At 40.0% G+C, this 288,358-nt stretch overlaps 2 protein-coding genes across 2 annotated transcripts; one reads left to right on the top strand and one right to left on the bottom strand.

Moving 5' to 3' along the window:
• Positions 1-17,346: 17,346 nt before the first annotated feature.
• cdx1b (caudal type homeobox 1 b) lies at positions 17,347-38,600 on the bottom strand. Its single transcript, XM_039776419.1, has 3 exons — positions 38,171-38,600; positions 21,925-22,073; positions 17,347-17,547 (listed from the first exon to the last, which is right to left on the bottom strand). The coding sequence occupies exons 1-3, from the start codon at positions 38,598-38,600 to the stop codon at positions 17,347-17,349; spliced, it is 780 nt and encodes a 259-aa protein (XP_039632353.1).
• A 101,824-nt stretch (positions 38,601-140,424) lies between these two features.
• On the top strand, positions 140,425-287,297 carry pdgfrb (platelet-derived growth factor receptor, beta polypeptide). Its single transcript, XM_039774317.1, has 23 exons — positions 140,425-141,160; positions 198,717-198,777; positions 203,498-203,782; positions 208,170-208,433; positions 216,287-216,417; positions 227,127-227,301; positions 231,642-231,831; positions 235,300-235,415; positions 237,220-237,343; positions 241,742-241,953; positions 243,207-243,301; positions 246,955-247,087; positions 250,398-250,502; positions 251,974-252,084; positions 255,233-255,386; positions 255,922-256,082; positions 258,576-258,694; positions 258,936-259,058; positions 263,437-263,548; positions 270,367-270,466; positions 273,045-273,150; positions 277,265-277,485; positions 283,965-287,297. Exons 2-23 carry the CDS (start codon positions 198,732-198,734, stop codon positions 284,101-284,103), a joined length of 3,222 nt encoding a protein of 1,073 aa, XP_039630251.1. The 5' UTR covers positions 140,425-141,160; positions 198,717-198,731; the 3' UTR covers positions 284,104-287,297.
• Positions 287,298-288,358: the final 1,061 nt, after the last annotated feature.

Here is a 288,358-nt window from a genome sequence, read left to right as displayed (position 1 = left end):
TTTCTGTCTGAAGTTTAGTCTTCAACAAGTGAAATGCCTGCTCAGTTGGGTTAAGATCAGGTGACTGACTTGGCCATTCAAGAATTTTCCACTTCTTTGCTTTAATAAACTCCTGGGTTGTTTTGGCTGTATGTTTTGTGTCATTGTCCATCTGTATCATGAAATGGTGCCCAATCAATTTGACTGCATTTAGCTGGATTTGAGCAGACAGTATGTCTCTGAACACCTCAGAATTCATTCGGCTGCTTCTGTCCTGTGTCACATCATCAATAAACACTAGTGTCCCAGTGCCACTGGCAGCCATGCACGCCCAAGCCATCACACTGCCCGACTCCACCGTGTTTTACAGATGATGTGGTATGCTTTGGATAATGAGCTGTTCCACGCCTTCTCCATACTTTTTTCTTGCCATCATTCTGGTAGAGGTTGATCTTGGTTTCATCTGTCCAAAGAATGTTTTTCCAGAACTGTGCTGGCTTTTTTAGATGTTCTTTAGCAAAGTCCAATCTAGCCTTTCCATTCTTGAGGCTTATGAGTGGCTTGCACCTTGCAGTGCACCCTCTGTATTTACTTTCATGCAGTCTTCTCTTTATGGTAGACTTGGATATCGATACACACCAAGCCCTGGAGAGTGTTGTTCACTTGGTTGGCTGTTGTGAAGGGGTTTCTCTTCACCATGGAAATGATTCTGTGATCATCCACCACTGTTGTCTTCTGTGGACGTCCAGGTCTTTTTGTGTTGCTGAGTTCACCAGTGTTCTTGCTTTCTTTCTCAGGATGTACCAAACTGTAGATTTTGCCACTGTAATATTGTAGCAATTTCTTGGATGGGTTTTTTCTGTTTTCACAGCTTAAGGACGGCTTCTTTCACCTGCATGGAGAGCTCCTTTGAACACATGTTGTCTGTTCACAGCAAAATCTTCCACATGCAAGCACCACACCTCAAATCAACTCCAGGCCTTTTATCTGCTTAACTGATAAGACATCACGACGGACTTGAACACACCTGCCCATGAAATAGCCTTTGAGTCAATTGTCCAATTACTTTTGAGCCCCTGAAATGAAGGGATTGTGTTACAAAAATACTTTAGTTCCCTCATCTTTTTGTTCACCCACTGAATTAAAGCTGAAAGTCTGCACTTCAACTGCATCTTAGTTGTTTCATTTAAAATTCATTGTGGTGATGTACAGAACCAAAATTAGAAAAAAGTTGTCTCTGTCCAAATATTAATGGACCTAACTGTATATAGTGTAGATATTGTTTGGCTTTAAACTTTAAGTCAAAGACTTGTAGATCATCTAATTCGTGTTGCCATCAGGGAAAAGTAATGTTTCTTCGTAATGAAGAGGCCTATCCATGAGAATTAAAAGGTTTGTTGTTTGGAGAAAGTGAAATCCACATACGCGAGTGACAGAGACGCTTAGCGCAGGCAGGGGGGGATGACGAGCGAAGCCCCCTAGAAACCAATAGTAAAATATATTGATAAATGATAAAATAATACTAAAGAAAAGAAACATTTAAGTTCATTTAATATTTAACGGTTTTTGAAGGAGAGCTGCAGTCGTGATGTTCCTGCAGTTGGCTCTGGCCTACTTCGAGAGAGTGAGGGAGGCATGGTTCCTAGGTATGGACAGGAGGGATGTCTTCTCTCTAATGTGCAGTGCAGTTGTCAGAGCTCTATACATTTCTCATAGTCTTTGTTTTCTAAAATAAGAACATGCACTCACCACACATGGGATTCATCCTTTGCTAACTCAGGGAAACTCAATATAAGAGACGGTAGCCCCTGACCACTTTAACCATCACCAAGCATGGAGCACATGAGCACTTTTTAATAGCCTGCCTAATTTGCTTCCACTTGTCTCTTCCCATCTCAGTTGTACCTTCAACCTGTCAAGTTGCCTACATGGGAGTAATGCAATGTCCCTGTCAGATGGTTTGGATAGCTTGAGCTGTATTTATGTACTGTATGGCCTCAGTTACCCAACTTTCAGGGAAAACTTGGTGGTTGATATCAAGGATTGACATTCCAGACACTGTAACAATCATCACACTGCTCCATTCCATTTGACTAGTGTTGTGCTGAGGTCTCACCCATGGCGCGGCCAAGCTTGGGACCTAATTTAGGATCCTGAGGTGGTTCATTGTGTTGTGGGCTCAGCAACGTCCTGTATCAGTGCATGTTCCCAAACACAATGAAGATGTAATAATACTCCAAGAAACTCGCTGAACAAAGGGATTAAAAAACACAGGTCAGGGGATGGAGACAAGAAAATAACTGAGTGGTTGAATATCCGTTAAATCAATCATGAAAAAATGGAAAGAACATGTTATACTTGTAAAAGTACCTAGAGCAGGCCATCAACGAAAACTGATTGATTATGCAAGTATAGTATAAGTGAGGGAGGCCACCAGAAGACCTTTGAGAACACTGAAGCTACAGTGAATGAGACTAGAGAGACTGAACAAACAACAACTGATCCCCAGGAACTCCACCAGCAGTTGATTTATGGGAGAGAGGCAAAGAGAAAACCATTGAATTTATTAAAATGTACATGACAGACTCTAACATAAGCTGGAAGAAGGTTCAACAGTCTGATGAGACCAAAATTGATCTTTTTTGGCCATCAGACTAAACGCCACGTTTGAACACTGCACACTATCAAAAACACACCATCCCCACCATGGTGGCAGCATCATGCTGTGTGGATGCTTCTCAGCAACAGGCTCTGGAAGATATGTGAGAGCGGAGATTAAAATACATGAAGCAAAACCTATACAGAAAACTTGATGCAGCTTGCAGGAAACCAGCACCTTGGGAGAAGATCTGTTCTCCAGCAAGAAAAGAACCACAAACGACCACAAGCATAAAGCCAATGTTAATGTCCTGAGTCAGAGTCCAGATCTCAGTCCAGCAGTGAATTTGTGGCTGTTCTTGACAAAGGCTATCATGGCTGCCAAAGGTGCACCCACTAAATACTGAACGAAGGGTTGAATACTTATGTGATCAGTTATTTTATCTGCTTTCATGTTGATATTAACAAGTCTTTTCCTGTTGATCAGTGTCCAAAAAAAGCAAAATTAAATCCACTGGAATTGAGTGTTTTGTAATAATAAAACATGAAAACCTCCAAGTGGGAGAACACTTTTTTAATGGGTGCTGCAGTACCCCTAATGTGACTTTGCTTTGGAGAAAGCATGAAAAAAACAAATGAATACATGTTGAGTAAAAGGTGAATAATGTGTGAGTGTGCCATTGTGGACTATTTTTCACCTTACACTTTGTCCTGCTGTGATGATGAAGTAGAATCAGAAAATACTCAATACAATGGATGACTATGCAGTGGGCAGCAATGCCACATATACCCTGTTTTGATTTTTGAATAATGCACTTGGTTTGATAAATGACGCTTGTTCTCTTTCTATCTGCATGGACTTTCTTATGAGGACACCAATTTCCTACCATGGTCCAAATCCATGTTTACCGGGTTAGTAGCAATTCTTAATTGACCCATTGATAAGGAGAGTATGGGCACATGAAAATTCTTGGTGACCTACTCAAGATTCAATCAAATGTATGTTTTTCCTTGAGGGCGTTGATGCAGAAATTGGTTCCTGCTCCTTCAGACCCCTCTCTGAATAACGTATGTTTATGGGATGGATGAAGAGATAAATGAATTGATGGAAGGATGGAGGAAGGAATGGATAGATGGATGGAAGGATGGTAAATGGGATGGAAATAATGCATGCTGTATAGGAACTGATCGATTAAGGAATGGATTGATGGAGGTGTGGACACTTTTTCTCTAGTGTCGTTTCTTGTGACTGAAGACAGAGAGATATAATTAAAGTTAGTAAAAAATCTTTTATTTAATATACACCAGGCAAAGGTAAGAATGACAGAGAAGCACAGTCCTAGGACACCTGCCCTTCATCTGCCCCGAGAAGTCGGTGTCCTAAATCTTTTATAGGGCAAAGCTTTGTCTTCTGACTTTAGTTGCACAAGAATTTTGAGATATTACATCTTTACAACAATTTGCTTGGATCAACATTTTTAAAGTTCATCAGTTGGTTTTAAAGTTCATCAGTTGGTCACATGTGGTTTTTTGTCTGTTAGGAAAAAACAGGAAGTTGCACTTGCACTATAGGCATTTTGCTTAGCACGCACTTCAGTTCTGATCATTAATTCCTATTTTCCAATCTCATACTTTGGTATCTGTATTTTTCTATTTCACAGAGGAATGAAGAGATATTTTTCACTATCTCTTCACTTTTGTCCATAGATGTTTTACACAGGAAGTCAATACATTCTTCTCCTTCCACTCCTTTGTGGGGTTATTGTTTTATAAGTTTCAGTATGACTTTTACAGCTGGATGCCTTTATTGATGCCAACCATCCCCATGTATGTGGGCTTGGGACCAGTTACAAAATAGAGGCCTGGCCTAATTACATTAAATTTCTCAAACAATGACAAGCTATGCACAACTGAGCTGCAACATCACTTTTTGTAGAGAATCCCATAGCTAACAGTAAAATCTGATCAACTGATATTTAATTTGAATAAATTTCACAACTGGTCTCAGATTCTTTGAAAGGAGAGTAGGAACGTGCATCTCTGAACTCACATTACACTCCAACAGACTCTCTGAAGATTAAAAACCAAATAAGGCTTACAAGGGTGCACTGAAAAAAGGGAAATGGCAGGTTGTTACATCTACAAGAATGTATTTACTTTATAGTACATGTATTGTTTATGTTCCACTTTTGAACATAACTCGATCATGTTTAATTTATTGAATCTTGTGGGATGTGCAATATGCTAATTTACTTTATTTAGGTAGAAGTCAAAATAGTTATATTTAGTCCTCACCGGAAATTAATACGCACCAAGCGGAGTTATCATCAGCAGAGGTTGGATAACTTGGCGGTAAAGTCACGTGACTTTCAAAGAAGCAACAGGTTGTTCATTTGAGTTATTGTCGCTGGTTAAGAGCAAAAGGTTAGTGAGATAAAAGTAAAAAAAAACACACACACACAACGAGAAATATTCAGATACTCATTTAAAATACATAATCACACAGACTAACATTACTCCGTTTTGTGTTTTTTCTTGTATTATCTTTTAACTAGCCAACCCACGGTGTACCATACGCCGCATAATCAGGCCGGTTTTTTAATGATTTTTAAGCACAGGGAGAAAATTAACATTTGAAAAATCGGTAATATAATAACTCAGCAAGAAAAGCAACATTGTAACAATGCACAGAACGAACCAATACACAATCGTCCATGACTGAAAACTGGCAGACCGCCATCGCTCATGTGCCCACCTCCAACTCGTCACTTGAGTCGTTGTCGTCTTTGCACGGTCCAGATGCACCTGTGACTCACGTAGACTTTCCGTGTTCCTGCAGGAGCATCTAAGAAGATTCATGTTTGTCGCGGATGCGAATTGCTGTATGTAGCGTGTAAAACAGTTTGCTATGGTGCACGTGGTCGTGCGTCGTAACTGAAAACTCGGTTTTTAAAGACTGCTTACTTCATTGTGTTTTAACCTCAGTTGTAAAGGATTGTTTTAAGGATCCCATGGGATACCCCTCGCAAACCGTTTTACACGCTGCATATGGCGATTCACCTCCGGCGTGGCTCCTTCCTGCGTGCGCCATAGGTGTCCTAAATGTCGGCGGCTTAGTGAATCCACGCCCCTTCCGGCGTACTTTCCATGGGTGTCTTGCCTTAGTGAATTATATATATATAGATGTTTTATTAAGGCCAGCATGGTGGTGCAGTGGTAGCACTGCTGCCCCACAGTAAGGAGACCCGGGTTCACTTCCCGTGTCCTACCTGCGTGGAGTTGTTTCATTGACATGAGCCATGTTTAACATAACGTAATTAATTTAACAGAGAATAAAAAAGTTTAATTCATTTTATATAAAAATATCACGTTGTTTCAGAATATAATAATTTAGTGCATTAAGCATAATTAAATTATTTTTGATAAAAACTATTTTATTATGTGCAACCGATGTACATTTTTTTTTATTTTAATCTGACATGCCATTTTTTTCAGTGTGATCCTGTACACTTCTAATTTAATAGTTCTAATACTTCTGGTAATACTTTTAATTTATTTACATTACTTAATTAGATTCATTTTCATCTGCCACAAATCTTCCCAGGCCTGTATTCAGTATTCCTCATAATAGTCCAGCATATTGTTGAAACACGATTACCCCGTCTAAATCCATGCTGACTGCTCATTAATACACCCGCTCTTATTACATGATACTCAGCTTTTCTTTAATCTTCCTTTTCTTCTTTCGGCTGCTCCCATTAGGGGTTGCCACAGTGGATCATCTGTCCGCATATGGATTTGGCAAAATTTTACACCAGATGCCCTTCCTGACGTAACCCTCCCCATTTTCCTTAATACTATTTTTTATTTATTTTCATTAAACATATCCATGATGCATGTCAAGTTTACTGGCATATCGTTGGATCATCCCAATCTCATTTTTAACATCTGATAGCTTCCACTCTTTAAGAATTTCTCTAGTGGGCAGTGATTTTTAAGTTTTTTTTTTTTGTTTTTTTTTTTATATATATAAACTCTTCTTCTTCTTCTTCTTCTTCTTCTTCTTCTTCTAAAGCTCTACCATATTTAATGTGGGGTTGCTGTATTGGGTCAGCCTCTTCCATTCTCATCTGTTGTTCACTTCCTCCCCTAATACCATTCTCTCTTAGATCCCCCTTCATACAGTCCATCCACTTTCCCCTTGGTGACTCTCTTCTCCTCTGTCCTGACACCTTCTTATCCAAGATTCCTCTCCACACATTATTCACTTTTTTTCTCCAGACAAGCCTGTACCATTTTAACCTTCTTTTCTGTATTTTCTTAGAGGTTCCCCAAACTTTAATTGTATCTCTGATTCTCTCATTGCTAATCTTGTCAACCTTGGTTACTCCACTCATCTATCTCAATATCTTCGTTTCTGTAGAACCCAGTTTCTTTTCATTTGTTGTCATAACTTTAAACGTTAACTTTCTTTTGCCATTTTCTTTTTAATCCACAGGGCGGAGTGGTGTCTCTGAGGCTAGGGATCTGCACTGGCAATCGGAAGGTTTCCGGTTCAAATCCAGTAAATGCCAAAAGGGACTCTGCCTTGTTGGGCCCTTGAGCAAGACCCTTAACCTGCAATTGCTCCATTCTGGATATGACGTTAATCTGCATCCAGCCCTGAAAGTAGGCCCTCCAACCTGTGGGGAAAAACCTGGAGGTTGGTGGAAGAATTGGCACACCAGCCACCATAAAAAATATCACACTATTCCATTCCATCTGGACTAGTGTGGTGCTGAGATGTCACCCGTCGCATGGCTGCACTCGGGTCCTAATCTGGATCCTGATTTGGTTTGTCATGTGCTGGGTGCAGCAATGCTCTGTATCAGTGCGTGCTCCTAATCTCCTCTCCACATTAAAAAAAAGTGCCATTAAAGAACTGGGACTTTTTTATGAGAACAGTTTTGCAAAGCACTATACCTTCCTCCTTAATCATCCCTGTAACTGCAGACTAGAAGGTTATCATCTTCTTTATACGTGAAAATACAAATTAAGAGCACCAGCTATCTTGCTGTCACTATATTAGTTTGCCCTGATCATTTATGCATTTCACCTCCTCCTTGACAGTCTCCTATTAAATATTGAATATCTTATTTTTCTCCAATTGACTGTTAGATTTTCTATAGCCCTTTAACCATTGCTTTAAGGTTAGCATTGAAGTTATGACGTTGTACGTCTTTTTTTTTTTTTTGACCTTGCAGCTTCTCTTTTTCTCATATATGTACTTGTTGTAAAGTTGTGTTTCATTTCTTTCTGCATTTCTCACTTATGATATCGATACCACGCTGGCCCTGAAGAAGAAGCAGGACATCTGCTTGGACTGCACTGCACCCCAGCATCAAGAGTTTTAATATTCTCAGACAAAAAAAAAGGGACGTTGTAATGAAAGTGACTGTTTTCCTCTTCATTACTAATGAGACCATTTTAGAATGTAAACACGCTGTCTTGGTTACCTCAACCCTAAATCAAACCCTGAAGGACACAGGCTGTCAGTTCTGTATACTTAATTGCGTTTGTTCCTGTTTTCTCTACCGTTGTGATGTGATTTGAGATTTATGACGGTTCTGACTTATTAAACGATCGCTTCAGCATCCAGACAATGACAGTAAACAAAATAAGTACATTCATTTCTGAAAAGAAAAAAAAAAACTTCCACCGCCCAATTTGTTTACATGATCCTACTTCCTTGACATGAAGGCAGCCTGCGGTGTGTATTTAAAGCATTTAATAATCTGTAATTGAAAAGCCATATTGGTGGACAGAAATTGCTGCCTAAAATATTATTAGTTTCACTCAACGAGAACGTGTAAAGTGTATAAAGTAATTATCATAATTCCGACATATATATATATATATATATATATATATATATATATATATATATATATATATATATATATATATATATATATATATATATATATATATATATTTTTTTTTAACTGCTCATCTACAGAGACACGCACTTTGTTCAGTGTATTGCAGTGGCATTTCGTTCATCCATTAAGCATGTCTTGATACGATGGTTAGAACACCAAGGACCCTCAAATCCGCTGCATACAGAAAATGACGAGTGTGTCAAACTGATGGAAAATCATAAAGGCGAACCTCCTCTTCCTGTTGATCGGTTCGGCTCTTGGTTTTAAAGAATATGCAACTGAAGGTGAACCATTTTAAGGAAGGGATATAACGGGTCACTACAGTTGATAGATATTAGAATTTTTTAAAATAATAATAAAAAAAACCCACTCGAGCTGCCTTCAAAACAACTGGTTTTGTTAAATGTCGCTTTTTCAAAACTGTGATTAGTTTTCTGTCTTCTCCTTTGGATTCCTGAACCCATCCTTTGTTTTAAAACTGTCAATAGCGTTTAAAGTGCAGAAAACGGGAGGATTACTTGAATCCACAAAACGATAATAACAACAACAGTAATAATAATATAGAAGTGAGAGAGGCTAGATTCACATGGTCTGGGCATGTGCAGAGAAGAGATGAGGGCTGCATCGGGAAAAGAATGTTGAGATGGAACCGCCAGGCAAGAGGAAAAGAGGAAGGCCAAAGAGAAGGCGCATGGAAGTGGTGAAGGAGGACAAATATATAAAAGCAGTCGGTGTGACAGAAAATGATGTAAAAGACAGGGATAGGTAGAGACAGATGATCCATTGTGGCGACATCGAAATGATAGCAGCAAGAATAAGAAGAAGACAGAAAAGAAAAGGCAACGAATTGACAGGATATGCTACACTGTAATGTAAATGGTCTGGTTAATAAATAAAAAGAGTATAATAATAATAATAATAATAATAATAATAATAATAATAATAATAATAATAATAATAATCGCCCACATCGGAACTGCCCGCATACTTCGTTAAGTATTCACCATTGGAAAATAAGACCTAAGGGATCTGGTGTGTTCCCGATTAAAGCAGCCAGCACAAACTGAGAAAATAAATAATAATAATAATAATAATAATAATAATAATAATAATAATAATAATAATAATAATGAAGAAGAAGAAAATGCGATGGACTGCCAAGGTATACTGCACTCTGCAGAATATAAACGGATGGGTTATAATAATGCAATACAAATGTGCAAAAATGCATTGTTAATTAACTTTTGGATATTGGTGTAACTGCTAACACCAAACGTTGTCTATATGGGGACACGATTTTCACATACACTATCAAGTACATGTTTAAAACTGGAGACTAAACTTGATGACTTTGCTGTGAAGAAGATGCACGTTTGGTTACTGACTTAAAGAAAAATAAATTAAGCAAAAGTACAATTCTGTGGTTTATGCTGGCTACATAAAACCCCGTGATTATGGAGAAGCAAAATAGAAAAACTAAATTATTTAATAAATAAGGTGTTTTATATATATATATATATATATATATATATATATATATATATATATATATATATATATATATATATATATATATATATATATATATATATATATTTTTTTTTCTGTTATTTCTTTAACCACGGTCATTTCTACTCGCTCTCTGCTCTCACTGATAGCTGCATGACAAGATGTGCTTGGGCAAACAGATCAAGTGTGTTTGTACAGCTCTCTCCTTGCCCTTTGGACATCACGCCCTCTTTTTCAAACTAGATTAGTTGATTTTAACGTGTAATTCAGACCCTCAATAAAGAGTTTCAGTTTCTTAGAATAAGTTTGAAATATTGATAAGAAACGCTGAAACTAATTGCCTTTATTATTTATTGAACTTCCCTCTAAATTAACAATGGCCATTTGTTTTGTCCTCTTTAACATGTAGGTCTTATTGGCGCCCATATGGTTTTGTCATTTTATCTTTTCATCGGTGCCTTACGAGTTAACATGTTATTTAGCTGAAGCGTTTCCCAAAAGTGACTTAAATATTTTAAGATAGTATTATCTGTTCAGATTAATCGGCAAACTTTTATTTTACTATTATGTAGCTTTCCTTCAGCGCCTTATAAATGAATTTGATTTCATACATTAACGAAATTAAGGTTTTCTCACAGTAACTTACAAAGCACAAGATTTGAATTGTTTCGGATGCTTTGACTTATTTGTCTTTATCCATAAAGTCAGTGAAAGGAGCTGTAAAACGTGTTTAACAGTCGAACGAGCTTGTAGGACACCAGGGCTGCTAACCTGTTGTAAAACGTGCAAGAAAAAAAAAAAAACGGCCAGACTAAGTGGAGAAAAAAAGCTAGGTTTTATTTTAACGACATACTCCTTATCCATTTCTTAAAGACTCATTTTAACAGAGTCTCGGTGAGTCGAATCCTGTACCAAAAGCTTCAGACTAAACACACTCACACGTACACGTGCACGAGCGGGTGCGCGCACACCCACGAACAGGTATGTTGCTAACGTTAATGCTCACAGAAAGTCGCCAGCGTTAAGTTCTTATAATGTTAGGTATAATTTAACATTGGCGAGTATGCTGCGTGTGAATAAGAGCTAAACGATAAAAACGGATAAGATACAACCTTTAGATTATAGTGGTCGAGGCTCGAATGCCACATTCTAACACCACGAACTCAATTTCTTCACAACAAAAACTAAAACAAAACGAGAGATGCACACTTGCGCTTTTTTTCCTAGTTACCATTTTGATAAAAATATTTTTACATTCAACGAAACTGCCACGATGTTTGGCGAATATATGGGCATTATAGTGCTATAGGGTGTTGTGTGTAATGAGAAGTCATGCAAAATAACACTCAAGCCCGAAAGCTTTCATATTGTAATCGTTTTAGTTAGCCAATAAAAGGTGCCATTTTGCTCGACTTGAGGTGGTTATAAAACACTCTGCGCATCAAACTCAGTTTTAGATCGGACAGACGAAGTCATTACAGTCTTTGATTTTAGGATATAATTTCTCGAAATCATTAGTAAATAAAACAGCTTCTGCAGTTTCCAAAGTATTCATTTAACAACAAACTTTAAGGTTTAACCAACAGAAGAGCGACTTATTTAACAAACCGCTTCTGTAAAGCATGACCTTTCCCGAATCGGCCTCTTACCCTTCACACACAATGATTTCAATGGTAAATATGGACCTCTCGTTTTCATAGCCTTTAAAAGATTAATAATTAATAACAATAATAATAATAATAATAATAATAATAATAATAATAATAATAATAATAATAATAATAATAATAATAATAATAATAGAAAATCGTATTCTTCTGAAGGTTTGCAACGCACAACAGATTTCCTGCATAAAATAGCTAACTTAAATTTTAAAGCTAGTAAATCCCATTTAGAATGATAAGCACGTTCCACCTCTTCTAAGACGTATGTTACAATACATCTGTCTTCTTTAAATGCTCGCAATGTCTCTCAGAAATACTGATAAACCGGGAATATATTAAACTTTACGTAAAAGTGGCCAATCATATAACAATTTAAATAATGGACAATAAATCACTCATTACAAAAAAGTAGCTAAGTTTATTTAGATTTTTATTGTTAACAAAACACATTGCGTACACCAAAATGCAATAAAGTCATTATTTATATTACATGGTAATTGCTGTGTTAAAACTCAATAAAGCAGTTAACTACTATGTTTCTTATGATAGACATACGGCATGAAGCGGCGTCCAGCCGTCTTTGTGTGAGTATTTACAGATACTGACACTTACTATACAATTTACTTTGTTTTTCATCAAGGACCTGCGCTTTTAACGCAGTGATGCATTTCCTTGCCGTATCTGTTATTAAGGAATGAATTATAATTATTTCACATTCCAGCTAGAGGATAAGTTTGAATAATATATTTTAGTAGGCTCCTTATTATGAGATCTGGATGCAATAACAGTTTAAATTGTTTTCAACTTATTTATGACGAAGTCTTCAGTCTCCCAGATGTGTAACTGTCCCGTAAGTGCAAGCAAAAGAAATTCAACAACTCTAAACACCATAAAACAGACACAATTGTTTAAGCATTGTGAGTGCGCCATTGAAAATAAAGATGCCAGCGTGGTTCTTCACAGCGAGTAAAGGTACCACAATGAAATTTTTCTTTGGATTTGAAACAGGTTCCATATATAATTAGGGACAGATGATCTGTGAAATCTCACTGCGGGTTCCTGATTTTAAAATGTCTCTCGCAGTATATAATATCATAACTAATTTCGGTGTTTCATGATCTGTTAGAATAAATTAAGATTTTTTTGTCCACATTTTAGGAACCTTTTTAAAACCCAAACGACTGTTAAAAAAGGCAAACCTCAATCCCTTGCTTCCAGGTAACTTTCATCCCATTTGCAAATTACCATTATCTCCAAAGTTTTTGAGAAATTTATGGGTACCCAACATTATTCTAGATAAAATTCAGTGGTTCAAAATATGTCACGGCGCAGAATCGTCGCTGCTAAGAGTGATGAATGATCTGCTGTATAGCTGATTCGGCGAGGTGCGCAGTGCTGATTTTATTGGATTGGAGCGCTGCGTTTGACACGGATGACCATGACACTCTAATTCACAGCCTCTGCTCTCAAGCGGTTCGCGGATCATCTCTTAAAGCAGGACGTTTTTTGTACATGTTGGTATAGCTCAGCATCTCCTACTCCTTCCCCAGGGATCTGTCTTAGGTCCGGTCCTCTTCTCTTTATGTTACCATTCTGCTCTGCATTAAACAAGTGTGTTATTATAGCATTGTTATGCTGATGATACCCAAATTTACTTTCCGTTGCAACCAGGTGAAATGGAGTCGGTGACAAAGCTTTTTAACTGCTTAGACGATATAAAACACTTGACTTGCATGCAGTTAAATCAGTCAAAAACTGAAGTTATTCTATTTGGTCATCACTGTTACCCGAAACATTGCTAGCTCATTGGGTCCATTTGTCCGGTACTTAAAATCTCAGAATGATTTTGGATTCAGATTTTAAATTTAAATAACAGATCAACGTTGTGGTAAAAAAAAAAAAAAATGTTTTTTTGTTTTCCTACCTCAGACCGATTAATAAGGTCAAGATGTTTTTGTTGTTTAATGGCCTACAAAAGCTCATTCATGCACTCGTCTGGATTATTGTAATGCCTTGCATGTCGGGATATCCCGTGAGACAGAATCTCGGGTCCCCTAACTGCGAGGCAGCAGCGCTACCCACCGCGCCACCATGCCGCCCCAAGTTCAATTCTAGATTCATTATTTTTAAGAGTGTAAAACAGACGAAAGTAAATGAAGAAATGAACCCTAAACCCGCAATTTTCTAAAGGAGAGCTTAATATTTGTAATGGCAGCAAAGTGTCGTAATTTACGGAGGCGCGCGGTGAGAAATGAGAACAGGAAGTCTGCTCATCGCGACCTAACTTCACACAGCAAGGGTAAGATGAAAAACAGCAACAGCGTTATTTATTTATTATTTTTTTATAGCAATGTGAATACCTTGCTTTCCACCATGCCCCCCGTATCGTTTTTTTTTTTGTTTGTTTTTTTTTGTCCGCCGTCTGGAGATGTCAACAGAAGATACCCACCAACATCCAGTATACTCGCCCACCAGCACACTCTCCGTTTCTTGCCTTTGACAGATTGCTAAATTGACCTGCAAATGAAGAAACTGTGGGTACCCCTGACGGCCAAAAATATCTGAGGCAAATCTGTAGTGATTGGAAACTTTGACTATATGCATATGAATGAATTTCAGCTAAATGAAAACATGTGAAGATTATTTGGAGAAGAGGTGGTGATCGGAGACAAAAATTCGTAATTCAACTGACATTCCTCTGAGGAGGTTTTATTTATCACAGCCTTGCTCTCACCCCAAACGTATCAACCCACAATTCATGTCTTCCCCATTGCTTTCCTCTCGTTTAGCTGCAAAATCAGTGGCAATAATAAAATAAAAAAAAACTTCCTAAAGGTAATACGAGGTGCAAACATATAAAACACGTCATCTTCAGAACATATTTAATGAAAGAAATATCAAATTATACTTTTGTAACACAGCGGTGGGCTGGCGCCCTGCCCGGGGTTTGCTCCTGCTTTCCTTGCGCCAGGTGTTGGCTGGGATTGGCTCCAGCAGTCCACGTGACCCTGTGTTAGGATATAGCGGGTTGGACAATGACTGACTGACTGACTCGCCGACTTTTGTAACATTAACAGTACAAATAATTTATAATTAAACGAATCTATAACATGTATACGCAGTTGCATTACTGTATTTCTTTATGTAAATTATATCGTGATAAGCGTGAATCTCAATATTCTGAAGTAAGAATTGTCAGAACGTGAATTTAATGTGCTCTGTCTGCTGACCGCCATCTATTACGTTTTTGACGCAACAGAATATTAACCTGCTACTTTGTTCAAGATGAATTTCTGAATGCACTTATACATTAACAATTGATATTAAGATCGAGTTTTATGATGTTCTCTGTGATGCTTTCGGGAATCTCACCCAAAACAAGAAGTGCCGAAGTGGTTCTTCTGAGCGGTGCCATAGTGGTACCCAGAGAACCCATCAATATGAAAGTTCCAGAGAAGAAAACTTTGTTAAGATAAGTAACAGGTTCCATAAAGAATGCTTCCTGGATTCCTGGTTTTAAAAGTCTCTTGCTGCATATGGCACTGCAGGCTAAGTTCGAGTTTGCTTGATATGTTTATATCCTGCTACGTTTCTAATATTCACTACACATTTCTGTTTTGTCCACATGATAGGAACTTTTTCAAAGCTCAAGAAATCAATTTCATATACAAAGACCACTTCCCAGAATGAAATGGTCCTTTGATAAGTAATGGTTCAATGAGGGACCACACAAACTATTAAAGTACCATTTTAGAAATGTGATTAACAGTTCTCTTATCTTTGGGATAAATAAAGTACTACACTGAAAAAAAAATCGATATTAATTTTACAATGCAAAACTGTTAAACAGCGAAGGTAAACAACTGTAAAATATAAAACGGTGAAGCGCAGCGTCAGTAACACTGAAGTTACGATATTTCCAAAAGACACGCCCACTTTTACCATAGTGTTTCGGTGAGCCGCATGCCTTTGCACAGCAGGTAAAAAAAACTTATGCAAAGTTATCAGACTTATTTTTCCCTGCATGGTGAAGGTTTTTTTGAGGTCATGGAAGCTGATTTATGGTGGATTACATTCAATAAGCCGGCACACCTGAAGGACACCATACAATTAAATGATATAACACGGTTGCTGTTGGTAGTTGGTATTTTACTGATGTAGGCTGTGTATTAATATTTGATTCTGTCAACATTTTCTAGTGGTTTAATAATTGTCATGTATATTACAGTGTATGGATTTCATGTTATGATTAAACTTTCAGTTCTACTGTACTGTATAAAAGAAAAAACAGTTAAAGTTATACTGTAGACCATAAAATATTGTTACCTTCTTTATTATGGTAAAATTCTGGCAAACACAGAGGCCAGTTTTTTCCATACATTTAACATTTTATTTTTTACTATCTATCTATCTATCTATCTATCTATCTATCTATCTATCTATCTATCTATCTATCTATCTATCTATCTATCTAGTAAAAGTAAAAGAGAAGTAAAAACCAACTCAAACTGCAGAAATCTGACAAACGAGAGGAGACCATTCAGTCCATCTTGCCCGTTTGTTTAGCTAACAGCTAAGCTGTCCTGGCTGCAGTATTTGTTCTTCTTGATTTTTCTTAAAGGTTGTCAAGGTTTCTGCTTCAACTCCATAACTTTGTCCCAGAGTCCCATAATTCTTTAGTGCTTCCTGGCTTTGGTCCTAAATGCACTTGCCCTTCATTTTCACTGATCCAGAGCATGTGATTCACCAATAGGATGAAAGAATGGCACTGCATCGACTTTATCAGCGACTTTAAGGATCTCAACAACATGGATTAGGTTCCCGTTCACTGTAGTCCAGTCCCTCTTGTGCCCACATCAACACTGGACAAACCTGAAATTGTCCATGACCTTGAGATGTGTGTGACTGTTTGGAATGTGAAAGGAATATTTTTTAAACCATACACCATGTATGATGAACTTGTTGTTTTATTTAGTTTTTTATTTCTACCTGATTGAACCAATTTTAGTTGAGCGTTGTTACATGCTAAATGATGTGAGTCACCCTTATTCAGCCAAGAAAGACATTTTAAACAAAATGATCATAGTTATCTTTGCGGATGAGCAGTACTTCTCAATTATTAATTGTACATACATTATTTTGTGAATGGCCACCATTAACACAATAAGCAAAAACAAGACTGAAAACATAATTTAATGTATGATAAGAAACATGAAAATAGCACTGTTGTCATTTTTAACTAAAACAAATTTCATACAAATTTTGTCAGATTCAGCTTGATTTTAGGACAACACGATAACCCACAGTTTCCTTTCTAAAAATATTAAAATAGGTAAGCAACATAAAGCTTTTAATACAATTTATTTAAAACATATACATGTATATCTTCCAAAAAGAATAATATATGAGAATATAATTTCAAAGAAAGAAAGAAAGAAAGAAAGAAGCATTTTGAAAATATTACTACGAGAGAACAAAATTGAATCCCGCAGAGTTCTGTACACATTTCTTTTTTCCAACTATTTTCTTTTAATAATTATGTATTTATTTTATAAACCTCTAGCAAGCAACAATAGCAGTGTCTCTTTTTGTGTTTCTTTAGTTGAATTTTAATTTTTAATGATATGAAATTCTTCCTTAGAGTAAGAGCTCCTCTGCTGTCCTGAAGGATGTGACTAAGACAAGTACTCTTCTTTAATAGTAATTGGGATGGGAGGAGAAACCAGTCCACTGCTGCTGCTGACCATCCCCACTGTCCCAGCAGCTCCAATTCCTGGGGGTGTAGGGGTTGTTGTTGTGGCCTGCTGGGACTGCTGCATTTTTTTCTTGTTTACCTTTCTTTCTTTTGCTCGACGGTTTTGAAACCAGATTTTTACCTGAAGGGAAATAAAAATAAATAGATAACAATTAAAAACAAACAAAGCAAAACAATACATTATAGCTTGTAGGCTGCTTGTTTGGAAAATAGTAAAAAAAAAAAAATTAAATGAAATGTATTTTTCTTCAGAATATGTAGCTGTGTTATATATTGTGACAGAGCTCTTACTGTGGAACTGGAGAAAGTGAGTGCTCATTTATGACCCTTAATACTTAGATATCTGAATTTCTTTATATATGACTAACATTATCTGTAGTTAAGCAGGAGTTTACAAAGTTAATTACTTTCCAAGTAACACTGTTACTAAACACAACAACAGTAAGTCTGGCTAGATAGATAGATAGATAGATAGATAGATAGATAGATAGATAGATAGGAAAGGCACTATATAATAGATAGATAGAGGATAGATAGATAGATAGATAGGAAAGGCACTATATAATAGATAGATAGATAGATAGATAGATAGATAGATAGATAGATAGATAGATAGATAGATAGATAGGAAAGGCACTATATAATAGATAGATAGATAGCACTATATAATAGATAGACAGATGTAGGCATTCTTTAGCGGATCAGAACAAATGCTTTTTTTTATTAGTAATATTTTTTTTTCCATTTTTTTTATGACCATCATGTATATCTCTATAAACACTGACCCTGTTTTTTTGGGACTGCTGATGTGAGAGATGGGATTGTGTTAAATTGTACATGCAATGACTTTTAAATTTTTTCATAACTAACTCAATTTTCTTTTTTGATCAATTTTATTGTCCAATTTTAATTTATCAATTTTATTTATTTAATTAATTAATTTTCAAATGATGGAGAAAGGGCGGCACAGTGGGGCAGTGGTTAGCGCTGCTGCCTCACAGTTAGGAAACCTGGGTTCGCTTCCTGGGCCCTCCTTGCATGGAGTTTGCATGTTTCCTCCCCGTGTCTGCGTGGATTTCTTCCGGGTGCTCCGGTTTCCTCCCACAGTCCAAAGACATGCAGTTTAGGTGTACTGGTGATTCTAAATTGTCCCTAGTGTGTGCTTGGTGTGTGTGTGTGCCCTGCGGTGGGCTGGCAACCTGCCTGGGGTTTGTTTCCTGCCTTGCACCCCGTGTTGGCTGGGATTGGCTCCAGCAGACCCCCGTGACTCTGTAGTTAGTATATAGTGGGTTGGATAATGGATGGATGATGGAGAAATGACAGAGATAAAATTAAGAGCATTTTGCATGTTCTTTTGAAAATATTACTGAAACACGCCACTGCAAAAACCAAAATCCTTTTTATAGCCCTAGATAGAAAGGAATGCTCAGTTTTAAATGAACACTTTAAGTTGTATTTATGTGGCCCATAACACAGTTAATGAATAACAACTAAATGTGAATTTTGTGTTTATCAGCATAGTTTACAATTTTCTGCAATAAGTTTCAATTACAAAGAAACATGATAACACACAATACTGCAAAGATGGCAAAGTTCATGTTTTCCTATTGTATGTCATCCATTATCCTGCCTTGGAGTCTGCTTTTCAAATGTAGGTCACTGAACAATCTTCACTCGTTGTCAATTCAAACCTATTTTGAAATTTCAAATCAACCTGACTAAATGTGAGGTTTAAATAGTGTTCAGTGCAGCACATGTAATCATTCCATTCAAAAACTCCTTCCTTCTCCTATTCTGTTTTTTAAATGGCAGGGTTGCAAAATGTCCAGTGTGATTCTGACATTCTCTTGTAGATGAGTGTTGAAAACCCTTCCTGAGACCTGTCCTTCACATGGGACTTACTCTTACACCCACACCCACACTCACATCTGTGATAGACCACCGGGTTAGGGGAAGAGGGGCAAACTTGGGTGGAAGATTAACCTGGTTCCCTGCTGTAAGGAATTCAATATCCGAAACTGCTAAAAGCACAACAGGTAGCTATTTATTTATTGTTTATTTGTTTCATTTTCTGAACATATACAGGAAGCTGGACCAAAGAGAGATGAGGATGCATACTTGGTAAAAAATACAGGAAGCGTGGGTTAAGTCGATACCACATTACACAAATGATGGGGATGCTACGTGTAACAAATGCTGTTCCTGTGCTGATCTCGTCGCCTGAGTATGTTATATTGTCCATTAAGAAATGATATGTCTAATTAAGACCTTGACATATTAAATGAATTTTCCAGGCATTTTCAGCCACAGACTGCTGCATGATCATCAGTCCTGTAGTCTGAAATACCCTACGACTCTGTCTAACCAGTCTACTAATCATCCTGAAAAAATTAAATAGATATATCTTTAGTCGTTGGGATGAGCTTTTGTGTGGCAATACAAAACATATAAAGCAGGTGTGAGAAAGTAGGAACTCGGATGTTTTGGACCCGATAAATGGAAGAGAAACTTGTCATTCTGATGTTGCATGTTTTACGTACCATGACAGAATGGAAAAAAAAATGACAAGATTGTGGCTGAACTCGCTGTACCTATGAAGTCTTCACATGAAAAACAGCTCCATAAGGAAGCACATTATTGACCATCTAAAAAAGAGGTTTGTGACCAAAGGTGAGGACAGGGACATAGATCAAGTTGTAAATCAAGAGCTTTGTCTTTTGGCTAATAACTGTGAACACTGCTACCATCTACTTGTTGAAATCCCATTCCCTTCTTCCTCACTTATGAACAAGATCTCGAGATGCATAAACTCCTCCACTTGAGACACAGCCTCATTCTCATCCCAGCCACTTTACCCACAGTTGCCCACTTCCCCAGTTTATGTGTGACATCACAGCCCGATGAAGCCAACAGGATCACATCATCTTCAAAAAGCAGAGATGCTAAACTGAGGCCACCAAAGTGGACATCCTCCACTCCTTTGCTCTGCCATAAAAATTATGAACAGAATCAGGGAAAGAGGGCAGCCCTGGCAGAGTCCCACACTCACCAGAAATGAGCCAGACTCATTGCTGGCAATGCAAGTCAAGTTTTCTCTCTGGTCATACAAGGATAGAATAGCCCCCCAACTGTTGTAGCTCCTCCTACTGGACATCCTATGAGGCACGTTCATGTGCCCTTTCCAAGTCTACAAAACACATGTAGACTGGATGGACATACTCCCATGAACCCTGCAGTGCGGGTATGATGCTGGTCTAGACTGCAACAAAATCTACATTGTTCCTCCTGGATCTGAGGTTAACCAACAGCCGGAACATGCTTTCCAAAACATTAGCATAGGCCTTCCCAGGAAGGCTGAGGAGTTTGATCCCTCTAAAGTTGGAACACACCCTCTTTTCCTCTTTTTTAAAGTTGGGGAACCACCAACCCAGTTTGCCAATCCAGAGGCACTGCCCCTGACCTTTCTGCAATGCCGAAGAGACGTGTCAGGTAAGACAGTACAAGAATGTCTACTGCCTTTAAGAACTCTGGGTGAATATCATCCAGCTTCAGAGCCTAGTAACTGAGGAGTTTCTTAACTCCAGTGATGGGTGAATCCCCCTCCATCTCTCCTTACTCTGCTTCCTCAAAGGAAGGTGAGTTAGTATCATTTAGGAGATCCTCAAAGTACTCCATCTGCCACTCAACTATATTCCCAGGTGAGTTTAGCAGCAATTCATCCCTAATAAAAAAACTGCACAGGTGAAGCACTGTTGCCCTCTCCTGAGTCGTCTGAGAGTTTGTCAGAATTGCTTCAAGGCCAACCAAATGTCATTTTCCATATGACCTGGTCAAACTACTCCCACACCTGAGTTTTTGCTACCACAACAGCTACTGCTCGCTCTGCTTAGCCTGTCAGTTCCTGTCAGATGCCCGCGATGCCCAAAAGAATTAGATCATGATACAAGTGGCATAAGTGAGCTTCCTTTACAGGGTGTTTGGGCTCATCTTAAGGGTGGGGTAGGGTGAGGAGCATAAACAATTCAGGAGAAGCTGAAAGTAGAGATGCCTCTCCTCCAAATTCTAAGGAAGCAGTTAAGGAGGTTTGGGTACCTGATTAGTAAGCCTTATGGATGAGGTTGAGGAGGTTTGTAGGGCAGGTTCTCCTGGAAAGAGACCTCGGGGCAGACCCAAGACACCCTGGAGGGATTATATCTATCAGCTGGCCTGGGAATACCTCAGCATTCCTCTGGAGGATTTGAAGAAGATTACAGGGGGGAGGAATATCTGGGCATCTTTGCTTAGACTGCTGCCCTGGACCTGAAGAAGTGGCAGAAAATGGATGAATGGATGGATGGAGAAAAGTGGCAAATTTGCAATACGTTTGACATGTGAAACTATGCTGGAAAGTCATTACACAGTCATCTAACATGACATTCTGAGTGATTTCAACCCTGCTAGAATTTCACCTTTTGATCTTCGACAATATAGACTCAATGGAATAAAGTGAGTGACAAACCTGTCGTTCAGAGAGACCCAAAGATGCTGCTAGTTCCGTTTTCCTCCTGATCGTAATATATCGACTATAGTGGAACTCTTTCTCCAACTCCAGGCGCTGGTGATCTGTATAAACCACTCTGTACTTGTCTTTCGTTCTGGTTTTTCCTCCTGTTAAAATTTATGAGAGTAAAGTTAGAGGTGCTTAAGAAGTCTTTGAATTTGATTTGATCTGAGAAAAGCAAAGATCTGTTCTGATCTTATCTTCACATGGATTTTCAACAAGTCATTATTGATGTGTGAAGTTCCCTTATCCCTCAGACAAGCTACAATCATACCAATCTCAAAAAATCCCTGGACTGAAAGACTATAGATCTGATGTATGACATCTGTGGTCATTAAAGCCTTTGAGAGACTGGTGTTAGCTTACTTGATGGACATTATATTTCTCCTGGTTGGCCTACCAAGCAAACAGGTCATTGGATGATGCAATCTAACCGGGTCTGCACAACATCCTGCAACATCTTGATAACCCAGGGACTAAGCAAGGATTTTGCTGGTGGACATCCCCTCAGCGTTTAACATAATCATCCCAAAACTCCTCCACTCTAAACTCACCCAGCTTTCTGTCCCTGCCTCCTCCTGTCTGTGCATTACTAATTTCCTGACAAACAGGACACAGGAGGTGAAAATGGGGAATTCCGCCTCTAGCTCCTGTACAATCAGCACTAGTGTACCCCCAGGGCTGTGTGCCGTTCCTGCTGTTCTTCTCCCACTATATTAATGACTGAACCTCTAAGGACCTCTCTGTCAAGCTCCTCAAATATGTGGATGGCACAGCCATTATTGGGCACATCAGAAATGGTGATGAGTCTGCAAACAGAAGACATGTTGAGCAGCTAGCATTAATGTGCTGAAAACAATCTGGAGCAAAACATACTGAAAACTGTTGAGATGACATTGGACTTCAGGAGATGCCTCCCCAGTATTACCTTCCCTCTCCATAGTTAACAATGAGGTGTCCGTTATGGAAACCTTCACATTTCTAGGCTATACAGTCACCTGGGACTTCACATGGAAGACCAAAATAGACCCCATAATAATACAAAAGGCACAGCTATGGATGTACATCTTACGACAATTTAAGGAGTTCAATCTACCACGCAAGTTGCTGAGTCAGTTCTACACAGCAATCACTGAGTCTGTTCTCAACTCACTCCTCACAGTGTGGTTTAAATCAGCAACTAAATATGGCATGAATAGCCTACAGGTCTGCTGAAAACATCATTGGCACCAGTCTTCCCACCTTACAGGACCTGTACTAGTCCAGAGTATAAGTTTCCAAGAGGATGGATGGGCAACCCCGCCTAGATGGAAGATAATTTCTTGCCCGGATGGGAGAGCAGGTTGAAAGGAGAGACGAGCTGGCCAGTGGGGCAAGAAAACAAGCTCGTACCCAGCTGGAGTAATATAATTGTTAGACTTGCGGAAGTCGGAAGCTGGGGACAGTACCATTTTCCATATGTCAGGTGGCAGTGGTCCTCTTGAGGTGTCCCAGTTTGGACACTGGGGCACTTGGGTATTGGAGTCTGGAAATACAACCATGTCTGGGTCCTTGGGTGCTGGTAGAGGGCACTTTCGAGTGTAGACCTCCCGGCATTCCTTATGACTTAGAAGTGCTTCCAAGAAGTGCTCTGAGGCTAAGGATCTGCTCCGGTATCCCGAAAGTTGCCGGTTTGAATCCCTGTCACTGCCAAAAGAGATCCTACTCTGCTGGGCCCTTGAGTAAGGCCCTTAACCTTCAGTTGCTCTAGGGGCGCTGTACAATGGCTGACCCTGCACTCTGACCCCAAGGGGTATGTGAAAACTAACAAATTCCTAATATGAGAAATTGTATATGTGGAAATAAAGAACAAAGAAAAAAAAAAAAGAAGAAGAAAACCCTATGGCACTTGAAACATTCCCAGGAGCCCACTGCCTCTCGTCAGGGAGTCAGCAGAACGAGGCAGTGGGGAACACGCATTGGAGGATGAAATGAGGAAAAACTTTTTAAATTTTTTTTCTATTGTGCTTAATTCATTAATCTTTGCATGGGTGATTGTTTAAAGGTGTCTTGGGAAAATAAGCACCTTTTATTTTATCCCAAAATCATGTTGGGCATTACTGTGTCTGTGGTTTGAGGCTCAATGGCACCCACTTTTATGGGTACAAGAGTCATGAAGTGGGATAGAAAAATCATCATCGACCGCTCACATGCAGGCCTCAACGTTTTTGAACTTCTGTCATCTGCCAGGCGTCATAGACTAAACTACACCAAAACAAGCAGATATAAGAACAGTCCCTTTCCATGGGCCATCAAATGGTTAATTCGGCTGTCCTTACTCAGTATGAGCACCTCCCAATATTACGCAATATTCTTAAAGATAATTAATGTTTGTACATTTCAATATTACTTGCACTACCTTGGTCTTTGTATGCATACTGTATGTGTACATTGCATGTCTTGTATGTGTACATATTAATTGTGTCTATGTCTGTCATGTAAATAAACTTAAAGAGTTATCAAGAATCCTGAGTCAGATTCCTTGTATGTGTGCACACTTGACCAAACACAGAACATGTGGTTCTGATTCTGATAAAGTAAGTCAGCCATGATGAGTTAAAGGTAGGGAATGAATCCGTAGCCTTGTTCTTGACATTCCATAACACTAGCTACTAGGCCACCCTGACAAACTCATGAAAGCACTCCAACATTATAAGACTTTTAGGCAAGATAAAAGACTTTTTTTTTGCAACCCATAGAGATTAATAATGGAAGGACAAATAAATGTAATTTGTATCAGGGTGTCTTGTAAAAAAATTTCCGGAGACATCAAAGTCAACGTGACAAATTATACAATTGGTTTCATATAATCAGTGGCTCCTTTGAAATCACACCTAATTCTAATGGTCATGCTAAGCAGTGGTCTCAACTCCTGTCTTGTTTAACTCCTTATCATTCTCTGTCTTGTTTATCTAAGAAACTGTGATGACAAATCTAGTCCTAAAGACTTTTAAACCAGACAAGCTATTGATCGAACTTATCCTAAATATAGCAATTTGGAAGAAATGGAATACAAGATAAGGCTAGCCACCATTTAAGCCTCTGTGTTTCTAAAATTAAAAACACATTTATTGTAGCATTTTCAGATTTCCAGGGTAAAAATATGGGGACAAAGTGATGAACAGGTCATTGGTGGCCACAGTAACATCCAACCCAAGTGGAATCATTCATTCTAAGATCTTGTGTCATTCAGATCAATTGTTTTCAAGCTTTGAATTCCTTTAATGACTCTTTAAAGTTCAAGCTTTATGGTATTTGCAAGATATGCGCTTTTATTGAAGACATATTTCACACAGAGATACTGTGATTAAAGAAAACCAAATACAAGACAGTAAGAAACGTTTGATAAAAGAATTCTAAAATGTTGTTCATCCCTTTCATTACATTTTTAGCGGTCATAAATTTTCTTAAATGGGGAAAAAAAATCTTCACAATTATTGACATTTCAGTTTAGATATTGACCAGATAACAAGTTGAATATTCAAGACTGTTTATTTTTGGTTCTATGCGGAAAGAGAGAAAAATCCATCCAAACATTTCCTTAACCAACTTTTTCTAATCTCAGTGTTTTATTAATAATCCATGTAGATGATGCAGTGGTAGCGCTGCTGCATCGTAGTAAGGATTTCATGGGCTTGTGTCCCAGTTCTTCCATGCATTGAGAGCTCTTTGAGTAGTAGGAAAAAAAAAAAAAAATATATATATATATATATATATATATATATATATATATATATATATATATATATATATATATATATATATTTATCCTTCTATATAAAAGCGGTCGGGATTGTCCTGTCCCGTGAGTGCTACGCAGGCGCAGAGTTTCACACACGCCCCGTCCATTTTGCAATGCACGATGGGATTTGTAGTTTCGTTTTTCCAGGTAAAAGATGATTTTCTACTCCAGACTCTGCGATATCTTCTTCTTCTTTCTTACTGTATAAAAGCGGTCGGGGTTGTCCTTCCAACCCCTGAGTGGAACACGTAGCGGTATTCCGCTTATCACAGACTTACTACTTGCAGCTTGCGGTACGAAGCGACATGATATGAGCAGAGTTCTGGTGCTCCCATCGTTCCCTTGCTTTTGTTCGCGATGCGCTGGAAAAATAGACAAAATTATGTCTCTGGAAATAATTAATGTTGATGGAGTACAAATGCCTCACCGCGTAGTAAATATCAGGGGGGTTCAAAAGGGCGACCTCAATATAGAAAAAAAGTTTACATTTCATCACAATAATAACAGAAACTACGAGTATTAAAGTAATACCGCTCAAATGCAATATAACCAAATGAATGAGTTTGTATAAAATATCAAATTGATCTACATATTGAATTGTCTTAAGAAGTGGTCAACTTAAAAGTCGGGTCACCTTAAAAGGCGGGTCAGCCTAAATGTAAAGAATGAAAAGAATTGTTCTTTTACTTGATAGTATTATTAGTAATACAAATTTCAGGCAGGAAGTCATTTTAAATGGAGTGCCAGCAAGACAGACAAAATTGCATATTCTAGTAAAACATCTGGAACTAAAGACATAAAATAACACGCTACAAAAAGCTAAATGTTAACAGTAAATTCTCAGCGCATGGTTTACAGAGGTAAGAACATACACTTATTACAAATTCTGAACACGTTTGTCCTGTGTCCTGGAGAATAATAATAATAATAATTCTTTATATTTATATAGCATTTTTTCTCGATTCAAAACACTTCAGTGACTAGGGAGCCGTGTAGCATCCACCTGGATGTTGTGACAGCAGCCATTTTTGCGCCAGTATGCTCACCACACAACAGCTGTTTCATGGTGATGGGATGAGCGCTAATTAGAGACAAACAATGATTAGGGGCTAGAATGATAAGGCCATAGGGGAAAAATTATCCAGGACATCGGAATACACCCTACTCTTTACAAAGGATATCCAGTGATCTTTTATGACCACAGAGAGTCAAGATCTTGGTTTTTACGTCTCAAGGATGGTACCATTTTTACATCACAGTGTCCCTGTCACTGCACTGGGATACTGGCATCTACATTCAGACCACAGGGTAAGCACCCCCTGTTGGCCTCACCAACACCTCTTCCAGCAGCACCCCAAGCTTTTCCTAGATGGTCTCCTACCCAAGTATTGGCTGGGTCCGAACATGCTTAGCTTCAGGTTGATGCACTGTTCTGCAATGCAGGTGGTATGGGCTTGTGAGGACTGTGCTTTACTGTAATTACAATAAATGTTTCTGCCCACCAGGTTGCCAGCACCAGTGAACAGTGAATACAAGGCATCAGTTTTTCTTGTTATTGAGAACTTGTTTTGTTTTCTAGCTTGGTAGGAGACAGAGTAAATGTGAAGAATACAATCTTTAAAACAATTTAATGTTTTAGTGTTAAGGCAAGGGGTCCTCAGTCACACTATTGGAGGGCAGCAGCAGCTGCAGGTTGCTTAATTAGAAAGCAATTTTTGCCAATAATTTAATTTTATGGCTTGTTAGTGTCAGGTTGTTCTCATATCCTAGATTTTCTTCCCCTTTCTAAGGATATCATCCAAATGATATGAAGTCTAAAACAAACGAGTTATTCTCAGTCCTTCACTTTTTTCTCTTTGCTTTCCTTCCAAGTATTTAATTAAACCCAATAGTGCACGACAAATACACACTGGTGTAAATGGTAACAAGCTAAATGGAGAAATGCTGGTCTCTTTTGTCATTTGCATGTTATTGCTAATTAGGAATTAGTAATTAAAAACCAAGAATAGAGCTGTTTAAGATGAAAATAAGCAATAAGGGTTCAAAATCTTAATGAGCGGGACAACTAAAGTGAAGTAGAAGTGTCACTTCAGCAATACATGTTTCTTATTAAGCAATTGGGTTGGAGCAAAACCTGCAGCCAATGCGGCCCTCCAGGACCGTGACTGAGGACCCCTGGTTAAGCCCATTTGAGAGATGCTTATACTATACTTTGAATTGGCAGTGCCTTTAAAGTCTACAGTTGCAGTCCTGAATAATTTTACTTTGCCATGCCTGTGTCTCTTATTCTACTCTAGTTTGAAGACTATTATTATTACTATTATTTTATATTTATTATTATTATTATTATTATTATTATTATTATTATTATTATTATTATTATTATTATTATTATTGTTGTTGTTGTTGTTGGTGTTGGTTGTGTTGGTGTTTATAATTTCTGCTCTCCAAAGCCCCAGTGTTTCTGACCGATCAATTCACATATCGCATTACATATATGCTGATTATGCCATTTTGTAAAACAGAACAAAATTTGGAAGAAGATGATCCGCTGTGGCAACCTATAACAGGAGCAGCCGAAGGAAGAAGAAGAAGTAAAATTTCCTTAATTTCTGGAATGTGTTTAAGGTGTCGGTCACAAGCGGCATACAGAAAGTCGCTTAAGTTTGCTTCACACATTTGCACCGCGTCATTTAGCTTGAAGGACAAAGTTTGAAGCGAACAAAGGTGTTTAAACAAGCGTCAGAGATGAGTTTCACATTAAACATTTGAATTGCATTTTAATAATTTAAAACTAATGTTCTTTGATTGTTTTAGATTTTACCAAAAGTAAAATAATTATTTATTGATTAATTAATTGTCCGTTGTTCAGAGAATGCATGTCGTACAGCTTACAGCAATATATTTAATATGTGATTTCCACGCTGAATCCGAACACAGGGTGCCGCAGAACACACACTAGGGCCAATATCGCCAGTCCACCTAACCGGCATGTCTTTGGAAGGAAACCCACGCAGACACGGGGAGAACATGCAAACTCCACGCAGGGAGGATCCGGGAAGCGAGCCCGGGTCTCCTAACTGCGAGGCAGCAGCGCTACTACTGCGCCTAATGGTGATACATTTCAGGATATGTGTGAGGTGGGGATGCAGTGGCTGGCGCTTAATGGGTGCCAAACATGCACTTTGACTCTGGCGGCGTTATTCCACACGCCAGTCCTTGGTGTGGGTGAATTACGAACTAAAGCTGCAGCATGCTGACAAACTCTAATTCACGTATCCATTATAAGCCAGCTATTGAGAGTCTACAAACATTTCAGGAAATCGGGCATTAACAAAAATAAATAAATAAATAAAAAATGTGAGAATCTTGGAATATATCACTGTATTTTTATTGTTTATTACAAATTCAATTCGGTTCAGTTTATTAGCGCTGTTCACTGAGTGCAAGGCTAAGAGCGCTGTGACAGGTTTTCTGGTGAGCAAGTATAAATATTAAAAACGACTAAATCCTACATTAGTTCACATAAGCACACAGAAAATCGAATAACATAAATGGAAGCTAGCAACATGTGTCCGTTAATTATTGCTGAACTAGTTGACAACGTAGGAAAACAAAAAACACCAGTCAGCTTACATCATGTTAAAAATGTAATATATTTCAATAACATGCAGATTGGCTATGAACTGCTGCTTACTGCAGATATCTAAACTAAGCTGATATCTACGTCACTCCACACTTGAAAAGGAAACAAGAAATATCTGGATGACGTGAAGCGGCCCCATTAATTCTACCATATCATTCTGTAATGATGGTCAGTCATCATTGGTAAAATGTTGCCTTGGGTTTGGTCAGGCATATAAACACATTTCGGGCATTTTGTTGTCATTTTTATCATCAAATCACCAACTGATTAGCCAAACGTTTGCATGCTGAAAATGCATTGACAGATTTCTCATGTTCTGGGCACTTCCTTCGAAACTCAGAGATATTTTTTTCACTACTGGGCAAATATTTCTTACTATTTGTCTAAGCCTTCTATTGCGATTTTAAAATTATCTGGTCTTTGAGAGCGATACTTAACTAAATCGTGCTTTACCCAGAACACAGTAAGAATTAAAACCAAAATATACGCAATGACTTTATGCCTGTTAGTCACTGCATGGTCAAAAAATGTCTCCGGGTGAAGTATGGCTCCATTTAATCCTTGCATTATATCCTTTAACAGAATTTATAACTCATACATAGATGGACATTTCAGATACGAATGAAACTGATAACGTAATCCTGTTACAAATGTAGATTTGCCATATCTTAGAAAAGCATGCGTGTGCTTTTGAAATTTTACTTAACTTTTTGTGTATTTCTATACTTTTTTTTTTTAATGTTCTGAATCTTTCTAAGTTATTTATTTTCAGCTGGAGCTTTCTGTCTTCAATTAAACGTTAAATCTAGAAATATTAAATATAATTTAAGTTTCACAATAAAATACTGTAACGTGTAATCACAGCACCATATCAGAAGCAAATTACTTAAAAATTACAATGGGACGGGTGCGCATTGCATTGTGGGGCATTTTGAGTTCGTGTATTTTCACAGCGTTTCACTTCTATACGTGGAAAGGTGACAATTAAAACTGAAATCATAGCTACTGGGACACTGATTGAAACTTGTTTAATATCATACAAACATTAGAAAAGTTTCATTCACAAAGAGAACCACGGGAACGAAGAAAAAGCGGTCAGGTTCTTTTACTAGAAGAACTTTAGGGACCATTAAAACTCAACTTGATGTGAATTTGAGGGAAATTATTGGAAACACTGCCCATAAAAGTGAATGAACTGTGTACTTTCACATTTAAAAAACGAATGCAATAAATAGTTAAAACAATTATTTTAAATAGATAAATGAACATTAACTTAATTTAAGCAATGTTTCACCTTTCAAAATCAATTTTTTTCAATTTGTGTGTTTATTTTTATGAATTATTATATATTGTTTAAAAGTCACACTGGCACAGAAAGCTACATTTGCATAAAGTTAGAACATTTGCATAAAGAGCGCCCCTTGCTGCCGCACCATAAATTGTTCCTGATGACTCCGACACCTGTGCTCTGTGAGAAACAAAAACTTACTGGCTGCTAGCAAACCCGTTTTTCTCTCAGTGTGTGTGTGGTTATTGAACCTGATTTATATGGGTTTTTTTTTTCCCTAAATTGTCGATCCTGTGAAACACTCTACATCACAAAAGCAATTTTTCCATTTTCCACCAGACAACATAATGTAATGTTAGTAAACAATGATATTGTATTGATATAGAAGGTGAAAATGGTCGTCTGTACTTCTAACAGTAAATCTATTAGTAGCAGACTGGCTAGTCATTTCATTTTTTTTTTTTTTCGTTTATTGACTTAAATTGTTTTAGTAAATTTGAAGTTATTTACCGGCTACAGAATTACAATACATAATATACTCACCATGTATAAACTCAGGAAATTATTGTAATTCAACAGCAGCGCATTGCTACATCACACTAACTTTGTGGACCAGTTTATGAAGTCACTGTATAGTTGTGTGTTATGTTGTAATATTCAGTAATATGATACAGTAACATACTGTGAAAGTAATGGCATTTAGTATTAAGTCGAAATTATTACTATCTATCTATCTATCTATCTATCTATCTATCTATCTATCTATCTATCTATGTGTGTGTGTAAATTCTACTAAGCCTATATGTATATCACGTATATTTGTAAAAAAAAAAAAATCAGACTATTAACAAAATTTGAGCAGTAGCCAAGGAGGAATTATAATACAATAATTAATTTATAATAAATAAATTAATTTGAAATGAATAAATGTGTTTTACCAATACATAGTATGTACTTTAGTATAGTATTTTATTGTTTTGTTTTTATCATTATTTTATATTTATATATATTTTTCTCACAAACTTTTATAGTTGCTTTTAAACTGCATTACCACTCTTAAGTGCACTGCTGCCTTTTGAATTCTGTGCTTTCTGTGCTCATCGACTGTCTGATATAAATCTTTGTCGTTTTCTTTCTTTTATAAACTTTGATATAAGTTGGTGAATCCTGCAAAAAATATATACTAAAATTTACTTGAGGTTAAGACTCTAATTACGGCAGCCATTTAAAGAAGACATGAATGTATACATTTTAATATGAAGGACGGTCACCGCTAAACAATTATGGGTGAAAAGTTAGTGTTTATCAAATCATTACATTTACCAATTTTCTTTCTGGTTGTGAGACGCCTATTTACCATTTTTTCTGTCCTTTACGTTTTCAGATAACCAAGACATTGAAATGCCTGCTTCTTCCTAAATACAGTACATTTCATTTTTTAATAAAAATAATAATATGACATGTGCATATTTAGAGATCAATATGCGTGTGTCACGTAGTGCGCATCATGTAACAGTTCTCCAGATCGGGACATTCGCGATTCTGCGAAAAAAAAAAATAGTACAGTAACGTAAGTGTTGTTCGATCAGTCATGAAAATAATTACGGGATCAAATGTTTGCTGTTACCAACATTAAATCTGGCGCAAAAAAAAAAAAAAAAAACGGTAACCTGCTATTAATGACTTTTATATATTGATTCAACAAAAGAATTTGAATGTAAAGGAAGATGTGACGCAGTGCACAGTATTGAGAATTATAGTGGACAATTTAAGTATTTTGTATTTCAGGTACATTTAGTAATACAACACAGAATATGAACTGTGTTTTCGAATGTAGCTTTATTTCTGTTTTTTTTCTATTACATCTACAAATGTGCCAGAGTAGTTCATTAGAGCCATGCCATGGAGGAATCGTTTTTGGTTTCCAGAAGAACGATTAAAATTAACGTTCCTGCAGGAATCTCTATTTTTTTCATATCTGCAGGTTTCATTAACAGCCATGACCAGTAGACAAATGATTTGTTAATTACCGATGAATTTATAATTTTAAAAGGGCCTATGCTTATACAATAACAGCCTATAAGTTAAGGTTTTTCGGATTTGTTACAGTAGTATCCTGTTACGTAGCCCAATTAAAGATTTCTGTTTTCCCCAAATATTAAGAACCTTTTCAAAGACCAAAAAAAAAAAAAACTGTTTCATATATTCCACGCAAGTCAGCAAAGAGCTAATTAGGAACCGTTACTTTTTTAATAGTGTAAAGAAAAATTTGCAGACTGGTCGAAAAATAGTCCGCCTGATAATGCATTGTGGTGCATCTTCTTCTTCTTCATCATCATCATCATCATATTGTAGTGTTTCAGTTCATTGTAACTTTTAATAAATTGATATTTCCTTCTTGATAAACATTTTCGTTGTTGAAGTTTCTTTCTTTTAGCGTGCAGGTTTGCACAGATTATAAACAATCTGATAATTTAAGTCATGCTGCTGAAATAAATACACGTTAAATATGTCGAATTGCTATGCAAACTTGGTCTTTCTAACCGAGATATGGTTATAAATTAAAGTTCAAATAGGTTATCTAGAGAAAACTAAAGTTTTACAACAGCCCAACAGAAAGCATTCCCGGCGCCTGATCAAAGTAAGTGTCCAGCATATGACGCTCCTCATTAACAATACATTCTGGGACATAATAGCAATGGTATTTCTGCTTAATGTTAGACTAACTAATATGATTATTATTGGGGCAACACGGCGGCCAGTGCTGCAACCTCGTGCACTCAATGCCCGAATGTTGTCGTGTGCGGTCACCTCCCGTCGCATGGCTTTTGTTCCATTGCGGATTTCCTCATATATTATAGTACCAGGGTGCTGTACCGTGTTAACCATTATAGGTGCAATGGGAAGTCAAGCAAAATTTTACTGGTAACTGAATATATTACAATATGTAAGCTTTCGAGGCAGCTCGGGCTTTTTACATCTTGCGTGAAGAAGGGGCCTGAGCTGCCTCGAAAGCTTGAATATTGTAATCTTAGTGATCTTATTGTAATTTTAAGTTTAACAATAAAAAGGTTTCATTTTGCTTGACTTCTCATTTCTCCTGTATTATCAAAAAGGTGCAGGTTAACTTAATTGGCAATTCTGAAATTAACTCCAGTGTGACTGTGTGTGGCTGAGCTCTGAAATGGGCTGATGTCCTCACTTGTAAACATAATGGTTCTAAAATGGCAATTCACTTCAATACATACATACAAACACATAATAGATAGATAGATAGATAGATAGATAGATAGATAGATAGATAGATAGATAGATAGATAGATAGATAGATAGATAGATAGATAGATAGATAATGCATGCCATTCTGGGAAGGGTTTTTTGTATATGAAACTGATTCTTTGGGCATTGGAAAGGTTCATAATATGTGGACAAAAAATAATTCTTAATTTAAATTTGACCTAACGTGATACTAACAGATCAAGGAAACCTGATCTTATATGTTCTTTAAAATAGTAATTTCAGGGACAATGTGGTATTTCGCAAATGTGTTATCATAGCTAATTATGGCATCTGTCTAAGTTGTAAATAAATTAATATTCTTTCCGGAAACTTCACATGGATGGTCCTTTAGAGAACAGAATGGTTCTCATATGGCATAACCCTAAGGAATCACTCTGGCACCTTTATTTATTAGGAATTCTGTTTAGGCTGTTTTCTGTCTTAACTCTTGGAAATAAAGATACTAGAGTGGTTTTTCTGAGTGGTGCCATAGGGGAAACAAACATCCGCATGAAGGTTTCAGAACGGACTTGTACCCATTTGAGTCCGTTAACAGGCTCCATACAGTAAATAACCACCATGCTAAACAGAATTGTCAAATATCAATGACTCATAATTTGAAAAGAACTCTTAATGCATACAATAACACACGCTAAATCCAGGTTTTCTTAATCTGTTAGCGTCATTCTAGCCTACCGTACATTAAACATTTCAGGTTTTATGTATGTATGTATGTATGTATGTATGTATGTATGTATGTATGTATGTATGTATGTATGTATGTATGATGTATGTATGCATTTATTTCCCTGTATATTAGGAACTTTTTCAAAACACAAAGAACCAACTTCATATGCAAAGAAACCTTCACAGAATTAAACTGTGTTTTGTTAAGCAGTGGTTCAACAAGGAACCACACAAACCAAGGGAACCATAAAATACTATTAATGAACTTTAAAGAGTATTGTTATAAGCATTGAATGAATTAAATATTCCATTTAATAAACATAGCTAGATAGATAGATAGATAGATAGATAGATAGATAGATAGATAGATAGATAGATAGATAGATAGATAGATAGATAGATAGATTTCACTGTGGTTCAAAAATGGCACTTTACTGGTTTATGTGGTTCCTCATAGTTCCTTTGCTTGACAAGCAACCATTTAATTCTGGTAGAGTTCTTTATGAAACTCTTTCCTTGAGCTTTAAAAAAGTTCTAGTATGTGGACAAAACATATACATGTAGTGTATATTAGGTTACCTAGCGAGATACTAACAGATTAAGTAAAACAAAGCCTGTGCCACTGCAGCAAGAGTCCGTTTAAAACCAGGAACCCTGGAACTGTTCTCCTATGGGACACGTGTTCATCTCTTTAATACTTTTCTTGTCCTTCTGTTTTTCTACTATCGGACTCTCTTTATATTCAATACTTACTCATCTCATCCGAAGAATGTTAAAGTCATGCTATTCTTGAAGAATTAAAAAGAATTAAAAACCCACATCACTGTTTGCAATTAATACATTTTTAAAAAGGAAAAAGTACGACTTTTTAAAATATTGCTAACAGATTAGAATGTGTCTAACGCACTTTGCCTTCTACCTCAATTTTAAATTCAGGATCCGCGACGTTCGTGAATTATTTTTCATGTTAAAGTGGAGCAGGCGAATAGTATGAAGCACGTTTTTAGAGGGAGAATGTTAAACGCCACTTTTTGGAGGATGGAGAGGTGACATCAAAGATACGGTATTGTGCGAATGTTCCCCGCCTCGTGACATTGAAGGGACAATGGGCAAGGACAGTAAAAACACTCCAAGCGCTTGAAGCCACACAGTTACCACACAAGTACAAATGATTCAAATTTGCATGACAAGTCTCACAGACTTGTACATTTAGGTTTATCCTGTGGGGCACTTCCACAAGCCAGCCCCCTAACACACACCAACACGCACATCCAAGCACACAGTTTGACTTTTGAAGTGTTTGGAAACTTTCTTCATTTGATTTTCATCGGGCGAGTCTTTCGAATTCCATTGTAATGCACACGCTATAACGGAGCGAAATCTCAAATGTACCTGGTACTTTTTGAAGAGATGGACCACAGCTGCCATTAGACATAAACGATAATAGATTTATATCGGCTATAGATTTCCAAGTCTCTGAAAATCACCGATTCACCAGAACATCGGAGAAGTTTGACATAAGTGAGAAGATCACACATTCATCAAGCTCATTTAGTCAGCAACACTTTTAAAAATGCTTGTTATAAAATGGCGCTTAACTTGGTTGCGTAGTTCCTCATAGAACCGTCGTTGACAAAGTTATTCTTGTTAACAGTTCTTTAAATAAGCAACGTGTTCTTTGGGCTTTGCAAAGGTCCCTAATACGCGGACAAAACAGACGTCTTTAATATTGGCTACCTAGCAGGAGAGTTTAGATCAAGAAAATCCGAACTGAACAGGTTCTACTGCATACGGCACTTAAAATCGGGAACCCTTTGGTTTTCTACAAATCTGTTATCATTTATGATGAAGTCTATCTATCTATCTATCTATCTATCTATCTATCTATCTATCTATCTATCTATCTATCTATCTATCTATCTATCTATCTATCTATAATCAAAATAGAACGTTCCTCCTGGGTCCATCATATGAATGGTTCTTTAGGAACTAAAACTGGTTTTCCTATGGCATCTCTCTATAAGAACCACTCTGACACCGTTTAATTATTTATTTATTTTCTGTGGCAATAACTCCGATGCTTTTCTTTTTTACTTTTTTCCTGTCCCCATCTTTGTAATATAATTTAAAACATATTCTCCCTTTTTTTATCAGGTGAAAAAATTAACACTGTTCCCCGTATTTTAATTATTTCTTGTCAACTATAATTATGATTATATACGATACCTGGAATTCTGAATTTTAAAATCTTAAACGTTATGGTATATAACAACAAAATTATTTTAATTGGTACTACTTTTTGTATTTACTCCATCTGAATTTAGACATAATTAAAGGCAATGGATAAGATAAAGCACCTTTAAAGAAGCTTCCATTTTCCACTTAATATGCTAAGCAACATGTAAGACAAGCAATACGTCACAGGTCGTCTTGCTTTCTTGTGTGTTAGTCAATGACTGTTTGAAAAAATAACTAAAAAATACTGTATATGCTATATGTTCACACACTGCCATTATGCAGAACATTCTTCTAATATGATTTAAAGTTTCTTTTGAACAATGATTTTGAAACACGCTGGTAAATGTCACGGAAAAGAAAGAAAGAAAGAAAGAAAGTTGAAGACCTGGATTAAACGTCTTCGATTTTGTATTAAAACTAATTTCAAAAACTCCCTGTCTTGACACATACAATTAACATACCAAAATAAATGGAATTTAACAAAACTGTGTCGTCTTCCTGATCGATTTGTTAAAGGATTTTTAAGTGAAATAATATTCTCCCGTTCACTCTTAAAAATACTGGTTCTACAAAGGCTCTTTACTGGATTGTGTAGTTTCTCACAGAACCATTTCTCGACAAAGAACCATTGCATTCTGGGAAGACTTCTTTACATATGAAATTAGTTTTGGGGGCTTTAAAAAGGTTCATAATACGTGGACAAAACAGAAATCTTTTATGCCTAATAGGATACCTAGCAGGAGATCAAGACGACCTGAACATAGCTGGTCTGCAAAAAAGAGTCCTTTAAAAATCAGGGACCCAGTTGCATTCTATAAAATACCATCTATTCAAAGTAATTTAAATAAGATGTCATATGGATAGTTCTTTGTAGAACCAAAACGGTCCCCCTGTGGCATCGCTTTGTATTTCGCACGTCACTTTTTGAGCGGATCTTTCATACACGTTAAGTTACTCATAAGATAAGGTCATTTGGAAAAAAATGTGAAAACAATTATACATTTGTAGACTTTTTTTTAAATCAGTAATATTAAATGTGAGTCAAAGTATCTGTAACAAAACAACATTTGTAATAAAGCTATTTTATCAACATTGCATATAATGCCAATAACTGGCGTCCCGTCCAGTGTCGCCATTCGCGCCTCTGTATTGCAAAACGCAGATTTCTAACATGTTAATTAACACACCATATGAACAATACAGTATTATTTGCTTCCACTACTATTTCGCTCTCAAATGATGCATATCCAGGAAAATAAATGAGCTTTAATTACAACTGTCTTACCTGTACTGTTCGGCGGAACATTCCGCCTTAGCCATTCGTACGGGTTTCTTCTCTGCGAGGTTGGTGATAGGGGTGCTACTGAAGTGTTAATAGGGGGAGGAAGCAAAGCAGCACCCGGGGGTTGTACAGGGTTAAAATCAGCAGGATTGAAACTTATCTGTCCTGGGTTCGAAGATGACGTTGTTGGCCCAGGTCCGTAAGAATGCCAGTCATCCCTGGCAGGTGCATAAGCAGGGCTCCATGTACCCCCTGGCTGACTGTGGTGAGGCTCAGAGTTAATTCCAGGTACGTGATGATAGCCTGTAAAATCCGAATATTGTGGAGGAGGAGGAGGAGGAACAAAATTCTGTGGATTCAAATTCAGGCTGGGATGACGCACAGAATTCGGGTACATGCTGGTGTCCTTATCCAAAAGGTAGCTCACGTACATCTTTCCCACAGAGTCCTTTCACACATAATGTGTCTTCAGTAAATCTCCACGCTCTGAAGCTGGCCTTGGTTTTTCTTTAACCAAAGCTCCTCTCTTTCTCGATTACCTTTACCTATCCTCTTTAACTACTTGTTTGCTAGACTTGCTGGCAGTTTAAAGACAGCCTGTGACGTCACCTGTTTTATAGCCCCACATCGTCCTCCCATATCTTTCTACTCTGGGGAATGATTTGCATTGAAACAGAGACCTGCACTTCAAAGCAAGCCACGTAGTCGCATCAAAATAGCATTCTAGGTTTGAATACAAATCCTGTGGATGGCACTAGTGATACCAAAGTCAAGGTGTTTGATGATGCAACTACATTTATGAAAAATACTAACTCAAGAAGATGGGCTAGTACATTTTGGTTTTATTCTGAAATATGCTGCTGAGACAAATGACAGCCTTCAAGAGCCACGTCTTTTTATGAGCCAATGGAATTTCCATAAATTGTGATGCAGCTAAATGAAAATACTTTTTACAGCCAGCCCGAGTTATTGTGTTTTGACAGTTCAAGCTTTGTGAGTCCCTCTAAACAGTTCTTCATTAGCAGTACACACTTCAAATTACAACCGCGGTTAGTTTATTACACCAATAAACTCGAATCAGAACTGCAACTCGTGTGTCTGTCCACGCCGCGGACTGTTAGCTATAATGTCGCACCAGCGCCGGGTTTAACACTACTACTCCTACATCGCCGTTTATGTGGGGAATTTCAGATTTATTACTATACGTCGATGGTATACAGGCAGGTTAAGATTTTACAAATGCAATAAATACAGGTGTAAATAATAAACTAGTATGTATGTGTGTGTGTGTCTGTGTGTCTGTGTGTGCGTTACAATAAAGGAGAGGCGAATCTTCTTTAACATATATACCCCAAAACACGCACACAAATATATATCCCCGAGACCCTGGTCTGAATTACACGGGTTAGAACATGACGTTATTCAATACCAATGCATCGGGGAGACATATGTGTGTGAACGTGTGTGTGCGCGTGTGTGTTTCGGAGTAATAAAGTTAAGGAAATTTAGGAATTGGCATTGAGAAGTCCTTTATTATAACATTAAATAGAGAACTACTACAAATTAATCGAAGAAAAGGAAGACCTGAATTAATAGAGATCTCTGAAATGTTAAAGGCTCCTTTCACCGCGCATGTGATTTTAATTGCAAAAATGAATTTGACATGTAATAATAATTCCATATTAACACGTCCACTTTTACTTGCAAAAATCTCTCAAAAAAAGAAAGCATAAAAAGAAAAGTGGCCATGAGACTAGGTGTCTCCTTCCCAATGTTAAGGAAGCCAGTTAGAGGCATTTCAAACAGATCCTGGACAAGATACCTTTCATCTTTCCCCAACCTTTCACACCTCTTTCAGAATGACAACTCGGCGGCCATTGTCTAAAGTAGCCGAGGGAGGATCTAATTCAAGGAAAACAAAGAGGAAGCAACATTTCAAAAAAATCATAAAATTTTAACAAAGCTCCATTGCCCTTGCCGTGCCCTCGCAGTCATTTAAAGGTTAACAACGTCTTACGTTTGTTTAAAAGAAAAAAATCCAGCATTTACTGTGGTCTTTTTACTCTTTTTATCATAAGCTGCGATATATATATATATATATATATATATATATATATATATATATATATATATATATATATATATATATATATATATATATATATATATATATATATATATATATATATATAATTTATTAAGTTGATATAATAATTAGTATAACCTTAAATATAAAAAGTAATTAACAGTTACGTAATAATCTTTAACATCGGTGTTAGGTATTCTTTTTCTCCTTCTTTTTCTTACTATTATTATTATTATTAGTCACATTTGAGTTTTGAACTCACCTGGTTTGTATTGTCTGATTGTCCAATGCAATTCGGGACTTCACCAATTATGTGGGCAGCTCTGAGGTGGGCGATTCTCTGCCCCTGGGCAGCACTCGCTTCAACTGGTAGATATTTTTGGGGACATAATCGAGAAGTTCCAACATCTACCGGATTCACACGAGCCGTGTTCCACATACGCAAAATCTCAGTATCCATTTCAATCTAGTATAATTTACTGTTTCTGTTATCATCTCTATTTCTTAAACGCTTTTCCTGGTGAGGATTATTATTATTATTATTATTATTATTATTATTATTATTATTATTATTATTATTAATAGAAGTGTAAGGCGTGTTATTATACATGAAGTAAATGCGAAAATTTCTTCTTTTCGGCTTAAAAATGATGTTTTTTTAATGCCAATTTTACTGGGTTGTGTGGTTCCCGAACAGTTACTTGACAAAAAAAAAAACATTTAATTCTGGGGAGGAATATTTCATGTGAAATTGGGTTTTGGGCTTTGAAAAAGCTCCTAATATGTGGACAAAACAGAAATATTTAATGAGTAGTAGGCTGCCTAACAAGATACTAACACAGCAAGAAAATCTGAACTTAGCCTGTGTTATTGTACACAGCAAGAGTCCTTTTACACATAGAGTATGTTGTCAACGCACGGTTAGGAGCCCGTTAAATATTTAAATTAATAACACCTATTTCTGAAAAATCCATGTAGGCGGTTCTTCTGAACAAACCAAATAAATAAATTAATTAAAGGTCACCCTGTGTCATTACTCTGAAGAACCACTTTAGGAACTTTATTTTTTAAAAGTGTACACTTCTGACAATTGTAGAAGAAGAAGAAGAAGAAGAAGAAGAAGAAGAAGAAGAGACATTGGAAGTTTATTTAATAGGGCGGCTATTGTGAAGGCAAACATTTTTCATTAGCATTTCCAAATTATTATTTTTTATATTATTAAAATCTTTCATACAGTTCTGTTGTTTTCTTTTTCTTTTTCTTTTTTTTACTTCTTTTTTCAAGCAACAGATCTATGTCTTTTCTGTGATTAATATTGTTCGTGTATTTTGAAGATCTTCAGTTTGAAAAGGAATTACTTGTCCCATCTCTAATTCCCGTGAACTCTTCTTTGTGTGCGCCTGAGCCCTTCTAACTGTACAAAGGACAAAGAAAGACCGTGTGTTATCGACAGAGCTCAGGCCTTATAGGGTTCTGTTCAGGGATAACCCTGACGGTTGAGAATGTACAACAGGTGTTTACAGCGCAAGATTTGAATTCTGCTGTTGTTGCAGTGACGATACGAGTATATTTGTTTGGTTATTTTATGTTTGTTTGTTTGTTGTTTGTTCTCCGACATACGTTGTATGGTTACGTGGTGACAACTTCGCAGCAGCGGCGATCCTTCCTTTGGCTTTTCCCTCTGACAGACGCACATAAAGGGGATACTTTAGCGGCGACTCCTGCCACCAGATCTAACGCTTTTGCGTTGGTCAGCCTCTGATTCTAGCAGCTTTAAGTTTTGATGTGAACAAAAAAGATAACGTAGAGAATCTTAAATGACTTCAGGACACAAGCCGAAGGAGGAAAACGAGAATTCGCTCAAGCTGAAGACATAACTTTGCGACAGTTTCAAAGGCGAAACGGATTCAAAGACTCTTTATGCACGGCTTGAAAAGTTGTCACAACTATATATGCCCGATCTTGATGTGGATATTGAAACGCAGAGTAATCAATGAAATACAAATATGTTTGATATTCTCTTGTAAACAATTCAAAACCCATAATGTCCATTTGCTGATCTTTACTTATTAAACTGTTGTGCTTCTTCATAATACCTCCTTCATCCACTTTAGTTTAAGCAGTACCTCGCCATGCGCTAAACGGTTACCATGCATGCCGAAGGAACATTCACTAAAGTAAATTGTGAGAGTGTTTCGTGTGTTAGCAATCAATCAATCAACATTTATTTATATAGCACATATTCATACAAAAAATGTAGCTCAAAGTGCTGTACAAAATGAATAGAAAAATTAAAAATAAACATAAGTCAACATTAATTAACATAGAATAAGTAAGGTCCGATGGCCAGGGTGGACAGAAAAAACAAACAAAAAAAACTCCAAAGGCTGGAGAAAAAAATAAAATCTGTAGGGGTTCCAGACCACGAGACCACCCAGTCCCCTCTGTTTCAAGTAAGCAAGCATGTTTCAAGTAAAATTAATACTCGAGTTGACAAAAATTGTGATCATATTTCACTCATAATAGTAATGATAACTGTATTTTAGTGTCACATAAATATATATATTAAATTTGAAAATATCTGGGGTTCCTGCTTTGTGGCTCAACCCACTCATTTATTCACCCATTGGTTCGCTTTACCACATCTAGCAATGGCACCACGGGTCACAATTAATTTGTGTGTCTTTGATGTAATAATTCCCACCCAATCATCACTTTGCTGAACTTGTCTAAGCCAGTTTTGTAAGCTGTGGAGTAGAATCCATTTGGGAAACAGTGAATGCAAGAATCAAACCTGCTCATTTCCATTTCTATTCCAGTCAATTTCGTAATCGGAGTCCTTGCATTTCCTGAGACTGTCATCAGTCTTCATTAGTGTGGGGGTCTTCTGTAACACTCTTAAAAGTAAAGGTGCCAGATTGGTTCTTTAGAGCGATACCATAGGGGAACCATTTTTGGTTCCCAAAAGACCCATCCACATGAAGGTTCTAGAATTTACATTTATTTATCTAAATCTGTAACAGGCTCCTTACAGTAAACAACCATAGATAGATAGATAGATAGATAGATAGATAGATAGATAGATAGATAGATAGATAGATAGATAGATAGATAGATAGATGGAAAGGAACTAGATAGATAGATAGATAGATAGATAGATAGATAGATAGATAGATAGATAGATAGATAGATAGATAGATAGATAGATAGATAGATAGATAGATAGATAGATAGATAGATAGATAGATAGATAGATAGATAGATAGATAGATGAAAGATAGATAGATAGATAGATAGATAGATAGATAGATAGATAGATAGATAGATAGATAGATAGATAGATAGATAGATAGATAGATAGATAGATGAAAGGAACTAGATAGATAGATAGATAGATGATAGATAGATAGATAGATAGATAGATAGATAGATAGATAGATAGATAGATAGATGTGAAAGGAACTAGATAGATAGATAGATAGATAGATAGATAGATAGATAGATAGATAGATAGATAGATAGATAGATAGATAGATGTGAAAGGCACTATATCTGTCTATTCACTGAATTAAATTGTTGCCACATAATACATCAATGATTAGCCAAGTTGGGATCCATTTCATATTCTGGTATGGATGTGTTTACCTGGTGATGCGCTGGTGTTTTATCCTGTTGTGGTTCGCAGCTTGAAGCAGCTACTGACAGAAAAGATACTAAAATTCTTTGACTCCTGAATATTAAAGAGTCTCAAAACCTGACTGTATAGAGGAAAAAAGAAAGCAACAACAGAGCTCGAACAGGGCTAATGTTCCTTCCTATCTAATGACATCTATAGATACTGGCCATTGAAATATGTGTGAGTGTGTGTTATATTGAGTGCTGTCTTCAAGCTGAACTAACATGTGTGACAGCAGGTTGTATGAATTTATGTGATTGATACAGAGCATGCAGGAAAAACGATCATCAATGCAAACGTCAGTGAAATTAAAAAAAGAAAAGCCAGTTTTATGACATATTAAAAAGAGCGAATAAAAGTGATTGAGCAATGACAGTCAAAAGTGATAAAGTCAAACATGCATGCCATACAGTGAGTGGACTAAAAATTATATATATGGTTAAGTGAATAAGTATCCTCACATTTGTGTTCATTTAGTTTGGGTTGCCTGTATGGCTTTCTCCAGTACACATGTGGAAATATGGCATGTCTATGGTCACAGTGGTAAAGTTTTGACGTTAACCAGTCACTTTTCTCTTATTGCATGGCGATTCTGTTCATCATTTGCACCAAAGAAGAGCAGAAACCACCTAGCCATTTTTTTTTTTTTGTGGGGTGGGGATAGAAAAAATCCTAGAAGACAGTGATTTACCATATGGTGGGTTTTACAAATGTATTGTGAAGTTCAAAAACCATAAGATAAGCGTTAAGCATAAAGAAGGATGAGATGCCTGTCCACTTCAGATGACAACACTGAACAAGTTCATACCGTGATTCTGATGAACCAGTTGGGGTTTCAGTCCCAGTACACCTTCAGCCCTCCTTTATACAAACAGAGAGCAGAGCGGCCATGTTGACATTAGAAAACAACAACAGAAACTGACTGATCAAAAGTCGATACTTTTTGACCACAGACACACCATATTTACACACATGTGCGGGGAAAGCTGCCAACCAAAGCACAATGATCAGGAAAATATGAATAACTATTACTTTCTCTAGTAATAATTATCACAAAGTAGCTCCAGTAGAAGTAAACTTAAAAATTGTGTTTACAAAATGCAAAAAACTGAACGTTGAAAGTGAAAATTAGGTCATCTCAGTGATCATCAGAAGAAGAGGCTAAAAACTGTGGTCAAGTTGCAGGGCCATTGGGGAACATTGGAGGCTCTTAAGCAGTATCCTGCCTTGCCATGAGAACATCTCAGTATGCAGGAATTAAAAAATAAATGAATATTTTTATCACATTTTCATGTGAAAACTTGAATAAACATAAAAATAAGCATAAATAAAATTAAAGAATAAACAATACATAACAATTTACAAGATCTTAAGGAATATTTCAGCACTATCTGGATCAGTGCCGATCCATGTACATATATGAGATTAATTTAGTTAAACATAACGGTCCTGTGTTTAGTTACCGTTTAAATGCTTATTCTTTGCTGTGTACATTTCCCTATGTTACGATGTATTGAGAAAATATATGAACACTCCAGTTAATAACAATTGTCTAATAACCCTTAGGAATATTAAAATACTGTACATCGGCGCAGGTATGACTAGCTTAATTTAGACATGACTGAAGAGAACTGACTTCATTATAGTCAGCAATAAAAGTATTTATAGGTTTATTGGTTTATAGTGTAATTATCACGTAAAGAGTGAACCTGCTACTATGATTTAAAAGGCAGTTGCTCGTTTTGATCTCACTACAGAAAAAGTGCCTGAAAACATTTTAATGTAGAAACATTTAACATAGAAAAACAGAAATTAGATCCTAATAATTGGTTATTCCGTAACTACATTATTCAGTTGACAATAAGCAGCTGACTAAGATAACACAGAAGCAAGACAAAAGCGAATTTATACAAAATGTTCACGAAGCGCTTTTCAGAACCGTATCCGACGCAAGTTGTCCCAACTTTGAGCATGCGCATAAGGCACTGGAATACCAAGTCAAGCAAAGCGCATACTTTCGCTCTACAGACCAATCAAAACACGCGGTACTCGCTAGAACCCGCTGTCTCAACTTTTGTCGAGCGAAAGCGACATTTTTTTCAGGGTTCATTTCATAATGTGTGCGGTGTCACTGAAATAAATTATCGAAGAAAAAAAATAAATAACAAAAATGCATATTTCATGACGCATTTAATGACTTATAGTCACGTTTCGCGTTGTTATTGTTTATTTATTGTCATGTTTCACAATACGTTTATTTATTTAGTTAATTAAATAATTATGACCAAAATATTCCTCCATACTCATTCACAAGAAGCTGACAATAGAAGACCAACACGCGTCATCGGCAGCCTTAAAACGAGGCGCAACTCCCGACACTAACGGCTGTGGTCTCCAGTCTACTGTTGCTCGCAGACTTTCACGGATCATTGTTAACACGCTATGCAAATCCATAGGAAGTCGAAGGTATTGTGTACTCCGTTTTTTGTGTGTGGATTACAATAGGTCCATAAAGATCGGCAGATAAATCTCCCCCAACCTACTTGTTGTTTGCTTGCACAGTAATGATATTCTGTTAAAGCCAAATTTTCCTCCGGGGGAAAATACAGATCTATCTATCTATCTATCTATCTATCTATCTATCTATCTATCTATCTATCTATCTATCTATCTGTCTGTCTGTCTGTCTGTCTGTCTGTCTCTCTGTCTCTCTGTCTCTCTGTCTGTCTGTCTTATTAAATCTGTATTAGAGACATGGAGACTTCATTTGCTTTATGGAGACTTGGGGAAGTTTTGTGTTCTGTTGTGAGGGGCAAAATGGTATCTAGATGGTCAATTCTTTTTTATACTCTCGACAGCAGTTCAGACAAATGTTTGATTGAGTCTGTGAAGTATAGGGGGAGAGTAGTGGGGAGTCCTGGTATTGGAATTTTAGCTTCTTTATTTACAATTATTGTTTGAATTTTTGTGCAGATTAGCAAGAGTGTACTGGGGAGTTTTTGTGGGCTTTCAGATGTATTGAGCCACCAAACGAAAATAAGGTAGGCCTTGGACCTTGACATACAGGTGCAGAGGACCCTGACATGTGGCCAGTTAACGCAGCACTTACATCTTTGGAGGATCTGAGAGGAGAACTGGAATACCTGTAGAAATGGAGGGAAGGTCTAATCTCACACCGTACTGTGCTAAACATTAAATGAACAGACATGCTAACAAAGTTAATTTAATAAAAAAAAAAAGAAAAAAAATAGCTGTTTTAAAATGTAGGGCGGATATAAATCTCTGTTGAGTTCTGTAATGCGCGACCTAAGATATACAGTACAATCATCATCATCATCAAGGTGCCGGCACAGAGACTTGTGCTGCCAGGTCTGAACGACACAGACACGGGTTTGTTGTCCATCTAAGGTATTCCCACATCTGCATGGTACGTCTTTTTATGTCCCTTGCCTTGTATGGCTGTCGGGATGTGTACATGAGTGCCAGGAGACAGACCGGCATTTCATTAGGAGTTTGCTCCTGCATTGCATCTGAAGCGATTATGTTTGCTCGGCTTCAGTGTGATTCTGAAATTAGAACATTAGAACAATCTAGACGAGAACAGGCCATTCAGCCCAACAAAGTTCGCCAGTCCTATCCACTTATTTCTTCCAAAAAAACATCGAGTCGAGTTTTGAAAGTTCCTAACGTCTTACTTCCTACCACATTACTTGGTAGTTTATTCCAAGTGTCTATGGTTCTTTGTGTATAAAATAAAAAAAATACCCTCAACAAGTTTCTAACTATGTTCCCGTGTTCTTAATGAACTCATTTTAAAATACAAGTCTCAATCCACTGTACTAATTCCCTTCATAATTTTAAACACTTCAATCAGGTCACCTCTTAATCTTCTTTTGTTTAAATTGTAAAGGCTCAGCTCTTTTAATCTTTCCTCATAATTCAACCCCTATTGCCCTGGACTCACCCTAGTTGCTCTTCTCTGGACCTTTTCTAGCGCTGTTATGTCCTTTTTGTAGCCTGGAGACCAAACCTGCACACAGGACTCCAGATGAGGCCTCACCAGTGCATTATAAATGTTCAGCATAACCTCCTTGGACTTGTACTCCACATATCAAGGCGCTATATAACCTAACATTCTGTTAGCCTTCTTAATGGCTTCTGAACACTGTCGGAAAGTCGATAGCTTAGAATCCACTATGACTCCTAAATCCTTCTCATAAGGTGTACTCTTGATTTTCCGACCACCCATTGTGTATTCAAACCTAACATTTTGACTTCCTATGTGTAATACTTTACATTTACTGACATTACATTTTATCTGCCACAAACCTGCCCAAGCCTGTCTGCTATCCAAGTCATGTAATGATATAACGGATTCCAAATTATCTGCTAATCCGCCTAAATCAAAAAAGTGCACTGCAAACTCCTTTGACGATGTACCAATCGACTCATCTAGATGTCAAGTTATGGAAGATGTCGAGCCGTTTGGAGTTCTTCCCAATTTTTTGCCTTCTGCACCCGAAACTCCTCATTTTTGGGCCATTATTGCACTTTATTTTGTGCAAGAAATGACTCCCTTATGATAAACGGTAAACCAATGTGTGTCTTCAGCAAAAAACTTGAAGATGTGCATTCCACATATTACGACCTCAGGGGTTTACCCATCTCTGAATGGTATAGTAGAGCTCAATGTTACTCCTTATCACAAAACATCGAACAAATGGAATTTGTATAAGCAGGTGCTATGTCGTTTGAGGCTGATGATCACGAATATGATAATATTTTTGATATTTGCATGGTGCCCTTTAGCTCTCCAAGAGCCACTTCCAGAAGGATAAAAAATGTCATATTTCAAACACAAGTGTGGAGTATGGCTAGACAAATTCTTGGTCAATGATTAAGAATAGGATGTTATTTATCCATCCATTATCCAACCCACTATATATCCTAACTACAGGGTCACGGGGGTCTGCTGGAGCCAATCCCAGCCAACACAGGAAACAAACCCTGGGCGGGGCGCCAGCCCACCACAAGGCACACACACACACACTTGGGACAATTTAGAATCACCAATGCACCTCACCTGCATGTCTTTGGACTGTGGGAGGAAACCCATGCAGACACGGGGAGAACATGCAAACACTACGCAGGGAGGACCTGCTACCACTGCACCACTGTGCCACCCGAATGATAGTTATGTATTTATTTGATCTTTTACTAGTGATCTTGCCCCGATGACAGAGTCAAAAATGGTTCATTTCTATTGCAAATGAGAACATTTAGATTTTAAATATTTAAATTTGGGAGCACATTATAATATTTCAAATATTTGACACAACTATCTTTGTTTATTATGTACTTCTGCCTCCTGAAGTTAATTGTTACGTTTCTTAAGAACATCCTCAATTCAGACGGCTTATACGCCGCCTCATCTCTGTACTTACTGGAAAGTCTTTATGCCAGGACAGCAGACGTTAGTCTCACAACGGATCTAAAGGTTTACTTTCTGAAGGCACTTGATTACTTGATAACTTGTTTACAGCAAGTGAGTACAGATTTTGGCTTGGCTCCTGCTAAAATAAGTTGATTATAAACTGTGAAACTATTTCTGTTATATTAGTATGGTCTAATGAAACAGTTTTGATTTTACTTGTATGTTTAGGGGTGGACTGCATCAAATTTAAAAACAATACATTTCTTTGCTGCAGAAGACCCATATTTGAGTACGAGTCACCTAGATAGTTAGTCAATGATAAAAACGATTATACAAATTAATGAAAGAATGAACGAAAACAAGAACATAATCCTCATCTTGTTTGTCGTTTTATCACTGTAACAAATGATAGTTAATGATGTTAGGAGCATAGACCAGTGAACAGTTTAACATGAATGCCATCAAAAATTGATTTTATATCATTATTTACATTGAATTGAAGGGTATCTGTCATTCAGTGCTTAATATACTTATTAAAATTATCTTAGATCAAAATAACTCATTCGATGGGTGATGTGCATTGCAAAACTTTTGTTGTTATGATTGAATCATCAAAAAAAATGAAAGAAAAGAAAGCTGTCAGAAGCATTGACCAGTGAATGTAAAATGAATATATCCTGCAAGTAATATTCTATTATTATATGTTTAAGCATTTAATATACATATCATTATTACTCATGAACTGTTGAGCGTGTAACATGTCATCCAGACATAATTTCTACATCTGAAAGCAACTAACAAAACAATTTATATGTAAATGTATTGCTTACAAAACGACTTTTCTGTAATGTTGTCCGGCAGAGAAACAAAAGTTGCTTTCTTGATGAAGGCTGTCCTACAGGTTCGCCAATTTTTTGAAAACAACCCACCATAAACCAGCTCCCATAACGATAAAAACCCTCCAGCATGCACACAAAAATCAGCCTGCTAAAATCAGTTTTTGTTTCCCAGAGTGCAAAGGTGTGAGGATCACCAGGGGCAATGCATGCCGTTACTTCAGAGGGGGCGTTCCTTATGCAAATATCCTAACTTTATGCAAATACAGACTTCCACACCTTTGAGACTGTACGCCACTATAACAGTTGTTCATAAAATAGTCCTGCACATTGAAACAACAAATTATGACAGCTAAAAACACTGTTTAAATTTAACATGCATTGATCTGATTAAAGTGATTGTTTCATCCATTTATTTTATTACAGCTTTACTGTAAAAATATGCAGTTAATGTAATTTGTTTGGGTATTTTGCACAGTTTCATCATTAATTTACAACATATTTAGGATACACTATTCACATGTTTGCATATACAGTAATTAACAAACTGCAATGTCAGAAACAAATGTTGCTGTTATAAGACAATAATGTTTACAAATATATTTTTAAATGAATCCAATGGTTAGGTAATGTCAGACTTTGTTACAGGTTCTCCAGTTTATTATACTATAAATCAGCTTCCATAAATAGAAAAAAAAAATCCTCCATCACACACAGAAAAGTTAGTTTGAGAACAATCTTTAAGTTTTTGTTTCCCACAGTGCATCAGGATCAATGAGCAGCATTCCTGCAAAGGGGGTGTTCCTTATGCAAATATGACAGCTTAATTTACAATTTACAATTCTGTGCTATTGTGACATTAAGGCAATGCAATAATTATTCATAACACGGTTTGGCAAATTAAAACAACTAAAACACTTCCTAAATGTAAATTTATGTGCATTGATCTGCTTAAAATAATTGTTTTATCTGTTCATTGTATATTTTTTTACTATGAAAATATATGTAATGCATTATGTACAGTTTGTTTTTTTTTTACAGTGAGGTTTTAAAATACTAAGTAAAAACTTGCATGCTATGGTTCATGTATTTTATTACATGCCAATGCTAAACATTTATTGCTACAGATAACAGGTTACAGAAAAAGTCCTCAGTAAAGTACAAAATACCTTAGTTGATTGGTGAATTAAAAATAATTACACAAGCTGTGTGAATTCAAGTAAATGTCATTACATAAGTCAAGTGCAGAAAGTTAAGGTATTCCTCTGAGTCAATCAACTTATTAGGACACACAGAGAAGAGAGTAAATAAAACAAGTTATAAAACATACATACGGTCATGTGAAAAAGATGTACAGCCCCGGATATATACTGTGTATATACTGTATATATATATATATATATATATAAACTCAGCAAAAAAAGAAACGTTCCTTTTTCCAGGACTGTGTATTTCAACAATAATGTTTTAAAAATCCAAATAACTTTACAGATCTTCATTGTCATGGGTTTAAACAATGTTTTCCATGCATGTTCAATTAACCATAATCAATTAATTAACATGCACCTGTGGAATGGTCGTTAAGACCTTAACAGCTTACAGAAAGTAGGCATTTAAGGTCACAGTTCTAAAATTGCAGGACACTAAAGAGACTTGTCTACCGACTGTGAAAAACACCCAAGAAAGATGCCCAGGGTCCCTGCTCATCTGTGTGAACGTGCATTAGGCATGCTGCAGGGAGGCATGAGGACTGCTGATGTGGCTAGGGCAATAAATTGCCATGTCTGCACTGTGAGACGCCTAAGACAGCGCTACAGTTAGACAGGAAGGACAGCTGATCATCCTTGCAGTGGAAGACCACGTGTAACAACACCTGCACAGGATCGGTACATCCGAATATCACACCTGCGTGACAGGTACAGGATGGCCACAACAACTGCCCGAGTCACACCAGGAACACACAATCCCTCCATCAGTGCTCAGACTGTCCGCAATAGGCTGAGAGAGGCTGGACTGAGGGCTTGTAGGCCTGTTGTAAGGCAGGTCCTTACCAGACATCACCAGCAACAACGCCGCCTATGGGCACAAACCCACCTTCGCTGGACCAGACAGGAGTGGCAAAAAGTGCTCTTCACTGATGAGTCACGGTTTTGTCTCACCAGGGGTGATGGACGGATTCGTGTTTATCATCGAAGGAATTGAGCACGCCTGGGACCTGTTGGATCGCAGGGTGAGGGCTAGGGCCATTGCCCCCAAAAATGTCCAGGAACTTGCAGGTGCCTTGGTGGAAGAGTGGGGTAACATCTCACAGCAAGAACTGACAAATCTGGTCCAGTCCAAGAGGAGGAGATGCACTGCAGTACTTCAAGCAGCTGGTGGTCACACCAGATACTGACTGGTACTTTTTTACTGATTTTGAGCCTCCCTTCATTCAGGGACACATTGTGAAACATTTTTAGTTTATGTCTTATGGTGTTGACTCTTTTAGTGTTCATACAAATATTTACACATTAAGTTTACTGAAAGTAAAAACAGTTGAAAGTCAGAGGACTTTTCTTTTATTGCTGAGTATATATATAGTCACGCTTGGGTCGCAGATTTGCACAGAGACACAGGTGGTTGTAGAAAACAGGAATTTTATTCAAACAATAAAAAACAAACATTTGTTTCTTTGTTCAAAAGCTTAAACGTGCTCCATGACAAGTCAGAGATGACAGTTCTGCTAGGAGCAGAGAATGTCAGAGAGAGAGAAAGAGAGATAAAAGCAAACAATCAATTTCAAAACTGACAGGCGCTACACAAGCCTTTTAAGTCGGTGGAGTACCGCGCAAGGTTTGTATTACGCGTTATAGAGCAAGGATAAGGAGTAATGTGAGGGTAGTCTGTGTTTCAGGGGTTGTGGTTTTCCCAGGGGCGTCTGTATCTTCTTGGGGTGCGATCAGCCCTCCAGATCACAATATATCCACACACTAGGGGGCTCCACCCCCTGCTCACTTTGCTTGCCCACCCCCAGGTTAGTTTACCGGATATACAATTTAAAGAGATTATTATTTTCATGGGAATTGTTATATATGCATTATTTTCACTTTTACTTTAAAACTTTGTGAAAAAAGTTCTTTATTTCTGGCCCCGGGCGTGGTTAAATGTCTTTCTCGCAGGACGCATAAAGCTGCTCATTTTGTGAAGTGGGGGCAGCTAAATTCACGCAAAGGAGAAGTGGTTGGATTATCTGCTGTCTTGTTGCTGCTGCTGGTAAGCTACGTGTTCTGCTTGTAACATAATGAAATAAACTTCATGTCACATTTACATTTTGTTGTCCATTGTTTCATTTAAATAAGAATAAACAAAAATTTTACATGTCGAAAAATTAACTCCACCCCTCCATTTATCACTAACTCAACTACCTCAAATTAGAATCAGGTGCAAATAATTAGTACCTCATTACAATACAATACAATATATTTTTGGATAGCCCAAATTCACACAAGAAGTACCACAATGGGGTTTAACAGGCCCTGCCTCTTGACAGCCCCCCAGCCTTGACTCTCTAAGAAGACAAGAAACAACTCCCAAAAAAGAAAACCCTTGTAGGGAAAAAAATGGAAGAAATCTTGGAAATGGCAGTTCAAAAAGAGACCCCTTTCCAGGTAGGCTGGGCATGCAGTGGGTGTCACACAATGCAATACACAGCACAAAACACAAGCAATCCTGAATACAGTATAACAGTAAAATAAAAATATTACAAGTACAAGAAATTACAAGTTTCATTAGGGAGGATCTTGTCTGAATCTGTCTTATTAAAACCTCAAACTGTTAGTTTGGGTTTCCATTTGTTGTTGTAGTGTGTGTTATCACCATGTCTAAGTTAAAGGAGCTCTCTGCGGCCTTCACAAAGAAGGTTATAGATGCATATGACTCTAGAAGAGATTGTAAAAGATCTCCAAACAATTGGAAATCATCCATTCCACTCTCTGGGGGATCATTTACAAGTGGAGAAGATTTCAAACACTTGCCAACTTATCCAGGCCAGTCTACACCAGCAAGTTCAGTTGGATGACAGAACAAAAGATGCTGAAAGAAGTCTCTAAAAAGCCCAGAATTTCATTATGGGACCTACAGGTAGCTCTTGCCATTTTTGATGTCAAAGTGCTTGTGTCTACCATTAGAAAGAGGTTATACAAAGTAGATCTATATGAGAGATTTGGCAGGAAGAAACTTTTGCTGTCTGAAAAAATTTACGTTTGCACATGAATAATCACGCAAAAACTTGAACTTCTGAAGCACACTGCCTTGGACATACAGTATGAAGAAAATTAGGTTATTTAGCCACAGCGCCAGATGACATGTTTAGTTAAAACCAAAGACAATATTTGACCAGAAGAACCTGACATTAACTCTGAAGCACAGTGGAGGAATTATTTTAGTTTGGGACTGTTTTGCTGCAATGAGGTATGAGTAGCTGACCATTGCTGACTGGCCACGCTACGTTGCTATGGGAGGACTTGAAATGAATTGTGGATACAGGACCCCACTCTTGTGTCACAAAGCTGACACAATTCTGCATGAAGCGGTGGGGAAAACCTTTTCCCAGGTGATGTCAGCGACTGCCAGTCAGTTATAGGAAATGCCTGCTTGTAGGAGCAATACCAAGTATTTCATTGAATAAATTATTGCAAGTGAAATTTTCATTTTTTTAATTACATCACCTTTATGTACAGATGCTGTTAAAATGAAGTTCAAATCTTGATCAAAATATTAAAATATTAGAAAAATTTTGACAAGAACAGGCCATTTAGCGCAACAAAGCTTGCCAGTCCTATCCACTTAAATCCTCCAAAAAACATCAAGTTGTGTTTTGAATGTCCCTAAAGTTTTATTGTCCACCACACTACTTGGTAACTTTTTCCAAGCTTCTCTGTATGAATAAGAAATTCCTAAAATTTGGGAACAATTTACCCTTAACAAGTTTCCAACTGTGTTGTACTGCTCTGTCCCAGAGTGTCTCCTTCCTTTTATTTCCATTGGCCTTCCCATCATATAAGTGGAGCCCAATGTTTATGGCTATGCAACACATATATAGGGTGGTCCAGATCTAATTATGCAATTTTCATTACGCTATAACTTATTAAGTTTATTACATACAAAATAACACGAAAAATCCCGGAGCATCGAGAAGTGTGCGAACTGACGACATGAAGAATCGTCTTCGCACCGAACTGGAATCATCCCTGCATAAATCAAAGTCATCCAGACGATCTGGATCTGCATAATTAGATCTGGACCACCCTGTAGATGGAAACCTGTGTAGAAATCCATCCATCCATCCATTTTCTAACCCGCTGAATCCAAATACAGGGTCACGGGGGTCTGCTGGAGCCAATCCCAGCCAACACAGGGCAGGAACCAATCCCAAGCAGAGTGCCAACCCACCGCAGGACACACACAAACACACCCACCCACCAAGACCAATTTAGAATCGCCAATCCACCTAACCTGCACGTCTTTGGATTGTGGGAGGAAACCCACGCAGACACAGGGAGAACCCGGGAAGCGAACCCGGGTCTCCTAACTGCGAGGCAGCAGCGCTACCACTGCACCACCGTGCCACCCCTGTGTAGAAATGTTAAGGTAAAATGCAGAGGTGAGGAGCAATCCTGACCAAAAAGACAGGCCGAGACAGAGCCACTGCCTAATCTTATTTTTTTCTGTATGACTTTAAAAAGTAATGATTCATTTAAAATAAGCTGCACAAAAAATAATTTAGAGAATACATCCTATCACCAAGTCAGTTATGCTTCAGGGACATCAATCTGTCCAGTTAGGAAGCATTAGCGATTGTGAATCAACTTCACCTGCTTTAGTGCAAATTAAAATGACATCAGGTGCACTGGAGAGGTGACAGCAAGACAACCTCCATAAAGGAAATGGATTTGCAGGAGGTGGCTACCAACAATTGCTCTCTCCTTACCCTTCCTGATTAATTCTTCTGTAGTTTTGCATTTTGCTAGTGTCCTTCTCACTACTGGTAGCATGAGGTGGTACCTATAGCCGAGTCAGCTTGCAAAGGTAGTCCAGCTCCTCCAGGATGGTACATCCATACGTGCCATCACAAGAAAATAAAATATGAACACCTGTACACTTGCTTGTCCATGTAATGATCTTAATCAGCCAATCACATGGCAGCAGTACAGTGTTTGAAGTCCTGCAGAGTTTAGGTCTGCTAATGTTCAAATCAATAACCACAATAAGGAAAAAAGGTGATCTCAGTGATTTGGACCTTGGAAGGATTGTTGGTGTCAGATGGGCTGGTTTGATTATTTCTGTAGCTGCTTATCTCCTGGTATTTTCAAGCAAAGCCATATTTAGAGTTTCCCAGAATGGTGCAAACAAACAAAACATCCGGTGAGCATCAGTTCCATTGACATAAAAGTCTTGCTGATGAAAGAGGTCAGAGGAAATTGCCAGACTGGTTTGAGCTCAAAGAAAGGCTATGGTAACTTAGATTATCACTCTGCACAACTGTGGTGAGTAGAAAAGTATCTCAGAATGCTCAACACATTGAACCTTGAGGTCGGTGGGCTACAATAGCAGAAGACCATGTTGGGTTCCACTCCTGTTGGCCAAGAACAAAAAGATGAGGCTGCAGTGGGCACAGGCTCACCAAAACTGAACAGATGAAGACTGGAAAAAAACATACCCTGTTCTGATGAATCTCAGTTTCTGCTGAGGCACACAGATGGGTGGGGCAGAATTTGGTGCCTACCTTGTGTCCAAAGTCCAGACCGGTGGGGATAGTATAATGATGGGGGGAATGTTTTCTTAATACCAGTCAATTATCAGTTAAATGTCATGGCCTATTTTAGTATTCTTTTTGACCAGGTGCATCCCTCCAAGATCATAATGTATCCAACATGCAATGGCTACTTTCAGCATGATAATACACCATGTCATAAAGAAATGATGTAGCAAACTAGTTTCATGAACACAAAAATGAGTTCAGTGTTCTTCACTGGCCTTCACAGTCACCTGATCTGAATCTAACAGAACACCTCTGGGATGTGGTGAAACAGGAGATTCATAGCATGGATGTGCATCTTTCAAACCTGCAGAAGTTGTGTGATGCAGTCATGTCAACACTGATATATAAACATATGTATCCACAATATATGAGGCTTAATGATGATCAGGATTCAGTAGTTAGTCTGCAGGAAGAGGTATTAAAAGAGTGGGTAGGTTTAAACATCTAGCATCCGTGATAGCCCAAGATGGAAATTTAGATGCAGAGATAACCCATAGAATACCATGTAGATTGGAAATAATTGGAAAAATGTATCAGGAATATCATGTGATTGAATATTTAAGGCAAAGGTCAAAGAGGAGGTTCTTGAGACAGTGGTAAGGCCAGGAATGATGTGTTGAGCTGAGACATGGGCAGTAAAGGGAGCACAGGAGGAGAAGAAGTTGAATGTGATAGAAATGAGAATGTTGAGATGGATGTGTGGAGTTTTAAAGAAGACAATATGAAATGAGACAATCAGAGGTACAACTAAAGTGGGAGAGATATCTAAGAAAGTACAGGAAAGGAGGTTAAAGTGGTATGGACATGTGATGAGGAGAGATAATGAATATGTGAGCAAAAGAGTGAAGGGAATGAAAGTACAAGGGAGGAGAAAGCGTGGAAAGCTGAAACAGAGGTGGATGGATAAAGTAATAGAAGATCTGAAGGAAAAGGGCTTGACTGAGGAGAAACTGCAGGACTGAGTTGTTTGACGAAGGTTGATCAAGTACAGTGGACCCTTGACTTACAAACTCAATTCGTTCGTGGGGGCTGGTTGTAACTCAAGACTATTTTTCCCATAAGAAATAATGGAAATACCCATAATGCGTTCCGAACCTCCCACAGCAACACTTACTTAACCTTTTCATAATAAAAAAGGGTTGTATAATGTGCATAATTTACCAAAAACACCAATAATTTTTCTAATGTACTAACCAAAAAGTTATAAAAAGTGCCTAGCCTACCTGAAACAACAATTTCATACTGTACTCACCATTTAAATTGACATCTTTGGCTTCTAAGCAGGGAGGAGGAGGAGGAGAATGAAATGGAAGATGGTTATTGTTTGGCAGGAGCTTCCTTATACAAATGTTTTCTTTGTAAAATTGTCGAGATGGTGGATTTCGACATGCTGTACATATTAGCGTGATCGGTCAAAAGAACGCCACTCTCATATTTCTGCACAATTTCCTTCTTTGTTTCGATTGTGATCGCTTTCTTTACCTTCGTTACTTTCTCTTCGTTCCTTAGCAATTATCGAAATAAAATATATAAATCACTGCACTGACCGAAATTACGTCCACAAACACATGTATCTGGGCTCCGACTGACGCTTACGAACGCTCTCGGCTGTTTGTTTGAAATTGCACAAGAGGATACACGTGATCGCATTCAGGTAATAACGCAAGATGTTGGTCGGAATTCAAAACAAAAATTTTGGTCGTAAACCAAGTTGTTCGCATGTCAGACCAGTCGTATATCGAGGGTCGACTGTACTTCGACCCCACACAGAAGTGAGAAAGGATGAAGAGGAAGAAGAAGAGTCATGTTGACATGGACCAGAATTTCAAAAGAATGGTTTAAATAATTTCAGGAATCCATGCCACAAAATACTGAGGCTCTTTTTGGGGCACTATTAGTATCCAGTATTAGTACAGTGGTCCTATTAATCTGCTCAGTGAATGCATGCCTTTTAAGAGACAGCAGAACTACTCACTGCAACAGCTTACCATCCAAGAGTATATAATTTACAATTAAACCAACTCATAAAGTCATTGCTACTAACAGTAAGTGTAATTATGTTCGTTTGGAGTTCTTATTTTTAAATTAGCTACTGAAAAGTAATCAGAAAAATGTATTTGAAAAGAATGGGAGGCAATCAGAGCTCATGAGGTACAGAGCTTTCTTACACTGCTTAGAATATCCAGCCTGGAGGCAGCTTTGTGGTTTTACATCCACAATCATATATTTAGTTTCCTAATTTACGAAGTATGGAGTATTTGCTAAATGATTCCCAGTCCCTTTTCCCTTTAATGATCTTTACTTTGATACAGGACACTGAGTCTTACAGACGGTCACAACCACTTTTGGATGACAAGGTTGATATTTCTAGATTCCTTACAGAATTCTAAGGTATGAGAGCAGCATGATGGTGCAGCAAACGCTTCAGACACCTCATATTCTGCATTGTCTTTGAACAGAGTGGAGATGACACAGTCATTTGGTCTTCAGTTTCCTAAAAGGCCTGTCATTTTCTTACTTCATCCACACTCATTCTGTTAGTTGGATGGTTGCAAATCAACATTTTTCTGATGTGTCTGTGTGAGTGAGACTCACAGTGGAATCTGCCACCCTTTTGGGAACCTGACCTGCTGCCTGGAGAACAGAGAAGAGAGAAATGTAAAGAAAGTATTTGTACATCAGTGACGGTTGGACGTTCCATCAAAGCTGAAGAGCACATAACTTGTGGGAAATTAATGAGACCATTGCACACATAAAGTGAAATAAGAAAAAGAAAAAAAAAAAACAAGACGCTGCATCACTCAGGCTGATCTCCAGAGACTGAGAGTGGAGACGGGAAAACCTTGCAGAACGACAACCCTCAGTGCCTCACTCCACAAATTTGGGATTTATAGCAAAGTGGACAGACAGCACATGAAAATCCATGTGGAGTTTACAAAAGACACCTAAAGGATTCAAGATTCCCTAATCTGATGAAACCCTAATTGATCTGTGTGTCATAAAGCAAAAGCAGCCATTGAGTTTATTTGCTGTCTAGCATTTTAATGAGTCATATAATGTGAGGGAAATCCTTATTTAGAATGAATTGCTTCAAATACAGTAAAGGTTTATGTTTAACGTTGACTGCTTCCTGTACACTTTAGTATTTAGAGTGGGCATAATGATAGAAATGAAGGCGTGTCACTTGATGAAAGGTTTTATTACCACAAGTCAGTGGCGTAGCATAGCGGGGGTGGCAGGGGCGGCCCACCCCGGGCGGCACTTTTAGGGGGCGACAAAGAAGTACTGCATATTTTAGTCTTTTAAATTGAAATACCTAAATAAAGGGGCGGCAAAATTTTCCTCCGTCCCAGGCGGCTGACACCCACGCTATGCCACTGCCACAAGTCAGTCATTATGTTAGCTATTCAAACCACTGGTATATGCAAATATATTTAATGTACGCTCTGTTATTTAAATGTAATTACAACAAGAACATTTATTTATGTAGCACATTTTCATACAAACAATGTAGCTTAAAGTGCTTTACAAGATGACATAAAAAGGAAGTTAAAATAAAACATAAACAAAAAAGGTTAGGCAATAATATTACACAGTATGTAACAAAGGGAAAAGTAAGGACAGATGGCCAGGAGGACAGAAAAAAAAAATTTGCAGGGGTTCCAAGGCCAAAAGACCACTCAGCCCCCACTGGGTATTCTACCTAACACAGATGTTCTAAATCAGCTGTCATGGTTTACAGGATTCACATGAAAGAATTTGATGATGATGGTCATGTGGACAGCTGGGATACCCACCATTCAATCCATAAACACAGAGGGTAGCATGGTGCCTTGATCAAGTGGTGGTGTCACAGATCACCACCATAAAATACCTGGAAAAGGCAGTGGAAAATAGTATGAGCTGGTATTGGTATGGAATTGCAGAACCCGGAGGAAAATAATTCAATGTCCATAATGACTAATAGGGATACAACTACAATATAGTTATGAAATTGCCATTTTAAAATAACGGGTTTTTAGCACTTCTAACTCTTGGAATTATAAGGAAACCTTCAATAGAAAATCTGATGTTATGACTTGGAGTGTAAGGGGGCAGACATTTTAGAAAATACAGGATGGGGCAAGATTAGTCAAGGCTTTGTAAACCATTAGTAGTATTTTAAAGTCAACTCTAAATGACACGGGTAACCAATGTAACAACGCTAATACTGGCGTTTGGATTTTAAACATACAGTATTAGGGAAATATTCAGACCCCTTCACTTTTTTCATATTTTATTATGCTGTAACCTTGTGCTAAGATCAATTAAATCCATTGTTTCCTTCATCAAATAACACTCAATATCCCAACATGACAAATGAAAAACAAAATTTTAGGAATTTTTGTAAATGTATTTAAAATATAAAGGTATCAAATATTACACTGACAAAAGTATTCAGACCTTTTGCTATGGCACTTGGAATTTGGCTCAGTTTAATCATCTGCTATTGATCATCACTGAAATGTTTCTACAACTTGTTTGGAGTCCACCTGTGATCATCTCACTTGATTAGGAGTGGTGAACACATATATATAGAACGTCCCACAGTTGAACGAAAACCAAGTGAGGTAGAAGGAATTACCTCCTCAACATAAAGACAGGATTGTGTGGAGGCAAAGATCTGGGGAAGGCTGTGAAAAAAATGTCTGTAGCACTGAAGACTCCGAAGAGCACAGTGACCTCCATAATTTGTAAATGGAACAAGTTTGGAACTACCATGACTCTTCCTAGAAGTGGCTGCCCAGCTAAGCTGAACAATCGGGGAAGGAGGGCCATGGTGACCAAGAGCCAGATGATCACTCTGGCTGAGCTCTAGAGAACGAGTGTAGAAATGGAAGAAAATTGCAGAAGGGCAACCAACACTTCAACACTCCAATAATCTGAGCTTTTCGGTAGACACAATGTCCAGATGGCACATGAAAACCCATTTGGAGTTTATAAGATTCTCTAGTCTGATGAAACCAAGACTGAATTGTTGATTGTGAGACTAGTCAGGGTTGAGGGAAAGCTCATCTGAGAAACATACAGAAATATTCTTAATTAAAACCTGCTCCAAAGCACTCTGGGCTTCAGAATGGGTCAAAGATTCACCTACCAACAGGACAATGACCCTATAAGTACAAAGCAAAAACAATGCAAGGTCTTCTCTGGAAATATCAATGAGTTGTCCAACCAGATTAAGAACTTGAATTCAATCAAAGATCCTTAAAGAGACCTGAAAAAAGATGCCCATTGATGGTCTCCATTCAGCCTGACAGAGCTTGAGAGGATCTGCCCAGTGAATGTCAACAAATCTCCAGAAAAAAGCTTGTTGGGTCAGACCAACAAGGGCAAAGGGGCTTCATTGAAGTACAGAATAAAGAGTCTGAGCGCTTATGTCAATGTAATATTTCAGTTTTCAATTTTCTTTATTTGTTTTAATTAAAAACCCGTAAAATCATGTTTTTGCTTTGTAATTTTGGGGCGTTGAGTGTTGGGCAAAAAAAAAAAAGATTTTAAATGATTATAGCACAAGACTGCAACATCGCAAAAAGTGAAAAAGTGAAGGAGTCTGAATACTTTCTGCAAGGGACTAACCTGTGAAAACGCGGCATAAACGAACAAGCTCACCATCAACTGCCCGTTTTCTTTTCTTCTAACTCGCGTGCTGTTTGAATATGGCCTTTTACTGAACATGCGAGACGCCGTGGTGCCGCAGACTTCACACAGTTGACCACAAGAGGGCGCTAAAACAATGTAAATCAACGACTGAACCTAAGTGACTTGACGGCTGGCTTCCTTCTTTGTTCAGACGCCGTTATGGGTAGTAGCAGCTCAGATACGACTGGACTCGGGCAGACAGACCAGTAATGGATGCAGGAGATTAGGTTCGGATTCCGATTCAAGTAGCACATGTGGTCGGTGCTCGTTTTCCCTGTGTTTAATTGTCTGTTTTATCTCCCCAGTTTATTCCGGTTAAGGTTGCTCTAAATGTTTTCGATGATGACTCTTCTCAGTGCAGATTCACGCATTTCTTCAAATGTTATCAGGACTGTCCGTGTTTCCTCGCAATCCTAAAACTGGATTAAATACGTTAACGAATGACTAGGTGTATAGTGATAAGAATTTGCTTTCTATTTCTATGGTGTACCTGCTTCTCATCCATCCTATGATCCTGCAATATAATTTGCTCACTGCAACAGCTATGGGGGCAAGAATGATGTGAAAACTGAATACAGAAAAAGAACGAACATACTTTGAAATTATTCTTACAAAGAAGCTAGATTAGACAATTAAAAGAAAAATAAAACATTCACAAACATATTTAATTTTATTATTTTTGTTATGCTTGATTTTTTATTGTTTGTGGCAGTGCCTTTTCTTTTCAACTTTATTCTACAGGTGCTGCCCTGTGGCCTCGCTGAGGAAAGGTGGAGTCCAACTTGTCTTGTGTGTTCGAATCCAGCGACTTGCTATGGTCTGTGTAGAGTTTGCATGGTCTCCTTGTATATGTTGTTATGTTAATCTGGATGCTAGTTTTCCCCTTAAGGGCCAAAAAAATGACTAGGATTCACTCGCTGAGCCACAGCACCTTACGACACCGCAGGTCTAGGCCAGCAGTTATAGACCCGCAGTTTCAGGATGCAATATGTATTGCCATTTTCTTTACATATGTGTTTAAAAATATTAGTCTGGCTAAAAATTTTCATTTTAATTTGATTTACAACAATAATCATCTATCCATTATCCAACCTGTTATATCCGAACTATAGGGTCACAGGGGTCTGCTGGAACCAATCCCAGTCAACACAGAGCACAAGGCAGGAAACAAACCCTGGGCAGGGTGTCAACCTACCGCAGGACACACACACCCACACCCACACACCCAGCACAATTTAGAATCGCCAATGCACCTAACCTGCATGTCTTTGGACTGTGGTAGGAAACCGGAGCACCCGGAGGAAACCCACCCAGACACGGGGAGAACATGCAAACTCCATGCAGGGAGGACCCGGGAAATGAACCCATGTCTCCTAACTGCGAGGCAGCAGTGATGCCCATTTACAACAATATTGCACACATAAATTGTAAAGTTTTAAAAATGTTAACCCATTCCTTATTAACATTTTACAGGGTCACCCAGATCTAATTATTCAGATCCAGATCGTCTGGATGACTTTGATTTATGCGGGGATGATTCCAGTTTGGCACAAAGATGATTCTTCATGTCGTCAGTTCTCATACTTCTCGATGGTCTGGGATTTTTTGGGTGATTTTCTATGCAATAAACTTAGTTATAGCGTAATGAAAATTGCATAATTAGATCTCGACCACCCTATACTTAAATGTGATGTAAACATTGTAATTCTATTGTTTATTGTGTTTATGAATGTAAACAAAAATATCCATCCATTTTCCAACCCGCTGAATCCGAATACAGGGTCACGGGGGTCTGCTGGAGCCAATCCCAGCCAACATAGGGCACAAGGCAGGAACCAATCCCAGGCAGGGTGCCAACCCACCGCAGGACACAAACAAACACACCCATGTGCCAATTTAGAATCACCAATCCACCTAAGCTGCATGTCTTTGGACTGTGGGAGGAAACCCGTGCAGACACGGGGAGAACATGCAAACTCCACACAGGGTGGACCCGGGAAGCGAACCTGGGTCCCTAACTGCAAGGCAGCAGCACTACCACTACGCCACCGTGCCGCCCTAAACAAAAATATTTTCAATTAAAATTTTTTTTTAACAGTTTTTCTTTTGCCAACATGTCAAATGGTTCCCACAGACCCAAGGACAAGGTAAAGGTGAATTGTGTGTTTTACAGAAATTATCCTTATTTAATCTTTGATCTATAACACAACGTAATGGTAGAAACACTCCAAAATTCACAATGATACTTATTCTTTGGTTTGACTGTTTGTCCTTGTCATTTTTATCTCTTAATTTTTGAATGGGTCTCTAACATGACGTTACTTCTGGACCTTGCCGAGACTCGCTGAAACCTTCTGTACGTCATCCTCAGAACCCATGTCCTGAAACAGCGGTGACGTCAGTTCTGTCATGAAACTGTTGGCCTAGATCTATTGTGACGTATGTTGCTGTGGCTCTGCAAGTGAATGATACTGAAAATAATTTGTATGGAATGCTTCCTCCATGAACTTCTTGTATATTACATTTTAGTTATACCACAGGAAACCACTCAACTGATGATTTTATACTACAGGGCAACTACAACAGCTCTGATCCATCAAGGCATGGACTCTGCAAGACCTCTGAGTGTGTCCTGAGGTATCTGGTATCAGGACGTTAGCAGCAGATAATTCTATAATAATAATAGTAATAATAATAATAATTCTTTACATTTATATAGCACTTTTCCTATGGATCTGTACTGGCGATTAGAAGGTTGCCGGTTCAAATCCCGTAATTTGCCAGAATTGACTCTGCCTTGTTGGGTCCTTCAGCTAGTCCCTTAACCTCCAATTGCTCCATCCTGGGTATGACGTTAACTGGCATCCAGCCCTGCAAGTAGGCCCTTCAACTTACAGTGAAAACCTGGGGGTTGGAGGCAGAATTGGCATTCCAGCCACGATAAAAAACCTCACACTGTTCCATTCCATCTGAACTAGTGTGGTGCTGAGGTGTCACCCATCGCATGGCTGCATTCAGGTCCTAATCTGGGATCTTAAGGTGGTTGGCTATGTTGAGGGTGCAGTAAAGCACTGTCTTAGCATGTGTTCATAACCTCTTTCTCTTTCCTACTGCTCAGAGTGCTTTATGTAGTGAGTGGGGAGCCACTTCAAGCAACACTAATATGCAGCATTCACCTGGGTGATGTGGTGGCAGCCATTTTATGCCAGAATGCTCACCACACATTAGTTGTTTGGTGGGTAAGGGGTGAGAGATAGTTAGTTGATTAGAGACAGGTTATGATTAACCTGCGCCACCACCACCTACTCAAAGCTTTATGATGCTCCAACAATGATGGACGGATTAAAAGGCAGAAGTCTACGTGACCATCATCATCATCAGGCCAGAACCCTACATCCAAAGAGGACTGTTTCATTTATGTTAGGTAGAATGCCCAGAGGGGACTGGGCGGTCTCATGGTCTGGAATCCCTACAGATTTTATTTTTCTCCAGCCGTCTGGAGTTTTTGTTTTTCTGTCCCCTGGCCATTGAACCTTACTCTTATTCGATGTTAATTAATGTTGATTTATTTTGTTTTATAATTGTGTCTTTCATTTTTCTATTCTTTAATATGTAAAGCACTTTGAGCTACTGTTTGTATGAAAATGTGCTATATAAATAAATGTTGTTGTTGTTGTTGTTGTTATGATTAGGGGGCAAAATTACTAGGTCATGGTGAGTAATTTAACCAGGACATCGGAACATACCCTTCTCTTTAGGGAGAATGCCCAGGGAACTTTTATGGTCACAGTGAGGCAGGACCTCAATGTTATGTCTCATAAGAAGGACAGCGCCATTTTTACACCACAGTGTCCCCATCACTGCACTGGGACACACATTCAGACCACAGAGTAAGCACCCACTGATGGCCTCACCAACACCTCTTCCTGCAGTAACCCAAGCTTTTCCTGGTTGGCCTCCCATCCAGATAGTGGCTGCCCCAAACATGCTGAGTTTCAGGCGGATTATCTGTTCTGAAGTTCATGTGAAATGGCCACTGGCAAAGATTTTGTATTGTGTAGAATTATTATTAGCAGTGGAGCTTTAAACTCCTCTAAATTAAAAGCTGGGGCCTCCATGGATCAGACCTGTTTTTCCAGAACATCCCTCAGATGCTTGATTGGATTGAGATCTGGGGAATTTGGAGGCTAAGTCAATACCCTGAACTGTTTATCCTGATCATCAAACCATTCCTGAAGAACTTTTGCACTGTGTCAGGGCGTATTATCTTGCTGAAAGAGGCCACTGCCATAAAGGGATACTATTACTATAAAGAGGTGCACATGGTCTGCTACAATCTTTAGGTAGGTGGTATGTGTCAAAGTAACATCTACATGAATGATAAAGATTTCCCAGCAGAACATTGCCCAGAGCCCCACACCGTCTCCACCGGCTTGCCTTGCGTAAACAGGTAAACAGGGCAAAGGAACCCGGCCATCCACATGACATAAAAGAAAATGAGATTAATCAGACCAGGCCATCTTCTTCCATTGGTTCATGTTCCAGTTCTACATTAGAACATTTGAACAATCTAGACGAGAACAGGCCATTCAGACCAACAGAACTTGACAGTCCTATCCACTATTTTGAAGGTTTCTAAAGTTCTACTGTCTACCACACTACTTGTTAACTTCTACTGCACTACATTGTAAGCAGTTTCGGTGGTGGAGAGAGGTCAGCATGGGCACTCTCACCAGTCTGTGGCTATCCAGACTCATTAGCATCAAGCTGCAGTGCACTTTGTGCTCTAACACTTTTCTCTCATGGCCTGCAGACTTGCTAGCCTTTGCTCCCCACATGCATAAATGAGACTTAGGCACCTATGACATTGCCAGCAGTTCACCAGTTCAGCCCATACATACTAGGAAAACTCCACAAGACTTGTCATTTTGGAAATGCTCTTACCCAGTCGTCTCAAATTGGCTCTAATCACATTCACTCAGAACCTTACGCTTGCCCATTCTTGCTTCCAACACATCATCTTCTAGGATTGGCTGTTCACTTGCTACCTAATATATCCCATCCCTTGACAGATGCCTTTGTAATGAGATAAATAAATATGATTCACTTCACCTGTCAGTGGTTTTAATGTTGTGGCTAACAGTGTTCAAATGAGCGCGTTCATTGAATAAGCTAATTTTTCTAAGAACGGTGAACTTAATGTAACATATTTGCAAGTGAAGAACTGAGCTATTTCAGTTTTATGTGACATTCTAGATCTGGTTTAGTTTCAGATTATACATTTTGCCTGAGTGGAGCTGAATCCGAATACTGTATTCGGATTAGCACAAATTGTGGATTTCTATGAATATTTATTTTGTACGAATTTTTGCCATTTATTTGTATTCAGAAAAAATAAAATCAAATAGGCACTGTCTGTGTCTGCTTGCTTGTACTTAGGCTGGACCCCCGCTGGCATGAACACATGGTGAAGCTCCGCTTTCACTTTTAGGAAAACATTGTACTTTGTGAGTCCACTTTATATATTTCTCGGTTGGACATGCAATATTTTGACCGGCAGCGTAATAAGTTAGTTCACCTACACGCTGGTTCCACAGTCACAAATCATGTCACACAGTTGGAAATTGAGTGGTAATTTATATAGATACTTGCATCTATTTAATTTCTTTTTTGACATGTAGGATATTAGCATATATGGTTATACATGTTTATTGCTGGGTATAACTCAGTAAAGTGTATTTAAATAACAGCAGTCTTCATAATCATTGTATTTTATTCAAGAACACTGTAATAGACTAATACAGTCATATGAAAAAGTTTGGGAACCCCTCTCAGCCTGCATAATAATTGACTCTCCTTTCAACAAAACAGATAACAGTGGTATGTCTTTCATTTCCTAGGAACATCTGAGTCCTGGGGTGTTTTCCGAATAAAGATTTTTAGTGAAGCAGTATTTAGTTGCATGAAATTAAGTCAAATGTGAAAAACTGGCTGTGCAACAATTTGGATCCCCTTGTAATTTTGCTGATTTGAATGCCTGTCACTGCTCAATACTGATTACTGGCGACACCAAATTGGTTGGATGAGCTCGTTAAGCCTTGAACTTCATAGACAGGAGTGTCCAATCATGAGTGGTAAAAGCTATTTTAAGGTGGTCAATTGCAAGTTGTGCTTCCCTTTGACTCTCCTCTGAAGAGTGACAGACAGCATGGGATCCTCAAAGCAACTCTCAAAAGATCTGATAACAAAGATTGTTCAGTCTTGTGGTTTAGGGGAAGGCTACAAAAAGCCATCTCAGAGGTTAAAACTGTCAGTTTCAACTGTAAGGAATGGAATCAGGAAATGGAAGGCCACAGGCACAGTTGCTGTTAAACCCAGCAGTTCTGACAAGCCAAAAAAAAATACAGGAGCAGCATATGAGCAGAATTTTGAGAATGGTTACAGACAACCCACAGATCACCTCCAAAGACCTTCAAGAACATCTTGCTGCAGATGGGGTATCTGTACATCGTTCTACAATTCAGCACATTTTGCACCAAGAACATCTGTATGGCAGGGTGAAGAGAAAGAAGCCCTTTCTTCACTCACGTTGCAAACACAGTCGCTTGTTGTATGCCAATGCTCATTTAGACAAACCAGATTCATTTTGGAACAAAGTGCTTTGGACTGATCAGGCAAAGATTAAGTTATTTGGTCATAACAAAAAGTGCTTTGCATGGCCGGAAGAAGAACATCGCATTCCAAGAAAAACACCTGCTACCTACTGTCAAATTTGGTGGAGGTTCCATCATGCTGTGGGGCTGTGTGGCTAGTTCAGGGACTGGGGCCCTTGTTAAAGTTGAGGGTTGGATGAATTCAACCCAATATCAACAAATTCTTCAGGATAATGTTCAAGCATCAGTCACAAAGGTGAAGTTACGTAGGGGTTGGATATTCCAACAAGACAATGACCCAAAACGCAGTTCGAAATCTACCAAGGCATTCATGCAGAGGGAGAAGTACAATGTTCTGGAATGGCCGTCACAGTCCCCTGACAATTGATGATTTGAAGCAGGCTGTCCATGCTCGACAACCATCAAATTTAACTGAACTGGACAGATTTTGTATGGAAGAATGGGCAAAAATACCTCCATCCAGAATCCAGACACTCATCAAAGGCTATAGGAGGCGTCTAGATTCTGTTATATTTGCAAAAGGAGGCTCAACTAAGTATTGATGTCATATCTTTGTTCGGGTGTCCAAATTTATGCACCTGTCTAATTTTGTTATGATGCATTTTGCATATTTTCTGTTAATCCAATAAACTTAATGTCACTGCTGAAATACTACTGTTTCTATAAGGTATGTCACATATTAAAAGGAAGTTGCTACTTTGAAAGCTCAACTATTGATAAACAAAAATCCAAAGAATTAAGAGGTGTTTCCAGACTTTTTCACATGACTGTCTAAGGCATCCAAAATTGAAAAAAAGTAAATTCATGGGTCATTTATTCTTACTCCTTAAAAAATAGAAAATGAACTGAACATGAACTAGTTCAAAATTGAAATGATGAACTATGAACTTGAATTTATTCATTCGAGTTCTTGTGAGGTGTGAACTTGCACAACACTGGTGGCTAATTGGTGTTTACCAGACTGCACCGCTACTGACAGTGAAACAAAGACCAAACAACTCACTGACCATACTCAGCCAAGACATGGTTACCTTAGCCTTAACTCACAATTCCTCGAGTCCTGCTTGAACCTTCATTTTTAACTAACATTGGTCCATACACATATTTTGCTTCCTGAGGTCAGGTGAATAACTTTACCAGGCTAACAACACACATGCACCTGGCTATTGACCTGATATAAAGCAAAATGTGATTCATTGTACCTTCTTCTATTGCTCTATGGTCAAGTTCTGGCACTCATGTGCCCATTGTAGATGTTTTCGGCAGGGAACATAAGTCAGCATCGGCACTCTGATCAATCTGAAGCTACACAGCCCCATACACAACAAGTTGTAATGCACTGTGTGTTCTGATACCTTTCTTTGATGACCATCACAATTTGGCCCTTGTCAAAGTCATTCAGGCCCTTAGGCTTGCCAGTGTTTTCCTGTTTCCAACACATCACATTCAAGAACTGACTGTTCCCTACCTGCTTAATTAATCCCATCCCTTGACAGATGCCAATGTAAAGAGATAATCAATATTATTCACTTCACCTTTTAGTGGTTTAAATGATGGTGGTTGATTCTTGTATTATGTACTTTGGCCCCTGCCAGGCTGTCTCTATACTGGAAGGACTGGGGGAGTGAGCATAATCAAGACTATCTCCCATGGAATGATACATGGGAGCACTCCTGGGTTGTAGTGGTGCCACGGACTCCCACAGGGCTCCATGGGAGTTGGGGTTTGGTGCAGCCCTGTTGGGTTCCGTGGGCACCTCCAGAGAACATTGCAGGAACAGCTTGGTGCAGAACTTCCACCACACCCAAAAGTGCTACTGGAAGAAGATTACTGGAAATATGATAGATAGATAGATAGATAGATAGATAGATAGATAGATAGATAGATAGATAGATAGATAGATAGATAGATAGATAGATAGATAGATAGATACTTTATTAATCCCAAGGGGAAATTCACATAAACCAGCAGTATCATTCTAATACAAAAAACAATATTAAATTAAAGAGTAATAAAAATGCAGGTTAAAACAGACAATAACATTTTGAATAATGTTAACGTTTATCCCCCCGGGTGGAATTGAAGAGTCGCATAGTGTGGGGTCTCCTCAGTCTGTCAGTGGAGCAGGACGGTGACAGCAGTCTGTCACTGAAGCTGCTCCTCTGTCTGGAGATGATCCTTTTCAGTGGATGCTGTGGATTCTCCATGATTGACAGGAGCCTGCTCAATGCCCGTCGCTCTGCCACAGATGTTAAACTGTCCAGCTTCATTCCTACAATAGAACCTGCCTTCCTCAGAAGTTTGTCCAGGTGTGAGGTGTCCTTCTTTTTTATGCTGCCTCCCCAGCACACCACCACGTAGAAGAGGGCACTTGCCACAACAGTCTGGTAGAACATCTGCCGCATATTATTGCAGATGTTGAAGGATGCCAACCTTCTAAGGAAGTATAGTCCTTCTAAGGAGCCACTACTCCAGGAGCCAGAGTTAGCAGGTGGAGGACAAAGCTTGCCAGGAGGAGTGGAGGCAGACTGATAGAAAGGAAAAGAAAGAGATAAAAGAGAATGAAGAAAAGAAAGTGCTGTGTTCTGTGCTAAAGTTTTATTAGTGCTTGGGACTGTGGTGTACTGGTAGGAAAAGGAGGAAAGTGTTTCCCACTAGGAAATAGAAAAAAAAAACAATAAAACGTGTGTGCTGAACTTGTGTCCTGTGCCTGCCTCTGTAGGTTTGGGTGGTAGGAGCACCCTCTGCAGGCCACAGTATACAAATACATCTACTCTCTCTATATATAAAATCCTAAGCCTAAAAGTGCAACAATTTTGTGCAACGACGTTATTTGTCACGCTTTAAATCAGGCTTATTTTAAAACCTAAATATGTATGATTGGTATCATTCTTTTCAGTATTTATCGAACTTTAATATGATGTTGTTAGATTTTCAGATTCTTATTCCATTTTTAAATTCTAAGCTAAAAAATATCAAGAACTCACGTCCTGCGAGATGAGACTTTGTGACAAAAGATGTAACCACGCCTGGGGTTAGAAATAAATGACAAAGAGTAGATGATAAAGATAGCTGCTGTACAGGCTTTTAAATGTTCAAAGCGCCATGCGAGATACAGATCACACAGCATGGCAGCAGCAGCAAGCCAGCAACTGATCGAGCAAAGAGGAGGTAAAAAACAAACTGTATTTATTTACCATTGTATCACCGTTTAAGAGGGGGTTTCAGAGGAGCGACTGCGTCTCCTTGGGGTGCGTATTTTAAAACCAGCATATATATGTTTGGTTTCATTCTTTTCAGAATTTATCAAACTTTAATGTGATGTTACATTTTCAGATTCTTATTCCGTTTTTAAATTATAAACTAAAATATCAAGAAAGTCCTGGTTTTAAATATCAAGAAAGTCATGGGTTTTTATTTTTGATCAAATAAACTTTCTTTTACAGGAACAAACTATTAAAAAAAATTATCTATTCATAACACCAATGTTTGTATTTAGCTGATTTCGTTAGCAGAAGGTTGAGGCGCCAAAGGCATCAGGGGGTCTTGCCCCCTAGTATGCAATAAATTGAGCAAGAAATTTAATCAAGTGAACAACTTCAATGCTATTTAATTTGAAACTAAACACATTTACACTTACATAAGACTGATAAATAATTTAAGAGATATAAAGATATGAAATCCAGATTTTTTTTTTGAATCTCTAAATGATGGGCCAGTGATGAGGCCAGGTATCCTATGTGGACAGAAAAAAAACAAAAAAAAAATCTTTAGGGGTTAAAGGCCGAAAGACCACCCAGCCCCACTGTGCATTCTACCCAATGATCTTAAGTAGTTCTTCATTTTAATTTATTTTTTTAAGGTATCATCTTAGAGGATTTGACACAGGGGTCTCGTGGCATGTTGGGGTTTCTGTTTTCATTCAGACATTCAAATATCACAGGTGGCTGCATAGGACTTTGATCAGGTGGTGGTGGAGGAGCAGATCCAGGGCCATCTTAACAGCATTATAGGCCCCCGGGCAAAGCAGTGCACTGGAGCCCTTACCTGCACAACCACTCAGCAAGTCACAAAATACATAGATTATCATGGGGCCCCTACGCTCGTGGGGTCCCAAGGTAACTGCCCAGTGTGTCCCTGCATTAAGACAGCCCTGCACAGAATGCCACTACAGAGATGCAGAAAAGGACACAGAGAAAAGCAAAGATTAATAAAGACTGCATATTCACTGAACAGTATGATAATTCTACGCATATCTAGTTTATTATATGTAGAACTAATTTGTAATTACGAGAAGGCCAAATTTAAAAAGTGAGATATTTAAAACAATTTACAGTGTCAGCCTGGCATATCTCCATATTGAATGCCATCACAATAAATTTTTCAAAGCAGCAAAAAACACAGAAAAAAAAAAAGGCAGGGATTTTCAAAATTCCTTAAATACATTATAATAAATTGGAAAACAGGACCTTGCAATGGACTAGCAATCCCTGGAAAGTTCTCTCAGATACAGCAAATGGAAAACAATGACAGATTCTTCTAACAGCACCGTTCGGTTTTACAAGATATTAATCTTTACTGGAACATTCAGCAAACTACATACAAAAATCCAGTCTAGAATCATTCTGGTGAATTTCTTCTAAAGGGTTCATTCATCCTTTTGTTTGAAATCTTTTTTATTATTATTATTATTATTATTAAGAGTAAATTGCAGACGAGAGAGGGACATTCTGTTCATAAGGACTTGCCTACAAACACTTTAGATGCCCATTGTCTGCCTCCATTATAAGCAGAAGAGATTTAGGAAAATGATCTTCAGGAGGTGCACAACCTCAGGACTGGAAAGAAGCCACAAATGTGACCTCCTCTTAAAGTCCAAAGTTGCCCGTTCCCACAGCAGCAGCTTTCACAGCTTAGCAAACATCTGGTAGAAAAAGGGGGCCACTGTCTATCTGACATGAACTCGCCTTCATTCAGCCTTGTCCCATTGGCTCTGATCAGGCTGTGAACAGTTTGAACAGTTGATCTTGTTAATCCCTTTGAGGGATGTAAAGCCCTTTATCATATCAACCTCGGTCTTCTGCTTTCCATGCATGCTGCACAAATGTTAGTGTTTCCAGCCTTAGCTCCCCCTTGGCGTTTACAGCAGAAAGCACACAAAGGGCCAATTTACATTTGTTAATCAATCATTAGACTCTGGGAAAACTACACAAAGAATATTACTGTTTTATTATTATTATTATTTTATTATTACAATGCTATAATGTTCACATGGTGTCGCAGTGGTTAGCTCTGCTGCCTGACAAACCCAGCATCTTAGGTTTGATTTCCATGCCTGGGCAGTGTCTGTGTTGAATTTTCCTCTTACATCCCATAAATACATGGGAATTTAGTCAATCGGTGATGCCTTGCAGGTCCTATCTAATTGCATGTGCATGAGTGGGCACGACGAAGGCTTGACGTCCCGTCCACTGTTAGATCCTGCTTTGCTTCCAGTGCTGCAGAGACCTTGAACTGGATTAAGCAGGTCTGAGAATGTATAGATAGATAGATAGATAGATAGATAGATAGATAGATAGATAGATAGATAGATAGATAGATAGATAGATAGATAGATAGATAGATAGATAGATAGATAGATAGATAGATAGATAGATAGATAGATACTTTATTAATCCCAATGGGAAATTCACATAATCCAGCAGCAGTATACTGATACAAAGAAACAATATTAAATTAAATAGTAATAAAAATGAAAAAAAATTAAAATAAAATTAATGTTTGCATTTACTCCCCCGGGTGGAATTGAAGAGTCGCATAGTGTGGGGGAGGAATGATCTCCTCAGTCTGTCAGTGGAGCAGGACGGTGACAAAAGTCTGTCACTGAAGCTACTCCTCTGCCTGGAGATGATCCTGTTAAGTGGATGCAGTGGATTCTTCATGATTGACAGGAGTTTGCTTAGTGCCCCTCGCTCTGCCACAGATGTTAAACTGTCCAACTTTAATCCTACAATAGAGCCTGCCTTCTTAACAAGTTTGTCCAGGCGTGAGGCGTCTTTCATCTTTATGCCTGCCACCCCAGCACACCACTGCGTAGAAGAGGGCACTCGCCACAACCGTCTGGTAGAACATCTGCAGCATCTTACTGCAGATGTTGAAGGATACCAACCTTCTCAGAAAGTATAGTCTGCTTTGACCTTTCTTACATAGAGCATCAGTATTGGCAGTCCAGTCCAATTTGTCATCCAGCTGCACTCCCAGATATTTAAAGGTCTGCACCCTCTGCACACAGTCACCTCTGATGATCACAGGGTCCATGAGGGGCCTGGGCCTCCTAAAATCCACCACCAGCTCCTTGGTCTTGCTGGTGTTAAGGTGTAAATGGTTTGAATCGCACCATTTAACAAAGTCTTTGATTAACTTTCTGTACTCCTCCTCCTGCCCACTCCTGATGCAGCCCACAATAGCAGTGTCATCAGCGAACTTTTGCACGTGGCAGGACTCCGAGTCATATTGGAAGTCTGATGTATATAGATTGAACAGGACCACAGAAAGTACAGTCCCCTGTGGCGCCCCTGTATTGCTGCACACAGTGTCAGACCTGCAGTTCCCAAGATGCACATATTGAGGTCTGTCTGTAAGATAGTCCACAATCCATGCCACAAGGTGTGAGTCTACTCCCATCTCAGTCAGCTTGTCTCTAAGGAGCAGAGGTTGGATGGTGTTGAAGGCGCTAGAGAAGTCCAAAAACATAATTCTTACAGCACCACTGCCTCTGTCCAGTTGGGAGAGGGATCGATGAAGCATATAGATGATGGCATCCTCCGCTCCCACCTTCTCCTGGTATACGAACTGCAGAGGGTCGAGGGCGTGGCGGACCTGTGGCCTCATTGTTGTACTTGAAGGGTTATTACCATTCACCTACAATCAAAAATAAAGGTAATATACTGATTCTTCAGAGCAATGCCACAGAAGAACTATTTTTGCTTCCTGAAATCCACATGAAGGTTTAGTTTTGATCTCCAACAGGTTCGATAACTACCCATGAATAGGGTTAGGGTTAGGGTTACCAGATTCTGATTTTAAAAGGACTTTTGGTGCATACAAAAACATATTCTAAGTTCAAGGTTTCTTCATCTGTTAGTATCCTGCTTGGTAGCCTACTAAACATTAAAGATTTCTGTTTTGTCCACATATTAGAAACCTTTTCAAAGCCCAAAGAACCAGCTTCACATGGAAGCAGCCCTTCCCAGAATGAAATAGCTCTTTGTCAAGCAATGGGTCAATGAGGAACTACTCAACTCGTCAAAGAATCATTACCTTGAAAAGTGTAGGACTTCTGGGTGTTCTAAGTGTGCCACAGTGATATCTGTTAGTGAGAGGTTGGCTTGATGTCGTTACACATGTGTCACTTCTTATTATATACTTCTGTGCTATAAAAAGCATCTTGGAATGTTGCTTTCTGTGAAAGGCACTATAAAAATGAGACGTGATTGACTTGGCCAGCTGCAATATAGTTAGCTTTGTTTCCTTTGGAGTGCTGGGTTCAAATTTGTCCAATATTTCTGTTTGGAATTTGCACAGATCTCCAGTTCTCCAAGTCAAGCAACCAGCAGCATTATCACCTGAACTTCAGAACAAGCTAAGTATGTTTGGAACCAGCCAGTACTTGAATGGGAGACCAACCAGGAAAAGATTGAGTTTCTGCTGGAAGAGGTGCTGGTGAGGCCATCAGGGGGCACTCATCCTGAAGTCTGAAAGTGGGTCCCAGTGCAGTGATGGAGACGCTGTGCTGTGAAAATGGTGCTGTCCTTCAGATGGGATGTAAAACTGAGGTTCTGATTCTCTGTGGTCATGAAACATCCCTGAACATCCTTCATAAACGGTAGGGTGTCTCTTGATGCCCTGGTTAAAATGTGTACTATGGCCTGGCCATTCTGGTGTCCAATCATCTCCTATCCCTTCTTGGCTAACTGCCTCTTTCATCACTTCACCATCTAATAGCTAATGTCTGTTGAGTGTACTGATGCAAGAATGGCTGATGTCACATCATCCAGGTTTATGCTACACATCAGGGGTGCTTGAAGTGGCTCCCCACTGTCTATGAAAAACTCTGAGTAGGTTAGAAAAGTGCAATATACACCGCTTGGCCAAAAAAAAAAGTCGCCACCTGGATTTAACTAAGCAAATAGGTATGAGCCTCCTATTGGATAATTATTGCATGGGCGATTATCTTTCAGCTGGCAACATGTTATTTAACCCCAACTGATGCAATGAGTTGCTTCTCATTTCTTAAACGACCACGTCGAAAGACACATCTCATGGTCGTGGAAAAGACGTTAGTCTTTTTGAGAAGGGTCAAATCATTGGCATGCATTAAGCAGAGAAAACATCTAAGGAGATTGGCGAAACTACTAAAATTGGGTTAAGAACTGTCCAATGCATTATTAAAAACTGGAAGGATAGTGGGGACCCATCGTCTTCGAGGAAGAAATGTGGCCGGAAAAAAATCCTGAATGATCGTGATCAGCGATCACTTAAACGTTTGGTGAAATCAAATCGAAGAAAAACAACAGTAGAACTCAGGTCTATGTTTAATAGTGAAAGTAAGAGCATTTCCACACGCACAATGCAAAGGAAACTCAAGGGATTGGGACTGAATAGCTGTGTAGCTGTAAGAAAACCACTAATCAGTGAGGCAAACCGGAAAAAAAGGCTTCAATTTGTTAGGGAGCATAAAGATTGGACTCGAGCAATGGAAGAAGGTCATGTGGTCTGAGGAGTCCAGATTTACCCTGTTCCAGAGTGATGGGCGCATCAGGGTAAGAAGAGAGGCAGATGAAGTGATGCACCCATCATGCCTAGTGCCTACGATACAAGCCTGTGGTGGCAGTGCTATGATCTGGGGTTGCTGCAGTTGGTCAGGTCTAGGTTCAGCAACAGTATGTGCTCCAAGAATGAGGTCAGCTGACTACCTGAATATACTGAATGACCAGGTTATTCCATCAATGGATTTTTTTTTTCCCTGAAGGCACGGGCATATTCCAAGATGACAATGCCAGGATTTATCGGGCTCAAATTATGAAAGAGTGGTTCAGGGAGCATGAGACATCATTTTCACACATGGATTGGCCGCCACAGAGTCCACACCTTAACCCCATTGAGAATCTTTGGGATGTGCTGGAGAAGGCTTTGTGCAGTGGTCAGACTCTACCATCATCAATGCAAGATCTTGGTGAAAAATTATTGCAACACTGGATGGAACTAAATCTTATAACATTGCAGAAGCTTATCGAAACAATGCCACAGCAAATGCGTGCCGTAATCAAAGTTAAAGGCGGTCCAACGAAATATTAGAGTGTGTGACCTTTTTTTTTGGTGGCGACTTTTTTTTTGGCCAGGCAGTGTACATGTTATTTATTATTATTATTATTATTATTATTATTATTATTATTATTATTACTAGGAGGCTGGCTTCGCTCACCAACCCCTTTCCCCCCTGCCAACGGCCACTTCTCCGAAACCCCTCTTAAATGGTAATACAATGGGAAACAAATAATTTTTTTTAACTCCTCTTTGCTCGAGCAGCTGCTGGCATGCTACTGCTGCCCTCATGCGTGATCTGCGATTCGTTCACCTACCCTTAAGGCCTGCAGTAGGCACCGATGTGAAGAGGGAGGCTGTGCACACCCCAAGATGTAGCCACTCCTCCGAGACCCCTGTTAAAGGGTGATGCATTGGGAAACAAGTAACAGGAGATTTTTTCACCTCCTTTTTGCTTGAAAAGCTGTTAGCTTGCTGCTGCTTCATGCCGCGTGATCTGAATTTGGTGCGGCGCTTCGAACTTTTAAAAGCCTGTACAGCTCCTGAATATTCGATTTCTTTTCGCTGTTCCGTTATTTAATATTTTCAGATTGTTTGTGCTAATGCAATCTTTACTCTCATTTTTGGACACTTTTGAATTTTCCTACTTCCATTATCTCTAATCTGCTGTGCATGTGTATTATGGGACTTGCGTCTGAAGGTTGTAAGTATGACGTGACCTGACCTGACTGTCTCGCGGGAAGTGAAAGTGTCTCTCTCTGTCTCTCTTCAAAGACACCACCCTGCTGCCTGCGCTTGGGAAAGCAAATCATAACGTGGTTCTGTTTCAGCCTCACTACAAACCAAGAGTGAGGGAGTTACCTACAACCTTACGCTCATTCGAGAAGTGGTCTCCTGAGGCAGAGCAGGCTCTTAGAGACTGATTTGGAACTACAGACTGGGATATCCTGCAGGGATCACATAGTGAGAACATTGAGGAGGTTGTTGACTGCACAACTGATTACATCAACTTCTGTATGGACATTGTAGTTCCAGCAAGAACAATACGCTGCTATGCTAACAACAAGCCATGGATTACAAGTGACATCAAGGGCCTTTTGAACCAGAAGAAAAGGGCTTTTAAAGGTGGTGATCAGCATGAGCTCAAGCACATGGAGAAGGAACTCTGAGTCCAGCTCAGGGCGGTGAAGGAGCAGTACAGGGGAAAGCTAGAGCAGAAGTTGCAGAATAACAGCATGAAGGAAGTGTGGGATGGGATGAAGATCATCACTGGCTGCAGCTCAAAGCGGGGTGCCACCATCGAGAGAGACGTGGAGAGAGCAAACCTGATGAACAATGTCTTTAACAGGTTTGACCTCCCTAACCCACTCTCACCTCAGAGTACTGCATCCTCCACCCATCCTTCTGCTGATACCAACATAGGAGAGAGTTTCTCCCCACCCACAATTACAGCAGCCCAGGTAAGCAGAGAGCTGAGGAATCTTCATGCCAGCAAAGCAGTGGGTCCAGATGGAGTATTGCCACGACTGTTGAAGGCCTGTGCATTGGAGCTGGGGAGTCCCCTACAGTGCATCTTCAACCTGAGCCTGGAACAGGGGAGAGTCCAGAGGCTTTGGAAAACATCTTGCATCACCCCAGTCCCAAAGGTATCACGTCCTACTCAGCTGAATGACTTCCGGCCTGTTGCTCTGATTTCATATGTGATTAAGACCATGGAGCGGCTGCTGCTTCACCACCTGAGGCCACAGGTCCACCACGCCCTCAACCCTCTGCAGTTTGCATGCCATCATCTACATGCTACACCGATCCCTCTCCCGCTTGAACAGAGGCAGTGGTGCTGTAAGAATTATGTTTTTGGACTTCTCTAGCGCTTTCAACACCATCCAACCTCTGCTCCTTAGGGACAAGCTGACAGAGATAGGAATAGATTCATACCTGGTGGCATGGATTATGGACTATCTTACAGACAGACCTCAAAATGTGCATCTCGGGAACTGCAGGTCTGACATTGTGGTCAGCAAGACAGGAGCGCTGCAGGAGACTGTAGTTTCTGTGGTCCTGTTCAATCTATATACATCAGACTTCCAATATGACTCGGAGTCCTATCACGTGCAAAAGTTCACTGACGACACTGCTATTGTGGGCTGCATCAGGAGTGGACAGGAGGAGGAGTATAGGAACCTAATCAAGGACTTTGTTAAATGGTGTGACTCAAACCATCTACAACTGAACACCAGCAAAACCAAGGAGCTGTTGGTGGATTTTAGGAGGCCCAGGCTCCTCATGGACTCCGTGACCATCAGAGGTGACTGTGCAGAGGGTACAGACCTATAAAAACCTGGGAGTGCAGCTGGATGATAAATTGGACTGGACTGCCAATACTGATGCTCTGTGCAAGAGAAGACAGAGCCGACTATACCTTAGAAGGCTGGCATCTGCAATAAGATGCTGCAGATGTTCTATAAGACGGTTGTGGCGAGCGCCCTCTACTACGTGGTGATGTGCTGGGGAGGCAGCATAAAGAAGAGGGATGCCTCACACCTGGACAAACTGGTGAGGAAGGCAGGCTCTATTGTATGCACGGAGCTGGACAGTTTGACATACGTGGCAGAGCGACGGGCGCTGAGCAGGCTCCTGTCAATCATGGAGAATCCACTGCATCCACTGAACAGTATCATCTCCAGACAGAGGAGCAGCTTCAGCCACAGACTGGGCAAAAAAGTATAAATTATAACCTAGATGATAATCCAATACCACCACCAATAATAATAATCTATTATAAAGACTTTTTTCTGGGGACAAGACGAGATCTTTTAGATAGATAGATAGATAGATAGATAGATAGATAGATAGATAGATAGATAGATAGATAGATAGATAGATAGATAGATAGATACTTTATTAATCCCCAAGGGGAAACTTACATACACCAGCAGCAGCATACTGATAAAAAACAATATTAATTAAAGAGCAATAAAAGCGCAGTGCAAGTTAAAAAACGCAAGGTGGAGAGTGTCAGGCAGGTATAACAGTCTATAATGTTGTATAGTGTTAACGTTTACCCCACCGGGTGGAACTGAAGAGTCGCATAGTGTGGGGGAGGAACAATCTCCTCAGTCTGTCCATGAAGCAGGACGGTGACAGCAGTCTGTCACTGAAACTGCTCCTCTGTCTGGAGATGACAATGTTTAGTGGATGCAGTGGACTCTCCATGATTGACAGGAGCCTTATCTGTCGTCTGCACCATAACACCTATTCACAACTGCGTCTTTCAAGAAGTATTTATTTCTTCTTGATTTCTGAATTCCTTTCTCACCATTTTCCGTTCCTATTCTTACACCGCCATATGGTACAGTGGGTGTCGGCTAGTTATTATTATTATTATTATTATTATTATTATTATTATTATTAAGTGCTTTATAAAGAATTTTGCAACACCGCTTTCCATGAAAGATACTATAAAAATAAGGCATGACCAACTCCCTGCAGTGGGCTGCCACCCTGCATGTGGTTTGCTTCCTGCCTCGCGCCCTGTGTTGGCTGGAATTGGCTCCAGCAGACCTCCGTGACCCTGTGTTAGGATATAGCTGGTTGGATAATGGATGATTGGATGACCATCTCCATCAGCTGCAAATTGGTTAGCCTTGTTGCCATGAAGCTCTAGAGACCAGGGTTTGAATTTTTCCACACTTTAATTTAATGTTTGCATGGATCCCCAAGTATCCAGGCATTTCATCTCACACACCATTTCCTAAACACATGCGTGTTAGGTTAAGTGATGCCATGTGGGACTGGCAGCTACATTGTGGCCGGGCCTGCCAAGATAGACTTCTTTCCCAGGATTGTCTTTTGGGTTAATTTGCTCACAAATGGATGATTGGTTTATTTAATTGATGCATTTAATGTATAGATTTCTGTGTGTATGATTTATTTATTTATATTTTAAATAACACGTTGTGATGCTCTTTGACGTGTAACATAAAAAAGATTGTAAATCGCCTTATGATGATGATGATGATGATTGGGCGGCATGGTGGCGCAGTGGGTAGCGCGGGTGCCTCGCAGTTAGTAGACCTGGGTTCTGAGTTTGCATGTTCTCCCCGTGTCTGGGTGGGTTTCCTCCCACAGTCCAAAGACATGCAGGTTAGGTGCATTGGTGATTCTAAATTGTCCCTAGTGTGTGCTTGGTGTGTGGGTGTGTGTGCGCCCTGCCCGGGGTTTGTTTCCTGCCTTGTGCTCTGTGTTGGCTGGGATTGGCTCCAGCAGACCCCCGTGACTCTGTACTTAGGATATAGATTGTTGGATAATGGATGGATGATGATGTTAGCTGTGAAAGTCGCCAAAGAAAATAACGATCGATTTATTGATCCTGTCTGACAGCCATCCTGCCGATGCTTTAATTACAAGGAAACACGAATAAGCTGGAATCTCTAATGGCTCGTCGTTTGTTCCTGATTCACTTATTCTAAGCTTGCACATCTGGCAAACATCGCACCATTTGTAAAGCAGGTTGCTCGTAAAACACCGCGTACTAAAAGGGTTCAGTAACACCGAGTGGACATAGAAGAGTTACTGGGTAACCCTGTTTAAGATGGGAAAACATAAAACCACAAAATTGCCACTTGATGCGCTGTGCAAACTCGTCTGTTTGACATTTCGCGGCGAGCTGCTGATAAGCGGCGTGCCTCGCATACTTTCTCACTCTCCTCTTGGACAGGCAGCGTAGGGGAAAGAAATTACTCGGATAGATGATGGCGCTCGGATTCTTCACGAAGGAGGAATGCACTCTTGATATCATTCCAGGTTCGCTCTTGACATTTTGCCAGGATCTGGAAGAGCTCTGCCATATGCTGTAGTAGACGGATTTGTGGGAAAAACGTGATGGATTGAAAATGGGTGGGCTCAGCACGTGCGAAAAAAGCCTCGTCAGACGACCTGCCGTCAGTGTGTGTGTGTGAGTGTTTACGTATCGAGCTCAGCTAAATAAATACTAGCCTACGATTTACAACTCAGTCGCGACGAGAGGGACCGATCAAAAGAAAAGTCAGAGAGGAACAACTGAGAATCGTTTTATTTAGTTCATAAGGCATAACGTGGACTGCCTCGCTATGACAGTCATGACGGAATCAAATTAATTCGTATCGTTAAATGTTCCAGTAGTTAAATTCCGTTCAGTTGCGATTACACGTTAATAGCGCCCTGCACCAAATACAGGAGGAAAGTGTTTAATTAAAGTAAAACTATAGCAGTTGTCAAATATGTAGATCAGGGGTTTTTAACCTGAGGACCCATGACAGGGTTTCATGGGAATCCGTAAGGGTCAGATAAAAAGCCCGGTGCAGTTGATTTTTCTCACTTGATCGTCTCTCATATTTGCTTTTCTCGCTTATTATTTTTCTCGCAAGTATTTATCTCAGCTAAGCCTAATGCGTGAGTTACATGCTCGTGAGAAAAATAACGACGAGAACAATGTCGCGCGAGAAAGATAACGATCGGTATATAAAGTATATTATATTCATTGTATGTAAAGTTGTGTTTATGTGAATATTTCTGGGGAAGGGGGTCCATAGCTTTCATCAGATTCGTAAAGGGTTCCGTGACGCAAAAAAGGATAACAATCACTGATGTACAGTAAATGATTCTTAGTATCTTAAAACTAGAGAATGTAGAAAGTATTCAGACCTCTTCACGTTTAGCACACTTTATTGCCATTGTTGGTCGCGGATCGACGCTCAGTAACCCATAATGACAAAGTTAAAACGTGTTAAAAAAATACATTTCACTGAAGTATTCAGACCCATAATTCACTTCTTTGTAGAAGCCTCTTTAGCAGCATATTACAACTTCAAGCCTTCTTGGGAAAATCTCTACAAGCTTTGTAGACCTGCATTTGGGCAGTTGATCCCATTCTGCCTGGCAGGTCCTCTCAAACTCCATTAGATTGGATAGAAGGAGTCTGTAAACTGCCACCTTCAGGACTCACCTCAGATGTTCTATGGGGGTTAAGTTAGGGCTTTGGCTGGACCACTCCAGTACATTGAGAGACTTGTCCTGAAGTATCTCCACACTCACAAAATAGTTTATTGGACTAATCTTAAAACCTCTCTTCAACTAGTTTCATTAACATTATCTAGATAAATAAGATGTGGTAATGTGGATTAAATACAACTAACTTGTCTCAAGTTAAACTAATGAAGAGTAATCAAGTAGCAATTATGAACAATATGGGAGGAGAAGAGTGTCAGGAGTGATTTGTGACAGACGGTTATCAGCAAGAGTGAAAGGGAAGGTCTACAGGACGGTAGTGAGACCAGCTATGTTATATGGACTGGAGACAGTGGTGCTGACCAGAAAGCAGCAGAAGACAGAGCTGGAGGTAGCAGAGTTAAAGATACTAAGATTTGCATTGGGTGTGATGAGGATGGATAGGATTAGAAATGAGGACATTAGAGGGTCAGCTCAGGTTGGATGGTTGAGAGACAAAGTCAGAGAGGTGAGGTTGCATTGTGCAGAGGAGAGATGCTGGAGAAGGAAGCTAAGGATAGAGCTGTCAGGCATGAGAAAAAAAAGGAAGGCCTAAGAGAAAGTTTATGGATGTGGTGAGAGAAGTCATGCAGGTGATGGGTATGACAGAACAAGATGACGAGGACAAGAAGATATGGAACAAGATGATCCACTGTGGCAACCCATAAGAAGAAGAATACATAAGAATTTTACTTTGTAATTAACCTGTTCTTTTATGCTGTTCTTTCTAATAACTTTAATTTGATAGGTTGAAGTTAATCAAGAACATACCTACATCCGGTGGAATTTAATATTAAAAATATTTCAATACTGTTTCAATTAATAAGATCATATTGGTTTTGCTTTTTACCGCATACGGTAAACAAGATATTATTTTTTTACTACGGGGCTCCGACCCATGCTCACTTCACTTGCCAACCCCCAGGGGGGGCACTAGGTGCCCGCTATATCGTGGCTGAGCCGCTAGGAGTGTGTCGGGGCTCCCCTCCATTAGAGAAAGTGATTGTATTTAAAGAGTTGGTATAGAAGAGGACGGCACGGTGGTGCAGTGGTAGCGCTGCTGCCAACTCACAGTTAGGAGACCCGAGTTCGCTTCCGCGTGGAGTTTGCATGTTCTCCCCGTGTCAGCGTGGGTTTCCTTCCTGGCGCTCCGGTTTCCTCCTACAGTCCAAAGACATGCAGGTTAGATGGATTGGCGATTCTAAATCGTCCCTAGTTTGTGTATGTCCTGCGGTGGGTTGGCACCCTGCCCAAGATTGGTTCCTGCTTTGTGCCCTGTGTTGACTGGGATTGGCTCCTGTGGCCCTGTAGTTAGGATTCAGCGAGTTGGAAAATGGATGGATGGTATAGAAGAGTATGCGGGATGTGGGAGGAAGACGATTTGGTCCTTGGTTGTTATAGATAGCAAATCAGTTACTTGAGTATTTCACTGCAGCTGTCTATTTTAAATATCAATGAATAATAAAACGTAGTAAAAAGTAAAAAAGTAAAACGTAATAAAAATAAAAAAAAATAAATTACATTAACACCTCATTAAAACAATAATATGAATTACTTTATTCTCTAACTTACATTCTGTAAACGTTGCTTTTCTGCCTTTATTATTGTTTGGGATAGTTTTTTTCTTTTTTGTTTATTGGACAATTATTATACGCCGCTGTTTTTTGTTAATTTTCTTTTTTTTACATTCATTATCAGCTCTTGCCCCTCTTTTTTTATCATGATCTAAAGTTCTACGTTCTTGAATAGATAACCTGCTGTTCTGCTTTGCCATTATAACCGACTATAGTATGTTGAAGGGCGAGTTGGCAACAGTGAGTGTGTCACGAGGTGCTACGGAGAGAGGATGTGCTCAGTAGGAGTAATGATTTGGGCGAGGGATGTGGAGGAGTGTGATCGAGGCAGAAAAACGCGGACACGACAGGAAAGTTTTTTTTTTTTTTTAAATATAATAGAGAAATATAATGTAAAGCCCATTAAGACATACCAATCGCCAATCAGTCCCCAATGCATGTGACGCGTCCGTCAAGAGTTGTTTGTCTGCCGCGAGGTAACAGCAGGTCCGCTGCACACCGAGGCAGCCCCACTGCGGAACGTGGCTGTTGGCTAAGGATTGATGCGGGGAGTACTTTAACCCGGTCACCGACCTGGCCCGCTTTTTCTTTTCTGTCTTCTCCCCTTCAGGATGACTCGATTCCAGCTGTTGAATCGCAGCCACGAGACCGACCTGGAAAGGGGGACTATCTGTTACTGAACTGAAGAAAGGAGCCAATGTCACGTGCTGTGAGTACGTGTAGTAAAGCGATGGCTCTCGTTTCAATAAATACTCTCGCTGTTCCTGTTTTGAATTGAATAAAGCTGAAACCCTTGGACTCATCCTCAGTGCAAGACAGTGACCCACGTGTCACAATATAAAAGTAATTTTTTTTACACAGTACAACAAAGAATATTCACAAAGTAACTGTGTCTTGTTCAAAGCTCATGCTAATTACATTTTCATTCACAAAGGAAATGCAATTGTTGTAATAGCATTTTGTTGTAAAAGTAAGTTTTACTATGTAATATACAGTACAACCCATGTAAGTAACAATTAAGTAACTTAAATTAAGACACATAAAGTGAACATCCTTAATAGTTAATTGTTTGAGTGCGACATTATCTTGGCTGCATGTTTTGGACACTTGTCAAGCTGTAAGATGACCAGTCGCCCCAGTCTCAGGTGGTGTGCACTCTGCAGCAGGTTTTTTTCATGGACCTTTCTGTATTTGGCTGCCTTCATGCTTCCCTTTATTCTTACCTTACTCTTGACTGCTGAGAAGAACCACTATAGCATGATGTTGCCACCATCATACCTTACTGTCGTGATGGTATTAGACAGGTGATGAGCAATGAGCACCGTCTTGTCTTCAGCAGACATAGTGCATGGAGTTCTGCCCAAAGTGTTCAATTCTTGTCTCGTCAAATCAGACAATCTTTTACCTTTTGTTCACAGAGTCCAAGTGGGCTGTCATATATCTGTTACTTAAGAATTGCATCTGTCTGGCCATGATGCCATAAACACTGGATTAAAGGAGCACTGCTGAGAAGATCATCCTTCTAACAGAATCTTCTATCTCAGCAGAGGACTTTTGAAGCTCTGTTAGAGTGGCCATTGGGTTCATAGTCACTTCCCTGGTTACTCAGTTTAGTCAGTTGGTCAACTGTAGGAAGAGCCTTGGTGGTCCCAAAGTTCTTTCACTCCACAATAATTGACACCAGAGTGCTACACTCAAAGATTTAGAGATAGTTTTACATCCTTGCCCTCACGTATCCCTCACCACAATTTGATCACTGCCATCTACAGAGAATTCGTTGACTTGGTTTTTGCCCTGACATGCTGTGTGAATTGTGGAACCTTCTATACACAACTGTGTGCCTCTCTAAATAAAGTCCAAACAATTGAATTTGCCACAGGAGGACTACAATCAAGTTCTAGACACATCTCCAGGATAATTAAAGCAAACAAGAAGCACCTGAGCACAGTCTGCAGTGCCAATGCAAAGGGTCTAAATACCCAAATGAACAAAGGACTTGAGTTTATCATTTGTAATAAATTTGCAAACCTTTCTGAAAATATGTTTTAATTTTGTCATTGTGAGTTATTGAGTGTAGATTGATGGGCAAAACAGCACATTTCTTCATTTAAAATTAAATCTACAACACAATAAAGGGTGTAGAAAGTGAGGGAGTCTAAATACGTTTTGAGTCCACTGTACCCACATAACATTTACAAACAAATATCAGAGAGTAAATGATAGTCTATAGATAGATAGATAGATAGATAGATAGATAGATAGATAGATAGATAGATAGATAGATAGATAGATAGATAGATAGATACTTTATTAATCCAAAGGGGAAATTCACATACTCCAGCAGCAGCATACTAATAAAAACAATATTAAAGAGTGATAAAAATGCAGGTGAAAACAGACACTAACTCTGTATAATATTAACGTTTACCTACCCCCGGGTGGAACTGAAGAGTCGCATAGTGTGGCGGAGGAATGATCTCCTCAGTCTGTCAGTGGAGCAGGACGGTGACAGCAGTCTGTCACTGAAGCTGCTCCTCTGTCTGGAGATGATCCTGTTCAATGGATGCAGTGGATTCTCCATGATTGACAGGAGTTTGCTCAGCGCTCGTCGCTCTGCCACAGATGTTAAACTGTCCAGTTTTACTCCTACAATAGAGCCTGCCTTCCTCACCAGTTTGTCCAGGCGTGAGGCGTCCCTCTTCTTTATGTTGTCTCCCCAGCACACCACCGTGTAGAAGAGGGTGCTTGCCACAACCATCTGATATAACATCTGCAGCATCTTATTGCAAACGCCAGCCTTCTAAGGAAGTATAGTCGGCTCTGTCCTTTCTTACACAGAGCATCACTATTGGCAGTCCAGTCCAATTTATCATCCAGCTGCACTCCCAGGTATTTATTGGTCTGCACCCTCTGCACAGTCACCTCTGATGATCACGGGGTCCATGAGGGGCCTGGGCCTCCTAAAATCCACCTCCAGCTCTTTGGTTTTGCTGGTGTTCAGCTGTAGGTGGTTTGAGTCACACCATTTAACAAAGTCCTTGATTAGGTTCTTATACTCCTCCTCCTGCCCACTCCTGATGCAGCCTACGATAGCAGGCTATTTACATATAGATACAATAGATATGTGTATTTTTTAATCAGTTCAATGCTACCAATTCTGTTACCAAACCAAATCTATTGAATTGGACAGAGAACTAATGAAAAGCAAAACTATCACCCCACAGCATCCCTCATTAAAATGAATCTCTCAGAATCAGTCCATGATCCACTGGTAGAATCAGCGCATGGGAGCACAAATGTTGATGATCAATGTCTATTTAACAACCAAGTCCATTCCTCCTTCTCTTGTCCCCTGGGTTAGGGTTACAGTACAGCTGTTAAATGTATATTAGACAAAGCAGCTCCGAAGTTTAGGAAAGACTCACGTTGATTGTGCAAAGACATCACTTGCCACAAGACTATGCATCCACATCCTACTAGAAAGTGGGTTAGTACATGGCAACGATGCACAAGAAATGATTAGAAAATGTGACGTGTGAGTCCCTTTCTGGCACCCCAAAACACAAGGCTGAGTTTCAGTACTTTAGCAAAATCAGCTTTATTCAGCCTGAAACGGGAACAGCATGGTTATTTATCGTAGCAGGATCTACCACTCTTTTATACACAGACACAGCAATCAGGCAGGGTCGTGACCAAGTAATAATGTTCCCTGCAGTTATAATATTCCTTACATCACCCATCGATGACAGGCACTTAAAGCGAGACCGCGATCAATTTGCATTTCTTTTCAAGGCGAGCCGCTGCACAAGCCACTGGTTGGCCCGGCAATGGATATGCTGTCTTCCACAGACGCAGCGATCGCGCTTTGGGACACTCTTCAGTGGGTCGTCCTGTTATGGGGAGTCCCAAAAGAGTTTAGAAACCTTACAAATGAATTAGGGTTAGGGTTACTCTAACATCTTTACTCTAACATTGACTCCACTTAAACAGTTATTTGCTTCAAGTCAAATAACAAAAACACCTGGTCAAAACTGCAGTAAGAAAGGGCACAAAGAAGAGCAACGTGACAAGATGAAGAGAGCAGGAAATAACATAGAAAATGTTGCGATGGATGGAGATGTAAACTATAAAAACGAGCGAGATGAACATGCAGCAAGTGATAAAAATGACATGGTCGGCGGTCCATCACAATTTACCAGTACTGAAAATGTTAACTTAGCACCCTCGTTCAGGCTTGACATTCAAGAAAGCAACTCTACCAATCCACACAGATTCTAAAATCAAACGTTTACCCAATAAGGGTTCTTACATATCATATTCTATATGCCTAGAATTTATTTGTGGCCATTCATTAAAATGGTGGGTGTTTGAGTGTGGGCCCACTAACACATTTGCCTTCCCCCCAGTTCAAAAGCTTTGCTCTTCCATGGCCATGATCCTTTGTAACAAGCATAATCACAGGTCTGTTGACCTTGGCCAATTGGCCGGCCTCCGTCTTATAGTCATTCTACAAATTTAATCTCCACATGTTAAAGTCCTTTATTTTAAAATATCATTGCTTACTGCTGTATTGGCAACCACTGTTTTATTAGGTGCCTATTCATTCTGGTGTCTTAGTGGATGGCCTGGGACAGTAGCTTGATCAAAGGAGAAGTGGCAAAGCAGGATATCAAGGAAAGAAATGAAAAAGAAAAGGACTGCTGGAAGATTGCAATGATCACTGAGCTTTAATTATCAAGCAAATAACTACCACAAATAATAAAAATTTGAACAGTGTGGTCCGTTGTATTAAGTGAAAAACACGTTACAGAAAGGCTTCAGTGTGGGGTATTGATAGGCCATTTCTTTCAGTATTAATTCTTTTAGGGCTGATTTTTTTTTTTCTCCCTGGGCTGAATATTTTTCCAAAAAACTCAGTTTTCAGAAAAGTACACAAAGCAATAGTTTCTCACATAAAATGTCTGTTGCTGTGTGTAGTGCTGTGTCGCCGTATGTTAGCCATCTCTGGCTGCCATGGAAGCGTTAGTGGCTGTGTGCGGGTGGCGGCGGCAGCAGCGGATCAGCTGGGGGCTGATCAGCTGATGCTGGTACCTCACTTTTCACTTGCACCAAACTCGAAGTCTGACAAGTCAGATTTAAATTCAAAATAATGAAATGTATGCAAAGCATCATCCACCAAGTATTTTGCTTTGCGTATTCGCTTCGCTCTATCCCGAGAAGTCGATGCCGTTCTAGATGTTGTTTACTCTATGCTACTTGTGCACATGCAGGGATTTGACGTCAAGTCTTTGAGTCGAACATTCCTCCTAGCAAAGAGGGTAACCTATAAAGTAACAATGTGTTTTCTCGATGTTTATAACTCATTATCACCCTCAATCCCATTGTCGACAGAAGTCAACATCTGCCCTAAAACAGTTAAACAGATCATTTCACATTGTAAGGAGACACATTCATTATATGCCTCCTTGGAATCTTTGGAAGACCTGCATTGTGACATATGATCTGGAATGTACTAAGAGTTAAGTTTCGTTAAGCAAAGGGAGACATTTAATGCTGTATATGTTAAGAAGAGGGGTTGTAGACTGGAAGTTAGTATATAGAGTTATGAATTACAGTCGATTCAGAAAGTATTCAGACCCCTTCACTTTGTTCGCATTTTATTATGCTGAAGCCTCATGCTAAAATGATTTAAATTACGGGTAGAAGTTACTGGCAGAAGCAAGGGGCTAAGTGTTGGTTTTTGTTGAATGCGCTTTTGTTATTGGTCACTATAACACACAACTATTCAGAAAATCCAGCATTGGGAGAACTTGCTCATGGTGTCCGGGCTTATTATTATTGTTTCTAAACTTTGTAATAGAGATGGGACAATAGATGGAGATTCTGACTGGGATGGAGGGTATTCTTGTTCCCAGATGGAGCTATAAAGAGGATGGGTTATGGGAGACAACCATCTAGGATACTTCAGTCCCCGATACGCTTGGCCTGCAGGGAATGTTGGGAACTGTAGTTTTATGGAACAACCCTACTGGGAGTCATGAGTGCCACTAGGTGGAGCACTCATTCAAGGGACATCTACCTGACCCAGAAGTACCACCATCAAGTAGAACTATGATGCTGGAACTGCTCTCAGGTCTGAGATATAAATGGAACCACCTCACCTCAGAGGAGGCATTGGAATTGGATAGGTAAGTATTAGATAAAGTTCATTAGAAGGTCTGTACACACAAGAAAAGATGTAGTCTAGGTTATACAGTGGCCTGCAAAATATTTGTGACAAAGACTCATCTTTTCCTTTAATTCTCCCTCTTCTCCACAGTTTAAAATTACAAATCTAACAATTCAGACATTGTGATTAAAGTGTACATTGCAGACTTTCATTTAAAGGAAACGGAGTACATTTCAGTCACACCATGGAGAAATTACAATGCTTTTTATACATGGTCCCCACATTTTAGATAACCATAAAGTTTGGGACCATTGTTGTCACAAGCATTTGTACTTCCTAAGGTGTGTTTCAATGGCTTCATAAGATACCTTGACTTATTTCTAACCTTTGGAGTCAGTAGTTGCCATTGTTCATCATGAGGGCAAAAGCTGTGTCAATAAAAGTCAAAGAATCCATTATGAGGCTGAGAAACAAGAATAAAACCATTATGACCTAAATCATCCATCCATTTTCCAACCCACTGAATCTGAACACAGGTCTGCTGGAGCCAATCCCAGGCAGGGTGCCAACCCACCACAGGACACACACAAACACCAATTTAGAATCGCCAATCCACCTAACTTGCATGTCTTTGGACTGTGGGAGGAAACCGGAGCGCCCAGAGTAAACCCACGCAGACAACATGCACACTCCAAGCAGGGAGGACCCGGGAAGTGAACCCGGGTAGCCTAACTGTGAAGCAGCAGCGCTACCACTGCACCACCGTGCCACCCTGACCTAAATCAACAGTCTGGGAAATCATTAAGAAGAAGAAAATGCCCTGGTGAGCTCTGTAATCACAAAGGAACTGGTAGGCCAAGGAAGACCTCCACTGCTGATGACAGAAGAATCTTCACTATGGTAAAGAAAAAGCTCCCAGTGCCTGTGTGACAGATCAGAAACAGTCATCAGCGGGCAGATGTAGACGTGTCAGACACGATTATCAGCAGAAGACTTAAACAGAAATAGAGAGGCCTCACTGCCAGATGCAAACTACTAGTTAGCCACAAAAACAGGATGGGCAGATTACAGTTTGTGAAAAAGGGCTTTGAAGAGCCTGCAGAATTCTGGAAAAAGGTGTTGGGACAGATGAGACAAAGATGAACCTGCATCAGAGTGATGGCAACAGCAAAATATGGAGACGAAAAGGAACTACCCGAGATCCAAAGCAGACCAACTCCTCTGTTTAACGTGGTGCTTGAGGTGTTACGGCTTGGGCACGTATGGGTGCCACAGGTCCTGGCACACTTCTCTTTATTGAGGATGGAACTGCTGACGGCAGTGGCACAATGAATTCTGAGATGCATGGAAACATCTCATCTGCTCAGATTCCAGTAAATACCTCCAAACTCACTGGATGGCACTTCATCCTACAACAAGATAATGACCCAAATATACTGCAAAGGCAACACTGGAGTTTATCAAAACCAAAAAAATAGAAAATTCTTGAATGGCCAAGCCAGTCACTCGATTTAAATCCAACTGAGCAGAACTTCCATATGCTGAAGAGAAAACTGAAATGGACAAGTCTCCGAAACAAGCAGGAGCTGAACATGGCCGTAACCGAGTCTTGGCAGGGCATCACCAGAGAAGACCCTCAGTAACTGGTGATGTCTGTGAATCACAGCCTTCAAGTAGTCATTGCATCCAAGGGATATGAGACAAAGTCCTAAATATGACAACTTTAATAGACCTACCATTGATGCATTCCAAACATTATGGTGCCCTGAAAAGGGAGAACCATGTTGAAAAAGTCTCACCATTTCTACATGATATGAGTGAAATGTACGCAAACCCCCTTAAATGTAAGTCTGCAGTGTGCACTGAATGGTTTGATTTGTAATTTTAAACTGTGGAAGAGAGGGGCAATTAAAGACAAAGTGTGTCTTTGTCCCAAACGTTATGGAGTGTACTGTAGATCGTGAAGTGCTGGTGAAATGAGAAGGAGCCTGTTTGGGGGGGTACGTTTGTGCAAATAAAATTATTTCATTTGAACCCATGCTTGAGGTTTTGAGCACAGTGGTAAGCAAAGTGTGACAACTGGTATAAACTTTTATTATGGGAAAAAATAAGCCAACAATAAAATTTGCGATCGTATTAACAAAATAGTGAAGTAGTAAACAATTTGAGCCAGATTTCCTGTCCACACCCTCAGCTTTTTTTTTATTTTTTATTTTAAACTAATGACATGTCTGGACATAGGGGATGATTTTACTGCTTTTTGTCATCCTAACCAAACTTCTGTAGACAAAGGGACCTCCTTTAATCTTGTCTCGCCTTCAGACCCCTCAGATCTTAAACATTAAAAGACAGGCAGAATGTGTGTGTTTATTTTTTAGATGACAGATTCCATATGTTTGTATCCTTCAACTAAAGACCAGCAAGCCTCGGTTCCATTTCACCCATCTAATCTGAACCAATTAGCTTTATGCTATGCATTTCTTTTTCACTTAATGTAGCTTAAGGAGCTTTTCAATTGGCATTTCTATCATCCCAGCTGCACTCACTACTAGGAAAATTAAGATATTTTGTTTTTACTAAAAGTGATTTATAACGTGACATGAGGTGTGTTTTTATTCCTAAAAATAATGTTATGCTTTGAAAATTTAGTGGCCAAATAATCAGCTGGTAAAAAACACTCATGTGCCAGGATGGCATAGAGCACAAGAGTTATAGCATTCTCTGTGAGCAGCTGTAACAAATTTAGAATAGCTTGTTAAATGTGTCCCAGCACCGGCCCTTCAAAGCATTTCATTATGACTGTAGTGAGTGTTGCATATCTGTAGTTTGTAAAGGAGGATGTAGGGGAACAGGCATCCCAGCAAGGTTGGTTGGTGGCACCTTTCCTTGACAGAAGGCCAAAATGGAAGGACAAAGAGAGAGAGAGAGAGACTACTTGCCGGGACCAAGTGTTCCTCCAGTATACTGTGTGGCAGCATCCCTCTGGTATGTCTTCCATTTGGACACCAGCATGGCCACATGGGAATTGGAGTTCCGGTGGGTATCTTTTTTGGGTTAGGGTATGCTGTACTTCTGATCTGCTCAAGTTCCAATAAATGCCTCCAAACTCATTGGAAACATAATGCTAAAGTAACACAGAAGTTTGCCAAAGCTAAAAAATGGAAAATTCTTGAACAGCCAAGCCAGTCACCTGAATTAAATCCAACTGAGCAGGTCTAACATATATTGAGGAGAAAACTTAAGGGGACAAGCCCCCAAAATAAGCAAGAGCGGAAGATGGTTGCCTTAGAGGATTGGCAGAGCATCACCAGAGAAGATCCTCAGCACCTAGTGATAATCTGTGAACCCCAGCCTTCAAGCAGCCATTGCATGTGAGGGATACGTAACAAAGATCTAAATATGACAGCTTTAATAGACCTGCTATTGCTGAGTCCAAAAATTAGGGGACAATGGAGAAAACGGTTTTGTCATTTCTACATGGTTTGAACAAAATGTATCCAAATAAACTTAAATGAAATTCTGCATTGTGTCCATTAATTACGTCTTAATTATTTTATTTGTAGCTTTAAACTGTAGAGCAGAGGGGGTAAAATCAAGGAAAAATGTTTTGTCCTAAACATTATGGTGGGCACTGTGTATGTATATATAAAAAGTATATTTATTTATTTATTTAATATATATATACTAGGGGGTTCACCCCTGCTCACTTCACTCTCCAACCCCCTCGGCCTGCACTACGTGCCAGCCACTTTGCATCTCTACTGCTCGTGTTGTGAACAGGGGGGCTGAACGTACCCCATGGAGACACGTTCACTTTCCCCTAAATCCCCTCTTAAAATGGTAATACAATGGGAAACAAATACAGTTTTTTTTTTACCCCCTCTTTGCTCGATCAGCTTCTGACTTGCTGCTGCTGCCGTGCCGTGTGATCTGCATCTCGAATGGTGCTTTGAACATTTAAAAGCTTGTACAGCATCTGTCTTTGTCATCTACTCTTTGTCTTTTATTTCCGATCCCGGGCATTGTTCAATCTTTTGTCACAAAGTCTCGTCTCGCGGGATATGAGTTCTTGATATTTTTTAGTTTATAATTTAAAAATGGAATAAAAATTTGAAAATCTAACACCATCACATTAAAGTTCGATAAATTCTGAAACGCCTTCACCGTTTCCAACGAAAATATTAAAGTGCAGAAACGTTTTGAACGTTCTTGTATATATATGACCAAGGGAACAAACACATCCACCATTCCCTTTTTAGTAACTAACTATTCCAGCAAAATGTTCATGCACTCGATGACACAGACAAAGGCAATATCGCATGGTAGGCTCTGGCTTTGAAGCAAGGCTCTGCAGAGTGGTCACAAATGTCAGGTTGGAGTGAGACACCCCTTGACTCGGCTTTATAGTCACTCTATCGGAAGGAGTGTGTTGCCCTCACTGGGTGGTTTCTCTAAACTGTGGGTGGAAAAAGAGACAATGCCATCAGCAACAGTGCCCCCTTGTGCCCTGGAGTCATAGTGCTTACTTCTGCTGAGCTTGGAAGGTGACGCGCATGCTTGACTCTATCGATATATTGTGACATGTGAGTCCCTGTCTTGCAATCTAAAATATGAGGCTGAGTCTTAGTACTTCAGCAAAAACAGCTTTATTCAGCTTAAAACAGGAAGAGAATGGTTATTTATTGCAGCTAGATCTACCACTCTCCCATACGCAGACACAGAAAATGGGCATAGTTGGGGCCAGGTCAGTGGCCAAGTTATCATCCCTTTGGGGGGTGGTCCCAAAAGAATTCAGAAACCTCAAAATATATAATTGTGAATATAGGTGTTCATATATATTTATTTATTTGTTAATAATAGTTTATATATTTGTCCTGACCAATTGCACAATTGTGTGTTTTTAATATTAACTGGTGTGGACCACCAAGGTTGGCACAGCCACCTGAACCTGATGCAGACAAGCGCGGGACACAAGTTCAAGGCACACATGTTGTTTTTTATTTTCTTTTTACCTCGTGGGAAATGCCTTCCCCCATTTCCCACAAGTACAGGACAGTCCCAGCACAAGCACAGCACAGACACAATACTCTTCTCTCTCTTTCTCTTTTTCTCCACTTTCTGGCTTCTCAAGTGATGGCTGCTGACTCCTTTTATACTGCACCAGGTTTCTTGATGACCAAGTGTCTGGCAGCACTGTCCCCTTGGCAGTGCCCGCGGATCTCAACAGGGCTGCACCAAACTCCAGTTCCAATGAAGCCCTGCTGGAGTCCGAGGCACCGCTACAATCCAGGAGGGCTGCCATCTAGCTTCCCGGGGGAGGTAACACTCTGGCCATGTTTGCTCCACAAGTCCTTCCAGTAAGGAGTCGTCCTGCTACACTGGGTATTGATATAAGAGGTGACTAGGGGATTAGTGTTTTGCTAATGTGTCAGTTAATGTATTTAGATTGTACTTTCAAGTCTACAAGTGCTGAGATCTAGTTAGATGAAGTATATTCAAAGAAACTCAGGTCATCACTAGTGGCATAGCTAGGGGCAGTCGGAGGAGGCGGTTCGCCCCGAGTGGCACATTTTTGGGGGCGGCATTATTGGCCAAAAGGCTCAGTATAATTTGTGTGTAAGCAGCATGGTTTGGAAAAATATCACTCATGAAAGAAAAAAGTCAAATTCTTTTGAGTTTTATCCAGAAATGCTTCAAAAATAATTTTCAGACTGTCCTTCTGTGACGGCATCAGACACAGCAGAGGCAATAACAAAAATAAACATAAGCATTACACTAATAATTTCTAGGAAGATAAAGAACTGATTGGGTGGCACAATGGTAGCACTTCTGCCTCACAGTAAGGAGACCTGGGTTCGCTTCCCAAGTCCTCCCTGCGTGGAGTTTGCATTTTCTCCCCGTCTCTGCGTGGGTTTCCTCCCACAGTCCAAAGACATGCTGGTTACATGCATTGGCGATCGTGAATTGTCCCTGCATGTGTGTGTCCTGCAGTGTGCCCTGTGCTGGCTGGGTTTGGCTCCAGCAGACCCACGTGACCCTGTGTTAGTATATAGCGGGTTGGAAAATGACTGACTAAACAACTAATTTATAATTTTGTTTCATTTTCAATCCGAATGCGTTCTTGTTCTGCGCAGAATACATCCCCATCTATCACTTGTACATTACACTGATTCTCGTTTTCGCAGCTTAATTATATTAAACTAATAATTAGAACACGGCTTATCAGTGCGTCTATATTATAGTCTTGTCTAGTTGATGCTTATAAATATATGTGAAAATTATTGCTGTTTCTCCTTATATACATCATTTTAATTTTCTATTTAAATAGGTTAACATATTCAGATATGTTGGAGGATGGCAAATCAAAGCACGACCCTGCCCCGAGTGGAATAAACTCGAGCTACGCTAAGGATCATCACCTCCAGTAAAAGCCAAGAGGGCATTACACAGGGATTTCCTTAATGATGAATTAAAAGGATGAATTTCTAATGAAGATACCTACTACCTACAGTCAGGAGTGCATTTTTACTACACTGGGAACATGGTGTTGAGATCCGTCCATGCGATGAAGTCAGCAAACTGCAACAGTGTGATGAGGACTCGTGGCACCGTATCCCCAAAGGCCATCAGCTGTCTCCTCATGCTGGGTAACTGAATGTCCGTCATGTCTTTTTTATGTCCTCCTTAGTAAAGTCATTTATGAACAAACATTGAAGGAAGTCTCAGTATAAACGTGAAATGTGATGTAAACCGTCTGCGTTTTAAGTGGTCATTTAACTTGCCGACTACCTTCTTCTCCCATTACAGGTTGCTAGTGAATGTTGAAAGTCTTTGATGTGGATGTTTATTTAAGGTTCATTCAGAAAGCTGTGGGTAGAAACTGCGCTGTCAGTGTCAGGCCTGGCTAAACCTTGCACGAGATTGTTTGCACTAGTTCCTTTCCAGTAGACTTAGCTTAAAAAATTTAAAGGCTAAAATAAATTCATCTGGTTAATTATACTAAGCTGACTGCTTTGATTTTTTTTCTTTTTCAAATGACTTTTACAATAAAAACAGGACACTTTTTTTTTTTTTTTTTTTTTTTTACAATGGCTCAACCACATGCTGATCTTTGAAAATAACTGCTTACTTGGAGACTGGAAGTGAAAAGGTAGCAGCTGAAATAGCACAATGTGCCGGACTCATAAATACCATATGTATGGACGCCCATTTAGCAGGAAAACAAATTCATGAACAACTAAGAATGGCTAAGGAGTCTAAAAACACTCAAATAAGGCTGTTCATTCCGTAAATATTTAAAGTAGGCCCCTCTTAGTGCTCAGTATTGTTAAATAAGAAAAAAAGGCATGTTTACTTAAAATGCTAGTTTATTTTAACCCAGAGAGGAATAATCCCAGGGAATAAAGCAAGTAAATAAAGTTAACACCTAACAGCCCCCTTGGGCCTACCTTGCTGTTACAGTTTTGACGGGGTCCCGTGCACATTTGGCTCCCCCAGCTTTTGTTCTTTTTTTTTTTTTTTTTTAGTCTCAAAGACTCTAGTTGTATTATATCTCCCTACTCTCTACTGACTCCAGACCCGGGACATCCAAATTTACAACATCTTCAAGAGGTCAGAAATGGGACACATATTCTATATTTTGTCATGAGGAAGACATGACCCTGTAGCACAGCGTTTCTCAACCTTTAAGTATTTGCAACCCGAGTTTTCATAACAGTTTGAATCGTGCCCTCCTAACCTTTTTTTGAAAGGAGCCCACTAATACCAATTTGTTCTTTTTTAATTAATGATATATCATAGACACATATTTTATTGTACCTACTTAACTTTCATCAACATTTATCTAACTCTATATTTATTTTTCTAGTATCAGAATGTAGTTTAAGTTAAATTGTTTTGATTTCAATAGATGTATTTTTCATATTTTTGATTCTTGTTTTCTTTTTTTTTTACATCTTTAAGCCCCCATTTTTGTTACTTCACACCCCCCTAGGGGGGCCCACCCCACAGTTTGAGAACCACTGCTGTAGAATCCTTACTACCTACAATAAGATAATACCAAGGAGGACAAAATATACAACAACCAATAACATATATGGGTCCTAAAATAAAATTCAAATAAAAACTAAGTTCGCGATAAGCAGCTGTTAATATTTCTTATGCTTTCCAAACAGTTTCTTCTTTAAGTTCCTGTAGATGTCATAACATATCTTTAATTATTTCTGGTGGATAGTCTAGAGCAAGCAGAGACTTTTCTATTTTGTTTGCAACATGGAAAACAATGCATCTTGAGATTTAATGTGTTTACATGCACTTTAATAACCCAGTTATTCACAGAACCCTGGTTTCTAAAATGCCATGTAAGCCCTTATTCTGGTTAAAGAAACAGAGTTATAGGTCTCTGAGAAGTTTGGTTAACACATGTAGATTTCTCCACGAGTATTCTGGTTATTAGTCCATGTAAACCCTTAACTGGGTTACGGTAGTGTCGCGCATGAGAGTCAAAGGATATCCTTGCTGGCTTACTCGAGGTATGTGATAACCTGCCGGGGAGAGAGGTTGCGTTGTTGCTAAGCACTTCTTCTCCTTTTCTCCACATGTGATATAAGAAGCCCGCAAGGAAGGTAGCATCTTTTACGAGTTGAGCTGACCGTGGGATGGAGTTCCCCTGAAGGACCCTAACTTCTGTTGGCATTTGTGCCCTTTAAGTCTTGTTATTTTGCTTAAAGAGTGCCTGAAAGGCATTTTGTAAAGTTTTTGTTAAGGACTGTAATAATCAGGATGACCCTGTTAGTGTCCCAACTTATCTCAGTTGCTGCCACCTGTGGTTGATGCATCTGGCCACAGTAGTTTGTTGCACACTTTTAGCGTATATGGAAGTATCCATAAGATAAGCTTCCTGAAGCAAATGTTGAGACTATCTCATTATTCCTTCTCTTGGTTGAAATAATCTGTCCCAGTAATTCATAAATTTATGATCATGAGCTGCTATGTGTACAGTGCAGCATAATCTCATGAGCAGTGTTCGGGGCGGCTCATTAAAAGTGACGTACATTATGTAGTCCGATTGCTTTTTAAAGTAATTGGCAACCGACAGCAGTACTTATTTTATTAAATTAAAAATACTTGAATTATTACATAAGAAGCACTGAGGTTAAGGCACACATATTGGTTTGCCTCTCCTTTGCAGGTTTTAATCACACAGCTAAGTAGAAAAGAATGTGCTGCATGCAATCCTGAAACAGAATCATAGTAATAAACTGTTTGTTTAGTTTTAATCAAGATATTTGCTATAGATATGTTGAAACATTGTGATCGGATGATGCAACAGCCAGTGTTCATACTGTGAATTATTGGTGGCACAGATCAAGGAAGTTGTTAAAAGGAGATGGAAGCTATTTTACAGTGCATCCGGAAAGTATTCACAGTGCATCACTTTAACCACATTTTGTTATGTTACAGCCTTATTCCAAAATGGATTAAATTCATTTTTTTCCTCAGAATTCTACACACAACACCCCATAATGACAATGTGAAAAAAGTTTACTTGAGATTTTTGCAAATTTATTAAAAATTTAAAAAAATGAGAATCACATGTACATAAGTATTCACAGCCTTTGCTCAATACTTTGTCGATGCACCTTTGGCAGCAATTCCAGCCTCAAGTCTTTTTGAATATGATGCCACAAGCTTGGCACACCTATCCTTGGCCAGTTTTGCCCATTCCTCTTTGCAGCACTTCTAAAGCTCCATCAGGTTGGATGGGAAGCGTCGGTGCACAGCCATTTTAAGATCTCTCCAGAAATGTTCAATCGGATGCAAGTCTGGGCTCCGGCTGGGCCACTCAAGGACATTCACAGAGTTGTCCTGAAGCCACTCCTTTGATATCTTGGCTGTGTGCTTAGGGTCGTTGTCAGCTGAAAGATGAACCGTTGCCCCAGTCTGAGGTCAAGAGCGCTCTGGAGCAGGTTTTCATCCAGGATGTCTCTGTACATTGCTGCAGTCATCTTTCCCTTTATCCTGACTAGTCTCCCAGTTCCTGTCGCTGAAAGACATCCCCACAGCATGATGCTGCCACCACCATGCTTCATTGTAGGGATGGTATTGGCCTGGTAATGAGCGGTGCCTGGTTTCCTCCAAACGTGACGCCTGGCATTCACACCAAAGAGTTCAATCTTTGTCTCATCAGACCAGAGAATTTTGTTTCTCATGTTCTGAGAGTCCTTCAGGTGTCTTTTGGCAAAATCCAGGCGGGCTGCCATGTGCCTTTTACTAAGGAGTGGCTTCCGTCTGGCCACTCTACCATACAGGCCTGATTGGCGGATTGCTGCAGAGATGGTTGTCCTTCTGGAAGGTTCTCCTCTCTCCACAGAGGACCTCTGGAGCTCTGACAGAGTGACCATTGGGTTCTTGGTCACCTCCCTGACTAAGGCCCTTCTCCCCCAATCGCTCAGTTTAGATGGTGGTTTCGAACTTCTTCCACTTATGGATGATGGAGGCTACTGTGCTCATTGGGACCTTCAAAGCAGCAGAAATTTTTTTGTAACCTTCCCCAGATTTGTGCCTCGAGACAATCCTGTCTCGGAGGTCTACAGACAATTCTTTTGACTTCATGCTTGGTTTATGCTCTGACATGAACTTGTCAACTGTGGGACCTTCAATAGACAGGTGTGTGCCTTTCCAAATCATGTCACATCAACTGAATTTACCACAGGTGGACTACAATTAAGCTGCAGAAACATCTCAAGGATGATCAGAGGAAACAGGATGCACCTGAGCTCAATTTGGAGCTTCATGGCAAAGGCTGTGAATACTTATGTACATGTGATTTCTCAATTTTTTATTTTTAATTCATTTGCAAAAACCTCAAGTAAACGTTTTTCACATTGTCATTATGGGGTGTTGTGTGTAGAATTCTGAGGAAAAAAAAAAGAATTTAATCTATTTTGGAATAAGGCTGTAACATAACAAAATGTGGAAAAAATGATTCGCTGTGAATACTTTCTGGATGCACTGTACTTCAGAACATATCAAAGACTAAACATATTTATACGACACTAGAACATTATCATGGGCTACATTCTTGTTTTCAGATTTATGACGATGTATAACTCTTTTCTGCACAGATTAATGATGTTGGAGTGCTTTTCCAAAGGGGAACTCCGTAAGCAGAGTTGCACATGTAAACTGAGGTTTTTAAGAAGCCAGGATTCTGCCTTAACTGGGTTGCTCACCTTATCCTGGTCTTGCTTGTGTATGTAAACACTCTGATTGATCATCTTGCTGATGTAACTTTGCTAAGTAGTGGTCTTCATGGAAACATCAGTATAAGGATGTGAAAGTAATGCTTTCATCTGGTCGTAAGTTTTGTCTCTTTATTGATCTTCTCAATTGTCAGTTTCTGTCTCTGGGGCGTTTTTGTATTCTGTATCTTTGACTTTGTCTTGCATGCTGTAAATGCCACAGTGGTTGGACAGGCATCCTGACCAGAGGAGGGGATGATTCCTTACCCAGATGGGAGGCTCCGAACAGACAGATGGACATCCCAGCCATGAAAGAGGAAGGAGTTAGACCTGGAAGTGAGGACCTGAGAAGATGGACAGACAGCCCACCAGAAGAAGACATCATTGGGGACTCTTTATTCCCCCAGGACACTAGATGACAGCAAAAAACCAGTAGGGCATGCTGGGAAGTGTATTCCGGCAACACAGCCCTGCTGGGGTCCCTGGGTGCTGCAAGGAGATGTGCTCCCAACAAAAGGACTTCCATATGACCCGGAAGTACTTCCATCGGGCAGTCGTCCTGGCACTGGATGTAATCCTGGGTCCTCAATAAAAGGGACCGCACTCCCTTGTCCATGGCGAGTTGGAGCTGGGAGGAAGGAAGGCAACACTCAGCTGGAGGTGGGCAGTACAGTGGTAAGAGTATTGTGTAGAGAGGAATTGTGGATTGTAGAGAGTGAGATTAGTTGTACTTGTGCTACTTTGAGGTATTGTGAGAAGGAATTTGGGTGAATAAACCATCCTTTATTTGAACTCGGGACTCTGTATGTGTTCGTGTTGGGGGTTTGGGGCCACTGATGCCCCTGGTTTCTATCACAATGCCTATCAGCCACCGTGTTTGTTTGCTGCTCAGTTACTCTGTATTCAGGAAAACGTCTTGCTTGTCAATGTGATTTAGTGTCTTTCTCATTCCACATTACTTAACTCTTTTAGGGCTGATGTCGACTTTTGTCAAAAAGAGGATTTGACGATGGTAATCAACTGTAAACTGTGACAAAACCAACCATTATGTTTTAGTTGGACTCTTGTTGCTAGAAGGAAAGTTAAATTAATTGGTGTAACTGAGATTTCCTGCACTCACATGAGTAACAAGGCACAAACAATGGCAAAAATGGCACTGACATCAGGTGAGAGGTCAAAGTGAATGTGTAAAGCAAAATACTCCAGGGACGACGTTTTGCCTATTATGTCTGAACTGGACTGTAACTTGTCAGACTCAGATTTTGATACAAGTGATTGAAAACGAATGTAAGCTAATTGGTCCCCAGTTCATCGTTGTACTGACAGTGTTCGCCAGGGAGGACTGCCACTTAACAATGATAAGAGGTAGAAACCAGATTGCAATACACTGAGACCATGTCCCAGCCACGCAAAGACAGCCTGGCCGCAAGCCTGCTGCACATTCTTGGCAAACTGGCAGCCACAGCATGCAGCAACAGACATTTTATGTGGATTTCTGTGTGAAACCATTGCTTGTCAGAAACTATGTGTTTTTGGAAAAAATATTCAGCCCTCAAAGAGTTAATCGTCTTCTGTGATATGCTTGTGACAAAACAGACGTCACTGCTCTTCTTTTCCTTTGTGGCGTTATGATGGTCACTTGGTTTTGTGATCACTTTGCTGTAAACACAAGACCACAGGTCACTTTGGATTCCTTTATTTACATTTTATATGGTTTGATATTCAATAATCAATAAACAGAATATTTACATTTGATTCTGAAGTCTAAACAGGTGTGTATCATTGTATTTTGATGGGTCTCCGATGTTGGATCACATTCATATCTCACGTGAATCATTCTAAGGTTTTCTCAGTATCTTGCCAAGACTAATGTTTTTATAGGGGCTCATTTCTTTTTATTTTTTTCCTTCCAGGGTAGAGTGAGATTGGTGTGTTCATGTCTAGTTAAACGTGGGGTCATGCGGGGAAATCACTCTAGAGTTTGAGGCAACTGCTCTAGATGGACTAGGAGTAAAAGCATCTTAAGCGTGAAAGAGAGATCGCTGCATAAAGAACACAAAGTGCCAGATGAACACAGAAACTGCTGAAAATATATTATTGTAACATGGCTTTTTCATAGTTGCATTTTACCGTATCCCTGTTAAGCTATATGTGCATTGAATGATCATTTTCCTATAGGCTCTGCAATCCATAGTAATCCCTACCATTCTCTGCTGTTCTTTTCCCAGTTTTCTGGCCACCACCACCTGATCAAGGCACCAGGCGATTGCTACATTGATGGGGAACCCCTGCAGATTTTTTTTTTCTCCAGCACATTTGGAGTTTTTGTTGCTGTTTTTTCTGTCCTCCTGGCCATCTGACCTTACTTTATTCTTTGTTACTTAGTATCGCCTTATCTTATTTTTTGTTTTCTTCATCTTGTAAAGCTCTGTGATCTACACCATTTGTATGAAAATGTGCTGTATAAATAAATGTTGTTGTAACAACAGAACCAGCATCCTTTCAGGGCCTAATTCGACATGTTAGCTTCCTTGTGTACAAGATAGTGTGGATTTCCCACTTTCCTCCTTTGTAATACCACCAACACTGTTGTAACTCACCTCTCGATATTGTAACATTCATTTTCTGACTCTAATCCAATAAGCACCAAGCACACCATAATTCAATTAAAATGTATTGATCAAGCAAAGATATCTTGTCTAAAATGATCTAAAATGGAGCCGGAGCAAAATTGAACCATTGTCACTGATGTCATCAAGAGCCTGCATCATTGGGCCATGCTTTAGGAATGTCCTACACCTAAAGTATTTTGTGGAAAAGGTTTTATATATCTTTGGGATAGTCCTGGATTTAAAATGACTTCTTAACTCTTAAATCATCTTCGGGTCAAATTTGACCCAGATTTAGCATCCTAAATTTCACCTGTTCAGGATGAAACTTTTGTGGTTTTTCCTGTGTTTACCCTAATTAACAAACAGTAAATAAATAAATATCCCATAATATACAGATGCAGAGGACTTTATAGGTCCCCAGGGAGAAATTTGGCTTCTTACAGAAGCTCTTTAAATAAATAAATACATAAGTGGATAGTTAATTAAGTAAGTATATCTACTCTCTATATATAAAATCCTAAGCCTACAAGTGCAACAATTTTATGTGACGTTTTTATGTCATTTTTTTGTCACGCTTTAAATCAGGTTTATTTCAGAACCTACAGATATATGTTTGGCATCGTTCTTTTCAGAATTTATCAAACTTCAATGTGATATTGTTAGATTTTCAGATTCTTATTCTGTTTTTAAACTATAAACTAAAAAATATCAAGAGCTCACTTCCCGCGAGATGAAACTTTCTGCCAAGAGATTTAACCACACCTGGGGTCAGAAATAAAAGACAAAGAGTAGGACAGCTGCTGTACAGGCTTTTAAATGTTCGAAGCGCCATGCGAGATGCTGATCACACGGCACAGCAGCAGCAGCAAGACAGCAGCTGATCGAGCAAAGAGGAGGTAAAAAGCAAACTGTATTTGTTTTCCATTGTATCACCATTTAAGAGAGGCTTTCGGAGGAGCGACCGCGTCTCCTTGGGGTGCGTACGGCCCTCCTCTTCACAATGCGAGTGGCAGAGACGAGAAGTGGCTAACGCGTAGCGCAGGCCAGAGGTGTTGGTGAGCAAAGCTTGTTGGGGGTAAGCCCCCTAGTAAACAAATAAATATACGCCCTCACTTTGGTCTGAACACACACTTGAATGACTATAAAGCAAGAAAATTCAAAAGAAAGAAAAGTTCTGAGTTGGCTGTCCCAGTCCCATTGAGGCATTGCGCATACATATTGCTGTTGGTAAAATGGAGCCCCAGTTATGAGTCTTGACACACTTCCACTGAATAATTTGTTGGCTGGAAGTCCTCAGTGTTGGTGTGTCAGAGAGAAGAGGATTTGCTGCACTGTTCATTATGGCACTCAGCTGAGTTTTCATTCTCTCCTTCACTACGGCCTCCAATGGGTCCAGAGTGTATCTTATAACTGAGCCTGCTCTTTTAACTAGCTTGTTAATTCAGTGGGCCTCTCTTGAAGTGATGTTACCAGCTCAACACTCTACAGCGTAAAATATCACACTTGCCTTTACAGAGTTTTTGAATCATGTCACTTCCATCTTTTTTCCTAAGGGAAAAGAGCCTGCTCTGCCCTTTCCTTTATAGTTCAAACTGTCATTAACATGGACCCCCAAATACCTGTAGGAGTGGACCACCTCTACATTCACTCCCTGAATGACTGGACATAGAGGCTCTTTGGAGCGACAAAAGTCAATAACCACTTGCTTGCGTTTGCTGATGTTAAGATGCAGACATTTCTCTTTGCACCAAGAAACTAACTTTTCCACCTGACTCGTATGCTCTGTGCCTCATCTCCTTTATCAATACACCCCATAAGCACAGCATCACCTGGAAATTTCTGTACATGACATGACCTGGTGTTATATTTATAGTTTGAATTAAACAGAGTGAAGAGAAATGGAAAGAGGATTGTTCCTTGTGGTGCTTCAGTGGTGCTCAAATCCATACCAGAAACACAGTCCTTGAGTGCCACAAACTTCAGTCAGGCTGACAGAAAGTCCATCATCCAGGACACTACAGGCTCATCCACCTAAATATCTCTGAGTTTATTTACCCCTTAACAGAGATGGCTGGATGATACTGAAGGTGCTGGAGAAATCAAAACATAAAAGCATCACAGTTCTGCCAGCTTTGTTCAGGGGTGAGAATAAGCCTTGTAGAGAAGATAGATAACTGCATCCTCCGCTCCAATCTTTGTCTGATACACAAACTGCATCGATCTACTATAAGAGGACTCATATAGTCCTGGACCATCCTCTCAAAGGTCTTCATGATGAATGACATAAGTGCCATTGGTCTGTAATCATTAGGTGAAGAGACAACTGCTCTCTTTGGAGCAGGAAACAAGCAAGATGTTTTCCACAGCAGCAGCACTTTCTGAAGCCTTAGGGGCAGATTGAACAGATGACAGAGGACACCACAAAGTTGTCAGCACGGGCCTTAAGGACTCGAGGACTGATTCCATCTGATCTTGCAGCTTTTCCTGTATGTAGCTTTCTCAATTGTCTCCTTTTTTGGTCTTAAGTTAAGGACAGTCCACACTGATGAACTTGTCACTGGTCATTCTGGTTGATGTGATAGAAGTTGTTGATGTAGTATGGATGGTGTGGGAAGATTGGTCATTAGAAGAAGGTGGCATTGGAAGAGAAAACGTATTAAAAATGTGCTTAGGGCATTAGCTTTGTCCACATCCCCTTCTGGCACCTGAGCTCTCGATTGCTCGAGTCCAGTATTTATACCCAGTCCATTCCAGACGTCCTTCATGTTATTCTGAGTGAGGTTTTTATTTTAGCTTTGTAAGCTTCCTTTCCTTCAGTCAGCTTTTTCTTTAGGACATGCTGTATGTCATTCAGATTCTCATTTCGGAGACCTTTTAGCTCCTTACTAATCTATGGCTTGTTATTTGGAAAGCAGCCTACTGTCTTTGTGGGTACCACTGTGTCAACACAGAAGTTAACATAGTCTGTGATGCAATGACATAATCCCCCCATATTGTCCCCATTTGAGTCTCACTTCATTTCCCAGTCTGTCATTTGGAAACAGTCACTCAAAGCCATTTCAACCTCCAGCCTACACTTCTTCACTGTTCTGGTGGTAGCAGGTTGTCCCAAGGCTTGTTTCAGGGTCACATGGAAGAAGTCACTACATATTATAACTTTAGGGTTGGAGTGAGTCATCATTTTATATAAACTCAGCAAAAAAAGAAACGTCCCTTTTTCAGGACTGTGTATTTCAACAATAATGTTTTAAAAATCCAAATAACTTTACAGATCTTCATTGTCATGGGTTTAAACAATGTTTTCCATGCATGTTCAATTAACCATAATCAATTATTTAACATGCACCTGTGGAATGGTTGTTAAGACCTTAACAGCTTACAGAAAGTAGGCATTTAAGGTCACAGTTCTAAAAACGCAGGACACTAAAGAGACTTGTCTACCGACGGTGAAAAACACCCAAAGAAAGATGCCCAGGGTCCCTGCTCATCTGCGTGAACGTGCATTAGGCATGCTGCAGGGAGGCATGAGGACTGCTGAATAAATTGCCATGTCTGCACTGTGAGACGCCTAAGACAGCGCTACAGGGAGACAGGAAGGACAGCTGATCATCCTCGCAGCGGAAGACCACGTGTAACAACACCTGCACAGGATCGGTACATCCGAATATCACACCTGCGTGACAGGTACAGGATGACCACAACAACTGCCCGAGTCACACCAGGAACACACAATCCCTCCATCAGTGCTCAGACTGTCCACAATAGGCTGAGAGAGGCTGGACTGAGGGCTTGTAGGCCTGTTGTAAGGCAGGTCCTTACCAGACATCACCAGCAACAACGCCGCCTATGGGCACAAACCCACCTTCGCTGGACCAGACAGGAGTGGCAAAAAGTGCTCTTCACTGATGAGTCACGGTTTTGTCTCACCAGGGTGATGGACGGATTCGTGTTTATCGTCGAAGGAATGAGCGTTACACCGAGGCTTGTACCCTGGAGCGGGATCGATTTGAATCGATGGCTAGGGCCATTCCCCCCAGAAATGTCCAGAAACTTGCAGGTGCCTTGGTGGAAGAGTGGGGTAACATCTCACAGCAAGAACTGACAAATCTGGTCCAGTCCATGAGGAGGAGATGCACTGCAGTACTTCAAGCAGCTAGTGGCCACACCAGATACTGACTGGTACTTTTGATTTTGAGCCTCCCTTCATTCAGGGACACATTGTGAAACATTTTTAGTTTATGTCTTATGGCGTTGACTCTTTTAGCGTTCATACAAATATTTACACATTAAGTTTGCTGAAAGTAAAAACAGTTGAAAGTCAGAGGACGTTTCTTTTTTTGCTGAGTATATATATATATATAACATGCATAACATACATATATATATGTATTGTGACGGATGGCCGGGGCCCATGTCCAGCCAGGACGCCTCTTCTCTATATGTTCCAGGGGAGCAAGCGTGTGCTGCGCAGTACCTCTCCCGGACCACGTGGTGTCAACCCCCTTTGATGACTGTGGTGCCTCAGATACCTGCAGGGCTCCGTGGGAGATGGACTTCTCCACAGCCCCGTTGGGATCTGGGATGGCCACCAGGAGGCGCTGCAGGGGTTCCTGGGCCCATCTGGGCTGTAGTGCAGCCACACCTGGAGGTGCAATCGGAGGCAAGTGGTCAAGCACTTCCAGCTGACCTAATAAAATGGGTCAGCAGCCATCACTCCGGGAGCCTGAGTCGGGAGGAGGAGGATGACGCTGCCTGCAATGCGTGGAGGAAGAACTTTAGTATTGGTGTTTTGATTTTGGGTTTGAGTGCTTTTTGGGACTGTGCTGTGCAGCATGGGGAAGATGTGAAGATGTGCCCCACAGAAGTGAAGAAAAATAAATTTGTGTTTTGTTTTACACGTGTCTCCGTAGTCTGTGTCAAGTCGGGCGCCTATATAGCGCCTATATATATATATATATATATATATATATATATATATATATATATATATATTTCTCCTAAAGCATGTTTCCCTTGTCATTTCTGTCGGATCTTTGACTTTAATGGTTTTTCCACTCCATTTGCAGTACTACATTTGTACACAACTCATAAAAATTTTCTTAAATATCATCTTCTCATTTCAGAAGTTTTATGAGGATCTGTACAGAACTTGGCAAAAACTCATTCAAGGAATCATAAAGTAAACATGCCAGGCCTGTGCTAAACCTTTTTATTTTACTTGCTATTTTATCCCCATAATGAGCCATTTTAGACGGGACACTCTAGTCGTAAAGCTCTTTTATCTTGTGGGGTTGAATATAGAGTTTCATGGAGTTGTGTTCTCTTATAATACTTTGTTTCCAAATTATAAGTATTTTAAAGATTCTCTCTTCCTTTATATCATATTTACAATGTAAACACTGTGAGTGCCATGCTGAACCCTTTCCCAGTCAGGATGCTGTAATGGAAAGACAGTATGGAAAGAGGCATAACCCATTCGAATGAGATTGAATCAACAGCCCATACAAAGGGATACATTAATGGGCAAGGTGGGGCAGTTGGTGCATCAAAGGCAGTCCCTTCCCCATTCTGATAGATGGCAGCAGACCCAGTAAAGACGTCTACCGGGATATATGGGAGTTGTAGTCCTGTGGGACAATCCTGTCTGAGTCCTTAGGTGCCAACAAGGAGTGCTGCAGGGAGTGGGACTCCCTGTTTCAGGAGGTTTCCATCTGACCCAGAGGTGCTTTCATCAGGCTATGCCCTGGTACCAGAATTACTCTTGAGTCTTACATAAAAGCGAGCCATCCAACCTTATCCAGTGAGTCAGAGTTGGAAGGCAGAAGACAAAGCTCACCAAAGGAGGAAAGGGGGGATTGTGGATGGACCGATGTTTGAGGTATTTTATAAGAACAAAAACCTTTATTTTGCACATAGGACTAAGTAGTGTGGTGTGTCTGGGGTTTTGGGGCTTGGGGGCACCCCCTGTCTTTTTCAACACATATGTACTGTATGTCTGTGTGTAAAGGCCATCGCACATTATGTGACTATTCCAGCAATTTTCAATCATAGCCATTATTTACACAATCTTAGCGAGCTGGAAGCAGTCAGCAGTGCAATCCCATGACTCACACCGACTGATCTATGACTCACTCGACGAGTTAGATTTTGTCATTAGGTTTCGTGGTGGCTCAGTTTGCATGAGAGCTGGAAACCAATGAATGGTCATTCAGACATACAAGGAATACAATACATGCGTGTTTTGGACCTCACAAACAGAAGAGAAGCTGATCTGTCTGATTTCTTGTATTTAATGTACCAAAACAGAATGGAAAAAAAGAAAAAAGTGGCAGACATTGCAGATGAACGTACTGCAGCTTTTAATCCTTCAAATAGCTCAGGCTCCATCGGGCAGCACATTATTGACTGTCACAAAAAGGGGTGAGCACGACTGGGCTAGAAACGTTGCATGCAATCAATATATTGGACATGATGAGATCAACAACTACAGTTGGCAAGTCTGCCTTACCTAATAACTAGAGATTGCGTAATGAGACATCAAGTCTGCTGCAGGCCTTACGGAGGCCTTAAAATAGACACTGGAGGAAGATTTAGAGATTCACAATGGCTTATGGGCAGCATGGTGGTGCAGTGGTAGCGCTGCTGCTTCACAATAAGGAGTCCTGGGTTCGCTTCCCTGGTCCTCCCTGCGTGGAGTTTGCATGTTCTCCCCGTGTCTGTGTGGGTTTCCTCCCACAGTCCAAAGACATGCAGGTTAGGTGCATTGGCGATCCTAAATTATGCTTGGTGTGTATGTGCCCTGCGGTGGGCTGGGGATTTGTTCTTTCCTTGCACCCTGTGCTGGCTGGGATTGGCTCCAGCAAACCCCCATGACCCTGTATTAGGTTATAGCGGGTTGGGAACTGACTGACAATGACTTATCTTTTCATCCTTTCCATTTACAGCTAGAAGGACTTGGAACCAGAAGAATTCCTGTAAACCCACCTCTGACCTTCTTTTGCCTTCAACCCTTACAGACTCCTGGACCCAAAAAAGCCCAGGTAATATACGCATTATACAAGGAAAACAACCTGCCATGGGATTCAAAGCCAAAGTTCTAGTTCTGTGATGCAGCAGTGATGACACCTGCACTATCATGTCACTCATAAGATAGACAAGATACACAACTGCCTATGCTGCACGCAGGTTCTAATTGGGATCCTCAGGTGATTCGGCGTACGGTGGGTATGACAACATGCTGCATTAGTGCATGCTCCCAACCACGACCACCACCACTATGAAGATCTTCCATATTGAGGAAACATGTAACATATTAACCTGTTCTGAGGCCTTGTGGAAAGGCATACATATATGGGGGAAAAGTAATGTATAAATGTATGTTGTGGCAGACGGCTGGGGCTCCAGTCGGCATGCCTGGATGATGGAGGACCGGGAGAGGAGCAGTACCTCCCCTTGAACATGAGAAGGCAGCCACCCTGGTGGGTGTTGGGGCCACAGGAACAGAGCTTGGAAGCTCAAACTTGTGGGGACTCATGACCCCCGTCAAGGGGCACCTGGATGGTTCAGTAGCCATGGTATGCAGCACTTCCGCCACACCAGGAAGTGCTGCCGGACCCATGCAGCACTACTGCCACACCAGGAAGTGCTGCAGGAAGGCCATCAGGGAGCACCTGGAGCACATCCTGGTGCATCATAAAAAGGGGCCGCCTCACTTCATTAAGGGAGCAGGAGTTTGGTGTAAGAGGACAGAGCTTGCAAAGAGAAGAGAGGAGAGGAGAGGAAAGGAAAGGAGAGGAGTAGAGGTGGCAGAAGACTTGAGAGAAAGAGAAGTAAAAAGGACTGAGCCTTGTGGGCTGTTTGGTGAACTGTGTGTGCTGTAGATTAGAATTAATAAATGTGTGTGTTTGGACATCATGTGTCTCTGTGTCTGTCTGTAGCCTGGCTTCTTTTACAATGTAAAATGCTCCCCCTGCCTGCCCCCTGATGGAACTATTGAAGGAGCTACTCATACCAAAGAAATTAGTCCCTGCATTTAATCACTCAATGCAGTCAACATCGGCACTCTGAGGACAGAACGATTGTTTTACAAAGTTTGGAAAAACAAAAGGTGATGAGCTCTTTAGAACATTAGAACATTAGATCAATCTACGTCAGAACAGGCTATTCAGCCCAATAAAGCTCACCAGTCCTACCCATATAATTCTTCTAAAAAACACTGCCTAGTTTTGAAAGTCCCTAAAGTCTTATTATCTACCACACTACTTGGTAGCTTATTCCAAGTGTCTATGGTTCACTGTGTAAAGATAAACTTCCTAATGTCTGTGCGAAATTTATCCTTAACAAATTTCCAGCTGTACCCCTGTGTTCTTGATGAACTCATTTTAAAGTCACCGTCTCCATCCATCCATCCATCCATTTTCCAACCCGAATCCACTGTACTAATTCCCTTCATAATTTTAAACACTTCAATCAGGTCACCTCTTAGTCTTCTTTTGCTTAAACTGAAAAGGCTCAGCTCTTTTAATCTTTCCTCATAATTCAACCCCTGTAGCCCTGGAATCAGCCTAGTCGCTCTTCTCTGGACCTTTTCTAGTGCTGCTATGTCCTTTTTGTAGCCTGGAGACCAAAACTGCACACAGTACTCTAGATGAGGCCTCACCAATGCATTATAAAGGTTGAGCATAACCTCCTTGGACTTGTACTCCACAGATCGTGCTATATAACCTGACATTCTGTTAGCCTTCTTAATGGCTTCTGAACACTGTTGGGAAGTCGATAGCTTAGAGTCCACTACGACTCCTAAACCCACCTCATAAGGTGCACTCTGAATTTTCACACCTCCCATTGTGTATTCAAACCTCCATTTTTACTTCTTACATGTCATTCTTTACCTTCACTGACATTAAATTTCATCTGCCACAAATCTGCTCAAGCCTGTATGCTATCCAAGTCCGTCTGTGATGATATAATGGATTCTAAATCCACCTATCTTGGTATCATCTGAAAACTTAACCAGCTTGTTACTTATATTCCTATCTAAATCATTTATATTTATTAAAAACAGCAGCAGCCCTATCATTGACTCCTGCTGGTCACCACTCCTAACATCGGTGGTTCATCACAACATCACCCTCTGCTTCCTGTGTCTGAGCCAATTCTGCACCCATTTAAAAACATCACCCTGAACTCCCACTTCTTTTAGTCTGATGCCCAACCTCTCCTGTGGCACCTTATCAAATGCTTTCTGAAAGTTCAGATAAATAATATCATATGTTCCACATTTGATCGTATCCTTTTGTTGCCTCCTCATAGAATTCCAGCATGGTAGTAAAACACAACCTCCCTCTTCTGAATCCATGCTGACTGTTCAGAATAACTCCTGTCCTTGTCATGTTCTGCTCCATCTTATCCATAATAATTCCTTCCATTAATCTTCCTGTGATGCATGTTAAGCTAATTAGACTATAATTGCTTGGATCTGCCCAGTCACCCTTTTTATACAGTGGGATAATATTTGCCATTTTTCAGTCCCTTGGAATGTGACTGTCTCCAGTGTGCAGTGACTTCCTAAACGTATGTGTTAAGGGTTTATATATGTACTTGTTAACCTCCTTGGGAACTCAAGGGTAAATATTATCTGGTCCTGGTAATTTCTTTGATTTCAACCTATTTAATCTGAGCAGCTCTTACGGGTTAAATGGCCTGTTCATGTCCAGCAGGAAGAAACACTATTAGGAGCGAGCACCCCCTGCAGGAATCAACAATTTTCTTCTTTTTTGTATTTTAAACTGTTCAGCTCAATGCCTTGTGAAGCCCGGGCATGTACAGGTGACACGAGATCCAGCATAGCATACACCTTTATTCCTCCTTGGGGAAGCGCTTTTAATTTGCTCCCTACGTCTTAGCACAATACAAATAATGACAACAGTTACAGCACAGTTCTTTTCATCTCCAGTCTTCCACACAGGCTTTGTTCTTCTTCCTCCAGATTCTGGCCATTGAACAGTGGCAGCTGGACCCCTTTTATAGAACACCTGGAAGAATGATAAGTGTCCAATGACCTTCTTCCGCAAGTACTTCCTGTTGTGTGTAAAAAATGCTGCCAAACAGGGCCCAGCAAAACGTCCAGGTGCCCCCAGGCAGTGGCCACGGGCCCCAGCAGGGTTGAGCTTCCATGCTCCAAACTCGTGGCCCCGGTGCAAGCCCTCTATCGGTACAGGGGGGAGGAAATGTCCTGATAACGCTCTGTCTCTCGGTCCTTCCATTGTTGGGGCGACCCGGCCAGGTAAAGGCCCTGGCCGTCAGCCATAGTCCCTGTTTCAAGTTTCTTGATGAACGCCTCTAAATCCTGACATGTAAAATGCTAACCAGCTCCCTGACATTTCCTGTTTGGTGTGACTTCAGTATAAAAACATTAAGAAAATGGTTTGAGTAATTGGAAACAGATGTCTCCCTAAAATGAAAACATTTTACGCAGTTGTCTGTGACATACAGTAATTGTGCTATCCGGTGGGTGGGAGGGAGGGACATGTCACTTTACCACTGCACTCTGGTGATTTGGTCTTGGAGATGCTGGAGCAGCGACCTCTTACAGTATAGCATCTTTATGGACTCTCCCACGACCTTTTGTAAACACGTACCCCTGCACACCCCCTTAAAAACACACACGGCATCCTCTGCAGACACTGCACTGTTTTCATTCACATCCACATCCACATCAGCGGGGGCGGCCTGTTAGCCCCTTGTGTTACATGTTTGTTGATTGCCTATCGGGATGCGTTTTAATGCTCTTGATTCTGCGTGACCTCCCACTTACTTGTGTCACACATCTGGCAACGTGCAGATGTTGGGAGGAAATCATACTTGTTTAAGTGGTTATTATAAGATTTTGTTCCCAAGGTATTGTTACATGATGATAAACTATTTAGGGCTGCTTTCCCCATCTACGGTCGCCCACACATTAGAGCTCAATGAGGTTAAAAATGAGAATGAAGGAAATGGGTAATTGCCCTAAAGTGTTGAGGGCTTGCATAAGTGGAGTCACCTTCCTCTTTCGGCTTGGGTCATAAATGAGACAGACACTCTTTTAACATCCATTGGCCCTTACCTTAGCAGATCATCTGCAATGCAACTTTTTATTCGGTGTGCTAGCTGTTAAATGATGGCTCGGGAAGAAGAGGTGTATGAAGGGATACACACAGTATGGCCTGTCCTCACTGGAAAAGGTTTATAGGTTTACAGGCTCAGCTCTATTGTTGAGTCACTGTACAGGATAAAGTCAAATTTTCCTTGTATGTGCTAATCAACATGCAGCACGTCACTGTTCTCAGAGGGCAATGATTAATATGTAGAACTATAGTCATGTGAAAATGTCAGTACATCACATGACATTTTTTTTTCTTGTTTGACATATGTGGGCATACCTGTTATGCTACTGAAGAGTTCCCAAGCACGTAAGTCCCAAACAGTTCCAAAAATGTCCACTAGAGGGAAAAGACCTCTGTTAAAAAACCCTGGCTAGTAACGCAGAGGGCTATGTTGAATCTTTTAAAAATTCTAGGGGGCTCTGCACCCTGCTCGCTTCGCTTGCCCACCCCTGGGTTTGGTTTACTGGATATACAGTTGAAAGAGATCGTTATTTTCATGGGAATTGTACATATGCATTATTTTCCTTTTTACTTTAAAACTTTTGTAAAAACAATATTTGAAATTAACTTTTCTTCAAAATTGCATTGAATATTGATTTTGTGTTTGGACTTACTTCGTGACAACGCAACGTATATCTGCCAGTGAGTGAATATCGTTACTTTCTCTCTAATAAATAAAACGACTTTCTCGAATGTTTGTCCATGCTCTTTCTTCTTCGATTTGTCATTGACATGTCATCTAGAACATATACAATTACTGTCCTGTTAAAATTTATAAGAGCTGGGAGCGCAGGAAGTGTGTCTGACAAAGGCATTCACACGATTGAGGTTAGATGGCCGCTTGTTTGAAAATATACTCCTCAAAAGAATTAAAGGAACACTTTTTAATCAGAGTATAGCATAAAGTCAATGAAACTTATGGGATATTAATCTGGTCAGTTAAGTAGCAGAGGGGGTTGTTAATCAGTTTCAGCTGCTGTGGTGTTAATGAAATTAACAACAGATGCACTAGAGGGGCAACAATGAGATGACCCCCAAAACAGGAATGGTTTAACAGGTGGAGGCCACTGACATTTTTCCCTCCTCATCTTTTCTGACTGTTTCTTCACTAGTTTTGCATTTGGCTACAGTCAGTGTCACTACTGGTAGCATGAGGCGATACCTGGACCCTACAGAGGTTGCACAGGTAGTCCAACTTCTCCAGGATGGCACATCAATACGTGTCATTGCCAGAAGGTTTGCTGTGTCTCCCTGCACAGTCTCAAGGGCATGGAGGAGATTCTAGGAGACAAGCAGTTACTCTAGGAGAGCTGGAGAGGGCCATAGAAGGTCCATAACCCATCAGCAGGACCAGTATCTGCTCCTTTGGGCAAGGAGGAACAGGATGAGCACTGCCAGAGCCCTACAAAATGACCTCCAGCAGGCCACTGGTGTGAATGTCTCTGACCAAACAACCAGAAAGACTTCATGAGGGTGACCCAAGGGCCCCATGTCCTCTAATGGGCCCTGAGCTCACTGCCCAGCAGCATGCAGCTCGATTGGCATTCGCCATAGAATACCAGAATTGGCAGATGCACCACTGGTGCCCTGTGCTTTTACAGATGAGAGCAGGTTCACCCTGAGCACGTGACAGAAGTGAAAGGGTCTGGAGAAGCCATGGAGAACATTATGCTGCCTGTAACATCATTCAGCATGAGCAGTTTGGTGGTGGGTTAATGATTGTCTGGGGAGGCATATCCATGGAGGGTCACACAGACCACTACAGGCTTGACAAAGGCACCTTGGCTGCCATTAGGTATCAGGATGAAATCCTTGGACCCATTGTCAGACCCTATGCTGGTACAGTGGCTCCTGGTGCACGACAATTCCTGGCCTCATGTGGTGAGAGTATGCAGGCAGTTCCTGGAGGATGAAGGAATTGATACCATTGACTGGCCACCACACTTTCCTGACCTAAATCCAATAGAACACCTCTGGGACATTATGTTTTGGTCCATCCAATGCCACCAGGTTGCACCTCAGACTGTCCAGGAGCTCAGTGATGCCCTGGTCCAGATCTGGGAGGAGATCCCCCACAACACCATCTGTCATCTCATTAGAAGCATGCACCGATGTTGTCAGGCATGTATACAAGAACACAGGGGCCATACAAAGTGCTGCGTACAATTTTGAGTTGCTGCAATTCAATTTTGGCAAAATGGACTAGCCTGCCACATCATTTTTTCACTCTGATTTTTGGGGCACCTTTGAATTCAGGGCTCTGTAGATTGATCATTTTCATTTCCATCAAACGATGTGGCATCCTTTCGTTCCTAACACATTACCCAGTCTATATCAGTATAGATATCCAGGAGGATTTCTTTTTCCCATTGAGATCTGATGTGTTTTCAAAGTGTTCCTTTAATTTTTTTGAGCAGTTTAGTTGTAAGTAGGGCGTGAGTTGAAAGAATCTAATGTTAAAAGTCTCCATCTCACGGGACTTCATACTGTGCCAACGTTTTTGGAATCTTTTAATTCTCACTGGCAAAACAACTTAGACGATCTACAAGTCTCAGACTTAAAGTTTAAATTCGAACAATATTTTCGATCTTTTTTTCGCTACTCTGTTATTTCACCGAGTATTAATTTCCGTTTGTTTGCGCTAATGCGATCTTTCCTATCCATTTTTTGAGACTTTTGAATTTTTGTTCTTCCATTATCTCTAACTTGCTGTGCATGTGTACCATGCCAACATTTTTGAATTCTTTACAACGTTTTACTTTGTCATCTACTCTTTGTCATATATTTCTGGCCCCGGGCATGGTTAAATCTCTTTCTTGCGGGAAGTATAACGCCGCTCGCGTTGTGTGAATTGGGCTGAATGCACTCTAAGGAGATGCAGTCGGATCAGCTGCTGTCTTGCTGCTGCTGCTGGTGAGCTGCGTGTTCTGCTTGTCACGCTGTGCATCGATCATTTAAAAGCATGTACAGCAGCTTTCCTTTTACCTCACTGCCTTGTCTCGTGTAACGTCTTTGAACGCTGGCCCGGACACACACAGGCGGACATCGTAAGTTCACCAAACACACATTTATTAACCATATATTTACAATTAGTGCACTTCCCAGTGCCTTCAGCACCGTTCCCTCAATGTCCAGGACACACAGTCAAATTGCCTCTCTGGCCGCCTACAATCCTCTCTCCAGCTCCGTCTCTTTTCCACACGACTTCTGCCAATGACTGGAGGGAGGCGGCCCCTTAAATAGGAACCCGGATGGGCTCCAGCTGCTTCCCGGCATTCCTCCGTAGCCACGCCCCAGTGTGGCGGAAGTGCCGGCTGCGCACCTGGAAGCCGTCCGGGCATCCCCTGTCATCTTCCCCCCAGCACTTCCTGGTGTGGCGGAAGTGCTGGGCTCCAGGGATATCCAGGCACCGGGGCGCCGCCTGGCGGTGGCCACGGGTCCCTACAGGGCTGGGCTTCCAAGCCCTTTACTCGAGGTCCCCCAACATAACCAGGGTGGACGTACCCTCGCAGTCTGGAGGAGGCACAAGCCACACGTCAAAGTGTCTTCTGAGTCTCCTTCCCAAGATTTTTTTTCATAATAGAGAGAAAATATTTATTTCACAAAACGCTAAATTACAATGTGCATCTCCAAAGATCACAAAATTCAATTCCAAAAGCAACAAAGTCCCAACACAGAATCTAAAGAATATTCAAAAAATGACAAAAACGGTCAGAAAACTCACACAAATCACAAAAGCACAGTAGAACACAACAATACTCACCACCTACCAGCATATTGAAGATGAACTACCATGAACTGTGGGAAATTCTCACCTTTACAGGGAGCTGAAGGCAGTCCCTGACGGTGACGAGCGAGTGGTCTTGCCTCTTGGGGAGCCACCCACAAAACACATGGAACATAATAAAATATACACTTAAACTAAGTACATAGAAATATTCACATAAACAAAAGAATTACAATTGAACAAAATAGTCATTGAACAAGAATGAGAACCCCAGCCAAGGGAGGAACCCCGGCTGAAACATATCACTATAAAAGATTTCATCTTTATTTAAATAATATCTGTGTATAAAGATTATATACTATAATATAATAAACTTCATGCCACATCAGCATTTGGTAGTCCATTGTATAATTTAAATAAGAGTGCAGACAAAGTAAGTCCACCTCCACATTTATCACTATCTCAGATACCTTGAATTAGAATAAGGTGCAAATGATTAGAACCTCATTAGAGAGGGGCTTTTCCAAACCTGTATAATTTAAACCTCAGACATTCAGTTTGGCTTGCTGTTTGTTGTTGAAGTGTATGTTATCACCATGCCAAGATCAAAAGAGCTCTCTAAGTCCTTCACAAAAGAGCTTATAGATGCCTATGAGTCTTCCAAGGGATATTTTGCAGATCATCCATTCCGATGTCGAGTGGATCATCTACAAGTGGAGAAGGTTTCCAACTACTGGCAACATGTCCAGGCTAGACCACCCCAGCAAGTTCAGCCTTAGAGCAGAATGCAAGTTGATGAAAGAAGTCTTTAAGAAGCCCAGCCTTTCATCATGGGACCTACAGGTTACACTTGTCTCTGATGATGTCAAAGTATGCGAGTCTACTATTAGAATGAGGCTGCACAGATTAGATCTACATGAGATTTGTCCCAGGAGGAAACTATTGCTGTTCAGAAAGAATATCAGTGCAAAACTAAAGTTTGCCCATTGAAACCTACACAAAGTTCAGGGCCTCTGGAACAATGTATTATGATCAGACAAGGCAAAGATAGAGTTATCTGGCCAAAGTACTGTAAAAAGTTTTTAGTAAACACCTTCTTTAGAAGGATGGCGTCCTTCAACATCTGCAATAAGATGCTGCAGATGTTCTACCAGACGGTTGTGGCAAGTGCCCTCTTCTACGTGGTGGTGTGCGGCGGAGGCAGCATAAAGAAGAGGGACGCCTCACGCCTGGACAAACTGGGGAGGAAGGCAGGCTATATTATAGGAATGAAGCTGGACAGTTTGACATCCGTGGCAGAGCGCGGGCGCTGAGCAGGCTCCTTTCAGTCATGGAGAATCCACTGCATCCACTGAACAGGATCATCTCCAGACAGAGGAGCAGCTTCAGCGACAGACTGCTGTCACCGTCCTGCTCCACTGACAGACTGAGGAGATCGTTCCTCCACACTATTCAACTCTTCAGTTCCACCCGGGGGTTGTAAATGTTAACATTATACAAAGTTATTGTCTGTTTTTACCTGCATTTATATTACTCTTTAATGTAATATTGTTTTTTATCAGTATGCTGCTGCTGAATTATGTACATTTCCCCTTGGGGAATAATAAAGTATCTATCTATCTATCTATCTATCTATCTATCTATCTATCTATCTATCTATCTATCTATCTATCTATCTATCTATCTATCTATCTATCTAAACACACCATCTGGACAGAAGAACCCAGTACCAACTGTAAAGTGTGGTGTTTGGAAATGCTCTGGTTTTGGGCTGCTTCACTTAATCAGTTCCTGTACAGCTTGCCATCATAGAATCCACTATGAATTCTTCATTGTACCAGAGGGTGCTTGTGTATAATATAAGACCATTTGTCAGAAGATTGAAGCTCAATGAAAAGAGGACCATAAACCTAACATTAAATCCACAAAGTAATGGCTGATATGGAGGGTTCTGGAATGACCAAGTCGAAACCCAGGCCTGAATCCATACGAGATCTTGTGGGTGAATTTGAAATGGACAGTCCATACAAGACATCCCTCAAATATTACACAATTGAAAAAGTTCTGCATGGAGGAATGGGAAGAACTTTCCCCTAGTCAATGTCAAAGATTGCTAGACAGTTATAGGAAATGCCAACTTGAGGGAGTAACACCAGCTCTATGAGCCAAAGGTAGAATTACTTTTACCATGGATGGCAAAGGCACATGTCTTCATTTATTATTGCAAATTTTAGGTACTGCTTAAATGAAGATCAAATCTTCAAATGTCCACATATTTAAAAAAAAAACACTTCATGTCCTGTAACTTACATTAAACCGTTTCTTACCTGAAAAATCTCAGATTTGTCATGGTTTACCATTATATGCCAAATGTGATTATGTATTGTATTTCTTTTGCTCCTTCAGGGAATAGCCAGTCTAGAAGCCTTTGGAGTTAGTTAGTTAGTTCTCCAGGGGATCCCTTTAAAGTGCTGCTATGGTGGGACGGGACTGGAGTTTTGCCAGTTTAATATGTCACACTAAAGAAAGCCATTGGAGAGAAGCTTGGACTTGACCATCTAGTAGGCATTTAAGCCTTGTGACTAAAACATTGGATTTAACCTCACAAAACTGTTAGTTCAATCTACACAAGAGGCTCAAAATGTTGTCCTGAGCGAGTCACTTAACTTGTCTTTTCTAAATCTGTAAAAATATAACAGCAGAATTATGTTTAATGCTGAGGGGGTAAAGAAAAGAAAGATGCTTTATAAAATAAAGTTTATTGGAGCTTGCTGTTGGGAAGGCAGGCCCAGAACACCTACTGTATGATTACCAAGCCAGGATTCAGTACTAAACTAGGACATGTAGGGTTCAGGAATTTATAGGGAGTTTCCTGACCACCCAGAAGGGAATTTGCTGGTGACAAAGGCTAAAAACTTAGAAAAATATTAGAGCTGGCCACTCCCCAGAAATGCCATCTTAATCCAGAAGTCAAGAAGTGGTTTGAGATGAAGGCCTATTGGCAGGAATTGTATAATGGTCAGATAGTTAGAAAACAGAGCATGGGGTGGAAGTGAGTGCATTGAAATGATGGAAATGCTTTTAAGCTAATTACAGTCCTATGACCAGTGGACTAGCTGGAGTTGTTTCACTTTTTGCTACTCAATATATTTATCCCTGTATTGATAATTTTTATTAAACAGTTTAATTATTGACCTACTGATACATGGGTCAGATGTTCTATCCGGATCTGCTTCCTTGAGCCTGATGCTGCCAGTCATAAGCTGTTGAACCTGCTGCTAACCCTGGTTGGGTTCAAATGGCATTGGATACGGGTGAGTGATGTCCATACATTATCCAACCCGTTATATCCTAACTACAGGGTCACGGGGTGAGTGATGTAAAGGCCAGAAATGCATCCTGTCATGATTTTTAAGACAAAGTTATATATTAAAAAAAATAAGCAACAGCAATATTCTTCTTCTTCTTCTTCTTCTTCTTCTTCTTCTTATTATTATTATTATTATTATTAATAATAGTAGTAATAACGGCCAGAAATGTCAGTTCTTTAGACTTACTAGGGGTCTCTGCCCCTGATCGCTTTGCTCGCCAAACCCAGTGTGGGCCCTACCTATTAGTCAATTCCCGGATCTGCCGCTTGCGACAAATCATACTGTGCTTTTGAATAAACACGAATATCAACTCTGTCTTTGATATCTCCTTCTTTTGAAACTATTGTCACTGACAATTCATCACATGTTGGTCTATTATATATACGAGCGTGATCTTTCGGATTCATATAGATATCCAAGAAAACTTCTTTGTCCGTGTTTTTCAGGTAAATTTCGTGTAAAGTGCGATGCTTTTGGACGTATGGATTTATATCCATTATTGGCTGTAGAATTTCTAATACGTCCCATCATTTAACTCTTTCAATTCTATGTTGCATCGCTTCTCCGTGATCATAAATATAAACCTGACCGAATTGTGGTTTCTTTGAAATTAAACTGTTAGTAGTTTTAATTGTTGCGGGAGCACAGATTCTCATAGCGTATGGTTCTGAATCGTGTAAATCTACGTTTTGAACATTGAATGATGCGTATGCGAACAGATTATTGTAGATTCGGATATTTTGCCTCTAGTGTTTGTGGATTTCACTTTCACCAAATAACAAATCTTTTATTTTTCACGGATACTCCTCTTCATTGGGAAGAAACACTACTTTTCCCTGATGGCAACATGAATTAGACGATCTACAAGTCTCCGACTTAAACTTTAAAGCCAAACAATATCTGTCCATATATTCGATCTCATTTTGCTGTTCCATTATTTCACAGAGTAATTATTTCCATTTGTTAGCGCTAATGCGATCTTTACTATAATTTTTCTGAGACTTTTAAAGTTTAGTACTTTCATAATCTCTAACCTGCTCTGTATGTGTATCGTGCAAACATTTTTGAACCTTTACAACATTCCACTTTGTCTTCTATTCTTTGTCTTTTCTTCTTCTACCTTATGTCTTTTATTTCTGGCCCCACTTGGACCTGTTAGGTTTTCAATTCATCTCTTGACAGAAAGTCTTGTCCAGCGGGACCTGAAATTATCTTTCTGAAAATGTCCTCTTCTCGTCTCTCTGAAAAAGTCTTGCCTCGTCCCAAGACTTTTTTTATATACTGTAATAGAGAGATTTACATATTTTAAAAAATAGAAAATAACAACAGCAACTTTAATAATAATAATAATAATAATAATAATAATAATGTTGATCGATATAGCTGTCCCAGACGATTGGACATTGTGTTAAAAGAAATGGAGAAGATCAGTAATACAAGGATTTGGAAATCGAGATTAGTACTGTAGGATGTGGAACTGTAAATCTTGAACTGTGCCAGTTATAGTTGGAGCATTAGGTACATTAAAGAATGATCATAATGAAAGTTTGAAGATGCTCCCAGGCCACCCGTCAGCTAGTGAAGTGCAAAAGATCACACTTATGGGCACTGCACACATCCTTAGAAAGGTGTTAAGGTAAATCACTTTGGCTTCTTGTTGTAGCCTGAATTTACCAGCTAAAACCGGAAATTTATCATACAAGAGGAAACAAACACTAAATAATAATAATAATAATAATAATAATAATAATAATAATAATAATAATAATAATAATAATAACATCTTTTTTTTTTTAATTTTTATTAATTTTATTACAATCCATACAAAGCAATCAAGATTTTACAAAAAGAAAAATTGAGTTAAGAACAGATCAATCCCCAACCCTGAGAGAGAGAGCAAGCCAAATAACGTTAAATTTAACGCTTGTAAACATACCTAATTTAAAAAAAAAAAAATTCTCTGTGCTTTATGAACTTATTTTTAAATATTACTGATTAGATCCTGCCATGTTTTGAAAAAGTCTGTACAGATCCTCTAACTGAGTATTTGATTTTTTCCAATTTTAAATAATATAACACATCAGTTTCCCACTGACTTAAAAGAGGAGAGTTTGTGTTCTTCCAGTTTATCAGAATAAGTCTGCGTGCCAACAGTGTAGTGAATATAATCACAATTTGTTTGTCTTTCTCCACTTTAAACCCCTCTGGAAGAACCCCAAACACGGCTGTTAATGGGTTAGGAGGGATTGTGAGTCCAAGGCTATCTGACAGGTAATTAAAAATTTTTGTCCAGAATAATGTTAATTTGGTGCAGGCCCAGAACATGTGACCCAGTGAGGCTGGGACTTGGTTGCAACGTTCGCAGGTTGGATTATGCCCTGGAAACATTTTGGAGAGTTTTAGTCGAGACAGATGTGCTCGATATATAATTTTGAGTTGTATAATTGTATGCTTTGCATATGGAGCTCAGTGAATTCTCTGCATTGCTACTTTCCACTCCTTTTCTGATATATTAATTGAGAGGTCATTTTCCCAGTGTCCTCTTGGATCTTTGAAAGGGAGGGATTGTAAAAGGATTTTATATATTGTAGAGATGGAGTCTAACTCCTTGAAATTGAGCAATAATTTTTCCAGCATGGTTGAGGGTGCAAGATGAGGAAAATCTGGAAGGTTCTGTTTAACAAAGTTCCTGATTTGAAGATAGTGAAAGAAATGTGTAGCTGGAATGTTAAATTTGGAATGTAATTTTTCATAGGATGCAAAGACGTTGTCTATATAAAGATCTCTAAGCAAGTTAATTCCAAATTTTTAATAATAACAACATCTTAACAGACTTTACAGAAATGGTAAGCTAAACACACAATTGGAAGGCATCAGATTTGGATGGAGATCGCCACTTCAGGTATAAGAGGTTCACCATTCTGCATTCAGTGCTTGCAGACAAACTGACCAGCATCATACGCAACACACAAATGTCACCTCAGTTTTTTTTTAAAAATCATCACATACATGAAACCCAAGTTAAAAGACTACAAATCCCAACAACTAAAGACATATCACTTGTTTGCCTTCACTCTGCAAAACACTTACTGCATGCATAACAAACAAAATATACACATACTGTACATCACAGACATGATGATATCGCACAGATGATGATATATTTACCAAACAACAAAAAGGCTGCAGATGGCAACATATATAGGTTGCAAAGAACAGCTCTTCATTGACTCTGTGATACTCCAGCAGGCATTCAAAAATATACAAATCTACACACAGAATCCACTACAAAAAGCATTAGACAATGTCCAACACATATGGCTAATACAAATATTACACTTCTATAAAATACATCCTGCACTCATACACTGTCTATAATATTCTGGCGGGCCCCGGATGGGATGTCCCTACAGCATATGTTCCCGGAGAACAAGCATGGGAGACCCGATACCTCTCCCTGGATGCTAGATGGCAGCCTCCCTGGGTTGCAGTGGTGCCTCGGACTCCTGCAGGGTTTCATGGGAGGTGGAGTTTGGTGCAGCCCTGTTGGGTTCCACAGGGTGCTGTAATGGGAGCTGCTGGGCCCTTCTGGGCAGTAGTTTTACCACACCCGGAAGTGCAGGTGCCTAATAAAAGGAGCCAGCAACCACCACTCAGGAGCCAGAGTTGGGCGGAGGAGGACGAAGCTGCCTAGGAGGAGTGGAGGACAACACTTTACTTTATTGGTGTTTTGGTGTGTGTGCTGTGCTTGGGACTGTGTACTGCTTGTGGGACATGGGGAAGATGTGCGCCCACAGGTGAAGAAAAATAAAAAGTTGTTTTATTGTATGTGTGCCTCTGTGTCCAGTCTGTTTCAAGTCGGGCGCCTGTATAGCACCTTTCACAATACTTATTAACAACAAGACATCTTCCGAGGAGACTCACTTTGCCCTTCTGGTTCTAACCCGCTCTCAAACCACTGTCAAAGAGATTAAACGACACACAGTATGGATGCAAAGTCAAAAACCAACACTGACCATACACTCTGTCACATCAATTTTACATGGACGACATAAAGATACAGGAAAGAACAAATAATTACAACAGTTACTAGAAATAATCAAAACATGTTCAAAAGACATACCAGAGCCAGTCAATCCATTAGGTGACCAAGGTGGCCACCTTAGGTGTCATCATCTGAAGGGTGGCATTTGTGAAAGTTAAGGGTGCACAGTCCAGACAATGAGGGGAAGTGCTGTCAGTGGGCGCCATTACCTGCGCCTAGGGTGTTCATAAGAAATGTGATGACTAACTTCATCAGAAGTACATAACAAACAAGAATAAATGGGTCAGATATTTGAAATATTAAAATTTGTGCTTCAATTTAAATGTCTAAAGTGTAAATATGGTCGATCGTGATAGAAATGTGTCATTTTTCACCCTCCGATAGAGGGCTAGATCCCCAGTAGAGAATCTTGACATGTGTTGAATTTTTCATGCATATTATCATTGGTACAATATAAAAACTTAACTTTAAGGCTTTTCAAATGTTTTCTCGAATAATATGTATAGAGAGAGGCATGCCAAAATGATTTAGCCGATGGTAATTAATATGACACGTTAGCCATACTTATAGTGAATGTTACATTCCACATCAGTGATTCAACAGAAATGCCGACATGGTGATGTGGTGGAAACACAAAAATCATGCATTACTTAAAAACGGCCATGCCTACTTTCAGAATGTTTTGCATTTATATTATTGTTCATTCAATTTAAAATATAGACTTCAAGGAGTTTCACAAATTTCACTGGGGCCTGGGAGGGTCAACACCACAAAAAACACACATTACTCCAAATCAGCTGACTGGATAGCCATGAAATATTGCATGTGTCAGGGATGCCAGGGGCAACGACCCGGCCGGGACGCCGTGAGGGACCGTATGTGGGTCTGCGCCCACCCTGGATCACGTGGGGACCGCCGCCCTGGTTGCTTTGGGGGCCACAGGTTGAAGGATAGGAGCCCGTGGTCACCGCCAGGAGGCGCCCCAATGCCTTGGGGACCTGTTACCTCAGCACTTCCGCCACACCCGGAAGTGCTGGGGGGAAGATTTAAAAGGACACCCGGTGAGCTGCCGGGAGAACAGCCGGCACTTCCGCCACGCTGGGGGAGTGTCGGGAACACCTGGAGCTCATCCGGGATATGAATAAAAGGGGCCGTCTCCCTTCATTCAAAGATAAAGTCGGGTGGAAGAAGGAACGAGGCACGAGAGGAGTGTGGAGGCGGCCCGAAGAAAGGCATTTAGTGTTGGCCAGGACTTTGGGGACATTTGGGGTTTGTGTTGCACTTGATTACTTGTAAATATGGTTGTAAATAAACGTGTGGTGGTGGAAAACAACATGTCCACCTGTCTGTGTCCGGGCCGGGTTCACACATGATTAATGCAGTGAACTCAACTTACATATGGAGTTTATGGACTTTCACAAGTTTCATCATGAAGAGGAGTTCAACAGCGGGAACAACACAAAAAAAAACAGTAGTTTTGCTAGCTTGCATGCCATATCAATGATTTAGTTGCTTAACAAACCATCCAGTTTAATAATATAGTATGAAACATCTAGTGGAGAAACCACAGGACATACAACCCACTAAAGAGTTGCTCATGAGAGCTGAGACATTGATGGTTATCAGAGAGGTGGTGTAGATGGCAGATGGGACACTTGCCTTTTAGCCAGCAATGACAACAGGGTCAAATTTAAAAAAACACTTAAATATTTAACTTTTTTACCTTCAGCCATTAAGCAAATACAACCAGGTAACATTGCATACTCTGGCTAGTTATTTTTATGAAAGTGAATAATGCATACTGTTATTCAGGGCCAGATTAAGTCGAAATTGGGCCTGATGCTGCAGCACAAAAAAGGCCTATTTTTTCTCGCCATTGGTGCATGTGCGTTCGACACTCACCGTACATGCGCACTCAGACCTACCAAGGAGGCTTAACTGCTTGCAACGCAACCAGCCAGCCTTAATTGAACATGAATAATAATAACGACGTAGTATCGTAACAACTCGAGATTAACATCAAATTATGTAACATCAACATTCAATAGCAATTGTCCGAAAAGTGCACTTAATGCAGAAAACATAAATAAATACACAAAATTTCGCAATTCTCTTACGAAACCAAGTAAGAAAAAATGAATTTGCAGAGACATTGGGTCAAAATGACTCAGTTCAGCCTCTTGAGGGTAAAAATTTGTCCACGATTTAAATTTCATAATAGACCAGAATCCCGTTGAGGATTTAAAAAATTCTAAACATCCATGCAGCACCTGCGGGTCGGCTTTTAGTTTTACCTTTACAGATAACCATTTAAATAGCCACTGATCTTTACTGTACAACTAACTTTCAAGGTGAAAAATTTACTACATGGCACTTAACGAACAATAATAAAGTGGCAAGGATCCCCAAGATATTCCAATAAACGCAGCTAAATTACTAAGTAAAATGTTTAAAGTAAAATTGATAGCATTAACTTGAAATCTTTGGTTAATAATAAACACAACGACGTTATAGTTAAGTCACAGCGCAAAGAACAATAGTAACTGTATAATAAGTAATGCTGTGTCTAGGTGTCCAAAAGTCGGACCCTAAATTTCATTCTAAGAATTATTTTGAGGTTAATATAGCAAATGCAAACTGTTTAGCTTCCGGAAATTTCTTGTCTGTTTTCTTTTGGGCCTATTTCAGGAATGGGCCTAATGCTGCAGCATCAGTAGCACCCACCTTAATCCAGCCCTGGTGTTATTCAGTTTTAATATGAGAATGTCGTGACTTCTACTGACCACTGTATACGGTACCAAGAAACCCCTCACATCATCTGAAACATGACAGCAAAACCACTAAGCACTTATCCACTAATCAAAGGAAACAACCATTATATTCATCCACTCCGCCAGCCTCTTTAATAATGCATTCACCAGACACGGCCTTAGCATTTTAGATTTTCAAGCCAAACACTTCATTTTGCGAGCCAGTTTATTTAAAAATTCACTATCCTAGATGCAAAATTGTAATGAACACTCCTGTCTGACCAAGACGGCCTGCTGTCCAATCAAAGCATCTCTCTTTTACACTTTAAAGAGAGACACCGGAAACTGCAAATTATAGGTTTCCTTCCAACCAGTCTTCTTCTTTGTGGCTTACTTGGCTCCAACCTCAAAACTGATAAGAGAACTGTTATTGGTTAATAAAAGACTGGGAAGGAAATTCAGAAAAGAACACATTTCCTAAAGTCATTTATTTATTTTTTTTTACCAAAGAAGACTTACTGTATAAGGAAAATGATTCTGTTTCTGGCAGCAAAAGTACAACAAAGGAATTAAATTATAAGTGGGTATGCTGCTTCCATTTTCCACATCCAATCATTACAACTCAGGACCACTGAGAGTCAGCACCAAACCCGTACTCATTTAAATAATGTCAGCCTAATCATAAATAATTTAACTTGCTGAACTTGCTTTGGAGGTGAGAAGGAAGTCACAAGAACCAGAGCAAACCCAACATGGATACTGGGAGGATATGCCAACTCTACACAGATGGCAGATTGGCTGGGTTTTGAACCCAGATGTTATAAGGCAATAGTACAAGACCCTCTGGTAAGATGCTGCACACAACTGCTTTCTTTTGCAACTTTATTTATCTTCCTAGAACTGAAATTAAATGTTTTTATTGGCAAAGTACCAAATGTTTGCCTTCACACATATGAACTATGAAATTCCATAAGCAACCCCTGTGCCATGAATAATAAAAACAAAATCTTAATTTTACATTGTCCATTTCATGGCTAGAAATATTCAAACTCTTTGTAAATAATTGAAAAATAATATATAAAGCCAAACAGAATAATAAAAAATATTAAAGTAGCCTATAAATGACATGGAACTAGGTTGTTAACATACAGTATCTATCTATCTATCTATCTATCTATCTATCAGTTATATAGTGCCTTTCACATCTATCTATCTATCTATCTATCTATCTATCTATCTATCTATCTATCTATCTATCTGTCTATCTATCTATCTATCTATCTATCTATCTATCTATCTATCTATCTATCTATCTATCTATTCTATCTGTCTGTCTATCTATCTATCTATCTATTATATAGTGCCTTTCACATCTATCTATCTATCTATCTATCTATCTATCTATCTATCTGTTATATAGTGCCTTTCACATCTATCTATCTATCTATCTAACTATCTATCTATCTATCCTGACAGATGTCCAGGGACATTGCCCCACCGGGACACCGGGAGATGGGAAGGACCGGGAAAGGGGTAGTATTTTCCCCGGAACATGGGAAGGCAGCCTTCCTGGCTTGCAAGGGGGCCACGGAGCCAGGACACTCAACCCTGTAGGAGGATGTGGCCACCACCAGGGGGCGCCTGGACAGCTCCAGAACGGTGGCGAATTGCACTTCCGGGTCAGAAGAGGAGCTGAGTCAGTGTGCAGCACTTCCGTCACACCCAGAAGTGCTGCCGGATGTTAGTCGGGAAACACCTTGAGCACTTCCGGGTGCTGTATAAAGGAGGCCATCGCACTCCACTCAAAGCTAGATTCGGGAGGGAGAAGACAGGAGCCTGAGAAGGAGGAGGAAAAGGTGGCTGAAGACTTAGAGAGAAAAGATAAAAGATAAAGAGAAAGAGACAGTTGGACGGTTTACAACAAAAACAACAACAACATTTATTTAAATTGCATGTTTTCATACAAATAATGTAGCTTACAGTGCTTTACATGATGAAGAAATGAGAAATAAAAGACAAAATTAGAATAAGACAACACTAATTAACATAGAATAAGAGTAAGGTCTGATGGTCAGTGAATACAGAAAAAACAAAAAACAAAAAAAAACTCCAAGCGGCTGGAGAGAAAAAATAAAATCTGCACGGGTTCCAGGCCATGAGACCACCAAGCTCCCTCTGAGCATTCTACCTAACATAAATGAAACAGTCCTCTTTGTATTCAGGGTTCTCATGGAAGGACTTGATGATGATGGTCATGTCGACTTCTGGCTTTTAATCCATCAATGTAGGAACTTCACGGTGCTTTGATTAGGTGGTGGTGGCGCAGATCGCCACCACAGAAAACCGGAGAAAAGAAACAGAAGCGAGAGTAGGGGTTAGTGCGGACTTTAAAGCCACCATGAATAGTTATTATAATAAATTGAATATACAGAGTATCAGGATTAAATGAAGGTGAAGTTATCAGAAGGCCATGTTAAAGTAATGTGTCTTCAGCAGTTTTTTAAAGTGCTCCACTGTATTAGCCTGGCAAATTCCTATTGGCAGGGTACTCCAGATTTTAGGTGCATAACAGCAGAAGGCCACCCGCCTCACCACTTCTTTTAAGTTTTGCTCTTGGAATTTGCTCTTGGTTTAGGCATTGTGGTGCTGTTTGTCACATTTGAGAGAAATAAAGTGTGTGTGTTCAGGACATTCGGTGTCTGTCTGTCTGTGGCCAGGCGGGTTTCTCACTCTATCTATCTATCTATTGTGAATGATAGGGGGCGCTCTCGCTCCCTTGAACCCCTGTCCATGACTCCAGACACCAGGTAAAAGTCCTCAAGGTGACTTTATTTTGTCATCACAGTGCACAAAGCACAATCTCCTCCACAATACTCATTAAATAACCAATAATACACAATAAATCAATAATACACAATCCTCCAGCTCCCAGACGCGTTGCCACCTTTCCACCCAGCTCAGCTCGCCGTCTGGGAGCTCCCACAGTCCTTTTATAATCCCTGACCCAGAAGTGTTCTCAATCCCCAGTCCATGTGATCCTCAATCACCTCCGGGTCAGGTAAAAGTTCTTTTCTTCAACCCGGAAGTCCGTCGTTCTTCCTATGACGAACCTCCGGGTCACAGGGCACGAAGAAGCCCTTGGTCCTCCCTGCAGCTCCCTCCTGTGGCCCCCACGGTATCCAGCAGGGCTTTGCATAAAAACTCCATTGTCCATGATGCCCTGCTGGTCTTCAGGGGACCTCCATGCTGCAAGGAGGGCTCCACCTGGTGGCTTGGGGGTATTGGCCGGGATAAATGGCCGGCCATCCTTCACAGTATTTCCTCCCCAGCGACGAATTATTATTCGGAGCGGCATGCCCCGAGAGGGAAGTCTTCCTCCAAGAGGACGTCCTGGTTGAGCCTTGATTAATACGAATATCTTGGTCCCTGGAGAACCTAGGGGGAATATTAGTCCGAACCGACATCTTGTCCCCCTCTATCCAAGAACAGTTCCGCCAAATATGGCCCAACCTTCGGCATCCGTAACACTGCTGGTCCTCCTGGTATTCTCCCCCTACGGGACTGAAAACAATAAGGAAATATTAGGTCCGCCCCTTCTTTTGCTGAGAGAGAAACCCCTGCCGCCTCTAACGCTGCTTTTTCTCTTTCTGCTTCTATTCAAATCTTGTCAGGAGACCCCCGTTTTATTTTCGGGATCTCCTGCTTGATCTGGGGCTTGTCCACAGTCTGAGTCTCTCTACTAAATGAAGAGAGCCCCTTTACTGTCTGCACCCCTCTTGATTTACAAATTACCGGTGGCAGCGTCTTAAGGGCCATCTCGCTCCGGGAATCAGCACTGTCTAGCTGCCCCGGATCGATTAGCCCTTCCGCTGACCACTCGGTTAACGTACCGGCCTCTCTTGTAGGGCACGCCGTGTACTTAATAAACGCGGTCCCGGATTACACTGCGTCCCTCTTGTTTTATATACGGTACGGGTTTCACATACCTGTACCGCCACATTATGATATATGGGAGGCTCCCCACCAAATTGCTGCACGTAGTCCTTTAGCTTCTCCAACGGCTCTTTGGCTACCTTTCCCAATTCCCTGACGAGCAGATCTATCTATCTATCTATCTATCTATCTATCTATCTATCTATCTATCTATCTATCTATCTATCTATCTATCTATCTATCTATCTATCTAGGCACTGGAGGACCACCTTCCTGGCTCAGATGAGGTAACTGATACCACTCAGAAATGAGAGAGGGTGTACTGGCACTTACTGTATCATGTCTTTCCAATGCAGTTTTGACATGAACAACAAGGATGTCTAACTCCAACAATATTGCCCAGAGTGGGCACCAGCCCTTTTGCCTTGGATGCCATAAAAAGAGGTCATCCCCCAGCAGATCATATTCTTTTGATCCAAACCATCAATGAACACAGAGCCAACGCTGAAGGATGTTTCTGTTAAAGCTTATTGGTGAAGCTGAATCAAGCCGCTTTCTTCTGTGCTCAGGGCACTGTTTTGTTAATTTTTTAAATTTCTAAGTTAATTGGGGTAGTGTGGCTGTTGCCCCAGCCATCCTTTTGGTGACCTCGCTCTGTTTATTGGTCACACTAACTATATTCATTATCTCTTATCTGTTTAAATAAATGACTTTACTCTTATTGCTAAACTGCGGCCTAGTGACTAAGACACTGGATTGTAAACCATGTGGTTTGTGGTTCAGTCCTTTCCTTTAACTCATGGGTGACCTGGAGTGATTCACCTAATCTGCTTATTTTACATTTGTTAAAAAAATAGACATATGAAATTGTGTTATGTTTCTACAGTTGTAAAGTACTTTTAGATGGTGATTACTTTCGAAAGACATTATGCAAAATAAAGGTGGATTTCTATTCTGATATTGTAATAAAGTGCTGTATCTATCAATTGAACTAAAACCCCAAACAGGTAATCTCCATTGAACTATTTTTGTGACTTCTCAAACCGATTAGTTGCATCTGTGATGATTTTGGATGTGTCATATTAATGGGGGTCAATTACGTATGTGATCAGTTATTTTCTTTTTTACATTTGTAGTTAATTTTGATGACTTTGCAGAGAACTGTTATCTTTGTGATATTAAAGAGTCTTTGATCAGTGTCAAAAAACCCAAATTGAATCTACGGTTATTCAGTCATAGAAAAACAAAATATGAAAATGTCTCAGTGGATGAATATGTTTTATAGGCCCTGTAATATATCTATTGTGCCCACAAGGTTAGATTAGATTGGATCAGAAGTTTTTGTTGCATACACTGTGGAGTTTTGTGAAATTCTTATGTGACAATTTTGCAGGAAAGTATATACAAGCAATAAGACAATAATATGATGTATAGATAGATAGATAGATAGATAGATAGATAGATAGATAGATAAGACACTGTTTGATAGCTAGATAATGCACTTTATGATAGATAGATAGATAGATAGATAGATAGATAGATAGATAGATAGATAGATAGATAGATAGATAGAAAGGCACTATATAACTGATAGATAGATAGATAGATAGATAGATAGATAGATAGATAGATAGATAGATAGATGTGAGTAGTAGAAGGATGACCTAATGTACATAGTGCAAAACAGAGTGCACCAAGAGAGCTCCCCCTAGAGGGGATGGGGATTTTTCATGATGGCATCCAATTCTGCTACAATTCTCTTTTCTACAAATACTTTAAGTGTGTACAGGAGTGGCCCTGTAGCTTCCATGATTAGTTTGTTCAGGCATTTTGCATTTTTTGAAAAAAAGTTGTCTCTATAGGAGATCACAGCCTACAACATTACACTAGGCACTATGGACTGGAAGTACAGCCTGCTCTGGTCCCTCTTGTTCAGTGCCACTGTGTTGTCAGACCAGTCCATTTTGCTGTTTATGTGAACCCCCAGGTACTTGAAACTCTGTACCACTTCTGTATCCTTCCCCTGAATGATGACTGGTCTTTGGCATACTGAAGGTCCCCCACCAACTCTATTGTCTTGTTGATGTTGAGCAGCAGGTGGTGACCCTGGCACCACAAGAAAAAAGTCCTTTACATGCCTCCAGTACTCTGACTCATTTCCATTATTAATGTAGTCTATGATGGAGGAGTCAATTTATGTAGGTGACAAAATGGAGCAATTGAGCTGCAGACAGGCACGATGGTTCATGGCATGCAACAAAAAGTCCACGATACAAAATGCAAGAACACCCCAGAGGCAGAAATGCACTCTGACAATCGAGAAGATCGTTAAACAGTCGAAACATCTAACCATATGAAAGAGTTGCTCTTACATCCTTACATTGATGTTTCTTTGAAAACCAATACTTAGCAAAGTTACATCAATGATATGATTATTTATTTATTTTTTATTTTATTTGCTTAGGAGACACTTTTAGTGCTGCTTCAGAGAACCAATGAAGTTTATTGAAGAGAGGAATTACAGATGGTTGAACACCAGACATGCCACTGCATTTTGGATCATCTTGAGCAGCTTGGTGACACATGTAAGTCTTCCCACCAGCAGAGATTTGTAGTAGTCCAGATGTGGAAGGGCCAAAGTCTGGACCAGGTGTTGTGTTGCATACTCTGCTAGATGTCAAGCTGTATTTTTTAATATTGAAAAAAAAAGAACGTGTTGCTAAGACAGAAAATTTTAGTTTGCTCCAGATGAACCACAAGAAGCAGTAAACATTTTATGACCTCTACAGGAACTGAAAGCTGTGACTGTTTCGAAAACATCAGAAGTATCAACAGCTTGTTATCTTTAACTTAGTGTTTATGAGCATTTTAATTTAGGACCTTAGGTCGGCTTGTTCCACTAGTGGTAAATAAAGGTTGATATTATGAGCAGAAGAGCTTGTGAACTTCTACACGTGATCTTAGGAAGCAAAATACCTGTTTGGTCCAATATTAGTTAAAAGTGAAGGCTCAGGCAGGACAAGAGGAAATGTGAGTTAAGGCTAAAGTAGCCATGTCTTGGCTGAGTTTGGTCAGTGTGTTGTTTTGTCTTTGTTTCGGTGTCATTAGTGGTGCAGTCTGGTAAACACTAATTAGCCACAACATTGAAACCACTAACAGGTCAAGTGAATCACATTGATTATCTCACTACGATGGAACATGTCAAGGGGTGGGATATATCAGGCAGCAAGTGAACAGCCAGTTCTTGAAGGTGATGTGTTGGAAGCAAGAAAAATTGGTACGCGTAAGGACCTAAGTACTTTTGATTAGGACCAATTTGAAATGGCTATACAACTGGATAGGAGCATCTCTAAAATGGAAGGTCTTGTAGATTCTTCCCGAAAGGCAGTGGTTAGTTTCCACCGAAAGTTGTCCATGTAAGGAGTAAAGGCTAGCCAGCCTGCCCCAATCCCACAAAAAAGCTACTGTGGCATACATTGTTGAATTATTTAATGCAGGCTGTGACAGAAAGGTCTCTGAACACAAAGTGCACCACAGCTTTCTGCTGAAAAGTAAAGGTCTTGGGTAGCCACCCCATATCCCTCAAGTAATTGGCAAAAGAAATGATCTTTACAGACATGAGTTCAGAACAGAACTGAATACAGTTATCAAAGATGAATTTCATATGGTGAATGGACATGAAGGGGCGGGTCCAGAGGCACATGAACAAGAAGTGATGTCCCAGGAACCGGAAGTGATATCAGAAGAGTTGAGTTACGTCTGCAGGACTGCAGAGGGAAAAAGATAGAAAGGATTAGTAGACAGTGCCACCCCCTGGCTTGGAGGGTAATTACAATAATTCAAGTCCATAAGCTGTCTCCCATGGGCATGTGTATGACACTGGTTAGAGTGCCCATGCTAACCACTGTCAACTACTGAAAGTGCATATGATGGGTACAAGAACTGTGGTAGAAGTTTCTAAGTAGTATGATAGACAGTAGAACTTTTGGAACCTTCAAAATTAGACTATGATGGTATTTTCGGAAGAATTAAGCGGATAGGACTGGCGTTTTGTTGGGCTATTCTCATATAGATTGTTCTAATGTAGAACTGGAGCATGAAGCAAAGGAAGAAGGTGGCCTGGTCTGATTAATCTTGTTTTCTTTTAGGTCATATGGATGGCCAAGTGCTTTTGCAATGCTTACTTGGGGAAAAGATGGCAGCAGTGTGCACTTTGGGAAGGAGATGAGCCAGCAAAGGCAGTATGATGCTCTGAGAAATGTCCTTCTGGGAAACCTTGGGTGCTGGCATTCATGTCAATGTTACTAATATGTACCACCTACCTAAAGATTTTTGCAGACCACGCACATCCCTTCATGGCAACAGTATTGCCTGATGACAGTGGCCTCTATGAGCAAGATAATGTGCCCTGCCACACTACAAAAATTGTTTAGGAATGGTCTGAAGAACATTAATGAGAGTTCAGGGTGGTGACTTGGACCCCAAATTCTCCAGAACTCAATCCAAATGAGCATCTGTGGAATGTGCAGGAAAAACAAATCTGATCCATGTAGGCCGCACGACACAACTTATAGAACTTAAATGTGCTGCTGCTAGCGTCTTGGTGCCAGATACCACAGGACACCTGCAGAGGTCTTGTGGAGTCCATGCCCCAATGGGTCAAAAAGCTGTTTTGGCAGCACGAGGGGGATGTACACAATATTAGGCAGGTGGTTTTATTGTTGTGGCTGATCGGTGTATTTTCTGAAGGTGCTGCAGAGTGTCCCACAGTGTGAATTTCAGGGAGGCTCCCGTGTGAAGAGATCAAACACTTTTGCTTGAAGGCTTCTTTCTCTTGGACAAGCAGAGTTCTGTACTGTCGAGCCTTGCCGTAGCAGCTTTCTAATTAGTTCCACCAGGCACTTCAGTCTAACACTGAGAGCGTGTGAGCAAGTGAGAGAGCCGAGTACTCTTTCGTCCTAAAGAAAAAACTTTTTTAATAAAATGAAAAGCCTTAGTCAGCTGCTGGCATGGGTTATGAATTTTCTAGTCATCCACTCATATCCTGAGAGAGAGAGAGAGAGAGAAAGAGAGAGAGAAGGAAAATAAAGAGGGGGAGTTGGGGGGATGGGGGCGGAGGGGTGAGATTGAAAACAGACTCCGTCTCGCGTCAGGACAGCAGAAGCACGTCTGCTCTGCAGAGCTTTAACTCCGATGCATTCTGCTGTAAAACGGAGTGGCCTTTTATTTCCCTTCATTTGAATTTGCCTCTTTCTAACGTGACACTGCAGCAAAAGAGGGTACCTACAAAATCAAACCAGTGGTACAGCTGATCTTTATTTTTTAAGCTGTGCATTTCCCATGATATTAAGAAACTTTCAAAACTTTCTAACTTTTTCTTCTCACCCCCTCCCCTCTGCTGTCGTTGGTCATCATTGAACCCCGAATCCGCACGGCACGCACCCTGGCAGGGGCCGACCCTTGCTGCTTGTACTCACCTAATGAGTGAGTGCATTAAATTAAAAGGCCGCCTTTGATGCCCTCTCAGGGGCCGCTAGACATTCCTTGATCAATGCCTGATGAGGCGCCTTCATTTGGATAAATAAACAACACGTCTACGGCTTTCTGAGGAGGTCCCAGTGGAGGAGCACATTAGGACAGCCGTCCCCACACACTTAAAGAATCTGCCCAAATTCTGGAGGAGAGCACAATAAGGAAACTGTTCCTCAGACGCTGTTTTTGCTGGAAGGAGTCTTACAGAAACGCAAGTCTTGGACAGTGCTGGAGACAGACGGGAAGTGAGAGAGAGGAGCTTTGTGCAGCTCGCCTGGCAGCGGCTTGGGGGGACGTGGGACGCCTTTTTCTTATTTGGCTGTTTCTGGGGGTGTGTGGTTTGGTGCCACTTCAGGTAAGATTGCTTTTTGTTCTGTGCTATTTTACACTTTTAAGTTGCTTAAGATGCTTCTTCTGTTGCTCCACAGCTTGTGCAATTGCTAAAAGTAGAAACATCTCAGTGCTGGGTGAGTCTCACCCAAATTGCACTGCAAAGCGGATTGTGAAATGAATACTTTGAAGGCACTTGGATTTTACTAAGAGCTTCTTTAAGATAGAGCAAGGCGCTATAAACAGAGGGTGTTTTGCTGCTGTTTTCAGCTCAACTTGTGTGTATGGCCTGTGTGGCGCACTCTACTTGTTATGACAGCGTAAAAAACTTGGAGGCAATATGATGAGAGCTGGCTTCCATCAAATATACAGGAGATGTATAAGTGGAGTGGTAGACTCAGGCGGTCTTCGGGGAATCATTTGATATTCAATCCACAATATGAGTCAATGTATATGACAAACTAGAATGATTTGTAACCTAGACCTGAGGAGCACATCTCAACAGCATGTCAGAAGAGTTTGCCAGTTCACTTTAAACTTCAGAGTTTGTAAAGTATGTTTTATTTTTCTAATAAAATGTAATAAGAACATTCTCAGAACCATCCATTAATCTTGTAAACCAGCTTATCCTGAACATTATTCCAAGAAAGCTGGACCAGCTGGACCAGCCCATCCCATCAAGCATTGTGAGAAAGGCAGAGACAATCTCTGGACAGGATGCTAGTCCATCACAGAGTGGTCTAACACACACACGCACGGGCCAATTTAGTAACATCAATTCACCTAACCAGCATGTCTTTGTCATTGCTTCTAATTCAAACACATGAGGGAGTAAAAACCAACCCTGAATGGGGCATCACAGTCTTAAAGGTAACAGTTCTAAATGGCACTTGACAGGTCTGTGTGTTCCTTGTAAAGCCATTTATTGACAAAGAATCGATTCATTTTGAGAAGAGTTCCTTTTTCCCACGTTCCCAAGATGTGGGCATTAAACAGAAATATATTTTGCTTAGTAGGCAACCTAGCAGGATGAAACAGATCAAGAAAACCTAACTGGAACTTAGCCCGTGTTTTTGTTTGCAGCAAGAATCCTTTTGAAATCATGATCTCTTAATATTTTATAAGTCTGTTATCATCTATTTGTGGTTATTTATGGAGCCTGGTATGAACCTAAATAAACAAATATTCTTTATGGAACTTTCATATGAATTGTTCTTTTGGGAACCAAAAGTGGGTCTTCTATGGAATTAACCAGAAGGATCACTCTGGCATCTCCTCAGTTTTAAGAGTGCAGTCTATTGTTGGATCTCTTAACATACATGCTGGGAAAAGTTTAGAGATTTCAATCAACTTAGCATACACTTCTCTGGGGATGTGGGATGAAAGCTGAAGTACCTGGAGAAACTTCACATGCACGGTCAGAACCCTCAGACTGCACAGAGAGGATGAATAAAGGTGACATTACTACCCTGAACACTGGATCTGGGAAAGAGCAGCATTAACCAGTTTGTCACTGTACATCTTATAAGGGTTTATACAAAATACATTATATAAAGAATATATAGCAGAGACTGGATTATGATCAAACTCTGTCATGCTGTTTGGTGGTTTAACTTTAGCCCAGTATGAGTGAGAGCAGTCATTTTCATGAATTGCCCTGTAATGGTGCCTTTCCTACAGTCATCAGCTCTTCCAATTTAATACCTGAAAGATTCTACTTGAAAATATATGGATACATATAGCTTGTATTTATATAATTATCAGCAATAGATTATTTTACCTTGTTCATATTAAGTAATTAAAATATTCATTTTAATAAATATAAGTAAATGTAATCTGTAGGATATAGCTCCTTTCACATCTTCCTGTCTTAATACAAATTATTACTATGCTTCTTTGTGTCTTCCGTAGCCATCCGCATACCTTATAGAGTACCTTTAGATAGACAGATAGATAGACAGATAGATAGACAGATAGATAGATAGATAGATAGATAGATAGATAGATAGATAGATAGATAGATAGATATGAAAAGCACTATATGATAGATAGATAGATAGATAGATAGATAGATAGATAGATAGATAGATAGATAGATAGATAGATAGATAGATAGATAGATAGATAGATAATGCTTTATTTATCATATTGAATCATATTTTGTATCAGTATACTGCTGCTGGATTATGTGAATTTCCTAGATAGATAGATAGATAGATAGATAGATAGATAGATAGATAGATAGATAGATAGATAGATAGATACTTTTTTAATCCCAAGGGGAAATTCGCATAATCCAGCAGCAGTATACTGATACAAAATATGATTTAATATGATAAATAAAAGCATTATCTATCTATCTATCTATCTATCTATCTTATAGTGCCTTTCATATCTATCAATCTGTCTTAAATTTTCTGTATCTAATTTACACTGCATTTCTGCATCTGCTTCATTTATATGAACCCTTGCATATTATACTTAGTGTATCTCATGGCAATCTGTCTACCTTTCATTTTAGTTTATTTTACATAGTACCTTCTACGTTCTGTATAACAACTTTCATAACCATCAATTTATTGGCAGTGGTATCATCCTCAAGATATTTAGCAACTTTCATATTTCTGAATTTATTGTCTGTAGTATCTTCTGCATGCTGTATGGTGCCTTTCGTAGCTATACAGTTTACTGTCTGTAGTTTATTCCACATGCTCTATTTTAGCCTTAGATTTCTATAAATGTTTTAACAGTAGTGTTTTCTACACGCTGTATAGTGCCTTTGATTTTTATCAATTATTTGTCAGTAGTTCCTTCTGCCGGCTGTATGATGCCTTTCAAATCTATGAATTTTCTGTCAATGGCATCTTTCACATTCTATATATATTGCCTTTCATTTTTATTAATTTATTGTGAGTAGAATCTTCAAAATGTTATATAGTGTCTATCTATCTATCTATCTATCTATCTATCTATCTATCTATCTATCTATCTATCTATCTATTATATAGTGCCCTTCACACCTATCTTTCTGCTTTATCTATCTATTATAAAATATTATTGGAAGTTTTCTCAATTACTTTTATTTTAATCATTGTTTACTCTGATATATTCACATGTACAACATTCTACTTCTTTGTCAATTGCTCTGAAACGTTCCTGTAAGGAGCAGTGAATGCAGTGAAAGGTGCTCTACAAAACTTGATTGATTCTTGTTTCCTTTCACAGAATGACAAAGCGCCTCACCAAACAATCAACAGCTGTAACCCCACATGTTACCAAACATCCCTATAAGCAAAGCAGCTAAGAAGCAGCAATGTAAAGTCATAAAAGACACTAAATTCAGAAAAGCTAATGCTGAGATACGGGAAAGTGCAAGGGAGGTGCAGGGCTTTCCTGACCACACAGGCAGGCTCTCTGTATTCTGTATGTATTACAGATAAGATAGGGCTTAAATTTAGGATGCAGGTTGTATCCAAATGATTACTCTTTTCCCTCCAGGGCATTTGTTAGACAATCATTCATTTGTAATTTTTTTTGAACCTGCTTATTCCATTACAGATTCAAAGAAAGATGAGTCATTCCTAGTAAAGACTAAAAGTGAAACAGAATACAAGTCATTTGCAGGGCACACACACATACACGAGTATAATTTGCAGATATGTCTTCTAGAAAGTGGACAGAAAAAACCTCAATGAATCCCACACAGACATGGGGGTAAAGTGCAAACAAAACAGGTTATTATACAAAGCTGAGTCCCTCCCTAATGCACCACAATATCATCCATATTTGTGCAAGCTTATTTAGATCTAATGGGTTGGGGCTTTAGTAAAATGCCCTAAAGCCTTTTAAAGATGTGCATTATACCCATTTAAAGCAACAGGTCATCTGAAGGATGATAAGGTGCCACAGGAGATGTTGGGCATGAAACTGAAAGAAATGCAGGGTGATGTTTGTAGATGGGTGCAGAAATGAACTCAGACAGTGGAGGCAGAGGGTGATGTTGTAAGGAAACTTATTGAAATTGGCTGATGTTAAGTGTGGTGTCCCACAGGGGTCAGTGTTAGGGGTGCTGCTGTTTTAATATATATATATATATATATATATATATATATATATATATATATATATATATATATATATATATATATATATACTGTGGTGGGTTAGCACCCTGCCCAGGATTGGTTCCTGCCTTGTGTCCTGTGTTGGCTGGGATTGGCTCCAGCAGACCCCGTGACCCTGTGTTCGGATTCAGTGGGTTGGAAAATGGATGGATGGGTGGATATATATATATATATATATATATATATATATATATATATATATATATATATATATATATATATATATATATATATATATATATATATAAATGATTTGGATAGAAATATAAATAGCAAGCTGGTTAAATTTGCAGATGATACCAAGAAAGGTGGATTATCAGATAATCTGGAATCTGATGAATTATTACAGAGAGACTTGGACAGCAGACAGTTAGGTTTGAATACACAATGGGAGGTCTGAAAATCGAGAATACACCTTATGAGAAGGATTTAGGGGTCATAGTGCGCTCTAAGAAATCAACTGCCAGAAAGTGCTTAGAAGCCATTAAGAATGCTAATGGGATTTCTGGTTATATAGTGCCCTGATGTGTGGAGTACCATTCACAGAACTTTTATGGGCAAAAAAAAAAAAAAAGTCCAGAGAAGAGCGACTAGGCTGATTCCAGGGCTACAGGGGATGAGTTATGAGGAAAGATTAAAAGAGCTGAGCCTTTACAGTTTAAACAAAAGAAGATTAAGAGGAGACCTGATTGAAGTGTTTAAAATGATAAAGGGAATTTGTCTAGTGGATCGAGGCGGTGACTTTAAAATGAGTTCATCAAGAACACGGGGACACAGTTGGAAACTTGTTAAGGGTAATTTTAACACAAACATTACGAAGTTTCTCTTCACCCAGAGAACCACAGACACTTGGAATAAGTGACCAAGTAGTGGGCTTTAGGGACTTTCATAATTAGAAGTGATGTTATTTTAGAAGAATTGGGTGAATTGGACTTGCACCTTTTGTTGGTTTGAATGGCTTATACTCCTTTAGACTGATGTAATGCTCTAATTCATTTAAATTGGCTCAGATTAACTTTGCAACAACAGAGCTGCAGTTATGATGCCTTAAATGCTGATGGCCACTATACATTTCATAGGTTAGGCGCGATTTTATGGAATAATGTATTATTTAAGGATCTATTTCTGCAAGCAGGTCCTCCACCATGCAGGGAGAACTTGGGGGTTGATGGCAGGACTGACCATTCCAATCGAACTAGTGTGGTGCTGAGGTGTCACCCATTGCATGGCTGCGCTTGGGACCTAATTTGGGATCCTGAGGTGGTTTCGTCTTGTGGTCGGTGGAGCAATGCACTGTATATGTGCATCCTCCCAACCTCTCTCTATCATTATTATTTTCTAAGAAATAAGGTACTCTTCTTTAATATAAAGACGTAAAGAATGCAACGATACGGAAATACTGTAGTTAACAATTTGTTTAATTTATTTTTTATTAATCTATACGTAGCAAATCATTTATAATATGGAAAACAAAAAGAAAACCCCAACTTACCTCAAAAAGACAACAATACTTTGAAAGAAATTGTTTATCATATTCATACCATCGTTACTCAGTGATATTACGTCCGCTTATGTCTTTCTTTCTGTACAGCGTATTAATCGCAATGTTCTGAAACCATCATGTGCGTCTTTTGCAACAGGATCACGTCTCTTATTTTATCTTACTCGTGTACAATTATCTATTAATCTCGATATTACAGCCTTTCAAAATCACAACACCTCCTAAAAAATATTAATTTATATGTGTCATCATAGGGGCATCTCCGACGTGCATTAAAACGAGGACCTCGACGACAGGCCAAACGACGCTCCAAGATAATTCGAATCGTTACGCACATCACCCCTCACGCTTTCACTGTCTTATGAAGCTGTCCCGATTAAACCAAACAAATAAAACGTGGAAATGGTTTGATTCTTGTGATTCACTTTAATCATGCTGAGCTATTCTGCATTAATACTTGATTTTCGTTTAGATATAGAAGCGCAGGGAGCTTCGCACTTTTCTAGGTGCCGCCGCTACCCTTCGCACATTAGAAAGTCACTTGATGCTGTTAAGATGTCTGTCGGGTCGCTGCTGACAGCTTCTACACGTCTGTCTAAATCCTCCTGTCGGTAGCCCTGCACTGTTTGCTTTCACACATTAAAGGCACGTCATTAAAGAAGCCCTCACGGCTGTCACTCGAGTCAATGAGGTGTCAATGGGCGCTCTGTGGTCTTCTTAGCTTTGCAGGTTTAACTGCTAAATGTCATTTGAGTAAATCCTGTTTCGCTTCTCGTTTATTTTAAGAAGTCCTTTTTTAGATAAGAGATGTAAAGGTCAGATAGCCGTGGACTAGTAAATTAGCACACATTAAGAAACGCAGAAAGAGAAACATTCCACAGACTGTGCTTGATTGGGGATGAGAGGTGATGGTGATGCTAATGTTGTTGCTCATCACTTCATTTAAATTTGCTGGCCACCCAGATGGGATTCATCAACGTTGGTGTCAGGATTTAACTTCTCTCAGTACTCATGGTGTTGTTTTGTTATTCATGGCCGATAAGTCTTTTCCTTCATCAAAGTCCAAAATACTAATTATAATAATAATATCCAAAATATCTTAGAAAAAACATCCATCTTCATGCCCATTTGAGGGATTGTGGGCTCAGATTCTGGTAGCTGTAGGCACAAGGTACACCCTTAAAAATAAAGGTGCCAGAGTGATCCTTGGCAGAGCTATGCCACTGGGCAATGCTTTTTGGTTCCCAAAAGATCCATCCACATGAAGATTCCAGAAAGAACTTTTATTTATTTAGATACCAATAGGTCATGGTTTTGGGGCTGATGCTGCACATAATAACACAGGTTAGGTGCAGGTTTTCTTAATTTGTTAGTGTCCAGCTAGGCAGCCTACCAAAGATTTTTAGATTTTTTTTCTACATATTAGGATGTTTTTCAAAGCACAAAGATCAAACTTCATATGGAAAGAAACCTTCCCAGAATAAAACGTTACTTTGCCATGCAATAGTTCTAAGAATAAACATTTGCCATTATTTTTAAGAGTGTATTCTATAGTTTCACAAATTTGGTTTTGGTTTATATGAATAACTCCTTTACCCCCATTCATTGGTCAAGAGTCCTGTCCTCATTTCAAAAGTTCAATCTTATGTGAACTGTGTTTCCTGTTTATGCATTTATTTAAAAACTAGCCATGTGCGCCCAACTACGTTGTGCGTGTTAAAGTTGTCTGTGAAGGGCTCCCTGTTTAAACGCGGCTGCCAGTCCTGAACTGGGCCCTTCGTCGCACAGCATTATGATTTGATATAAGGGAAACAAAATTACAAAAGAAAACCCTTGGACATTGATTCGATAGGAATGGCCTACTCGGAATTACTGTCCGAATAGTTATTATGTGGTGGTGTAGGAACATTTATGCTTCTGTCTGTTCACAGTCCGTCTCGTTTTCATGACGCTGTCGTTTCCTCTCACGATGTCATCTCAACCTTTCTCCAATCTCGCAGGGTGCTTTTTGGCAATCCAAAGAGTAAAGCAATATACACGGAGCAATGGTTATAAAAGGGGGACACATAGGTATCCAGGCTCTTTAAAGCATAAATAGGGATCACTTCACTGACATGTGAGCAAGCCACTGTACAACTGTGAGACGCGCAGCACTCGACGGCTACAACGTAACAATAGTAATTTCCAGAACGTGCTGTTACGTTGTCATTCATTTTACCCACTGTCTTTCTTTTATTCATATGTTACATAGGCACGTACCTTTTATCTTCGGCAATCTCATTCTCTAACCAGGCCTTAGGGGCTAACCAGCGTAACACTGTCCACCACGCCTTTCGTTATTCCGGCACATTGTTGACATCCATGAGTAACAACAACGTACTAAACTGGAAGGTGGTCTACGCATGCGTGGAATTCGCAGAGAAACAAAGATCAAGATCTAAATGAAGATCTCTTTAGTTAATTTAAAGCACAACAATTTGTTTAGTTTGAATGTCTGTGTTTTGAGGTGTGACTGGCGTACTACAGTCTCCAGTAATATAAGCCTGGAGGAGATTCTTAATGCAATGCCGTTGTTTTAGCTGTCTCTCTACTGCCATCTAGTGCTTCTTCTTCTAATTCATTCGCGGACAAACAAAGATCAAGATCCAAATGAAGATTATATAAAGAGACACTGTAACAGAGGTCCAGAAGACAAATAAATTAATTGTCGTTTTACGCCAAACCCGTAGTTGTGGTCCTACAAAGGACCATTGGCTTCTTCAGCAGCAACTTCCACCACACCGCTCAGATCTTCAGTGACCCCACATCTTCCCTGATGCTTTCTCCCATTGTCCATACATACATTTTATTTATTTATTTATTTATTTATTTGTTTATTTATTAAGCACTTTAAAAACAACATAAAGGCTGACCAAAGTACTGTACAATAAAATAGAAAACCCAACATATCAGACACACAAAACCAAAGGGTAAATGAAACAGAAACACATAAGAAATGAAGAGATTCTTAATAAAAAGCATACAGATAGTCAACATATCACACTGGGTTAAAAGCCAGAGAGTAAAACTGTGTTTTTAAATAGCATTTAAAGACAGCAAGTGAAGGAGCCTGCCTAACATGCAACAGCAAATTGTTTCTGAGTTTTGGGGCTGCAACTGAAAAAGCCCAATCACCTCGGAGTTTGCATCGTGTCTGAGGAACACATAAAAGCATCTGATCTGCTGACCTGAGAGATCAAGACGGTACACAAGGGTGCAGCAGTTCTGACAAATAAAGTGGGGGGACAACCATTAAAAAATTTAAAAACACGTACAAGGATCTTTAAATGGATTTGAAAATGAATTGGAAGCCAGTGAAGGGAAGCCAAAATCGGGGTAACATGCTCATTCTTTCTTGTGCCAGTTAAAAATCGAGCAGCGGCGTTTTGTACCAGCTGTAGGCGAGCAATGGAGGCCTGGCTAATTCCAAAAAGAAGCGCATTGCAGTAATCTAGACGAGATGTTATAAAAGCATCTATCACTGTTTCAAGGTTGTGTTTAGACAAAAACAGGCTTGATTTTTGACAGCCGCCTTAACTGGAAAAAGTGAGATTTTACCACTGCGTTCACATGGCTATCAAGTTTTAAAGTGGAATCCATTTTCATACCTAAATTTGTGATCGTGGTTTTCTCAAATTGAGCCACAGTGAAAAGGTCGATGCAGGGGGTCCCGCTGGTGCTATTGGGTCTAAATAGCATGACTTCTGTCTTGTTCTCATTAAAATTTAGAAAACATACATGTCGCCCAGAACTGCCTCACTCCAAACACCTGGGATCAGTGGAAACCTGTTTGCCGTTCTATCCCCCAGCTTTGTGAGCAGTGACGTGCGGTGAGGTTCATGGCTGGTGACTGCTACAGAGTTAGATTTACAAATATATGACCCCAAAAGAGTTGCGTATTCACTGTTCAGTTGGCGGCCAGCTTGCACATTGACTAGCAATTTATTACTACAAAAGTTTGTGGTGCACCATCTGTTCGAAAGGCAAGTGCATTGCATTTTATTACTACGTGCATTACAAAATACTGTACATTCCAATAGAGGGTACACAACAAATGCTAATGCTGAGGTCTACGTTGGTTATTAAGATTTAGGACCATCTAGAACGAGGAGCACAGCTAGTACATTCTGAATTGGCAAGAAAGTCTCTTTCTGTATATCACAGTTGTCAGCATCTAGGACTCCTTCCATGTGTAATTTTGAGGCTAGCCATTCAATGTGCATTCTGCAGAGGTCTGCGTTATATTAAAGGATGGTTCTTGGATCTCTATATGTGACCGCACCCTGTAATGGAGAGGCATTTCCATCCAGGGTCAGTTCCTGTCCTGCACCCAATTTTGAATGGGATAGACTCCAGTTCCCCATATCCCTATACTGGAAGAAGCAGGGTTGGCAGCTGAGTGAACGAGTGGGTGAATAATATGAGGTCTGTCAATTTGAAACTTCAGGCTCATTATTAAGGACGCAGTGCCATGGGGTGCACTTAATCGGCTTAGGAAGTCTGTATAATTTTCATTCACCTCAGGACATGTTCTTTCATGTTTAAACTGTAAGCAGTAAGCAAAATTTATTTCTTCTGGCAGATTAAACAGGAGCAAAAAATAACTTTGAAAGCCGCTCTACATTCTCATTCAGATGGTAAACCTCAAAATGAGGACAAGTTTATAAATTTAAAACACATAAGTGTTTGCAAACATATTATGAGGACAGGAGGAGAGAGTATGCACAAGGCATTATCACCATACCCCCCCCAACCCATGTTAGATTGCAGTCCCCCTGGGTTGCAGTGGTACCTCAGATTGCCACAGGACAGCATGGCATGGACATGGAGTTCTTCACCACAGCCCTGTAGGTTTGGAAGTGGAGGGATGGATGGATATACAGTAAAGCATTTGCTGACAGTTATGATGAAGCAAAAATTCTTTGATTTAGTATGATGAATGCTTCTGTAATGAATTTTAATTTTTCTTATACAGTTCATTATGAAAAGTGTTATGCAGCGATGAGCGAAAAGATTCACGCAAAAACTGAATTTACAGTGTGGCAACCGGCCCGGCCACAGACAGGCAGTCACGTTGGTTTCACCACACACACACGTTTATTATACCTTCTACTATGTACAAGTTCGTAACGTGCACCACAAAACCCCACAAGTCCCCAAAGTCCTGGCCTCTTCACAATGCCTTACTTTTCAGGGCGCCTCCTTGCCTCCTCCACCAAGCTCTGTCCTTCTCCTCACCCGACTCCAGCCATTGTATGAAGGGAGGCGGCCCCTTTTATACACATCCGGATGTGCTCCAGGTGCTTCCCGGCAATCTCCCACCGACACGCCCCAGTGTGGCGGAAGTGCCGGCTGCCTCCCCGGAAGCACTCCGGGTGTCCCCCTCTCTTCTTCCCCCCAGCACTTCCGGGTGTGTCGGAAGTGCTGAGGTCCAGGGCTCCAAAGGCATAGGGGCAACCACGGGCCCCTACAGGGTTGCACTTCAAAGCTCTGTACCCGTGGCCCCCAGAGCAACCAAGGTGGTCGCCCCCACGTGGTCTGGGGAATTGTGCAAGCCCTCCTCCAATCCTCCTGGGCATCCCGGCCGGGTCGCCACCCCAGCCATCTCCGACAACAGCAAAATTCTGTTTTACTTTACAAAAAAATTCATGAGATAAATTGGCACCCAGTGAAATTTGTGGGAAAGACACAAGAAGAAAGACATTTAGTTCCTGTCTCGAAGCTTCTACATGGATTTATTATTTAAATAAAGATCTCTAGCACAAAAAATGATAACTGAAATAATTTCCTGTCTTAGACATTTTGTTGAGCCGCCAGATGTGTTCTGGTAGTATGATTCCAACTTTGTCATTTCTGATGTCTGTTATGAATACTGTGGCTTCATAAAATAGGTCTCACTCCAAAGAATGCCTGATTCCAGGAAAGTGGGAGGCTAAAGGCCTCGCTAGGCCTCAAAATAGAGGCCAGACTTTTAATAATCAAAAGGAAGAGCAAAGTGTCTGAAGAGTTTGAAGTATTTCTCTCCAGAGATGAGAAAATTCCTGCTGGGGGCAGACGTTATTTTTAAACTGAACATTTATTAACCAAAAAAACAAAAAGAGAGAGAATATCACAAAAATTTTAAAAGACAAAACCAGAGGCAGAAAGGAATTGTCCTAACAAGAAATCCACAGCAATAAATACCAAGAACATAAACCATAAAACTAAATCCAAAAAATTTCTAAATCCAGAAGTAGAACTCACCAAACCACCAAGCCCATTCAATGAATGGCAAGGAACTGCATTTCCCTTGAGCCTTGATAGGGCTAGGGGCGGTCCCTCAGCAGTGATGGACAGGTGGTCCTGCCTCTTGAGGAACCACCCACAAAATACAAAGAACAGCAGAGAACACAAAAACATAACCAAAACTGATATAATATACATAATTAGGAAAATATTAACATAAATACTTGTAATAAATGAATCAAAGACAAACAAGAAAAAAGCTATTTATACATATGCCAAGGAAGAACCCAGGCTAAGACATAACAATCATCATGATCCCCATATAATAGAAGTTGATGCAAAATAATTTAACAAAAATATCAATGACATTTTTTCAGGCGCAAATCTATTGAAAGACTGACACAAAATGGTGGCGGAGGTGCTTATAAGGCTGGGTTGGCAGGACAAACAGGTTCAGGTGACTGGAACCCGAAAGTGATGTTAGGCATCCTCTCGTTGTTGGTCTTCTGGCCTGCAGGTGAAAGGAGCGGAATCGCATTAGGTGACAGTGCTAACCCTTGGCACTGGGGTGGAATTACCATTAGGCGAGTCCTGAAGTTGTCTCACAAGTTCACGTGTGTGACAACTGTATATATGTGCTGTCTGTCTTGGTGATGCTCTATTCTGGGATTGAGAGTAGTTTTTGAATAATCTAACATTTAATTCTAATAGTCTTATGTTTAACCGGCCACACTTACTGTGGTGTTCAAAGACTTTAATGTGTTTATTGCATTTTTGTTTTGGTGGGCTTGGGCTTAATGCTGTTCTTTGGTAAGCTTGAATATGACATCTGAACTACAGGCCTGTTCTCTTAAACCAATATCACATTATGTGACTTCGAGTTGTTGAGTAGGTCTAACTTGCCAATCAAAGTCACTGATCTCATCATTGGAACATGACGGTTTACACAAAAGAAAATCACTGGAAATATGAAATTAGCAACAGTGGCGCTTGTCCCTTTATGTGACAGCCAATAGTGTGCTTCAAGATGGAGCCAATGCCATACAACAGATTAACATTCACGGTCAGTTCAGATGTTATTTCAACCCTCTTTTATCTTGCTCCATTCTGTCGTGGTATGTAAAACACAAGACATCAAACACGTGAGAATCTTTTCTGTTTGTGAGGTTTAGCACATCACTTACAATCAGTTTAAATAACTGAAAATAACAAATCAATGCCTACCTTTGTGACAGCCAGTAACATGCTCCCTGATGGTGCTGGTGCTACATGAATACACTAATCTCTGCCCTTTTTTTTCCTTTTTCCCATTCTGTCATGGTACATAAAGCACGAGACATCAGACAGACGAGCTTCTCTTCTGTTTGTGAGTTCCAAAGCCCTTTTTAATACTTGTTGCTGCATTTGCATGCCCAACCCTACAACTAAAGACAAAATGGAACGAGTTTTGTGGAGTAGCTGGAGTGAGTCGCTGGGCATGTCACATTTTACGACCGAAGTGCTATATCTGGGATCACTGAGGGGATTCTCCAGGTAGCACCATCCCTTCTGACAATCCCTGGCCACCTGAAGAGCTGCGTACCTCTCATGTCTAAGAAAGCTACAATATGTTGGAAATTCATACTGAGTAGTGCCCCCCTAGAGAAATACCCGACTTAAGATTTGATTAAGGCGACAGTTCTGTGTCATCCCATTATTTAAAGCTTTTCTGCGAGGCTCCTAATGTACATATACCCTCTTTTTTAGGCAAAAATCAATAGGCAGATTTTTAATCAATAAAAGTGTGAGTCACATACCTTAATCCAACTTGCGTTTTGATCTTTTTAACCACACATACTTATCTAGACAAAAGACTTTTTTGCCACAGAAGTGGACATTTTATTTTTAAACACTTGTCCCATCACAAAAGGCAGAAAAGTTTACTTTATTGAAAAGCAATGTGGCGAAACACACAAAAAGCCAAAGCTGCAAGCTCATCTGTTATGTTGCACAGCTGTTCTGCATTATCTGCTCACAAGGATTACTAACCTTTGCAAGAATGGAGAGGCTTTGTAATGCGGTATTAAAGTGAAGACAACAAAAAAAAGGGCTTTGTCCTTTATTCCATTTATTTTATCCAAGTGGGCAGATTAAAAAAATACGTTGAGGAAGTTTGTGTTTGATTCTGAAAACCCAAAGGGGAAAAAGTGAAGTGCAGGAGGCCCTGGAAGACGTAGTTTCATACAGATGTTTTTTTTTTTTTTTAAAAAATAGGGTTGTAGTGTCCCACAGATGAATTCCGTTTCAAAGGGAAATTTGTTTTATTCTTTCGGATAAGGGTTGGCACTGAAGAAACATCTCCGTATTCCATTTCAACTATTTGAACGGGCTTCTGCTAGATATCGATATCTTCATTCTTCTGTGATAACACCCTTTCCTCCACCAGCCATTAATCTACGTCTTTTACAGATCATGTTCTGTGAGCAGTTTGAACTTTCTAAAAATGCAACTGTGCTCAACACATACTGCAGACATATTGCTCAATCCTCTCTTTTACCGCATATCTGACTCGGCAAATCCCCAGAGGAGCGGAGGAGGGAATTGCTCTTATGTCCATTTCCCAAACTTTTTGCCCCAGACACATATGTGCCCACAGCACTATAATAAGGAAACAAACCCAATGAAACAACCATTTCACACTTTTTAGTACCACAGAAGCAAAAGCATTCTCAGAGAATCCATATATCTGTACTTATGACTCAGGCAGGGAGGATGACGAAGGGTTGACTAGGAGATAGCATGGACCACTCTCTGGACTAGAAGCCAAGTGGCCATCCAGGAGCTGGTCTGGAGGGTTTCCTGAGTGAGATGCTAAGGAGCCATCTGTGGGTTGGAGGAAGCTGCACCCCAGTTAGGACACAGATGGCTGCCAGAGGAAACCACAAAGTGAAGGCTTAGTTGGAATTAGTAGGAGGCTGCTGCTGAAGCCCGCCACAGTTAAGGCTGATTTATAATTCTGTGTTGAGCCTGTGCCATAGGTAGCCTATGCCATTGCCTGCATAGCCTATAGAGTACCTTCAGTGTAGCCTGATATACACCTCCTCAAAAGTGTGACTATGGGTGCCATCGATGGTAACCCTACACAGACCCCAAAGACTTTGTTTGGCCAGCTTGGTAACTACAAATTTCCAGAAACATGTTTCCATTCGTCTCCCGGAGTTTTGAAATCGCAGAATGCATGGAAAATACAGACATGTGAGGGACAAATACATTTGCCTATGGTAGAAAATGTGTAGCAAGAGGAGTGGTAATCACAGAGGGTAAAAACTGCCTGTCTTCAAATGGGTCATTCACTTTTCTTTTATGCTACAGACACCGCCACCTAGTATTTGGACATTTGACTGTGGCGTGTTTTGATGCAGAAGTATAAACTGCTTTCGATGGCTCAGTCCCCATGCATAGCTACACTCACCTAAAGGATTATTAGGAACACCTGTTCAATTTCTCATTAATGCAATTATCTAATCAACCAATCACATGGCAGTTGCTTCAATGCATTTAGGGGTGTATTTCACAATCTGCTCAGTTACTGTGATTTTCACGCACAACCATTTCTAGGGTTTACAAAGAATGGTTTGAAACGGGAAAAACATCCAGTATGCGGCAGTCCTGTGGGCGAAAATGCCTTGTTGATGCTAGAGGTCAGAGGAGAATGGGCCGACTGATTCAAGCTGATAGAAGAGCAACTTTGACTGAAATAACCACTCGTTACAACCGAGGTATGCAGCAAAGCATTTGTGAAGCCACAACACACACAACCTTGAGGCGGATGGGCTACAGCAGCAGAAGACCCCACCGGGAACCACTCATCTCCACTACAAATAGGAAAAAGAGGCTATTTTTTACACGAGCTCACCAAAAATTGGACAGTTGAAGACTGGAAAAATGTTTCCTGGTCTGATGAGTCTCGATTTCTGTTGAGACATTCAAATGGTAGAGTCAGAATTTGGCGTAAACAGAATGAGAACATGGATCCATCATGCCTTGTTAGCACTGTGCAGGCTGCTGGTGGTGGTGTAATGGTGTGGGGGATGTTTTCTTGGCACACTTTAGGCCCCTTAGTGCCAATTGGGCATCGTTTAAATGCCACGGGCTACTTGAGCATTGTTTCTGACCATGTCCATCTCTTCATGACCACCATGTACCCATCCTCTGATGGCTACTTCCAACAAGATAATGCACCATGTCACAAAGCTCGAATCATTTCAAATTGGTTTCTTGAACATGACAATGAGTTCACTGTACTAAAATGGCCCCCACAGTCACCAGATCTCAACCCAATAGAGCATCTTTGGGATGTGGTGGAATGGGAGCTCCGTGCCCTGGATGTGCATCCCACAAATCTCCATCAACTGCAAGATGCTATCCTATCAATATGGGCCAACATTTCTAAAGAATGCCTTCAGGACCTTGTTGAATCAATGCCACGTAGAATTAAGGCAGTTCTGAAGGCGAAAGGGGGTCAAACACCGTATTAGTATGGTGTTCCTAATAATCCTTTAGGTGATTGTACAGTGTAGGCTCAATGCAGAAGTATAAGTCATCCTTTGTGGGTGCATGGACCTTTAATAGGACATCTACATGCCTTATATAGACCCTGTCACACAACACAATTTTTCCTAAGATACTTACCTCCAGAATTAATTCATATAATCTTAGCGAGTTAGAGGCAGTCTTGATGCGATTCCTGACTCCTATCCTTTGTAGGTGACATCCCCTGCAACTCAGTCTGACCCCCAACAACTGCAGCTACTCACCCCAACAAAATTAAACAGGTTTGATTATGCCTTATGGTATAAGGGTGGGCTATGTAAGTTCAAGAGCTGACAACCAAGGAGCACCCAGTTGGAAGTAAAATGTATGCAATGCAGCTGCAAATAAAGAGGCAAAGTGTGTGTTTTGGACCTTCTAAACAAAAGACAGGTTCATCTTCCTGATGTCTAGCAATTTACATACCACGAAATTACCAAAAATACAAAATAGCCAAGATTGTGAATGAATTCTCTGTACCTGGAAAGGATTCATGCAGCGCTGCTGCAGCCTGAGTAGCAAGCTTGTGATACTTTGGAAACGTGAACCTGTGATGATAAGTCATCAGAGTCATGCGGTTTACCATCCCATGTGATTCCCTGCCGTAATCGGACGATGTCAGGATACAAGATCACCAATTAAAGTTGTTTAAGTTTGACAACCCTCCGAGTAGAAGTCATGTAATGTGACACCAGCTTCAGGAGTTTGAATTTCCCAGAGGTACTTATATGGATCGCCAGTATTTAAGAAATATTGCAGTGTCAGCCTTTAAAATGAACTCTGAGGGAATTTGGAGCCAGGAGAGATGAATGATGCATGAGATAGGAAGATGATACTTTTAGCAATGTTTACAAATTTATGAAAAATGAAAAGAAACAAATCATCCCATTCGCAAAAGAATTCAGACACTTTACTCAGTACTTCTTTGAAGCAGTAATGACAGCTAGGAGTCTTTATGTGTTTGACGTGACAAGCTTTGCACACCTGGATTTGAGGATTTTCTTCCGTTCTTCAGTGCAAATCCTCTCAAACTTTGTTAAGGTGGATGGAAACTACTGGTGAACAGCTATTTGTAGGTTTCTCCAGAGATGTTCACACATCTTCAAGTCCAGGTTTTAGCTGGGCTACTCAGGGACAATCCCAGAGTTGTCCCCAAGCCACCACTGTGTTGTCTTTGCTTTGTGCTTGGAGTCATCGTCCTGGTCATCGAAGGTGAACCTTCAGCCAAGGCTTAGGTCTAGAGCTTTTTGGAGCAGGTTTTTTAGTAAGAATATCTCTTTACTGTGCTCCATTCAGCTGTCCTCCAAAACTGTCTAGTCTCTCAGACCCTGCCATTGAAAAACAACCACACAGCATAATACTGTCACCAGCATGCTTCACTGTTGGAATGATATTGCACACATGATGAGCAGTGCCTGGTCTCCTCCAGACATGATGCTTAGAACTGTAATGGTGTGGGTCCTGCTTCATGGTTCCCTTCCTGTTTTGGGAGCCTCTTGAACCCAACACCGTCGATACCGCAGCCAAATGAGCTGACAGATGGGGACAAAACACATGAGCAACAGGATGGTGCAAAGTGCAAAAGTGCTTTTATTAACAATAAAAAAAAAAAACATTTTGTGTCCAGAAGTGCAAATCTCAAAGTTCATAAATAATCCATAAAAATAAAGAAAAATCCGAATGTTTAAAACCAGACTAAAAACCACCAGACACTGGGTCATATGAGTCCATTGCTCTTTCAGCTGGAGAGACTTCAGCAGCCGCGGTCCTCTCAATCCTGACATCTGTCTTGGCTGCCTTCGTCAGCGTCTGACAGATCGCTTGGGGTCGGTTGTCCTCTTGTCATCCTTCACGCCCATGCAGTTGTCCCTTGGATCCCTGTGGAGGAGACACGACACAACACCTCACCCTCACTCTCACTCTCACCCTCACCCTCACCCTCACTCTCACTCTCAATCTCTCTACTTATATGGCTCCATAGGCGCAGTCCATCAATCACGCACTGCAGGAAGCTGATGAAGCAATTGAGAAAGATCGCATCCTCACATTCAGGTACTACTCTCCCCAATTACCTCACCCTCTCCCCGCAGTTGCCCGAGCGCGCCAACAGAGACTGACACGGCCAATGGATCCTTTAAAAAAAAGGGTTATTAATTTGGCTCCGTGGACCCACTATACCACAAGAACTGAGGCCAAACAGTTCAATCTTGGCTTCATCAGACCAAATGATCTTGGTTCTCTAAGTCAGAGATTCCTTTAGGTGCCTTTCATGTGTCATCTGGCTACAGTGTTGCAGTGGTGATTGTCCTATTTGATGTTTCTCCCATCTCCACACATACTAACTGGAGTTAAGCCAAAGTAACCACTATGTTCTTGGCAACCTTTCTTACCAAGTCCTGCTGCTCTGGTTGGCCGACAGCTTTAGGAAGAGTCATTGTTGCTCTGAATTTCTTCCAATTATGGAAGCCACAGTGCTTCAGTGCTGCACAGACTTATTGTGTAGCCTTCCCCATATCTGTACCTCGACACAATCCTGTCCCTAAGCACGGCAGGCAATTCCTTCAACCTCCCTGCTTGGTTTTTGCTCAACTGTAGAACCTTCTATAGACAGGTGTGTGCCTTTCCTAATCAGTCTAATCAATTGAATTGACCACAGGTGGACTCCAAACTAGGTGTAGAAACATCTCAGTGATGATCAGTAGGAGACACATTTCAAGTGTCATAGTAAAGGGTCTGCATTCTTGCGTCAAGTGACATTTCAAATCCTAAAATCCCATTCTCACTTTGTCATTGTAGAGTATTGAGTGTCATTTATTTCGGGAAAAAATGAATTTGAATGATTTTAGCACAAGGCTTCAACCTAACAAAATGTGTAAAAAGTGAAGGGGTCTGAATACTTTTTGAAAGCACAATACATGCTCATTGTAATATAGTGCCATGTCTTGGTTTCAGGTTTTCTGGATATGCTCTAATCCTGATGACTACTTGTACTGTTATTCCACCCTCACAAGAATTCGTCAGAGATGAATTGCCAGTTATGTGAATAATAAAACACATCTGAGATGTTGCAGACTCGTAACTGTTTTAACATGCTGGTAGGACAATGCTGGTGACCTTAGTTTTAGGAAGGTTCTCACGCTGATGATATCCAGAATAACAAAACTACTCTATGAGTAATCATAATGGCTTTGACAACACCATACACCATCTGCATGGTCATTAAACCTTTAATTATTTCTTAGACAATGCCTGAATCCATGGGCTGATCCGTCACAAAAATAAAAATATGTCACTGACTGCTTGTTGACTTTGAAAGTGTCTGAACTGGATTCGGAAACAGGTAGGGCTTAGAGTTGGGACATTTCCAGTGAATAAGTTCTGCCTTTCTTTTGATGCAGGTAGCCACTTTATTAGCACAAAAAAGAAAAATGTAAAAAGCAGTGCGACACAATATTATGGAAAAATTAGGTGAATAAGAACAGAAGAACATAAGAAATTTGACAAACGAGAGGAGACCATTCAGTCCATCAAGCCCATTTGCTAGCTGATAGCTAAGCTGTCCCAAAATCTCATTCAGATTCTTCTTTAAGGCTGTCAAGGTTTCTGCTTCAACTCCATGTCTCGGTAGTTTGTTCCAGAGTCCCACAACTCTTTACGTAAAGAAGTGCTTTCTGGCTTCAGTTTTTTTTAACTAATTTATTTAATTATTTCGGTGTATTTATTTAATGTATCTGTATGTGTATTGGTGGATTTATGGAAGCTGTGCAGCACTTTTGTCAACTTCTGTTGTTTTAAATGTGCTCTGTAAATAAAATTGACTTGACTTGACATTATGGGTGGAGTGGTGGCTCTGTGGCTAGGGATCTGTGCCAGCAATTGGAAGGTTGCCGGTTCGAATACCATAAATGCCACAAGTGACTTCACTCTGTTGGGCCCCTGAGCAATGCCCTTAACCTGCAATTGCTCTGTCCTGGGCATGACATTAATCTCCAGGTCCTCCATCGTATAGGGAAAACTTGGCAGTTGGTGACAAGGTTGGCATTCCAGCCATCTTAAAAAAAAACTGATACTGTTCAGTGTGGTGGTGATTTGACGCCTGTTGCACAGCTGCACTCGAATCTCAATCCGGGTGGTCTGCCATATGTAATCAACGCATGCTCCCAACCTCTACCTTGACTTGACTATGTGCATTTCCCCCAATGATGGTGATTTCCACCAATGTCCTTGAGTACCCTTAAGCTGAAAGAATGTTGCTGGTTCTACTTTCCCAGTACCTTTGAGAAATTTAAATACTTAGGTTAGGTCCCCACACAGTCTCCTCTGCTTGAGACTAAGCTGTTTTAATTCTCTGAGTCTGTCACAGTATGACATATCCAGAAGTTCTGGAATGCACTTGATTGTTCTCCTCTGCACAACTTTAAGTGCTTCTGTCTTTCTTGTTCTGTGGTGAACAGAAGCTTTATTCATTGTCCCATTTCCATCCAAATTTTTCTAATGTTCTAATTACTGGATTATGTGAATTTTCCCTTGGGATTAATAAAGTATCTATCTATCTATCTATCTATCTATCTATCTATCTATCTATCTATCTATCTATCTATCTATCTATCTATCTATCTATCTATCTATCTAATTCTCAATACAGACACAGTTTAAATGGTCAGTTCCTCAAGAACAACATCTTACCTATTTATGGCAGACCTGCAGAGTTTGATTTCCAGCAGGACAATCCCTAATTAGACATTCTCTCAGGCATTGTTTGCATGCTTGTAATTACTTTCATTGTCTCTAGTTTAGCATGCAGGGTTCCAACCCACATTCCATACCACTCTTTGACCAATCAGTCTTGGCTGGATCAGGTTCATAATGTCTGGTGGGAAGTTTGCCAGGAAAACATTTGGCAGGCAAGAACAACTTGTACTGCCAGCCCATGGTGCTTAATGCAACATACACAATCACTATTTGTATCCCATTTCTGTAGTTATATATTCTTCTTGCACTATTGTTTTCAAATCTTTTGTTACTCACATCATTTGTCGTACCTGCACATTTTCAGGCCTGTCAGGCCCTCTTCTGGGTGTGAGCGTTTTCCTGTCACAGAGAACACTGCATGCCTTACAGCTTCCAGACGTTCAGTCGTAGTATCCTCGTGCATGTTTATTGATCCAGCCATCCTTTATCATATCCCCATAATATACTGTCGTTCAGGGGCGAGCAACATCAGTGCTGGAGGGCCAGGTTTTTGTTCCAACTCAGTTTCTTAATGAGAAGTGAATTATTGACCAAACAAAATTTTAATGCTTCATTGTCTCACTTGTTTACATTTCCCACCCTTAATTTCTTTTTCTAGTCTTAAAAAGCTGCATTCAGTTTTTATTCGCAATAAGATGCCAATGACAAAGGAACCAGCCATTCTCCATCTAACCTTGACACCTGTGTGCATTCATCATGAACAATCTGGTTTAGTAAAATGTTTGGAAGGAAACTGAAGAGAAAAAAGTGAAGGACTGAAAATCTGTTTAAAGCTTCAGATCATTTGGATGATACCCTCAGAAAGGAAACAAATCTATGATACTAGAACAACACTGAGAAGCCATGAAAATAAATAAGATCTGTTATTGGTAAGGATTGGTTTCTAATGAACAAAAATCTGCAGCCACTGCAGCCCTCCATGGCTGAGGCGGCCCATCACTGCTGTAGTTCAAGGCTGTTGTAGGGGTAGAATTGGGTAGGAAGGAGCACAGAACCCTCATGGTAACAATTTTGAGATACCAACTCACTCAAGTTCCATATCTTTAGAAACTGATAAGAAAACCAGCGTGCTCAAACGCCACATAGGCACTGACTAGAGTGGATACTCTGGAGTTGTGTTTTAGCAATGCTAACCAAGGATTCTGGAGATGACTTTCAGCAATTTTAATCACTGTGCCACCTTAAAATAAAATTCATTTCATTCTAAGGGTAAAGAAAAACAAACTGCACCACGGCTGAAAAAAGCAGACATGAGACACTCGTAGTTCAAGATCATGCTTGGATTGCGGCGAACTTGATGTTTTCCCCTGCATGCTTTGACATTTTGTTTCTAGGTCGTACTGGAAACAGCAGGTTTGGTCAACCCTGTTAAACGTGTTACTCTGCAGAAAGATTAGTCACAACTTCAAGCCAATGTTGGTTCTGTTCATCTGTCAAGATTCGAGACACACAGACAACAATACATGGCCATTGCAGAAGTTAAATTGTCAGAAATACACACCTTTACATATATATATAGAGTACAGGCCAAAAGTTTGGACACACCTCCTCATTCAATGTGTTTTCTTTATTTTCATGACATTTACATTGGTAGATTCTCACTGAAGACATCAAAACTATGAATGAACACATGTGGAGTTATGTACTTAACAAAAAAAGGTAAAATAACTGAAAACATGTTTTATATTCTAGTTTTTTCAAAATAGCCACCCTTTGCTCTGATTACTGCTTTGCACACTCTTGGCATTCTCTCGATGAACTTCAACAGGTAGTCACCTGAAATGGTTTTCACTTCACAGGTGTGCCTTATCAGGGTTATTTAGTGCAATTTCTTGCTTTATCAATGGGGTTGGGACCAGCAGTTGTGTTGTGCAGAAGTCAGGATAGTTTTCAACAGGAAAATGACCCCAAACACACCTCCAGGCTGTGTAAGGGCTATTTGACCAAGAAGGAGAGTGATGGAGTGCTGCGGCAGATGACCAGACCTGAACACCCAATCGAGATGGTTTGGGGTGAGCTGGACCGCAGAGTGAAGGCAAAGGGGCCAACAAGTGCTAAACACTTCTGGGAACTCCTTCAAGACTGTTGGAAAACCATTTCAGGTGACTACCTGTTGAAGCTCATCGAGAGAATGCCAAGAGTGTGCAAAGCAGTAATCAGAGCAAAGGGTGGCTATTTTGAAGAAACTAGAATATAAAACATGTTTTCAGTCATTTCACCTTTTTTTGTTAATTAAGTACATAACTCCACATGTGTTCATTCATAGTTTTGATGCCTTCAGTGAGAATCTTTCTGTGTTAACCGCATATTTTTTCATACGTTTCAAACCAAGGGGATGTGAGGGTAAAATGAATCGGGAAGCACGCGTACATACTCGGTCGTCGGCGCTAGAGGAGAAGCCTCTACCATTGCGCCATGGCGTGTGGTTTGTCAATTTGAGAGTATGTAGATCGGGGTATATATATATATACATATATATATATACCTGCACTTCGCAGCGGAGAAGTAGTGTGTTAAAGAAGTTATGAAAAAGAAAAGGGAACATTTTAAAAATAACATAACATGATTGTCAATGTACAGTAATTGTTTTGTGATTGTTATGAGTGTTTTTTGTCAAAAAGAATTTGATTATCATTATTTCTTTCAATCAGGTTCGTATTTGTAGGATGTGTTGTGTTCAAGTTACATTCCGTGTTTGTCAATCGTTGCAAAGATGACAGGTTTCATTCATCGATTCATTTCTTACTGCATCAATAAACAGCTCGTCTTCTTCTTTATCTGAGACCTGACACACTGCATGCACAGGTTTTTTTTTACACTGTCTTCCTTTAGCAGGACATTGACTTTTTCCACCGTGTGCTTTGTTTCCGCAGTAGCTGCACTTATGAATATGTTTGTATGTATCAGACGCTTCATATTTTTTTGCTGCCTTCTCAATTGTGTAATTCGGTTTTTGTTCAGCGCTCTTTGGAACTGTTGCTTTTTGTCTGTGCACTGCATCAGTTCACGTGAGCCGCTCGGTGTACATGCATCGAAGGTTTCCAGCTGTGCTGGTGCCATCTCGTGCGATGTCCATGTCTGTATTTAATGTTAGCTAAGACCCGGCACTTAAAAGTTTCTCTCGCAGTTTCACTGAGTTTGTGCCAAACACCACCCTGACCATCTCATCTTCCTCTGCATAAGCACAGTCCTTCACCCATGAATATTTAGCAGCAGTGTTTCTATTGGATTGCTGCTGACGGACGGCCTTATATGGGCAGGCACTAACTCCACCTCCCATGGGCATCGAGCAGAAGTCTATTATAGTATATGGAAGATAAAATAGGTTCCAGTTATGACCGTTCCACATAGAATTTCGAAATGAAACCTGCCCAACTTTTGTAAATAAGCTGTAAGGAATGAGCCTGCCAAATTTCAGCCTTCTACCTACACGGAAAGTTGGAGAATTAGTGATGAGTCAGTGAGTGAATCGGTGAGGGCTTTGCCTTTTATTAGTATATATATATATATATATATATATATATATATATATATATTGTGACGGACAGCCGGGTCCCATGCCCGGCCGGGACGCGCTCTGCTGCATACGTCCCGGGGGAGCCATCATGGACATTGCAGTACCTTCCCCGGGGCGCTTGGGTGCAGCCTCCCTGGCCGTGGATCCCTCCTCAATCTTCCCCGTGGCTCCATGGGAGTCCACCAAAGCAGCCTGGTTGGTAGATGGGGTGGCCGCTAGGGGGTGCTGCGGACAACCAGCCACCACGCTGGACGGTTTATCAGCCCCACCCGGAGGTGCAATTAAGACCAGCTGGTCAGGCACCTGGAACACTTCCGGGTAGGGTATAAAAGGGCCTGCCTCCCAGCAATCAAGGCCAGAATCGGGAGGAAGAGGATGAGGTTGGAGTGAGGACTGGAGGCGGCCAGGAGAGAGAAAGGCACAGGACTGTGTGGCCTGGACTTGGGGGAATCGGTGCTGGAAGCACTGGGGTTTGTGTGTGCACAGTAAATTGTAAATATTATAATAGTTGTAAATAAACAGTGTGTGGTGGAACTATGTCGCCCGTCTGTCTGTGTCCTGTCCGAGGCCCAGTCCACTATATATATATATATATATATATATATATATATATATATATATATATATATATATATATATATATATATATATATATATATAGTCCTGCGGTGGGCTGGTTCCCTGCCCGAGGATTTGTTCCTGCCTTGTGCCCTGTGTTGGCTGGGACAGGCTCCAGGCTCCAGCAGACCTCCATGACCCATGACCCTGTGTTGGGATATAGCAGGTTGGATAATGGATGGATGGATACAGTATATATATATATATATATATATATATATATATATATATATATGACACACATACACATCTTATTAAATCTTATTAAATCTGAAATAAACGTCTACGAGTGGAAGTGTGTCTGTCTGTCCGGCCCGGAAGTGCGAGGCTACAGCATGAAGCTCAAAGAAAGCGACTCTGTTGCCAAAGTGAAACCACAGAGGAAAGAGAAACTTACTTAGCCGCTAATTATCAAGCGAGTTGAGAAAATTGGCAAAATAAAACCTCAGAGGAGAGATAAACTCACTTAGCCACTGATAAACAACGGCGAAGCAAGCACGTTGGAAAAACAAAAGTGCCGAGGAAAGACCCATTCCTTTCTTAATTTTTTTTGCTCATTGTCCACGGACAGTAAAATGGATAACCCAGTTAGCACCCTAAACTTTCTTCATTGCTGTCTGGAGGCCTGTCAGTCTCACACCCGGCCACATTGTGTACAGGCACCGTGTTGTGAACTGGTTCCTGTGCTGTGTCCAATGCTTTTGGGATAAATCACCACTAGCCTGAATCGGATAAAGTTATGTTTGGGAGGTGTCTGGGATATCAGAGGACCTCCTGGTAAAAGTGAAGAAACATGCAAATTCCACACAGCTAGTTATACTGGGTAAGGAATTGAATCCAGGTCCTTGAAGCTGTAAGTGATCTTACTAAATATGATGCCAGCTTAACTAATAGCAGAGGCACTGAATACGATAACGTGAAATTACTGAGTGCTGATTTTCTATAAATGACCGACTCATTACGTAAGTCCTGCACCTGCCTCAGCTCAGCACTAAAGCCAATGACAGGGAAATCAGCGTATCCCAAACTGGAGCCTCTGAAAGACCCCTCACCAGCCCTTAAGGCAGTGAGCAGCTGTGACAAAAAATGTTATGTCAGGTTATTTAACACCAAATGTTAATAATAAATTTAAATTTACCATACAGATTAGAATGATTAAGACCAAAAAAAAAGCACACATGCAGATGTTCAGCAGATGTGATCTTCTCACAACATGCGACAAACATACAGAGTATCACTTCACTAATTAATCCCATTCAAACCATTTGCTGTGCAATGTGTACACTTCTCCCTGTGAATAACAATAAAGGAAATGGTAAAATGGTTTGAAGAAAATTGAAAGGAATGATATTATTTCATGGAGTAAAATAAATCATTGAAGTAAACAAAGGTAATTTTTACAAAAAAATCTTCCAAGGAGTTGGTAATGCATCATGCACTTTAGAATTTACTGGCAATGACACCAGAATGTACACCAAAGTAGAAGTAAATAACACGTTCAGGATTTACTAAATACATTCTCGATATCTCAAAAATAAAATGTGAATTCACAGGCAGTTATTAAAATCTCTGTAAAAATACATAAAGGTAGGAATATTTAATGTTTAAAGTGCAACATTTTCCATACAAAATTTTCCATGTACTTGCTGCACTGCAGTGCCTATAAAAAATATTCACCCTCTTGGAAGTTTTTGCCATTCATCGTTACACAACATTGAATCACAGTGAATTTAATTAGGCTTTTTTTGACATTCATCATTAGAAAAAGATTTTTTAATATGAGTATTAAAGTGGAAAGTAGATCTCTTCAAAGTGGACTAACAACAAAGGCAATTTATAAGTTAACAAAATAAGTTTGTACTCAAAGCTGACCAAATCCACAGGGAGCCAATTAACTTTTTCCAAAATGCTGCCAAAAAAAAAACTGAGATAAAATACTATAAGAAGTGTCTTTCAGATGAGAGGTGCACTTTCCATTTCAAGATGTGGTAAAAGTGTGGACAAGTTCGTCATTGTCAGAAGCTGATAAGGACAAGCAGATATGGCAGAAATGACTAAAGCATAGACAGAAGCTTTTTGTATTAATGTATATAATTCATGAAAGTTCAAGTTTATTGTTATGTGTGTATAGTACAATTAAAAATCCTCTTCAAACATAATACCGACTATATATATTGTCACACTTGCACATCTGTACATTAACTTATCAGCTTAACTCAGGTGTGCGATACCACTCTGGGATGAGAGGGGGCGCTGTTTCTAGGGTCTTACCGCTTCCCTACACTGCTCTGAGAAGATGCCCGTTGAAGGCTAATGATTCCAACCATATTCTTTTGTGATGCTCCACCCCTTCTGGTATAACGATATTAAGGCAGCCATTCCTGGGACATGGCCTCTCAGTCTGCAATCAAACATATTGCTGGATGGAGTGCCATAAACAGACCATAGTGAGGAGTCATTAATGCTCATACCTATATTCTTTTGTGTGTGCTTGTACCATTGAGCACATGTTAATTTTGATAAGAAAGTCCTTTTTTTGAGTTATTATTAAACAGGGTGGCTGAGTTGGCACACCGACTTCTCTTTGGGATTGTCAGATCCTCGTATCTTGACACTATCCACGCATGTGTGTCAGAGGGCTGAGAGGGGGAGCTGTCACTAACTGCGTCATCTTCCTTTGTCGCCACAATGCAGAGACAGCGGTCAGTGAGGGCAATTGACTCCGGCCCTTCCAGTCACAGAAAAAGCAGAAAAGCCCAGGCGCCCAGTAGGAGGCATCATTAATTGACTAAGAGCGGAACAAAGAAAGTTCAAACCAAAAACACCAGTTATAATGAAGCCTTACTAGGCAAGAGTTTAATAATTAGAAGGCCAGTGGGCAACGTTTTTGTGTTCATGCTATCAAGTGCTGTTTTATTTGATGAAAATAAGTAAATGGGGAAAGCTAGGCTGATGTCCCATCATTTATTGTGGTGTTCTATTCATTATTACCTCAGGTGACCAGTATGTGTGTATATATATATATATATATATATATATATATATATATATATATATATATATATATATATATACACAGATGTATATTGGACACCAGGGAGCGTACAGCTCCCCAAACCCCGTACACAACAGCCACAGAGCCCACAAGTTCAGTAACTCACATGCTTATTAACAAATGGAGAGCTCATCTGCCCTCGCTCCCCACAACAGTACAGCAGAAGTACTCAGTAGCACAATAAATAAGCTCAGAGTCTACAGCAGAATCTTTCTGCTCTTCGCCAACAGCACTCCTACAGCAAGCTTCTTTCCTCTTCCTCCTGACTCTGGCTCCTCAAATGGAGTGAGTCAGCTCCCTTTATGTTACACCTGGGAGTGTTCTAGGTGGCTCATCAGGATTAACTGGAACTACACCTAGCTGTGATTGAAACCCAAATTAAAGTTCTACAACCTCCTCTGGCAGCCTCCATGGAACCCAAAAGAGCTGTGCAAACTCCAACTCTCAGCATGCAATGCAGGAATCCATAGGGCCACAGTCACCCAGAAGGGCTGCCCTCTAGTGTCCCAGGGAAGGTAGTGCCTTGTGAATGCTCTCTCCCGGCTGGGTAATGGCTGTGGCTGCCTGTCACAGTATATTAATGTGTGTGTGTGTGTGTATATATATATATATATATATATATATATATATATATATATATATATATATATATATATATATATATATATATATATATATATACTGTATACTAGATGTGTAAGCCCGTGCATTTAAAAATCCAGGCTCCTAGAAACCATGGATTCTGGCACTTCAATCAATCAATCGGTTGTACATTGGCAGCTAAGCATTAAATGCTTTCGCCGGGTGGCTTTTCGGAGCTTTAGAGAAAGAGGGAGGCAACAAGGTTAGCAGCAGCACCCCCTCTTGCCTCGGCCTTGTCTGTAATAGAGTGAAGAAGTCCTCCATCACACATGCATGACAACAGCCACGTTCACACTGACCAATTTAAAATTAAGATAATCGAACCTATGCAACTGAGGCACATAGGGGACAGGATAGATTAATTGGCGGAGCCTAAACTGACGTGAATAGTCCCATAATGGCTTTGTATCCTACCTGGCCAGTGGTAGGTTCCTGCATCAGTAGTGCAGAGATAGGTTCCGACTTTCTGCTACTATGTAGAATAAAATTCTTATTCATAAGGAATAATGGCAGCCACAGTGGTCAGCAGTGATGGGCATTTCAATTCACTTTACTGTTTCGATTTTATTGAACTACCTGTTTAAGTAAATCATTTCTTTCAATTTGTTTCATTCGTTTGATTCATTTAGAGTTCATGGGGGAAGTTTTGTCTTGTCTGCTCTAATTGAATCACTATTATATAATTTAATAATGTGTGTGTGTGTGTCTGTCTCTCTCGTGCACTTGTGTGTGTGTCTTGGCAAATGCTTTTCGCTCTCGCTCGAATTGTTGGTGGGCGGGGCTCTGTCGTGTGTATCCCATGGTCTGTCTTGCATGCCATGGTCGGCCGCTTAGTGAATTGTTGGCGGACGTGGCTCTGTCTTGCGTGCATTTTGCTAGCCATGACTTGTGTGCATCTTGCTTGCCATGGATTTATTTCTCTTTCGTGCGACTGTGTGTGTGTCTTGATTAATGAAAACATTCTCGGCAAACGCTTTCGCTCTCGCTTGAATTGTTGGTGGGCGGGTCTCTGTGAATTGGCGGGCATGGCTCTGTCTTGCGTGCGTCTTCCTTCCATGGACTTATGAATTATATATATAGATAGCTGTGGACAAATTTATTGTTTGCCTTACAGCTCATTGAAAAAGTGCTGTCTGCCTCCTGGAAAGTGATGAAATGAGAAGCAATTGTCCCCTGTGTACCTGCACACATGGCCGTCTTAACAGCATCATAGGCCCCCGGGCAAAATAGTGCACTGGGGCCCCTGTTTTGATAGTAAAACAGAAACATACATAGGCATCAGAAACATTGTGGGCCCATATGCCCCTGGGGCCCGCGGCCAGTGCCCATTGTGCCCATACGTTAAGACGGCCCTGCCTGCATGGCTTTAATATGTCTTCAAGTAAAGCAAAGCGAGTGTGAAGAGAGACAAATCATTGCTTATTTTACAAAGATACTCTGAAATGGCCTGGACACTTTTATTGGCTCCCATAGACAAGGTTATAAATAATAGGAATAGAGTGATTTTTCAGACTCGCTGTTTTCTTGAATTCATATCACACATGTCTTCAATCATGCAATTAGTCATTCAGCCGATTTAAATGGAGGGAAGTCATCACTCTGCTGGTTGGTGTCATTATGAGTCCCATCCTGAACATGGGCCAGATAATGCAAAGGATGTAGTTGTCTGAACAGAGAAGAAAGAAAATTACAGACAAGCATGTGAACGTTACAAAGGCTAGAAGACCATCTCCAAACAGCTTGATGTTCTTGTAACAATAGTTGCAAATATTATTAAGAAGTTTAAGATCCATGGGACTGTGACCAACCTCCCTGGCCGCAACCGCAACAGGAAAATTGACTTCAGAATGGGCAGAAGGATAGTGAGAATAACAGACCAAAAACCAAAGACAACTTATAAGCTTAACTCCAGGGTCAAGGTCCATTAGTGTCTCGATCGTGCCATCTACAATTTTTTAAGTGACAGTGGGTTCAGGAGGACTCCTCTGTTGAATGAAAAGCATAAAAAAGCTGGGTCTGGGTCATGGGGGTAGCAGTCTAAACAAAGAAGCCCAGGCATCCTTTTTCCCCTTCACCTCCTCCATCTCCTGATACTGAGGCATTCTCAGGCCAACCAAGAGATATAATCACTCCAGTATGTCCTAGGTCTGCCCCGAGGTCTCCTACTGATTCGAAATGTCTGAAACTCCTCCCCAGGGAAGCATCCAGGATGCATCCTAATCAGATGCCCAAACCATCTCAGCTGACTGTGTTCGAAGCGTAGGAGCAACTGCTTTCGAATGTCTGAGATCCTCACACTTTCTCTATGGCTGAGCCCAGATACCCTGATGAAGGAAACTCATTTCTGCCGCTTGTTTCCACAATTTAGTTCTATCAGTCACTACCCACAGCTTGTGACCATAGGTGAGAGTAAGAATGTAGATTGACAGGTAAATCAAGGACTTTCTCATTCGGTTTACCTCTCTTTACACCACAACTGACTGACACAATGTCTGCATGACTGCAGATACTGCTCCCATCTGCCTGTCGATCTCCCACTCCATTACTGAAGAAGATCCCAAAATACTTAAATTCCTCTGCTTGACCAGAACCACATTCCAATCTGGTCAAGGCAAACTATCCTTTTCCATCTGAAAAACAGGACCTCGGACTTGGAGGTGCTTATCTTCATCCGGGCCACTCCACACTATAATAGTATATATAAATTTATATTTACCTTCAGCTTTGTTAAGGAGTCTTTCATTTCTAACTTCATTTTGGTAATTGTGATTTATTCTTTTAGCAGTTGTGGAGTGCTTTGAGCTATACATTTGCATTAAAATGTGCTAAATAAACAAATGCTTTTGTTCTTCATTATCCTGACAGTGTTCCTGGTGGCCAATCTAAAATCCCTACATGAGCAGCAAGCATTTCCTAGTGGTATGCCTTATGGGAAATCTATTTCTTATGGCTGATATTTATAATACTATTGCTTTTTTTAGATTTGTTCCAAACAGATGTGTTATTTTCATCCTTGGGTTCAGGCAGTTTTAACCCTTCTCTTGGAATAAAACAGCCAGATCCCCTGGGAATTTTAGCATTGCGAGTAACTCCAGACTTTATTCAAGATAAAATAGAAACAATAAAAATGGAAACAGGGCTCATTCCATCGACCCAATTCCCATACTTCATTTCATTATTTGGCTGATACCTTTATACAAGGTGACTTACAACATTAGCGGGATACAATTGGTAGCATTTCTTTTGTTTTTCCTAATTGAAACACAAGCAGGTAAAGTGACTTGCTCAGGGTCACACTGTGTCAGTAGCAGGGTCTGAACCCACAACATACAGAGTTTGAAGTCTATATTCCTACCCACTATGTCAAACTTTGTTTATATTTATTTAGATTTTCCAACTGAAGCACAGGCAGGTGAAGTGGTTTGCTTATTGGCACACAGGTGTCAGTAGTGGGATTTGAACCCACAACCTTAGTATTTGATGTCCAAATCTTTAACCATTATGCCACAATATAATTGGTTGGGTTTCTTTTGGTTTTCCATCTGGGGCACAGACAGGTGAAATGACTTGCTTATGGTCACACAAAATCAGCAGCAGGATTCGAACCAACAACCTCAGAGTTTAAAGTCCAAATCCTTAAACATTAAGCCACAATACAATTGGTTGGCTTTCCACTTGGGTCACAAGCAGATGCTCAGACTGCTTGCCATAATTTAATTGCCTGAGCTTCTTTAGGCATAGACTTCTTAGGCACCTAAGAAGTCTACCATTGACCGCATCCTGGTAATGAGGGTTCTCATGGAGCGCAAACACGAATATCAGCTGAGTTTCTTTGCAGCTTTTGTTGATTTTTGCCAAGCGTTCAAGTCAGTTGATCGAGCTGCCCTGTGGGACATCCTGAGGGTTCGCAGGATCCCCTCAATGTTGCTGGCTATCATGGCCGGCCTGTACACTGGTACTGTGAGCGCTGTGTAGTGTGGAGGCAGAACCTTTGTGTTTTTCCCAGTTGATTCTAGGGTTTGTCAGGGGTGTGTTTTTGCTCCTACTCTGCTCAACGCTTGTATGGACTGGGTGTTGGGCAAGGATGAGGAGTCAAGAAGCTGTGGGATAGCTATTGGTGAAGAAACATTCACTGATCTTGACTTTGCTGACAATGCTGTGATCTTTGTGCTCTGCTCGGGGTGCTCAAGAGACTGAGTGAGGGGTCTGAGTGTCTGCGCTTGGGAGTGTCCTGATAAAAGTCAAGATCCAGGCCTTTATTGATCTCTTAGGCACAGCCATCAGCAGTGTGTCTGTCTATTGAGAGAGTGTTGACCTCGTCGAGAGGTTTACTAACCTTGGCAGGGTTCATGTCTCAATTTACTCTTCCTATGAAGTCAGTAGACGGATTGGGGGAGCATGGGGGCTCATGAGGTCACTGGAAAGGGGTGTGTGGCACTCCTGATATCTCAAAAGGATAAAAGACTTTAGAGTCCTGGGGCTTCCTGTCTTGATATATGGTTGTGAGACATGAACTCTATCCAGTGACCTGAGATGAAGACTGGACTCCTTTGGTCCTGTGTCTCACCAGAGAATCCATGGGTACCACTGGTTTGACTTTGTGTTGGTCATGGAGTTCCGAATGAGCCACAATTCCCCGAGGATGATCCAGCTCACAGGATCCTCATTGTTGGCTGGACTAGGACAAGGGGTCACCCACGTAACACCTGGTCATTTCCTGGAGGGTGGGACTGGACTATGTGTCTGCCTGGGGGGTTGCCAACCAGGATCCACAGCTGTTCCGTCGGGTGGTGGGTGCAGCAACATACTGTACCAGTGCATGCTCCCCATCTTGACTTGACTTCTTTAGGATTTCCAATTGGAGCACAGGCAGGTGAAGTGACTTGCTCATAGTGACACAGGTGTCAGTAGTGGGATTTGAACCCACAACCTCAGAGTTTAAAGTCCAACTCCTTAACCATTAGGCCCCAGTACAATTGGTTGGCTTTCCATTTGGGGCACAGGCAGGTGAAGTGACATGCTCATGGCCACAAAGTACTGTTAGCAGGACTTGCGCTCACAACATCAGAGTTTGAAGTAAAAAAAAGCCTGAACTATTTTGTCACACTGCCTGCTGTATGTTTTTTTATCTGCATTTAGAGTTCAAAGGGCATCTGGAGCCCATCCCAGAAAGACATAAGCTTGAACATTAGACAGGATGTCCACAGACTGTGACACTAATGGTGCGTGCACACTCACCCACACACATCTATGGCCAATATACTGTAATGTCTCTATGGATTTAGATTGCAAAAGAGATGTGGAAAGCACCCTTTCCCCAGAACATGCAGACATCCTTCTAAAATCTATATAGAAACATAACTGAAATATGTGTTCAACAAACAGTCATAGCATTTACTGTACACTTCAGTACACCAGATGGTTAAGAGCAAAGAGCAAGGCCCATGTGGAATGGGGGGCCTCCATCCTCTCCTCCAGGGTTTTTTTTTTATTTTTTTTATTAATTTTATTGGAATCCATACAAAGCAATCAAGTTTTTACAAAAAGAAAAATTGAGTTAAGAACAGATCGATCCCCACCCCTGAGAGAGAGAGCAAGCCAAACGGCGTAAAATTTAAGGCTTGTAAACATACCTAAATTAATAAATTCTTTGTGCTTCATGAACTTATTTTAAAATATTACTGATTAGATCCTGCCATGTTTTGAAAAAGTCTGTACGGATCCTCTAACTGAGTATTTGATTTTTTCCAATTTCAAATTATATAACACATCGGTTTCCCACTGACTTAAAAGAGGAGAGTTTGGGTTCTTCCAGTTTATCAGAATAAGTCTGCGTGCCAAGAGTGTAGTAAATGCAATCACAGTTTGTTTGTCCTTCTCCACTTTAAGCCCCTCTGGAAGAACACCAAACACGGCTGTTAATGGGTTAGGAGGGATTGTGAGTCCAAGGCTGTCTGAGAGGTAATTAAAATTTTTGTCCAGAATAATGTTAATTTGGTGCAGGCCCAGAACATGTGACCCAGTGAGGCTGGGACTTGGTTGCAACGTTCGAAGGTTGGATCTCGCCCTGGAAACATTTTGGAGAGTTTTAGTCGACTCCTCCAGAGTTTTAACCAATTTGTGTGTTACACGCACTTCCATGGACACCAGTTCTGTTAATTTATTATAAAAGGACCTTGCCAGTGTGCTAGGAGCTTGAAATGGGATGCTGGGACTGACACCGTGACTTGTTTCCTTGGACAAAACTCCCAGAGGCCTATACCTCAATTGTACAGAAGAGCCTGCGTGTGCTGGGTCTGCTACAACAGCTCCTTCATAAGGGGACATACCTTTATAAGTGACCCACAGAGTTGCATGAGGTACTGTATTCAGTTATGTTAATGGAGGGCTGTGACTCTTCCTTCCATCTCTCCTCTAGAAGGCAGAGGAATCCCCTGTATTGTCTCCGGTACAGGAGCTCAAATGGTGAAAAACTCATTTAGGTTAGGGCACCACCTAAAAGCCAGCACCGTCTTTGTGCACCCCACTTCTCAACATCTGCTTGAGCATCTGGTTAATGCGTTCAATCAGTCTGTTGTTCAAGAGGTTGGTAATCTGACATTCTGATGCATAGGAATTTTAGGACCTCCATGAATGGTCTGGAGGTGAAAGGGGTTGTTTGGCCCATGCGGACCTGTTTAGGGATGCCACTCATCACAAATACCCCAAAAAGATCCCCCACTATGGTTTTATTGTTCACCAGTCTCATAGGAATGACTTCTGAATATTGGACCAGTATGTATTTATGACCCTGAGCCAATGGTTCAAGTGGGCCTTCAATGTAAATTCCATCCTGCTCGAATGGGGTTTCAATTGTTGGCATTGGAACAAAGAGTGCTCAAACTTGTAGCTAAATTTAAGTTAGTTGGCACTCAGGACACAAAAAGCAAAAAGGGCATATATACCACATGTATTTCAGGACAGGTCATCCACCTGAAACTACGCATGCTTGGGGCCTGGCCAGAAATTAAATGGGAGACTATCTAGGAAAAGCTTGGATTGCTGTTAGAAGATGTGTTGTTGAGTCCAGCAGGGGTCACTTACTCTGTGGTATGTGTATGTATGTGTATGTATCCCAATACCCCAGTGCAGTGCACTGTGGTTGTAAAAATGGCGTCATATTTCAGATGAGACATAAAACAGAGGTCCTGACTCTAGGAGGAGGACATAAAAGATCCCTGGGCATCCTTCTTAAAGAGCCTGGTATATCCTGGCTAAATTGGCCTAGACATTCTGGCCTCTCTAATCATCCCCTGTCTCTAACTGGCTAACTATCTCTCACCCCTTCACCACTTCACAGCTCATATGTGGTGATCATACTGGCACAAAAATGGCTGCCATTGCATCATCCTGGTGGATGCCGCATATTAGTGGTTGTTGAAGTGGATCCCCATTCACTATAAAAAGTGCTTTGAGTAGTGAGTAAAGCCCTATTTGAATTTAAAGATTATTATTATTATTATTATTACTTCCTCATCAATTTCAGGCCAGTAAAGCCTGGTTTTAATATATTCCAAGGTTTTAGTCTGTCCCCAAATGGGTGCCTAGCAAATGAGATTGTCCCAGCTCTCGGACCTCACTCTGGAAAGTACAAGGAACCAAAAGCTGGTGCTGCTTTTGATGACCTTTTATTTGAGATTTATTTTAGTAACATAATGTACATCCATTAGGTTGGGCCAGAACCCCTGGCCATCAGCTACTCCATTATCTCCACCCATACATAGAGGAACACTAAAGGACGAGTTATAAACAGCACACACTGCAATGCACAGTACAACATTCATGAAGGGCACACAGCAGATCTCACAGGAACAGCACATTGACACGAGAATAAGACAACATACAGTGGAAAAATATGCTCCAGTAAATCACCACTGAGTTGTGACACTGGTTTACCAGATGTCAGTGGTAGACATTTCAGAGCCTGGAAGCCCACAAGCATCTGGGATCGTAACATCGCCGGGGCCTGGGAGTGTAGCTTCAGTATGTACAGAACTCCAATTAAATTAACATGTATTTGCATTTTGGGATGTGAACAGCTGCAGGCTATAAACCCGCCTTACTTTGTGCCGCAGCCCTCCATGTTCTCTCACATCCGCTCATTGGAGTGATACCGTCTGTTGTCCATCAGGCTAAAAAAGAATCAATGACCTTGTGTCGTTAATTGTGAAAAGGGAATATTTCCTTACATTTTAGGCTTGGCCTTGGACAGCCGTGCTGCTTCACGGATTCAACTTGCTCAGTTTGTATTCTGTGCCTGAGTGGTAACTGTATGGAATCTGCACGTACTTCACGAGTCTGTGTGGGTTTTACTTGCACACCCCAAAAGTAGCTGGTGATTCCAAATTGCCCCTGTGTGTTTATGTGAATGGGCTCTATGATGGACTGATGTTTTGACCAGGATTGATTCTGCCTTTCCCATAATAATACCAGGAGAGGCTTGAGTGCCCTTGTGACCCTGAAATTGATTATGTTATTCTGCTACTTACAGTAGGTGACATGATAAGTGCAGATGAAGGTGTGGGCACAGCAGTGATGGAAAGGGTGAGTGGTGCATAAAAATAAAAACAATTTGAGAGCTGCCAGCCATTCCAACTTCCCTGGACTTGAACAGATAAGTTAATGAAGCTTGAGTGAGGACTCAGAGTAGTATGAACATAAGAACATCAGAGATTTGATAAACGAGAGGAGACCATTCAGTCCATTTGCTCTATGGAGGTGAAGATGATGAAGGTGAAAACAAAGCAAAGCTAAGAGGAATAGAAGAGAGCAGTGTTTCAGCATGGAAAGGTCCGATGGTACTTTCTGCGCAGACCTGAGTATCCCAGGCTGTTTTAAAGCACACACAGTCTATCAAAGCAATGCAGCTGCAGTTCTGAAGCTCCACTTGTAGTCACCATTAGGCTGAATCAGACATGAGTACATTGATAACTTCACGGGTTTCATTTAACCCTCTAGTTTTCAGGCAATACGAAAGAGTACAAAGTAAACAGAGGAGCAGGTTCAAACTTTAATTTACTTATAACATTACATTGATCTCAATATTAAATGTACCAAGATCAAAAGCAAAGTGACATGGACATACCAAACACCCCACACAACCTGGATGGTTAGCTCTTCTTGCTAGATGTCAAGGCACCCAATGTGCCTTGAAGGTTAGGCGGTTCTTTCAATCTTGCGCTGTACTTCTAAGCTGACGGGCCTTTGATTCGGTATGGTCTCTGGATGGATTCAATGGAACGAAAGAGCAAGAGAGACATCGAAGTGTTAGTAGGACCTATATTTATGTTGGTATTGTGCTTCTTTACTATATCCCTTGGATCAATAGGGCATCATATTTTAGAAGTGAAGACCCTTCTCTTGTGCATGCCTTTGAGCTCTCACATCTTCTACTAATCAATGTTCTACTCATGCTTGGGGGCTAGGGTCCAACAGTTCTCTTAGCCTTTGCAATTCTCAATTGTTACGTAAGGTTAAGCAAGAGAAAATATTAAGTTAACTGAACTCAGGCTCCTCTTGTGACCAGTTCTGTATGTTCTTGCAGTGATCAAAGCAATTCCAGATGATATTTTGGCTAAACAGGTACAGTTGAAATTTCCTGTAGAATACAGTAAAGTTTTTTCTAATACATGCTTAATCACTACAAAGATATCTGAAAATACAAAACAGGACACCAAACACTCACATATCAAGAGTGATCATGGAGTGACATGTACTGTATTGCAAGAATGTTTAATGCCAGGTAAAGAGAAAACCTTGGAGAATGATGGGAAACAAAGTAACGTGTGTTTAGCATGGGATGCAAAAAGGAGTGGAATGATTGGGTGAAGAGGTGCACCAAGATGGAGGTGGAAAAGACCAAAAGGGAGTCCATGTGGTTGAAGATGGTGCCAGATGCTGTAGAAAACATGGATCTTACCCCAAAGGATGTTTAGGACTGTGGAAGTTAAAGATTTTGAGTAGAGGGCACCTACTTAAAATGGGTAAAGCAAGAAAATAGTCATTATACACTTGATTATGGTGATGAATCAAAATGAGAAAATGGCTTTCAGTGTTATTAACTTGCAATTTGTTTTAAAATGCCATCTGTATTAGCCAGTCATTTGTCTTATAAAGTAGAGAACTTTTCATAGACAGCTGCTTATAAAGCAAACCAATCGCAAAAATATTTACTGTCATACAAGAAACCCCTTGAGTGCTCCTCCATGGTTCTAGGTAGCAAGTCATTCCAGTTTAATGTCATTGTGCGTACGAGGATGTGCGCAATTGAGGACAGCAGATGTGTAGTGGCCCACGTATCCCAAACAAATTGCATCAAAGCGTAATTTCAACCGGAAGACTTTTTGTATGAGTGTTTGATGTGGCGCCGGGGCAGCCTAAATGTGTCGTCTTCTGTTGCAGAATCAGGATTCCAAAGCAATGGCAGGGCTGGAATGAGGAATAGTCAGCTGGTGAGAGAGTCCCCTGGTTAAAGAGCAATGCTGCATTCATTGGTCAGGAGACACAAAATGGGTCATGCATCCATATAGTGTGGAAGTATTAATTATATTCAAATTTAATTTAGAATCAGGACTAGGAGATGGGGAAGAGGCGTCAGCAGGCACTGATCGCTACACAAACTCTATTATATTCATGAGATTACAGCTCTCTGGACATTTTAGAATACTAAGATGTATACTTGATGCCATTTTCATGATGAAGTGCATTAAATTACGTGTTAAACATGTGGGGGCATGGTGGTGCTGCAGTAGTGCTGCTGCTTCACAGTAAGGGGGTCACGTCCCAGGTGTCCCCTTCCTGGAGTCTGTTTGTTTTCCTGGTGGGTTTCAACCGCATGCTTCGGTTTCCTTCCAAAAGCATGCAGGTTAGAGGATTTGATGATGCTAAATTGATGCTACTAGTATACATGTGAGCTCATATTTACCATGCGATGAGCTGGCGCCCTGTCCAGGGATTGATCCTGACTAGCACTTGATGCTTGCTGGGATGGATGTAACCCTGGATGGATGAAATAATTAAACATGTACTCTATAAGAAAGATTTTTCAGTGTTCCTTAAATGTTTTGGTACAGTGATATTCTTAATGAAAACCTGCTCTGCAATGTAAGTTCACCTTCCAACAGGACAATGACCCAAAACACAAAGATATGACATTAGCATCTACCACTCTAGAGATGGAAACAGAATTGTTGAGTAACTGCATGACACTCTTGGTCCTCCCTTTGTGTTGCCCCTTCACCAGAGGGTGTGAAATGCACCACCATGCTTGCGTATGTAACAACATATACAGTAATCCCTCCTTGATCGCGGGGGTTGCGTTCCAGACCCACCCCGCCCCCCCCCGTGATAGGCAAAAATCTGGGAAAGTAGAAACCATACATTTGTATGGTTATTTTTATATAGTTTAAGCCCTTATAAACTCTCCCACACTGTTTATAAATATTCCCCGCACAGTTATACAGCATAATCCCTTTGTATTCTCTTAGATATTAGGTAAGATTCATTGAAATTATGTATGTAAACACACTGTTTATATACTGTAAAACCTAAATATTATTTTAAAGATATCGAGTGTCTCCGATATCACATGTTACAGCCATTACGATAGACAGGCCACCAGTAATAAATCCGTACAATGCAAGAAAAATAGTATACAGTAAATGTGTGTACAGTGACACTAAATGTACGTACATGTACTAAGTACTGTAAGTAGAAAATTAATTATGGTTACTCACAAACAATGACACGATGACTTGTCCGATAACAATGAGTTTAATTTTACTGCACAACAAAGGAGAGCATTACAGCTCTTCTAAAGGAGCCACTTCAGGCGACTGTGCAGCACCGCCGTTGTTGTTTATCCGGTAGTCTTCAATCCAAATCCCTAAAGCAGATTCCATCCACACTACTGCCTTATTACATCCACTTACAATTCGTTTTGCACCCTGTTTAAAAGGACACTGCGGCTGTAGATCTTATATTCCTTTCCTACTTTTTAAATAGAAAGAATCGTAGCTTCATTGATGCCATAATGGTGTCCTACAGCGGTGTAGCTTTTCCCTTCCTTCAGCATATCCAAAACGTTTACCTTTTCGGCAATCGTTAACATCTTATGTTGGCACTTGGGCACGGCCCCTGAAGCATCAGCAGGAGCAGATCATTTTGGAGCCATAATGAAGGGCTTGACTATGCACAAAGATAAACACAAAAGAGCACAAAAGTTAACTCTTTACACAGCGAAACACGTTGATGCTGAATGAGCGAGACGAGACTTCCTGGTTAACACCACATTCAGCGCACAGGAACTTAACTGCGTGCTCTGATTAGTTAGCTTCTCAGGCAGGAGCACTTAACTGTGTGCTCTGATTGGTTAGCTCCTCAGTCATCCGCCAATAGCGTCCCTTGTATGAAATCAACTGGGCAAACCAACTGAGGAAGCATGTACAGGAAGTAAAAAGACCCATTGTCTGCAGAACCCGCGAAGCAGTGAAAAATCTGCATTATATATTTAATTATGCTTACATATAAAATCCGCGATAGAGTGAAGCCGCGAAAGTTGAAGCGCGATATAGCAAGGGATTACTGTATATTGCATGTTATTTTTTTAGCCACTGACTCTGTATTTAGCACTGAGTTCTGACTCCTGACTTTTAATGTTAGAATCTACACTGTCTGTGTGGAATTGCAAGTTCTCCCTGCATGAGTTCTCCTCTTTCAACTCAGTTTTTTCTCCCACATCCCAAAGACATGTATGTTAGGTGTCACACACGTGCGCATGGAAGGCAGCTAAAGGGCTTGAGTGAAGGCAGTTCTGAGGCATGCCGGGATGTGGCAGAGTGCACTGACTCTTTTTCTCCCTTTCCTGTAGACCATTCCTGGGAGATTCCACCTGGCTCTCTTGACATCACTTCCGGGACCGAACCAATGGAAATAGACCTTACTAGCTCCGGCCCCTCTGATGTCACGTCCGGGCTTGATCCAATGATCGATGAACACGTGCCCGATCCTTATGACCTCACTTCCCGTCTTCCCCTTTAAAAGCCTGCCCCTTTTCCTTTTTCCCTCAGTCTTGTTCTGGACTCAGTTGTATGCACTTCAGTGCTGTTTATCTGATAAAAACGACTTTTGCAGCCAGGATATCATATTATATGGGTGGCTGCCCCAAACCTTTATCTGTTTATGTCTCGTTTTTGTGACATAGGTTAAATTTGTTCGGTGTGGGTGAGAATGAGGTGTATCTGAAGATTGATTGGCATTCCATCTAGGATAGATAGATAGATAGATAGATAGATAGATAGATAGATAGATAGATAGATAGATAGATAGATAGATAGATAGATACTTTATTACGCCATCTGCCAGTACTGACTGAATGGGCACCAAATCTCCATAACCTCTAAGCTGGATGGCTGTGTTGTAAAATGGATGGATTAATGTGTTTGTACACCAGCCGGATGCAACTGTTTACTTTGCAGGGTTCTGCTTTTCCAGTTTTTTCCGTAACAATTCAGATGTGTTTTGAGTTTAGGCAGCCTTGAGGTCTCACTTGACAGCAAATCGGCCCTCCACTTTATCCCACACACACATTTCCTCGTCCAGCCTACATATTTTCTCAGCATCAAGATGATTAAAATCAGCCTTCAGTTGTTTCCTGAGACCCCTGGGCTGTGCTATGGTCACATGATTAGCCTGTTAAACCCTAAGTCCCCGCCACACTAGTACTTTTCCTCTGTTCCCACCACTACTGCCCACAGAGACAACACAGTGTTCTCTCAAACCAGGGAGCCTTGAGACGCTTTTCCCAAGCGGCCTTGGTTTGTTTCTGTTGCTCTTATAAAGTTTAAAGCAATAAACTTAAAAAATCTTCCCAAGGGGCCTACAGCATTCAAGTGACTAACATTTTTATTTTGATTCTTATATTCAGCAGAAAGACAATGCTCACTCTTTTTTTAACATTGAGAGGATAGTTCATGAGGGGGTCTGTATTGGCGCACTCCTGATGGTCATATTGTGGTCGACTGGCACCTTGACTAAGAATAATTATATGGCAAACTCCAGAGAGCTCCTACACATCATGAGAGCTGGCACCATTTGATAAGCTGTATTTAACATCTCAAAACTTAGCTGTTACCAGTGCCACTGTGAACCGGTCCCGGCACGAGACCAAAATAAAAAAGGGGGCAACTGAAATACTAGAGAAACTGTGATATGATAAAAATTCCCCAAATCCTGCAATAACTGACAGCAGTGGTTGGGATAGGGCTTAGCCTGAGTAAATGCCCAGACAGACACAGAGGGCATACTTGGGGTTTTGCAATGGCATACAGACTTGTATAGTTTGGACAAGATTTGCTTTTTGATAAACTCCATTAACTGCTTGGCTGATATACGGAGAAAGCACCAGAAAGTAGGAAGTAAGAAGTCAGGGGGACTAGGTGGCTCAGCTAAAAAGGACCTTACAGTTGAATGTAGAAAGGTATATTCAAGAGAAAGGTGATCTGTTTAGGTGCATCAAGTACTGATCTGGCAGAATACCAACTTACTATTTTTAGAACACTGGAAACAATCGTTTTCTTTGCCTATGTCATGTTCTATCAGAAGTTTCAACTCATGCAAATAGTATTATCATAACGGCCTCATAACGACGATGGCACAAAAAGGAACGTTTGTATCATCAGCCTTGATTCCGCCAGCCAGTCAGGTCTTCAGCGCTGCCACGCGCTCCCAGCTGCTTTTCCCTTTGTCCCGTCATGCACGCCGCCCGGCTCTGCCTCACCTGGGATCAGTGGCAGCCCGTATCCCACACTATTCACCTGACCGACTGTGCGCTGATCCAAGCACAGGGTCCAATTCAAGGCTCACCAACGGCTATATATCCGGGGCCGATGGGCCTCAGTAATTGTGAGACGTGTCCGCTCAACTCTGTTGCGTACGGGTTGCTTTACAGCCAGCTTCTCAAGGCATTCGCAGGCCCTCATACACTCCGCCACCACCTGTAGAGCATGTCCCTCTGAGGTCAGGTCCCTGAGCTTGTTGCATTATGAAGTAAACTGCCTTCAGGGTTGATTTAGCATATTTGGGGTTAAATCGTAACACAATATGGCTGGTGTTAAGAAAAGTTTTTTGGCATCATGTGCGCGGGTGTGGGGCAGGCTGAATATGCACGCGTCAGTAAGCACAGGTGTGTGCGCGCGAGGCTGAAGAGCAGCCTAAATATGCGCGATCCAGTAAGCAGAAGTGCGTGTGCGCGCGGCTGTGGGACTGGCTGAATGTGCGCGTGTCATGTAGCTACTAAACATGCAAACGTGTGTGCGCGCGCGAATGACTGCATCTACCGTGAGCACCCGTATGAAAATATATTAAACACGCACAAGACTGTGCTAATGCGAATATGGTATTGTCCGTATATATGTTTCAGTTGCTTTGAATGCTACACGTGTTAATCGGATTATAGGAACGGTGACACAGCATTGTGATTTGATGTAAAGTAAAACGTTTTTAAAGATGCTATCGAGATGAACCCCGGCTGTTTGTGTCTGTGTCATGGAGGTTTGATTTTAGCCATAAGATAACACTTATAGCTGCCAGCCGCTTTGCCTTGCTGTTCCACTTTGTGTGTGTGTTTGTGTCTGTTGTCTTTATATATGCTGGCAGACGTAACGTTTTCTCAGAAAAAGCTGGAATGCTTCAAGTTGACATCCCTGCTATTTCTGTACTAGATGGGGGAAAAATAATCCTTCATGAACTGAATAGACTAGACGAATCCATGCCAGTTGTAACAAACGTAAAATAGCAGGATGGTAAAAGCTCCAGCTGCGCTGTATAAGCCTGTTATGAAGATGGTTTTATAGTTGTTGTTACAACTATAGAGGTACAGCATTACCTATACAAATCTTCCACCAAACATTCTGAAACACAGACTAATATAAAGTCATCCATCCATCCATCCATTTTCTAACCCACTTCATTCGGAGGAGAGCTAGAGCCTATCCCAGCCAGCCTAGGGACTAATGCTGGAATAATCCTTGGACATCTGTTGTCAAAAGATCGTTAATGTGATATATTTAGCTGATACTTTTACAAATTAAGAAAGCCCAATTATTTGTGCACTTCTACAGTGTGGAAAGGCCTGGGTAAAAAAGACTCAATAAATGTCATCAAGAAAGCCCTTGGTGTTTAACACATATCCTTAATAATAATAGTAATTAATTACATTTATACAGCGCTTTTCTCACTATACAAAGGAGAACCACTTCAACCACCACCAATGTGTAGCACCCACCAAGATAATGAAATGGCAGGCATTATTGTATCAGTACGCTCACCTTACATTAGTTATTAGGTTGTGAAGGGGTGAAAGAAAGAGTCAATTAGAAACAGGGGTAATAAGAGGATTAAGAATGGACAAGGCTGTGATGGGTAATTTAGCCAGGATATTGGGATAAACCCTACTCTTTCTGAAAGATGCCCAGGGACATTTAATGACCACAGAGATTCAGGACCTTCAGTTTTACATCTCATATGAAGGATGGCTCCATCTTTACAGCACATTGTCACCATCACTGCACTGGGGCATTGGGATCCACACACAAACCACAGGGCAAGTGTCCCCTGCTGGCCACACTAATACCCTCTTCCAGTAGCAACCCAAGCTTTTCCTAAATGGTCTCCCATCCAAGTACTGGTTATCCTTCTAGCATAGTCAGCACTTTTCACATGCAAAATCATTGTAAAATTTAAGGGGGTATTTGACACAAAATTAAATAAATAAATAAGCAAATGAATAAATGTGGAAATAAATGTATTATAAAAAAATGTGACAATAAGTAAATAAAAACACAGCAATATTTAAGCAACAATAATGAAATATGTTTTTGGTTGTTAATTTTTATATGTCAGTCAGTCATTGTCTAACACACGATATCCTAACACAGGGTCACGGGGGTCCACTGGAGCCAATCTCAGCCAGCACAGGGCGCAAGGCAGGAACAAATCCTGGGCAGGGTGCCAGCCCAGCGCAGATTTCTATATGTATTTATTTAATTATTTCTTCATTTATTTATTTCATGCAACAAGACAATAAGCTCTGAAATGAAAACTGTCAGTTTCACTCGTCAAAGTTGGGTTCTAGCGAGTACTATTTTTTGATTGGTCAATCGTCACTATACTATTCATAATGGTTCCTTAATGGCATTTTATTGGGCTGTGTGGGTCCTCATAGAGTCATGGAAAAAGAAAAGAAAAATTTTTACTCTTTGCATATGAAGTTGGTTCTTTAGGCTGTAAAAAGGCTCCTGATACATGGTATGTGGACAAAACATAAATGTTTGATGTATAGGGTGTCTAGCAGAATACAACAGATCAAGAAAACCTGAACTTAGCTTGTGTGATTGAATGCAGCGAGAGTTCTTTTAAAATCAGGAACCCCTTGGGATTTCACATATCTGTTATCATCTACACTCACCTAAAGGATTATTAGGAACAGCATACTGATACGGTGTTTGACCCCCTTTCGCCTTCAGAACTGCCTTAATTCTACGTGGCATTGATTCAACAAGGTGCTGAAAGCATTCTTTAGAAATGTTGGCCCATATTGATAGGATAGCATCTTGCAGTTGATGGAGATTTGTGGGATGCACATCCAGGGCACGAAGCTCCCGTTCCACCACATCCCAAAGATGTTCTATTGGGTTGAGATCTGGTAACTGTGGGAGCCATTTTAGTACAGTGAACTCATTGTCATGTTCAAGAAACCAATTTGAAATGATTCAAACTTTGTGACATGATGCATTATCCTGCTGGAAGTAGCCATCAGAGGATGGGTACATGGTGGTCATGAAGGGATGGACATGGTCAAAAACAATGCTCAGGTAGCCCGTGGCATTTAAACGATGCCCAATTGGCACTAAGGGGCCTAAAGTGTGCCAAGAAAACATACCCCACACCATTACACCACCACCACCAGCCTGCACAGTGGTAACAAGGCATGATGGATCCATGTTCTCATTCTGTTTATGCCAAATTCTACCATTTGAATGTCTCAACAGAAATCGAGACTCATCAGACCAGGCAACATTTTTCAAGTCTTCAACTGTCCAATTTTGGTGAGCTCGTGCAAATTGTAGCCTCTTTTTCCTATTTGTAGTGGAGATGAGTGGGGTCTTCTGCTGTTGTAGCCCATCCGCCTCAAGGTTGTGCATGTTGTGGCTACACAAATGCTTTGCTGCGTACCTCGGTTGTAACGAGTGGTTATTTCAGTCAAAGTTGCTCTTCTATCAGCTTGAATCAGTCGGCCCATTCTCCTTTGACCTCTAGCATCAACAAGGCATTTTCGCCCACAGGACTGCTGCATACTGGATATTTTCCCCTTTTCACACCATTCTTTGTAAACCCTAGAAATGGTTGTGCGTGAAAATCCCAGTAACTGAGCAGATTGTGAAATACTCAGACCGGCCCGTCTGGCACCAACAACCATGCCACGCTGAAAATTGCTTAAATCACCTTTCTTTCCCATTCTGACATTCAGTTTGGAGTTCAGGAGATTGTCTTGACCAGGACCACACCCCTAAATGCATTGAAGCAACTGCCATGTGATTGGTTGATAAGATAATTGCATTAATGAGAAATTGAACAGGTGTTCCTAATAATCCTTTAGGTGAGTGTATTTATGGTTATTTATGGTGTCTACTACAGATCTAGATAAATAAAGGTACTGCCTGGAGCTCTCATGTTGAATGGTTCTTTTGGGAAACAAAAATGGGCTTCCTATGGGATTGGTCTTAGGAACCACTTTGGTACCTTTACTTTTAAGAGCGTAGAGCAGACATAAAATCAATTTTACATCAAACACTTCAGATATAAATTTAGAGTTTCTTGAATTACACAGTAATTCTAGGTAAGTTTTTCTTGCACTCATATCCATTGAACACAGTCACAACTTTGAGCAAGCGCATGAGCTACAGGATTCCCACGACAAGCAAAGCATGTATGTCCACTTACTCTGCGGACAATGCGCCAATCAAAAAAGAGTACTTACTAGAGCCCGCTCTCTCAGCTTTGATGAGTGAAAGTGACAGCAGGTCTTATTGAGGTCCAATAGGTTCTGACGTTCCATTTACCTCAGACGTCAGATGTCAGAGCTGGGAATGATGTCACACCTGAGTTTGTAACCATATGGACACCTTCAGGAAAACCTTTTTTGTGCTTGCTCTGTTGGAATAAATAGCAATGCATTATGGTGTATTTTTCGTATTCAAGTACTGTAGCAGTATGTCCACAGATAGAGGTTTCATTGCTATTTTGACAGGTATTATTTAAGGAGACACAAATAGAAGTTCTAATAAACAGTATAATGCTACAGCTTTCACTAAAGTTTGCAGTGTACATCACCATTTTGGATTGTTGTCATGATCTGAAGTTGGAGAAACTTGCCCTGAGTTTCTGAGTTGGAAATCCAACTTGTGGGGGTGTTCCATTTGAAAATTCCAACTAGGAACTCAGAAATTCCAACCTCTTACTTCAAATGGAACACAGCTTTAGGTACCTTCCTATAACTACCAAAGAGCACTGCCTCCCGGTGTTCTTCAAAAGGCAGGACCTGCTGTGAACGTCAGGCTGCACATAATAAGTGACTGCTTTGTAGTGGCTTATCTCTTAGACCAGATAATCAGAACCATCCCCTGATAATAAAAGAAGTGTGTCCTGTGAATTTATTGCTCTTCCCTAACCGTTTTCTAACCCAAACCTCAATCCATAATATAAGCAAATTAGGGTTTATGTAACTAGAAGCCCACTTTTCTGGACTCCAGTTGTGTCTTTTAGATATGGTGTCTCTTTAAATACTTGAAACAACACTTTGGGAAATGTGGTCAGCTTGAACGATGCTATGAAGGAGAATGAATGAGAAATATGAATCTCTCCCATGAACCAGCCATTCTCCCTCACCTTATCTCAGAGTGCTCAAAGACAAACACATCTCTTATGCCTATCATATTAAAATAGAAAAAATAGAGGAGTAACATGTGTATATGTGTATCCAGTAGTGGCCGCATGCTCCCTAGGAAGAGATTTGTCATAGATTGCAGTCTTTTCTATACCACGAATATCTATCTATTACATAAAAAAATCTTGGGTCATGACGTGATCATCTTAGAGAAACACTTTGAAGTCTCATGTCGCGCCCTACTTACAAACAGTTTCTCGGAGACACCTTAATGTCCCGGGAGACAAAGAAGTGAGACAAAAGGACAGCTGCTGTATAGGCTCTTAAATGATCGACGCGCAGCGCAACATGCAGATCACGCAGCTCGATAGCAGCAGCAGAAAGCCAGCAGCTGATCCGTCCTCATCTCCTTAGCTGCATTCATCACCCCCAACCCCTTCACAACTCAAGCGCGGTTGTGGGGTGGGTGAGCGAAATGAGTAGGGGGCACAGCCCCCTAGTACATAAAAATAAATAAAGTATTATATCATTCCCTAGTGGTACGGCGGTGATTCTAAAATGAAGAATGAATCAGTAGCACTTTAATATCAGATTAACATTCACAATTAAATAAGAGTAATCAAAGGAGAGCTTATACTTGACCAAAGCTTTGATGCAGTGGGGGTTTCCTGCAATTGGCGCTTGTCCAGTCTTTGAGAGAATGTGGGAAAGCATTGTGTCCTAGGCACGGGCAGAAACGATGTCTTCCATCTGTCCATAGGTAAGCTCTGGCGTTCCATGCAGTTGTTTGATTTTTATACCTTCTCTTTGAATGCACAACCTCCGAACATGGGTACAATTGGTTTTCTGACAAGCATGATGACTGCAGAGGCTGCTTGCTTGAGAAACCTTGAAATAGCTGTTATCCCTGACAACCCTGGCCATAATATTGATTAGGATCACACATGGCACATCAGCACTTCATCAATATGTGACACTTGACTCACCTTGTCTCCCTGTCACATCCAACCTGTCATTTAGATTCTCATTGTAAATGATACACTGGCAGAAGCGTTGGAGTGAGGGCAGGTTCATTGGCATCTAGTAGATTGGAGGTGGACAGCAAATCAAGCTAACTTTCAGTCTGAAGTCCACCTCCTTAGTCACGACCCCCACCCAGTTTTCTGGCTCCACATCAACATCTAACTGTGCTGTCTGCCTGTGTGAAGTGATTTCAATTCATTTGTTAGAAACTTTGAGTCCCAAACAGTGAACATGACAGATTAGTGAGTAATTTGATCAGAGTGACAAATCGCTTTCAAACATATTACCAAAAAAGGCCTCAGAGGCCCACCAATGTTTTCCATTAAATCACACAGCTAGCCGCCCCCCAAAAAAGAACTATGTATAAAGTCATGAACATTGAGTGCTAGCAAAAATCCCAAGGGTTGTTTGTTACCTTCTTGCTTGCGGTTGGTGTTGTAGTTGCAGATGCCAAGTTTTCCATGTTAAATGCTTTTCTGCTTCTCCTGACTGACCTCCTCCAGCTCTTTCCCCAAATGATTGACTTCCTGTGACTTAAAACAGTTCACCATTTACAGCTGAATGTCCTTACTAATTACTACATTTGTGTGCAGTCAGAGTGCCCCCTATGGGCTGCACATTCAGTATTCTCCACTATGATCCAGAGAGGGTCAAATTTGTAAAGATATGAAATGGTCCTCATTATGGGACAATGCTATAGAAAATACCAGTGTCATTGCTTTATCCAATACCTTTGTGTGAGATCAAATTTTTATATTTTGTAAAGTACTTTTATTAATACTTGACTTGTTATTATTTTCTCTCTTCTTGTCTTTTTAACTCTTATGCCTCACACTGAGTCGACTGCACCTTCAATTTTGTTGTTCCTTTGTAAAAGTGACAATGACAATAAAGATCTATCTATCTATCTATCTATCTATCTATCTATCTATCTATCTATCTATCTATCTATCTATCTATCTATCTATCTATCTATCTAAATTTAATTACTAAATAAGGTAAGAAATGTCACCCCCTAGTGGTAATGATGTTAAACAATAAGGGTGACTACAACATCCTCTAGTGCACGGGTGTCAAACTCCAGGGGCCTCATGTATAACACAGTGCGTAGAACTCGCACTATAACATGGCGTAAGCACAAAAGCCGAAATGTGTTTACGCACAGAAAAATCCAGATGCAGGAATCTGTGCGTACTCCAACTTCCACGTTCTTCTGCTACATAAATCCCGATCAGCGTGAAAACTAACGCTCGTGCACGCGCATTATGTAACGCCCCAAATCCTCCCAGAATTACGCCTATTTGAATATGCAAATCAATATAAATCGCCCTTAAGCGCAGCCTTCTGTGAAAAGACAATGGGAAAAGCACGGGGAAAATATAAAAATTTCAGCGAATACCAAATGGAGGCAAAGGAAAAACATACTATTTGTTCAAATAAACCGTGGTATAATCAACAAAAGGAAGTTGATCGAGTGACATAGCGTGTTGGAGAAACTTGAAAGCTCACATTCACAAATCGCACAGTGCCGGAAATAAAAAAGAAGTCACATATCAAAGTCGCCGTGAAAAGCCGAGTTGTAAGCCCACTGTCTGAGTGTCATATGAAAGCTTATTAGGGTACAGAGAAAAAAGGCACACAGTGAGGAAAAAGCACGAAATGTCAACTTCAATCTCGACATTTCCACTTTAATCACGTAGTTTATTTTGTCATTAAAGTAGAACATCATAAACTTCATCTTAAAATCGTTTAATTAACCAGTTTCTCAAATCACATCGTAATTAAAGTAGCACGTTAAATGCTTTGTTTTGTATTTGATCTTCTATGTGCTCAATGTGTGTGAATCACTACTTGCTTTTTAAACTGGCTCTCTTCCTCCAACTGGACACAGAGTCCATTACATTTGTGATATTACAGTTCTCTGAATAACTAAAATACTGAGATGTATACGTGATGTCATTTTCATGATGATAGGAGTTAAAGCACGTTATTAAACATGTGTTTCACTTGATGAAATAATTTATTGCAGCAGTACAATCAGGGGCGGCTCTAGGCTTGTGGTGGCACTGGGCAGAGGAAGAATCGGTGGCTCCTTCCCCGCCCGTCAGTAAGGTAGCTTATGCACAGTGGATGGCTACGTCCGTTGTGGACACTGCATAGCCGCCTCGTGCTCATGACACAAGCATTTAACTTTTGCGAAATTTGTCGCTGTGTTTTTAGCTGTGTTGTTATTTTCTCTTTCTGTTTTATATTCAATATATATTGGCGTAGCCGTCACTGCAGTCAGTGCTTTTCTTTCCCCAAGTAACCGATCGCCATACAATCAGCTCTGTAATAGACGTTAAGCCATCTGTAAGCTTAGCCGATTCTTCAAAACGCTTAAAGAACATTGAAATATCTTCGTAGTACATGTTTAATTATTCTATCCTTAACGACACTCCCAGTGAAGAATATAGATTATTTAAATGAAGTTAAAGTTTTATCTGTATAATTTAACAAACATATTTTGCTGAATTTCACCTTATAAATGATATCGTTTCTGTTTCTGAACCGTGAGGTCCGTACAGGAAAGGCTTTAAAACATTTTGCAGTGGCTGAGACAGCGTGTCCTTGAAGCTGTATACCGATAATTCTCTTTCCGATCAGCTGCTGCTGTGATTCACACTCAGATACAGTGATATAAATACTCTGAGTGGTGCAGTGAGAGAAATATGGAAAAAGATGATCCGCTGTGGCAACTCCTAACAAGAGGAGCTGAAAGAAAAGAAGAAGAAGAAGAAGAAGAAGAAGAAGAAGAAGAAGAAGAAGAAGGAGAAGTGAGAGTAACAACGCTAAAGCAGTTATGGTATTTGCAAAATTATGGCTGTTCCCTCTACTATTATATTGTTACAAGTTAATTACAATCAGATGCATTACACTAATAAATAATATGCGGTTAGTTTCGGTGTATTTATAAAACAGGAAAATAAGGTGTAACCACACAGGAACAGTAGCACTGCTTTGACGCTGGGTGCCGCCAGTCTGCAAAACCGAGCGGAGAACTTATGTACGACAAGGTATGAGGTACCGTGGAAAAGTGCGTGGCTTTACGGCAAGTGTAGGTTTTATACATCGCGATTTGAATGTGGAAAAGTTCTTACGCAACGTTTCTGTGCATACGCACCGTTTATACATGAGGCCCCAGGCCTGGAGGTCCGCAGCGGCTACAGGTTTTCAATCAGACCCTTTTCCTAATCAGTGACCTGTTTTCACTGCTAATTCACATTTTAATAGCCCTGTTAGAAGGATGCAGTCCTCTGAATTGATTCGTTTCCTCATTAAAATGGCACCCAAATAGAAATGAGACGTGAAACGAGCTAACAGATGACCAGCTAAACTGATGAACGGAGCTGATGCTTCTGTTAATTGAACTCGTCATTTCCATGGCTTGTTGTTGGTCTCATTCTGCCACAGCTGACATTTCCAAAATTGTTGCTTTTCTGTTTTTCATATGAACATCGTCAAAGTATTTTGGTGAGTTGAGAGATCGACCTTACTGAGATCTTCACCTTTCTTTATTTTCAGATATTGTGTGATGTGGCGGCTTGTTTTGTGCCTCATTATTGTTTGGCTGCTAATTAAGCAAAAAGAAACGACTAAAGAGCTTGAGTCAAGTTGATTAAAAGAAGTAATTAGCAGCAAAAAGTGGTCACTAATTAAGAAGATGGTTAGAATGAAAACCTGCAGCCACTGTGGCCCTCCAGGACCGGATTTTGACACCCCTGCTCTAGTGATCTATTTTGTGACTCTGACTGAGTCACTTTACCTGTCAAAGCTCTGTTATGATCTGTTGATGTCGTTCATTTTAGATATCATTCCTATGACATTTTCTAGAAGGTATACATCCTACTGGAGTTTTTTCTACCAAAGGAATTTATTTTGTCCTAGTAGTCTCTGTTAACACTTGAAATGTTATTTAAAATTAGGAAGCACCTAATGGACTTTAAATTAATTTGATTATAAAGGAGTATGATTTCTCCAGTGTCTTCAGTACCATTCTTGTTAATGGGTAAATGTGGAGATATGCAAGTGGTGTCCCAGATAATGGACTGTCGGTTGGTAAGACCACAGTGTGTGAGACTCAGGTACTGTATGAGCATCACTGGAGCTCCACAAGGAACAGGCCTGTCTGTTTTTCTCTTCACTCTCTTCACCTCAGACTAGAAGTATAACAGCAGGTCATTCTCATATGATTCAGCACTTAGGAGATGTTATTGATAAAGGGGGACCAGGCAGAGGAGAGGAGTCAGGTGGAGAATTTCGAGACTTGTCTGCAGCTTAATGTCAGCAGACTAAGGAACTGCTTATTGATTTTCACTGCCCCAAAGAGTCTCCATGTCTGGTCACTGTTCAGGGAGTGGATGTAGAGATGGTCCACTCCTACAAGTACTTGCGGGTCCAGATTAATAACAAAGAAAACGTTATGTATAGTTAAGGAGGAGAAGAGTCAGTGGGAGAACTTCATTTCTTGGTGCAAAGAGACCTGTCTGCATCTTAACATCAGTGAAACCAAGAAACTGCTTATTGACTTTTGCCGTACCAAAGAGCATTCATGTCCGGTCACTATTCAAGGAGTAGATGTAGAGGTGGTCCTCTCCTACAAGTACTTAGGGGTCCACATTAATGATGGGCAAAACTGGGGTGTAATTAAGGGGGATGAGACAGAGAGAGTGGTTAGGTGGAGAACCATGTTTTTTGTTGCAAAGAGAATTTTCTGCATCTTAACATCAGCCAAACCAAGGAACTGTTTATTGACAGCACCAAAGAGCTTCTATGTCCAATCACTTTTAGGGAGGGGATGTAGAGGGGGTTCACTCCTGCAAGCACTTGGGGGTTCACATCAATGATAAGTTGGACTGGTCTCATAACACAGAGGAACTATAGAAAAAAGGGCAGAGAAGGCTCTTCTTCCTTAGGAGGCTGCGTTCCTTTAATGTGAGAAATGATATCTTCTATAACTCTGTGCTGGCCAGAGTGATTTTCTATGCTGTGGGCTGGTAACATCACTTCAAGTGAGGCCCACTTAATCAAAAAACTAATTTTATTAATTATCACTTGCAACACCTCTGACATTTCAATACTCATATTTTATATCACACATTGCACATTTTTCCGCCTTTCAGCCCATAGACTAAATGCTGCCTTTAGTTTGAATTTCTTGTTTCACAATGTGATTTTACCCCGCTGATTCTCTTACAACAGACAATCTCCACAGTATTCAATTGAGAATTGCATGCTTGGGGGCTTACCATTGTCAGCTTGTGTGTCAGTGTCCTAGAGAAAGGCCCGCTAAAGTTAAAGACAGCTGTTACCAATTTCTGAGTCACTCAGAGTACAGACATCTCAGAAGAGGCCCCTCAGTTGAGCGGATCTTTGTCTTTAAAGCTTTCAGTTTTGAGGTAATTTCAGTACAACTGCTGTGAGTCTTGTTCACCGGAAATTCCACTGCTTCAGCTTCAGCGAGAAAAATCACTCAGTGGCCATTCAGATAGTAGTAGTTCTTAAAATATACTGTGGATGTAGACAGTTTTTAAATTTACTATCGGGGATGTCTATGATTCACATTGATGACATTTCACTTGAATTCCTAAGAATACAAATCACCATTTAAGTAGAAATCAGAATGACTACTAGTAATAGCAGTAGTTTTGTCACAAGAACAGGATGTAGTGAAATTGTTATTTGTGGCTCCACCAAACACACAATCACCTATCTATCTATCTATCTATCTATCTATCTATCTATCTATCTATCTATCTATCTATCTATCTATCTATCTATCTATCTATCTATCTATCTATCTATCTATCTATCTATCTATCTATTATAAAGGGCCTTCTATCTATCTATCTATCTATCTATCTATCTATCTATCTATCTATCTATCTATCTATCTATCTATCTATCTATCTATCTAAAGGTACTCTATAAGGTACGTGGATGTCTACGGAAGACACAAAGATGCATAGTAATAATTTGTATTACGACAGGAAGATGTGAAAGGAGCTATATCCTACAGATTACATTTACTTATATCTAGTCAATGAATATTTTAATTATTTAATATGAAAAAGATAAAATAATTTATTCCTGATAATTATATAAATGCAAGCTATATGTATCCATATATTTTCAAGTAGAGACTTTCAGGTATTAAATTGGAAGAGCTGAAGACTGTAGGAAAGGCACCATTACAGGGCAATTCATGAAAATGACCGCTCTCACTCATACTGGGCTAAAGTTAAACCACCAAACTGCATGACAGAGTTTGTCCATAATTCAGTCTTTGCTTTATATTCTTTATATAATGGATTTTGCATAAATCCTTATAAGATAAACAGTGACATACTGATTAATGCTAGATAGGAACATTCAAAAAGTTTTCACACTTTTTTTGAACTTTAATTATTAAGAATTTCAAAAACAAATGACATCACTTTTCTACATAGTCGCCTTCCTTTGCGATGCAATTTTCTCAGCGTCGTACCAACTTTTTAATGCCCAATTACTACTCTTCTCCTTCACCATTTCCAATGAAAATATAAAAGTGTAGAAACTTTTTGAACTTCCCTCATAGATAGATAGATAGATAGATAGATAGATAGATAGATAGATAGATAGATAGATAGATAGATAGATAGATAGATAGCTATGAAAGGCACTATATGATACAGGTGTGCCCAATGTGTCGATGGCGATCGACCGGTAGATCGGAAAGGTAGTGCAGGTAGATAGCGTTGCATTAAAAAAAAAAATTATTTTAAACATTAGTCTATCTTTATGTTGCGCCACGGCTTGTGGTTTGTTTATTTGACAGCATGTAGATTGGGGTAATTACATTCATGGCATTTGTAGCCTGAATCACAATCTGATTGTATGGGTGGTTACCTACCAGGTAACACTTGTGGTTGGTCTGCAGGTCGGCAAACATCCGCCTGGTGCCCTCTTCAGTTGCGAGACCAACCACAAGTGTTACCTGGTAGGTAACCACCCATACAATCAGATTGTGATTCAGACTATGAATGTCATAAATATATATATATAAAATATAGCATTTTTAGGTAGATCATTTTGACCTAGTCATTTTAAAAGTAGCTCGCAAGCCAAAAAAGTGTGGGCACCCCTGATAGATAGATAGATAGATAGATAGATAGATAGATAGATAGATAGATAGATAGATAGATAGATAGATAGATAGATAGATAGATAGATAGATAGATAGTGCCACTTACCAGTTAATTATAATTTTAGAGAAAATACTTTTTATTGTTAGTTTTCCTCAATAACAAAATGTGTTTAATTAATTTTATATTAACATCACAAACAAATGTATCTATTGTCACTGTGGCAGTCAAAAATTACATAAGAACAGCAGATGGTAATTGTATTTTTGAGAAAATGCATTGTGTTATTTATCCAAAATATGTCTCTTTATGTCAATCAGAAAGTTTGTTTTACATCATGTTAATTTTAATTATTATGCTTTTTTAATGTAGAACAACTTTCAACTGATGAAGATGGAAGGAAAAATATTCTGTCTCACCATCTTCTTTTTAGGTAAATGAATCTCTTTTTTCATACATTTTCTGAAAGATGTGCTTCATGCAATAACAGGTTCTTCAAGAAGTGACGTAGTGGCATAACAGATATCAGTGACGGGCACCTCCTGAGATGGGTTCCTGAGCCAAAGCAAAGAGTGCGGTGTGTAGCAATGAATGAATTTTTGGCAATGTGGTGTTTTGCATTGCATACACATTTGTGAAAAAATTATGTTTCACTTCCCATCAAATTTATGCCATTGACACAAGAAGAAAGGAGCCTATTTCTTGAGTGGACATATTTACATGCATGAATTCTTCATTGATGTGCCTGTTTTTTAGTGGCTCCCCACTGTGTGAAGTGTTTGATTAGTCAGAATAGTACTATATAAATTTGAAATATTATAATTATTGTTAAATAAACATCTCTAGTGAAAAACAATCAGCAAAGTCATTTCTAGTCATATTTAGATACTTGATTAAGCCATCAAGTGTGTGCTGTGTTTGTACTGGAAGGAGGATGACCACTTTACCAGTTATGCTGACAATCTTGTTGATAGCAAACCTAAAGATACATCAGAGACAGAAACGAAAGCTCAATGGCCCATGCAGCGTGTAGGAATCAAGAAACAGAAAAAGGAGGTTGATAAGTTAATGTTGGGAGTGGCTGAAGGGGTTTGCAAACAGCTTCTGGTGTAGTGACATTTCTCTGTTGAGAAAAGACAGTAATATGCATGATTTATGTGAGAAATATGCGGTATGTCACATTTTAAAAAGGACATAGCACCTCCACTGAGATGTGAATCAAGAGGCATAAACAGAATTAATTTAAAGATTACGCTTGTAACATCTGTCGCAATTGCCAGACAAAAGACAAACACAGAAATGTGAATGAATTTTGGGGGTCATTAGCACCTTATTGTGTAACCTTACTAAAGAACTCTTTTTAGTGAGTTTTGTGTTTACTGAAATAGGCAACAAAACAATTTAGAGTCTTTTTTGTGAATCTGCATGCAAATTGAAGCTTGCCTGCTTTACTCATCACTACTGGTGTGGCACAGCAGATCAAAACAGAAAAATCACAATCCAAGAAGTAGTGGAAAATGGAGGTATCCAAAAACTGTTATTGAGAATAATGGACCCATTTTTACTCAAGTATAAAACCAAATCCAATATGAGTTAATAGCAAAAAGTCAAAGTTAGAAACTATTGTAAGAATGAGACAAACTGTGTGACAGGGCAGCTGTACAGTCTGGTAAAGATTAATCGTGGAAAACAAAAAGCAGCCAGGCACTGTTATTGAGCTTGTTTGACTAGTGGTGTGAACACCCAGGTAATTGCTGGTGTTCATTTTGTTCTGTTAAAGAGCTAAATAATAAGCAGTTGATGAAACTAAACCCAAAGGGTGAGACAGAATTATAGTTAGTTTAGCAAAGGTTAGAGCTAAAAATATCAATTATCAATAAAATCAGAAATAAGAAAACAAATATTTCTAAGTCCTACTCTTGAAATTATCACCTTAACTCTATCATAATTAAAAATTTACCTCAATAAAGGATGATCATACCATACCATTTTTTTAAGCCCTCTTCACGGCAAGCAGGGTCGTGAGTGGCTACAGCCTATCCAGGATGTTCACATTTAATTTAAAATAATAAACCAAAGCTGGATCAAAGATTTTTTTTTTTTTTTTAAATAACAAGAGATATTAGCCTAAGGATGGCTGGGTTTGAATCTGTAGTGAGTCAAGTCAACCAACATAAAGTATGAGTGAATTAGTTCAACCAAATCTATACTAATGATGATAAGCTAAAATCATCAGAAATGAACAGTGATGATTAGTGTTGATAGGTGAAATTTACCAAAGCGTTTTTGCAATGAATTTGCAAAAAGGTTTGCCGTGACCTTGCTGTCCAGATTTTTTATTCTTGAAAATTTGCTGTGCGGCCATTCTTGAACAATCTTTTTTTTCCCCAGCTTCAGCTTATGCTTTGCAAGGCCAGCATGACATCAGAGAGCAGCAGCAACCACCATGTGCAATAATTTTTTTTTATTTTCTTCTCCAGCCGTCTGGAGTTTTTTTGTTTTTTCTGTCCCCCCTGGCCATTGGACCTTACTCTTATTCGATGTTAATTAATGTTGATTTATTTTGTTTTCTTATTGTGTCTTTTATTTTTCTATTCTTTATTATGTAAAGCGCTTTGAGCTACTGTTTGTATGAATTTGTGCTATATAAATAAATGTTGTTGTTGTTGATGTGCAGAACTTTCATACTTGCATACTGTAAGATCCTTGTCCAGTTGCTTCTGGCATATGAAATATCAGTGCCCCAACCATCCACCCTGCATGTGTTTACAAAAATACATAAATAAGTAATTAATTAATTGATTGATTGATTAATTGATTAATTAATTAATTAATTAACTTGCAGAGTTTTAATTTTAAGGGTACATTAGCTGGCCATAATAACAATATTTTGAGTACTGCCACCAGATATATAACACTTGTCCCTGTGTACTGGCAATACAGCTCCACGTGGCTAATTTGCATACATAATTAGCCATGTGCTGGAGCTATGATCTCATACAAGCCTTATAGGATCCCACACCTCCCCCTTTCCAAGGAAGAAAACACACAAAACCCTATATAATAATAATAATAATAATAATAATAATAATAATAATAATAATAATAATAAAGATTGATTACTACTTACAAGGTGTATCCGTCTTCTTAAGTGAAGAAAAAGGTGCAAAGCGTCTGCACAGATAGAGAGTAAATAAAAAAGAGGTTCCAGCTGAGCCTGAAGCCACAGCTTCAAACAATGGAACAAGCCAGTCTGATGTTGCTACTGTGTGGCATGGCTAATCAGTGCTTCAAGACTGGAACTTTGTGAGCACAATGATATATATAGAGATATACAGATATTGTAATTATTGCTAGTTTGTGGCCATTTGTTGTATTTTATTGGTGGCATTTGTTCTATCTGTGTCTTATTTTAATTGATGCATGGTAACTCTATGGATAACAATGCTGCCTCATAGCTCACATTTCTGGCCACAATAATCAGTCCAGCATAGTTGGCAAATATTTCCATAGCCCTCACAAACAAATAAAACGCCATTGCACCATTGTAAGCCCCTCAAAGGTACAATAGTTCAGCTCCTCCATTCTCATTGACTTCAATGCATTTCATGGAGTTTTTCGAAGTTCCCAAACATTTCAGTGATATTGTCGAAGTTATGATTCACTCCTCTCTAGTTATCAGCTATTCATGATTATTCATGGAACGTGTTGCTGATCTAAATAGATAAACGGTTCTTTCTCAATTCCTCATGTGAACGGTTCTGTTAGATATTGTGAAATGGAGTCCTAAAGATAACACCTCCTAAAAAGCTCCACAGATAACTTTACTGGCCAGGCAAGGCCTCTGTTGTCTGCCATGAGCAGGCCTCAACCCCATGGGGCTTAATTTGAGCTCAAACTGGTTTGTTTCAGTCCTAGCAGGCCCTACAGGGATCGAAGCCTTCAAGAGAAATTTAAAGTTCCAGAAAAATATCAAAAAAACCTATAAGTAAGTGGCTCACCATGAATGCTGGCTTGTGAAAAAGTCAAGATAAACTTATACATAAATATAATTTATGAACAAAAAAAAATGAAAAATATAAGAAAATGATATAAAGAACAAGACAGGCAAAAAGGGAGTTGCTTAAAAGGCAATCCTAAAATAAAGCAGAGCGAAAAAGATCACAAAAACAACATAAACCAAAGAAGAAGAAGAAGAATGGCAATATTCACAAAAACGTGTTGTCCTGCAGTAGTTTCCTTAGCTTGGGACTTAAATAGGCAGGCTGAGGGCACAGCAGCAGTGATGTCAGGGTGGCCCCGCCTCTTGGGGCTCCACCCACAAAGATCAAGAAACATAGTGACATTAAGAGAGTACACAAGTAAATAAAGACACAGTATAATTAACCAATCATAAACAAAATCGACAAAAACAACATAAAAAATAAGACACATAATCATTCATAATTAATACAAATGGCAATAAAATACATTTATACAATATAAATAAATACCCAACATTTGGACCTAAAAATGGTTCTCTGTGACATTGCTCAGATTAACCTCTCTGGTACATTTATTTTTTTAGAGTTTTGTCTGTGATGGGTCAAGTCAGATATAACATAAGAAAAGAAATGAAGCCCTGGATTGGCTTGATAACAGTTGATGCAAGCAAGACCGACTTTTCCTAGATCAAAGAGTGAGAAATAAGAAATTCAAAAAGAATAATGCGGCATGTTGAACTGGTCCTGATTCAGATGAGTCGTTCTTAATGAAAGTGTGATGACTTAGGGCAAAACACAGCGGTTGAGGCTGATACAAGTTGATCATTAGGAGTTTGCCGAACTCTGCTGCTCAATACCATCCATCCATCCATTTCCTAACCCGCTGAATCCGAATACAGGGTCACGGGGGTCTGCTGGAGCCAATCCCAGCCAACACAGGGCACAAGGCAGGAACCAATCCTGGGCAGGGTGCCAACCCACCGCAGGCTCAATACCTTTAACAGAAAATAAAAAATCTTGAAAAGATTAAATTCTTTCATGTGCTTATCAGAGATATTTTATCAGTAATCCTCTTGTATAGTTCATTCAAGTGTAAAAGGCAATACCACATTGTGTTTCAGTATATGTTTACAATTTTAAGTGTTTCTGAACATCCTTTGTGTCTTTAAGTCTGTTTCCAGACCTGCTCTGCCACCACTGGGCCGACAATCTCACCTGAGGACCCTCGGATTATTGTGGAATTACACTCCACCTTTATGCTTAGCTGCTCAGGTTCTGAGGATATCCTTTGGAAGCACAAAGATGGGCTTATTGTCACTCCAGTTGAGATCATAAATGGAGTATACAGGAGTAACCTCACACTGCACAATGTGCTCGGGGTACACACAGGCCTGTACACGTGCCATTACAAGACATCAGAGGCCAAAGCATCAAGTACTTACATCTTCGTTCCAGGTGGGTGTCACTTTAAAAGCAAATGTCTCATGCTCTGTTCCTACAAGGATGTAATATCTGCTTCTATATATATAATATAAATTCTAAATTTGTTATTGTATGCTACTTCTCTGTCTTTGCATGAGGTTGTATTATTTTGCAAAGGTGTTGAATTTCAGATTGTGAATCTTTACATTTTAATGGAAAGCACAATGTCCAAGGTGCTTCATGAAATGATTGAAAATAAAAGAAAAGTCCTGATGAGAAGACTTGGAGCCATAGTGGACATGTCACTGTCTACATCAAGACAGTGTACAGAAGCCATTAAGAAGGCTAACAGAATATCAGGTTATACACCACAACATGTGGAGAACAAGTCAAAGGAGGTGATGATCAATTTTTATAAGACACTAGTGAGGCCTGACATGGACTTCTGTGTTCAGTTTCGGCCTCCATGTTACTAAAGAGACATAGCAGAATTAGGGAAGGTCCAGAGAAGAGCAAATGGACCGATTCTGGGAATAACAAGTATGAGCTATGAGGAGAAACTGAAGGAGTTGAACTTTGTCAGTTTATGAGATTAAGAGGTGACATGAATGGATTATGACAGGAATTAATAGAGTAGAACCCAGCCACAATAACGCAGGAACATGACTAGAAATATGTTAAGGGCACTTTTTGCACAAATTGTAGAAAGTTTTTCTTCACACAAAGAACCACAGACACATGGAATATATTACAGAGGAGTGTGGTGGAGAGAAGGACTTGAGAGACCTTCAGATCTCTCGACCTGGTGGTATTTTGGACTATGAAGATGAACAGGATGGACACGCTTTTTGGGATGAATGGCCTGTTTTCGTCAGATTAAATAAAGGCCCTTAATAGCAGTATTCAACATAATTTGAAAGTTAAAATCAATAATAAAGGCATTGTAGGACAAATAATAAAAGCTTTAGATGAAAGAGATATTACACAAAAAATGAAAAAGAGATTCAAACAATGTGTATAAAGCAAGGTTATTATAGTTAACAAAAACTAAAATCAAAACTGAAACCATTATTAAAAAAAAAACATTTTCGTAAACTGAAATAAAATAATTAACAAAACCAAATGAAAAACTAAAACTAAATGAAACTATTAAAATAACTGGAAAAACTAACTGAAATAAAATAGTAATTTACTAAAAATATTTTTAGTTTTCATTTTTGAATGAATATTCTTTGCAATAGTCTTTAACCCTTAGAATTCTTAAACAGAAAGTAATCCACTAAGCCACTCGTATATATTTTATCCAGTAAATGGCTGTTGACGGAGGGTGGGTGTTCACACAGCATTTGCGGTGACAGATCCAGCTGAATACGGGCGCGTAAAGCATGTGAGATAGAAAGTGATTTACTGTGCCATGTTTCTTTTCGTTTTTGGTATATCAAAATGTAATTCAAATGCCTGAAATCATTTAATAATACAGCTAGGTGGAGTCTGCACACTGATTGAGGCCTAAGAGCCATGTTCTTCCTAAACCCCAATGATTTTCATGCTCACTCCTGTCAAAACACATTAGAATCTATTTTCTGTTTTTTTTTCATGTCTTTTCAGGCCTGCAGGTGGCAAAATTCTATCTATAAATTGTATGTGCCTTCGATGGAATCAGAGATCAATATGGCTGGTAGAAAATAACAAAGCCCAGTATGGGAGAAATTTCAGTGCAATATTGAAGGCATTCATTACAGAGTAATGGGGATTGTGGAAGAGAGGTGAAAAGAGTGTGCAGGCAGGGTGGAATGGGCGGAGAAGAGTGTCAGGAGTGATTTGTGACAGACGGATATCAGTAAGAGTGACAGGGAAGGTCTACAGGACGGTAGTGAGACCAGCTATGTTATATGGGCTGGAGACGGTGGCACTGACCAGAAAACAGGAGACAGAGCTGGAGGTGGCAGAGTTAAAGATGCTAAGCTTTTCATTGGGTGTGACAAGGATGGACAGGATTAGAAATGAGGACATTAGAGGGTCAGCTCAAGTTGGATGGTTGGGAGATAAAGTCGGAGAGGTGAGATTGCATTGATTTGGACATGTGCAGAGGAAAGACGCTGAGTATATTGGGAGTAGGATTCTAAGGATAGAGCTGCAAGGGAAGTGAAAAAGAGGAAGGCCTAAGAGAAGATTTATGGATGTGGTGAAAGAGGACATGCAGGTGATGGGTGTAACAGAACAAGATGCAGAGGACTGAAAGATATGATCCGCTGTGGTGACCCCTAATGGGAACAGCCGAAAGAAGAAGAAGAAGATTGAAGGCATTCATTATAGGCACATTGTCTTGGAGTGGGAAATGTTGTGTGAGGTAGACAGTTACAGTAAAAAACCCTCAAACATTAAAATTCACGTACATTTCATTACAAATTGATCTATTCTGGGCAATAAAAGGAAAAGATAAAAAATGCCAACAATCCATGCAAATTTGTTCAGCACAACATATTTTAAAAATTATAAAATTGTTCATATTCGGTATATGGTTTTGATTATGCTTGTTTTTACCAGACAAAAACAAAACCAGTTAGTAAACCATGTAGTGTAGTAAGCTTCCAGTAACATTAAACCCATATTATATCCAAATCTTAAAAAAACTAAACTCTATAGTAGCTCTTTAATCATACCTCAATTACTAAAACTAAAACTGAAACTAATAGATATAAAAATAAAATAGAAATGTCTTTGTGAAATAAAAACTAAATTAAAACTAAAAATGCAAAATGAAAGAAAACTAAAACTAAACTGAATTTCAAAGTAAGGTCAGAAAAAATACAGAAATATAAACTAATATGAAAAGACAAAACTATAATAACCTTGGTAGAAAGAAATAGCAGAACGAATCATATCATTTTCTATATACAATGGATTCAGAAAGTATTCAAACACAGAAGTGAAATGGCTTGGGGACTACAATGGACAGACAACATTTAATGTTGTCAGGAACCGAAAAAAATAAATCAGTAGATGAACTTGTGCTTCACTCATACAAGTAGGGGTCTGCCATTTATTTGTTGTGTAAAGAACTATTGTAAGATATCTTCTGGGTTATATGATTTTGAGAGGAGGAGGAGGAGGGCTAACGGACATGGGTCAAGGCTTTAGAGGAAGAAAGGAGATTAGTTAGTTTCAACTGCTCCCTCAGTGTCCTGTCCTGGTGATCCCTTTAAATCAGTCCCATAACATTTTATGATATGTTCACAGACTTGATAGTGTCAATTCCCATTGTGTCACACTCTGATTCATGGAGTAACATGGAGTAAGCCAGTGGTTCTCAATCTGTGGGATGGGCCCCCCTAGGGGGTGTGAAGTAACAAAAAGGGGATGCGAAGATGTGAAAAAAAGAAAACAAGAATCAAAAATATGAAAAATACATCTATTGAACCCAAAACAAATTAACTTAAACTACATTCTGATACTAGAAAAATAAATATAGAGTTAGATAAATGTCGATAAAAGTTAAGCAGGTATAATAAAATATGCATCTATGATATATCATTAATTTAAAAAGAACACATTGGTACTAGTGGGCTCCTTTCAAAAAAACATTAGGGGAGCGCGATTAAAACTGTTATGAAACTTGGGTCACAGATACCTAAAGGTTGAGAAACGCTGGAGTAAGCTGTGAAGCTTCTTAATTAAATTTAAAGATTCACACTGAAGTATACATTTTGGATATCTTCAGTGTTCCTATACAACCATGACAACCTCACAGCTTATGCATTGCACATATCAACTTAGAATAGACCTGAAGACAGTTAACACAGATCCATGACAGAAAAAGAAGTCATCATCCAATATGGCACTCTGCTTGTCTTGGCCCTCAAACACACCACACCATTCTAAACTTGTACTCTAGTTGCACAGTCAGACTTTGTTCTTTTGACAGATGCCAAAGCCTGGATCCCCTCACTACAATGCTAATCAAATGATTGGTTTTGGCATAATGTCCATCATTGTCTGTTTTAATATTACAGAGATAGCTTCATTTGCCAACATTTTCAAGTACTAATTGGACTAGGACTTACATGCTGATTCAGTCTGTCCAAGACGCCAGCATAAATTCCAATTTCCTGCTTGAACAGAAGAGTTAGCTCATTCTGTTATGAAGGGCCATCATTAAAGTAAAACGATTTAATTAAGCAAACAAAAACTATTTAATGAGTCACTAAAATGGTGAGAAAGGCTTTCAGAATAAGAGTAACTGGTCCATCAAATCTAAAGATAAATTCTCAACCTGGCTTTGAGGAACCATAACAGTTGAGCATCAAGATTTATATTAAGATGAACAGAAATATCCACTGCAATAAACAGTGGGATGCAAGGACATTGACCTCAATAGCCTGGATTTCATTTGTTCTAACAGTTGATGCTTCTTTTCCAGATCCACAGATGTGGTTCCTTCCATTGGATTACAAGAATTCAGTAGTGATGAAGACAGCAGCTGAAGCCACCATCCCGTGTCTTGTTACGAACCCCGAGACTGTAGTCACTCTTTACGAAAAGAAAAGTATGCAACCGGTAGAGGGAGTATACCAACCAACAGAAGGCTTCACTGGGATTGTGGAGGACAAAGCTTATTTCTGCAAAGCCACCATGAAAGATGAAGATCAAGACTCAGATCTGTTCTATGTGTACAGCATTGAAGGTGAATCATTTTTCTTGGTTAATTTAAGTGAAGTAAGCCACTGAACACTACTAAAAAGCATGGCGTCATCAATGAAGAACCAAAATGTTCTCTGTAGATTTTGACATTGAGCATGTAATCTGTTTACCTTCCTTTAAAATGATGCTGTGTAATTGATGTATTTTGCATTATTAAAGCAATGTTAGAGTGCTAAAACAAATCAGAGCCTAGGATTGCCCCATATCTACTTGCAAACTGACTGAGTGTTTAGTTTCTAAATAATGGTATTCCTTCTTCCGTCTTCTTTACCCACTTTAATGGTTGACAAGTGAATTACTAGGATAGCACAGAGTAGAAAAATATCAGCTGCTGAAAAGACAGTAAGACCCAAACTGCCAGTATAGGTACAGTATACCCCACCAGCAGGACATAAAAACTATGTTCAAACTACTTCATTTGGATTTCAAAATTGGGCGGTTTTGCCTTTTGTCCACAATGGCCTGGCATTTTAACACCTGAAAACTGAGATTTTTGAAAATTCTGTCTAGAGCTGTGCACTTCTGAAAACATAGTCTCAGCGTTGCAATGTGGAGGTTCGAATTTGTAAACTATTCCAAAATGTTGACTTTATTTGTGATCTGATTTGTTCAGGCTTATTGTGTAGCCCATTCTTTGATTGGATCCTGCTTATTACAATGAGTGCCGGTGTTAGGTTATTTTTTGGCCTAGGCCAAGCTTAGTAGTGCGTCAACTGACTGTTTTGAAGCTAACACCCCCCCATTCTGATCACCCTGTAAGTTAACGGACCTGATTACAATGTCTCAAGACATAATTGCTCACCATTCACAGAAGAAAAAACGTATTCCAACATAGTAGTTATAGACGAGTTCCTTTCCATGGTGCTTGTTATGTTATGTACCTGTATGCATCTAAATTACATTTTGTACAGTTTGAATTCTACATACGAGGTGTGGCAGAAAAGTAATGAGACTGATTTTTTATTTACCAAAGTTTTTATTTTTTTCACACATCAATGTTATCCCCTTCAAAGTAGTTCCCTTGGGCAGCTACACACCGATGGAGACGTTGTTCCCACTGTTGGTAGCAGCGCTGGAAGTCTTCAACCGGTATGGTCTTCAGCATGTCCGTTACACTCTTTTGGATGTTTTCTAAAGTCCCGAAATGACGTCCTTTGAGGACATTTTTCAGTTTAGGAAAAAGTCACAGGACTGAGGTCAGGTGAATAAGGGGGCTGGGGAACCACAGGAATGCCTTTTGAGGTCAGAAATTCTGTTATGGAGAGGGCAGTTTTTCGGCACCATTTTGGCACAGACCTTTCGCATGTGCAAATGTTCAGTCAAAATTTGATGAACGGTAAATCTGTTCAAATTTAATTGTTCACTCAACATTCTTAATGTTAAACGACGGTCTGATCTCACAAGAGTGTTCACACGTTTGATGTTTTCATTGGTTTTCGAAGCTGAAGGCCTCCCTGAATGGTGTTCATCTTCAACGTGTTTTCTGCCTTCCAAAAATGATTTGTGCCAGCGAAAAACTTGAGCTCAGGATAAAGAATGTTCCCCATAGGCCTGTTTTAACTTTTCAAACGTCACACTTGCCGTTTAATGGCACAATGTTGCTCCAAATTCCGCTGTTCCATTTTGCGGGACGCACAACCAAAAACACAACTTCGCTAATAGCAGTCACAAAAATCACGTAGTTAACGGAAGGAGTTGAAACTCGCACTGAGCTATGGGAGGGTACTGATACACGTGCTCTATCAAGGACAACAGCGCAGCGTTGCCAGATCGCTTGCAGTGTTGCCAGTCTCATTACTTTTCTGCCACACCTCATATATGCAGGACAAACAAATAATTGATCGCTACAGTTTTGGGATAAATCCCTTGCTGGCTGTGTTTACTTATTTTTCCACTGACGTGTACATAACCAGTGTAAGCAAACATCTACTGTATGTCGTACATATTTTCATCATTTTAGTGAGGATACTTTTGTAAAGGATGTGAAAAATGCAAGTGTTGCTGTAACTTATTTTCATTTAAAAACACTGTTTTGAAATTCCACACACCATTACTCAGGGTTATACTTCACACGACGCGATGCGTAGTCCAGTGGACGCTACTGCTATGCAAGCATTGTACTTTTTATACTGTGGCAGACAGCTGGGGATCCCTACCCAGCTGGAATGCCTGGAAGAACCACGAGAGGGCAGCTGCCCTGGTCTACATGGGGGTGCCCGTACGTTTATGGAACCCTGGATGGCAGCACTTCTGCCACAATTGGAAGTGCTGCCGGAAGGAATTCCAGGGACACCCAGAGTGCTTCCAGGTACTCATAAGGCACTTCTGCCACACCAGAAAGTGCCGTCGGAAGATTGTCACAGAGCACCTTGAGCCCTTCCGGGTTGCTATAAAAGAGCCCACCTCCCACCAGTAGACGAGCCGGAGTCGGGAAGAAGGAGATGTAGCTTGTGTGTGGAGGAGTAAAGGTGGCAGAGAGAGAATGAAGAGCAAAGTAAGAAGGGACTGAGTCTTGCGACTGAATCATTGTGTGTTGTGCCAAAAAAAAAGGCAATAAACGTGTGTGTCTTGGACCTTGATGTCGTGTCTGCTGTGTACAAGGGGGCTGCATTCCCACAATACTTTATGTAAATCTGGAAGATTCCACCAGAAGGCAGTGCGATATGGTGAGAAAACGTTCTGCTTAGCTGTGTTGTGAATGGCATGAAACATCCATTAAATTTCAAGCACACCTTGCCACAATATCCATCAATCCACGGATGTGCCCATTCCAGCAAGTGTCAGATGCAAGACAGAAACGAAATCCCAGCTCATCGCAAGGTGAACACAAGCACACACATTCACTGGTGCCATTTTAGCGTCACCAAATCTCCACACCTTCATATCTTTGGAAGGAAACTGGAGCATACGGTGGAAACCCACCAGGAAAGCATGCAAACTCCAGGCAGGGAACACCAGTGACGTGACTCCCTGCAAGGCTGCACCGCTACCACTCTACAACCGTGCCACCCGCATATGTGTAATTATTAACAGTATTCATTATTTAAACAAAGTTAACGATTGATCTGTAAAACGTTACATACATACTTTAATGCTTTTTATCATGAAAGTGATATCAAGTATAAATCTAAGGATTCTAAATGTGCAGAGAGTTGGAATATCATACATTTAATGTGTTCTTTGTGGTGATCTATTGCTGCTTGCCACTGCTGTCAGGTCAGGAGGAAGCCCCAGAAGCTCGTAGCGATTAACAACTGGGTCGGTTTTAAGATGATGTTTACGACGGTCTACTTTAATTATAAAGTAAACTACAAGGTTAAAGTGAACATTTCTTGTAATTTCTTCCGATAAATCTTCAATTCTCTCTCTGAAATACGTAATATCTTCAGCAGAATCCATTTCATCAGCAGTAGTAAGCATTTTTCTAATTAATTCTTGTGTTTTATTTCAAGCCGTATTTCATGACGGTTTGCAGGAATGTTACGGACAAAATGAAATAAATAAATAAGCAACGAAAAACATATTTCGTGACACATTTATTTATTTATGCTCTCATTTCATGATACATTTATTTATTTATGCTCACATTTCACAGTGCTTTTATTTATTTACTCATTTATTTATTTATTTAATTTTGTCCGAAATATTCTTCCATATGTGAGACCTTTAAAATGTATCATGTCATTATGATGGGGAATATGCAACGCCTGAATATAAAACCAGCACAGATGCATTTGTATGTCAGCATTTTGCTTCACCACATCAAACCATTCATCAAATATCGAAGCAAGCACGTCGATCCCGGAGGATCCTCAAAGCGGTTTTCTGTGACATGTAGATAGTAAACGGAGACTCTGACGTCACATTCTGACTTATATCACACGGTGCCCACCGAAGTTTTTGCTGGTACTGCAACTCGCGCACGCGTTGTGTTAATTTCAGAGGATGTGTCAAATGAACACAGGGAACACGTGGCAGCCATTATGTGTTCTGAGCGTGAAGTATAAAATGAGCCCTAACACCACAAGCCTGGACTGTTGAGACAAAACATTTTGGGTGCATGGATTTGGGTGCCAAATTCTAGCCCTGCCATCTGTGCTGAAATCAAGATTCACCAGACCAGGCTACATTTTTATTAAAATGTCTAGTTTTATTGAGCCTGTGCCCATCTCATAGAAAAATTTTACCACCCAAAGGTTTATCTTTGATGGCTCATAAGAATTAACAGAATTTCTTGTGTATGTTAAGTTGAAGAATCAGCTTTGTCACAGATGTGTATTCTACAATTCCTTAGGAGAAACAGCTTTAGACAAAAAAAGAGACACGAGATACAGCTGAGGTAAAAGGAGTCAAAATTTAGAATTTGGTTTGAAAAGCATGGTGTATTTTGTGAGATCTCTTTACAGACTTCACATTTTGTTATTTATTATTGGACTGATGCCTTTATCCAAGGTGTCTTGCAACATTTGAGATATGATTGGCTACATTTCCTTTGCTTTGCAATTGGAGCACAGGCAGATGAAGTGAATTATTCATAGTAACACAGTGGTGTCAGTAGTGGGATTTGAAACTACAACCTCAGGTTTTGAAGTCCCAAGTCTTAACTACTATCTAACACTGCCTGCCTTTCAGAATGAGTATGATCTTTTTGGAGCCCAGCAATATACATTAGAGCAGCTAATAGCATTACACATTACAGCATTGTAATCCTATTAAAAGTGTTATATTATTACCGTCCATACATTTCTCCATATATTGCTGAGCACACGATGCAAATACATTGAAATTACAAAAAAAAATGTCAAGACGTTACTTGGAAAAGTCTGAGTCCATAGGATGGCTTTGCTGAGATATTTGTTGAAATTCAAGAGACACTTGTAATTGGTAATTGAATATCTGAGTATTTTTTCTCAGTAGAAAATCTGATAAACAGTAAAGAGAGAGAGAGATGTTGGGAGCATGCACTGATACTTCATGTTGCTGCACTCAGTATAGGATAGTCCAGATTTAATTATGCAACTTTTAATGCAATACAGGAAAACAATACAAGACAAAAGAATTGTTCAAAATATCTTGTAATATATGAAAATGGACTTACATTGAATTAATTCACTGATTTTCCATGTAATGTCCCACTTGTCCTCCATTCTGTTGGATACAGGCTAGGAGTAATAAACTTAATAAGTCATCCATCCATCCATCCATCCATCCATCCATTATCCAACCCTCTATATCCTAACTACAGGGTCACGGGGGTCTGCTGGAGCCAGTCCCAGCCAACACAGGGCGGAAGGCAGGAAACAAACCCCAGGCAGGGTGCCAGCCCACCGCAGGGCACACACACACACCAAGCACACACTAGGGACAATTTAGGATCGCCAATGCACCTAACCTGCATGTCTTTGGACTGTGGGAGGAAACTGGAGTACCCGGATGAAACCCACGCAGACACGGGGAGGACATGCAAACTCCACGCAGGGAGGACCCGGGAAGCAAACCCAGGTCTCCTAACTGCAAGGCAGGAGCGCTACCAATGTGCCAACCTTAATAAGTTATAGCGTAATGAAACTTGCAAAATTAGATCTGGACCATCCTTGTACATGACAAACGACATCGGGATCCCAAATTAGGACCCGAGTGCAGCCGTGTAATGGGGGACACTTTAGTTCCACACTAATTTGAATGGAATGGAACAGTGCGAGTTTTTTTTTTTACAGTCATTGGAGTGCCAATCCTGCCACCAACCCCTGAGTTCTCCCTGCAAATTGAAAGATGTGCTTGCAGGGCTGGATGCAGGATAACGTCATACCCAGGAAGGAGTAATTGCAGGTTAAGGGCCTTGCTCAAGGGTCCAATGGAATCACCCATGGCATGTACAGGATTCAAATGGTTACCTTCTGGCTGCCAGAGCAGATCCCTAGCCTCAGAACCAGTAGACAAAATAAAAAATAAAAGTCTTGGTTTTATTTCTTTCTGATCTCATTGTTGTCTAGGAGAAACCAAAAAAGATATTAAAGAGAGATTTCTTTTCAAATTTTTCATTCCTATGGGACTGCAGCCTTAGTTTTCTATTCTTGGCTGACAGGAGTGTAACCCAACGCGGTCTTCTGCTTTTGAACCACATCCACCTCAAGGTTCGACACGTAGGGCATTCTGAGATGCTTTTCTACACACCACAGTCATACAGAGTGGTTATCTGAGTTACCGTAGTCTTTCTGGCAGCTTATACAAGTATGGCCGTTCTCCTCTGGCTGTCTCATCAACAAGGCATTTCCCTCCACAGAACTGACACTCACCGGATGTGTTTTGTTTTTCGCACCATTCCAAATAAACTCTGTGTTTGAAAATCCCAGGATATCATCAGTTATACAATTAATCAAACCAGCCCTTCTGGCACCAACTATCATGCCATGGTTGAAATCACTGAGATCACATATTTTTCCCTTTCTGGTTTTTGATGTGAACATTAACTGAGGCTCCAGAGGTGTATCTGCATGATTTTATGCATTGTGCTGCTGCGACATGATTGGCTGATTAATTAATTGCATGGATAAGCAGGTGTACAGGCTTTCCCAAGAATGCGCCTGGTGAGTGTATTTTGTATAAATCATATTATCATTCGGTAATCTCGCAGTACACTCCACTTGCTTTCTTTTGAGATTCCAAAAGCAGTGCAAAGACATTAGTATCTCTATATGATCTTTGTTTGTCCATGAATGAATTAGAAGAAGAAACACTAGATGGCAGTAGAGAGACAGCTAAAACATAGGCATTGCATTAAGAATCTCCTCCAGGCTTATACTACTGAAGACTGTAGTACGCCAGTCACACCTCAAAACACAGACATTCAAACTAAACAAATTGTTGTGCTTTAAATTAACTAAAGAGATCTTCATTTAGATCTTGATCTTTGTTTGTCCGCAAATTCCACACATGCGTAGACCACCTTCCAGTTTAGTACGTTGTTGTTACTCATGGATGTCAACAATGTGCCGGAATAACGAAAGGCGTGGTGGACAGTGTTACGCTGGTTAGCTCCTGAGGCCTGGTTAGAGAATGAGATTGCCGAAGGTAAAAGGTACGTGCCTACGTAACATATGAATGAAAGAAAGACAGTGGGTAAAATGAATGACAATGTAACAGCACGTTCCGGAAATCATTATTGTTACGTTGTAGCTGGCGAGTGCTGCGCTTCTCACAGTTGTACCGTGGCTTGCTCACATGTCAGTGAAGTGATCCCTATTTATGCTTTAAAGAGCCTGGATACCTATGTGTCCCCCTTTTATAACCATTGCTCCGTGTATATTGCCTTACTCTTTGGATTGCCACAAAGCAACCTGCGAGATTGGAGAAAGGTTGAGAAGTCATCGTTAGAGGAAATAATAGTGTCGTGAAAACGAGACGGACTGTGAACAGACAGAAGCAGAAATGCTCCTACACCACCACATAATTACTATTCGGACAGTGATTCCGAGTAGGCCGTTCCTATCGAATCAATGTCCAAGGGTTTTCTTTTGTAATTTTGTTTCCCTTATACAAAATCATAATGCTGTGCGACGAAGGGCCCAGTTCACGACTGGCAGCCGCGTTTAAACAGAGAACCTTCACAGACAACTTTAACATGCGCAACGTAGTTGGGCGCACGTGGCTAGTACTATATAGTCTCATCTTCATTTTGTATTTGTGCTTCATAACTGAAATACTTTACCTCAGGTTTGATTTATTATCTATGTAACATTGCCAAATTTTCCCCTGAGAGCTTTCTATTAAATTCTTTAAATGTTGTGCATTACTGTAATAATAACTTACATATTACATACTACAATATTTTGGCAGTACCTGAGGTGTTTCGAGCTTTCATTAATGCCTCCAAGCAAGTAGTGAAGCAAGGAGAACCTCTCGTCGTTAACTGCACGACACATGGATCAGAGCTGGCGTTATTCAACTGGGACTATCCAAGGAAAGCGGTAAGCTGCCTGTTCACCATATGCTTTGCTTTCTTTTGCATCCTTACACAGTGTGCTTTGCACCAGAATGTTTCTCATTGAATCTCCAATGAGTAAGCGGCGTGTCGATGATTGGGGGACTCAATGTTTTAAACTTTCTGTGTCTGTGGTAAATGTGTGAATATCCTCACTGCAAAATCTGTCCATTATTTTTATGGAAATAATCAGTATTTGCTTCCCCCAAAAAAGAAGGCTGCTCTCAACCAGTCTCTTGGAAGGGGACAAGAGAGGATTCCAGTGTTAATATTTTAGCTCTAAAGTGTGTTTAGAGTGTACCAATTGTTTTCCAACAGGAAATGTCCTATCCAAATAGTGGCTAACAGCGGGAGTAGTTATGATTACTCACATTTGTGAGGGCTGATTGTACACCAGCTGGCCTAATTCTTCAGTGAGAAAGAACAGCAGCCATACCAGAGCATGGTGTGAACACCCTTTGAGGCTCTGCAGCAAACACTTTAATGAACTTCAATGGACAGATTTGTTGGTATTCCTCCACAAGAAAAAGAAGAACCCACAATTGTTTCTGACATGACTTGAAACTGACTACAGTAATTAGCACCCATCATTGTTTATTCTATATTTAACAAAAATCAGACTTTACTTTTGAGTTTTGATCCAACAGATTATTTCAGATAATACCACAAGTGAAAATGGCATGGACGAAAATAATGGGACCTTAACCTAATATTTTTTTTTGCATAACCTTTAGAGGACATTACTACCAATAAATAATTCCTGGAGATCTCAATGAGACTTCTCCACCTCTCCACAGGTTCTTGGCCCCACTTGTCCTGAGCAAACATCTCCAGCTGTGTCAGTTTTGAAGGGGTCTTCTGCAGACTGCATGTTTTAGTTCTTTCCATAGACCAGTGTTTTTCAACCGGGGTTCCTGGGAACCCAAGGGTTTCATGAGTGCTTGCCAAGCGTTCTGCAGAAAAAAGTCCTAATGATATAGGACATACTGGTGATAATTGCACAATGTTCCGTGAGCAAGGTAACTATTTGCGCAGGGTTCCACTGCAGGCGAAAAAGTTGAAAAACACTGCCATAGACGTTTGATAGTTGGATTCAAATCAGGGCTCATAGAAGACCACTTCAAAATAGTCCAATGTTTTGTTCTTAGCCATTCTTGGGTGATTTTAGCTGTGTGTTTTGACTCATTATCCTGTTAGAGGATTCATGAGTTGTGACTTAGACACAACTTTCTGACACTGAGCAGTACAGTTTGCTCCACAATGTTCCCTGCACAGACTCAAGGTATTCTGTGGCCAGATGCAGAAAAGCCACCCCAAAACATAACTTAGCCTCCTCATTGTTTCACAGTTGGTATGAAAAGTTTCATTTTCACATCTGTGGACATAGAGCTGACGTGACTTGTCAAAAACTCCAGTTTTGTCTCATTTGTCCAAAGGACATTCTCTCAGTAGCATGGTGTCTTGTCAATATACATTTTAGCAAATTCCAGTCTGGATTTTTTATGTTTGTCTTTCAACATTGGAGTCCTCTTGGGTCTTCTTCCATTGAGCCCATGTCATTCAAAAAGCAAAGGATGGTATGATCAGACACTGACAGACCTTGACCTTGATGTTCAGCTTGTATCCCTTTGGAAGTTGTCCTTGGCTTTTTGTCTAGCATTCTCACTATCCGTCTGCCCATTCTGGGGTTGATTTTCCTCTTTTGGCCACATCCAGGGAGGCTGACTAAATTCCCAAGGACTTCCATCCATCCATTATCCAACCCACTATATCCTAACTACAGGGTCACGGGGGTCTGCCAGAGCCAATCCCAGCCAACACCGGGCACAAGGCAGGAAACAAACCCCAGGCAGGGCGCACACACAAACACCCACACACCAAGCACACACTAGGGACAATGTAGGATCGCCAATGCACCTAACCTGCATGTCTTTGGACTGTGGGAGGAAACCAGAGCACCCGGAGGAAACCCACCCAGACACGGGGAGAACATGCAAACTCCACGCAGGGAGGACCCGGGAAGCGAACCCAGGTCTCCTAACTGCGAGGCAGCAGCGCTACCCATGAACTTTAAACTTCTAAATAATATTTGCCACAGTTGTCCCAGGAACATCAAACAGAATGACTGATTACACAATTTGGAGATATGTGTGATACTAATAAAAGAAAATTAGATAGTCTGAAAAAATACTTGAATCCAGTCATTTAGAATCTCGACTAAAGGTTCCCAACAAATGTGCCAGGACATTTTAGAATATCTTTGTAGAATAAGCAATATTTGATCTTTTTTCATACTCTATGACATATCTAAGGCATGTTTTACACAGGAGACAATAGCTTTTCATTTAATTACTTTTCAGGGGGCATGCAGCATATTTTCAAAGAGCTGTAAGGGTTCTAACAAATTTGTGTGTGTTTGTATATGTATGTATGTGTTTGTGGTATCTAAAGAGAAATAAACACGTTAAGCACATAAGCATCAATGGAGTGCAAATCAAACATATGTCTCAAACTGATATTTTATAGATTACTCAGGAAGAGTAATTATAGCCATCAACTTTTCACTTGAAATGTTATTAATTAGGCCAGTCAATAGATGGCACTATTAATCCAGTTTCCAAATACAGGCACTGCGTAACGCCCAAGATGGCGTTTGTATACAAAAGAGAAATACCCATCCATCCATTTTCCAACCCGCTGAATCCGAACACAGGGTCACGGGGGTCTGCTGGAGCCAATCCCAGCCAACACAGGGCACAAGGCAGGAACCAATCCTGGGCAGGGTGCCAACCCACCGCAGGACACACACAAACACACACTAGGGCCAATGTAGAATCGCCAATCCACCTAACCTGCATGTCTTTGGATTGTGGGAGGAAACCGGAGCACCCGGAGGAAACCCACACAGACACGGGGAGAACATGCAAACTCCACGCAGGGAGGACCCAGGAAGCAAACCCGGGTCTCCTAACTGCGAGGCAGCAGCACTACCACTGTGCCACCGTGCCACCGTGCCGCCCCAAGAGAAATACCTGACATTTTAATACAATACAATACAATTTAGTTTTGTATAGCCCAAAATCAGTGCTGCAAGGGGCTTTAACGGGCCCTGCCTCTTGACAGCCCCCCAGCCTTGACTATCTAAGAAGACAAGGAAAAACTCCCAAAAAAAACCCTGGTAGGGAAAAAATGGAAGAAACCTCGGGAAAGGCAGTTCAAAGAGAGACCCCTTTCCAGTTAGGTTAAGTGTGAAGTGTGTGTCAAAAAGAAGGGGGTCAATACAATACAATACAATACACAGAACAAATCCTCAATACAGTATAAAAATAAAAATTATGGAGTAGAATTTAACAGTAGATGATATCACATAATATGATTTGGATTTGTTTAGAGTCCTGGAGACCCCATTCATCAAGCTGCCTCCACCTATTGGCCATTCCACAGCTGGAATAGCACTAATCCGATGAAAGGACCCCTCTTTCCCACGATTCCTGCGATCCTCCATGGAAGGACATGTCAAAATTGTGTATTGCTCTTGAAAGTTAACAGTGAATAATATTAGTAACCTGCTCATTCCCCAGTAGAAACATAGTTATTATGATGCATTTATGAGAACTAAATTTTATTAGAAGTTTAAGTGTTGGTTATAGACTTAAAATGCTAATTATTAAAAGTGCAACAGAAAATATACTTTGCCAGCAACACACAACACACAGTTAGAGGGTTTTGAATCAAACGCCGAACAGAAAGCACAAACAAGCATGGAGTCTGTGAACACTCAGTCTGTGCATGTGCAGTAGACCCACTGGCTGTGTCTTGCCCACCTTGAATGTGAAGCAGGGAATTTTGCAGACACATGAAATAGCCAAAGTGGTGTGAGGCATCCCAAAATAACTTAGAAGCAGACTGGAATGCCTACCACCTTGCCCAGAAAAGTTCCACATGTAGGCACCCAAAAATCTAACAATACTGAATAATGTCAGCCTATATGGGCCATAATGCACTTTACCTTCAAAAGCACATAAACATGATTTAAAATCTCAGTAATTCAATGTTTCTGAAAGAATATGGTAAAATCTTTATCTTTATAAACAAAACATTTATTTAATAAGAAAAAGATTTCAAAAAAGGTGACAGAAGGAGTTGCCAACACACAATCCAAACACAAAAGATCTAAAGTGTTTTGATTGTTATTTTTCTTTACTATGACACTCTCTTGGTTCTCGATGATGGCTGCTCTTTTGTTCGGTTTGTGTCTGCTGTATCCATGGGACCATCCCAGCATTCTGGGGGAGATGAGGCACTGATGTCATCTGAATTGGCAAGGAGTTTAAAGGTCATAAGGTCATTCAAAATGATGCCATGGCTATCCGACTTTAGAACCCACGTCACAGTACAACTTGGAAAGTCAAAGACAAATATGCTCAGTGTAAGACTTCTGTTTGATATACCCATATACTGTTTATCTTTTATTCATTAGCCAATCATATTTATATTCTGCTAACTTTTTCTTTGGCTGTCCAAGTTGTACTGTGAGGTGATTTACTATTTTTTAGAACGTTAGAACAATGTAGATAGTAACAGGCTATTCAGTCCAAGAAATCTTGCCAGTCCTTATCCACTTCTTCCAAAATAATATCAAGTTTAGTTTTGAAAGTTCCTAAAGTCATAAGATGTGTTTGATCATATCCTTTTGTTTCTTCCTCATAGAATTTGAGAATATTTGTAAAACATGACCTCCCTCTTCTGAACCCATGTCGACTGTTCAGCAATCTCCTGTTCTTGCCATGTGTTGTTTAATCCAACATTCCTTCCATTAATTTACCTGCACATTAAACTTACTGGCCTACAGACTTGCCCGATCAACCATTTTGTATAATGGGATAATTTTTGCCATTTTCCAGTCCTTTGGAATTTCCCCAATGCACTGTGACTTCTAAAAAATATTCATCAATAACCGTCCTTAACCCTTAAACAGCCACATACTTGGGGGGTTAATACACCCCTGGACACCAAATACGTTTTTGCTGCCCTTTTTAAGGAAACATCATAATTTGCCAAGAAAAAGTGAAATTTTAATGGAACACATATTTATTTCATGCAAACATCATCACAATTACTGCAACACTGATCATTTTAGACACTGCTAATGAACTGTAAAAACTAAAAAAAAAACTACTACAATAATCTGTTGTTATATGTCGAAGGTGCAACTGACATCATTGATGAAATTCAGTAAATCACCGAGCCAACTGCGCTTGAACTGGCTGCACACAAGCACACAGAGGCCAGTGCTGATGCTAGTCTGAGGCTAGTCTAGTGCAGCGGCTAAACCCCAGGGACATTGATGCTGCAGGGTGCGGCAGAGGTCAAGAGCTGGCTGTTCAATGAATGTATGGCACTGATCGATCAGCTCCTGCTGCTGGCAAGTTGCACTGGGAACCGACTATAGCCGATTCCGGCGGTTTAAGGGTTGAGAACTTCACGGTAAATATTATCTGGTCCTGGTGATTTGTTTGATTTCAGTTTTTTTTTACTCTGAGCAGCACTTCTCCCTCTAATATTTCCAAAGCACTCAGTACCTCCTTAGTAGTCCCTGTTACTACTGTGAGGTTATCCACTTTCCCCTTTTTGAAGACCTCAGCAAAATGCAAGTTTAGAGCATCTGCTCTTTTACTGTCTGAATTTTTTAATTCCACTTTACTATTCCTGATGCACTTCACCTCCTCCTTGACTGTTCTGTCACTAATAAAATACTGAAATAATCTCTTTGAGTCATCTTTTGCCTTATCTGCTATATCCCTCTTTAACTGCCTTTTAGCTTCGCTAATATACTTCTTAAAGGTTGCCCTCATGCTCTCATATGCCCCAAATTCACATTGGATTTATTAGTCTTATACAATTGCCTTATGCAACTGGTAATATATATAATTAGATTAATTCTTTCTGTGACTTTTTCCTTGTGATTTATTTATTTTTAATATGCTGGTATTTGACTTTGTGTTTTAACTTCTTGGTTTCTGACTCCATTCTTGTGCTCTAAGCTAGCTCAAACTTCTGCCTGTTTCTAACTACATGCTTCTCCAGTCACTTTCCTTCTCTGTGCCCTCACTGATGGTAAACAACAACAGAATCCTTAATTGTAATTCTTGAATTAGAAACAAAATAATCAAAAATCCAACAAAAATATAATGAAGAAAGCAATACTCACAAAGACAGCCAAACTTAAATGAACTGCAAAGGGACTTTACTTACCAGGCTGCCTTTATTAGCTGTGGGCGGGCCCTAAACTGTGGTAAAAGGGTAGCCACGCCTCTTGGGGATTCACACATAAAATACATGGAACATCAGACAACAGGATAACATAAACAGAAACTAAATAATAGCTAAAATGAACAGAAAATACATTATTCATCACATAATAAATGAAAAGAGCAATGTTACCAGAAACAACAGAAAATAATGAACAACTAGGCTGACCCGCCTTTTAAGGCGACCGACTTTTAAGTTTACCACTTCTTAAGGCAATTCAATATATAGATCAATTTGATATTTTATACAAACTCATTAATTTGGTTATATTGCATTTGAGTGCTATTACTTTAATACTCGTAGTTTCTGTTTTTTTTGTGATGAAATTTAAACTTTTTTTCAATATTGAGGTCACCCTTTTGAACTCCCCTGATATTTACTACCCAGTGAGGCATTTGTACTCCATCAACATTAATTCTTTCCAGAGACATAATTTTGTCTATTTTTCCAGCGCATCGCCCACAAAAGCAAGGGAACAATGGGAGCACCAGAACTCTGCTCACATCATGTCGCCTCGTACCGCAAGCTGCAAGTAGTAAGTCTGTGATAAGCGGAATACCGCTACGCTTTCCACTCACGGGACGGAAGGACAATCCCGACCACTTTTATATAGTAAGAAAGAAGAAGAAGATATCGCACAGTCTGGAGTAGAAAACCATCTTTTACCTGGAAAAACGAAACTACAAATCCCATCGTGCATTGCAAAATGGACGGGGCGTGTGTGAAACTCCACGCATGCGTAGCACTCACGGGACGGAAGGTCCGATTTTATATAGAAGGATAATGAAAAATGAGTAAAGAAGCCAGAAAAAAAGGAAATTTAAACATAAATCATGGAGGAAACCCTGGCTTAACCATGACAATAGTAAATGGCCTTGTGCCCACAGTTTCCATCACACCCTATCTGCCTACTGCTGTCATTTGCTGAATTCCTCCTAAATAAATATTACAGAATTTCTATGTAGGTCATTGATTTTCAAACTGTTTTGGCCTAACGACCAACTTTCCAAAGTCAAAGCTTTGGCCGCCTATGACGCATTAACAATTCTTAGTTTACATTTCACATTACAATTACTATATTTATTTTAGTACAACGGTGGCACAGTGAATGACGCTGCTGCCTCACAGTAAGAAGACTTGGGTTTTCTTCCCGGGTCCTCCCTGCGTGGAGTTTGGATGTTCCCCCCGTGCCTGCGTGGGTTTCCTCCGGGTGCTCCAGTTTCCTCCCACGGTCCAAAGACATGCAGGTTAGGTGCATTGGTGATCCTAAATTGTCCTGTGTGTGTGCTTGGTGTGTGTGTGTGTGTGTGTGTGCGCACACTCTGTCCGGGGTTTGTTTCCTGCCTTGCATCCTGTGTTGACTGGGATTGGCTCCAGCTGACCCCCGTGTCCCTGTAGTTCAGGGGTGGGCAGATTCAGTCCTGGAGGGCCGCAGTGGCTGCAGGTTTTTGCTCCAACCCAATTGCTTAATAAGAAGCACGTATTGCTCAAGTAACACTTGTGCTTCACTTTAGTTGTCTTGCTCGTTACGATTCTGAACCCTTATTGCTTGTCTTAGTCTTAAACAGCTGTTCTCTTGGTTTTTAATGGCTTTTTATTAGCAATAAGATTCAAATGACAAAAGAAAGCAGCTTTTCTCTGTTTAGTTTGTTACCATTTACACATGTGTGTTTTTATCATGAAATATTGGCTTTAATTAAATACTTGGAAGTAAAGTGAAGAGAAAAAAAGTGAAAGATTGAGTATTACTCCATTTTAGCCTTCAAATCATTTAGATGATATCCTTACAAAGGGCAAGAACATCTAGGATATGAGAATGGCCTGATATGGCAGAGTTAAAGCACTAACAAGCCATCAAATTAAATTATTGGCACGGATTGTTTTCTAATTAAGCAACTGGTTTGGAGTAAAAACCTGCAGCCTCTGCGGCCCTCCAGGACTGAATTTGCCCACCCCTGCTGTAGTTAGTATATAGTGGGTTGGATAATGGATGGATGGATTTTAGTACAAGTATTTATATGAAAAATACATTTAAGTCCAATGTTGCCAGATCTGTGTTTTGCAGTTCTGGATTCCAGCTAATAATCCATAATAGCCCCTCAGCTTCAACAAGCGCAAAACAGAAGACAGCAGTGACGTAGCAGAGGTGGAACTGAAGCCATTGGCTTTGCTGTGGTGTGTATCAAAGTGGATTTAAAAGAGAACCCCACACACTGACAGTGGGAAGGGACAGATGCTGAAAGTGTGAAGAAGTGCTCAAAGTCCGAAGGTACAAGAGCTCTCCTTAAATGCTGCACTCATAGCTGTATGGACCACTTAGCTCATGTTTGTGGACCTCACTTTGAGACTGACTGATCTAGATTAGTGACAGGTTATCTTTTAAAATATATATATACTGTGGAAGTTCAGCCCCCGAACACAGACAGACAGACACCAGATGTCCAAAAAACACACACGTTTTATACTCTTCTTCCAGTGTACAACAACACACAATGCTCTAAAAGCCACCACTCTCTCACAGTCCCTTCTTTTCTCTCTTCTCCTGATTCTTCTGCTGCCTCTACTCCTCTCCTCACAAGCTCTGTCCTCTTCCTCCCGACTCCAGCTCCTCTAATGGAATGAGGTGGCCCCTTTTATAATTTATAATGCCCCCCCCCCAGATGTGCTCCAGGTGCTCCATAATGATCTTCCTGGTGTGGCAGATGTGCTGCACTCCGAGTGGGCGTGGATTCTCCTCCAGATGTGCAGGAAGTGGTGCAGTCCAAGGCTCTGATGGTGGCCACGGATTCCAACAGAGTTGAGCTTCTAAGCTCTGATCCCGTGGCCCCGATGTGCACCAGGGCAGCTGCCCTCTTGTGGCCCGGGGAAGGCATTGTCCCTCTCCTGGGCCTTCCAAACATCCCGGCTGAGCAGGATCCCCAGACGTCTGCCACAAAACTTTTTCAGAAACTGTAGCATAACAAGATTAAGTTCACTTTTACAATGTCACACAATGAGCCAGTAGTGGGAATTACCCTGGAAACTTAGCGTTTCACAATTCTGTGTCATAGCCGGTAGGCAACACTGGCTGCCAGTACTAAATTTGATTAATTCCGCACTGAGCAAATAAGTGGTTTGGGGATAACAGTGTGTTGTGGTTACTAAGCTAAAATGTCCAGTTTTTATATTTAGCAAGATCATTAGAGGAGAGTGTCCCCCCCTAGAGACAAAAGTATAAGACTTCAAGTGATTAAGATTACAATTAAAATCCCAGCACTGACAACCTATGTGAACAAAAGCCAATGCAGGCATTTTTGAAATAAGGAAACAATTGTGCAGTACACATATGATTTGAAATTCAGTTGTGGTTAATGTATTAATGTAATTAAAGAAATTGATACATTTTAATAAATGAGTTAAAAATTTCCATATCCTATTTATTTGCTTATTCCAAACCCTAGTTGTTTTGCATGAGTTGAGAATCGCTTGAGAAGTGAGGCACTGTGTACAGTTTTGGTATTCAGGCAACAAAAAAGACAAAGACATGCTAGAAAACGAGCAGAGCAGAGCAACTAGGCTGATTCTAAGGCTACAGGAGATGAGTTATGAAGACAGATTAAAGACAAGCCGAGCCTTTTCAGTTTAAGCAAAAGAATATTAAGAGGAGACCTGACTGAAGTGTTTAAAATTATGAAGGGATCGAGATGGTGACTTTAAAATGAGTTCATCAAGAACATGGGGACACAGTTGGAAACTTCCATCCATCCATTATCCAACCCACTATATCCTAACTACAGGGACACGGGGGTCTGCTGGAGCCAATCCCAGCCAACACAGGGTACAAGGCAGGAAACAAACCCCGGGCAGGGCGCCAACTTGTTCAGGGTAAATTTCACACAAACATTAGGAAGTTTTTCTTTACATAAAGAACCACAGACACTTGGAATAAGTGACCAAGTAGTGCGATAGACAGGAGAACTTTAGGAACCTTCAAATCTCGACATGATGTTGTGTTGAAGGAATTAAGTGAATAGGACTGGAGAGCTTTGTAAGCTGAATGGCCTCTTCTCGTCAAGACTTTTGTAATGTTCTAATAGATTACCCTGTCCAGTTTCTCCTGTCATCATGGACAACACAGCATTTTCTTTTTGTTTGGAGTACTTTTAAACTTCATGGAACCCTGTTTTACACTAGATTTAAACAGATGTGGATGCTTATGTATTTAACCAACCATGTGTATTTACGATTTGTAAATCTTTGCCTGTGAAGGTTGCAATTCAAGAACAAGCTAAACTAAACTGAAGTGCCATCCTGTCAGCATGCTTTTTATTGATGGCCTTACTTTTGGCTATTTGCTTTGAGAGGGACAACCCAAAGTTAACAAGTCTCTCTCTTCTATTCTAGTTTAACAAAACCATCGAGCCTGTAACAGATGTGACGGCGGGAGCAGAGTGGAACCTGCGCTCGATACTCAACATAACAAGCGTCACTTTACAGGATTCAGGCACCTACGTCTGTAGAGTCAGTCAAGGCGTACATGAGGAAGAGGCAGAGGACCAAATCAACATCACTGTGATCGGTAGGATTTCCCCTGAATCTTATCTCTCAGGTGTATGGAGTGGCCAGCATTTACTCTGGGATCACTGTTGGTTTGGTATATTCTATCATTTGTTATATGCCTGTTTCATGCAGAAACCACCATTCACTCCTTTCATTTTATTATCTGTGCAAGCATATAGATAAAATACTTTTATGAACTTAAGTAGGAATGACTTAGAGAGCTACATATCACAAAAGAGTAAACACCACATTGTGCCTTGTGGGCCTAACAATACACAGATGGCGAACAGACAAGTAGATGAGTCAGATAGTCTGCTTCTTACCAGACTCTTCACTTAAAAAGAGGACTGCAATCAAACTGGCCAGCACAGAAACAAATAGGAATAATGAATTCTAATACAGCCGAATTGGCTGGAAACATTCTGGTACTTAAAAACTACAGAGATGGTAACAAACACACTGACCACGGGAACTTCATGAGCAAAACAACCGTCATTTATAAACCGAGGTCTGCAAAAGGTTCCAAGGAACAAAAGTAGAGCAGAAGAACTTATAATATGTATAGGTGATGATCCTAAATGTAAAAAAGGAACAATTGATATAATTAAATTTAGAAAGAAAACATTAAAGACTGGAATATACTGTGATTAGATAGATAGATAGATAGATAGATAGATAGATAGATAGATAGATAGATAGATAGATAGATAGATAGATAGATAGATAGATAGATAGATAGTCCTCTTTGTATTTAGGGTTCTCATGGAAGGACTTGATGATGATGGTCATGTAGACTTCTGTCTTTTAATCCATCAATGTAGGAACTTCACGGTGCTTTGATTAGGTGGTAGAGGTGCAGGTCACCACCACAGAAAAAACGGAAAAGAAACAGAAGAGAGAGTAGGGGTTAGTACGAATTTTAGAGCCACCATGAATAGTTATGATAATAAATTGAATATACAGAGTATCAGGATTAAATTAAAATGAAGTTATGAGAAAATAATGTTAAAGTAAGATTTTAAGTGCATAACAGGAGAAGGCCGCCTCACTACTTCTTTTAAGTTTAGCTCTTGGAATTCTGAGCAGACACTCATTTGAAGATTTAAGGTTACAATTTGGAGTACAGGGTGTCAGACATTCCACTATATAAGATGGGGCGAGATTATTTAAGGCTTTGTAAACCAGAAACAGTATTTTAAACTCAATTCTGAATGACACAGGCAACCAGTGTAGTGACATCAAAACTGGAGAAATGTGCTCAGATTTTCTTTTCCAGCATCGTTCAATGATATAAGAGGTCTAACTTTTGCTATGTTTTTTAAGTGAAAAAATGTTTTCCTAGTGGTCTGATGAATATGTGATTTAAAATTCAGGTTATAGTCAACAGTTACCTCCGTCTTGACTTTTTATCCTAATGCATCAAGTTTAGTTCTAATAACCTCATTATATCCATCATTGCCAATCACTAAAATTTCTGTTTTCTCTTTATTTAGCTTGAGACAATTAGTATTCAACCATTTAGAAACACAAGTGAGACATCGTGTTAGTGAAACAACAGAGTCGGGGTCATCAGGTGCTATTGATAAATACAGATAGATAGATAGATAGATAGATAGATAGATAGATAGATAGATAGATAGATAGATAGATAGATAGATAGATAGATAGATAGATAGATAGATAGATTATTTCTGACAAAGAGGAAATTAAAACTTTACAGAGGCTCAAGAAAAACATAAATAAATATATTAAATAAATATTTAAAATACTACAACCCAGAACCCCCAAACACATACAAAAACGTCTGACTTTGCATAATAGAACTTTATTTGTCCCCAACTCTTTAAAAAAATACATACCTACCTACATACATAAATTAACACTTGGGTCTGAACACACAGCAGAATGACTATAAAGCAAGAAAATTAAAAAGAAATGAAACTTCTAATATGGCGGTCCAAGTCCCAGTAAGACAGTATGCAGGCATATTGCTGTTGGTATAAAGGAGCCTCACTCGCATTTCTTAATACATTGTTGTTGAATAATTTGTTGACTGAAATTCCTCAGTTTTGGTGTGCCAGAGAGATGATGTGCAGCATTGTTCATAATGGCACTCAGTTTTGTTTTCATTCAATCCTTTGCTATGACCTTCAAGGGGTCCAGAGTGTGTCCCATAACTGAGCCTGCCTTTTTAATTAGCTTGTTTATTCACTGGGCCTCTCTTGAAGTTACACCACAATGCAGAAAATCGCACTGGTCATCAAAGAATTGTAGAAAATATGAAGGATGTCTCTTTTCTCATTAAAGGAACACAGTCTCCTGAGGAAGAAGAGTCTGCTCTGCCCTTTCTTATTTTGTTCCTCTGTATCCTGTGACCAGTACAGCCTGTCATTAATGTGAACCCCCAAATACTTGTAGGAGTTGACCTCCTCTACATCCACTCCTTAAATAGTGACGGGGCATAGAGGGTCTTTGATGTGGTGAAAGTCAATAAGCAGATCCTTGGTTTTGCTGATGTTAGGTTGCAGACAATTCTGTTTGCTCCAAGATGCAATCCTCTCCCCCTCACTCCTCTTTTCCATCTCATCCCCTTAATCAGTACGGTGGCAAGTGGGGAGACTGTCCTGGTGCCCGTGCCTAAGGGCGCCCCGCTTTTGAGATCCGCGTGTCCCGTTCGAGCAGATTTGTCAAGTTATATTCTTGTTATATTCTGCATGTTATCTTGCAAAAATTTAGCTGAATACTGTAGTGAGAAACTCCTTTGAATGTTAACATTATTTTTATTAAATTCACGCTCAAGTTTCTACAGTCCACACATACCGGTAACAACATTTGATGTAACTGGCCCCACTTGGGGTCGGTCAGCCCTAAGGCTGCCTTGGCCTTTAGGTGTTATGACAAAATATAACATATGACAAGTAATTGGTTTATTGAAATACTGCATATAAAATGAACAGATTTATACAAGAACAAACAGTTTTGTAGTTGAAAATTATGTTTGCAAAGTGAAGGTGCACAAATGAAGGTTTGAAACAAATGACCAAAGAAATGAAGTGAGTAACACAACAGGTGGACATTTATGGGAGACTAAAACTGTGGGCTTTTAATGCAGTGCCCTCATGTGGCCAAATCACTAACTGCATTTTAAAGTTCTGTGAAGGAGCTGGGTACAGTAAATTTAACAAGCATGGAAATCCTAAAAATGCCCAAAGTGTTGGATTTGGAATTTACCATCAAACCCCAGTGTCCTGACTCAGCAGGAAAACAGACAACTAATTTCTTGAGAACACCTGTGACGCAGGTGTGTGTGTGTGTGTGTGCGCCCTGCGGTGTGCTGGTGCCCTGCCCGGGGTTTGTTTCCTGCCTTGCGCCCTCTGTTGGCTGGGATTGTCTCCAGCAGACCCCCGTGACCTTGTAGTTAGGATATAGTGGGTTGGAAAATGGATGGATGGAAGTTGAAACTCAGGCAAGACATGAAAAGTAATCACATGAGAAGTCAAAATGAAAATAAGGATTGTATCCGCAGATCAGGTAAGGCTCAGAGCAAAAGGCTGACCTTTTATGCCGATGGCTGATTAAATTAGGGTGACAGTAGTACACAATATGGCTTCGCTTAAAGAAAAAGGCTATAAAAACATCAATATTCAGCCTAAATCATGACATCCAGGTAGTAATAAGGAGAAATGCAGGATAAGTTTAATTCTTTTTATTTTCTCTATTTTCTCTTTCTTCATCATGTAAAGTACTTTGAGCTACTTCATTTGTATGAAAATGTGCTATATAAATAAATGTTGTTGCTGTTGTTGTATTAATAAAATAAAAAGATTTATTTTTCACAAATTCCCTGAAACACAAGGCAATCCATGTGCACCACATTTTTTTCCTTCTTAAAATGACATGCATGCACTTTATGGCTGGAACAATTGGTGTTTTTTTAGATAAGTTTTAAGGCTTTTCCTATCTTCTGAACCCCTATAATCCTCAGGCCTAAGGTGCAAGAACAATGTATTTTTAAAATTGTATGCGGCAAACAATATAGAATACTGAAATATTGAAAAATAGTCAATTTATCCTTTAGGGACTACACTTTTAAGTACTTACTTTGTTTCTCTCGTCAATACTTCCATGGTGGCTCCTAGTGCCAAAAGTTTATCAGTAAGCTGCTTGATTTTACTCAAAGCAACTCTTTATTTGGCAGCAGTCATGTTTTTTTCTAGTTCATGTTCTGATTGCAAAGTCCTGTTCAGTGTGTAACTAGAAATCAGAGACCCTCTTTGTATGCTTTGGCTTGATGGAGTACTGTGATGTGGTGTAGAGCTCAGTAAATCAATGAACTTTTTCTCTCATCCTCTTCCACAGAAAATGGCTTTGTGAGACTGACTTCTGAACTGCCCGCAAACCTCTCTGCCAAGCTGCATGAGAGCTTCATTCTTCAGGTGGTGATAGAGGCCTATCCAGTACCGGAAATCAAGTGGCTGAAAGACAACATGACCCTTGTTGACAACATGAATGAAGTGTCAATAGAGACAGAGGCATCTGAAGAGACGAGGTAAGCGGGCTACCCAAACCAGCCTTGCAGACTTCCAAGAAGCTTCTTTCCCTAACATATGCAGTTAGGGTTAGGTACATTTAGCTGAGGACAATGGCTGTCCCTCGGAACTCAGTCCTTAGATATGCTCCTTAGGGTTAAGGTTAGGGTTAGTGCATTCAGAATGCTTTCAGACCCTTTCATTTTTTCATGTTGCAGTCTTGAGCTAAAGTGCATCCATCCGTCCATTTTATAAACTTGCTATATCCTCAGGAGGGTTGCAGAAACGTTGGAACCTTACCTACATACATAAATGAACATTTGGGTCTGAACACACACCAGAATGACTATAAAGCAAGAAAATTAAATAGAAATAAAACTTCTAACATGGCAGTCCAAGTCCCAGTGAGGCAGTATGCAGGCATATTGCTGTTGGTATAAAGGAGCCTCACTCGCATTCCTTAATACACTTCTGTTGAGTAATTCGTCGACTGAAATTCCTCAGTTTTGGTGTGTCAGAGAGATGATGTGCAGCACTGTTCATAATGGCACTCAGTTTTGTTTTCATTCACTCCTTTGCTATGACCTCCAAGGGGTCCAGAGTGAGTCCCATAACTGAGCCTGCCTTTTTAATTAGCTTGTTTATTCACTGGACCTCTCTTGAAGTTACACCACAATGCAGAAAATCGCACTGGTTATCAAAGAATTGGTGGCAGCAGAGTGGCTAGGGATCTGCACTGGCAATCGGAAGGTTGCAGGTTCGAATCCCGTAAATGCCAATAGGGACTCTGCTCTGTTGGGTTCTTGAGCAAGGCCCTTAACAAGCAATTGCTGAGTGCTCTGAGTAGTGAGAAAAGTGCTATATAAATGCAAAGAATTGTAGAAAATATGAAGGATGTCACTTTTCTCATTAAAGGAACACAGTCTCCTGAGGTAGAAGAGTCTGCTCTGCCCTTTCTTATTTTGTTCCTCTGTATCCTGTGACCAGTACAGCCTGTCATTAATGTGAACCCCCAAATACTTGTAGGAGTGGACCTCCTCTACATCCACTCCTTAAATAGTGACTGGGCATAGAGGGTCTTTGATGTGGTGAAAGTCAATAAGCAGATCCTTGGTTTTGCTGATGTTAGGTTGCAGACAATTCTGTTTGCTCCAAGATGCAATCCTCTCCCCCTCACTCCTCTTTTCCATCTCATCCCCCTTAATCAGTACACCCCATAAGTACAGACTCATCTGTGAATTTCTGCAGGTGACATGACCTGCTGTTTTATTTATAGTCTGAGGTATACAGAGTGAAGAGAAAAGCAGACAGGCCTGTTCCTTGTGTTGCTCACACACTCCTTGAGTGTCACAAACTGTGGTCTCCCCGTCAGATAGTCTGTCATCAGGACACCTCAGGCTCATCCACCTGCATATCTCTGAGTTTAACACTTAATAGGGATGGCTTGATGGGACTGAAACATAAAAAATCAAAAATACTTTTAATTCATTATTAAACAATTCCCACACAAAATATGGAATAAAGATAGTGAGATATGTCAAACTAAAATTAAATAAAAATATATGGTTATGGGTAATCAGAGGAGATCAGATCCAGATATTATAAGAAAAACTCACCGTAAGGCAAGAGTGGTGTTTGAGGGTGGTAAGTGGGGAGACTGCCCTGGTGCTCGTGCCTAAGGGCGCCCCGCTTTTGAGATCCGCGTGTCCCGTTCGAGCAGATTTGTCAAGTTATATTCTCGTTATATTTTGCTAAAGTCTGCATGTTATCTTGCAAAAATTTAGCTGAATACTGTAGTACATTAAAGGGACGCAGTCTCCTGAGGAAGAAGAGTCTGCTCTGCCCTTTCTTATTTTGTTCCTCTGTATCCTGTGACCAGTACAGCCTGTCATTAATGTGGACCCCCCAAATACTTACAGGAGTGGACCTCCTCTACATCCACTCCTTAAATAGTGACTGGGCATAGAGGGTCTTTGATGTGATCCATCCATCCATTTTATGAACTTGCTATATCCTGAGGAGGGTTGCAGAAACGTTGGAACCTTACCTGGCAAGCATAGTTTCCTTTTACTTCATAAATAAATTAAGTAAACACTATTTAAAAATGTTTGTTTACTAAATATATTTTAACATGATTAACTTAATTCACACATACTGTAGATGAATTCAGTAGTTCCAATAAATAAACAATATCCTTTTAAAGAATATTTTGTAATAAACACTCATATACCTATTTATAATATACCAGTAACGGCGCACTGCATGTGAATACACTTGACATGAGCATTCCTAGTTGTCATCCTCTTTCTCTGTACGTTTATCATTCATTTGCCCAGAGGTTGATGCGCTTGCTGCTTCCTGAGCAGTTCTACTTTTCTCCAACCTAGAGGCCCGCTTCTTCTCCTCTTCCATGTGTTAAAACTGATTAAGTCAGTGTTTGTGTTGTAATTATGTAGTATGTTCTCTTTAATTTTTCACTTAAACTGGCACTGAAGTCTTCAATCTGCCTCAAGAATGATTTAACATATGCAGAGGTAGGAGAAGTGACGGCAATGGTGGTAGGCCTGAGAACGACACCCATATGCCTGAGCCACATGGCCGCCCTGCTGGCCACTGCTACAATAAAATAAAATAAACATAAAAAGAGGAATAACCTTGGAAGTTAATCATCATCCTGAAAGCGGATAGTAGACATCACGTAGTATATGTGTAACAAATTTCAGGTCAATAGGTCAAATGGTTTGCGAGCTACAGGTGATTTAAAATCCTGGATAGACAAACGGACAGCCGCGGTAGCGTAATTTATATAAAGTCAAGCTGTGTAAGCCTGTGCTGTAAAATGTCCGGGCTCCTAGAAACTATTGAAATTGTCAGAAAAAAAATTGAAAATGCACTGTCAGCGGTTTTGTTTCGTCTATCAGAGAGTAAGCGAGTTTCACTTTGGCGGCGGAGTTGCTTTCTTTCAGCTTCATGCTGTTTCCTCATACTTTGTTCTTCTTCCGACTCCTTAACTTGAGGGCGCCTACCTGGCTCTTTGGGGTCCATGCTGTAGCCTCCGGGCCGGACAGACAGACACACACACTGCCACGCATAAACGTTTATATAAATAAGATATACACAAACCAGAAAGAATAAGAAACACTTCTTTTTTTTTTCTCTTTACAAAAATACATTTTATTTACACAGTACAAAGTATAAAGCACAAACCAGCTTTTTCTTTTTCAAATCTTCTACCACTTACATCATCACTCACAAAAGAATTGCAGTTGCTGTTATTGCATATTCTTTTCCATTACACAGTATAACAAAAATATTTTAGTTAAAAAATCATTTATATTCCCATATTTTCTATTTATAACTCATCTTCTTTGCAAAATGCTGGGCCAACGTCCACTTCACATACATGCACCCTTGATTAAAAAACCATTTCCAGTAAAGGCCCGTTCTCTGACTGTAGTAATGAAAGATTTTTATTTTTTTCTTTACAGATATTCAACCACGTTGACTCTGGTGCGGATTAACTCTGAACAGAATGGCATTTACACCGTCCAGGTCTCAAATGAGTATGATGACCAAGAGCTCAGCTTTCACCTTCAGGTCAATGGTAAGGCCTTAATGAACTTGACTGTGACCACAGGCCCCGTCAGGTTCACCTATACTGTCCTTGTCAGAGTTTGTGCCAGCAGCAGCGAGTGATTTTTTTTTGCATTCTTTTTCGACCCCATGGACTAAACTAGAACCATATAAATGTATTTTTTCTCTAGTTTTTAAAATTATCTTTCATTTTCTGCTAAAATGCAGTTTTTAAATGATGGTTTTTATTATTCAGGGAAAAAAAAATCCAAACCTACATGGCCCTGTGTGAAAAGGTAATTGCCCCCTGAACCTAATAACTGGTTGGGCCACCCTTAGCAGCAATAACTGCAATCAAGCGTTTGCGATAACTTGCAATGAGTCTTTACAGCTCTGGAGGAATTTTGGCCCACTCATCTTTGCAGAAATGTTGTAATTCAGCTTTATTTGAGGGTTTTCTAGCATGAACCGCCTTTTTAAGGTCATGCCATAGCATCTCAATTGGATTCAGGTCAGGACTTTGACTAGGCCACTCCAAAGTCTTCATTTTGTTTTTCTTCAGCCATTCAGAGGTGGATTTGCTGGTGTGTTTTGGGTCATTGTCCTGTTGCAGCACCCAAGATCGCTTCAGCTTGAGTTGACGAACAGATGGCCGGACATTCTCCTTCAGGATTTTTTGGTAGACAGTAGAATTCATGGTTCCATCTATCACAGCAAGCCTTCCAGGTCCTGAAGCAGTAAAACAACCCCAGACCATCACACTACCACCACCATATTTTACTGTTGGTATGATGTTCTTTTTCTGAAATGCTGTGTTCCTTTTACGCCAGATGTAACGGGACATTTGCCTTCCAAAAGTTCAACTTTTGTCACATCAGTCCACAAGGTATTTTCCCAGAAGTCTTGGCAATCATTGAGATGTTTCTTAGCAAAATTGAGATGAGCCCTAATGTTCTTTTTGCTTAACAGTGGTTTGCATCTTGGAAATCTGCCATGTAGGCCGTTTTTGCCGTTTTTTTAACAGGGGGGCAATTACTTTTTCACACAGGGCCATGTAGGTTGGATTTTTTCTCCCTAAATAATAAAACCATCATTTAAAAACTGCATTTTGTGTTTACTTGTGTTATATTTGACTGATGGTTAAATGTGTTTGATGATCAGAAACATTTTGTGTGACAAACATGCAAAAGAATAAGAAATCAGGAAGGGGGCAAATAGTTTTTCACACCACTGTATATATATTTATATTTATTTATATATATATATTTGAAAATAATGTATAACTGATGAGATTTTATTTTTGTAATGCTGTTAGAGGTAATCCCATATATGCTAGATTCTAAACTAATGAAATGAATCAAAAGAATTGATTCAATTAAATGAGTAGTTTGAAAGAATCAAAACACTAAAGTGAAATGTCCACCAGTATAATGGACTTCACCTTCAGAAGTTTTTAAATTCTGTAGACTAGAAGGGGGCAAAGTAATGTCAGATTTGGGTGGGACATCCTCTTGTCTTCGAATTCAAGTGGCAATGTTAGTGAGGTGGTAGTGCAGCCCTCCTTCCAACCCAGCACTCTGTGTTGATGGCCTCCATAAGGCACTCACCAGGCCGACTTGTTTGACATTTGACACGTATCTGTTAAATGGAATATAAGGTTATATGAAATGTGTTGTGAGAAATTGGCTCCTGTTACTGAACCACCACCAGAATGTTTTCAATTGTCAGTGTTCACTGCAGACCATCTTTGACATTCAATTTTTTTATATATATTTTTTATTTCATTAACAATATTTTGGGAAAAAAGTCTCCTTTGATATTTTCTTTCTCCATAGTGCCTCCACATATGCTGGAACTTTCAGACCACCATCCAACTGAGGAGGGCCACGCTGTAGTCTGTGCTGCAGAAGGGATGCCAGCACCAGAAATTGAGTGGTACACCTGCAATAAGAAAACCAAGTAAGTTCTGCCTTAAAGAAAACAAAACATTTTTAAGCTTTAGTTTAAATTTTGTGACATTCTGTCAATGTGTAGTTTATTTTTATTATGGCTTAACTATTTACTTCTTGAGGTGGCATAGTGGTAGTGCTGTGGCCTTGCAGTAAGGAGACCAGGGTTCATGTCCCAGGTCCTCCCTGTGTGGAGTTTGCATGTTCTGCCCTGTGTGGGTTTCCTCCTACAATTAAGACATGAGGTTAGGTGAACTGACAACACTAAATTGAATTATGTAATATTATCTACTGTTGAATTCTGCTCTGCAGGTGTAACATTTCTATTGCACTGTTATATTGTATTGAGTGCTCTGTTCTGTGTATTGTATTTCCCCCCTTTTTTGACACCCACTGCACACCCAACCAACCTGGAAAGGGGTCTCTCTTTGAACTGCCTTTCTTAAGGTTTCTTCCATTTTTTCCCTTTTTTTTAGTTTTTCCTTGTCTTCTTAGAAAGTCAAGGCTGGGGGACTGCCCATTGTAGCACTCCTTGTGTGATTTTGGGCTATACAAAAATAAATTGTATTATATTATATTGTAAATTGGCCCTTGTCTCTCTGTCATCGCTCTGTGGTGGAGTAGTGGTGCCTCCTGCCTTGCACCTCAGACTGCTAGTTTCCATCTACCCTGAAATGGATTAAGTAGGTTTGAGAAGGTTACGTCATGGCGTGCATTTGAGGATAACTGGCAGATAACTGTGTTAATAACTAATGATAAGTACTGGTGCCCTCTCCAGTTGTTGTTCCTGCTTTGCACCCTAACCCTAACCCTGTGCCCTTGCCCTGGATACGCTGCTTAGTAAGATGAAAGGATGGATAGTGATACCCTTTTCCACTAGATGGCAGAAAACATCCAGCATAAGTCCACTCTTGCTTTAACTAAGCTTGCTTCCCATTCCTCCTCCTTGCAAGTACTGCACACTACACTACGTCTTTGTGTGGAATGGATGTCAGATAGCTCCAGATTACTTGCTGACATAAAAGTGACCTTTTGAAACATTGCTTTGGGCAAGCTTTGAAATGAGTGAAACACTTATTGCTTCATCCTTCGCAAAGAAACTCTTTATTCCACATTGCAGTAGCTGAATGGAACCAACTGGGATGATTTTAAATGGGATTATATAAAACCAGAGGGAGGCATGAAAGTGTAAAAAATTATATGTTATATTATTATGTGTATGTATTATAATTAATTATTATACAAGTATATATTATACTAGCTGTCCCTTGCAGCTCTGTCTGCATAGCAATGAAACAGGACAAACTAAATAAAACAATGTAATCATTTGTATTGAGAAGAATTTATATTAATAGCTTTCGTATCCGAGGGCCTCTTGATATACAATATTTTTGGTTTTGCAATTAGGGGAGAGAATATAGCTGTGATCTCTTTGACAAAAATGTAATAGGTTGGCAAGGTATCTCTGGCCAAGCAGAAAGTAGGAACGCTCCAATGTCAAATGCTGGCTCTGTATCTGATCGTGTTCAGCTCTGACGGAAGAGCGTCCCCTGTGTGGAGAGAAGAGCACGTGGCTGTGATATCACTGTCAATGAGCAGGTAACGTCTAAAACACACTTGGCTGTGACCTCTCTCTCAAAAACGTCAAATGTGACTCTTCAACACTCTCTAGATGATAATGTCTGCTGAACAAACAGGTATCGCTAGCTAAGCAGAGAGAAGGTGCACTCCAACACGTGTCGAGCGGTAGACTGACTTGAACAGAGGCTGGCGTGTGAGTGAAGTGATCCTTGCCCGGCTCCCTACTCCTGATGTCTCGCCCCCCACTCCGCTCGGCCTGCAGCCTGTCTGTCGGATTTGCGAGAATAAATCAGTGCCGCAACTGAACTATTATATTTAGTGCAAAATCAACCGGAGTGTTCAAGCAAATTATAGAAAAAAAAAACAGATCTAAAATAAAAAAAATAAAATAAAAAATATATATATTAAATATAATTAACAAATGAAATTTACAGGCAGCACTAAATTTGGCAGAATACAAGATTCTCCTAAATCATCAGAATCAAGAAATTCTTACTTACATGTGCTTACAACAGGCAACATGCCGCCACTCTGCAAATTATCTTCTAATACAGAAAGCTACAGTGGATTCAGAAAGTATTCAGACCCCTTCACTTTCTACACACTTTATTGTGTTGTGCATTTAATTTGCCATTCATGCCTATCAGTCTACACCAGCCATTTCCAAACTTTTCTATTATCCACACCCCTAGAAAATGTTTGATTTATTTCTGGACCCTCTACAAAAGTAATGTCACATTCGAAGATGAAGAAGTCACGTTACTAATTTGTGAAACACCAATTGAATTGCATACTGCAGTGAACAAACTGGACTCAAATAAATGTTTTTACCTCAGTGCATAAAATTTAAATATACATTGAGCAATTTACCTTTGTAAATCTTATTAATGGTGCAAATGTGCCCCCCACGTGAGACTTAGATACTCGATTGGCGAAGCATCAATCGCTGCGAGGAAATGACACACAAACAACGATTGAGGAGTTTGGGGAATTGGAGACCACTGTGAAGCAATGTGTGTCGGCTCACTGCTAAACAATGAAACACAGTCCACTAGCTTTGTCCCCAAGTGCTAAATGCACTGCAGTTCAAACACAGGTGCGCTGCACAGTTCAAATTGCTGCAGTACTGGCAGGACCGCCAGCTGAAGAGATTTAATCCCCCTTGTCCTTCCCTGTTGAAAAGTCAATCAGACCTCGAAATCAGCGATTCGTTATCATAATTTTCACTTTCCGTGCCATTTGATGATAATAATAATACTTATAATAATAATAATAAATTTTACTTATACAGCACTCTATATCATTATCACTATTGCTCAATTTGAGCAATGGTTCAGTTTCAGTTCATTGTAAAACTGCCTTTATTGCTTTTCTGTTTGCCATTGTTGTTGAGTTATCTTAGAGTTACTATAAAATGGCAGAAAGTCAAACATGATGAACAGGATAATGCCATTTCATCCACTAAATGGCAACAGAATACTGTCCCGAGAGTTACTTGGCCTTAACACTAAGAAGTGTAGCATTACATGTCACCCCAAAACTGACTCAGGTTTCACTGTGCTTAGAAGTCCGAACCCAATTCAGGGTTAACACCAAGGTGATTAGGAAAGATATTTGATAGCACTGAATAATTTTTAAAAATATTAACATGGATAATTAAAGTTAATATTAATATTTCAAAATGAGAGGCAGGCACAAAATAAGACTTTGGTTAAATTATTTATATTTAAAAAAATTCTTATAAAAATTCAAAAGAAGACAGCATATCAAAATATTCAAAAATGTAATGAAAAGAACATGAATAGACTAGATTAGATAAACTTTATTAAACCCATAGGGAAATGCACAATAAAATACAATAAAATGCACAAAATAGCTAAAATCTTGGGAAGGGCTCTCGACTTCTTCTGGCTAAATGTTAGATTAAATGGGTTAAAAAAATGTATCATCATCATTATCATCATTGTGCCCTATTGTCTACAATGTTGGCGATGAGTTTCCTATGCTGTTCTTCATAATGTCTAAGTAATTTAGCTGTGGCCTTCTTCTTTCCTTGGTGCCCTGTTTTTCTTCAGTAACTACTTTGTTGTCAAGTTCTCATTACAGGGTGGCATGGTGGGCAGTGGGTAGCACTGCTGCCTCGCAGTAAGGAGACCTGGGTTTGCTTCTCGGGTCCACCCTGCATGAAGTTTGTATGTTCTCCCAGTGTCTGCGTGGGTTTCCTCCCACAGTCCCAAAGACATGCAGGTTAGGTGCATTGACAATTCTAAATTGTCCGTAGTGTGTGTGTGTGCCCTGCGGTGGGCTGGCGTCCTGCCTGGGGTTTGTTTGCTGCCTTGCACCCTGTGTTGGCTGGTATTGGCTCCAGCAGACCCCCGTGACCCTGTAGTTAGGATATAATGGGTTGGATAATGGATGGATGGATGGTTCTCATTACATGTCTAAAAATTCAAGCTTTTTTTCAACCTTATTCTCTTATATCCAGCATTAACAAGCACTTCTTCATTTGTCATGTGTGCTGTCCACAATACTTATAGAAGACATCTGAGTAATCACTTTTCAGCTGCTTCGATACATGTTCACATGGCATTGGATATTGTCCATGTCTCACATCCATAAAGCATTACTGATCAGACCTAACTTTTAGGCATCCTAAGTCTTGTTTTCATGGTTATATGTCTTGATGTAAACAGTCTGTTCTTCTGTTGAAAAGCCATTTCAGCCATCCCAGTTCTCCACTTTATCTTCTGTTTGCATCTGCCATTCCATGTGATGATAGATAAATTGTATGGATAATAATCAAAATAATAATTTATTTATTTTTTAGATGCAGCTTTAAGGACATTTCATGGAGTCCACTATCCACTTATCCTGAGAATATCAGCAGCCAAACCAATGTCAGCTTTAATGAAAGCCGCAGAGTGTTTGTGTCAAGGAGTGTTGTTGTTTTCAAAAAAGTGCAGAGCTTGCTGTCAGTCCGCTGCATTGCCAGGAATGAGCTTGGCACCAAACTTCAGGATGTCAGACTGGTCTCCAACTGTGAGTATATTGTCATAGAAGTAACGGGTTGATGGTTTCTTACCAAGAAGCCATGATAAAAGAAGGATATGGATGGTCAGGCATCCCAACCGGGTTGGTTAATGGTACTTTTCCCAGTCGAGAGGCCATTATGAGGGAAGGACATAGAGCGACTGCCTCCAGAGGTTCTGTGGTATGGTTCCTGTTTAGACTTCAGTAGAGCTGCATGAGAGTTGTTGGTTTGCTAAGCAGCCATGTTGAGGTTCACATGTGCCAGTAGGGGAGCCTGAGGTTCAACCAGACCCAGAAGTGCTTCCAGGTGGCAATCCTGTTGCATCGAAAGTATTCCAGGATTCATTTTGAAAAGCAGCCACTCCATCTCATTCAGCAGTCAGAGTCAGGAGGAGGTGGACAAGGCTTGCTCAGAGGAGACTGGAGATGGAAAAAGGAAAGAAATGAAATGGAATTGTGACTTATTTATCAGGGGAATCCCAGCATGCCCTGCGGGTGTCAAATGGGTACCAAAACCAGGGAGGCTGTCACCTATTGTGCTGGGGAGGCAAATAGTTCCAGAAAGTTGCCTTTCCTTCTCTCTCCATTAGAATTGCCTCCCAGCTGGATAGGGATCTTTTAGCATTTCCGCTGCTATACTGGCATCTTCTGCTCGACTTTTGGATGAGGCAGGTAATGGTCTTCCTTTGTTCCTGTCTGAGTATTGGTTTGGCCAGTCGAGATTCCTTGAACCATCCCGTCCAGATCACCAGCCCATGCTTGCCATCTTCTTAATAGGACTTGTAGTTTAAAGGATAAGGTATTTTTCAAGTAAAAGTTATTTTTTTACAAGCATGGTATTAATGTATTTGCCAAGCAACAATTTAAGCATTTCCTATTTATTTATTTATTTGTTTGTTTGTTTGTTCAATTATTTTTAAATAACATTGCATACAATTGAGCCAAAGTTATACAGCAAATGACTTTACAGTCAAACTAGAAAGAATTTTGATTTTTTAAATATCTTACCTTCATTGGCACTTTATAATGGATGCTAATGGGGCATTGGGATTTACTGGAAAAGTCTAAAAGCTTTCCAATCAAGTATCAAAAGTTTCAATATAAAAAAGAATGTTTTTTCCGTGTTTTTGACTCATGTTTGTGACAGCAGAAGGGATTTGAAAACAAAAGCTCTATCGCATATTCCTGGTACTATTTTTTCTTATAAGCACATATTTTCAATTAATTTGTGGAGTTCTTACAATAGAGTTTTCTCCTTGCAGCTTTGAACTCCCAGGTCGCTGTCATATCTGCCATCCTGGCTCTCTTGGTGATTGCTCTCGTGGCCCTTATTGTTCTCATAATACTGTGGAGAAAGGTAATTGCATTTTCTTATGTTGCTACTTTAAATTCTAGTTTTCTGTGCTTTCTAATGTGCACTCTGGTGGGCTGATTGATATAAGCTCCTATTGTTGTTGTATAATCTTAACCTTTTATTATCTTCAGTAACAGTAATACTACTACTACTACTACTAACGTGCAGTAAATACACTTGACTTATATTTTTCATCCTCTTTCTCTGTACGTTTAGCATTCATTTGCTCAGAGGTTGATGTGTTTGCTGCTTCCTGAGCAGTTCTTCTTTTCTCCACTTCTTCTCTTCTTTCATCGGCATCTTTTTGCATTAAAACTGATTAAGTCAGTGTTTGTGTTGCAATTACTTAATACGTTTTTCTACATTTTTCACTTAAACTGTACTTAAGTCTTCAATCTGCCTCAAGAATGATTTAAGATATGAAGAAGTAGGGGAAGTGACGGTGAAGGTGGTAGGGATGAGAACGACGCCCGTACACATGCACCACAAGGCTGCTGATGAGAGTTAATTCTACAATAAAAGAAAATAAAAATAAAAAAAGGAATAACCTTGGTGGTCAATCAGTAGTGGATAGTAGAGGTCCTTTAGTATATGTATACTAAATTTCAGGTCAATAGGTCAAACGGTTCGCAAGCTACAGGTGATTTAAAATCCTGGACAGACAAATGGACAGCCACGGTAGAGTATTATATATTAAGATAATAATAATAATAATAATAATAATAATAATAATAATAATACATTTTATTTATATAACACCTTTCTCATATCATTTGGCAAGTATTTTAAAAAATGTAAACAATCTGGAAGAGAACAGGCCATTCAGCCCAACAAAGTTCACCAGGCCTATCCGTTGAATTCTTCCAAAGTAACGTTGAGTCGAATTTTGAAAGTCCTACTGTCTACCACCCTACTTGATCACTTATTTCAAGTGTTTGTGTGAAGATAAACTTTCTAATGTCTGTGTGAAATTTACCCTTATTAAGTTTCCAACGGTGTCCCAGTGTTCTTGGTTAACTCATTTTAAAGTCACAGTCTTCATCCACTGGACTTATTCCCTTCATAATTTTAAATATTTCAACCATATATTCTCTTAATCTTCTTTAACCAAAAAAGGAAATGCTCAGCTCCTTTAATCTTTCTTCATAACTCAGCCCCTGTAGGTCTTGAATCAGATTAGTTTTTCTAGCGCTGCTTTGTCCTTTTTAAAGCCTGGAGATCAAAACTGCCCCCAGTACTCCAGATGAAGCCTCGCCAGTGCGTTATAAAGCTTGAGCAGAACCTCCTGTTACTTGTACTCCACACATCAAGGCGCTATATAACCTGACATTCTGTGAGCCTTCTTAACAGCTGCTGAGCACTGGCAGTTGACAGTGTAGAGTCCAACTCCTAAATCTTTCTCATAAGGTGTACTTTCGATTTTCAGACCTCCCATTGTGCACTCACACCTAACATTTTTACTTCCCACATGTAATGCTTTAGATTTACTTGCATTAAATTTCATCTGCCACAAATCTGGCCAAGCTTGTATGCTGCCCAAGGCCCTCTGTGATGATTCAATGGATTATCTGCCAATGCACCTATCTTGGTATCATCTACGAAGTTAATCATCTTGTTATTTATATTCCTATCCAAATCATTTATATATATGATTTATGATTTATATTGTCAGGGATGCCAGGGGCAATGACCCAGCCAGGACGCCGTGAGGGACCGGATGTGGGTCTGCGCCCACCCTGGATCACGTGGGGGTCGCCATCCTGGTTGCTTTGGGGGCCAAGGGTTGAGGACATTGAAGCCCCACCCTGTAGGGGCCCGTGGTCACCGCCAGGAGGTGCCCCAATGCCTTGGGGACCTGTTACCTCAGCACTTCCGCCACACCAGGAAGTGCTGGGGGGAAGATTTAAAAGGGTGCCCGGAGAGCTCCAGGTGATTCCCGACACTCCTTCATTGGCCACGCCCCAGCGTGGCGGAAGTGCAGGCTGTTCTCCCGGCAGCTCTCCGGGTGTCCTCTTAATTCTTCCCCCCAGCACATCCTGGTGTGGCGGAAGTGCTGAGGTAACAGATCCCCAAGGCATTGGGGCGCCTCCTGGCAGTGACCACGGGCCCCTACAGGGTGGGGCTTCCATGCCCTCAACCTGTGGCCCCCAGAGCAACCAGGAAGGTGACCCCCATGTGATCCAGGGTGGGCGCAGACCCACATCCGGTCCCTCACGGCGTCTTGGCTGGGTCATTGCCCCTGGCATCCCTGACAATATATATATATATATATATATATATATATATGTATTAAAAAATAGCAAGGGCCCTAGCAGTGACCCCAGATGAACACCACTCTTAACATTACCCAACTCTGATAAGGCTCTTAACACCATCACCTCCAGTTTTCTGTTTCTGAGCCAGTTTTGCACTCATCTACATACAACACCCTGAGCTCCCACTTCTATTAGTTTGATGCCTGGCCTCTCATGTGGCACCTTATCAAATGCTTTCTGAAAGTCAAAATGTAACTAAATGTGATAAAAAATAAAATGTCACAGAAATATATGTGAATAAATGGTTAAACAATTTGCCATTTCTCATTCTGGAAAATGATTTAGCATAATGATCTTCTATTCAGGGCGGCATGGTGGCACAGTGGTAGTGCTGCTGTCTCACAGTAAGGAGACCATGGGTTCGCTTCCCAGGTCCTCCCTGTGTGGTGTTTGCATGTTCTCCCTGTGTCTGTGTGGGTTTCCTCCAGATGCTCCAATTTCCTCCCACAGTCGAAAGACTTGGAGGTTAGGTGCATTGGCGATCCTCAGTTGTGCTTGGTGTGTGTGTGTGTGCCCTGCAGTGGGCTGGCACCCTGCCTGGGGTTTGTTCCTGCCTTGTGCCCTGGGATTGGCTTCAGCAGACCCCCATGACCATGTGTTAGGATATAGCAGGTTGGAGACTGACTGACTGACCTTCTATCATGGGGACAGGGAATGTGGGGGAGTCATCTTTGGTTATGTTCCTCAGCTATCAATATTTTGAGTTATAGTCCCGTTCCTGTTCATGAGATTTTGTATGGTTTACTATGGAATTATTATCCCATTGGGGTAAAAGGGGCAAATTAGGACAAACCCCTCAACAGGGTAATTCCCTGCTTAGAATGAGTATCTAAACATACAATATAAGTAAGCATGGAAAACTGTTATATTGCATGCTGTTTAGCAGCATGACGCACCAAACAACCTGTAGGAAGGGAAAACTGAGCTCTGGAAAAATACAACAAATTGGTTGCATCTGATTTGCATGGTGAACACTTCATGCATGCTGAGTGGTTAAAAACAGAAGGAGAACTTTCAGCAGGAGACCGGGGTCTTATAGCTTCTTGCTTAAAATAAGAAAGAGGTTAAGTCCATTTTGAAATATCTGCACAATTTACATTTATTTATTTAATTATCATTTAATTGATTGGCTGTATTATTTGTCCCGTATGTCTGTATCCATGATTTTTATATTTCTGCTGCTGTGTGCATCTGATTTCCCCATGGGATTAATAAAGTTATCTAATCTAATCTAATTTCCCAAAGGAAACATATGTGCACTTTGATTTTGCATTGTGATTTCAGAGAGCGTATTAATTTTATTTTTTTTTTTTTGCTCAATTCTTCATATTGGAAATGTAGAAACCTCGTTATGAGATTCGCTGGAAGGTGATTGAGTCGGTGAGCTCCGATGGTCATGAATATATTTATGTGGATCCAATGCACTTGCCCTATGATCCCAGCTGGGAATTTCCAAGAGACAGCCTGGTTTTAGGTGAGTTGATATACATTTATCAGTTCTATTAGAAATTTATTATGAAATTTGAGCTTGCAGGTATTTACCATGTAGCGGTCAGAAGCCGCGAAGATTCACACCGTCGAGAAAGACGGTGATTTATTTATTTTATATGAGGATTACCAGGGACAACCCCAGCCTTGGCACGACACACAACCACACACACTACAGAGACAAAGAAAACGCACTGGGAACTTAAACGACAAAAAAGTATAATGAAATTAAATTACTAAATGAAAACAATAATACCACCCCCGATCCCTTCGGCGATATTACAATTAACAGATAAACATGACAAACACGCAGTAAAGTCCATGTATGAAATAATAGCGGTGAAGTTATGTCCAGTGATTTGAATGAAGCGAGGGAAATGGAAAAACACAGTCCTACCGGTAGTTGCTGAAGTAAGTTGACAGATGAATGGTTCAGGAGCGCTCCTTCTTCCGTGAAAGCCAAATAATCCAGACAACGTCCTCAGGAACAGTAAACAGGTAGACGAATGATTCCAGACCCCAACAGACAACACAATCCAGGACACGAAGATGTAAAGCAGGCAAACGACAGGCAGTTCCACAGATAAATACAAGCAGCAAACGACCAAAACAAAACTTTTTTTCCTCTTCGTCCCCTGCCCTCCTTTTGAACCCCTCTGGCCACCTTTGCCCCCAACAGCCCTGCAAGGACTGCTGGGAGATGCAGTTCTAACCACTGGTAGCACTGCTACAACCATATGACAAGCGATCCTTACCTACGTTTGTGACCTTCTAAAAAGTGTGTCTCCAAGAGGCTTATTTCTTATTATAAAAGCACATGGCACAGATTGTAGTAATAGCTAAATGTCTTATGTATCATAAACTTTTTTGTCCGACTAACATGCAACACTTGACAACTCTCTAGCACAAGAATAAATCAGAATACATTTAAATATATAACTACATTTTATTAATGGTTACATGTAAATAGACACCAATTTGTATCTTGTAAGAGTGGCTCAATTAAACATAAGTTTATCTCTATTTGACCTAAATTTTTTGTGAAGTTTAGGAAGGGGCATCCAATGCAATTTATAAATAAAGAAATACATGCTCATGTTTTCCTGTCCTGATTTGTTAATATTAATGATGAACAAAATGGTTGATTTTCATTTAGTACACTCTTCTTTAACCTTTTTGGAGCTGCAACCCAACTTTTTCTATTGTGAAAAGATCAGACACGACACACTTAAAAACGTTTGGGGCAGCCACCCGTATAATTTCCCTGGCTGCAATGGGTTTTCAAGCTAAGACTTAAGTGCCTTTGATGGAGTCCAAAACAAGATTGAAGACTGGTGGAAAAAGTGGTGGCTTTAAATGCCATAACCGGAAGTGGTATTGGGGAACCAGAAGTGATGGGTTTCTGGTGTCATAACCAGAAATGACAGTCTTCTGGGCACCAGAACTGGAAGAGACAACTTCAGGGTTGATTTAGACAGGTTTTCCCGTTTTTGGTCTGCAGAGACAACAAAAGAAGGTTTAGCGCACCCCCATCATCCCCTGGCCTGGCGTGGAATTACCTTCACTTGGTCCATACAGCTTCCTCCTATTTGCACGTGTGTGACACCATGTAAGTGTCTTCATGACCCACCAAGAAGGGGTTCCCCCTTAGCAAATCAAGCATGATCATCAAAGCAGGTTGGGGAGTTCCCTTAGCCCGATTGTCAGAGCAGGAGGAGGATTGAGCACGATCATCAGTAGAACATTAGAACACTCTAGACAAGAACAGGCCATTCAGCCCAACAAAGCTCGCCAGATCTGTCCACTAATTAATCCAAAAAAACATCAAGTCGAGTTTTGAAAGTCCCTAAAGTCTTACTGTCTACCACACTACTTGGTAGCTTATTCCAAGTGTCTATCATTCTTTGTGTAAAGAAAAACTTCCTAATGTTTGTGCGAAATTTACCCTTCACAAGTTTCCAACTGTATCCACATGTTCTTGATGAACTCATTTTAAAGTCACCATCTAGATCCACTTGACTAATTCCGTCATAATTTTAAACACTTCAATCATGTCACCTCTTAATCTTCTTTTGCTTAGTGGAGTGGATACTCACCATGACCCACTTACAACCTACCACAATCTACTGTGACTCTCTACCAGCCTACCACAACCCACCATCAACATCAACAATAGCAGCTTGTAAGCCACATCCCAAGGCTGGGTCAGAACTCAGAGGTTAAGAAACACTGTTTTAGCAGATATTTTTGCAAAACTGACCCTAAAAATTGTTTCACAAACTATTTAACAATTGAGAATCTTGCAGCTCTGTAAATTGAGGTTTTTGGAGACATTTAAAGTTGTTGGAAATGAAAAGTAACGAATATTTCTGCCTGGATAGGGTGTTCTTTTTCCTTCCTTGGCTGTCCTCCAATGCTGGTGTCTCCTGATCTTCTGTGACTCAATTTCAGGCGACTCCACACTATAGCATACATTTCTAAAATCCTATTTTCACTTTGTCATTTTAGAGTACTGAGTGTTGCTTGATGAAGGAAAAAATTAATGTAAAGAATTTTAGCTCAAGGCTGCAACAAAATATCAAAAAATGTGAAGGAGTCTGATTTTTTTTCTGAATCCACTTTATGTCTATAAAATACATTGGTGTAATGTTTACTATGAAAGGGATTTGTATAAAAAATGAAGGCCACAGATTCATCATCACTCCTGACTGCCTGTGTGACTTTAACTGAGCCTCTTATCAGTGTTTATATGTTTCAAATGTAGACATAGTTGTCCTTTACCTTTAAAGCTCTTTGGAACGATGTTCACTTACTTCAAATAGGGTAGGTTGTTTTAGGTCTACCAGTGAATAAAGTTGTAGATTCTAAACACTTGGTTGCTGAATCAAGTCATATAGTTATTTTTTGATGAGTCACTTCTTTTGCCATTTTTCAAACATAATAAATCTGGAATCAAGTGTGCTTTATCTGCAATTCACGCCAGGAAGATGTTTATTATAGAAAGGTACTCTATCAAGTCAACAAGTTCTCAGGATTAATATCATTCACTTTTATCTTGATGAACTTACCAAATCTTTTAACCTAAACTTAAAGCAATTGTATTATAGTTATAACAAGGCTGATATAAAAATGAATTTGGCCAACATTGTTATTTTCCAGGTTCCCCCATGAATGAAACACATAGAGCCATTCTTATCTGTAATATATAATGAAGCCTAGTATCTTGTAAATCAGCATTTTATTCTCTTTCAAAGCCAAGTAATAATGTACATTTCTAACACTGTGTGCATTTCAAGGTCGAACTCTGGGTTCTGGAGCCTTTGGGAGGGTTGTGGAAGCCACCGCTTATGGCCTGAGCCACTCACAGTCTGCAACTAAAGTCGCAGTGAAAATGCTGAAATGTAAGTTCTATGAGTATGATCTATCTATCTATCTATCTATCTATCTATCTATCTATCTATCTATCTATCTATCTATCTATCTATCTATCTATCTATCTATCTATCTATCTATCTATCTATCCTGCCAGAAGCCATACTTTATGCACTTCAACAGGTCATCCACCTGAAGCTAAGCATGTTTGGGCCCAGCCAGTACTTAGATTGGACACCAACTAGGAAAAGCCTGTGTTGCTGCAGGAATAAGTTTTGGTGAGGCCAGCAGGCGGGCTCTTACCCTGTGGTCCGAATGTGGATCCCAATGCCCCAGTATAGTAATGGGGACACAGTGCTGTAAAATTGGCACATTCCTTTAGATAACTCCCTGTGGTTATTGAAGTTCCCGGGGCATTCTTCGTAAAGAGTACGGTGTATCTCTATGTTCTGGCTAATTCACACATTACGATGGCTAGTTGCTTTAATTTATATAAAAAAATAGTTTTCAGAACAGTTGTATTAAAGTTCCAATCTGTATTTCATATGCATAATTTCTGACATTGACACAGCCTAGTCATTGTGGCCCCTTATTCATTCCCTGTCTCTAACTGGCTAACTATCTCCCAATCCTTCACCACCTAATAGCTAATGTGTGGCGAATGTAATGCAGAATGGCTGCCATTGTATCATCCAGTTGGATGATGCACATTAGTGGTAGTTGAAGTTTTGAAAAATTTTTCGTTTTGAAAAAAATGCTTTGAGTAGTGAGAAAAGCACTATATAAACATAAAGAATTAATTTTATCTATCTATCTATCTATCTATCTATCTATCTATCTATCTATCTATCTATCTGTCTGTCGGGCTGTCATATAGTGCCTTTCAAATCTATCTATCTATCTATCTATCTATCTATCTATTATATAGTGCCTTACATATCTATCTATCTATCTATCTATCTATATCTATCTATCTATCTATCTATCTATCTATCTATCTATCTATTTTTATAGTGCCTTTTATTTCTATCTATCTATCTATCTATCTATCTATCTATCTATCTATTATATAGTGTCTTTCACATCTATCTATCTATCTATCTATCTATCTATCTATCTATCTATCTATCTATCTATCTATATTTGATGGCTGGACTATTTTATTAGATTTAAATATATATATATGTTAAATAACTGCGGGATTGAGATGGGCTGGTATCCACCTACCTATTGCTTTATATGTAAAATCCTCCATATGCCAAAATGCAGCACTGCTTTCTTGAAGGTACTTGGGGAACCAGGAGAAAGTTTTTGATGATTGAAAAAAATACTCACTCACTATGATGGTTAGTTGCTTTAATAAAAAAAAATAGTTTTCAGAACAGTTGTAAAAAGTTCTAATCTGTCTTGCACTTGTGTCATATCTAATGATGCTGACTGACCATTTGGAAAGGACAGATACATGTTTAATTAAAACATTTTTGAATTTCTACCAAACAGCCACTGCAAGAAGAAGTGAGACTCAGGCTCTCATGTCAGAGCTGAAGATAATGAGTCACCTTGGGCCTCACCTCAATATTGTCAACCTTCTGGGAGCCTGCACTAAGAGAGGTATCACTCCAGCATCTTCCTCCCAATTCCTAAATTCTCTGTAATATTGCATGCTGCTTCTTATTTCATTTTAAAACAGTGCCAGTCAGAGGCGGCCTTAGGGGTGTGCGGGGCCTCGAGCTGACCAACCCCACACGGAGCTGGTTATGTCAAATGCTGTTACCGGTACGTGTGGGCTGAATAAACTTGAGCATGAGTTTAATAAAAATAATGTTAACATACACTGGATTTTCTCATTACAGTATTCAGCTAAATTTTTTTTGCAAGATAACACGCAGACTTTATCAAAATATAACTGGAGAATATAACTTGACAGATTCACAGATCTCAAAAGCGGGGCCCCCTTAGGCGCAGGCCCTGGGGTGGTCTCCCCACTTGCCACCACTAAACGCCACTCTTGGTGCCAGTTATTGAAATGGTAGTTCATGTCTCTAGCACCAACAAGTGCTCAGAAGTGAAAATTCTTCATGTCTGATGCTGATCATCCTAAGACCTCAAGGTTTCTCATTATTGAATTAATGACAAATTGGTTTAAACACAAATGCTTATAATGAAACCCTAACCTGTCAATCACATGACCTGCATCCACACTACTACACTTTCACTGAAAAATGCAGACATTAGTCTGTCACTTTTCGTCTGCACTACCTCTAAACTTTTAAACCCTAAAATTTGAGATTTTTGATAAGGATCTTCAAAGCCATGTGCTCATCTTCGCAGTGTGGATTGGTGGAAATGTAAAGATTTGAAAGCACAGATATTTATGCTCTGACTGGTTCATGTTTATTATGTCATCCTTCCTTTATTGCTTCCTGATTATTACAATGTGTCATTCACTGATTGGTCACCCATCATGGAAGAAAATCATATTACAATAGAGAAAACATTAAAGAGTTTCCATGGCGTTTGTTGTATTTGCTTACCTGTATGCATCTAAATTGTGTTTTGTATTGTTTGAATGTCACATACTGTACATGCATGAGGAGCAAATTACTTAAATATTGCTACTGTTTTACATTAAATCCCATGGCTGACTGCTTAACCATCCTTTCAAGAGGACTTTTCTCTTTCTTTTTCTGATGAATCGTGCCTGCCCTGCATAGGCGAACATCATCATATGTGTTTTCAGTTATTTAATGTGGGCAGAGAAACTTGCATAATTTATGTGTAAATGATATTGTGTGGACAAAGACCATTTTCATTTAAAAATGCCACCATTAGACTCTGGAGAAGTGAAAATCTGTTCTCTGGAGTGATGAATCACACTTCACTATCTGGAAATCTGAGAGATGAATCTGGGTTTGGAGAATGCCAGGAGTATGGCGTATACTGCCTACAGTAAAGATAGGAGGAGGTAAAATGGCTGTGGTTGTTTATCAGGGGTTGGGCTTATACCCTTGGTTCCAGTAAAGGTTACTGTTAATTCTACAGCATACAAAGACATTCTAGACAACTGTAAACTTCCAACTTTGTGACAACAGCTTGGGGAATACCTCTTCCGGCAAAGACAAGTCCATAAAATGTCCATAAAGACATGGAGGACCTTAAGTGGCTTTCACAGTGCCCTGACCTCAACCCTACTGAACACTTTTGTGAGGCAGGCCAGCTCATCCCACATAAATACCTGCCTTCACAGGGCTGAAGGGGCATAAATTCCATCTGACATACTGCAAAACCTTGTGAAAAGGCTCTTGTGAGGGGGGCACCACATCCATATTAGTGCCCATAGTGTTGGAATGGGATGTCCAATATGCTCATATAGGTGTGATGCTAAAGTGCCCACAAGAAATAAGCTATATTGTGTATATTTAAAAAACACAATTAGCAACAGATGTAAATTATAAGCAAAGCCTTGTGGTGACAGCTTATTTAAATGGGTTTAAACAAGAAAACACATTTGTGCTGTGGATCACATTGATGTTCTCATTAAAAGTTTTGCTTTTATTAAACACAAATAATTAGAATGTTTAGATGTGAAGTATGACACTTAGATAGATAGATAGATTTTATTTATATAGTGCCTTTTCCCATGCTAAAGATAGATGTGGAAGGTGTTATATTAACAGCTGTGTTTGGTGTTCTTCCAGATGTGTTTAAAGATGAGAAGGACAAACAAACTGTGATTGCATTCATTACACTTCTGTAGTGAACCCAAACTCTCCTCTTTTAAGTCAGTGGGTAACTGATGTTTTATACTATTTGAAAGTGGAAAAAATCAAATATTCAGTTAGAGGATCTGTACAGAATATTTTCAAAATCTGGCAGGATCTAATCAATAATATTTTAGAATAAGCTCTTAAAGCACAAAGGAAGCAATTATCTCCTTATTTCTTTTTCTTTTCCATTCATCTCTATTGGTCTATTAAACTCATCAATTTAGATATGTTTACAAGCTTTACGTTTTACCCCATTGGGTGGGGGTCGACTTGTTTTTCAATCTAAATCCTATTTTTTTGTAAAAATTGATCGATTTGTATGGAATGATTACAATAAAATTATTAAAAATTTAAAAAAAAGTAAAATGTGTTATATGATAGATAGATAGATAGATAGATATGAAAGGCACTATATAATAGATAGATAGATAGATAGATAGATAGATATGAAAGGCACTATATAATAGATAGATAGATAGATAGATAGATATGAAAGGTGCTATATGATAGATAGCTAGATAGATAGATATGAAAGGCACTATATAATAGATAGATAGATAGATAGATAGATAGATAGATAGATAGATAGATAGATAGATAGATAGATATGAAAGGTGCTATATAATAGATAGATAGATAGATAGATAGATATTAAAGGCACTATATAATAGATAGATAGATAGATAGATAGATAGATAGATAGATATGGAAGGTGCTATATGATAGATAGATAGATAGATAGATATGAAAGGTGCTATATGATAGATAGATAGATAGATAGATATGAAAAGCACTATATGACAGATAGATAGATAGATATGAAAGGCACTATATACTAGATAGATAGATAGATAGATAGATAAGCATCAACAACAACTACACAATTTTCAGACAAAAATATCCCTCTTATGCAATACTGTATAGTATAATGTACATGTATTTTGTAAAACTGCTCAGGATATGTGGGATTGATGATCTCGTTCATTTTTCAGGCCCCATCTATCTCATCACGGAGTTTTGCCGCTATGGAGACCTGGTAGACTACCTGCACAGGAACAAGCACACTTTCCTACAGTATTACGCTGACAAGTCAAGACGGGACACTGAGATGTACAGCAATACCAGTACAAATGGCCAGGGAAAGAGGTAAGTTCAAATGAGGTGTTCTGTGCTTGGGAAGCAAAATGGACAAATCTGCTTTCTGTCATGCGAATGTGATGGAAATTCTGCAAAAACAAAATCAAAGCCGTGCAGCATAACACGTGTTTACAGACAGAATGACATCATACATATTGTGATTCTTCAGATTTTATGGTCTCTTCAAGGTTTTGCAAGGATTACATTAGAACATCATGAGGTCAATAAGTGAAAGCATACAAGAGCTACTATTGTGTGTGGATACAACATAGAAAATTCAAGTGTTTATCTACAGGATGTAGACACCTGCTGCTTTATATCATTTCAAATATCCAGCAGCTCATATTTTTTCGTCAGTCATGCCCCTTCAGTTTGTCCTTTGTTTAAGACTCTGTAATGCTTCATCATACTTCAAAATGAACTGGAATTTTAATCAACGTGTTTGCTTTTCATGCGCTCCATTTGTTAAAGTCACAATGAACATTGTATTGGAATTGGAATGCTCTTGTTTCAAACAGCTCTGATTCTTTTGTTTCTTTTTTAGCTACGTAACACTGACTAGTGAAAGCGATGGAGGATACATGGACATGAGTAAGGATGACTCCACAGAGTATGTGGCAATGCAGTCAGACAGCATTAAATATGCAGACATTGAGCCAGCTGTTTATGAAACCCCCTACCAGAGGGACAGTTACCAAGGACAAGGTGAGCTCATGGGGGATTTTTAGAAAGGTGACCTTCTTTTATTGTCAGTTATTTTGTGTGGCTTTTCCTTTTTATTATGGCAAGCCATATCTGCAAGATGCTGGCCTTCTCTGTCTTCTACATCAAGTGCTTCTATACACATACAAAAGCAGAAAGACTAAAATATGAGGTTCATGTGATGAATAAGAACACATGTAGACATCCAATTAGAAGCAATAGCTTTGGTGTATTTATTTCTCTGTGTTTACCTAATCAGAGCTGAGTGTAATACCAGTCCTCTCATGCACTGCAATGAAAGGATAAATGTCTGTGTATCTTTTGTCTGTCCAATTGCCATGTCTCTGTCATTCCAAACAGATGACGGATTAGAAACATTTGTAGTAATAAAATTCATTGCATTTATCATTCCAACAGATGGTGCATCACAAAATTAACAGTCCTTTGCGAATCCCATATCAAAAGGCAAATAACAGAGACATAAGCATTGCATTTGTCATTCCAACAGATGGCGTATCACACACATTTGAATGGTGAGGATACAAGGAGTAGAGTTGGCGAAGGTGGATGAGTTTAGATACTTGGGATCAACAGTACAGAGTAATGTGGATTGTGGAAGAGAAGTGAAGAAGAGAGTGCAGGCAGGGTGGAATGGGTTGAGAAGAGTGTCAGGAGTGATTTGTGACAGACGGATATCAGCAAGAGTGAAAGGGAAGGTCTACAGGACGGTAGTGAGACCAGCTATGTTATATGGGTTGGAGACGGTGACACTGACCAGAAAGCCGGAGACAGAGCTGAAGGTGGCAGAGTTAAAGATGCTAAGATTTGTATTGGGTGTGGCGAGGAAGGACAGGATTAGAAATGAGGACATTAGAGGGTCAGCTCAGGTTGGACAGTTGGGAGACAAAGTCAGAGAGGCGAGATTGCGTTGGTTTGGACATGTGCAGAGGAGAGATGCTAGGTATATTGGGAGAAGGATACTAAGGATAGAGCTGACAAGTAAAAGAAAAGGAGGAAGGCCTAAGTGAAGGTTTATGGATGTGGTAAGAGAGGACATGCAGGTGATGGGGGTAACAGAACAAGTGACGAGAACATAAAGATATGGAAGAAGATGATCCGCTGTGGCAACACCTAACGGGAGCAGCCGAAAGAAGAAGAAAAACAGTGAATGTAGCAGTTTAATTAAGACTAAAATAAGCAATTAAGGGTTCACAATATTAACAAGCGAGACAACTAAAGTGAAGCAGAAACATGTCACTTATTGACATTAATAATTGACTTCTCATGAAGCAACTGGTTTGGAACAAAACCCTGCAGCCAGAACTGACATGGCTTGCCTCTTATTTAAACAATCTGACTCTTGAATAGAAAACCAATTAAATGAAGTTAATAGGCAGCAAAAACTGATCACTAATTAAGAAAATGGTTATTAATGAAAACCTATAGCCACTGTGGCCCTCCAGGATCGGAGTTGGGCACCCCAGCTCTATGGCATCGCTCTGAAAAACCGCTCTGTCACTTTTAAGAGTGAGGGGCCTTGATGGCCTTGAGTTTATTTAGGGCAACTTCTGTATCAGGACACAATCAAGAGATTCTTGAGCTCAGTCATGGCACTGACAGATTTTAGCATTAAACATCACAAACAACTTATATTGGCAAGCAAAGATTAAGCTTCCAAGAAAATGTATGCTGATCAGCAAAAATGGCAAATTTAGTGGTCTTACATTTAAATTACAACAAATAAAGAGTAGAATCTGGAGGAGTCTGAATACTTTCTGAGCCCACTGTATAGTCAATCACATCTGGCCAATTTAATGTCACCATTTAAAATCCCCCACTGGGACTTGGGAGGAAAATTGGAGCACCTGAAAAAAACAGCCAAAGTGATGTAGAGAAAGCATGTCAGCTCCACAGACAGTTTAAACCAGGGATTTGGGGGGTGTTAGGGGGGCATCATTAACCATTTGTGCTACCCACCTCAATAAGCTTGGGTCCTAGTCTGAACACCAGGTCCGCCAGACCATAAAGCCTTCAAAAATTCCTTAGCTTCTGTAAATAAACTGCCCAACCTCATTCAATATTTATTTAATAATGTCTCTTCTTGAATGTACCATTATAAGATGTAGGTTACAGAAGAGATCATTATGGTTGCTCCAGTCCTAACTGTAACTTTATAAGATGACTTTTTCTGGTTTGAGGCTGCCATGCTTTTCCTCTCAGTGCCCACCCTGTTTGTCACTGACCATCACTGGTTCTTCAGTCTGCTCAATGTCAGAGCAAATCTTAAAACAGCCTGAGGGACACTGGCTTCTTAACACGTTAATTCACATCTTCCTAATTGTCTACATGATGGGATAGCCAACAAAACATCCATAATGTGTGGAATGTGACTCACTCGTTTTTAGCAAGGAAACTATGAATGACAACAGTGAGTGTCACCCAATTTGAAGCTCAATATATGACAAAGTTATCCTTTTTCTGCTTTTTTTTTTCCAGCTCCAGAAAGCGTCAACAACTCACTTGTGATTAATGAGTCCCCGGTTCTCAGCTTTACAGACTTGGTGGGATTTAGCTATCAAGTAGCCAAAGGGATGGACTTCCTGGCTTCTAAAAATGTAAGTTCAACACATTGAGGTCAAATTTCTCTCGACATGTCTATCTAATCAATTCAATTCCTAAAAACCCCTTCTAATCCTCACACTATGCCAGTATAAAGTCTGTCTGTTTGTTATGTCCAGACTCTTCAGTCACGATAGAATGTGGCATGATGGGCAAAAGAAAAAACAACAGGGATTGACATACTTTCTGTGTAAATTACAACTATGAAAGACCTTTCCGTTTTATTTCACATTTTAGTGTGTGCATCGGGATCTGGCGGCCAGAAATGTTTTAATCTGTGAAGGGAAACTGGTGAAAATATGTGATTTTGGACTTGCACGGGACATCATGCACGACTCCAACTACATCTCGAAGGGCAGTGTAAGTGATTGGTTAAAACATTTTATTACTTTTGGCATTAGTTGCAATCTATTAAAAACACTTAGAGTATGGCTATCTGATTGGTAAACTTAAATATGTATATTATAGGGTTTGTTCGTTAGTCAAAAGTGCAGCCAGGGGGAAAAATAAGGGCATACTTAGAGAAACGAAATATGTAAAGAGGTCCACAGAAGCCCCCTGAAAGTCAGATGGCATGACAGCACTACTAGAACATAACAACAAAAGAAACCTGACAAACAAGAGGAGACCATTCAGTCCATCAAGCCAATTTGTTTATCCAATAGCTGAGCTGTCCCAGTATCTCAGTTGGATTCTTAAAGGTTGTCAAGGTTTCTGCTTCAACTCCATGTCTTGGTAGTGCTTCCTGGCCTCATGGATTCAGTTTTAAATGCACTTCCCCTTAATTTCCACTGGTGTCCTTGATTATGTGATTCACCCTTACGATGAAATGCTTTGCCAATGCATTTATGGATTGTAACCCTTAAACCAGCTATAGTTGGTTCTCAATGCAATTTGCCAGCATGCCGGAGGCAAGTATATTCTGCGACATACGAGGTGTGTCTATTAAATAACGAGACTGATTAAATAACTCACCTTTATTTATATGTATTACAAATTTAATGCTTGTCCCCTTCAATATATTCCCCATTTGCACTAATACATTGCTGCAGTCTTGTTTTCCACTGGTCGAAGGCATGGAGCAAATCAATTTCAGTCAGCTGTTTTAACACATCTGCCATTTTCTTCTTTACAGCATCAACTGACTCAAAATATGTCCCTTTAAGCACTGATTTAACTTTAGGGAAAAGATAAAAGTCACACAGTGCTAAATCTGGCAAATATAGAGGATGTTCAAGGATAGTAATGTGCTTGTCGGTCAAAAACTGCTTTACAGAAGGTGTCCTGGTGAAGAATGAAACCATTTTCCCACAGTTGTGGCTGTTTTTCTCTGACTTTTTCTCCCAGCTCTTTCAGAACTTCCTTATAATAATGCTGGTTAACTGTTGTGCCTTCTGGAACCCATTCTTCCAAAATTACACCCTTGATACAGAAAAATACAATGAGCATGGCTTTGAATTTTGACTTGCTTTGAAGAGCTTTTTTCATTCTTGGACAGGGCGTTCATCATCTTTGACACTGTCACGTCCCTCGCTGAATATTTTGTGCCACTCAAACACATGCACACGAGACAGGTAGTCATTCCCATAAGCTGTAGTAAGCATTTGAAAACATTCTGTTAGTGTTTTATGCAATTTTACTAAAAATTTCAAATTGGCACATTGTTCAACTTTTAAACTTAGCATTTTAGTGAGCAGTAGTATGGTTTCATGCCAGGAAAGCACCACTGATGCACTGTTTGCTCTGAGGATGTTAATGAAGAAGTTTAGAGAAGGCCAGAAGGAGTTGCATTGCGTCTTTGAGAAGCAGTTCACAGGGTGCCTCAAGAGGAGCTGTGGTATTGTATGAGGAAGTCGGGAGTGGCAGAGAAGTATGTAAGAGTTGTACAGGATATGAACGAGGGAAGTGTGACAGTGGTGAGTTCTGTGGTAGGAGTGACGGATGCATTCAACGTGGAGGTGGGATTACATCAGGGATCGGCTCTGATCCCTTTCTGATTTGCAATGGTGATGGACAGGCTGACAGATGAGATTAGACAGGAGTCCCTGTGGACTATGATGTTTGCTGATGACATTGTGATCTGTAGCGAGAGTAGGGAGCAGGTTGAGGAGACCCTGGAGAGGGGGAGATATGCTCTAAAGAGGAAAGGAATGAAGGTCAGTAGGAACACCAAGACAGAATCCATGTGTGTAAACGAGAGGGAGGTCAGTGGAGTGGTGAGGATGCAAGGAGTAGAGTTGGCAAAGGTGGATGAGTTTAAATACTTGAGATCAACAGTACAGAGTAATAGGGATTGTGGAAGAGAAGTGAAGAAGAGAGTGCAGGCAGGGTGGAGTGGGTGGAGAAGAGCGTCAGGAGTGATTTGTGACAGATGGTTATCAGCAAGAGTTAAAGGGAAGGTCTACAGGACGGTATTGAGACCAGCTATGTTATATGGGTTGGAGATGGTAGCATTGACCAAAAAGCAGGAGGCAGAGCTGGAGGTGGCAGAGTTAAAGATGCTAAGATTTGCATTGGGTGTGATGAGGATGGATAGGATTAGAAATGAGGACATCAGATGGTCAGCTCAAGTTGGACGACTGGGAGACAAAGTCAGAGAGGCGAGATTGCGTTGGTTTGGACATGTGCAGAGGAGAGATGCTGGGTATATTGGGAGAAGGGTACTAAGGATAGAGCTGCCGGGGAAGAGGAAAAGAAGAAGGTTTATGGATGTGGTGAGAGCGGACATGCAGGTGATTGGTGTAACAGAATAAGATGCAGATGACAGAAAGATATGGTCCGCTGTGGCGACCCCTAATGGTAGCAGCCGAAAGAAGAAGAAGAAGATTTTTTCGGCACACTACAGAAAACACAACCCAACTAAATGGCGACTCACATTCAACTGAACGTCATAGAGTGTTAGCTGCTTGTCATGCAGGTTCAGACATGTTCAAGGTTACCACGTATGCAGTTATAACCAGTTCTGACTGCTTTGTTTACTAGGTGGAATCACAGTTTCATTACTTAGTAGACATTCCTCGTACATTCATTGAAAGCCACAACCAGCTAAAGTCACTTGTACATATTGTTCCAGTAGTTTTTTTTAATAGATTTCATAGTTCATTGGCAGTGTGTAAAATGATCAGTGTTGCCGTAATTGTGATGCTCTTTGCATGAACAAAATTATGTGTTCCATTAAAATCTCACTTTTTCTTGGGGAATTGTGATGTTTACTTAAAAAGCGCAATAAAAACGTTTTTGGCATCCAGAGGTGCATTAAACCCCCAAGTATGTGGCAGTTTAAGGGTTAAAGACCTCGATTAGGCCGCCATGCATTCTACTTTTCTTCAGAGTAAACATGTTCAATTGTCTGAGTCTGTCCTCGTGTCCCTGTACACAGCTACAAGTGCTGCTTGTACTAGAGAGCTACAGGCCCATAAATGATGGTTCATACCCTGTAAATATTTAAGTATGGTGCCCATTACTATGTGAAGAGTGTGAGAACAGGGCTGGGAGAGCCAGACAAACCATTAAAAAGTAACTCATTTCTTTTTTACATCCATACCGTTACTTATTTACATCATATCTCATTTCAACTATCACAAATATAAAATTACAATACAAACTAAATCTAACATTGACATGTTTAAAACTTTGAAATTATGAAAAAGTACACAAGTGGGAGGAAACCAGAGGGAACCCACGTATAAACGGAGAGAAGCAAACCCAGGTGTCCTTACTGCGAGGCAGCAGCTCTACCAGTGCGTCACCATGCTGCCCCATCACAATATATATATTCAATATTCCCCATTGAAGAACTAAACGATGACCACACTGCTTTTTGTGCTATATTCCTCTCATCTGATTGGTTACTGATCACTGATCTCATCTGATTGGTTTTGTACCATATTCCTCTCATGTGATTGGTTACTGGAGGGGTATATATACAGGTTCAAGTATGTCCTGCATTTCTATAAAGAACATAATCCCAGAGAGCAAGCGTCACCTACTGGAGACAACATAAATCCAAAACTACACAGAATGGCTTCAAAATGTTAATGTGCTTAGTTTGCTAACACAGATGGCATATGTCAATCCAATGGAGAATTTGTGGCTGGACTTGATAAAGGCTGTTAACTCGTAATTACCCTGCAGCCTGGCGGAGCTGGAGTGGTTTGGCAAACATAAATGGCACAGTGTAGATGTGCAAAGCTGTTAGAGAGAGAGAGAAACCTGAATGGACAGACTCAAGGCTGTCATAACTGCCATTAGGAAATAATGAGTTAAAGAGGGAATATTTATGAGATCAATTATTTGAAATAAATGTACACCACTTTACAGAGATCTCTTTGAACTTTGAGGTTAAAAAGTATTTTTTCTGTTGATCAGTGTCAAAAGGCCAATAAATTCATTGTAATTCATTGTTGTATAAAAATTTAAATGTGAAAATGTCCAAGAGGGTGAATATTTTTGATAGACACTGTAAAGTGAAAGCTAGAGGAAGAACAAGGATTGATCAACAGTTATCAGTACTTTTATGATCATTTTGTTCGGGTTGGTTGTACTGCTTTCCTTGCATACATGTGCAACCATGGTGTATCTGTGGTCACAGTGGTAAAGTCTCTAAGAATTTTGAAATTAGAAAAAGTAGTGCCCCCTCCATGAATATGGACAACTGCTTGGTAAAGGGTGCTCAGGAAGATCTCCCCTCATACTTACCCCATCTCGCTTGCCTAATTCTTTTTGTTTTCTTTCCTAGACCTTCCTGCCTTTGAAGTGGATGGCCCCCGAGAGCATCTTCCACAACCTGTACACCACACAGAGTGATGTCTGGTCATATGGCATCTTACTATGGGAGATCTTTACTCTTGGTAGGCACTGAGCAACACACTTTAAAATCCTACCTTGCACTTTTTACGGCTTCTTTTCATCTTTATATGCACCCTGATTGAAGGGATGGATTGTGACAAGAAGTCAACGCCAGTATGTGCAGATATTCTACACTCCAGTAGATGTACTGACATCAATAGAATTGATCTTTTACTCAGAAGCCACATTAGCGTAAACCAAATATACTGTCCATCCATCCATCCATTATCCAACCCGCCATATCCTAACACAGGGTCACGGGGGTCTGCTGGAGCCAATCCCAGCCAACGGAGGGTGCAAGGCAGGAAACAAACACCGGGCAGGGTGCCAGCCCACCACAGCCAAATACACTATCAGACGATAAATGCATTAAATGTTTTGAGCACCTCAGTGGATGCTGTACTCCTTTTATAATAAAATGAGAGAATTGTCCATAGAGAATTTCCATGTAAAATTTTGCGATAATGCAGAAAACGATTCAAGGGAAGATTTTAAAGTATGACACAATTGATTGTACTGTACAATAATATACAATCAAGTACATCTATCCATCCATCCATTATCCAACCCGCTATATCCTACCTACAGGGTCACGGGGGTCTGCTGGAGCCAATCCCAGCCAACTGAGGGTGCAAGGCAGGAAACAAACACCGGGCAGGGTGCCAACCCATCGCAGGAAGCACACACACACACACCAAGCACACACTAGGGACAATTGAGAATTGCCAATGCACCTAACCTGCATGTCTTTGGACTGGGGGAGGAAACCGGAGTACCCAAAGGAAACCCACGCAGACACGGGGAGAACAGGCAAACTCCACGCAGGGAGGACCTGGGAAGCGAACCCAGGTCCAAGTACATCTAGTTATATTATATTTATTAAGTAAAAATTTAAATGTAGAGTAAAATAAACAAGAAATTTCATGTCATTTTCTAACCTGTTTGATCCAGTGCAGGGTTGCGGGGGGTACTGCAGCCTATCCCAGCTAGCATAGGATGTAAGGAAGGAACAAACTCTGGACAGGGTGACAGACCTTTGCTTGGTCATCACAGACCTGGTGCCAATTTAGCGTCCCCAGTTCACTTACCCTTCATGTCTTCACCTGGAGGAAACGTACACAGACACAGAGAGATGCAGGGAGGACCAGGGATACAAACTCTGGTCTCCTTACTGCAAGGCTCTGAGCCATCCTCCCAATCAAATGAACAACTTAAATATATAAATTAATTTGAAATTAAACACATCTGATCAAATGAGAGGTGAACAAGCTGCATAGACAGACGGATTGGTGCACAGGGCTGACCTAATGCCTCTGTGCATGTCAACCTTTATGGATCTATTGGGTTTTTGTTTGTGATTGTTGTTTGTTCATTTCTTTCTCTTCATCATCCAGCATATGCTCTAGTACCTTTCTTCACTTAGAAATGTCTTTGAGTGTGCATGTGTCAAATTAATTCAAATCAAACTTAATTTGTCACATATACATTATTTATGCTTAGATGCTCAATTCCAATGACCGTGCCTTTAAGAAGAATATAAAATGACATTTTAAAATTTACCAGTCGATCTACGCTCCTACCCTCACCTATGGTCATGAGCTATGGGTAGTGACCGAAAGAACGAGATTGCGAATACAAGCGGCTGAAATGAGTTTCCACCGCAGGGTGTCTGGGCTTTCCCTTAAAGATCGGGTGAGAAGTTTAGTCATCCGGGAGGGACTCAGAGTAGAGCCGCTGCTCCTCCGCATCGAGAGGAGTCAGATGAGGTGGCTCGGGCATCTGATCAGGATGCCTCCTGGACGCCTCCCTGGTGAGGTGTTCCGGGCACGTCCAACCGGGAGGAGGCCCCGGGGAAGACCCAGGACACGCTGGAGGGACTATGTCTCCAGGCTGGCCTGGGAATGCCTTGGGATTCTCCTGGAAGAGCTGGAAGAAGTGGCCGGGGAGAGGGAAGTCTGGGCCTCTCTGCTTAAGCTGCTACCCCCGTGACCCGACCTCGGATAAGCGGAAGAGGATGGATGGATGGATGGATAAAATGACAATAACAATAAGACATAACTTCATAAAAATTCAAACATCATTCGTAGAATTATAAATGTGTGATAAATTATAATGAAACGAAAATTTTAATAACATAAATAATATAACGTAAGAGTTAAAAAAATATATCATGTAATTTTAGACACTTCTCTTATTCAACATGTGGAAGGACTGTGCATATGTGTTTGCATGCATGTACTGTATTTTTGAATATATTATGAATTTCAAAAACTACTCGTGCAAAACTGTGCAAATCAAAAGGCCTAGTCACATGGCTAAATGGAACAGACTGTAAAAATCCCGCTTAATTTAACAATTATTGTAGGACATAGGTCAAACTCCTTTTGAAGAATACAAAGATAAGTACTTGACCAAATGTAATAAGCATGAAGCCTACAACAGGATAAACACAATGAAACTTGTTTCAAGAAAATAGGTCAGTTCTAATCAGAGTTTATCATTGTACAAAGTTCTCAGTGTTAAGAGTGGATATCCGTAGAACCACTTGTTCTAAATTGTCTTGTCTTTTTTGGGGTGTGAGTCATCCATGTGCTCCACACAAAGTAAGAAAATGCAGAATTTTCTGATACAAATCTTAATTTAAGACTTCAAAACAGGCAGATACACATACTGACATGCTAAATCAGTCTTTTTGTGACATTTTCAACACCATAAAATTAGAATTTCAACTTAACTTGATAACAAAAAGTTTTGCCCCCATCACCAAACTTCCATTTACATTGAAGCGATAAAAATATCCGAATCATTCTGTGTATTAATTATTCCCTTAACATCAGAATAAAGCATCGCCAAGTGAGACAAAACCTGTCTGTATGGTGTAAGCAGTACAAACACTCCAGTCAGTGCAGGACACACACACACAGTAAAGAAGAAAGAAGAGAGGGAGAGTGACGAAAATAATAATGTGTTCATTATAACTTGTTTAGGATTCTCTTTGCCATTGTCATTCATATTGAACAAACCTGACACTTGTGATTTAGTCTGACTCTGTTTTGCACCTTTCTTGCGGCTAATGCTTGCGCATTTCCCATACCTACCACTTGCTAGTTGCTTGCCAATCACGATTAATGTGGGTGTTTTCTATGATAAAGATAGTTTGAGAGAGATTAATCTTCCCAAATATCTGTAATAAAAGTCGTGGTTATCACTTCATACCCCCAGAATTGTAAGTGCCAACATAATGATAAGCTCCTAAGCCATAACATGTGGCAATAATATGAAATCAAGGTTAAAGCTACTTAAGATTACAAAATGTCCTTAAATGTTGAGAAGTTGTGTCTCTCTGACCAAACATTGAACTTTGTAAGCTGGAATGTCAAAGGTCTTAATTTTGATTTAAAAAAAAAAAGTTTTCTCTCGCCTGCCAGGCTGAAATGCTAAGATAGCATTTTTACAGGAGACATAGCAAGTGATTTGATCAGGCAAATTTTTCACTCCAGTTGTACAAAGAAAATCAGATACGAGGGAATCTTAATACATAAAACAATCTTATTTGTAGCTTCAGGCATAGTATCTGATTCTGAAAGACGCTATGTCATAGTGATGGGTAATTTATGATGAGGACACTGGAGGCATATTTTAAAGCCAGTTCTAAATATAATTCAGCTAAACTATACACAGATACAATCAATATGTGAAACACATTTTAAAACAGTTGTCACATTACACAACTTCTAGTTCAAGGATATGTCAAACCTGATAACTGAGTTGCTGTTCTCATCATTTCAGTAAGTCAATTTATATGTCTAAAAATCACAAGGGATGTCAACATATCTGGCTGCGTGTGTGACACCTTTCTAGTCCACTTTCACACTTTTTAAAATAATTTTCAAATCCAAAGTAATCTTGATTTATATGTATGCACTTAATGTGGATGGCAGAGACTTTATCTAAAACTTTCTTTATCGAAAATAATTTATTGCCCACTACCAAATTTTGCCACTACGATGCTATTGTTATCTCTGATCATGTCCCTCTGATCTTGAAGTACAATACAATACAGTACAGTTTATTTTTGTATAGCCCAAAATCACACAGGAAGTGCCACAATGGGCTTTAACAGGCCCTGCCTTTTGACAGCCCCCCAGCCTTGACTCTCTGAGAAGACAAGGAAAAACTCCCAATAAAAACCTTGTAGGGAAAAATGGAAGAAACCTCGGGAAAGGCAGTGCAAAGAGAGACCCCTTTCCAGGTAGGTTGGGCGTGCAGTGGGTGTCAAAAGTAGGGGGTCAATACAATGCAATACACAGAACAGAACAATGCCTTAATACAGCATAATAATAAAAATTTTAGAAGTACGGTTTAACAGTAGATGATATGACATAATTAGGTTTGGATATTTTTAGAGTCCTGGAGACCTCATCCATCTAGCTGCCTCCCCATTTGGCCATGCCACGGCTGAAGTCTGAATCACTATGCCGTACACATTCATTTTGTAGCTGGAATAGAAAAATGATACTCTTTATTGTGTATTTATTAAGGATCTACATTAACGACTTTGATTGTACTCACAAATCTCCCACTTAACATAATTCTGAGGTGCCACCAGCGGCAAATAAAAAGTTTGGGCAAGAAATATAATCATGTTTTCTATAAGGGTTAGAATTAGAGTAGGGGATGTGAGCCACGGCTATAAGGTTAGGATTAGGGTTAGGGTTAATTCATCAATTAATTGTGAATTCATAAGTATATATTTTATTTTTATGTTAGTAAGAATTACTTATGAACGCTTTGAAAAAAGTTTTTTTTTTTTGTCCAGTGCCTCCAGAGTCACCTGTAAGAGAAATCCCCCACATATGATATACCTGTCATTCTGTCTTGATGTCTAGTTATGTAAGCTTTTTTATGTCATTCAAGCACGGTATCAGTTTTCTTTTTTTTCTGTGTGGTATATCTTTTGACTCACTGGTATAAGAAAACTCAGCACATATGATAAGCCACTTTATCAATCTTGATGTCTAGTTATGTAAGATATCAAGCTTTTTGGTGTTCATCTATGTTTTTGGCTTTCTAGACCTGAAATACACTAATTTTTAGGCCATATGTTATGCAGGAAATTAGACTCTTATGATTAAGAGTCTGCTGTGGGCTGGCGCCCTGCCTGGGGTTTGTTTTCTGCCTTGTCCCCTGTGCTGGCTGGGATTGGCTTCAGCAGATCCCCGTGACCCTTTAGTTAGGATATAGTGGATTGGATAATGGATGGATGATAAACTGTGAACTAATAGGTGTCTTCTGCAAAATGATCAGAAGGACTTGAAGTTGTGCAGGCCACATCAACCAACCCCAGAGGTTTACCCCGCAGAGGGATACCAGGAGTCAAAGTTATTTCTTTTCACAAAACTTTAAAAAAATAAGGATCCATAATATAGGCATGTGGAGCATCATTTCATGCTATTTTGTGGTTGCTGATCATGAATATAATAATATTTTTAACATTTGCTTCTTTACTGGTGGTCTTAGCTCTGTAAAATCCACTTTCAGAAGGTTAAAAATGATAAATTTCAAACATTGCCATTTAGGGAATCATTTTAGACAATTACAAGGTAGGTGACTATGAATATGATGTTATTTTTAATGTTTTAATCATCACCAGGGATGTAGCATCCTATGGACCACTATCAGAGGCTGAAAAATGACCCAATTCTATTACAAATGAGAATATTTAAACTTTAAACATTTAAATTGAAGCACACCTTTTAATTTTTCAAACATCTGATGCAACTATTCGTGTTTATTATGTGCATCTACCTCATGAATTAAATCATTACATTTCTTATGGACACCCCAAATTAAGGTGGCTTACACTAATTCAGACTTTTTTAATATTACTTTTTAAATCCAAATGGGTATCATTGATGGATATGCCTAGCAGTCTGACAGGGCAGACACAGCCAATTGTGGCCCATCCAGAATGATGAATCTGTGTTAAATTAACCTTTGAAAGTGAATACAGTATATGGAGTAGAAATAAGACAACAAAAAGATCATAAATTGTATAATTGATGAAAAAACAAAGAGTATAAACAGCACAAGGTTTTGCAGAGTGACTTCACAGATGTGAGTCTTCAACCAGCTGTATCCAGACGGTTATGAGGCAGAGCAAGCAGAAGGAGCAGGTCCAGGAAGTCAGAAAGTGATGTTAGAGGCCTTCAACTGTCAATCTTCTGCTCTGCAAATAAAGGAAAAGGAGATACAGTTAGAATCTACCACTGCCTGACTTGGAGTAGAAATTACCATCAGATGAGCCCTAAAGTTGTCTCCTAAACACATTTGTCTGACAATGGAGAGTGTTTTTATGGTAGAGTCTAAGAATTAAATCAGCACTGCTAATTTTTGCTGTGTGGATAAAGTAAATGAACAGGACAAGTTTAAGGTGTCCCATCCACACCCCACCACATTGGCAAACCCTCTAGAAAGTAGAAGAAAAAAGAAAATGTTCTGTGGTAGCTTATTGGAAGAGATCTTTAAAATGGACATGGAGGTTAGTCCAGCACACCATAATATTAAGTAAAGCCCCGGTAGAGCTGGGAAACATTTTAAAATTTACTAAGGTGATTTACCCAGGTAACTATACAAAGCAGTGAGGTGTCATTTTGTGAAGGAGCTAACCATACATCTGTTCTCTAACCTGTTTTTGTAGACTGGGTCACAGGAAGCCAATGCTTATCCTGGCAGCACTGGCGGGTATGACAGAAGGAGCTGTGAATAAGACTCCAGCCTAACAGCCTTTGTAAGCAGTCATGTTTTCCTCTTACTACAGGTGGGACCCCTTATCCTAATCTTCCAATGAACGAGTTGTTTTACACTGCCCTCAAGAGAGGCTACAGAATGTGCAAACCCACCCACGCAACAGATGAAATGTAAGTCCCGCTTCCTGGCTCTTATTTATTTTTTTATTTGTGCCCTATTAAATTTGTGTTTAATAAACTTTGATTCATTTCTCCTGTTAGTTAAGAAGAATACTGACATTTTTGTCTTCCATACCCAACACCTTGCGATAATATTCCTCCCACACGGTGTTTGTCCTGTTTTGTCACATTACTACCTAGAATTACTGTAAAATGGATTTTTTAGAGACAACAACAACAGCAACATTTATTTATATAGCACATTTTCATACAAACCGTAGCTCAAAGTGCTTTACATAATAAAGAATAGAAAAATAAAAGACACAGTAAGAAAATAAAATAAGTCAACATTAATTAACATAGAATAAGAGTAAGGTTCAATGGCCAGGGACAGAAAAAACAAAAAAAACTCCAGAGGGCTGGAGAAAAAATAAAATCTGTAGGGATTCCAGACCATGAGACCGCTCAGTCCCCTCTGGGCATTCTACCTGACATAAATGAAACAGTCCTCTTTGGATTTAGGGCTTGATGGTTCTGCCTTTTAATCCATCCATCATTGTTGGAGCATCATGATGCTTTGAGTAGGTGGTGGAGGCGCAGGCCACCACCACAAAGAAACTGGAAAAAGAAACAGAAGAGAGATTAGGGGTCAGTACGGAGTTTAGAGCCACCATGAATAGTTATTATGAGGAAATTGAACATATAGAGTATCTGGATTAAGTTAAATTAAGTTAAATTGAAGTTATGAGAAGGCCATGTTAAAGTAATATGTTTTCAGCAGTGTTTTAAAGTGCTCTACTGTATCAGCCTGGCGAATTCCTATTGGCAGGCTATTCCAGATTTTAGGTGCATAGCAGCAGAAGGCCGCCTCACCACTTCTTTTAAGTTTTGTTCTTGGAATTCTAAGGAGACACTCATTTGAGGATCTGAGGTTACGATTTGGAATATAAGGTGTCAGACATTCCGATATATAAGATGGGGCGAGATTATTTAAGGCTTTATAAACCATAAGCAGAATTTTAAAGTCAATCCTGAATGACACAGGTAACCAGTGTAGTGACATCAAAACTGGAGAAATGTGTTCGGATTTTCTTTTCCTAGTTAGGATTCTAGCAGCTGCATTCTGCACTCGTTGCAAACGATTTATGTCTTTTTTGGGTAGTCCTGAGAGGAGTGCGTTACAGTAATCTAGTCGACTGAAAACAAACGCGTGAATTAATTTCTCAGCATCTTTCAGTGATATAAGAGGTCTAACTTTACTTATGTTTCTTAAGTGAAAAAATGCTGTCCTAGTGGTCTGATTAATATGCGATTTAAAATTCAGATTACAGTCAACAATTACCCCTAAGATTTTTACCTCCGTCTTAACTTTTAATCCTAATTTATTCAGTTTATTTCTAATAGCCTCATTGTATCCATTATTGCTAATCACAAAGATTTCAGTTTTCTCTTTATTTAGCTTGAGAAAATTACTATTCATCCATTCTGAGATACAAGTCAGACATTGTGTTAGTGAATCAATAGAATCAGGGTCATCAGGTGCTATTGATAAGTACAGCTGTGTGTCATCAGCATAGCTGTGGTAACTCACGTTGTGCCCTGAGATAATCTGACCTAACGGAAGCATGTAGATTGAGAATAACAGCGGACCCAGGATAGAGCCTTGTGGAACACCATATCGGATATCAGGGGTCTTCGAGTTGTAATTCCCACAACTGACAAAAATTTTTCTCCCTGTCAGGTAGGATTCAAACCAATTTAAGACACTGCCAGAGAGGCCCACCCATTGACTAAGGCAATTTCTAAGAAATTAGAGGATTAGCAATATTTTATTTACACAAGATGTATAACACTTAAAGATGGAAAATATTTTCATTCTGATGCAAACAATAATTAAGACAAAAAAACAGAAATCCTGAGTGTGCATAGGTATTCAACCAACCAATAGTCAAAACTTTGTAGAGCCACCTTTCACTGTAATTCAGATGCAAGTCTCCTGGAGAATGTCTCTATTAGCTTAGCACATCTTGCCACTGGGATTTTCGCCCATTTTTCAAGGCCAAACTGCTCAAACTCCTTCAAGATGAACGGGTTGCATTGGTGTCCAGCCATCTTCAAGTCATGCCACAGATTCTCAGTTGGATTGAGGTCTGGGCTTTGACGAAATCAGTCTAGGACATTTCAGTGCTTCCCTTTAAACAACTCTAGTGTAGCTTTACCAGTATGTTTAGGGTCATTTGTTGTCCCGCTGTGAAGTGAATCTTCATCTCAGTCTCAAGTCTCTGGCAGAGTGGAACTGGTTTTCCCCATGAATTGTCCTGTATTTAGTGCCATCCATCTTCCCTGCAATCCTAACCTGAAATCCTGTTCCTGTCTTCCCTCCACCATGTTTCACTGTGAAAAATTAAGGGCACGCTTTACAAGTGAGCTATGAATCCTGATTTCCACTGCCAAAGTGCAGTGGCAAGGACCTTGGAGATGACAAGATATTTTAATTAGAGGACTTCTTACTCTAAAGTGTGATCATTTGATAGTTTTTTTTCTTCTTCTTGAAGAAAACTTGAGAGTTTTTTTCTTCTTCTTTTTTCAGCTATGAAATTATGCAAAAGTGCTGGGATGAAAAGTTTGAGAAAAGACCAGAATTTGCAAGCCTGGTTCACTCTGTTGGGAAGATGTTAGCCGAGTCTTATAAGAAGGTGAGTTTTTGATTTATTGTTATAACTGATAAACAACTTTCTGCTCCTATTTTAGACACATCTTAAGTATAAGTTTACCATGCCAAGGGGTTTATTGAGAAGTGCTGATAAATATTGTATGTAGCATCTTAAAGCAGATTTTGCAAACTGCCAAAGGGCAGGGAGGTCAGCCAAGGGATTCCATGTCCTTAATTTTTGAGTAGTTTGTGCCTTGATTAGCGCTGCATCATTTTACAATGACCAAATTATTTAAAAAGATACCAATTAAAGTTATAATGATCCTGGTGAAAAATAAAAATACCATTTGTGACCACTAGGGAACATTATAGCACCCCAAACCTCAGACACAACAACCATAACACAAATTCTAGTACAATAAGGTTTATTTCCACAAATTCCTTACAAAAATCTTAGACAGTGGTATAGACACAACACTATTCTTTTCTTTTTCTCTCTCCTTCCACTCCTCCAGGTGAGCTTTGTTCTCCTTCCACCTGACTCCGACTCTCCTGGATGTGGTCAAGTAGCCTCTTTTATCTTGGACACAAATGGGAGCTCCACAAAGTAGGGATCATTAATACCAGAATCCCCCCATAGAGACTAACAGGGTTGTCCCACAGGACTACAGTTCCCAGCATGCCCTGCAGGTGTCCGTGTGGGAATCCTGACCCAGGGATTTTGCCGTTTAGTGTATCAGGGGAGACTGTAGCCCTAACAGGTTATCTCCTCCTGTCCTTCTGTCACACTAGCATCTCCGCCAGGTATTATTCTTCAGTCCAACCCCACCAGGATGCCAGCATATCTATTCCTGCATTGAGATCTTCTGACATCTTCCTGGCTAAGGACTAAGGAAGTAAATGCCCTGCTGCTTTGATCATTTCCCATCTGGGCCTCCCAGCCAGGTGAGGAAAGGGAATCCACATGTCATCCCTTACACAAGTTAATCAACTACTCTGTTCGAGATAAAGAAACAACAAATGAGCCTCCCCAAGGCATCAGCCATTTTGTAAATTAGTGGAGAACACTCAGTTTCACTGGTTTTTAACTTTACAATGGCTAGGCTGACCTTGTTTCCTATCCAGGGTTTCCTTACTTTCACAATTTATAATATTAATTTGTAATCTCCAGCCTCACTGGACTCTGAAGGTGGGGTGTGACAAGAAAAGGCTTTTGGTAAAGTGAGGATAAATTTATACAAAAGCAAAGCGATGGACTCAGTCTGTTAGCCAGAGTAGGTTTGGAAGGCTTCCTGCTGGCTGGGTGTCCACTTATGCCATAAAGAGACTAGACGTAATAAATTAAAATACCTCATGGAAAAAAAAAAGAAATAGAAAAAATCTGTAGTCACACTCTAAAACACACATACCTCTGATCTCTCTCTCAAAAACATCAAATGTTACTCCTTAACAGTCTGTAGATGATAATTTCTATTTAACAAACAGGTTTCGGTAGCTAAGTGGAGGCAAGGTAGGCTTCAACACATGGCGAGAGGTAGACCAACTCGAATGGAGGCTGGCGCATGAGCGAGGATGGCCCTGCCCACTGCATCGCTTTCGGATTCCCGGAAATAAATTGGTACCACAAGTGAACTATAATACATAGTGTGATGAGAGAAGTCGCAAAATCAACCAGAATGTTCAAGCAAATGATAGAAAAAAATGATCTAAATTTGTTAAGTAGTTCTCTCGCGAAAAGCAGACAGACATACAGACAGATATTGGATTTTATTTTTATTTATATATATATATATATATATATATATATATATATATATATATATATATATATATATATATATATATATATATTGTGATAAAGGCAATATATATGCACCCAACACAGACTGACAACAGAGGCACGTTAAAATATACCAAAAAGGATTTTATTTTCTTCTTCAGCTGGGGGCCTCATCTTCCCTGTGTCCCACAGCCACAACAAAGTCCCGCAAAAGCACACCCAAAAACACAAACACCAAATAAACTCTTAAGTCCTCCACTCCTCGTAGGCAGCTTTGTCTCCCTCCTCCCGACTCTGGCTCCTCAAGTAGTAGTTGTTGGCTCTTTTTCATAAGCCACACCCGGAAGTGCAGCCGAAACTCACCAATCAAGCACATGGAGTACTTCCATCTAGCGCCTAGGGGGAGGTATTGAATAGGCCACGATTTCTCCCCTGGAACATATACTGAAGGTTATTCCCAGCCTGGCATGGGCCCTGGCAATCTGCCACAATATATATACTGTACACTGACACAGCAATCAGGCAGGGTCATGGCCAGGTTAGTGGCAAGTAACTCTGTTCCCTGCATTTATAATGTTCCTTGCATCACCCATTGACAGCACGTATTTATAGTGCGACCGTGATTAACTTGGATCTGCTTTAGCTGTGAGCTGCTTCCACGCTGGGAGCCCGCAGTGGCCCCGGCAACTGATAAGCTGTCTTCCAGCTTATCTTCGATCGTGCTTTGGGATGCTCTTCAGCTTGTTGTCCCATTGGGGGGAGTCCCAAACGAGTTTAGAAACCTTATATATATATATATATATATATATATATATATATATATATATATATATATATATATATATATATATATATATATATATATATATATATATATTTATATGCTTTTAATACCAAAGGACAAATAGAAGAATGTCTGCAGCAGGCTTTGGGGTGTGAAACAAAGCCCTGTGGCCAACAAGTGCTAATACGCATGCATGAGTGGAGATAAGGAACAATCTAGTGCCCTATCCTCAAACGTTTGCGTCATGGAATTGACCTAATAGATTTGGAGCAATAGGCTCAAAAGGAAATTATGTCAGAACTTGCATCATACATTTATTTCAGTGTCTATGATGATATTGTGGACCTGGGCACAGAACTACTGAAATGAAAAGGAGACAAAAGGATCTTTTAAAAAAAGAAATCTCTTCTTAAAGCAAGTTTAGTCTACGTGCTAATAGTGTAGTATAAGCAATTCCATTTTGGTTGCTCTTTTCCACTTTAAGCCCCTCTGTGAGCCCACCAAACACAGCTGTTAGTGGATTAGGAGGGATTGTGACACCAAGGCTCTCTGAAAGACATTTAAAGATTTTGGTCCAGAATGATGTTAACTTGGTGCAGGCCCAAACACGTGGCCTAGTGAGGCTGGAACTTGACTGCAGTGTTCACAGGTTGGATCTTGCCCTGGAAACATTTTGAACAATTTTAAATGAGACAGATGCACTCGATATATAACTCTGAGTTGAATAATTCTATGCTTTGCGCATATGGAGCTCGAGTGAATTCTGTGCATTGGTACCTTCTACTCCTTTTCTGAGATGTTGAGTGAGAGATCCTTTTCCCCCTGTACTCTTGGATCTTTGAAAGGAAGGGACTGTAAAATGGTTTTATATATTATGGAACTGCTGTCTGAGTCCTCAGGACTGATCGATATTTTTTCCGGCATACAGGTAGGTGGGAGGTGAGGAAAACTGGGCAGGTTCTGTTTAACAAGGTTTCTAATTTGAAAGTAGTGAAAGAAATGTGTTGCTGTAAAGTTAAATTTGGAGTGTAGTTGTTCATAGGATGTAAATAAGTTATCTATGTTCAGATCTCTAAGTGATTTAATCCCAAATGTTTTCCAGACATTAAAAACTGCATATGTTTGAGAGTATGGGACAGGACCTTTAAAAGGAAAAATGTGGGTGCCTAAAATGGATGACTTGAGGGACAGAACAATTATTTTAAAATCTGTCTAGTGTCAGATAAGCTCATGCAGACGCGTTTCCTACTTGACAGTCAACAAAACTGCTGAAAGTCTCTGCTAGGGAAGTAATTAGTCATTCAAGCTTAGCAACCCAGGGGATTTTTTTCCTACATCAGGGACTTGTATAGGTGAATCAGCACCACATGAGGAATTGAACGTCCGCAACATCTGGATTAATTAGCTAAGTAATGTTTAAAAAAAGAAAACGTCCAAGTTACAGTTCTGCAATACAGTGCTTACTAATTGTAAAACGGTATGTGCAACTAGTCAGGATCCTAATTAGGGAGATCCTTTAAAAGATCATTTGTATAAATATTGCATTTTTTTGTTTTGTTTTGTTTCTTACAGTGACATTTATTTATTTTTCAGAAATATGACCAAGTGGATGAAGAATTCTTTAAAAGTGATCACCCCGCAGTGGTCCGAACAAAGCCAAGGATTTTGGGGAGAGATAACTTAAGACCAACTTCCTCTTCCTCAGAAAGACCTGATTCAGCCCTGAGCCCAGATAATGAATATATCATCCCGATACCAGATCCAAAGCCAGAGGAGGCTGAAGTGAAAGTACCAGAAACAGAGACAAATACAGAGTAAATGACGTTTATGACTATAAAAAGCTATTGTGTATACACTTGAAAATACAGTAACGTTAAGGGTGCTTTCCATCATGTACAACTCCACTACGCCTGCTGCTACTTGTGTTTTAAATTATTCAGAAGTAAAATTTAGTTCAGTCCAGCGTTAATTCAGATGCAATTATAGTGTCTGCTTAACACTGAGACTAATATAAAAGTAGAGAGTCAAAAACACCTTGCAGATCCGTCACCAAATATGACAACAGAATGTCTGTGAGTTAATACATTTTGAGTCGAAGAATTATTATTGTGTAGAACTTTGCCTCTTAAACGGAGAGCAATGTGACTTAAGAGGTGACATCACAGACAGCCCAAGGAGAGCAGACAATGCAGGGAGTTGATAAATAGCAGATATTAAGCCAATCCAGACAAAAAATGTGAAACTCAGAATATCTTAGTTGAAGAGCAGTCATTCCACTTTGCAATGTACATTAAGCACATTTAGTTGAATTCATGTTTGTTAGCGTCAAAGGCCATCGCGTGTGATGAAGATGTTTTTAAGCTCATTCCACCTTTAATTAACGATATGCACTCTTTGTTACCTTGGTTGGCATGTCTTCTTGGGAGAAAGGAAAGAAACATTAATATCTATGCCTCACTGACCTACAGTAGTGCAAGAAGTATGCAAAGTTCTGACCATTATTTTTGTTGGAGTTTGTGCCAAGATAATTTTGGTTACATTTTCTTGTTGTCTACATTTTTGGGTCCTCTGTTTAGTTTAGCCATCCTGCAATGCGGTACATCATTTCTTAAGGTCATCAGCCTTACCTCCTACACTTCTAAAACAGGTCATCCCCCTGAAGCTAAGTATGGTCAGGCCCGGCCAGTACTTGGATGGGAGACCAACCAGGAAAAGCTTGGGTTGCTGCTGGAAGAGGTTTTGGCATGGTCAGCAGGGAATGCCCAACCGCTGGTTTGAATGTGGATCCCAATGCAGTGATGAGAACACTATGCTGTAAAATTGGCGCCATTCTCTGATTTTGATGGTCCTGATTCTCTGTGGTCATAAAAGATTCCTGAGCATCGGGAAATATCTAACTCATAAAGAGCAGGGTATGTTGCAATGCCCTGGCTAAACTGCCCACTACGACCTATTCATTCTGGCCCCTAATCATCCCCTGTTTCTAACTGACTAACTATCTTTCACCCCTTCACCACCTAACAGCTAATGTGTGGTGAGTGTACTCGCATAAAATGGCGGTCATCACATCATCCAGGTGGTGCTGCACATTTTTGGTGGTTGAAGTGGCTTTCCACTCATAATGCAAAGCACTTTGAGTAGTGATTAAAAGGCTACATAAATTTAAAGAATTATTAGGCATATGAGGGCGGCACAGTGGCGCTGCTGCCTCGCAGTTAGGAGACCTGGGTTCGCTCCCTGCGTGGAGTCTGCATGTTCTCCCCGTGTCTGCGTGGGTTTCCTTCCAAAGACATGCAGGTTAAGTGCATTGACAATCCTAAATTGTGCCTGGGGGGGTGTGCCCTGCGGTGGGCTGGTGCCCTGCCTGGGGTTTGTTTTCTGCCTTGCGCCCTGTGTTGGCTGGGATTGGCTCCAGCAAACCCCAGTGACCCTGTAGTTAGGATATAGCGGGTTGGATGGATTATGCATATGTGAACAAATCGGTGGGTAACAACATTTCTAATCTGAGTTAGAAATAATGAAATAACTTCCTTGCATGAGAAACTCTTGAACAAGCCAATTTAAGCAAATTTCAGGTTTTGATCAAAATACCCAACCTGTAAATTCAACTTTTGTTTTGATTCCCATCCACGATGCAAATCCTGCCTACTATGTCAAGTGTTTTGTCATGGAATCACATCACAATGTGTCCTTGTCTGGACATTTGCTCTGTGGTATCTGCTGGTGGTCACCTGTGAACCCATGAAGTCCAGAGCACAAATGACCTAAGGAGCAGCTCTTTTTTATGCTAAGCGATAGGAGAACACCAACACTTGTATTTATAGAGTTGTCCCCTAAACACTGCAGGTGGAGCGTTTCCTGGTGACAGCAGCTGAGCTCCGTCTCTGTTACACAGATCCCACTTTTTTGTGCAGCACCATAACCACACTATCTTGAACTTTTTCTGCCATTTACCCATTGGCTGCACATTCTACTGTGTCGATTATTCCTACTTTTTTATAGAAATTTTAAAATATGCACTGCTGATATTAGGCTATTGATCAGTGGAACCATGGGGCATAGCCAGGTGATTATTTTATTGTCTTCCATACACAAGGGTCTGCCAACACCAACAAAAGTGTATGTCTAAGTTCTTGATGTCCACAGTAAAGGGCTTAGGGGTTAAGTACCACTGTGAGGTGCCTTTTCTGTATAAAGTGCAATTGAAGGCGAGATTTATTTCTTTGCGGTGGGTTGGCACCCTGCCTGGGATTGCTTCCTGCCTTGTGCCCTGTGTTGGCTGGGATTGGCTCCAGCAGACCCCTGTGACCCTGTGTTCGGATTCAGCGGGTTGGAAAATGGATGGGTGGATGGACTTTATTTCTTATTTCGGGGTGATCCCATGGTCATCAAGACTTCCCTGCCCTCAGGAGAGGTGTCTTGAGAGAGGAGTACACACGTACTCCTTTATCCATTGGTTTGATGCTCCTGACCAGAAAGATCTCCCTGTACCACGGTGTATGGACCTGAACTAAATACTTTCTATTTGAAGAATGAAGCTCCATTTCTCTTAATAAATTCCAGATACTGGGTGGTGGTCCTGCACACTACACTCCAGCTTTTATGCTGCTCAGCACCCTTATAAAAATGTGATACATGTCTTTCTAAAGAAGACATTTTGACAGTATTCACAAAGCAGTATTTCCATGATGTTGTCTACAGGTCACTGGTTTTCTTCAAGAAAATTTCTTTTTACCAGAAATACTGAATTAAATATGGACATGATGTACAGTATATTGGGGACATGCATAGTAGTCTTTATTTTCTTGGGAAAGTTTAAGTGTGCTTTCTATCCTACAACCCCAATGTGTGGAAAATGCTAATAAGAAAAAAAAAGGAGCGATTTGTAAATTCAATTTGAGCTGTATTCAAATACAAACAGTATAAAGACAAATTCTTTCATGTCTGACCTAATCAACTACATTATTTTTTGAATATATACAGTATATGTCTTCTGAAATTGATGTGTTCCAAAAAACTTGGGACAGGGGGTAGTTAAGGATTAAAAACAATTTGACAAATTGAAATAATAAGGTGATTTGAAACAAGTAAGGCAATTATGTTCTAGTGCAGGGGCGAGCAGCGTCAGTCCTGGATGGCTACAGTGGCTGAATATTTTTGTTCCAGCTCAGTTGCTTAATTAGAAGCCAGTCCTTACCAATAACACATTTTATTTAATTTCATGGCTTATTAGGGCTTTAACTCAGCCACATCAGGTTATTCTTATATCGAAGATTTCTTCCTTTCTAAGAATGTCATTACAGGATTTGAAGCCTGTAACAGATGAGTAATTTTCAGTCCTTCACTTTTTTTTTCTCGTCACTTTCCTTCTAAGTATTTTATTAAACCAAACAGCGCACAAGTGTAAATGGAAACAAGAAAGATGGAGAGGTGCTGGTTCCATTGTCATTTGCATTTTATGGCTAGTAAGGAAGGGCGGCACGGTGGCGCAGTGGTAGTGCTGCTGCCTCGCAGTTAGGAGACCAGGGTTGGCTTCCTGGGTCCTCCCTGCGTGGAGTTTGCATGTTCTCCCCATGTCTGCGTGGGTTTCCTCCCACAGTCCAAAGACAGCTGGTTAGGTGGATTGGCGATTCTAAATTGGCCCTAGTGTGTGCTTGGTGTGTTTGTGTGTGTCCTGCGTTGGGTTGGCACCCTGCCTGGGATTGGCTCCAGCAGACCCCCGTGACCCTGTGTTCGGATTCAGCAGATTGGAAAATGGATGGATGGATTGGTGGCTAGTAAGGAACAATGAAAAACAGTGAATGCGGCTGTTGAAGACTAAAAAAAAAAGCAATTAATGGTTTAAAATCTTAACAAGCGAGACAATGAAAATGAAACAGAAAAATTTCACTTGAGCAGTAAGTGCTTCATCAGCAATAACCGACTTCTCACTATACCTCAAAAACCTGCAGCCACCGCTGGACTCCCAGGACTGACATTGCTCACCACTACTCTAGTGTATGAGAAACTTCCAAAAACAAAAACCCTTAGTCGTCCAAGAGCAAGGATAGGCCAAACCAGTTTGCCAACAGATGCGTCAATGTATAATATTAAATAATTATTCTTTGCATTTATATGGCACTTTTCTCACCACTCAAAGTGCTCAGCAATTACAGGTTAAGGGCCTTCCTCAAAGGCCCTACAGAGCAGAGTACCTTTTGGCATTTTATGGGATTTGAACAAGCAACCTTCCGATTGCCAGTGCAGATCCCTAGCCTCAGAGTTATGTATAATCCAGCACTTTCAGGAGAACGTTCCCCAATCAATAGGATTTTGGTCATTTCACCCTCTACACTGCCCAATATAATTAAAAGATTCAAGAAATTATTGAATCTCAGTGAGTGCAATTTGCAAAGCCACAAAACACTTATGAACATGCGTCATCTCCGATCCCTAAGACGTCACTGTTTTTAAAAACCCTCATGCGTCTGTAATGCAGTGGTTCTCAACCTGTGGGGCGGGCCCCCCTAGGGGGGTGCAAAGTAACAAAAAGGGGGGTGCGAAGATGTGAAAAAAAGATAACAAGAATCAAAAATATGAACATCTATTGAAACCAAAACAAATTAACTTAAACTACATTCTGATACTAGAACAATAAATATAGAGTTAGATAAATGTCGATAAAAGTTAAGTAGGTATAATAAAATATGCATCTATATTTCAAAAAAAATGTTGGGGGGGTGCAATTAAAACTGTTATGAAAACTCGGGTCGCAAATACTTAAAGATTGAGAAACGCTGCTGTAATGGATATCATGACACGGGCTACTAGGAATACTTTAGTAAACCTTTGTCAGCCAACACCATCCGTCGCTGAATTCACAGGTGAAAGTTAAGGCTTTACTCTAAAAAGCAGAAGCCATGCATTAAGACTGTCCATAAGGGCTGCCGACTACTCTGAATTCAGCCTCATCTGAGATGGATAGTAACATAGTGGAATTGTGTTTTGAGCCAAATAGGCAAAAGACCATCCTAGCCATTGTCAGCGTCATATCCAAAAGCCAGCATCTGTCATGGTGTGTTGGCTATGTCAGTGCCCATGGTATCTTTGAGGGCACCACTAATCCAGAAACATATGTGCAACATATTATGCCATCCAGACACCATCTTTTATAGGGACATTCTTGTATTTTTCAGTGTGACAACAGCAAATCACAAGTGATTGGCTTCATAGGCCAAGAGTGTGGATACTCTGCCTGCAGTCCTTACCTGTCTATGATTGGCAATGTGTTGTGCATTATGAAGGATAAAATAGAGAAATGAAGCTGAAGAACTGCATAAATTAATAAATGGAGGGAAAAATCTGCTTGCTAAACTTAACCAACTTGAATCTTCAGTGTCCAAACACTCATTAAAAGAAATGGTGATGTGACACACTGGTGAACTGACCCAGCTTTTTTGGAACGTATTGCAGTCATCAGATTTAACATAAGTATTTTCAAAAATACATAACATCAAGTCGTGTGTTGTTGTAGTGTTTTCAAATATTATATATATACATATTTGGCTGACACTGTGAGGTTTCTGAACTCTTTTTGGACCCAGCTGGACGACATGCTAAAGCATTACTGCCGCGTCTGTGGAGGACTGCTTATCCATTGCCGAGGTAACCGCAGGTTCACAGCGCAGCAGCATAGTGCCGCAGAAACAAATATGGGCTGACCGAGTCTGACCGACTAGGTGCGCCTATCGCTGATGGGTGATGTAAGGAAAATTATAAATGCAGGGAACAGTATAACTTGTCCACTGACCTGGTCTCGACTACGCCCGTTTGCTGTGTCTGTGTATCGGAGAGTGGTAGATCCCACTGCAATAAATAACCCTACTGTTCCTCTTTCAAGTTGAATAAGGCTGATTTTGCTAAAGTACTGAGACTCCACCTCGTGTTTTGGGGTGCAAGACAATGACTCACACGTCACAACATCTGCATCCAAGGCAATCTACTGTACAACAACCAGTACACAATTGGTTACATTTCTTTTGGCTTTCCCATTGCAACACAGGCAGGTCAAGTGACGTGCTCGTAGTCACACAGCATCAGAAGTGGGATTTGAACCCATAATCTCAGGGTTTGAAGTCCAAAGCTTTAACCATTACACTACACTGCCTGCCTACATTATAGGGGGAATAGAATTTACAAATCACTCCTTGTTGTTTTTATTAGCAGTTTCTATACTTTTCCCATTTTTTTTTCCCATCATCAACTTGCATCTCCATTTTTTCTCTAAGTAATTCCTATGTTTTCTCTTTTTCAGCATACAAGAAAATGAGAATTACAGTACGGTTGTTGCAGTGATCCCAGAGGAATGCCAGGTCACACCACAGGAACTGGGACAGATTTCAGATACTGAGCAGATTAAAAATGAGCCAGAAGTGGAAGACAGCTTTCTGTAGCTTGCAGCATGACTTATGTGGAAAGCCTGGTCAGCCGGTACAAGAAAGCAGATTTGTAGCCAGTGTCATTTGAGGTGCCATCAGCCATTGAATCCTTAATGCTAAAAAAAGAAAAAGGCCATTAAGAATTATTGTTTCTGCTGGCCATGCCAATAAAACTGAAATGTCCACGCAGAATGGCCACATTATACGGGGAGTCTTCTGCTTTTACACATGTGATAAGTTACAATGTGCACTATTATACCTAACGTCTGAAAGTCATGATCTGGCTCCTCAACTGTGGAAATCCTTGTCCTCAAATTTACTGGTACTCTTGGTATTTCTTGAACATAAAACAAGGGACCCATCTGAAAAGTGCAAAGTAACATATTCCTAGTATCCAGACGACTTCAATAATTTGAATCCATACTCTGTAGCACAAAAAAGCCTGATGAGCTCTTGCAATAGTCTAACAGCCTTGGAGGCTTCTAACATATCTTTGAACAAACGGCTTCAGCTATCCAGTCCTGGTGAACAAAAACAGCTGGCCCGTCTCCTAAGCCCAAGGTATATCCTACATTCCATGCCATAATGATGAAGGTTATCTCCAGCATGACATTTATTGAGACAATCAATCCTGTGCTCTTCAGTACATTCTTAACTTAGCCCCAGATCATGTAATGGATATGAAAAGATCGACTGATGTTCTTAATCGAGTAAGTCAGTATTTCCACCTTGAATCTACAACCAGTGCTCACTTAGTAGAGCACAAAAACAAATGGGATATCTTCTAACCTCAAGGAACATTCCTACTGTCCAAGACGCTTCTGACATTCACAACCAATCGTTCATCAGCTTCTTCTCAATGGAACACAACATTGCAGACCTCAAAGAATATTTCAGCGTCGTCATCCTCCATGGTGGCTGAAAGCAGCAACTTGCCTGTTGAACTCTAAAAATATTTGCTATGGACTACTGGGGTGGTGAAAAAAATCTTCCTCTCCGTAAGTGTCTCCTACAGAGCTTTATTACACTCTTCATGTATTCAGCAATTCCACAAAGATGTGTTTTAAATGAATTGAGTTTCAGCCTAATTTCATGTAGCACGTATGACTGCCACAATGATTAATGAATGTACTAATGCAAATAGTGAAATAATAACAAGAATCATTACATTACAACGTAATTTAAAGGCAGTCAATCTTGTTTGGGGCGCAGTGGTTAGTGCTGCCGCCTCTTTGATGTAATGTCATGGGCTCATTATGACCCATTCATTTTTGCTGTGTTTGTAAAATTTGTGTGTTGCAGTGTATAAAATTAGCCATTTCAGAATCCAACACAAGCAGTATTCACAGCTATCATTTAAATAATACATTTAAAGCACATTAGACATTAGATAATTTGGTATTGAACTAAGCATTGTTTATTATGAAACATGTCTAGAGAAATCATGCTAAGCTGAACTGGAGTTTTAATGTTCCCCCAGTACAGAAAGCCGAGTCCCAGAATGAAATGGCGCCCTCTGCAGGGCTGGTCCCTGTCTTGCACCCAATGCTACCAGCAACAATGAAGGATTTTAGATAACAAATAGTTTGGATATGAAATACTTCTTTAGCCCGCTTCTACTAAACTAGTTAATTTTATTATATATCATTTTGCTCATTTGATTTCCTATGCAGGCTGCTTACTGTATATCTACAAATCAATGGCACTTCAAATCATAACAATATGCTTTTACAAAAGGGATTCTTGTGCAATAAAGTGGTTTGCCTTACTAAATGGCGAGGAGGCAAAATTTATTAGCAGAAATATAAATTTAATCAGCATATAAAAAAGGTACAAATGATTGTATAAGGCTGATGTTTTTTGGCCAGTTCTTTCAATGTTAATTCCTGTAAATAGCTTTTTTTATATGAAAAATGAGTCATTCTAAGCAAAAGAGAAGATTTTCAGAAGATTGGTAAATGTGTCCTGTTCAGGTGCATAAAGGGATGCAGGTTGTCTCCTGAATGACAGTTTTTGTTTGTTGTCTCATGGAGTCTTTATTACATTTGTATCTATATTTATCTTAATCTCTTTCTTAATAAACCAAAGCAAAATGTTTAATAAGAGTACAATAATCTATGCACATATATGGTACCTTATATTTGAATGCTGTCTAGCAATCCACCTTTGAAAATGAGCTCTTAAACCTGATCAGAGAAATGTTTTCTAAGTAATCTGCACTTGGTTTCTGTGGTTTTGCTAAGTAGAAGTGAGTTTTGTCTGCTGAAAATGCAAAATAAAATGATGAAGGTACTTACAGCAGAGAGAGAGAGAGAGAGAGAGAGATGTTGGGAACACGCGCTGATTTTACAGCACATGACAGACCACCCAAGGCATAGGGACCCAAGCACCACTTAGAGCAGGTGATTATTATAGTCGATAGTGCCCCCAGTTCGGGTGCCACCCAGTGTAATCAATTAAATGGTACATCTTTTAGTTTTCTATAAAATTATCAATGTAGACAATGAAATCTGAACATTCCTATTGTGTGCCAGACTGGACAATGGAAGCTTAATCTCTGCTTGCCAATATAAGTTGTTTGTGATGCTTAATGTTAAAATCCGTCAGTGCCATGACTGAGCTCAAAAACCTCTTAATTCTGTCCTGATACAGAAGTTGCCTTAAATAAACTCAAGGCCATCAAGGCCCCTCTCTCTTAAAAGTGCCATAGAGCCCAACTCCGATCCTGGAGGGCCACAGTGGCTATAGGTTTTCATTAATAGCCATTTTCTTAATTAATGATCAGTTTGTGCTGCTAATTAACTTCATTTAATTCATTTGCTATTCAACACTCAGATTTTTAAAATCAGAGGTGAGCCACGCCGGTTCTGGCTACAGGGTTTTGTTCCAAATCAGTTGCTTCATGAGAAGTCAATTATTAATGTCAATAAGTGACATTTTTCTGCTTCACTTTAGTTGTCTTGCATGTTAAGATTGTGAATCCTTAATCGCTTATTTTAGTCTTAATTAAACTGCCACATTCCCTGTTTTATTTCTTCTTCTTTCGGCTGCTCCCATTAGGGGTTGCCACAGTGGACCATATCTTTCTGTCCTCTGCTCTGTTACAGCCATCACTTACACGTCCTCTCTCACCCCATCCATAAACCTTTTCTTAGTCCTTCTTCTTCTCCTCTTACCTGGCAGCTCTATCCTTAATGCCTTCTCCCAATATACTCAGCATCTCTCCTCTGCACATGTGCAAACCAAAGTAATCTCGCCTCTCTGACTTTGTCTCCCAACCGTCCAACCTGAGCTGACCCTCTAATGTCCTCATTTCTAATCCTGTTGTCCATCCTCATCACACCCAATGCAAATCTTAGCATCTTTAACTCTGTCACCTCCAGCTCTGCCTCCTGCTTTCTGGTCAGTGCCACCATCTCCAGCCCATATAACATAGCTGGTCTCACTACCATCCAGTAGACCTTCCCTTTCACTCTTGCTGGTACCAGTCTGTCACAAAACAGTCCTGACACTCTTCTCCACCCACTCCATCCTGCCTGCACTCTCTTGTTCACCTCTCTTCCACACTCCCCAATACTTTGTACTGTTGATCCCAAGTATTTCAACTCATCCACCTTCACCAACTCTACTTCTTGGCCATTCCACTGACCTCCCTCTCATTTACACACATGTATTCTGTCTTGGTGTTCCTACTGACCTTCATTCTTCTCCTCTCTTCTCGTATTTCCACCTCTCCAGGGTCTCCTCAACCTGCTCCCTACTCTCACTACAGATCACAATGTCATCAGCATATATCATAGTCCACCGGGACTCCTGTCTAATCTCATCTGTCAGCCTGTCCATCACCATTGCAAATAAGAAAGGGATCAGAGCCGATCCCTGATGTAATCCCACCTCCACGTTGAATGCACTCCTACCACAGAACTCACCACTGTCACACTTCCCTCGTACATATCCTGTACAACTCTTACATACTTCTCTGCCACTCCCGACTTCCTCATACAATACCACAGCTCCTCTCGAGGCACCCTGTCAAATGCTTTCTCAAAGACGCAATGCAACTCCTTCTGGCCTTCTCTAAACTTCTCCATTAACATCCTCAGAGCAAACAGTGCATCAGTGGTGCTTTCCTGGCATGAACCATACTGCTGCTCACTAAAATGCTAAGTTTAAAAGTTGAACAATGTGCCAATTTGAAATTTTTAGTACAATTGCATAAAACACTAACAGAATGTTTTCAAATCTGTCAACCTGTTGCAAATAAGAAAGG

This window comes from Polypterus senegalus, chromosome 13 (assembly GCF_016835505.1).
Source record: "Polypterus senegalus isolate Bchr_013 chromosome 13, ASM1683550v1, whole genome shotgun sequence".
Lineage (NCBI taxonomy): Eukaryota > Metazoa > Chordata > Cladistia > Polypteriformes > Polypteridae > Polypterus > Polypterus senegalus.
This window is presented reverse-complemented; position numbering and strand designations above follow the sequence as displayed.

Bases quoted from the DNA above. Each gene is read 5' to 3' on its own strand.
- cdx1b (XM_039776419.1), bottom strand. From the start codon at position 38,600: ATGTACGTGAGCTACCTTTTGGATAAGGACACCAGCATGTACCCGAAT. The intron at 22,074-38,170 runs GTAAGACAGTTG...AAATTTTAACAG, and splicing joins TGTTCCGCCGAACAGTACAG to GAGGAAAAACCAGAACGAAA. The intron at 17,548-21,924 runs GTTTGTCACTCA...ATTTCCCTTCAG, and splicing joins TGGGTCTCTCTGAACGACAG to GTAAAAATCTGGTTTCAAAA.
- pdgfrb (XM_039774317.1), top strand. From the start codon at position 198,732: ATGAAGATGGAAGGAAAAATATTCTGTCTCACCATCTTCTTTTTAG. The intron at 203,783-208,169 runs GTGGGTGTCACT...CTTCTTTTCCAG, and splicing joins TACTTACATCTTCGTTCCAG to ATCCACAGATGTGGTTCCTT. The intron at 255,387-255,921 runs GTAAGTTCAAAT...TTTCTTTTTTAG, and splicing joins ACAAATGGCCAGGGAAAGAG to CTACGTAACACTGACTAGTG.